Source organism: Lepisosteus platostomus, chromosome 4 (assembly GCF_059453375.1).
Source record: "Lepisosteus platostomus isolate fLepPlt1 chromosome 4, fLepPlt1.hap1, whole genome shotgun sequence".
Taxonomy (NCBI): Eukaryota; Metazoa; Chordata; class Actinopteri; order Semionotiformes; family Lepisosteidae; genus Lepisosteus; species Lepisosteus platostomus.
The window spans coordinates 71550207-71759482 of record NC_142614.1 but is presented as its reverse complement, the minus strand read 5'-3'; the positions used below and the strand labels follow the sequence as shown (position 1 = coordinate 71759482).

At 43.8% G+C, this 209276-nt stretch overlaps 3 protein-coding genes and 1 long non-coding RNA gene across 7 annotated transcripts; 3 read left to right on the top strand and 1 right to left on the bottom strand.

Annotated features, from left to right (window-relative positions):
- Positions 1 to 3817: 3817 nt before the first annotated feature.
- Positions 3818 to 164876, top strand: LOC148673787 (single-stranded DNA-binding protein 2). Of its 3 annotated transcripts, none has more exons than XM_088630623.1 (18): positions 3818 to 3959; positions 44585 to 44657; positions 47905 to 47966; positions 50368 to 50452; positions 109504 to 109593; positions 132117 to 132200; positions 135954 to 136013; positions 137511 to 137577; positions 137963 to 138033; positions 138756 to 138823; positions 141580 to 141628; positions 146865 to 146900; positions 149522 to 149576; positions 151053 to 151123; positions 152064 to 152142; positions 156696 to 156724; positions 158736 to 158834; positions 160217 to 164876. In XM_088630623.1, exons 1-18 carry the CDS (start codon positions 3904 to 3906, stop codon positions 160244 to 160246), a joined length of 1164 nt encoding a protein of 387 aa, XP_088486749.1. In that variant the 5' UTR covers positions 3818 to 3903; the 3' UTR covers positions 160247 to 164876. The 3 variants fall into 3 exon arrangements, with proteins under 3 accessions (XP_088486749.1, XP_088486752.1, XP_088486751.1); XM_088630625.1 differs by lacking the exon at positions 3818 to 3959 and adding an exon at positions 7759 to 7996; XM_088630626.1 differs by lacking the exon at positions 132117 to 132200.
- LOC148673788 (uncharacterized) lies at positions 84753 to 92845 on the top strand. The gene is made up of 2 exons (XR_015936108.1): positions 84753 to 86310; positions 87586 to 92845. It is a non-coding gene; the product is annotated as an uncharacterized LOC148673788 (long non-coding RNA).
- Positions 164877 to 171040: 6164 nt separating the features above from the next.
- On the top strand, positions 171041 to 196867 carry acot12 (acyl-CoA thioesterase 12). Of its 2 annotated transcripts, XM_088630621.1 has the most exons (16): positions 171041 to 171603; positions 179074 to 179143; positions 179561 to 179621; positions 180456 to 180557; positions 181201 to 181339; positions 183887 to 184043; positions 184779 to 184895; positions 185852 to 186002; positions 187159 to 187214; positions 187819 to 187882; positions 188363 to 188446; positions 189487 to 189705; positions 189786 to 189919; positions 190933 to 191061; positions 193171 to 193297; positions 195188 to 196867. In XM_088630621.1, the coding sequence occupies exons 1-16, from the start codon at positions 171372 to 171374 to the stop codon at positions 195326 to 195328; spliced, it is 1983 nt and encodes a 660-aa protein (XP_088486747.1). In that variant the 5' UTR covers positions 171041 to 171371; the 3' UTR covers positions 195329 to 196867. The 2 variants fall into 2 exon arrangements, with proteins under 2 accessions (XP_088486747.1, XP_088486746.1); XM_088630620.1 differs by lacking the exon at positions 189487 to 189705 and having other exon boundaries at positions 171331 to 171603.
- zcchc9 (zinc finger, CCHC domain containing 9) lies at positions 196865 to 204834 on the bottom strand. The gene is made up of 6 exons (XM_088630622.1): positions 204741 to 204834; positions 202575 to 202928; positions 201944 to 202094; positions 201377 to 201469; positions 199777 to 199845; positions 196865 to 197548 (listed from the first exon to the last, which is right to left on the bottom strand). Exons 2-6 carry the CDS (start codon positions 202908 to 202910, stop codon positions 197436 to 197438), a joined length of 762 nt encoding a protein of 253 aa, XP_088486748.1. The 5' UTR covers positions 202911 to 202928; positions 204741 to 204834; the 3' UTR covers positions 196865 to 197435.
- Between the last annotated feature and the right edge of the window lie 4442 nt (positions 204835 to 209276).

Sequence of the window (209276 nt, the reverse complement as noted above, 5' to 3'; positions counted from 1 at the left end):
AGTCTTGAAGACAAAGGACTATGAATGAAGCTGTCGCAAGCATTTAAAATCCTCAAAGGCACTGACAACTTTTTGGCCCAGCGAAAACGGGGATCACATACAAACTCCACACAGACAGCACCCCAGGTCCAAAACTGAACCCAGGGCCCCAGCGCAGCAGGGCAGCAAAGCTGATTACTGCGCCACTGTGAACAGGGCAATACAGTTCAGAGGACACAAGTGGAAACTGTGAGAAAGTGCATTTAAACCAAAAACCGGAGGCACGTCTTTACACAAAGGGCTGTGGGGGTCTGGAACAGCCTGCCCAACCGTGTTGTTGAAGCTCCTACTCCAGCTTCTCCTACGCAGTGGCTGTATCTGATCCTCAGGTCAATGAACTACTAGCGACCAAATGACCCAGACAGCCCCCAAACCCTCCTCTCACTTCTCTGACCTTTCTTCCTCTGACAGTAGTGCTGTTCAGATCATGGGCGTCGTCATGACTGCACAGGCCCGCACAATGATTGTGCCATCTTTCAGATCGGGGCGGTAGTCAGTCAAAAGTGTTTTGTCAATGAAGGAATGATTTGGCCTTTCCCGCGTTAAGTATTGGCAGATTAACCTGAGATGAAAGGCGATGTTCTAATAAACACGCCTCATACAGAGCAGAGCTTGCTTCCCTGGCTTAGCTGCGTATGTCGAACAGCAGTAAATGTTCTGTAATGTGCCGATCGCGCAGCCTGACCCCAGAGCTCTTTACACGCGGCGGGAGACTCGCGTCATCCACCAGCGAGGTGCAGCGTCCAGTCAGGGGGCAGCAGCGCGCCGCACGGCGAAAGAGGTGAGTGTCACGGATGTCGGAAGGGACGAACCGTGGAATGGCAGGAGAGCAGAAAAAGACCCTGTGCGAAGCGGCGGGACGGGGGGTTAGACCGGGCTCAGCAGTGCAAAGAGTTCTGGAGTGCCGTATGGAGACCTGTGCCCTCAGGCCACGGACAGAGCGGCGGCCTGGTGCTCGGCGGGTCTCAGGACATCCGAACGCCAATGCTGAGCGAAGGTGAATCAGAAACCCGGACATATATGGCCCCAGACTGAGAGACACCGGAAGGAGATCAAAGCACAGGAAACTAGGGACAGGACAGAGTAGGAGCGCCCTCTAGCCGCAGAGGGCGTGACAGTGAGGTGTGAATAAACCACGTCTGCGTGGGGTGACGTGACAAATTCGGGCACTGAGCGAGCCTCAGTTGGAACCCAGCCCGAACAGCGCAGTCAGTCCTCCTGCTCTTGCAGACAGGAGCGCAGGAGCTCCCGGTAGCTTCGTCGGAACATCACCTCCGGGGAACAGCATCCCTGGCAGGGCAGTGGGCCTCCAAACCACTTCCTGTCAAAGGGAAACAACAATTCTCCCCCCCCCCCCCCAGCCCGCTAGCCACGCTTCAAGCAGAATCAGGATTTTTCTTTGGACAAAAACATCGTGCCCTGTTCCTGGGCAGCCTCTTTGAGTATTTTTTCCAACCTGAGCTCTGAGTGACTCATTGGAGTGAATCAGTTACTTATGTAACAGGGCTCGTTCTAAGCACGTTATAAGGCAGTTTAATCCCTGAGATTTATGTCACCTTGTAACTGGCTCAGACTGAGCCCTGCTAAGACTGACGTGCTTATGAGATCTTTACTTATTGGCCATTTACGGCCTGCAGGACCAGGGACGAGCACCCCCTGCCTTATACAGCAGGGCTCCTGTTCGCAGGGCTGAGGAACACCGGTCTTTGCAGAGCTCCCGAGCTGTGAAGAGATTGGGCTTCAAGCTCTATGCTGAAACGGGCCAGCCAAGGTCCACAGTATTTCACCTGAACGTTTAATTCTAAGAAGCAGTCACGCTCTGGAAACACAAGAAACAAATTAAAAGCCTCCTTCATAGCCAGCAGCCATATCACTCTGTAACTCACCACTGGCAGCCCAATGGAGCTCAGCAGGTGTGAGCCTGGTCAGTACCTGGGGGAGAGACCTCCTGGGAAAAACTCAGGCTGCTGCTGGAAGACCAGGAGAGACCAGCAGGGGGCGTGAACCCTGCTCTCTGTGTGGGTCCTAATGCCCCAGTATAGCGACGGGGACACTATACTCTAAAAAGGTGCCGTCCTTCGGATGAGACATAAAACTGAGGTCCTGACTCTCTGTGGTCATTAAAAATCCCAGGGCGTTTCTCAAAAAGAGTAGGGGTGTAACCCCGGCGTCCTGGCCAAATTTCCCATTGGCCCTTACCAATCATGGCCTCCTAATAATCCCCATATATGAATTGGTTTCATTACTCTGCTCTCCTCCCCAATGATAGCTGGTGTGTGGTGAGCGTTCTGGCGCACTATGGCTGCTGTCGCATCATCCAGGTGGGGGTGACACATAGGTGGTGGTGGAGGGGATCCCCATTACCTGTAAAGCGCTTTGAGTGGAGTGTCCAGAAAAGTGCTATATACCAACCTTAGTTTTTCCCAGGAGCTCTCCCATCCAGGTACTGGCCAGGCTCACACAGCTGCAGGGTGATGTACGCAATTATTATTATTATTATCATCATCTTATATCTAGAATTATTCAACACGTGTTTCCAGCTTATTCTGTTCAGACTGGAAGCCCCTTCAACATAAATGTTTTGTTTCAGGTCTAATAAGGTTATCGCTGCTGCCAAAATATTCCTTGAACAGTGTAAAAATGAAGTGTGCAGTTATAGCTTTTGACCACGTCTGATCCAGTACCAAGCAGCTACAGCTGAAGCTGTAAACCAGGGGTATCAGACTCCTGAAGTTCCTGGACAGCTTAGTGTCCTCTGCTCTTTGTTCGAACCCGAGCTCCCCGCTACATAATGGGTCTGATTATTTACATAACTGCAGAAATGTCACAGAAATGTAACCTGGCTATGAGGCGTTTTCTAAGTACCTGGACCTTTAATGAGGTGAGCGTTTTAAGTGATCAGATTTGAAATACCTTAAGTAACATTCTGAAAATGAGAGAATAACTGGGTTAATTGTTTAACTGACTACTCAGGCTGGTAGGCACGCCAGCAGATACCAGGGTTTCCAGGAAGCGAGTTTAACACCCCTGCTTTAAAACCACGACTAATTGAAATTCACGAAAGTATAACTCCATGTACAAATACTCTATATACTGTATACATCACATGCGTATCTAATATTTTGGCAGACGCTTTAATCCAAAGCGATTTCCCAGTTGGAGGATTTAAAGGGTGCATATGACACTAGATTAAAACAATACAACCACAGAGAGCACTAACTTTATATAAGAACAAAGAAAAAAGGGGCATTTTCTATCGCTCATAACGACTTATAATGGAGTTTAAAAAGGCACGAAGGAATAACGACAACCCCTCGTCTCACCCTCACACCCACAGTGAGGCACGTATAGTCTATACCTGCACAAACCCCACAGTTTGCTAAACCCAGGACCGCTCCGGCTCCGCCTGCCCCCTGAGCAAACTCCAGTCCGCGTTTTCGAACCGACTGCGCACTGCGCCGCCTGAGACTGCGGCGGGAGTGAGGGCCAGCGCACGGAGCCGCCAGTTGTTTAAAAATCCTTCTCGGACGGTTTCTAATTCCCCTTCGCGCTGGGGGGAGGAGAGGCGAACGAGCGGAGGGGGTGAGGAGGGAGGGAGGGAGCGAGGGAGTGAGCACAGCCAAGGCGGGCGGAGAGAGAGCGAGCGAGCGAGCGACAGATAGGGAAGGAGGAGGAGGAGGGGGGCGAGGGGGGAGGAGCGTGGAAACTGTCGGTCAGGGGGGGTTGCCACGGCGAATGGGCGTTCCCGGCGCGCCCGGCAGCCAATAGGAAGCGACGCTCCGTGTGTCACCATGGTGACGGGGTTGTGCCCGGGGAGTCTGTGATGGGTTGACAGGTGCGTGACAATCGGAGCTCTCTGCAAGCATGTACGCCAAAGGCAAGAGTAACAGCGTACCGTCCGACAGCCAAGCCAGGGAAAAGTAAGTTTATTTATAGGGAGGGGGGCACCGTAATAACGCGGAAAGTGCACGAACTGCGGGCGGCCAGCCGCGGAGCCGCAGCGGGGCAAAGCGAGGGCTGTGGAGAGCGGCGGGTGGCGGAGCGCTCGCCGGGGTTTGGGGAGGGAGGAAGGGGGAAAGGAAAAGTTGTTGTTGTCAGTTGTCAGCGCCCAGGCAAAATAGAAACTTGGTGAACTTTCTGAAACGCGTTTGTCCGGGGGGGTTAACGCGGGCGGGCGGGACCCCCCGTCCAGGCGTGGGGGCACAGTCTCCGTGGCACACCGGCGTGAAAAAAACACCACAACAACAGCAGCAGCAGCGGCAGCGGCAGCGGCGACAAGCCCACGGAGAGTGCACAGCGCCAGGCGGCCGCTGCTTCGCCGGGGCTGTCGGCCGGGGCGAAAAGTTGTTGAAACGCGGGGCTGTGTCGTGGGCGAAGGCGGCGCGGACTTGAACTCGCGCCGGGGGCCCCCGGGGGGGCTCTCCGTGGGCTGGACGCGTGAAACGTGGTCGGTGGTGTGTTTTGGGCAAGCGCTGGGCTCGGTCTGGAAACAATAGGGACGGCTCGCCGCCGATGCGGGGTGATGGATATCGGCGTCCGGGCTGACGTGGAGTGTTGCATGCTGTTGCATGCTGTCGCGACGTTTCTTTCTTTTTTTTTAAATCCCTCCAAAAATAAATAAATAAAATAAAATGAAAGGATCGACTTGACAGTTTACCGACGCGGTGGCGTAGCCTTTCCCAAACAAACAGTTTTGCCACAGTCCCACGGCACCTAGTGTCGCACGGAGCAGCTCTCCGCGGCGTATGAACCCAAGTTTGTTACCAGAAATGCGTGTGTGTGTGTCCCCCAAAATAAAAGTAAAATCGCGACCCTTTGGGGGGAGGGGGGTTGGTTGTGCCTCTTCCGCGTTGAGCATTTTTTTTGTGTGTAAATGCGCGTTTTCAGTGGGCTGCACGGTGACCTGGACACAGGCTTGTCCCGTGTTGACGTGCCCCGCCGCTCCACTCCACTCCACGCCACGCAGGGGGGAAAGTCGGCCCTGCGTGTCTTACAGGAGCGCTCCTGTCTCCGGGGCAGGGGGACACGTCTGCGCCGCTTTCGGGCTCCTCGCTCCGACGCCTGCTGCAGTTTGTTTTTGTTTAGTTTAAAAAAAAAAAGAAGTTATGCAACAGTCCTGGCTCGGCGTCCACGGTGCAGTGCGTGCTCCCCACGGGGGTCTCGTCTTCCTCCCGGGGGTCCGGTCGGGGTCTGTCCTGGCTGTCGGGGGGACGGGGGACCGCTGTCGTGCGCGTCCGGTTGGCATGGAGCGCAACACGTCACTGGCTGGGTTACTGGGGTCCCGGGTTTGAGCTGGGGGTCCCTGTCGGGGGTTCAGTACCGTGAAGAAATCGTTTTCGGAACGACCGGCCCCCCTGGCGTGTTTCTTGCCTGGTTTCCGCCCGTGGAGAGGACCCGGTGTCCCGTTCCCAGCGGAGTGGAAAGCGCTGCTTTTCACTTGTGATCTGGAGGAGGGGGGGGGCTTTTCGGCGTGTTCACCTCTATTTCTGACTTCTGTCGGGTTGTATGTGTCGGAGCCTCCCAGCTTTGCATGGAGGCGACTTATGTTTGGGACACACTGTCAGTGACGGCGTGACACCGCCACGCGTGTGTAGGAGACACCACTGCTGGTGGAAGTGAGCTTTCGGTGACATATTTAGGCGAAACTAGAAAACCGACCAGAAAAAAAAAACCAAAACCAACTTGAGGACACAGGGAGGATTTTGCCTGTAAACTGATCATAATCTCATAACTCATAATCATCTGATATTTAAAGTTAATGCAACCGAATATGAGGGTTAAAGGAATGCACGGGAATAAACGTTGTCAAGAAATGTTTTTTTTTTTACAAGAGTTGTTAATGGTCTTTGTGTAGCAAAATAACAGGGGGACTCCTATTTAAAATGTTTTTATCAGCCTTGTTTTTTTCAGTTTGATGTAAGGAGCCTTTGCTATAGAGTGAAACTCCTAAGGACTTTGGGATGAAACAGAAACTCGCGCTGAGGTGCCAAGAATCAGCTCATTCATGTACCAGGTTTTCAAAACGTCACCTGACTGCTCGTCGCTTGCGTGTAGTTTGTTGCGTCGGTGAAAGTGCATCGTCCGAGGTGTTTTAAAAGATGAAAACGGGATGTCGAGAATATTATTAGTAGTATCGCGAGGGAGCGAAAAAAAGTTCAATCGGATAGCTCTTCCAGGGGGGAAGGAACCCATTTCATTTACTTGGCTGACGTTAGGTGAGGGCCGGGGTGCCTGTGTCTTCTGCCGGCTCAGGAGTAGAGTTGTCTGCGATCTTGGCAGAACCCTGGCTTCGCAAGAGGACCAGCTGGCTGACGCCCCCGGGTCAGCGAGCTGCGAACTCCCAAATGTGTTGGCCGGCCAAATGCCCTCCTCTTGGTCTTGCGCGCCTTCCTGCGTGATCTGGGCCCGGGCCCGCCGGGGCGCCCTGCCTGTGCCGGGACAGACCTCTCTTGCCCCTTCAGGATGTAGCCTGCGGCGGCATCGCTCTGCATTCGCGGCGTGGGCAGACCCAGCCGTCTGAAGGCGCGCATGATCGCACCTGGCGGGATTCGTGTCGGGAGGAGGAGGAGGAGGAGGAGGAGGGGTTGTCCTGGGCAGCTGGAGCACGGTGCACGGAAGGGATGACCAGAGAGCTAACAGAGGCTCGCTTCTGTTCCCAGAGATTACCTGTGGAGCATGTGCGTCGTCCTCTTCCATCGCCGTCCTCACCGTGACCGTGATCCTCACGTCAGTCCGGAGGGGGAATAAGGGACCGTGTTCCCTAGGCGTCGCTGCACCATTAACTTGCCAGTCACCCTAGCTTTTTTGAAAAGGGAGAAGAAAGATCGGGGGTATCCACTCAGTGTGTCCAGATGTTGCGCTGCTCAACAGTCCAAGGAGCGCTAGTATGAGTAAAAAAAAAACCCTGTTCTAGGTCTCAGAGGGATTGTTTACACAAACAGGGTTTTCAGTTTTGCTGAGTTTTGTGCTGAAGACCGCCTTGGTCAGGGGTCTTGATTTTGTTTAGTATTTGAAGTTGGATTCCTTGTTGTGGCATCCTCCTCTAAGAGTGCTTTTGCAGTACCAGCTGACTTCCCTGGAAAACCAAACCCCTCCGCAGCCGGGAATCCAAGAAGTTGAATGTGGAAAACAAAGGAGATGAGGAAACGGCCTCAGTGTGGGATAGGGATTAAGAACACGGTGATTCACCTGTGGCCTCGAGAGCCTTCTTATGTTTTCATCTGCCACTGTGTGGCACTTCCTCCTAGCCATTTCTGAGAATAATTCGGAAGCTGTTCTTTATTGGGGGTATTGTTCAAATAGCATGGACTTGTAGCAAGAAATGAACACTGTGTCAGCAGAACTGGATACTTTCAGAATAAAGTGCATCAAAAGTATTGCGATGGTTATTGCTTACAGAAACCCACCTGTATTAAAATTGTATTGGGTAATGTGGATGTAGAAAGATGGTCAAGGGGTCTATACAGGTCAGGTCTGGGAGTGATCTGTGTCTGTACTGGGAGGTCAAACCAGGTGTCATGTCCAGTTGTTGCTTTTATTATTATACTTTGTTTGCTTAGAAGCGACAGAGGCCATTTTGTCAAACCTAAACAGGAGAGTCCCAGATGCTAAAAAGGTCCAATTGTGCTTTTGCAGCAGTGGGTCTGACCCCCTGGAAAAGCTCAGATGGGTGATTCGTTTTGTGTATTGCCTGCATAAGGATTGATGTAGAAAGCGAAGGACCCATGCAAAGCTGAATTTACTGGGTGTCTCTTCTCACTTAAAACCCACGAAGGAAACTCCACCTCCCTTAAATATTTCTGATCTCTTGATAAGCTACACCCTAATTGTACCCCGTGCTCCTCTGACATTGGACTCGATTGCGAACTGTGGGCAGAAGGGCTTTCTGCTGTTACAAACTGTCGGCCGAAAATCTCAGTGGTTGTGTCCGAATCTCGTGTTGAAAATGCTGTTTTATGTAAGTATTTTTGAATCTGAATATGTAGTTGTTCTCCTTGCTGAGTTTTTAATTGTATGTCTCTCGGCAGCGTGCTTGGTCAAAGCACTGTCTGATTGCAGTAGATTGGGGCTCGTCTGGGGTAGTCAAGCTTTGAAGCCTGTAGTAGTCAATAAGGGTCAGTTTGGCTAAATAAGGTTCAGTCATGAGCGAGAAATCAGTTCCCAACAGTAGCTTGTCGTGCAAGCAAATTTACGAAAGTTAGGTAATAAAACATTCCATAGTCAGGGAATGTCGAGCGTGGTCACATGGGTGCTTTGTTCCTGGGTTTCAGAGTGAAAGAACAGACAGCAGAGACAAGCATCTATTTACAAGGTTAGCACACGCAATTATAGGTTATTATTTACAAATATTTCCAAGATGTGCAAGCACCTGGTCACACTGCCTTTTACAGAAGCTAGGCTTTAGCCACCTGGGTCTCGCTGTGTCGGGTTCACTCTCCCACAGAGAGGCCAATACAGCACAAGGAAGCTAAAGCCACTTGTGTAAAACAAAAGGCCTTGCCCTGGACAAACACTGCTCTCTCTCAACCGATGCAAAACCAGAGGGAGCCTTTCTCCCTGTGCCAAATACAGCATCAGCACACCGCAGAGTACGCCACTGGTGGAGAGCAGTGAAAAGGAGATCCGTGTCTGCACAAGTAGAAGCAGAAAACTGCCCTTTTGCTCTAGATGTAAATCTGGTCTCTTCAGGCTCTGAGTGCTGGAGGTCTGACTTGTAAAAGGTGGTAACCACCCCCTCTGGGGTGGCTCTGATCTTTGAGGACGTCTGAACCTTCTCTAATGTTCTGAATCAATCCTTTGTACCGGTCTTCCACCTCTTAGCTTGTGATGTCCTGACTGTGTTAGAGCGTCATTCGCACAGGGGGATAGAGTACGTGACCAGAGAGCCCATCTCAGTCAGCAGCCATGTCACCCTGCAGCTCACAACTGGCAGCCCACTGGAGCTCAGCAGGCGGGAGCCTGGTCCGTACCTGGATGGGAGACCTCCTGGGTAAAACTAAGGTTGCTGCTGGAAGAGGTGTTAGTGGGGCCAGCGGGGGGCGCTCACCCTGTGGTCCCAGTGGGTCCTAATGCCCCAGTATAGTGACAGGGACACTGTACTGTAAACTGGCACTGTCCTTCGGATGAGGCAAAAAACTGAGGTGCTAACTCTCTGTGGTCATTAAAAATCCCAGGGTGTTTCTCGAAAAGAGTAGGGGTGTAACCCCGGTGTCCTGGCCAAATTTCCCATTGGCCCTTACCAATCATGGCCTCCTAATAATCCCCCTCTCTGAACTGGCTTCATCACTCTGCTCTCCTCCCCACTGAGAGCTGGTGTGTGGGGAGCTGCCGTCGCATCATCCAGGTGGGGCTGCACACTGGTGGTGGTGGTAGAGGGGAGCCCCATGACCTGTAAAGAGCTCTGAGTGGAGTGTCCAGAAAAGCGCTATATACCAACCTTAGTTTTTCCCAGGAGTTCTGCCATCCAGGTGCTGGCCAGGCTCACACCTGCTGAGCTTCACTGGGCTGCCAGCTGTGTGCTGCAGGGTGATGTAGCCACTGGCTGAAATGGCGCCCAGGCCAGATCTTTGCTGAGATGTGTTTGTGCGAAAGCGGGCTATACACGGCCACACCTCCGGGACCACTTCCGGACACGGTCTCCCCCTTTCCCCGCTCGTGTTCGCGGGGGCCTCGTCCGTGCTTGAAATCCCTTCCCAGGAGGAGGACACGCAGCTCCTTTCTCCTGCCGGTAGAGCGAATAACTCCGGGACCGCGGGATGAGCGCACGTTCTGGAAGCTGTCTTGGGATTGTTGTCCGGAAGAGCAAGTAGCTTTCTCGTCGCAGGAAAACTGAAAGGCAGGACCGTAAGGGCGGCCTCGGCCTCGTTCTTGCGTTACTCCCCTTGATTTAACTTGTACTCTGTGCTCTGTAATGTCCATCTTCATTGACACTGTTTCATACCCGTTTTTTAATGAAGTGGAGGTACTTTCCACCATTGACGTGCATATCTGATGCCACCCAGGCGTTAAATAAGTTAAATTCACTTAGCGTTGTGGAGAGGGCCAGTCTGTTTGCCTGAGGCCATAATGTGCATGCCACTTTATACCTTAAATATTTTATAGTGGGCTCCCTGGTACGGTAATATTATCAGTATGATTTGTGCTGCTCAATAGTACAGCACCATTATTAATAGTGGAAGTAGGAGTGGCCTCTTTCAAGATGTAGCTTGAGAAGATCCTAGTGTCCAAACAAGCTAGCTGGACTGGAAGGGCCTCCTCTCGTTTGTCATCGGTCTTGCTCTCCTGATTTCCACCTCAGAGGCTCAAGGCAGGTTAATCACATCGTGCTTTGGTTTACAGAACATCTCGGCACTTTGTTCACTAAAAATACTGTATCGTCTTGTTGAACTCCTTTGACTTTGTTCCTTTGGTCCTGTGATCGGAGGGAAGCAATATTCTGTTGGCTGATCATGTGTTTTTAGTCCACGCTTGTTCCAGTTGGGCTTCATGTTGATATGGTGCAGATTACATTTTATGAAGTAGGGGCTCTAAGTAAGGTGATAAATGATTGTGCTGTAAAAGAAGATAACTCAATTAAAAGGCACTTTTAGATATCATCTATAATTTAAAGTACTCTGTCTTTGGGGAGAAAAGTAGTGGAATAAAAATACTTAAGATTAATGGGTTTTGTTGTTGGTCTTCTTTGACACCTTGAAAAGCCATCCACAGTCACAGGGTGATTTTCAGAGCTTTTTCATGTTTTAGAGAAAAGTTTCTGTTCTCTTTTTTTGAAATTATTGGAAAAAGTTATATGGGTACAAATATAAGCAAGTGAAAGTGCAGGTCATAATACATTGGGGTAAATCTAAGTATGATGCTGAAATCTCATGGAGCCTAATGAGGTTTTAGTTAAAATAATGGAGCTATTTTGCACCAGGGTGAATACTTTGAAGGCTGCTCTATAGGAAGCTGTGCTGTGCTAGTGTTTTGTATTTCTTTGCCTTAAGCGCTGTTGATAATTCATCATCTGGAGAGTATACAGTGACTGCGTCATAGCTCAGTCTCTTCCGTGTCAGTTCCCATGCCGTTTTTGAGCTCAGCCAGTTCATTTAAAAAGCTGATTTAAAAAGCCCCCACAATCTCCTTGGCTGTTCCGTGACTGGGCTGTATGTGGCTGGTTAGACAGTGCTAACTTGTGCTTTTTCTGAAAGTCCACCTACCCATTTTCAAACTGCTGCTGCTCAGAGCCTCCCCCAACCTGCCGCTGGCGCAAGGCGGGACACAGCCTAAACAGGACGCCAGTCCACTGCAGGGCGCACACACACACACCCACACCAGGGCCAGTTCTCCTGGAAGCCAGTTTACCTCCCAGTCTGTCTTTGAACTTTGAACTGTGGGGGGAAACCCGTGCAGTCCCTGGGAGAACGTGCACACTGTTGAACCCAGGGCCCCAGTGCAGCAAACTTTTATGAGACAGATGTTAGACCGCATGTAAGGGTAAGGTCTTACTGCTTGATGGGAGTGTTTTTGTTTGTTTTTTCACTCTGCAAATATGAATGATCAAACCAGGAAAGGGAAAACTGTAGGTGAGGACGGGCTTCCAGGAGGAAGGACTGTGAGGTTGAACCCAGGCTGTGCCGTTTGCAGACAGTGACCAGACGGGCCTGATATTAGTGTGTGTAGGACCACTACCAGCTCCCAGTAGAGTAAAGGGAGTCGAGACACCTGCAAGCTAGTTTCCATGTCCTTGGGGGAATGTGGACACAAGCGGGCTGGGGGAGGAGGTGGCACGCTTCAATCTCGGGTCCGAAAGGAGACGTAGGCCAAACTAATAGTTATAATTTACTGGAGAAACAGGGAAAGGCGACTGCGTCACGTTCCATACTGGAGGCCAGTGTTGTTACCGATTCGGTGCTCGAAGTGTCTGTCCCGCGAAGTTTCCGTTTTGACCTGCAGTTCTGCTTTCTGTCTGTTCTCGCAGCAGACAACCCTTGATGCGATCTGGCGCTCTTATAATCTCGCTCGATGTTTTGTTTCTGGCCTGTTTACGGAATCCGAAGCAAAACTGAATGCAGTGATTACTCCAGCAGATTGGTGGTTGCTCTTCTCTTACTGTACAGTAAGCAGTGGAGCATTTGAGGGTTCAAAATGTGTGATGGCATCGCAGCTGATAGAGCTCCTGCTGTGTGGTAACAAGCTTACAGTATGTGCTGTATTATTCGCTCGTGCCTCGTGCTAATGATAAAACGATCTGGGTGAATGCACATACTGTATTTGTTACACGGCATGGAGTGTCTGCAACAACTTTGTACAAAATATTCAACACCCTCTTTTTTTTAATTTCTAGAAATGTAGTTGTTTTTGTTTTTCGATATGATTGTTTATTGAAGCTTTTCATTTTTAAAGCAGCATTGTTCTTCAAAATTCAGTACCCGTGCAGTCTGTACAAAATTCCTAACGTTCACAACCTTGTTTTCAACAAAGCATATAAACTACCTCAGTCTTCCAGGCCTGTTCAAGTAGAGGCTAAACAGAAACATCAGTGTTTTAGGTGTTTAAGGAACTACGTCTAGTTGAATGAGTTTTTAAGCTGTTGTCACCAACATGAAGAGTAGAAGAAAATGAACTGAGCAAAAATGAAAATGAAGGCTGAGGGTCTAACACCTGCATTTTAGAGTAGCCACTGATGCAGTCTTAACAGTAATGGCAAGTAATTCTACAAATATTTCTGGCCCCAGTCTGTATTGCTGATTCATGTCTCGGAAGCTGCACATGGAGACACCACTTGGGAATGTGTTTTAAGCTTTGTGCGTGTGTGTTTATTCTAAAGACAGTGCTGTTCTTGTTTCAGAAGAGTAATTCTTCACATTTTTAATAAAAATAATAATAATAATAATAAAATAATCATCATAATGGCCCGTCTTTCTCGGAGTCCTCTTGAATCCAGAGGGAAGAGAACGCTGTCCTGAAAGCAGACGTCTTGTTGAAAGTGAAACTCGGCACCAGCTCTCACAAGCCTTCCTGCGCGCAGGCGGTAATGAAACAGTGCGGGCCGTTGTTCTGGGAGCCTCCCTCCTGTCCCAGTCCTGTTCTGTCTCACCCTTTCGCCCTTGCCCTTGTGCGTCTCCACCTGGCAGCCTGGGGCCCCCTGGGGCCCGTGCTCCCTGGCTGGTGAGGACTGGGGGGAGGCCAGTAATTGTGTCGGCCTGGCCCGCGCCGGAGCTGTGGCTGTCAGCCCCCCTGCTTTTGTGTGTGCAGACGGTGTGGTGAACCTGAGGCCGATAGCGGTCCCTTTGCATGCGGCACCGGGCGGGAGGAAGCGCACCGGCCCTCCAGGGGGTGCTGTTGCTCAGGTATTGGGCAACATTGTACATCGTCAGGGCAGCAGTAAACATCCCGTAAGGCCCTGCTGTTCTTTGTGCCTTGTCTAACCAGCCCACTGAGTGTGAAGCAAGCTGCTGCGCTTGTGATTGAGTGCTGGATGCTGGGTAGATAATGCGCCAGCCCTCTGTCTTCTGACAGGTAACAGCGAGACGCTAACCAGACTGGCAGGAAACAGGAGACCTACTGTCACTTACTTCCACACGGCAATGCGGAGCTGCGCACACTGCGAATGTTTATGACTTCTGATGGGAAGTTTAATGATGCTAGCTGCCGTCAAGCAATTATTATCAATTAAATAGACCAGCATGCTCCTTTTCCCATCCTCGGAGCACCGGTCTCTGCGTAGCTGATGGGAATCATGTCGACATGTATATCATACAAGGTGTTTATGGGTGTGTTTTCTGTTGTCCAGTCAGTCCCACAATTTCACACAATGAAGGAAAAGGAAAAAAAAGTGTCATTCACAAACACGTGGCTGAGTACTGTTTGTTATTTTAGTGTTGTTATTATTCTTACTACATTGCCTGCACTGCAGAATACGTGTGTGTGTGTGTGTGTGTTGACTCTGTGTTTTGTCCTTGATTGTACTTCCCTTACCTAACAGTCCAGTTTTATCAAGGTTCTGGATATTGACTGTAAGGACAAAACATCTTAACATGAATAGGCAAGAGAAAGACACTCAAGGTAGCTTACCTGATCGTCTTTGCCTATGTCCAGTTGTTGAATAATCACTGTAATATCAAAATCAACGTTATGATTTAGCAAAGCCCTTCCACACACAAAGGATTTTGTCAGGTTTGGATTAATACATTTGCAGGGGGATTTTCAGATGGCAGAGCATAATGTATCTTTCCATCTTAAAGTTTCTTTGTTAAAAATTTAGTACTTGTGCAATTTGTATTGGAAGAGCACTTCATATGATATTGTAATTAATTATAACCTTTATTATATATAATGCTTTTCTTTATACATTATTTTGAGGTGCTTAACAACAAACCACAAAAGATGCGTATACATAAATTAATCCTGTATATTAAAATAATGACTGGAGTGTAAAAAATGACTTCTAAGACCTGCATTATTATTTGGTGCTACAAAGTCTTAGAGCAATAGATCAGAAAGTACCATACAGTGCAAGCACCATACAGGCGTATAAGATGATAACACTTCACAGAGGAGTTTTGAATTTTATTCTGATTTATACAAGTAACCAGTGTAAGGAGCCTAAAACAGGTGTTACACACTCATGCAGTATGAATTTGGTTAAGATTCAATCAGAACCTGCTGAAATGTTTTGCGAGCATTGTTGGGATACACAGGTACAGTAAAACCTGTATCAGGCCTGGAAAAGTAAAAAGTGTGCGTTAGCTTTTCTGCATGCAATTCAGAGAGATGTGCACTGATGCACGCAATGTCATACACCATGAGCTTAAAGTGCGAGGTTTGTGTCAAGAGTTACATGATTATTCCTGACCCGAGTACTTGAGACTGATTCCAGGACTATCAGCAATCGCAGTTGACAAGTTTGTAGAATTGATAAGGAGAAGCAATGAGCATTACTTTGGTCTTAGCGTAAGTTTGGATGTAAAGTGTTTTGTTTTTTTAAATATTTTTTTAACATTTATAGTGTTTTATTAACATCAGGTTTCTCAAATTCACAAAATTGGGAGTCATTTACATTGAAATGAAGGCTGATGCCATACCTGTGTAATGATGTGATGGTTTACTGCAGCAATTAGAAAATGGATCAGTAAGTTGCAAAAGTTGCTTTTATGGCTTCTAGGTATTGTTCGAACAAATTCAGCAATATAGCCACACAGATTCAAAGTTTACAATCTAGTAATACAACAGAACATGCATAGCAAACCAACGACAACAATAGATTATTTGTGAGTCGGTCTGCTTGGTTGCAGATGACTGTTTATTCACTCGGGGATTTAAAAAAATACCAACAACATGAGGGATTACAGAGGTTATAACCCTGGTTACAGTCAACCTCATCAGTCACGTCATTCATGTTTTCGAAGACCAGCAAATATCGAGTTGCAGTCACTCACCAGTCTTTTTCAAACATATGTTTGCTCCGTAGATTTTGTACTGTGAACAGTGAGTTTTGACTCACCTGAACCCGCAGGCTGCTCACAATTTAAGTCTTGGGGAGAGACCAAATTGGACGGGTTTCGTTCCTGCTCGTCCAGCCTCCTCCCTCCGTCTCGAACCCGGGACGTCCCGTGGTATGGGGGGAGAGAAATGGGGCGAGGCCTGGCCTCGAGCCAAGGGAGGCTCGCGTTGCCCTGAGCTCGTCTCCTCAGTGGGCTGTGCCCAGGCTCTCGGGTTCAGTTGAGTGGGGCGGGTGGGAGGAAGACTGGCTTCGTCCTGGGGTGAGGTGCTTTTACTGAACACACTTTACGTACTCAGGCTGCTGACAGCAGGTCCACCCGCCTTCGTTTTGGATTTTGTGGAGGAGGGGCCAAAACCACAGCCGGCTTGTGAGTTGCAAGATTTCTCTTGCCGCAGAGAAAGCCGTGGGTGAAACTCTGCTCTTGGTCCGACCCCGTCTCTCTCTCGGCCTGGCGCCTTGAGCTGAAGTTCGGTCCCCTGCCAGTCCGGCAGTGTGCTTCTGCTAGGTGTCAAGTTCAGGTTCACTTTTATATGTCATTCCAGCCATATGCAAGTATACAGTGGAACGAAATATCGTTCCTCCTGGCCCACGGTGCAGATACAGACAGGACACTGGCTTAGACATTGTAGACAGGGTACACATAGTGCAGAGTGTAGATAGTGCGAATTACAAGGCAAATACATTACACAATATACACAACACACTGGGGGATTTATACCCTGTTTCTGGAATTGGGGTGGGTGCAAGTAGATTCCAGGGTGTTGAGGAGCCTGACAGCCTGTGGGAAGAAGCTGTTCCAGAGTCTGGTGGAGCTGGCCCGTACACTGCGATATCTTTTCCCAGAAGGTAGGAGGGCAAAGAGTTTATGGGAGGGGTGTGAGGGGTTATCTACTATACTGGAGACCCTGTGTTAGCACCGATTGTGATAGGTGGCAGAAATGGAAGGGAGGGAGGCTCCAATGATCTTTTCAGCTGTTTCCACAATTTGTTGCAGGGTCTTGTGGTCTGAAGTGTTGCAATTCCCAAACCAAACAGTGATCCAGCTGGTCGAGGTGCTCTCAATGGTGCTTCTGTAGAAAGTGGGCGGGGGAAGGTTTGCCCTCCTCAGTCGCTGCAGGAAATAGAGACACTGCTGTGCTTTCTTGGCTAGGTTTCAGTTGAGAGATGTGGAGGAGCACAGAGTGAGCTCTGCAGCTCCTTCTGAACCCAGTGGTCCTGTCTGACGATTGCTTGCGATGTCATCAGGTGTTGTTTCCTCCTGTGCCCAGCAGGCTCCACATGGGCTGGTCACCCTTGGATATTTGATTGGCTAAGGTTAATCTTGGGGGAGGAGAATCTTGGTGGAGAAGACTTAAGAGGCTCCAATGTTGGCATTTCTTCATGGGGAACGTCACATGGTGGATCTGATTTACGATGTCCGGGTTTGTTTTGGAGTCAGGACACTCTGCTTATCGGAGAGGTCCGTCTCGGACACACTCCTAAGCTGGAGTTGGCAGAGCTGAGCTACGAAAAAATGTGTTGTTTGTTCAAGTCAACATTCATCTTAAAACACTTCATTTTTAGTGTTCAAATCAAAAACCACTTTAATTCTTAGTGCATTAATAAGCCTTGCTACTATGAGCAATGTGACCCATATTTATATGGGGGAGAGGCTTTTAACATTTCATATTTTGTCAATTGGAAGAAAGTCAGAGGTTGGTCCTCTGAAACACTTTGTAAAGCTATTTAAGATACTGTTGTGTGTGTACCTACGAAATCTTTAATGTGGGTGTGAAAACCTAGGACAGTTATTCAAAACATTAATTGTTCAAAATATAAAGAAATTTGAAAGCTTTTTATGCCCTTAACCCACATGAATAATTTCTCATTGATATACTGTTTGTTTTTCACTAACATTGGATCAAGATTCACACAGCTTCAGGGTGGCATGCAGCAGTTGGTAGGTGGGACAGAGACTCGAACTGCTGTCAGATAGAATTTGGAATAAAAAAGTGAATTGTCTGAGAACGTGATTAATTCAGTCCAGATGTTGTATGTTCAAATGGCTGGTACTGTCCACAAGCGGAAAGGCTGAACTGTAGATTGTGGCTGAAATGTGAGTCCCAGCAGTGACATTCCCATCCAGAGTGATGGAGACATTCATGAAGAGCTTTTGTATATGGCCTCCTTAAATACGAAACAGAGGGAGCTAGTTGAAAATGTGTTTTTAATGACCTTGGTGCTTTTTTGCAAATGTTCGGTGCCCCTGTGCTTAGCGTTGTCCCAGGCTCTTTTCCTGACGGTGAGCACTTGGTGGTTTGGATGATTCTGTCTCCTCATGCTGTTGAGCATGCTGTTGGCTGTTAGATGGACTGTGAGTCTTTGTTGCGCAAGCTAGATGTACCATGGATCATGTTCAAGGAGAGAAAACATTGCTATCTTTGCATTTTGTTCCTGGGCTTTATAAAATAACAGGTGAACTGTGAAACCTACAGTACTGAAGCTAATCCAGTGTAGACACTCCCTCTACAGTTGTACATTCTGCCATCATTGTGCAGTGGCAGAGGGCTCCGTTAAGTGACTCCAGTGCACTCAGTAGTCACTGAATGCACTGTGGTGTCTGAGGAATTTGACTGCTTTGGCTGCAAGTTTAGGAGTCTGTTACTTTTTCAGAGGTTTGGAAAGATTGGAAAGCACGTGTGTGCATTGTACATCTAGAGCTCCGTCTGCGAATCGGAAGCATCCGTTTGATTAAAGGAGTGGAAAGTGACATCTCGCTTGACAGAAGGCTTCTTGGCTGTCTGTCTCACAGGACCCAGCTAGAACCAGTGGACGTGACAATAGCACAGCACAGTATCAGATAACATTAAAGGCTGAAAATGAGTGCTTACAGGATTTTTGAAGTCTTTTATCATGCTCTCCAAAGGCTGGAAATGGTTGAGTATTTACCATTCAGGGAGGAAGGGAATCCCAAGACTCTGATGTTGAGAGGGCTCAGAACTTTCCGCTTTAATTAGGTCTAGCTTTTTTTGTGCGCTTAGAGACCTTAGACTTATATCTGTCTCAGCATGTAAACCCCAAAATGGTTCTTGAGAATGATGCTTTTCTTTCAGTTGTTGTCCTAGTTTTGGAAACTAGGCTTTTTTTTTTTCCTGTAGCTCAAGTACAAGCTGCCAGTGATTTTTCAGATCTGCTTCTAAAAAAATGTTGGTCCATCATTCCTTTGGATTGGAGGCGATCCAAAAGATACACTTATCCAGATGATACGATTTCTAATCTTTTGTAAACCATGTTATGCTTGTGCCTCAGCGTTTCTTCAGAGGCTAAAGGTTAGGTCTGTCAACCTGCGAAGGGTATTGAGCTTCTGAGCCCTTTTATGAAAACAGCTGTGACAATTTACATGTGTGTCATGTTGCACACGGATTTTCATACGGTTAGGAGAACTTGGAGGGGCCTGATTATTTCCCCTCCCAGCTGGGATTTGACCCTAGCCCCCCCCGTCTAGAAGACAGACGCTCTGCACTTCAGCTAAAGAGGAAATTTCCCTTTAACAGGCCAGTAGTTGGTGTGTTATCAAAAGGCTGCTCTCGTGAGCAGGAGCCTCTGTTATGAGCTGGGGGGAACGATCCTAACGGGCAGATCAGAAAGAGGCGAGGCAGTGTCACACAGTCTCGGCAGAGGAAATGACACGATCTGTCGCGCGTCACGTGTGCCCCGCGCCTGTTGTGCGCGTTCCAGAAAGGGTTACAGGAACGCTGGCTCTGGCGCTAACCAGCTTGGTTGTGGCAGGAAACCCAGAGTAACCGACGCCGACATCAAGCACCTCGTGTGAAGCAGAAGGCACGCGGGCAGACGCAGAGCCAAGGAGCTGGCTGAGAGAACAGACAGAATGTGACGGCTCAAAACACACGCCTCACTTTAGGTTTCTGGGAGCCCGGGGGAAACAGCAGCTTTTTTTTTTTAGCTGGACCAGTTCGGTTATTTTTCTTTTGTTTGGGGGTAAAAGGTATTACTTCCCACAATACCAACCGATGCAGTGAACAGCATGCCACTGGTATGGTCATATCCGTTTCTTGGAGCTGCAGGAGTTGCCTTTCCAGTAACAGGATTAGCCTAGCTGTGAAGCATTTATTTAGTTTTTGCTCTTTAACTGAGCCCCCAGCTCGGTCTGTGTTTCTGAATGACAGAAGGGCAAACAAGCCTGAGTTCGTCTGTCACGGGGTCACACACTTTGCAGGATCTGTACAGGAAGCCCGTGGTCCTGAAGCTTTGCATCTTAGCAGTTTCAGGAAGTGATGGAGCTGCCCTTTTCTTGCATTTCACTGCTTTGACACTCTTAGGTGACATCGTTCGTGTGCGAACGCAAGGAAAATCTGCATGACAGAATAACACCATACAGTAATCGCAATAATCAACAGCACACACCTGAAGAAGGCCCCACAGCCGAAACGCTGTGTCTCTTTCCTTTTCCCTTCAGCAGGGAATAAACCTTTACCTGTTCCTTTGCAGCCTACGCACGCTGAAGCAGCTCCCTACTCAAACCTAATTATACAATAATGTTCGCTTTAAACATTGCATGTCCGTTGTGTGTCTGTTGTTGGTTATATTATATCACGCTGTTTGATCTTCAAAAACCAAAAGTATAATACTTGTCTCTTTTGAATACACGGATGTAAATTAATAACACAAATGTATTTACGTAAATACCTTTCGAGTGTCACAGTTTGGCAGTGTCTTTTGTAGAGGTCTTTCATTTTAAATGGTGTAAAATTGCACGGATGTTATTCATCTGCTCGTTTAGTGTCCTTTACATTCAGACAGTGATCTTAAAATTGTTTTGAAGTATAAATACACCTGCTGGCATGGCACAGGTTTTTTTTTGCTGAGCTATGTTATATTATAGCGTTAATGCATGAAAGCGTGTTCTTAAAAAATCCTGGAAAAACTGAGCTAAACTAATTTGAATTTACTTTTAGGACGAGCTGTAACATGAATGCATTATCGTACCTAGCTGTCAGTCGTGTTGATTTGAGGTAGTTTCATTCTTGTGGATAGTGTGAGTATGACAGTGTAATACAGTATCAATGACGTGTGGCTTTGGTGAAAGTGCTTTCTCTGCCTTTCAGTCCAACAGTGATATATGCAGTTGAAGTGCAGATTTTTGTAGAGATTATGACTTAAGGAACATATTATTATTAATAATTATTAATTATTAATATATATATGCAATAGTATTGTGAAATGTACAGCTCTGTTCCTGTATCCTGTTGCGGCCAATAGGCTGTAACTACATGCAAAACGTACCAGTTCTCACAGATGAATCGGATTTTGTTGTTAATTAATTTCTTAACCTCTTTATGTGTGTCTTTATAAAATAGAGGTAGTGGCCTTATGCACTCCGTAATAATTGAAATGATAGCACAAGGAATATGAACTTTGCACAATATTCAGTTTAATACCCATTGGTATCATTCAGGCACTTGGCAGTGCGAGAAGAAAGGATACTGTACAGCGGGGGTCTCTAACCCTGGTCCCCCGTTCCGGAGAGAGGAAGAAGAAGAAGAAGATCACTTTATTGGCCGTATACAATTTCTTGCATTAGGAATTCATCTTTTTCACATGCCCCAGCTTGCTCGCCATGAGACACACATACAGGGAGAGAAGCTGGGGGTCAAAGCGCAGGGTCAGCCATTTATACAGCACCCCTGGAGCAGCTGGGGTGAAGGGCCTTGCTCAGGGGCCCAACGGAGTAGGATTCCTCTGCCGGCTACGGGATTTGAACCGGCAACCTTCCAGCCACAGGCGCAGATCCTGAGCCACAGAGCCACTGCTCTGCCCCAGTCCAGTTATTTTTTTAATAGAACGCCTTAAATTAACATGTTTTGAACAATTGTTTAATCTATCAGTCATTTAAGCACATAATTATCATTGAAGGGAATACTGGTCTTTGAAGGCTATTCTGATTTTGTTCCAAATGACCTCTGAATTACTTGGTTTAGTGCACTCCCCATTTAATTGATCATAGTTAAATTGTATGAGGCCTTTAGAGATCGATGATTTAAGTCCTAGCTATAAACTCTGCTGGAATGGGCCTCTCCAGCACCAGGGTTGGAGACTTGTGCTGTACTGGATTGTATTGTCCAAATACGGAAGCATTAACTCAGCCCTAAACATTGTTTCGTCAAAAGTCGCTATGTTTTTGTTTTAAATCTGCCCAGGTTTACAGCTCAGTAGCTGCATTCTAGTTTAAAAAGAACTTTTCCTTTTGCCCACAAAACAGGACTTGCCCTTGTCCTGGAGGTCTGGGGTGTCTACGGACCTACAGTGTTCTCATTCCACCTCTTGATGAGCCAAACTGGCCCGTTGATGGCCCGTCTGGACCTTTTGAACGGGTTCTCCCAGGTCTTCAGGTGCTATGAAGAGACCTAGAGAACCTGCAGATACAGCACCCCCTCCAGGACCGGGACTGTCGAACCCTGGGGCCCAAGAGACTGTCAAAACTGTGATCCAGGCTGACATACTAATGCAGCTGTGGTGGGCGAAGTCACGTTGAAAAAGTCGTCGTCGTGCAAAACAAAGATGAGTGTTAGTGCTGGGAGAATATTAATAATTGCTCACACTTATATAGCGCTTTTCTGGACACTCCACTCAAAGCACATTACGGGTAATGGGGACCCCTTCCACCACCACTGGTGTGCAGCCCCACCTGGATGATGTGATGGCAGCCATAGTGCACCAGTACACTCCCCACACACCAGCTGTCAGTGGGGAGGAGAGCAGAGTGATGAAGCCAGTTCAGATATGGGGATTATTTGGAGACCATGACCAGGGTGAAAGCCAGGGGGAAATTTGGCCAGGATGCCTTTACCCCAACTCCTCCAGGGGTGCCGTATAAATGGCTGACCCTGAGCTCTGACCCCCAGCTTCTCTCTCTGTCTGTGTGTCTATTGGAGAGCAGGTTGGGGTATGCGAAAATACAAGAAATTGTATATGGCCAATAAAGTGATCTCTCTCTCTCTCTCTTTCCGAGAAGCACCCTGGGATTTTTAATGACCACAGAGAGTCAGAGCCTCGCTTTTATGTATCGTTTGAAGGACGCCACCTTTTTTACAGTATAGTGTCCCTGTCACTATACTGGGGCATTGGGACCCAGGGTGAGCGCCCCCTACTGGCCCCACTAACACTTGTTCCAGCAGTAGCCTCGGTCTTTCCCAGGAGGTCTCCCACCGAGGTACTGGCCAGGCTCACACCTGCTGAGCTCCAGTGGGCTCCAAGCTATGAGCTGCAGGGTGATACAGCTGCTGGGAGAGTGTTGTGTCTTTTGTCATGTGCTGTATGTACAAGGGATCCAGCACCCTGACAAGGCTGTAGCCAGAGTGTGCTGTTGAGACAACAGGTTAAAGGTTAATGTTCGTTTTCTGAGGGTTCAGCGTTCATTACTACAACAGGCAGCAAAATCCTGCTTGTCGTACTCATTGTGAAACCTGTGGGCGTTCCCCGCAGCTGACGGTAGTACAGTTCTTAATGCACATGTTACATAATTATCTTAAAGAAGCAGTCGCGTGAAGCTATTTCGGTTTTGTGACATCTTTTTTTTTTAGTTGAAACACTGCATCTAGAACGTGTGTAAAATCGAAAACGGCCTTAGTGTGCATCTTGGAGAAAAAAAAATTACTCAGCCTTAAAAAAAAAAAAAAAAATAGGGCAGCACTGCTGACCCACTCATTTTGAGCTGCTGCATTTTCTTAATTACTGTTTTTCACTCGCTGTAATGGAAATACAAGCAGGAGGCTAATTTGATGGCATTGTATTTTATTGCAGTTGGCTTTGGCTGTTGGCACCCTGTTCATGACTTGGTGAACAGTCCCACTCATTTTCAAGTTTCTATGGTTTCTGTTGAAAATGCTAGAAGGAAGAAAAATCTGTTGCCCTATAACCACAAGTATAATTATAGTATAATAAGCTTGTTAAAAGAAATTTATTACATATACTTTGAAGTCATAATGGCAAGTGTCTGCTCTTTCTTTCCTATTTTGTGCTTAGTGCAGTGAATGTATAAATTTTATGGTCACAAGCTCCTAAGCCTTTTTTCTGTCAACGAGTGATTTCCAAAACCGTTGAGGCTATAATAAAAATCATGAGTAATCCATAATTTCTTGTTCAGTCAAAAGTGGCAGAGGGAGCTGTGAAGAGTCACCAGCTGGTTTCATCATCGGCTCTCGGTATTGAAACATACGGAGAGACGAGCAGTGCGGGCTGCTTGTGCGTCTGCCAGTGGCTCAGTTACCTCTGCCGCCAGGACCCTCGGTCTGCTGGCGCTGGTTCCTCAAGGATGCGCTGTGGCCTTTCTGTCCATCCGTCCGTTTTCTCATCCGCTTATCCCGTTCGGAGTCGCGGGGGGAGCCAGAGCCCAACCAGGCAAGCAGCAGGTGAACAAGGCAGGAGACACCCCGGACTTAAAAAAAAAAAAAGTTTGAATAAAATTTGCATCAACTGAGCCTTGAACACTGTGTTTGAATACCCAGACCGGTGGCTCTTACACTTCTTTTTAAGTAGTACATAACAAACTTTATCATCTGAAAGGGGCAAATGAACCTTGTGAAACGCCCCGTAACATTGAAGGAACACGTCAAGACCGAGCCACAGGCTACTCTGCCTACTCTGAGTGTCTGTCACACGAGCGGGCTGCTGCGTTGCAGTCATCGTAGGTTTTATTGACCGAACACCAGCAGAGGAGATTGCCATGCTGAAAAGTGCAGAGAGGAGAGACGGTTGTTGCTGAAGGCATTCTCCCTGTTGTCAGGAGAGAGTGCAGGCACGCGAGGCGAGGGGGAGGGGGGCGGAGAACAGCAGACAGAGAAGGGCAGACAGTCGACAGGTGGGGACAAGACGCAGAGTCTGCAGAGATGAAAATCCTGGCGTGAGCTCCAGGGCCAGAAACCTGTAAATGACTGGAGAGAATTGGAAATCACGGAGACCTGTGTAACTGTGTGACCCTAGTTTAAGCACAGTTCTGGCTTCTGATGTCCAGCTGGAGTAGGAGTGCCGAGTCCCCCTGAGAAAGGACACAGACAGAACGCTCCGTCTTATCATGCCCGGGACAGGTTACATCAGGAGCTGTCAGCTGACGAGATCTTTGATCTAAATTTGTAATTTATACAGTATATGAGTCTGTTATCTTCATGGAAACACATATAATACGCATGAACTTGTCGTGTTTTAGAATAATTAGGTATTTGACAAGGTTTAGATAACATAGCATTATGCAATGTACATTTTAATGTACTGATTATGCTGAGAACTGTGAGCTCATCAGTTTGAAAAACTTTAAACATCATAAAGATGGACTCGGTTACAGTAACGAGTAACTAAATATGCCCTGATGACATTTCCCATGTCAGTGTGCTTCACGTCACTGGACATCTCCAGAAGGTATGGGAGATCATTTACAAAACCTTTACAAAAAAAAAAGCTCTCCACATTGCAGAGATTAATATAGAGGAATGATGTTCAGCCCATGCCTACAGAATGCATTTCTGAGCACTCGTTTTTAATTTTCCTGGGAGGGAACCCGCACACACGCACTATCCCCCTGCAGTGGGACACCCCTGCTTGTCTCCTCGTCCACACTCCCCTCCCCACTTTTCACATTTCCTGTTTTCTTGCCTGGGTACTGACCTCCCCAGCTCCGCCCGCTCATGAAGCTCTCGGGCTGGAAGGCTGCAGATTTTCCTGCCTGACAGGCGATAGAGCTGCGCTGGGCTGTGCCGGCTGTGGGCCCATTCCTGCCTGACTGACTCGGTCGAGAGCAGTAAAGAAGGATACACGATCTCTTGTTGAGGACTGTGCTGTCTTGCCTCCAGTTTGTAAACTCTGAAGCCCTTATCCCTGTTCTGTTGTCACTTTCATGCGACGAGACCTATAAAACTGCGTGAAATAGTCAGGGAAGATAAACACTTTGCAGCTTTTCTAAAGGAAGTTCACCTGCATTTTTACATTGGAGGTGCACTGCAGTGGCCGAGATATTGAACGTGGAAGAGGGTTGAGCTAGGCCTCTACTCTTTTTTTTTTACTGCGCCACAACGTGACCCTTATCAGACGTCCTAAACCAGATAGCTGCGGTTAGCTTCAGTCACCGTTATTGAAAGATAATTCAGAAATTTAAAATGTACTCTGTAGGCGCCACATAAATAAAATAACGCACAAGTTTCAGTTTTAAACCAAGTGCGCCGTTATTTTAAAACCGACGTGCAGTGCTGGAGAACTCTGGACTCATCGCATGTTACGAAAACATGAGAATGCTTGAGAATGTGAATGGTTCTTCCCCAAATGTGTTTTCATTAAAACTGCGCAGTAGCTCTGTCTGTTACAGTAAGCCAGTGGCCTGAGGTCTGGTCAGCCTTCAGATTCGTATTTACTCTCCCTCGCTGGGCTTGATAAGCTGATGGTATTTCCTGTTATCCAAGACAACAAGACATGTTGAACTCCTGGCTCCCGCGTGGGAAGGGCTGATCTGAAGACGGAGTTTCGCTTTCCGTTGGCGCTCCTTCGTCAGCGCCGGCGCCCCGTTAGGAGCAGAGCGCAGCTGTTTTTACCTCCAGTTCCTGTGGCACGCTGTTCTTGCTGTGTGGGGGATCTGATAGACCCAGGAAAGAGGGGTGGGAGGTTATGAAGAATAAACCTGTTCTTCATTCTGCAAGAAGACATTCATACAATAACCGAGATGCACCTTCTGGCACTGAAGGCAGTTTTATTTTATTTTTGTATTTATTTTTATGCTCTTGGAATTGATAACACCTGCTGTCGCATACCAGGCCGGCTCAGACCCGGGTTGATGGTTGTCTTTCTGCATGGCGAGAAAGAGGACCCGCGGACACGCCCAACTGTCGCAGCCAGGTGCCCGTCTGGATCTGACGTGACCCCCCCCCCCCCCAGTCCAGCATGTGTGCCAGCCAGGTCCCAGGGGGTCGCCGTTGGCGCAGAAGCCGGAACGGACTTGCCCAACTAATGCCACCCACCACCGCCCTCAATCCCAGCCTAGCTTGGCGGGCTTTGCTCCCCACCTTGGAGAGTTCTGCTTGCGGCCATCGAGTGACATGGTCAAGGCGTGAATAGGCACGCTTGACTTTGAACAGTCAGCCATCATCTTGTCTGGGTCAGATGAGTAGCTCTCCTGTTTCCCTGATGAAGCAGCGCACTTCTCAGTCGTTTCTATGGATGTGAGACAATATTTTAGCATGCCGTGGGGCGCTGTTACATGAATCGAATAATGATTCGTCGATTACCTGTATACGTTCATGTTTTCTGAACTCAGGTGTGGTTGGGCGGCTGGAGGAATGCGGGGCTTCCCAGAACAGCGCTGAGAGCAAGCGTTCCCCTCCAGCAAATCCGTTGTATGCAGTTGTGTTGCTCCGCATTTAAGAGTGGCGTTAAGAGTGGCCGTAAAAGCTCATTCGAGCGCTTGACAACAAAATGATTTGTCAGCGTCGATGAAAGGATGCTGTAGTTTGGTGCTATATGAAAGGGTGCTGTATTTTGGTGCTATATGAAAGGGTGCTGTATTTTGGTGCTATATGAAAGGGTGCTGTAGTTTGGTGCTATATGAAAGGGTGCTGTATTTTGGTGCTATATGAAAGGGTGCTGTAGTTTGGTGCTATATGAAAGGGTGCTGTATTTTGGTGCTATATGAAACGGTGCTGTATTTTGGTGCTATATGAAAGGGTGCTGTATTTTGGTGCTATATGAAAGGGTGCTGTATTTTGGTGCTATATGAAACGGTGCTGTATTTTGGTGCTATATGAAAGGGTGCTGTATTTTGGCCCACTAAAGCAGTTGCTAAGACGTGCCAGAAACGGGCCCTCGACAGGCCGCAGGGGAGAAGAGACCGCAGCCCGGGGACACACACCGGTTGGGCCTTCTTGTGTTTAAAAAAAGACAGATTTTCACACATTCATTTTCTGCTCCATTCAAGCAGCAGGGCATTATTTTAAGCGTTGTCCTTTGTATTGTCTGTAAGAGATGCAAAGGGAGCTGCACAGTGTCTGTAACCGGATACATGTATTAATATGTACTTGTGTACAGAGTATGAATCAGCCTCCTGTCACAGATGCATGTGTGTTAGTGATCTACACAGCGGGTGCGTGACATGGGAATATGCTTTACGTTTCATCCAGTATAGGTAAGATGTATGGCTCAGCACCATGCCAAAAGCTTTACACTGCATAGCCAGTGGTTCCCCAAATGGTTCCTAAGTAATAAAAAATGGAAATCTGTAGAAGCTGTATGATGCATCCCCCATGTGATTCCAATTAATTGTCCCGATGTCAGTTTTTTTTAATGCATAACCACGATAGAAATTCATTTAATGGAGCGTTGCTTAACCATACAGTTGGCATTCAGTTTCTATCAGACAGCAGAGTAAGGCAAAATTGAACAAAAACGCAACATTCTTGTCATCTGCATGAATGCATGCAAAACCATTTATTAGATGTGTTTCCTTTTCATGCGTGGCGCTCAGAACGGTTGCGCTGTGTTGTATAACGTTGTCCGACCGGAAGACGGAGCTTTAGAGGACTTGCTCTGAAAACACTTGTTAACCCAGAGGCTGGGTCTCCTTTCCATGTCACTTTGAGTTGAAGTTGGAACCCTTATTTGTCAGTTTGTTTCCTCTGACGCGGATGCACTGTCCACACAAGCTCTCAGAGAGCAGGGCTGTTGAAGAGTCCCGGGGGAGTCGGTATGACCCTGCTGTCTGGGCTCCTCTCAGTGCTGTCTGACAGAGTGAATGCAGCGCTCCGGGACAGCTCCACAGGGTATATAAATTCTGGTTGGGGAAGAGAATGAAAAGCAAATTAAATGAGCCTGGGGTTTTAAATAAACTAGACTACTGCTCAAACCAAAGTAGGAGTTTGCTACTGTTCTGTCTAGGTTGGTTTTCAAGTTATTAGTATATTGTGACTGAAGGAATGGGACTCTAAAGCATGAGTGTGAATAAAGTAAGTCGTTGTTATTTGCGCTTAATTCATTCCTCAGGAACCGCTCATTAGGCAAAAACTTGTATAACAGAAATTAAATTCCCTTGAATTAGGTTACCTCTTAGTTACAACCTCTTTGGATTAAGAACTCGAAAATGTTCCATCAAATGCCAGACTTCACCTTAATACTGCACAGAACGGTACCTAAGTATGAAAGCGATAACAATCCTGATTTTATTTAATTATTTAAGTAACATGCTTAAAGTCATTAGCTGATGCATAAACAATATGTAGGAAAACAATAACACTCCAGTTCATTGTTACAGTCATTAGCAAAGGCATGAACACGAGGTGCTGTATGCACTGAACTCACGCAAGCCTTTGTTATAAAAAAAGTCAAAATGTAATACAAAATCAAGTTCCTCATCTGAGAATCTCAGAAATGCTTTACTAGAGCCCAGCTTGTAAGGTTCAAAACAGGTAGGAATTACTACATCTCGTATAAAACAAAAACTGGTATAGTGGTTGCTCTATAGCGAGAGATTACTGTACTCCAAATTCTGAGGATGAGGTTGTCCATCTTCCCAAAGACGTGCTTTTGCAGGCAGTGCAGGCTGATGGGCTGGGCTGTGTTAAGGGCCTCTGCAAGCGTGGCCCCTGGGTTGTGTGGCACTCAGCTGCAAGGCTTCCAGAGTGGCAGGCATACGGTGGGGGGTTAGGAGCAGGTCTGAGGACAGTGCTGATAGTAGTGGGCTCCTGGGCTGTACCCCAGTCTAGTCCTAATGAGGAAGGCAGCAGGGCGCCTCTCTCATTAGCTGCTTACAGGGAGAGGGGCTGAGGTCCCTCTGTGACCTGTGACCCGCACTGGGTGTGGGGGTATCAGCTCATGCATGTCAGGAGTATGTTACGCCACTTCGCCTAGCATCTCCGCAGGCTCGCTTGTTGCTCTTCTTGCACTGTGGCCCGAACGACACCGGCGCAGGCTCTGAGCTATGTCCGATACCGGTAACCCTCTGATGTCGCTTGCTCATTCATCTTCCTCTCTGAAATCCGCCACAGTTCGCCTCTGTGTTGAGACCTTCTGCGGATCTGCCCGTCTCTGGCACAAGATGATCTCCCTCTAAAGGGGAGCTGCAACGCTGTTTTCATATTTCGGGGTTGGAAAGAATCAGCATTGATGAGTGCATTTCAAACTGCAATAAAAGTAAAATGTACACAGTAACCCCTATTTTACATCACAAAATAGATTCAACGTCCAGGTCAATTTGTGGGAACTTGAATACGAGTTTGCGACTACTTGGAGACTTACAGCACTTTCACAAAGTTCTCGATTTTGTACTTAATTCGAAATTTGAAATTTGTTTCATTTTTTCTATAACGCCAATGAATTTCTTTTGTTACCGAGATTTAACAACTGAGAAATTGGGACTGCGGTTCGCCTTGAGGCAGACCTCTGTGTCATCAGCTGCACGTGTTACTGTGGGAGCCACAGCAGGCAGTGAGTCCTGAAGAGAGTTCCTCTCCATGTCAAAAGGTGAATCGAGAAGCGCGTCTCGAAAGCCCATGTTTGAAGCCAGGGTTTCCTTTTTCAATTCTCCAGTAGAAATGTGGAAACGTGAGGCCCACGGCTTCACTAAAACGGGCTGGTGCGGCAAGGAATTCATGGACTGCTGTTTAATAAGAGAAATGGTAAATGAGCTGACTGTGGTCAGGACCAGCGTACGGTACAATATGAGTGAGAAACACAGTCTGCCGACACCTGATCAGATATATGTGATCTTACCCCTATGTAGCTATAAATGATCTAGTATGCAAACACTTCCTGTTTCCTTCCTAATTAATTCTTAGTTTCTTTTTCACATCAAAGTCGGTGGCTGCTACAAGGCTCTTGTTCTGCCGGGTGCGTCTGCAGGTCCCTGCACGCACGGCTGGCTGGCTTCATCTGCCTGTCTCCCCTGCTCCACCTCGGCTGCAGTTCGCAGCTCCCCAAATTCCTCCTTTCATCTCCGGTACCTGACCTCTTCCCAAATGAAATTCCTCAAGAGTGGAAAGCGGAGATTCCGCTTCTCCCTACACCCCTTTAGTACTGGTGGGCAAAAACAGACCATGCTGCAAGTTAAAGAAATCCTCAAGGTTTTTTCCGAAAGAGTATTAGGACACCAATAAATAAGGTTACATGCGATTGGCCACATCCTCTGTGTATTTATGTGCATTGTCCTGAATGTCATTTATGGTTTAAAAGGCTTTCTTTTAAAATGGCTCTGTTATCTAATCAGATCTGACAAGTATTCTATAGGCCTAATTCGTATATGTCAGCTTTCACTTTAAGAATTAGAGAGTATTAATAATTCCTAGTGTCTTTATCAGCTTGTCTTTTCATTTGTGTTGGTGGTTAATTCCTCCTCTTGGTGCACGTGTGTGCTTTTGATGGCTTTATCCGAGAATCTCCTCAGTTACACTAGAGAAACGTAAGGAAGGTTACAGCCGAGAGGAGGCCGTTCGGCCTGTCTAACCCCATTGGCGGTAGTTCTAGTTAATTGATCCCAGGATCTCATCCAAGACATTCAAAAACAGACTGTTAAAAACAGACAGAATGTTTTAGTTGTTTTATGTGTGGACAAAAAGGCACTTTAGAATGCATTCCTGAATGATGAAAAGCAAAACGTGTTTCAGTCAAATGGGGACAAAACAGAAACAAAGTTAGCATTGTGGGTGTTTTTTTTAATCCAGCATTCAGCTTGCTTCTGTCACTCCTGTCAGGTGTCTGTATATAGCACATGGAATTAAATCAAGTGTTCATTTGCTCAAGCGAGAAGCTCTGTGAATTTTGCTATCAGTGTTTCGCACTCGAGTTTGTGAAAGTGAACAGTCTAAAAAGTTACAAATCATGTAGATTCTCATGGTGCTTCTTTCTCACTTGGATTTAGCTTTTCAGAATTGTCACAGTGGCTCAGGAATTAGGACATTGAGATACTGCTTTACAGGCTAAAAATCATGCTCTAGCATTGAGTTTCCAGGTTGGGTCAAGTTCAGTTTAATCCACAGAGCTTCTGGCAGAAATCGGCTGGCTTAAATCAAGCTTCTTGTTGGTGATATAATGTGTTTTTAAGAATAAGCTTGATTGAACAAGCTGGCCGTCCATGCTGGAGAAGTTACCTAACAAAAGCCTGGATTTTGATCCATTTTATGTTTATTTACATTTGGTTTCAGGTGTCAGCCTGGAGTTGTTAAAACAGTTTAAGGCTACCTTTCAGTGTAGGGCTTGTTTTACTGTCTATCTCTCATGTCTTGAACCTCTTGGTACTGTATATTTGTTACAGTTTTGTGTATTTGTTTTTAATGTTATAAGAAGTAAGAAATAAGTGAGTGAATATTTTTCTGGATTTTGAAGAAACCAAAATGTTTTTGATTAGTTCTATAATAAATGTCTAAATAAATAGGAATTGGGCAGTAATTTAGATGTCATTTTTAAGGCACTCAGAGCAGCAGGCCAGATAGAGTCTGCGGATTTGTACCTCAGCAGTACACAAAGATGAATCCGACCCTCGGGTGTCCGCAGGAGTGCTGATGACTCTACAGAGGGGGCGCTGTCATGGCTCTGTGGCTTGTTCTGCACAAGGCATGGCTGTGTGGGGAAACGCCCATCTCTTTCACGCTCTCCCAGTGGTAGCCTTGTAGTTGCTGTTGAGCCGGACACTGCCCTTGTCCTTGATGGGTACTAGCTGTTACAGCCTGTCCTGCACTGCAAAGCACTCTCTCGAAAATATGTGTCGGAATACGGCCGGTTGTTTTTTGCATCGAGACATGGCCTCCGCGTGCTAGCGTTTCGGCTTGCTCAGCAGAGCTTGTAGCCTCCTGCTGAGTGGAGCAGTCCGGGGCCGGACAGACCCCTCACGCTGCAGCTGCTGGAAGACGAACGTGTTCTGCGAGGGTCTCGTGCTGGAGGCAGGAGAAGAACTGGGGACCCCTGGGTCACAAACTCTGTTGCTGTTTTTAATTTTGCCTCAGCAGAACTAAGAGAAAAGCTAATGCTCTTACAGGCAGGACATTGCGGCTTTTATTGTATTATTTTTTAGATGTTCTTAAGCTGTGGCATAGCACAATTTCAGAAGCATTCCTGAATTATTTGAAGGTAGCCTACTTTCATGTTATTCCAGCTTGGATTCTTATAATTTGTGGAATGAGGGCACAGCAGGGGGCATTCCACAGGCTGTGCCTGTTCTGTCATATGCATCACGATTGAGAATATGAAGTTTTTCCGACCTCGGGAGTATTAATTGTCATTCCCCCCTTCGCTAACACCCCCAAACCCCTTGTATTGAAAGGTACGTTTTACTTAAAGACACAGTCGTTTCTGCGAACTGTAGTGGGAATCCGATTTATTTACTTTTTAAATCTGTTCTGTTATCTTTTGCCAGTAAGGGATATGGGTGTCTATCTGCATTTTTTGCCTTTTCTGCTTGATGTCAGGTTTTGTCAGTGTTAAAATACTTCCCATAGAACGGTGCGCGCAGTACATTACCACCTGAAAAAGAAATGCTGCTGTTTGTACTACTTCTAGAATAAGCCATTGTGGTTTGACTCGCTCCTTCAGGATCTTCAAAACGAGCTGGCTTCCTATCCTGTGTGAAAAAGATACAGTTCTTCTTTTTGCCTTTTTATTCTCTTAGCAGTTGCTGCATTCCAAAGGCAGACTTCTGTTAATTATTTGCGCTGGCTGTCATTGATGGGCATCAGTGGGTGTTGAGATTGTCAACCAGTTATCCATAAAACAGGCCACTGATTTGGAAGGTTTTGGAATCCAGTGATAAAATCCTTTCCCCTTTAATCCAGTTCGCCTGGTCAGATAGGTCACATCCTCTGGCCCACAGCTTGTTAGTTTTGCAAAGTTTTATCTTGTAGGACAGAGGGCACTGGCACAGAACATGCTGCCTCTTCTGAATGCTCAGCGCTTTTGATTTTTTTTAAAGTGCTTATAAACGCACAATTATTATTATTAAAGCATTTCTGCATTTCTGTATCCTACATTCATTCTAATGTTTTGCTTATATCCTTCTAGAATAATTATACCACACTCAAGTGCAAGAAGGCGTAAGCAGAAAAAAAACACAGGACATTCCGAAAGGTGGTGAGACATTTCAGCAGTGTAAGACACCAAGACACAGATAAAAGCAGAAGACAGGCGAACGTGTTGGGTTAGTTCTGTAACCCCTCTGTTAATAAGCGACTGAAATAACGAAGGTTCAGGGCACTTGGGAGAAAAGCCTTGGCTTTGTGCTTTTTCTGAAGGCATTCACCTTTAGCGCAGAGCTGCTTGCTCGTTCGTGGTCCTGGTGAGCTCAGCGTGGCGTCGCTGGGGAACCTTCCCTCTGCTTCCACGTCTTCAGTTTTAAGATCCCTGTAAAACCTCCAGCCCTGTGGCTCTGCAGGATCAGGACGGAGTATTGCACCTCCAAAGCGTGACGCTTTCAGGCTTCGGGAACGGGGTTCAACTGGTCAGACACAGTTAAATTAAAACAATTAAAACTAAGGTTGCTGCTGGAAGAGGTGTTAGTGGGGCCAGCGGGGGGCGCTCACCCTGCGGTCCATGTGGGTCCTAATGCCCCAGTATAGTGACGGGGACAATATACTGTAAACAGGCGCCGTCCTTCGGATGAGACGTAAAACCGAGGTCCTGACTCTCTGTGGTCATTAAAAATCCCAGGGCGCTTCTCGAAAAGAGTAGGGGTGTAACCCCGGTGTCCTGGCCAAATTTCCAATTGTCCCTTACCAATCATGGCTTCCTAATAATCCCCCTCTATGAATTGGCTACATTACTCTGCTCTCCTCCCCACTGATAGCTGATGTGTGGTGAGCGTTCTGGCGCACTATGGCTGCCGTCGCATCATCCAGGTGGATGCTGCACATTGGTGGTGGTGGAGGGGAGTCCCCATTACCTGTAAAGCGCTTTGAGTGGAGTGTCCAGAAAAGCGCTATATAAGTGTAAGCAATTATTAATTATTATTATTATTATTAATTGTACCGCTTTAAACTTGCTCCGCGGGTCTTCAAGTGATTATTATTACGAGACCTGGAAAGCCTTGTGGTTTGCATCCCTTACGGGCCTCGTGTTGCGAGCTTAACCTTTGCATCCTGTTACCATTATACCAGCGCTGCGTCTTTCCGAAACGATTGAGGACCAGGTGTCCCGATGGACCTCGCGTTTGAGACATCTGTACTGCTGCTAACACTGTACCTCTCAATAAAGAGCAGACCAGTACTGCTAGGGCGTTCAGAGGCTACGGCAGACAATACTGTGAACACGCACACTGTGATGCACTGTAGAGACTGAACCTAGGAGAGGTTCATGAAGTCGCATCTGTCTTCTTCTAAACCAGAAAGTTCATGATCATTTCCTTTAAGGGAAGGGAAAGTGGTACGGCAGAGTCCTTGATTTACTAGAAGTGGCCACGCATTTTTCACGCACGTTTATAAGAGCAGCACAATGCTGCATATGGAACACTTGTGTGCTGGAAGAAGGCTGTTTTTCTTGTGCTGGGTCTTTGAGATATCCTTGAATGCTCACAGCACCAAGGACAAATCCACAAGCTTAAGAAAAATAATGCTCACATAATATACGGTGAATCTAAGCACAGCAGAATTAGAGTGGTACTTGAGTGTGTTTTTACCGTTCCTACTTTTGGGGCAGTGCTGCCAAGTCACTGTCAAAACTCTCGCAGTGACTGAAAGGTCGGTGAGCATATTTGTCTTTGAGGAGGGTTCATCCGTTTTGAAGAATTTGAGACCGCAGTCAAGTTCATATTTATTGAGGCCACTTGAAACCTTATTTCATTGTAGCACCTAGCAGTTTGGCTTGTGTTTTAGCAATTAAATTCAATATTATACAGAGCTAAATTGTGCAACATACATAATTCGTGTGGCTTGATCATGCACATTCCCTTTCCCTGTAGTATAATTTTACTGCTGGCTGTAATGTGTGCCTCAGACATGTTTCTACAGATTGAAAAGACCCCTTAAACAATGTCATTGCATCCAAGTGACCTAAATTAGAATAAAATTTTTCAGCTTCTAGCTAGACAACTTTTACAGAGGCAACCCCCAAGGAGATAAACGCTCTGTGTGTGGGCATGAAAATGTCAACTTTTCCTCAACACCCACAGAAGAATTGTACTTCAATGTACAGTGGCTATAGAAAGTCTACACACCTTTTTCAACATGAAATGTTTTGTGGCCTAACAGCTTCAAATCAGGATGCATTAAATCAGAGTTCACTTTTACCTGCCTTTACACATTGTAACACATGACCTCCGAGTGAAAAACAAACGCTGCTCAAGCTTTCTGATAAGTAAAAATGAGAACGTACTGTAGAAAAATGGGTTGGATAAGTATACACACCCCATAGTTAGAGTAATGGTAAATTAGCTCTGGTGTAACCAACTGCCTTCCAAATCATACGACAAGCTCATTAGCCCCCACCTGTGCTCAAGTGAAGTGATTCTGATGATTTCAGAAGACAGTCAGCTGTTCCTGTGTTTCTCCTCTGCTGCGTAGTGAAGTGAAGAGGCAGCTATGGGCAACAAGGAGCTTTCAGAAATCCTCCGGGATAAATGCTCTATTTAAATTTATTTTTATGAGTCATTTCCTCTAACTCCGTCACAGATGGAAACTGTTAATTAGGTCCAGTTTGGTCTTGGTTAGGACAGGTTTTGCCAGGCTCCCGGTTTCAAGATCATGCCTGTGTTGTATTAATGTTTATTTCTTTTATTGCAATTCCAGTTTTAAATCACTATCCCATTGGTTAAAACCTGTTAACCTTAAGCTTAACACTGCTCATGTTAACTAGAATCACGCTTTGGAGGTTCCTTGTTCTCAGTCCTCGTTTAGATTGACTTTGTAGAGATTTCATTGATAAGATTTGTTAAGACAGATTCATTAATGTGTGGTGCACAGGTACTGACTGTGCTAACTGCTGAATTAAGTAGGACCAGTGTATATGGGCTATGGACTCTTGCCTGTTCTGTCGTAGGGCTCCTCTGAGTCATGCTGGTAATGCTTTAGATTAAGCTGAATAAATAAAGGTTATTTATACAATTTGCAGTTGTAATGTGTGCTATAAATTAAGGTTATCTAGATGATTTATTAACAAAGAAAATAATTAACAATCTATAAATACACAGTAGATATTACGATAATGTTATTTGCTGCTGAAAATACTGTATATATATATACTGCTATCTTATTAATAGTCTACAGACCCTTAATTTGCTTAATGTTTTTAAAAAGAATTTGTTGTGAAACCACCTAAAAAGTCATGATGTAACAAGACTTCACGTGTTTGGAAACATGACTTTTTTCGTGCAATTATGATAATTGTTATTTTCATTGTTTTATCATAAACCTACCTGGTTTAAAAAACCCAAACCATAATTTGTGCGTGAGCCACAATATAAAAACATACGTCTACACTGGTAAGTTTCTAATAAGCAAAACTACGCAGACTCAGCTACAAATGCTAAGAACCCAGTACTGATTAGTTGTCTAACATGGGAGCTCTTGGTCATGTGTTTATATGTTGGTATACTGATGGTGCAGGATCATCAAAATGTAATCTGTATTATTTAGCGATTTTTTTTATTTTTTTTTAATCTGTATTAAAATACTGTGTACAAAATATTGTGTAATGCAGAAACTAGGTTACAGAGATTGTTTTTGTTTTCCAAACAGTGTTCAGCCATTGTTTATTCTAAATTATTGCTCTATAAACCAGGTAATTAAGAATACAAATATATGGGAATGAAGATTAATTCTTGCCGCTTCAAACCACTGAGGTGGTTTTTAATGCTAAAAAAATTAAAGGCTAACGTACTATACAAACATCTGTTTCAACCAGTTAGAGCTCATCATTGTCACATACGTAACTTTGACTAGTTTATATACCGTGAAACATCAAAAACCCCACAAATGCAAATGGTTTCAAAACTAGTTTTTGCAGTTTTAATGCCTCTTGGTGTATGTGCAGTATATACTGTATGTATCTCATACACAGAATGATCTGGGCGGAAAAAAAAACACGAGCTGGAATGTACAATAACCACAGCGTGTCACTTGGAAGATGGTCTTGATTCTGTAGGAATCCAGGTCATTCTTTCTTCTGACTGAGCTGCTCTGTGCAGGAGCAGAAGAGGTGCTCGTGGAGCGCGGTGTGCGAGGAGGTTTTGCTGCACGTGGCCGATGATGTCATCTCGCTCGCACATCTGCCAGCAGCTGCTGGAGCTGAAGCTGCTGTGAGGAACTGGCCTGCAGATGTTGAACAGAGCCCTGCTGGACCCACTGTGCAGCTCAGTGAGCCCTCCTGTCTCGTCCCAGGCCTCATGTGAAGTGTCTCAGGAAGAGCTGCGGAGCTTGTTGTCAGTAAACGGACCAGGAGCAGCCTGCTTCAGACGCTCGGTACTCCTGCAGGGAACACTAAACCCTCCAGTGGGGAGAATATGTTCTTCTAAATAGGAGAAGTTGGGATTCACTGCATGACTGAGGTTATAAGAGAAATGCATACTTCAGCTGTCTAGCAGCTGACTGTAACCTCGTGAAATTTGTGTTCTTACTTTGCACAGTACACATTTCTTGGAGGAAAAAAAAAACGTTGCCACAAAATTAAATAGTTGATCGTTTTGATGTGTTTTTTACAGGTTGTACAATTTTGCCAGTTTGGGCAAATTATTAAACCTTTTTTTGCAGAATATCCCATAGTTCAAGTGTCATATAGTATCATACTTGCACCTACTGTACATTTTAGTATTCAGTTGTAAAAAGCAGCATCGCGAAGATTGTTTTTAGTTTCCTTTCTGTCATTATTCACTGCACTTCGCCTTCCATTTCAAATGAAAGCTCACCTGTCGGTGGGTTGACGAGTGTCTTTTAAAGATGTGCTGAATGAGATTGCATGCAACAGCTCTGAAGGCTCACTCCAGCCTGTGGCTGTGGCTGTGGGAGGCTGCAGTTCAGCTTCAACAGCACTGAGGGGTCCGAGTGCATTGCATTCATCGGCAGGGCTACGGACTCCTCAAACCATGTCATTCCCTTCTGCTTCTTCACTTTTCATGACAGTCTGCCCTGGGTCGTTGGGACTTCTGTTTCCGTTTTCATCTCTTCTGTCTTGTGAATTGCGTTCCCAGCAGGACGCTGTGCCACTCATTCAGTTATTCAGATTAAATGACTGCATTGAGCACGACGGCGGATTTCGTCCGCTTGCCAACTGGAGCGTCGCTGTTCGCGTCCCCCCTGATCCCCCCCGATGATGCGGTTGAGCCTTCAGCGTCAGGCCTTCCCAGGAACAGCGCTTTTCTGTCAGCTCTGTCCCGTGCACGTGCACCAGAGATGTAAAAAAAAACCAGCGTTAAGACACATCTGCCCCTCTTGGTGGGTGGCTTGCTCGCGTTCGCAAAAGGCATTCCAGCGCGGAGCGTGGCTCGGGTACAACAAAGTTCAAACTGGACAGAAGAAAGACTTCAGCGTGACAGACCATCTTGGGCCGTGTAGCCCTGGGAGCTGCGCCTCTCTTCCGTCTTCTGGATGTGCCACCGGCACGGAAGGAGCAAGCCTGAGCCGCTTCCGGGAGCAGGGCAGTGACGCTGGGCTCGCCGGGGGCGTGTTGCCAGTTTTGTTCGCTTGCCCTGCTAGTTTTTATCTTGTTCTGATGGGACAGATAGTAAGGGAGTAAGGAGGCTTAGTGACCTTATCCCTAGTGATGCCCTTTGTCCAGAATGGGCCGACGACACGAAACCTGCTGCCCAAACAGAAGTGGCACCAGTCCATCATCTGATGGTAATAATGGAGATGAAGCAGGTCTCTCATGTGTAGGCACTGTACAGCGAGTCAGCTGGATATAGAGCCTCTGCTTGTTGCCAGGAAGGCACACAAATTTCCATTTACCCCTTTATATGCTTCCCAGCGGGTCAGCCGCAGAGGAGGTGCGCTGTCGGGGTCACTGGTTCGGCTCGTGATTTTCTGGGTGATTGGCTGTTGGATAGGGGCCTTCGGCTGAGAACTGGAGGCTTGACGAGGACCGTCTGAGGCCCGGGAGAAGGGCTCGTTCGGAGGCCCAGCCTGGTTAACGCTAGGGAGACAAGCAGCACGGGAGGGGATTTAATAAACAAATCACTGGAGCAGGGGGGGATCAAAGGTTTTTCTGTGCAGCTGAGAGAGCGATGGAGCTGGAGTGAGAGGCATCTTCACTGCAATAGGTGCCTTAGAGGCTTTAGACTATTAGTAGATTAGTATATTCGTCCAGTGTTTCAAAATATTTAATCATCTCATCACTTCCAGTAAACACCTATCCAATCCAGGGTCTCAGAGGCCCGGGGCCTATCCCAAGGCGCATTGGGTGCAAGGCAGGACACATCCTGGACGGGACGCCAGTCTGTTGCAGGGCCCACACAGACACACACGCACACACTCACGCCAGGGCCAGTTTACAGGAGCCAGTTTGTCCTCCCACAGTCGAAAGACATGCTGGTAGTAACTCAAGCCCCCGGAGGACACCCACATGAACTTGGGGAGAACATACAATCTCCACACAGACAGCACCCCAGGTCTGGAATTGAACCCAGGGCCCGAGCAGTGCAAGGCTGCAGTATTAACCACTGCACCGCCCTGCCGCCCCGTAAGTCATCAGTCGTAGTTAAAATGTGCACCTGTGCAGTGGAATCGAGCTTCTGTCCAGGAGGCCAGAGTGAACAGGCTGCAGGGCCTGGAGCAGCCATGTAGAGCTGAAGAATGTGCAGTGCTTCTGCACAGGAGGAAGTGTGGCAAAATACGGCCCTCTGGTAAGGAGCAGCACAGGTGCTGTTCATAATGATCCTCACGGCTGTGCCTGTGTGAAAGATGATCTTTAGCGAGAAGTTATGCTTTTTGGGTAGAGCGGGCGACAGTTTCTTTGGGTGTATAATTATGTCGGATAAAAATGGTTGTGCTTTCAGTTATACGTCTGTGTTTTTTTAGGTGGCTAACTTGTGTGTTATGTTACTGCTGGGCTAACTTCTGATCCATACCTCTGCACATTCGTCAGGGGGAGTCCAGCAGAGGTAATAAGAACAACATTAACACGGGTCCGAAACATGGTATGTGTACCTGCCTGAAAGCCATGGTTTTAGACAGTCACTCTGAATTGCGTTTTGTGTTATTTTTAACACTTCTTCTGTTTGCTTAGGAATGATGGAAAATCCTGAATCCTGGCACTAAGACAAGTGTTTTGCACTGTGCCCTTCCTTACGCATTTGCTGAAAGTGTGTGCCTAAGCCGTTAGACACTCTTGTTTCTTTTAGGATTATAGCTAGGTATCCTTTTCAGACTGGAACCGTTGCTTCTCTGAAGGAAGGATTTTTACCATTTGAACGCAAGAACCGTACATGAACAAAAAGAAAAAGGATAAGGAACAAGAAACCGAACGGGGGGGTTTTGATAAGGGTATGGGGGTTCGCTGTTCAGTATCAACGAGCGTCTCTGCCGTTGCCAGCACAACCAGTCTTTATCCTCTCGCTGCCAGCTTGTAACGCCCCTCTGTAGATGTTTTTATGAATTCTTGGCCGTGGTGGTTCAGTTCTGGCCTGCTATGTTCTGTGGGGGGGTTGATTGGACAACAAAGGAGAAGGACTGGGCCCGTTGCTGAGGTGTGGCAGGGCCCATGACCGTCCGAGACCTCGCGCTGGAACAGCAGCAGGCAGGCACGTCCCGCAGGCCTGTGGCCTCAGGCGAACCCTGCTGGCACAGCCTGCCCTCTCCCCCTCCCTCCCTCTCTCTCTCTCTCCTACAGTGCCCCGCTGCCGTTTCTCATTGCCGAGAACCACATTCTGTCAGGGCAGCCCTTTCTGAAACCAGTAGTCACACTTCTATTTTTTGATCAGACCTGGATTGTTTGTCCTCTTGTGTGTCGTTGTTCACACATTGTCAGGCAGGCTCTGCTCGGACGAGAGCATTGCAGGTGTGCGGCTTCATGCAGTAAGGAGCAGGTTTTTGTGCTTCTTGTGCTTTCGTTGCCCAGATCACGTTCTAGACTGTTGTTTGTAATGCTGTTGACTTTGAAGGTTTTGTGCTTGGAGATTAGGCTCACCTCTCAGGCTGCTAAAAACATGTTTATTTTGCTTGCAAAGTGTGCTGCACAAATCCAAAGTGAACTTTAGTCTTGATAGTAGAAGTTGGAATTGATATTCCCAGCTTAGAGGGAACAGTGTTGCATGAACACTCTGAAAGCCTGTCTGCAGAGTGTGTGCTAGGTGAAGCAGGCAGGCAGACTGGTGTGTACTGAAGGATTTATGGGTGGTTTTATCAGCGGTGCAGCAGAGGTCAAGTTGGCACAGCTATAGACGTCAAGCAGAAGAAGACTAATGAAAACAAAACATGTGATGTGCATTCCAAGCCCTTTTTCAATTTTTCTCTGTTTAGGTTAGTTTGAATTCTGTTTATACAGGGCCCTCAGAAAGTACTGGGATGGCAAAGCCACAACCATTATTTTTAATTTACAGTCAAGTGATTTGTAATTGTTCTAGTCGGATTAACATGAATAGGTACAGATTTATTTTTAAGTAATTCTTTGCACAGGACACATACAATTCTTTGTATTAGGACACATTGACTTCAAGCAGAAGTCAGTATTGGTGTGATCATTTGTGATACCTTGAAGCAGCCATTCTGTCCATCTCTGGGGTGTTTATTCATAAATTCAGATATGTTTGCATCACATCTGCTTGAATGTTTGTGGTCCAAGTACACATTTTGTGGAACCCTTGCTCAGCTCTTTGTGAGGCACTGTCGTTACGTGCACACGGTACGATTTGTACATAACAAACCACGCTGCCAGTGACCCCAGTCAGATGCCAAATTAAAGGAATGGTTGTCTAAATTCTTCTCAGTCCAAAGTTTTTGGTTTTTCAGTTTGGCTAAATAAGTTGAGTTAGTTGGTGACACTGCACCCATCGTAAAAGCGCTAGTTATTTCTTTATTCTTTATCTTTCCTTGCAGTAAAGTGTTCTGTGTTCACCTGCAGTTCCTTAGAGGACTCCAGTTTCTACCCACCTCCCAGATACCTGCACAGGATAGGTTAGGTTTGTAGGCTCAATCAGGTTTCAGACTTGTAGAATTCCAGTGTATTTGTTTCCAGCACAGCCAGGATTGGCTCTGGAACTACAGAAAAATAGAACCATATATGTCTGAGGACGTTGTATGACCTCTTCTCGTGTGTGGACTTTCTGATGCTTTGATTTAATTAAATTTCCTGGTCCTCAATCTGACTGGAAATTAAAAAAGAGTAGAAATCTACTTCTCCGCTTCTGATGTGTTGTTCACTGCTCTCTCTGCATGTTGAAGGCGTCTTTACTCGTGCTTCTGGACAAAGAACTTCATGACCACTAGTATATAGTGATGGCTATACTGTGCAGACACCAACAGGACACAAGATAGCATTAATATTTCATTCTGAATGCTTGGACCATAGGATCTTTAAACGTACCCTCTCAGAAAATTGTAATTATGAAAATAGAGCATATTGCTGTCCATTAGGATGGAATTTAGGCGGTTAAAAAACCTTTATAAAATCCTGATTCTTATCAGTCCCACTATACAGTAGATTCACTCTGCTGTCACTGGTTTGCATTACTCAGATTATTATGTGGTTATCAGATATTATACAGTACAGTATGTTATACAATGGTAAAGTAAACTGAGTCTGGAATATGTTTCTTGCAAACCAACGATTAATTCCAGGTGATCAGGAAGGGGTTGTTCTGAGTGTGTTTTAAGCACTGATCTCGTACATTTGAAGTCGTGGCTGAGTCCGTGGAGTTCAATAGAGCCAGATTCAGAATTGGGCCGGCACAGTGCTGCAGGTGCTTTATGGTAACTGTCTCTGAAGTCAGTCTACAGAGGGCTGATTGAACCTGACAAGAGGACCCGTGGCAGTCTTCCAGTTTGGTGTCTTCGCCCTTACAGTTTTTGGAGGATTTGACCTTCCTTGGTTGGTCTTATGGACCACCCAGCTTCAGCATCACCCCTTGGGGTCGCATGGTCCTTCGTGACTAATCTCCAGGCTTCTCGTTTTCAGACCGGGCCCTTGCTTGTTTAACACCTCAAGCACCTGTTTCCCCAATCGAACCCGAAAGCCGGAACCATGAGCCTCCCAGGGACTGGGCCTCTGCTGCTGCTCTGTCTGGGACTGGCCCCTGTCCTTCCAGGCGGGATGGCTGTGGATAAGGAGCTCCGGTTATCCAGGCTCTCGACAGCTCGTCCTTCCCACTCTGGGGCAAGGGAAGGGGCAGTGTACTGCAGCGCCAGGCCCCAGCTCCCTCTGGGCTGCTCTGATCAACTGGCGCGGCTGGGGACAGGGGCCTCCTGGCCGCTGGCCTTCCTTCCCCTGGCTGTGCAGTGGGCCGCCGGGCATGTCCGTGAAGCAGAGGGCCTCATCTTTTCCAGAGGTCTATTGCGCTATTGTCGGCGTGCTCGGCTTACTGCTGCATTTTCATGTCGGTCTCGTATTTCCTGGGACGTGATTGGAGAGGTGGGGGGGTGGCGCGGTGGCGCAGTCGTTAGCATTGCTGCCTCCCGGCTCCAGTCATAACCCGGGTTCAATTCTGGACCTGCGTGGAGTTTGTACGTTCTTCCCGTGTGTGTTCGCAATGGGCTTCCTCCATAGTCCCAGAACATACTGGTGTGTGTTGTGATTGGCTTAACATACTGGTGGGACCTGGTGTGAGTGTGCGAGTGTGTGTCTGTGTGCGCCTTGCGATAGGCTGGCAAGGTGCATCCCATCGTGTGCCTGTTTCTTTGGCAGGATAGGCTTCGGTTCTCCAACAACCTGTATAGGATAAAACGGGGATAGGTAGAGGATAAGTGGACGTTTTCGGGGAAGCAGGTTAAAGGCAAGATGTCTGTCCTGGGTTCTTGCTGCAGGGCCATGTCCTCTCTCCACACCAGGACCCTGTACACTGAAAAGGGCTGGAGTCTTACCAGCCCTAGAGGATCAGTCTCTTCCCAGTTGTTAGACATTACAGGGCTCCAATCTGCCCCTTTACTAGTGCAGATGAGCATTAATGCCATTAACACCATTTGTGTTCTCTTTCAGGTTAGCGCTCTACGTGTATGAATACTTACTCCATGTAGGAGCCCAGAAATCTGCCCAGACTTTTCTGTCAGAGGTAAGTCTCATCTGACACTTGTCTTTTGTGGAGCGAACTTACGAAAGTGCAATGTCTGATCTGCATCGTGCTTTTGTCTTACATTTGGTGCTAAATAATTTACGTAAGGTTTTATTACAAGGGTAAACACAGTTTTGTTTAGTGTTGATTTAGGTGGCAGAGAGTGACAATTACAAAACATGCTTTTGGCACAGAAAATAGCTAGTGTGACATTCAAAGAACCTTTTCCCAGTTTTCAGTGCCTCAGTGTCTGCTTTTCTTTTCTTGCTTCTTGCTTTTGGTTGTTGCGGCGTTTTCTTTCCTTTTCCTTTGTTTGTTTCGGTCAGTCAGGTCTGTAGGCGGAAACCCAATGTCTTTAAATGGGAACCGCGTGCAGTTGTGCAGAAGAATGCGCTGGTGAGGATTTGGCCCTCCAGATTCCTCCAGTCTCTCGCTTGTGGCTCCTGCGTGGTATTTCAGGCGTTACAGTGGTCCGGGGAACAAGTGGGGGTTTGTGCTTTCACTTAGCGGAAGATCGGAGAGATGAAAGGGAGATGGCCTCAGTTTGAGTTTAGAGCCCATTAGCCGAAAGCCTCCGCATAAACACTGGTGTGCTTTGGACATAAAACGGCTGTAAATATTTCCATTCCTTCTGAAGGGTGAATACTAAAATTGTTTGAAAAATGATTATCCACTTGAACTCTGTTTATGGTAGAAGCCTGTGCTCCATCCCCAGGCCTGCAGCTAGTGTACAGAGTCTACAGGACCCTCCTGTAAATGCTGAAGGTTGGAAACTGAGTAGAGCAGTAATGGCTTCTTAGTTTGCTGCAGACCGAGTGAGACACAGGCCAGACGATGAGGTATTAGGAGGGCTGAAGCAGTGAGTCCTGATGTTTTGCTCAGGCCGGTCTATGCTTATTGTGTTTCTAATCGTAGGAAATGTTTTTTGGACATGTTACAGAGCCCTATCAGATTAGATACAATGTGTGGAATTTTTACTTAAAATATTTTTTGACCCAGCGGCTCAGCAGTTGGGTAACCCATAGAAATATGAGATGGAAAAAGCAGGAAGATTTTCCCAGTGCAGAGGGCTGTCTGCACGGCCTGGAGGTCACCAGCTCAGGTATAGGCTGAGCCCTGTGCCTACATGTGCTGTGGCTGGGACTCCCCAGTGGTGGCGCTCCAGTGCACTGGATGCTGGTTGCAGCCCATAAGCGGCGCCCGGGTCTTACTGTTGCCCTGCAGGGTTGTGCAGTTTTCGTCTGCCTGTTCTGTGGCAGGTGAGCTTTGTGAGCTGAGCCCAGTGCAGGCCGGGGCTGGGACAGTGACAGTTTTTAAACCATCAGCATACTGCTGTCTCATTGGCACGATTCATTAGTGCATCGCTCTGTTTATAACTCAGAAAATCATGTGGGCACATTCAATTACATTACACCAAAACCTAATTTGAACATGACTAGTATAAAATTGTATTTTATAACACCATTTTTTAAATAAAGTTTATAATTATGCCTTATTAAATATTAAACATAAGCTTTGTCTTCTCATTAGTGCCTTTACACTGGAGTTTGAATTAAAATGAAACAGTGCAATCATTTGGGATCTTACACAATTTATTGTAATAATATCTCATGTAATTACATTAATGATCACATCAGTGAATTCCCTCGCTCTGGCAGTTCCTGGGTCATTTTCTTGGAACAGCAAGCCCTCTCTGTGCTTTCAGTTCTGTCGTATTGGGAAGGATGTTGCCTTGCTGTAATTATGTAAAGTGTTTAAATTTACAGTGTTCCCGTATATATTTGATGGGTTTCCACAGTATCTCGGCAAATTCTCGGAAAAGACGCATTTACCCCTCACGAGCTTGATTCCTGGGTGAGCAATTTGTCAAAAAGCTGATGTCTGATGGCATTTCTTTTATTTTTACGCCGCAGTTCATAAAACACTTAAGAAGGGTCAGTCTCTTTTTGAGTGCTGCTGGTAAACAACAGTCACAGCCAGAAGACGTCCGTCCAGGTGTGAGCTGTGTGTGGGGTGGGGGTGTCTTTTAAGCTTGCCGTATTTCAAGGAAGTGTTGTATTAGCAGCGTAATTCTTTCCCAGAAGAGAGGATTCCCAAAATCTGTCACGATTTAATCCCTCTCGGTTCTTGAAAGTCGATTTTTATGTTTCTGGATGGCTTTTGCCCATTCTTTGGACAGCAAATGTAAAGTCTCATCGGAAGTACAGCACAGTGTCCCCAGTCACCATACCCGGAGCATTAGTTTAGGGAATTCTGGTCCAGAGGGAAGAGTGCCACCTACTGGGCCACCAATCTGTGGCCTTACAGAGCAGCTTCTGAAGTGAGTTGGGATCAGGCTCTGCGGTCCCTACGACTGCTGGTGTTAGATCTCTGTGTGTAGTTCCAGGTGTTTCAACATGGAAGATGGCTTGCAAGCAGTAAACAAAGCCCTCCACAGGAACAGCTACAGTAGTTACAAGAACACAAACTGTAGCGTTCGTCAGCAGATAAGATGAAGGAGGGAGAGGGATTTTTTTTCGGTTGAGGGAGGAGAGAAAGGTATCGTGTGTTTGAATGTTTTGATTCCTGCCATGTTTCAGGGTGCAGTCATTCACACTGGATCCTTTGAAGAAAAAGTCAAAGTGCAGATGAAACTGTTAACTTATTTTATTTTATGTTTTGGTCCTTATTGTTAAATTGCGGATGAATTTATGCTAAACATGGAGCTGGTAATATCAAACTGTGATGTTAATCCATTTTACAAAAGGGATGTGTTATATTTCATTGACACTTAATTTTAATGTAACACACGGGTAGGTGAATGATTTGGCATGAGTTTATATATATACTGTACAAGTTGAAAATAAATCGGTTTTACATTACAAATTTGTATTATTATTATTTTCTCCTTATGGCTAGAGGACCTATTGAAGATATAGAAACAGATTTACAGTACGTTATATGAAACAACATGACTCATTTAAAGTTAGGAACAAGTGACTTGATCATGGGTGAAATTATTTCTACCAAAACGAAAACATTTGTGTCCTTTTTAAAAAGTATTTCCTGTTAAGTCTGCTCAGTCGTTATTGCTCTGCTGTGTATAGAGTGGTATCGATTGTTTATTGTTTGTGGTGTGTGTTGTATGTCTGCCTCATGAGTGTTTTCTTGCTGTACCAAAAGCATAAAGACTAAAGAAAGAAAAGAACGCTGTTCAGTAGGGTCAGCAGTGCTCTGCTCTGAACTCGCTTTTTTCCACTTCTTCAAGATACGATGGGAGAAGAACATCACACTAGGAGAGCCCCCTGGATTTCTTCATTCGTGGTGGTGGTAAGTCCGTGTTGGTCTTCATTTCCTCGCTTCCTCAGTGAAAGAAAGCTCACCTTGATCGCACTTGTGTGTTTGCCTCACTCCTGTCTTTTCCGTAGGGATAGGAATTGCTCCCCAACACAAGGCTTGTGGCGTGAAGTTTCACCCTGAGTATGACTCTCCCTCATGGGAGCTATCCGCTGCAATTCTGCTGATAGTCAGTCGATCGTCATTACTGGATGTGATGCAGACGCAGGGAGAAGTGGCCGAAACTAGCTGGTAGATTTTATTCTGATTTGGAAGGCTAAGAAAATCAGGAAGGGAAATGCAAAGCGTTGCTGTAAAACTTTCCACTCGATGTGAGTTTTGATAGCTGCGGTGCACGAAGGCTGAGATGGCACATCTCTGAGCAGTGGTGTTGTCCACCCACTGTGACTTGGTGTTGGGCTGTGCTGACAGGCTTTCTTGAGCCTCCCTGCAGTGTGGGGCATCAGGAGAGCAATATGAGTGGCAGTTTGAAGCGGTGGGAGTGTTTCCGTCTTTTCCTTGTGATAGCGTTTGTACCGAGTGATTATTTTGTACTTGTGTACCCACACACAAAAAGATTCTTACTGCATGCCATAAAGCTGAATTATTCTTCCTTTTGTGAAGAAAAAAACAGTCTGCTAGAAAGCATCTCAGTTGCGAGTGCATATCTTGCATTTTTCCTTTTAGATCCTTTGGAATGCTAGTAGTTGAAGTTATCATTAGTACATAGTGTGCAGCGAAATGAATTTTAGTTCACTCTGTCTGCAGTGTATTGGTTTATGGATCAGCAAATTGTAGGATGTTCATGAGCAAGATAATACAGTATTTTTATGCTACCTTATAGAATTGTTCAAGTAGAATTGACAGCTGTATTTTTTTAAACACTGCATGATGTCGCTGCATACTGTACGTTTGAACACTTAACTGTGGCAGTGACTGCAGTTATAAGATTACAAATACCATTTAGTGTGTTTTTGCTCTGTTCAAAAGGTTTCTTCGTAATGACATGAAACAAATGTGCAGTTACTCAGCACTGGCAAGCACACGGCTGCTTGTTGTCTTCTTCAGAGTTTTAAACCAGTGTGGAGTGGTAAAAGGATGATTCTCGGGACAACAGGAATGTGGAGCATATTCGGTTTACTGTATGGACTGCAGCTGTTTCAGAGACAGCTCAACTGGCGTGCACCCTCCAGGCTAGAACTGTAGAGATTACTCCCCAGTAGAACTGTCTTCAAACCTAACAATTTGAAAAAGCGCTGCAGTCACCGCAGGAGAGAGCCACAGTATGCACGTTTTCAGCAGCTTATATACAAATAAACTTGCGTTTCTCAGGGCAGATGAGAAGATGAGGCACGGAATCAGTAATTTTCTGAATTCTCTGACCTTGGTTCTCTGACTAATGTTTTTGATACCCAAGATACCCAATACCCAACACCCTTTCCTGTTATCTGGCTTCTTGCAGTTCTCCTACATTGTTTCTCACACAAATCGTTAATTGCACCTCATAGTCCACTTTAACCCTCTGACTGCTCTAGATTCCTGAAGGCCTTCCCAGAGTCCCTGCAGGATGGAAGTTACTAAATGATAGAACTGATGAATAATGTTGCCTTTCAGAACTGGGCAGCAATTTGCATGCCTAGAACCAGACAGCCCATGTATTTAGTTTTCTTTTCACATGCTTTTATTGTTTCTTCTGTAGAGTCTTTGTTTCCTATTGTATTTCATTCTTATTATATAATTGTTTTACCCCAGGATTAAAAATACCTGTAAGATTTTGACTAAAATATACGACAAAAAGCAGAATAAGAAAAGAGTTTCGTTATTTTGTTTGTAGTGGGTATTTTCACCCACTGTCACTTTGCTCTAGCATTTTTTATATCCAACGTATGAAATGAACCAGATTCTTCAACATAATTCACTGCACGCAAAGAAACATTATTTTTGCACCCAGGCTGAAAAAAGTCAATGTAGTTTTAAAATAAGTTTGTTACTCCAGAGAGCAAATCGGAGAGAAAGTTTGTGTCCGCTGACATTCATACAAATTATTTTCCTTATTTTACACCATTGCAAGTACCAAACAGCCTCCCATGTTTCCTGATAAAGAATGATGTGCTGAGAAAAGAGCATATTTAGAACACTGATTTTTAATTTCAATTCCTTACCTAGAAATGCAAACATCACAAAATATGCAGCTATCTCTGCGAGACCTATCCTGTTCAAATAATACAAATACTACTAATAATATAAAAAAACAACTTTTATTTATAAAGCACCTCTCCCAACACAAGGATGCTGTACACATTGATAGAGAAAAAAAAAGTGAAAAACAAGATTAAAAACGTACAGGACTGGAGGAAAAAGGTGTGTTTAGAACTGAGACTTGTTTGTATTGCAGTGTGTTCTGGGATCTGTACTGTGCGGCCCCGGAGAGGAGAGAGACCTGTGAGCACTCCAGCGAAGCAAAGGCCTTTCATGACTATGTGAGTATGTCGGTTGACACTGCAGCTTGTTCGTTTCTTTTCTTGCAAAGACTTTTTTTTAAATTTATTTGAGCATCTCAATTCCAGCCCAATTAGGCTGCTTGACCTTAAAGAAGTTTAAAGGTGTTGCATCTTACCTGCAGGGGAAGGTGTTGCTTGTGCTCTTGGAAGGAAAACTGTCTGAGGTGTTTGCCAGCTTGAAAGTTACCGTGCTCTGTGATTATTTGATGTTTAATTTGCCGCAGTGTTTTTTTCTCCTTGTTAAGGGGAATAAAATGTTCAAAAAATGGTGGCTTGCTATAAAGATATAAGAATTAAGAGTAATTAATGTAAGAGAGGAAGGGTGGAGGTGTGCCAAGTTACTTTGCTTTTTTTGTGCTTGCCTGGATTAAATTTCGTTTGTGCCTTCGGGTTTAATTTATTTGACATTCAGTGTGGTAAGGCCAAGCCTTTTGCTGTGAGAAGCCTATAAAGTGATGTTCGTACGTAGTCTATAGGAAGATATCCTTCGTTCCTTCCACTGCAATGCAAGAAGACAGTGGCGGTCTATACAACGTGCTCCTTCCCACCATCATCCATCTCACGCTCCCAGCGAGCCAGATTGTAAAGACTCTAGGTAGCCTTGGACAGAGAGGTACAGATAGAGGAAGCCAGTCATTTTGTTCTGTAGTGTTTTTAAAGCCCGACAGATTATGTATTGGGTGTGTAGACAACCTTCCCACCAGGGAGTGCCTTAGACGTGCATTGCAGAGTAGTAGTGCCGTAAGTAAAAAAAGAAAGAGAAGCCAGGAAGTTTGAGATTGCAGATCCTAGGATATGTGAAGACCACCTTGAATGTACTGCAGCTGTCTTTATGAGCCCACAGAGAAGAAGAAAAGGGGGCATTGCCTGTAAGGAATTGATTAGATATAAGGGAGTGGTCAACAGTGGACTCAGTTAGGTTGTGCCAAGGATCTTGGTCTGGTTGATTTTAATTTGTGCAGTGTGAACAAAACTGTGATCTTGAGTCCTTTTCCAAATGATCCACACTAGAATGCGAATGCCTGGATGTGGAAAATACGTACAGGGTGGGGGACTGTATACATTGCTCAGAAGCATGCCGCTGCCTCCAGCAAAATAAAACTTTTTGCACAGAATTTCATGATGATTTCATTTCATTTAAATGAAAGCTATCACATATAGTATCCAGCGCAAGGAGGTATGCTCAATAATAGCTCAATTATTATTTACTATGACAACCTGGACAGTACCCATTTGCACCTAGTTCCCAATTGCAGGGCATTTCTCTGGTGTGATCTGAGTGAAGTACCTTCACTGGGGTGGAGCAGCACTATCTCACCTGCAAGTTGAACCCACAACCTTCAAGAAGCTATACAACTCTAAAGGCCTGATGTGTGCTCCACTCTTCTGCTTTACTGTCATATTTGTATTTTTGCATCTATTAAAACTAATCATAAGCTGGAAACATAATGCAGTTAATTCTTACAGGACTGGATAGTGTGCCTGTATATCAGCTTGTCAGCTCTGTTTTTTAGTTGTTAGGTACATTTCCCTGCATTACATTATACTTCATTCAAATAGGGGATTCATAATGAGCAAAGACTTGTTCTTAAGCTCCACAGTCTTTTATTATATTCAGCCTGAATTCATTTTCAAGGCTTGGTGTTCTATAGTAAGCTATCATGTAACAATGGTGTAATTTACTGTCATGTAATTGATAACTTTCATTTAATTATGTCACGCTTTACTATTCAAATAGTTATCATGCAAACGTGCGATAATTATTACATAATTATGTGATAAATGTTTTTTTTTTGTGGATGGCAGCAATGCACTTTCACACCAGCTTGCCATCAAACTTGAAAATGAAAAAAAAATGCTCTTTGGCGATGTCTGATTCATGATTTTCCCTGAAAGCTGCAAAACAAAAACAAAAAAACTTGAAAAAAGAAAAAGCTGGAATAAACAGCATAGATCTTCCCAGCTGCCATCTTCCTCAGTATGCCAAGATGCAGCGTTTGCTCACCTGCGGTGTGCAAGCAGCGTTGCAACAGAGCAGTGTAGAAATAAAAAGAACTCCATCCACAAATCTGAACTGGCAAAAAGAACCCGGTTCTCTTTGAAGTGAACGCCGTCTCTTTCATAGGTAAAAACAAAAGGAACTAAGCTCCTTTTTGTTTTTATTTTGACCCTGGAGTTCGCTCCCAAGCGAGCACTGGCTCACTTAGAAAAAAATGATCTGTGAAAAGGCCTTTAAAGTTTGTCAGAGCTGGGCACCCTGCAGATCCTTCTTGCTGTAGAGGTGAGAATTTAATACTGTTTTGCTTCCCTTTCCTTAAGAATTTGGGAATTCGAGTTTGCGGCTCTCATATCCCGGCTCTCTAAAGGGGGAGAAAGGGGAGTCGTGGATCTGAAACAAACCCACGCGAGGAAGTGCCTCTCGTTTTTTATTACGGAGAATCAAGCTGGGAAGAGAACTGGGAAACCATGTTCTCTTCTTGACAACTGTGTTCCCCATTTCAAAATGTTAATTAAAACTGCAAAGGAACAAGGAATAGGTTTATTCCATGCTGAAAAGAGAAGAAAGAAAACACAAAAACGTTGTGTTTTCTTTCTTCTCTTTTCAGCATGGAATAAACCTTTACTTGTTCCTTTGCAGCCTACACATGCTGACGCAGCTCCCCACCTGAACTACTTAATTAAAACTGTTTGCTGTGATGGCACGTGACATAAAGAGGAATCGATCTCAATACCGGGGTGTTTGAAATGTTTAACCAGCAGCACGACTGAAGTTGAACCGGTTTTCTCCATTAAAGAAAATTAAAGGACGATGAAGCCGACTTTGATCAATCAATTGCATTCCCTGACAGAGGGCCAAGAACCATGAAGAACAGTAAATGAGCTAGGGCTAGCATGACATGGACATGGTCTAGGAAGAACAAGACTGCCAGCGTGGAGTGGTGTGCAGAGCTGGGTGTTGTTGACAGAAGCAGTAGGCAGCTGGAGCTGGTGTTGGCAGAGACAGGGGCCAGAGTGGGCATCCTTGGCGAGGGTCTCTAGAGGCAGCGCACTGGGCTGGTTGGTCTTCTGTCCACACCATTGCTGAGGGCTTGGCATGTCCACTTTTAACCATTTTAACAAAAGCGGATCACAAATTTGCTGTGATGTTAAAACGATAAATTAAATTATTTCCTAACAGCGTGCACGGCTTTCTAAAAAAAATGCCGGCTTGGATGACTTACAACCAATATGACTCATGAAGAATAGGGGACCGCTCTTATCATGCAACGAGCCCAGAAGAGAAAATGACGCACTGCAGTCGTGCAGATGTTAAGGGCAAAAGATTATAATTGTCCACCTAGTGCACAAAGACGTGCCCACGTAGTTTTGCTGTTTGATTCATTACCTTTTTCAAAAATGTAGAGATACAAAGGAAGGCTGTGGCACTCACTCGCAGTACTTGGTGATATGGTGAAGAGCCATGGTCTACCATGGTTAATTAATAAGGTAGAGAGTGAAGCTCAAAATCGTCCTGGTGCTTCACAGACTATCCCACTCATTGTACAATGGCAGAATAGACTACACGTGAGTCATAAGAGGAGGCATTTATCAACATCAAATTTAATAAGAGGCTGGGGAAAAATAATTGTAAAATGACAGTATGTGCATAGTTACTGTGTAAGTTGCAGATTTAGTTCTTTATCACGAATTCCCTCAGTTTCTTGTTCATTTGAGACAGTCATGCTTTTGGCACTTGTATCTGAAACCAGTTGCTTTTTAAATGTAACCTTCGCCTGTTCGCCGGGGGCTTTTGAAATGAAATGTTATAAAAGTTAACCTGAACATACTGTACAGTACGTGCTCTACATGCTGTCTCAAGAAGCACCAAATGGCAAAAAGCAGTCATTTCGGAAGACAATGGATACATACAGTAGCAGAACTCGTGATGTTTGTTATGTCTGTTGAGGTTCTTGTATGGTCACTTAGCAATAATTCAATAAAACAACACCTCTGCTGTAACTGCGCTGGAAGTGGCAGGAAGCATGATTTAATTTCCCAAGCGCCTCCTACCGTAGGGCACTCTAGGGCGTCCTCACTGAGTGGAGCGACATACTGACATTTTTATTTCCTTTGTCGTGAGAGGGGGTTTTACAGAAGTGGATCTTTAAAAAAAAAAAAAAGGAGGACACAGCAGTTTTGCTGAGCTGGGTTCTGTCCTGCCAGCACCTGGGTTAACGCATTTTCTGTGCAAGGACAGGCAAATGATATTTCTCCTGCAGCCCATTATTTTTAGTTACTGCCATATCTGCTGTAGCTGTGTTGGTATTGGAAGAGTGGGTTACAAACAGACAGACCAATGCAGAAAATGCTGGTTTTTAAAGCTTTGTGTTGGACGTTCATGGCCCCCGTACTTCTTAAACCTGTAGTATGCACCGTCCCCTTCCTAAGGCAGTAGAAAGCCAAGGGTGTGGACAAGTAGCAGGTTTGGCTGGATCCTCCAGTCACTGGCTCTAGGATCTTCCTTTCTGGCAGGTCTGCTTTGCATAGGCTGACGAGCGTCGCAGAGATGATGACGAGATGCACACTGTGGGCAGGTTCAGGATTTCAAAGACAGTTTTAAGATGACCCACTGTTGGCTGATGCTCGGTTTTCAGCGGGCCATGTCTGACCTGTCCTAACCAGGGAGCTGTTAAACTTGATTCCCCTAGCGCAAAGCCCTGTTTCCATACCCGGGCCCTCTTTTACGGACATATTCGTTTCTAAGGTAGCAGCATGATTCACACAGGTTTTACTTGCGTTTGCAAACTGTTTAAAACAGTTTGCAAATTAGGAGGGAAAAAGTATCGCGACACAGCTGGCAAGAAAATGAAATCAAGCACAAAACATAAGAAAGAAGCATGTTTGTGCTGTACAACAATAACAGAGTCATGAATGTATAGAGTTCTGTCTTTGTGAGGAGCACCGACGCTTGCATATGGAGTATTCTTCAGAGACCAGAGCCACAGCTGCATGTTTTGTATGCGTCAGTTTTTCGCTCCTAACTTTTATGCCAAGAAAACTGTGGTGGAAAATCGCAAGTCCCCTCCCCCCAAAAAAAAATAAACCTGAAGGAAAAAGTACTCTATCTCCGTTTCTCTTTTATTCGTAGAGTTTGGGGATTTGGCTCTTGTTATAAATGCACTGCAGCATGTTTGCTCTGAAACGGAAAATACCGTTGCACGATTGAATTAGATAATGTGTTTTATATACACTACCCCCTTGTGTAAACATCAGTGTCTTGGAATAAAAAAAAAATTAAAAAGTGCTGGACTGAAAAAACAAATCAGCAAAACAAACATTTTGGTGCTAAAGTTTATTAATAGTACCCATTTGAGCAAGAAAACATCTTCTGGAAATGGAATTCTTTTTTTCCTCATCCTGATGCCACGGATTTTTTTGATTTTTTTTTTTTGTGCTTCATGGTACCTTAGTGTAACTTTGTTAATTTCTTCTTTTTGGAGTAACATACATTTCTTAAATAAGATCTGGCTGGGTTTGTATTAACTAGTACGGCACAAGTGACACTAGAATGTGCTTCTTTTGCTTCCAGAAAGCAGATACAAGGTCCTTTTATTTCATTATGTAGGCTTCTAAAGATGGGGAAAAAAGCCAGGTATTTAGCATGGACTAAATTATTATGTAATTGTTTAAAACAAAGAGATTCAGTACCTGAGTTTTTGGCAGTATTTGGATTTCTGTTCTCAGAGCAGCAGATCATTCCAGTGTGAATGTATAGATATATATGGTAAAGTGGAAGGCAAGGGCGTTTACACAGAAAATGTGATATGAAAGCAAATAAAGCTGATGTCATCTCTGGAAAAACAGCTCCTTGAGAACTCAAGTTCAAATTCATTGTAGAGCGTGTGGCCTGGCCTTCACTCTAAACACAGTGCTCGTCTTCTTTATTGCCAATTAACAGTATTTCCTTGGAGTGCCGTTTGAGTAGCAGGGAATGTGCCTAATTATAGGTTAAAGGCACAAATTATAAGTTCTCAGTCCCCAAGATCCTTGGTAATATGCAGTTATAATTTGTTATGCCTACAGTGCAGGAGGAGACGATAAATAATGTAGCCGCTTTTTGCTTACACTAAACAAACAGAGGTCTTGCAATTATAGTACACTTTCAAATGGAAGACGGGCGAAGATCTTAATTTGTTATGTATTCATTTCGCTGTTGTACATTGCTGTATACTTGGAACAAATTGTCTGTGTGTAAGTATGTCCCACAGTACATTAATAATGAAATCACGATTTGATTTACTGTTGGCTTCGGCGTGTTTAACCCCCCCCCAAAAAAAAGATTGAAGTTAATCTTTTAATTGTTTAATAGTTTGTTTTTTCGTCACCTGTTTCCTGTAATTGTTTTTGTAATAGCCTTTCGCAAACTCTTTTTCCTAATCTGCCAAATGGAAAAAAAAAAGGTAGAAGTATTATCCTTTAATGACTGAAATTCATTTGAAATCACATCGCGGGTCACTTTCAGTAACCCGCTTACCCAGCGCAGGGTCCTGGTGGCCCAGAGCCCGCTGTGGGAAGCACTGGACGCAAGGCAGAATACACCCTGGACAGGCTGCCAGTCCATCGCAGACGATCTTTTTTGTCTTCTTCTTTGATCTGTACATTATTACAGTACTTAATAACATTAATAACTATTATGGCGAAAGGCCTTATGTGACACTATTATTGCCTTATCAGTGCGTAGTAAAATCAACTTCTCTGTGCACCCCTGTGTTGCAGCTGTACGGGCTGCCATTCGCTTCACTGTTACTGTTATTTCATTATCAGTGTCCCAGACTGGCAAGATACCGCGGCGGCAGCAGGCACATGCACTTGATTATGAAAAGAATCTGAAACACAGCGTTTTGAAAAGTAGCGCCCGGTGTCAACTGAGCTTCAGCATTTTATTTTAGCCACGGGGTAAACCAGCTCAGCTCAGCTTTTTTTTCCCCCCCCTCTCATCCCCGCGAAGCCAGTTAACCTACCAGTATGACTTGTGGGAGCAAACCGGAGCACCTGGAGGAAACCCACATGAACAAGGGGAGAACATGCGAACTCCACACAGACAGGACCTCAGGAACTGATCCCAGCACCTCAGTGCTAACCGCTGTGCCGCCCTCATTTAAAATCATTGGATTTTTATTTAAGTTTTGCAGGATGTACGTTTGAGGGAAGGATAGTACAGAAAATCACGTTTTGGGACGGATTACACGAGGTTCTCGAGTGACAAGGGATTTCGAAACCTGTGGCAAAATCAGTTTTACGAGCTCGGATTATTCAGTTTTTTTTGTAAGCAAGTTCTACAACAAAACTGAAATTTGCTGTTTACAGGTAAACAGGTAATATATAACGTGGAATTAATAAAAAAAATCATTTTGAGTGAGGCCAGCGCATTGTACTGTGCATGCCGTTCTTTTCGTTTTCATGGACAATCCTCGTTGTCCCCTCAGGCGGTTGCGTTGACTGAAAAAACGAGGAGCGTTTTCACATTGAGGAGAATCTAATTGTGAAACTAATGGTGTTACAGGCATTCTTAATTCCTGCTGCAAATAATTATGCCTGAGGGTAATTTGCACTTGTTAAAAAAAAAAAGAAAACAGATCTTGTGCAATAGGATGTTTGGAATAATTTCAGAACTTGTCAAATGCATAGCGTGTGCTCTTAATTTCATTGAAATCGTTTCTGTACTGCAGATCTGTCAGCCCTTTGAGCTTTCACAGCGCCACTCTGACGTGCTGGTCCACACTGGGAGATAGCCGGCATCACCCCACAACCCCAATATCCCCAGTGGCAGAGCGGAAAATACGAGCCTTAAGGCTGCTGCCCCATTGGGGAATGTGGACAGTGGCTCTTACACTCCCAGACACAAAGCCTCATCTCCAGACCCATCTCCTCTTCACAAAGAAAGCAAAAATGCGGGAAAAAAAATAATTAATTCTTAAGAACGCGCCGTTCTTTTCGTTTTCATGGAGTACCTTCGTTGTCCCCTCAGACGGTTTCATTGACTGAAAGGCGAGGCGCGTTTTCACATCGAGGAGAATCTAATTGTGGAACTAATGGTGTTACAGGTATTCTTAATTCCCCCTGCAAATACTTTATGCCTGAGGGTAATTTACACTCGTCGGGGGAAAAAAAAGGAAAAGGATCTCGATTTTGGCTTCCCAAGTTCCATTCTGAGCGCAGCTGTAGCCGAGGTGAGGCTGTGAGATATCCTTCCCCAAGACGAGAGCGCATGACATGACACCACACGCATCGCAAGCCCGACCCGCAGTCTGAGCAAAATGACCGCTGTGGAAGTGGCAGCGGTCTCGTGCGAGGGAAATTCTCCAGCAATATCACAGCTGAATTACGGTGAAGGCAAAGGCAATGGAGACGTTTGCTGGGACCGGTGGCGGATGTCACGGATTTGACCTCCGAAAGGGGTCATCTGTGTGCTGCTCCGTGTCTGGGTCCCCTCTTTGGTTCATCCAGTGGGGGCTTCAGCGGGGGCTCGCTGGGGGCACTGCGCCTGGGAGGGGGAACGTGCTGCCCGTCCAGCTGGCGTGAGTACTCGTGCCTGGGGTCTGCTCAGACGAGGGCCGCAGGGTCCGCTGCCTTGTCCTGAAAGGGCTTTAACTCTTTCCCGCCCACCGACGGCTCCTCCACCCTGTGAGGAACACGGGCTTCTCCGCCACCCACCAGCCGTCCTCCGTTCATGCTTACAGCTGCTGTCGGAACACCGCACAAAGTGCCTTTTTTTGTGTATTTTTTCAAGGATGCTTCTGACCCGCCGTGCTAAAATTCAGTCTGGGTATTATTTTCTGATATTCTGAAGCTGCTTCTGTGTTAACAAACTGGAATTTCAAGGCGAAGGTCAGGAGGAGAGTAAAAGAATTATAATTTGTCATTTTTGTATCGCCAGCGAAAGAATGCCAGACTTGTTGAAAGACAACACCAGGTTCACGTGTTGCCTCTTTTATCTTACTGGTACCAGAATTGATCATTTCTAAAGGTGCTTTGCAGGTCTTTCTCTTTTTTTCTCCTGCAGTTAAGGACATAAAGGCGTAAGAAACATTACAGAGCCGTGGCCGTTGGGCCCGTTTTGCTCATTTGGTTGCTTAGTGTTTCATTGATCCCACGAAGCCATTTCTTAAAGAATCCAACACAGTCAGCTGCAACAGTATGGATAAGGAGATTCTTCCAGGCTCTCTTGTTTTCTGTCCTAATTGTCCATAAACCCAATTTCCAGTTGTAGACCCAGGTGGGTCCTTGTATCAGAGTCTGTCTTGTAGCTGTCCCCTGGAATGCCACAGTCGGGATCTTTCAGGCTTTTGGTCACGTTGCCTGTTCAAGGCTGAAAAGGTTCTTTTCCCAAAATAAAATTATGGCTTTCCTTTCTGGCCAAGATGTAGTCTGGTTGCTCTCCTTTGTGCTGCCTCATTAACTTTAATATCTTTTATTATTGTAAACCAAACCACAGCACGGTCTGTGAAAAGCAGGCCTTAACTATTGCTCAATGTAATTTGGAGATATCAGCCCTGCAGTTTTAAGTAAACCATGCATTTTGCTGGTCTTCATTTTCCACTTTTTCTAAGCTCCTAGGTCTTGCACATGTATTGCCCCATTCTTTTGAGTGTTGAAAATGGATGTTCTTGCCGTCTGCGTGCAGCATCTCGCTCTCATCCACGTTGAATCTCAGCTGTATGAAACCTGGCATCATTTCTTTTTGGAGCGCATGGGGGCACCAGCCCGCTTTTATCACCAAGCTCAGTTACCGACCGTGGTGATTGGAAAATAAATGCTTTTTTATCTGTCATAACTGAAAAATAAAATGAGCAGGTCTGTGCTGAACAGGGACAAGGAGACCTTTCTCGTAATGAGGCGTCGTTGGCAGTCCTCCGATAAGGACTGCTGGCAGCAGAAGGGGCTGCCTGCTCTCTCTGCACTTCAAGTCTGGGCCGCTCGCGTTCCTCGGCTGCCCATTTCCTGCGGCTCAGACCCAAATGACTGATCTCGCCTCGAACGCTTCCTAAAATGGCATTTTCTGTACGCCACCGATATAATTACCAGCAGGGATGAGCCCGCCGACAGTAGAAATCTGCAACCGAGGCTGCAGTCATTAGGAACCCGCAAGAGAAACGGCTGTGCTTTGCATGCTGCTTGAAGGGAATGAAGCAAATGCAAGGCGCGGAAGTATTGATTTTACCCCAAGAAGCCCTGATACGTCCGTGTGTCAGTTTTGAAAAATAAAGTTTGCTCTTTCATCTAGAATTTCTAATGTTGTTCCGGTTCTGTGGCTCTTCAAAATTGGGTTGGCACAATAGTGATTTAAATGCCAGTTTTAGGTCTGGCAAAGACAAAGAAAAAAAGAGCACAGTGTTTCTTTCCTTAGTACCAAAGTAGCTGCTACCTTCAGTATGTGTCATACTGCAGTTCATTTTGCAGCAGCTGTTCTCCAGTGCTATAGTGTTTCCTCTCTGCATGCCGATTTGAAAGAGTGTAGTTCTGTGCTGGGTAGATAATGCAGCAGACACCATTGTATTCGCAGATATCGTGGAAGAGCACTAGCTCAAAGGCATTACAGTTCCCCAGGGTACTTCTATAATTGACCCAGTGCACTGAAGGGGATTTTATTGGGTTAAAACTTGGAGCCTGGTCTCAGATGTTTTATGGGTTTTATTAATGATTTTGAATGTCAAAAGGGGGGCCCAGTTTACCCAAATACTGACTCACTACGGCTGTTCCAAAGAGCTCTGTGGTTTTACAACAGAGTTTCAGAAAAAAATGATATGGTTTTGATTAAGGAGCTTGGTAGACTTCCCTCTAGCTTGTATACATAATAACCTTTCGTGTTTATATTTAGTATCTATGTACTGTGTTCGAGCGTTTGGCTTTTTTGTTCGTTTCACGTTTCCTTCCTGACATCCATCTTACTGTGTGTCACTGTGGTGTTCTGTAGTAACCCATGGCAAAAAAAAAAACAGACATTCAAATCTGAAAACGAATAAGTACTGAGATAGAAATCCATACCATTGGAACATCTTATTATCGTCTTACATGTGTAGAAAACCATAAGGGCAAGTTCTGATTACTGAAGCTTGGAACTGTGTTTCGGGTTGCGAAAATACATAGGCAGTTTCCTAAACCATTTTTTGTTTATCCTAGATGGCCAGTTTTGGTTCGTGGAATGCAAAGTGGAAGTTATCTATCGTGTGTTTTTAGGGTTTTCGGTTGCTCAAATGCACTCGCTCGCTTCATGGTGCAATGTGTATGTGGCGCGAGAGGAAGAAAGCACCCCGTTATCTGAAAGGCAGTGCACTGCGATTGTGAGGTGCATTGGAATGCACAACATGCAGTCTCATTGTTCAAAATGCAATAAAAACTGCAAGTCACAGGAAGATGCCTGGATGACCACATTATGGTTGGCCACATAACACAGCTGTGGGTCAGGCCCGAATCCATCAAAGACTTACACGGCGGATTAGTGCTGGGAGTCGCACTAATGTCATTGCAAATCACTGAGCAGGGGGAGAGGATCAATGCCTTTCCTTTCAAGCTTGTTAAAATTCATTGTTGTGGTCATTGTATGACAAAAAAAAAAGATTTACCTCTCCGTCTGACCATTCCAGATGCGTCTCACCATTTCAAACGCAGAAGCAAATGTCAGAGCTGTTGTTTCTTGTTTTAATATCCTGCAAAAGTTGCATCCTGTTATACTTTGTCTATACATTCTCGGTTAACTCACTGCGTAGGTTAATTAGTGTCGTTCTACCTGTTCAGATAACAGCGGATAGAAGGGAACAACCGGTATTCCTTCCTTTTAGGAGGAATGTGCATGAATTTGAGCGAACGGCAGAGGGACAGGTATCTTTGTTGCGCCAGCCGGAGTGGCACGCCTCTTCTCTGGGGCTGTGTAAGTGAGTGAATGTGAGTTTAATACTCTCATGAATACTCTTGTGCTCTCGTCGGAGAACTTTCAGCTTTCCTTTTCGCCAGCTATTTTATTTACTTAAGTAGGATATTCTCCAAGAAGGAGAAGAATATGAAGATTTTGATGTTTTTTTTTATAAAACTGTAAGTTACACATCTTGCATTTATCCAAAGTAAGAGCAAAATGCTGTACGTTTGTTTGAGAACTTATATATAACTTGAGTTTTGTACTGTGATGGTAGTGCTGGTTTTGGTCCCTTTCCTGATAATGATGGTGAAGTGCAGAGCAGAATATGTGTTTTTTTAATAGGGGGAGTCATTGTGTTATCCAACATGTTTCTTGTACCTTATGAAAACTGGATTTCCTTTTCACAAATCCAGAATCCTGTGCATATTCTCTCCCTGTTCAGCGGGGTCGTGCTCCTCACGTTTGGGAACCTGGAGCTGCAAGAGCAGGAGCGAACCCTGCGAAAACCTGGCCCTTGACTGAGGGGGGCATCAACTCTCTTTCCTCCTGCTCAGCCTTGGATCACAGCGACCTGCTAGACTCTGAGCAGGGCCCAGCCACAGGGCAGAGGCACGATTCGTTTCTAACATTCATGACAAGCAATGCCGTTCAGGATTCTGCGTTTAAAATAAAAAACTTCAGCCCGAGACAAAACCAGTTTTGAACACGGGTTTTCGGGTTCCTAGTAGAAGCTCGCTGTTAACAGAGGGCAGACTGTTGCCAGATCAGCTCCCAGGAAGTTGTTATTCACCTGTTCTGAAGAGGGTCCATCATTCACGATCCCAAGGGCTTGCTCTGTTCACTGTGCCTTAGATCATCAGGTTGATGCATCCCCCTGTTGGTCTTGGCAATTTGTGTGTTGTGGTGTAAGTCTGTGGAAGGGTTGCTTTAAAAGCATCAGCAGATCAATAGTGCTTCTCCGAGAATGTGTGTGGCACCGTTTTCTTTCATAATAGGCGCTGGCTTTCACACAGATCTGTGCAGATGCGGGGATGGAAAACGTCAGTACGCGCTTCTCGATCAGCCTAACTGAGATTTGAACGTGCCATTGAATTGCAGAAGTGGACAGTCTCTAACTCCCGCTGCAAAACGTTGTCATAAGCTGCATTTTTCAGTGTTTTCTTCTCAGTGTCTACGTGGTGCGACTAATCACAAGGGTGCCCACTTGTACAAGGGCCTTTTCTCGTTTTACCAAACCTGTGATCTCTTACGATTAGAGGAGGAAGTGTGAATCAAATGGTACTAAGGGGAACATTTTAATTGCTTGAAAGTGTCATTGCTTTCACTGAACTTCTAGGAACAGAGGGAGTTCTTATTGTTTTATTAATTAAATTGCTTTAATTGTGAATACAAATTTGCCACATTCATTTAAATATTACGGCAGCCACCTTAGTAAGTTGAGTTAAACCTGTCTTTCCTCCAAAAGGTACATCATCTCTTATCCAGCTAATTATTTCTTTATTCGCCGTGTCCCCATTTGCGGATCTCTGGTCCGGATAACTTTCGTCATGCTGAAACTTTAGATTCTTTTAAGCACTAACCTGGACCTTTTTTTCCTGGCAGTGTGCTTGGTTTGTAATTGGGCTGTTACCACACATGCCCTCTGCTGTCCTGTTTTTAATGCTGTGCCTACCGCACTCCAGGATTGTCTTGGCAGCCAGAATGCTGGACATGTGGTACCTTCACAGAGGAAAATATTCATGCAAGCGCTTTTAAAAAAACAATATTCAATATTTTCAAAAGGAACCAAAGTGTTTTTTTTTATTTTGTGTGTGATTTCCGGGTTGAAGAAAACTTTTTTGGCTTTTTGTTCTTTGGTCATACACAGCTGCTGGATTCTTGGCAACTATGAATATTAAAGACAAAACTATGCAAAAGGGGCTGTTTTGGTACTGCAAAGTTTAGATCTTGCCTGGCACATTTTGCAGAGAATGTCATATAAGTGTATTCTTTTTTTTCCTCTGTTTATATCAGGAGAAATATTGTGGATCTGTTTTGTTCACTTCCTACTGTTGCAATTCAGGGGTCATTTCCTATGAGTATCTCCACCTACAGGGCCAAGGCTGGTATGCAGGTCTGTGTGGTAATGTTGATATACAGTAAATGATCGGAAGAGAAGCATCATATATCCGCGCACTGCCAGGGCCTCGTTAAAAGTTTGCTATTGAGCTGCCTTTGGAATTCCTCAGGTGGGCAATCCTTCAGTCTCTACATGTGGGGCGGAGCAGTGGCTCTGTGGCTCAGGATCTGCGCCTGTGGCTGGAAGGCTGCCGGTTCAAATCCTGCGGCCGGCAGAGGAATCCTACTCCGTTGGGCCCCTGAGCGAGGCCCTTCACCCCAGCTACTCCAGGGGTGCTGTATAAACGGCTGACCCTGCGCTCTCGCCCCAAGCTTCTCTCCCTGTCTGTTGGGGAACGCGGAAAGACAAATTCTTAATACAAGAAATTGTATATGGCCAATAAAGTGATCTTATCTTATGTAAGCCGAGGCGATAAACCCGTCGACGGTACAGGGTTGGAGGTACATTTGGATCTTTGCGAAGGAACAAGTAAAGGTTTATTCCAGGCTGAAAAGAGAAGAAAAGAAAGGAAACGTTTCGGCTCTGGAGCCTTGTGCGCACCGGCACGGGGTGTGTGGGGCCATATCCAGCTCTGGAAGAGGCTTTCTCTTCTGCCTCGTCCCTGGAGGCCGAAGTCCCGGGAAAGGTATCAGTCGCCTGAGCAGCGTCTGAGCGGCGCCGGCAGCCCCCGGAGGCTTTTCGGGAGAGCTGCCCGTCTCGGATAGAGGAGGAGAGCCACAGCTCTCGGGGGCCGTTCACACAGAGACAGGTGTCCGCGGGGGGAGGAGCCCCGGTCGTGAGCAGTCGCTGCCCATCGCCGGGCTTCTGGCTTGTGTGCAAGTAGGAAGTTGGGAAAGAAGGCAGAAATAGCAGGCATTCCTTGCAGACGCTTCTTGTGTGCTGCAGAGCCCGTAAACAAAAGTATTTTCATTTTATGTGAGTTTATGCAAACCAGCAGTTCATTAAATTGAAGGAATTGCTTTGGACAAAGCCTTCAGCTCAATGAGTTAAACAATATTTTTGATTTTTAACGTGAGCCCCTGAATATTTATTTTATCTTACTGTGTTCCTTTTGCTTACAGGTAATATAAATTGCAAATGTAAATCTGTGCTGTAAGATCACCTGGTTAAAGCCATTTACAGTTAATAATATAAAGATCTGTTTTTCGACAGTATGTATTGCATGTGTATACAATATATGTATATTTAGTGAGGACATTGTTTTTATGGGCTGTGAATAATCCTGCTCTGTTCTTACTGTATATTCTTTTAATTTACATTATTCGTCCAAAAATACAGTACGTAATTACAGTACAGTATGTATTCCCCAAAATTTCAAGGTATAATCAAAAGTAATACTGTTGACAATATTATGTGTCATATTTGTCAACTTTATATAACATGTAATGAGCATCTTGTCGTGCTCTGGGGTCATGTCAGACGTGACCACTGAGCTATCTACAGCAGTTTTAACAGGGTTTGTTTTCGGTGCCCAGGGGCCTCAGCTAGCGGGCCCCAAGTACAGTGCGCAGGGTGGGGACTGCTGCACCCCAAGAGGTGCTAGTGAATGTCATGACAGTTGAGCGCTACAGCCAACAGGTTCACATGCACGAGTCAGCAGGGCTCAGCAGAAATACTGTACCGCGTTTTTTCAGATTTTTTTTCTTCTGCGGATTTGTGTACGAAGGGGGAAATGACTTCCAGGAGTGTACAACTTCCTTAAATAGCTTCCTGTGTTTAACCCGCGAGTTTTTCTTTTTATTTCCACAGAGATCCACAAATTATTTTTTTCCATTTTACTGAAGAAAATTTTGAGTGCGTTTTAATTACAAAAGCCGTGAATGGGGGCAAAGCAGTACTTGGAATAGGAGAGGAAACTTTGCTGCTGTCAAGCTAGAAAATAACAAGAGTACTATAACAGCACGTGTGCATGGCTTTCTGGCACAGTTACGCAAGTCAAGGAGTGTCTCTAATAATAATAATTATAATAATAATAATAATAATAATTGCTTACACTTATATAGCGCTTTTCTGGACACTCCACTCAAACCTTAGTTTTTCCCAGGAGGTCTCCCCTCCAGGTACTGACCAGGCTCACACCTGCTGAGCTCCAGTGGGCTGCCAGCTGTGAGCTGCAGGGTGATATGGCTGCTGGCATAACTGTGTTCATGTGTGGGGTGGGGGTTAGAGATCTGAACTGTGGGGTCACATCCCAGGTGAGACACTGATCCAAGTGCTTTGCCTTCATTGTTCCCAGTCGGACAAACATCGGATGAATGCGTCGGCCAAGTGCATTTGTAGTAGTTACAGCTGTTCCTCTCACTACTGGAAACAAAGGAGTCTCAGGGAGGGACTGCTGATGGAGAAAACTGACTGATTCTGTCTTGCCAGAGAATGGTGCAGGGGCACGCGGTGAGCTCCGTGAGTTCATCCAGCCGTTCAGAAATAAATTCTTGATTCACCTGTTAATTAACAATGTTATGTCACCTTGGCGACTGATTTCTGCCGCTCTGTCCTTGCTTCACCTTGACATGTTTCTAGCATTTTAAAGCTTTCGTTAACTGCCTTTTCCGTCCCATAACCTGAAGCGCCGCCGGCGGTTGGTGTGTCCTCGGTCCTTTCAGTGCCGCAGGAGCTGCGCGTGTGGGATCTGGGAGGATCAGGCAGTGTCTGCGGAGGGAAGGGCTGCTGGATCCCCACCTTTAGGAAAGGGTTAAGCTGCTGCTGAAGCGCTGGTAGACGGTTTGAGGTGGTGGGAGCTGGGTGTTGGTAAATGATTAATGAGCGGAGAGGGGAAAGCGCTCAGAACGGAGGCAGGCTGGCACTCTCCGCTCAGCTCATTCTTGTATAATGCAGCAGCCTGCACAGAGAAGAGCTGCCTGGGGATTTGGGAAGATGCAGGTGGTCCTTCAGTTTTTCGGCAGAGATTCATTTTTAATAGGATCTGAAGCGGCAGTGGGCCCTTTCCTTAAAAAAAAAGAAACCTCTCTGTTCCGTTGAACTCAGCGAGTTTTGAATATCTCTTACAAATGCAGCGCTTCTCACGAGAAGGGCTGAGACATAGCAGTTATTGCTTCTGTAGGCGATGGCGTGTGCATGTATGCTTTGGATGCGTCTGGTAGCAGCATGAAATCACTAATCTGTATCCCCTTGTTCAGAGGTAGAAGGCACTGCTGTCTCTGCTGCAGTCCTGCCCATTGCCTGCTTACTTTAGCCTTAGTAGCATTGCCCCAGAAAATCCACCTTCCCCTCTGAGGCGCATTATTCAAACGCTTTTGCATGGTGATGAACAGATCACATGGATTTATTCAGTTTCAGCTCCTTTCCTTCAGTCGAGCCCGTATGCTCCAACAGGAGCAAAATCATATGTTCTCGGATTTTGACACAATAGCTGTGTGTTTAAAGTTGACTGCTCAGGATGTATACAGTACATCATGAATGCGCTTACATGCAGTGCAGCTAAACTGCGGAAGGCCTGATGATGATCTTGATTTCTAATAAACTGTTTCTTTTTATTTAACTGTGATTCCTTCTTTTTCTCGTGGTAGGACCTGCTTCATGATGCAGTGCAATTGTTTTTGCTAAGTATATGTTGTACTGCATCATGATTTATCCCACAAGCCTCTTCGCATGCAAGGAAAAGTATTGACTGCCAGCAGTTCTAAAGACTACTTTCTATTCCAGTAGCAGCTTGCTTTATAAAAAACTTCAGGAGTGTGGTTTTCAGAGGTGAAGCTCTGAGGATGAGCAATGTACTTCCTTCTCTCCCAAGATGAGAGTTGATCAAAAGAAAACCTGGGTCGTGTTCGTTAGAAATTGTGCTACACCACTTCTTGTGTGAACATTCGCTTGGATGACTACCTTGTCTCTGCAGAAGCCACTTTTTTGTACATACGATCTTGTTTTCCCAGTCTGCTTCTGTACGTTTCCACGTTTTTCTGTCTCCTCTAATAAACAATTCCCAGTGCTTTTGGTATTGCCGAGCAAAAAATAAAAGTTTTGTTGTGTTTGAATGACTTGCTTTTCAGTGCTAAAAGTAAGGCTTCTTAGTTTTGTGTTTACTGCCACCTCATGTACCACCATCCTTCATATAATGTGAAGAGAGTCCAGCACTGGAGCACTTTGGTGAATAGTGAAGTATAGTAGAATTCTTTATTGCAGGGGTACTGGGCAAGTTGCCCCTACAAGTGCGCAAATGTTCCAGTGTGATCACCAGAGCCACAGAAGATCAAGAAACTGCACAGGTGGCTGAATAAGCTCCAAAACCCAAGACTGTGGAAATTATTACAGCCTACCCTTTCACACGTTATTACAGCTTTTCAACGTAGGACAAGGCACCCTCAAACACAACTTTCAGTAAGCGCAACGTCAATTGATCGGCTATCCAGTTAGAGTAAATGTACTTGTGAATGGAGAAGATTGATAGATTGTTGAACGAGCCGTAATAGTAATGTCAGTACACATCATAAATACATTTTTTTTTAAAAGGCCCGTTGCAGCAAACAAATGAAGCAATTCAATGTGGCAAGTTAGATTAGCAATATGTGGTCAGTCGTACTTGCGGTTTTGTTTTGAAAAAATAATTTTTGAAAGTGTTCAAACTATAATCGTGCATTTATCAGCTTTTAAAGATGCTTTTATTTTTGGCTTCCTGAAGAAGCGCTGATGGCTGTGCTCTGGCTTCCCAGGATGGGCTCCGGCTGCCCTGCGCCGTCCTGTTGGATAAAGCAGATTGGTCCTGTTATTGATCCTGGTGGATGGGCGTGGCTGGCAGCTGTGATTGCTTTTGACTGCTGTGTTTGACTCAGCATTGGTGTCGTTGGTGCAATCCCTTAAGACAGCTGGTCCCCTGCTCCAGTGTAGCACAGCATGAAGCCACAGTAAAATCCCAGGGAAAGTGCAAAGATCTGAATTTACAGCAGAAAACTGTGAGAGATGACCAGGCTCTTAATTATGTTATAAATCTGATGGGTATGGGTGGGTTGCGTGTACTGCAAATTTGTTATTCATTTTACCCTTATCTCGAGGAGAATAATTAATCACAGGAATGTCCCTGCATATTATTTGCAATCCTAATGGGCGTCTTATTTAGTCTTAATCCAGTGTCTAGTGCAGTAATGTCAGAGTTCTTCAATTGCTGAAAGCCAGCCTTCGTTGTTGGTTATTAATTAAATTCTTCATAGATGGTTATGATCAGCTAGTATCTCCAGAGGGGCGGACAAGGGATGTAATTATAGAAAGTCTCCCAGAGCTGTTTATTTATTGATAAATTGTACTTTAGATTGTGTAATTCAATGCACAGAAAGGATCTTCCCTGACTCCTATGTACACCACACAAAACACTGCAGCAGGGAAGGTCTGTAGTGTTCTTTGTCTTTTCAGTGCTGTGAGGGATAATAGTTCTGGGGTTATTGTATGCCAGTTTTCTGTTATGGGTGTGTATTTGTCACCTCTGTGTTGAGCTTCAGCTTCTGCCACAAATTAGTTAAGGGCTACTGGGGTCGAATGGCCTCCTCTTCTTTGTGACCATTCTGATGTCTGTGTTAAGGGTGTTTTTTTTTTAATACTGGGATAGGCAAGTTCCAAGCTTTGGATGGACTTTTCAGGATGGGTACGTTTTGTGTTTCTGGATTGTTGAAATTTTTAAGATGTTTTGTGGGCAGAGGGATTCTCTTAAGAAATCTGTTTCTAATAGCAAAGGGTGATTTCCTGACGAGATGCATAATTCCATATGCTTGCACAAGTGAACAGATGAAATCTGAGCAGCTAGCAGGGCGGCTTTGTTAAAACACTCTGGGATTCCTCGGCATACGGAGCATTATAGAGAACTATATTTTGTATTTCATTGTATTGATAGATCTGTTTTTGAAGTCTGCTGCTTATCGGTGGTATTGATTGCTCTGTAACTGCTGTGATTGCTCTGTAAATGCAGTTTCAAAGCCATGTGCATTATCTTCCCTAATTCTCCTGGCTGTTCAGTGAGTGGGACATGTGTTCCCGAGCACAGCAGTGCTGTGTGCCTTACATTCCCTTCAGTGTAAATGTCAAAACCGTAATGTTGCCAGGCTTGTCTCTGTAATAATATACCACTGCTAGCACGTCTACTGCAATTACTAATAGTTCTGCAGCTACTGCTAATAATAATTGCAATCATCTGTGGGATGTGTGGGTTTTTTTTACTTCACAAATATAATCCTAGAACATGAAAATGTGCTTTGTGAAATGATTTTCTGTGAGCAGAGTAGAAGGGCATTGACACTAATGTAATTAACTGGATTTAGTTATTTTGGGGGATGTGGTGGGGTTCGTAACCCTGAAGGTTTTTATCTGTGTGTCTTTTCACCTGTCCCCCTGGTTCCCCACCCCCCACCGGGTGCAGCACTGTCGGTGAAGTCTGCTTCTTCCTCCCGGTCCTGGTGTCACCACAGCTGGATTTTAAATTTAGCATCCAGAGACTCCTGGCAACCAGACGCAGCAGGATATGAAGCGAGCGAGAAGTGAAATTAGAGGAAAGAACAGGTGATACTGACTACCCTTTTAAGCAGCAATGAGATTCTTACTGACAAAAGCAGGGCCCGTGGCTAATCAACGCGAAAGCTGCTTGTTTCTCACACTTTCGGATTCTCACTACAAAGTGCCCTCCCTAAGCGCTGCAGAACATTTTGAAGTTGACATTTTTCTTGCACAGAGTCACTTGGAAGCCCTCTTTTTTTGTTGTTTGGCAGGGCTGTGCTGTAGCTTGAAGGGAATCTGCTATTCATTGTGTCTTGTGTGCTGCAATCGTTCTGCAGGCCTGTTCGCCAGCTTCTAGTTCCAAGTAGCATGCTTCTTACTCTTTCAAGATGTTTTGAGTGGCTTGTGAATGGAAAGTAGTTTGGCATTTTACAGTCTCCTATGAAGGCGCTAGGAGTATAACCATCTAGATTTTTATGTTGTCCTGAGACGCCCGAGAACACAGGTCCCTGTTGTCTTTGCAGGGACATTTTATAATGAAGAGTGAACCTGAGCAGCTGTCAGCAGCAGAGCATCAGGAGCTCTATTGCCGGACAGCAGTGTGGATTCTGCGTGGCCCCGGTGCAGACACGCTCTTACCAGAGTTTGAAGAGAGCCAGGCTGTGCATGCTGGGCTCAGACCCAGCGGTTAACGGGACAAAGGCATTGCAGCCCAGCATTTCCAAGTGTCCCTGGGCTCTCTGTTACTGCCATCAGGTTTGTTCAGGTCGCTGTTTCAGCCTGTGAAACTCAGCTTGCACCATGCTTTTCTTCTTCACAAACAAACTTTTACTCCGGGTATTGCATGCTTCAGAAAATGGGCAGTTGTTCTACATATGTAATATTTCCTCTAGCTTGGAATTGGCTAACAGACAGGCTATATTATCAAGGCTGGAATGAGATCTTGGCCTGTTAGAGGAAGTGAACCTCACTACAAGAAAGGCTCTTTACCAATATAGAGCAGCAATATGAGACTTCTGGGATTTTCCTTTTTAGCTGTATTGCATGAAGCTCGTCACTTTTATTAGCATACGCAGCAGACACTAGATAATGTGTGCAGTAATTAGCTGGAGTTAAGAAAATCCACTGCCTGGTCCCCTGTGGATGATGCGGAGAGAGGCGAAGGGAGACTTTGCAACACAGTGAGCAGTTTGACTCAACTGATGTAGCCAGTCAGCCACTTGCACGTTGAGCTGAGCAGCAGCTGCAAGTTTCAGAGCTCGTCAGCAGCAGCCTTTCCCCCTCTTCTGTACTTTTCCCAAGCAGGGTATTAGTACATTTGTCTTTACAGTACAGTGTTCATCTCTGCTCTTGCGTGCTCTCATTGCGAGATCGTACTGTAGGTGATCATTCCAGTGGATTCTTCAAATGCTTTTGGATCCGTTTTCTTCCTGTTCAGCCAATTTTAAAATGTCTTTTTGCGAAGGTGTCAGAAGGAATATATAGCCTATGTAATAAAATATAGTCTTGCTGCTGGTGCATAAAAGGCGCCACAACATCTATCGGGGTGCCGCAGTACAGTGATGGATGGAGTGGATTCCCTCATATATACAGTATATACAGTCTAAAGCGCTTTGGGGTGAAAGGCACTGTGCAATTGCAGCTAATTATTATTAGCTAATATTGGTCATTGTGTTATAGTAATTAAAAACGGGGCAGAGCTGTTTCATTGAGCGATTAAGCCGTGTGTGTTTGAAGTTGATTAATTACATTTTTACGCAGTGAGTCACCTTGGTGGGCAGGTTGCAGGTCACAGTTGGCTCTGGATGTTTTCACAATGCTTTCTGCTGTGCTCCTGCAAATCCATTGTACCCAACAACAGTGGTGACGCAGACCTGCAGACAACAGCATTTGTCAGCAAGTCTCCTTGAGGGTTGTGTAGGTGTACCGGTGAACGGCATTGGCGTTTTTAAAAATACTTTTTTATTCCCATTGCTCTCCCTGGTGATGCTGTATGCTGAACGGGAAGGCTGTGCTGCAGGTACGATTACATTTGAAAGTAATCAGAGAGGGACATCGTGCCACTGAATTCACAGTTCAATCGCGGCTCCTTTATATGTTCATTTCACCTAAATATTCATGGGATTTTTGTTTTATTGATAATATATATTTATATATTTCACTGTAGTGATTTAGTCTTGAGCTGCAGGTGAGTTTGAGGTGTAGGTCTGCGTGATGTTTTCTGTAGGCTCTGCTGAAAGTTGCTGACAGCCCTCGCTCACAGACTAGGGGATTCAGACAGTGGTATCCAAACAAGAGCAAAAGGCATCCAAAGCAGGAACCACTGCACCAGATCTCCTTTAGAAGAGTGGGAGACCTTGCTGGCCAGTGACTAAAACAGGTATTGATAAACACTTACATTAGATCATGTATGTGTTTTTATCATGCGAAATGGCCTTTATTTGACAGTGTTTCAGTTTCCGTGTCATGACTTCTTGCTGTTTTAAATTACATTGCGTGAGATTCTGTGGTGTTTGGTGAAGTTTGCCTTGATCGAGGGTGGAAATGTGTTTTTTTTTTTTGTATTTGTTTGCATATTAATACCAATAGCCTGACCTGGAGTTCCTATAAATGACCACATTGGATGATTGGACTTGTCAGCCTGCTTACACATTTTCAGAAAAACGACCACCACTGACATATAGGTGCACATTTATCAGAATATATTCTTAATAAACTGGATATTTGACCACATCTACAGTATTTTCAGTCTCCAGTAGTGTAGAATATGTTTTCGAGACACTTTGTAGGTACGATGACATTACTCTACTGAGCTTTGACTTAAAGTGATGTATCGTGGTTGATTAATTCCTTGAACCACAGCCTAAGAGTGTACTGATAATCTGTGGGATTTTTAAATCTCATAGTTATCCTGATAATGTTTGCAATGGCTATTTTTGCAGCCGTGTTGCCAAGACCTAGAACAATTTGTGAAACAGCCAGAGACAGATTTTGAACCTCTTTAGCAACGATCTGTGTTCTTTTTATGTTTATATATGTAAAGAGTAGCAAGCACAAAATGACATGATCTAGCATTTGGTGACATCAAAGCAAGTTTAAGGGGATGGGAGTTTAAGGCTGTGATGCGTGGATTTGCTTGCATGCTTTCTCCTACAGTAAACTGCAACCTCTTCTGCAAAGCTTTCTTGAGGATTAGGGAAAAATCTTAGACTAGGCAGCCTAAACCTTTTACCTGTGAATACTATAAGAGAAACGTGTGTTTCGTACTTCTACTTAAAAGCAGAATGTATAGGGGATATAGAGACATGTTTATTGACTCTTCCAAAAAAATGCTTGCGTGAGATAGAACATCACTCTGTGCTATCTTTTGGTGTGAGCAATATCAGATTACGGTGTTTGTTACCCCGGTGTCCTGGCCAAATTTCCCCTGGTCTTTACCGCCCATGGCCTCCTAATAATCCCCATCTCTGAATTGGCTTCATCACTCTGCTCTTCTCCCCACTGAGAGCTGGTGTGTGGGGAGCGTTCTGGCGCAATATTGGTGCCGTCCCATCATCCAGGTGGGGCTGCACACTGGATGTGGTGGAGGGGAGTCCCCATTACCTGTAAAGCGCTTTGAGTGGAGTGTCCAGAGGAGTGATATATAAGTGTAAGCAATTATTATTATTATTATTATTATTATTATTATTCGTTTACTTAATTTATTAAGGCTTTCAGATTTGTGTTTTTTAGACCCCTTCAGTATTTTGGGGGTGCTATTGAAAACACAGCTGGTAATCCATGGAATATGAAGTCTACAGGACGCCAAATTATTCTCAGCCGTACCTCCCAGTCAGAATGAAGGAGGTAACCCTCTTGAGTGTGGCGTGATGTTGAATGTACACCAGAGCACTTCGGCTTTTTCAGTGCAGCTCCTTGCTCATTTACAAGTCCTGATGCTGATCTGAGATGGTTCCTCAGAAATGCATCCTGGTCTAGGAGCGAAATGCATCCTGGTCTAGGAGCTGGGCTACCAAACGATTGGCAATTTTGCCCACTTCATCGTTTTAAAGGAACTCAAGAAAACGTTTGCTGAGGCTACAGTGGTGGCAGGTGTCCAGAACCACCCCTGGGTGGGACGGCTTGACGGGAGGGCAGGGCCGAGTCTGAGGTTAAACCGAAGAAAGCTGTGTGTTGCTCATGACGTGGGATTCCAGCTCTTCGTGTCAACCTTTCGCGTCGCAGCCTGGCACCTGTGAAGCCACAGAAACCACCGCGATCTTCAAATACAAGCTGAAGTGGTAAAAGCCAGCTCTCCCAAGTACACAAGCACAGATTCTTTAACCGCCTCTTGTTTAGCAATCCCCGGTCTTCAGTTATTGCTGAGTCCGTTACTTTGCGGCACCCCCTATTAGTAGACTCTACAAGAATCCACTTTTCTAAGCCTTTATTGCCAATTCACCACAGTTAACTCTGACATGACAGTTCTGCCATGTCCCAAGATTATTGAACAATCATTCAGAGCCTTGCTCATGTAAGAGATCGGACATCCCACCAGGAATGATACAGGATTAAGTGGCACATAAGCAACCTTTACACTTGTCTGGCCCCTGCGGATCTTAATATTTAATATTTTGCCACTTGTCACAAGGCATAATATGCAAACTGAAGCAACAATACAGGTTAGTGCTCCTGTGCCTGAATGCCCTGTGATCATAAGGGCAGGTGTTTTCTCCATTGTTACCATCTTTAGCCCACAGTAATAGCTCTGCGTGTCTCCATGGTTGCTTTGCTAAAAGCAGAAATCAAACACTATTATTTTCTCTGTTATTTATGAGCATCTACAAAAAGCAGTGTATACAGTAGGTCTATTCTTCTACATTGGCGTTAGCAGAGGGTAGGGTCATGACCAGTAATTAGACCACAATCTGGATTTAACTACGTTTTGAGTGTTTTTTTTTCCTGGTACTAGAAAGCATTTAATTTTGGAAGAATCCACACTGTAGGATTTTAGCAAGAAACGCAAAAAAAGAAAAGATGACTATAAAGCACTATACATTCTGCTGCCCTGTTTTATTCATGAACAAAACATTTCCATGTTTGAAACGGTTTCTTAAAAGCTCTTGAATATGAGGGAAAGACATTGATTGTTTGATTTATTCCTCTGCTAATTCATCTTGCTGTTACCTTCGAGACCGAATGCCCTTCCTTCCTTGGAGCTTGTGGTTGTGATCACTGGCTGCAGGGCTTCAGGCATGAGCAATAAAGGACGTAAAGGGAGGAATTATTCAGTGTCTCCGAGTGCTTGGCACTGTCTGGGAGCCTTCGCTCACCCTGCTCTGAAGCTTTGAACAGAAAGACAGTTTGTATTAGACAGGCCACTGCCTTTAACGTACCATATCTAGGGACTCAGGGAAAGTGCTTGATTTTCCATTAAATTAGGATGCAATGCAAAATAATACTTTATTTACTTCTGAAGTCTCAGAAGTTGCATCGATGCAGCTATGTGTTGTCCACACAGAAACTTACAAAATATGCGAACGGTACAATTACATTACAAATAAATCTAACACAAGCGACTTCTACCCATACACCCCCACACCCATATATATTCACTTCAAACCTATGGGAACCCACACAACTACAGTTAACCCTGCAACCCTATTATACTACTGTACGTATCACCCCTTCACTGTTGCACCTAATCCACTGATTGGACTTGCTTATAAACCCTTAGTCCTTTATTGTGAACTCATTCATTCATTCAGTAATTTGATTGAGTGCAAAATAAAATAACTCCTCAGTTTGATGAATTAAAATCAATGTTGAAAGACAAAGTCAGGGAAAGGGAGAAGACTCATGAACATAAGGCTTACAGGGCTCATATAAAACTTGTGTACTTTATTGTTACAGAACACTGACCTATGGATCAGGAGGTCCACTGGTTTTTATATCATTTTTTTTATTTATGCAATTGAATTCTGTAGTTCAGTTTTTAATAATGAATAATTCAGAGGAACTCTACAAGTAAAATGTCCCTCTGGCAGCCTGACAAAGCTGAAATGCTCTGTGTAGCCAATATGCTTCCACTGAAGAACAAACCACATTTAGATTGCTCCCTGGGAAACACAAATCTATTGTATTACAGTATAAAAATGTTTTGTTTTCATTTTCTAAAAAAATATTTAATTACAAATGATAATGTTATTTCTAAAGTGTAATATGACAGAACCATGTTACCGAGGCTCAGGTCTGAGAGATTCATTGTAGACTTGGAAACAGAAAAGCATGGACTGTATAACAATAAGGAACAGTACGGCATGTGCACACTAGCTCTGAGTTTCCCTTGACATCTGAAATGTAAGAAGGCTGTCAAAATGCATTGCCCCTCTGGGTTTGGTAACACACTAAATGAGACCCCCCCATTTTTCCAGGAAGCCCATGAATCCTCTCCCAAATTTGTTTTGCTTACTGCAGGCGCTGCATTACTGCTGACCGCATGCTGATGTAGCCACGCCCCTTGCACTCACAGTCACAGCACATGCAGAACTGCAGGCCACGCCCCCTGCAGTCACAGCACATGCAGAACTGCAGGCCACGCCCCCTGCAGTCACAGCACATGCAGAACTGCAGGCCACGCCCCCTGCAGTCACAGCACATGCAGAACTGCAGGCCACGCCCCCTGCAGTCACAGCACATGCAGAACTGCAGGCCACGCCCCCTGCAGTCACAGCACATGCAGAACTGCAGGCCACGCCCCCTGCACTCACAGCACATGCAGAGCTGCAGGCCACGCCCCCTGCACTCACAGCACATGCAGAACTGCAGGCCACGCCCCCTGCAGTCACAGCACATGCAGAACTGCAGGCCACGCCCCCTGCACTCACAGCACATGCAGAACTGCAGGCCACGCCCCCTGCACTCACAGCACATGCAGAACTGCAGGCCACGCCCCCTGCACCCACAGCACATGCAGAACTGCAGGCCACGCCCCCTGCACCCACAGCACATGCAGAGCTGCAGGCCACGCCCCAGGCCACTGTGTGCTCCAGTTTGCTCCATTAGTCCAAAGACATACTCTCTGGGTAAATTGGTGTCTGTGTTCTGTCCCCATGTTTCAACATGTGAGTGTTGTGCGGTGGCGCTGCCTGCCTTTTCCCAGTACACCCAACCACTCTCTCCAAGAACACACGACCAGATTCCAGAATTTAACATCTGCCTCCTGTATTGCACTCTTCTGGGATACTTCGGTAGGCAAACTGTTTCTGGGTGGCTCTGTGGCTAAGGATCTGCCCCTGTGGCTGGAAGGTTGCCGGTTCAAATCCCGCAGCCGGCAGAGGAATCCTACTCCGTTGGGCTCCTGAGCAAGGCCCTTAACCCCAGCTGCTCCAGGGGCGCTGTACAATAGCTGACCCTGCGCTCTGACCCCAGGCTCTCTCCCTGTCTGTGTGTCTCATGGAGAGTAAGCTGGGGTATGCGAAAATATAATTCCTAATGCAAGAAATTGTAAAGGGTTAATAAAGTAATGTTATGTTATATTATAAGAATATCAAACCCTAATATTGACATGAGGAAATAAACCAAGTCTTACATGTACGTAACACTAAATACGTAAAATAAGTACTATGTTTCACTTTAGATGGCTTGCTACTGTACTCCAGGTAGTGAGCTATTTGTTACCTTGAGGCTACTCAAGTAACTGGCAGTTCTGGCAGTTGGCTACTGTGTGAGTGTACATGTGTGCCAGATTACTGCTCTTTATGACTGAAGGGATTCAGCAGTGGCTGAGACCAGGGTCATTCATTTACCAAGGCTCCTGAGAGTTTTGCCTTTAACCTAATACTACTGTGGAAGGCATAGAAATAACCAAGGGAGCAAGTGTCTAGACTGTTATCAAAGAACTTAATGGGTCCAGCTGACACACACTTGTAAACCTGGGTGGGATCAAAACAGAGGAAGTTTAGTTGCAGAGAGTAGGTTGTGGCCATAGTAGAACTGATGTCCTGCGAAAGCTGTAGAGAGGTGTTAAACTACCAGCCAAAGGGTAGTGGAGCAATAGACTTTGTGCCTGTTAGTATACAAAACCAAGTAGCTTTCTCACATCTGTTTTCACTGTCAGGAGAAATGTGCATTAATTGTCAGTCCTGTGGTATCGCAGAAGTCATGCAAGGACGTAATATTTCCAAACCTCAGAACTGAATACATTTAAGTTAAGTGAATCCAGAATATTCTGGCAGTTGATAGTTGATATACAGCGTGACATGACGGGTTACTTCAAGATGGTTTAATTCCTCACTTACGTTGTACCAAAAGACAGTTAAGATTATATTAACTAAAACCCAAACGCTTTTTCTTCGCTCGCAGGTGTTCTGTGTTTTAAATTTCAGTGCCGCTGTTTGGCTGTGTTTTTTATACAGAGATACTTTCCTCTCATATACTGTACATGTCCCCCTAGAACAGTTAGAAGTATAAATCTAGTGGAATTGCTGATCTAACAAAACCAACTCCTAAGATGACATCCCGAAATGGTTTGCCAGCGATTGTGCTGGAGAAGGAAATTAGCATCTTATTTATGCTGAAGGTCTTTGGCAAAGCACTGACAGGACGGTTTTCTAAGCACTTTTCTTCTCCTGCAAAATTTGTCTATTTTTCTATCTTCAAGTATAGTCCAACTGAAACTCCCAAAATGAAATTTAAGTGAAAACAGCAGTACTTTTCTTTCTAGTTATCTTGCCCCTTTTTCTTGATATGTACATTTATGGTTCGCTATTGCTTTATGAATTTCATAAGCAAACTTTGCTCTGGTACAACACTTTGAGAGTCACCTTGTTCACACTGAAGGCCTTGCAACTCAACATGCGTCCCCTGCCAAACCTCTTCATTCAGGTCTGAGAAGCCTTTTCACTTATTTTCACACACAAAGTATCAGAGAGTGTTGAAGAAGCAGAGAAACAAGCAGTATATATGAAACCTAGCCTGTTGAATAGGAAAGAATGAGTGCACCTGTTTGAGAAAGCTATAGAATACCTGTTGCACTGCTTTAAGACTAAATTAGCCAGCAGCCATATCACTCTGCAACTCACGCCCTCGAATGACCACACCAGAGCAGGACCGACAAATCAGACTGGTCCATCTGAGAGATCGTTTCAGTGGCAACCCACTGAAGCTCAGCAGGTGTGAGCCTGGTCAGTACCTGGATGGGAGACCTCCTGGGAAAAACTAAGGTTATTGCTGGAAGAGGTGTTAGTGTGGCCAGCAGGGGGCGCTCACCCTGCTGTCCATGTGGGTCCTAATGCCTCAGTATAGTAACGGGGACACTATACTGCAAACGGGCGCCATCCTTTGAGACATAATGAGACGTAAAACCGAGGTCCTGACTCTCTGTGGTCATTAAAAATCCCAGGGCGTTTCTCGAAAAGAATAGGCGTCCTGGCCAAACTTCCCATTGGCCCTTACCAACCATAGCCTCCTAATAATCCCCATCTATGAATTGACTTCATCACTCTGCTCTCCTCCCCACTGAGAGCTGGTGTGTGGTGAAAGTTCTGGCGCACTATGGCTGCCGTCGCATCATCCAGGTGGGGCTGCACACTGGTGGTGGTGGAGGGGATCCCCATTACCTGTAAAGCGCTTTGAGTGGAGTGTCCAGAAAAGCACTATATAAGTGTAAAGAATTATTATTATTAATGATTAAATTCCAATTAAAAGACAAATATATAAAATTGTGTGTAATGAAAGTTAGAAGTGCTTATATACTGATGGGAAAAAAGCAACTCAACATTTTCTGGAATGAGAATACTATAGTTATAGCTTACGTACTTTCACAAAATGTTGTCAATTTTTTTTAAGCCCCCTGACCAGCAATGCAGCTTGTGGAGTGAGGCACTGCAACTTGCCAATCACACGAAAGCTCGTTAGGTGCATTTTTACCCAACGAAGTCCGGGTGGAACAATGCCTGATCAGGTCACCTTTAAAAAGGCCTTAATTCAAAGCTTAGGCCACATCAAGAGAAGGGCCACACTTAGTCAGTTTTCTGTGCATTCCATAATGCCTTGAATGTCACCAGAAGCAAGGGAGAGGGCCATTGGTATGCTGCAGGCAGGCATGTCACGTGCCAGCGTTGCCAGACACTATGAAGTAAGCCACTCCACTGTGTCCCAACTGCAGAGAAGGTTTCAGCAGACCAGCAGGACAGATGGCCATCCAAGATCCGGTTGCACTCGAGTGACGACACCAGAGCAGTACTGACAAATCAGACTGGTCCAACTGAGAGATCAGTTCAGATCTGCCACAGTGTGGCTCCATGCTGCTGGCCACAGAGCAAGGCGACCTGTCAGAGGCCCTCTGCTCACACCTCCTAGACGTCACACCCGACTGGCTTGGGCCAGACAGAGGCTGCGATGGACTAGTCAGCAGTGGCTTCAGGTCCTCCTCACGGACGAGTCACTCTTCAGCCTGTTCCACGCAGACAGGGGGGCCAGAGTGTGGAGGAGGAAGTGTTGCGTTTCTTTTTTCCATCAATATATATTGTAGCAATGGATTATTTGATAAAATATTTGGTAAAATAACTCAAAGTTTTCAGTGTTGTGCAACAATATTTACATTTAGTGGGATTCAGAAGTCTCGACAGTTCTCTCTCCATCTGTGTTGAATATTTTGAGGTTATTAGGGTGGCCAAATTGTTTTTTATACAAGTGGAGCATATACTGTGTCATGATGAGTGAGATATTCTTAGAATAATGATTCAGCTACAAACAATGGCTCAGGACCTCAAGAAAACATGTATGTGTGGTGAAACTCAAAACGAAACAAAAGTTATTTTTTCCATTCATTCACATTTTCTCGTTCTTTTTCCACTGTGGCCGAGATTCAGTTTTTCTCGTGGCGCACAATTCATGTCAGAGTCTCTGGGAGACGGGTCAGTTCCCACCTGGATTCTGCAGTCTCGTGTCCTTGGACATCATGTGCAGTCTTACCAGTCCGGAAGCCCAGATTCAGAGTTCATGCACTTTTTCTGCTGGGGGGGAGGGGGGATTTTCAGGTCTCGGCAGGCCATAAGGGGGTAAGAACAGAGATGAGTATGGCATTTACAAAAATATGCTCTTGCACAGTTTCGTTCTAGGGACCTTTATCACAATAATGAGGATGCCTTTGAAACCCACACATACTCAGCTACTAGTCCACAACTATATAACCACTGCCCAATGTACTGCCTGTGGGGGACTGGTGACCCGTCCAGGGTGTACAACTGCAGTGGTGCCCTGTTCTTCCTGGATAGGCCCCGGGTGGCTACGTCCCTGACCAAGAACAAGCAGCTCTCTGATGATGGATGGACTGATGAAGATTCTAATTTTGCATCACAATTGAGTAAAAAAAAAAAAGATTTTTCAGTTCTTTCAGCTGAATCTGCTTCAGCAGAATATTTTATCTTGCTCACCAGTGAATGCTTCCTTTCTCCGGGACCTGGTTTCTTATGAGCCCACTGTATTGCACAGTCCAGCTCTTTTAGCTGTGAGCAGCTAATTGAGAACCACATCCAGCTGCTTCTTGAGAGGAGTGATGGTATCAATTTCGACAACATGGCTGGCTATCCTGATCTACATTCTCCGGGAACCCACAGTGTGAAAAAATACTTCCTGCTCTCATGTTTAAATTCACTTCCCTGTAGTCTCCACTTGTGCTCTCCGGTTCGTGTTTCACTGTTAATACTGAAGAAGTTCACTAGCTTGACTTTGTCACTGCCTTTGAGGTTTTTAAATACAGTGCTTTACCAAGTGTGTTCGAATTCTCCACTATTACAGGTTAAAACAGTTCAATTGTTATAGCCATCAGCCGCATCACCCTGAAACTCACAGCTGGCAGCCCCCTGAAGCTCAGCAGGTGTGAGCCTGGCCAGTATCTGGATGGGGAGACCTCCTGGGAAAGCTGAGGTTGCTGCTGGAATAGGTGTTAGTGGGGCCAGTAGGGGGCGCTCACCCCGTGGTCTGTAGGGGTCCTAATGTCCAAGTGTAGATGGGGACACTATATTGTAAAAAGGTGCTGTCCTTTGAATGAGGAGTAAAACTGAGGTCCTGACTCTCCGTGCTCATGAAAAATCTCAAGGCGTTTCTTGAAAAGATTAGGTGTCCTGGCCAAATTTCCCCCTGGACTTTACCAAACATGCCCTTCAAATAATCCCCATCTCTGAACTGACTTAATCACTCTGCTCTCCTCCCCACTGAGAGCTGGTGTGTGGTGAGTGTACTCCAGGTGGGGCTGCATATTGGTGGAGGTGGAGCAGAGTCCTCATTACCTGTAAAATGCTTTGAGTGGAGTGTGCAGGAAAGCTCTGTATAAGTGTAAGGAAGGATTCTTATTCAGTTCTTTAAGACCGTCAGTGTGGCACATTCCTTTAAGCCCTGAAATGCATCCGGTTCCTCTTCTGTGGACACAATGTGAGAGCGGTGTTATCTTTTCGTATTGACCACAATTGCAGACAATAAATGAGGTTTTAGTGTTGGACTAAATAATTCTATCATAACATTATTGTTACTGTTTCAGTATTGTTAGTTTTCATTGTTGTCCCGTTTCAGTCAGCATAAGGAACTCAGTTTGATACACACCTCCATATACAGCAGTTTCCACTCGTGTCCCCTGGTGCACATTTCACTGCTCATTCTGAGGTCCACTGGGCTGACCTTGTCAGTGCCTTTGAGGATTTGACAGGTACTGAAAGATTTAGAAATGTTAAGCAAGTACTGTTGTAGATAATGACGGTTAAGGATGTTAGGAATATTCTCTGTCCTCGTGCTGTGAGAGATTAAACGTATTTGGGTATTCAAGTCCTTCATGAAGGGATAATAGAACTACATTTCTCTAAGCTGCCTTAAATGTCAATAAAATATATAAATGTAGTTTTAATTCACATTCAGGGCTTTATTTTTAGTGGAAATTGAATTCTTACCAGCTTTACTTCTCTGTAGAGTTTGATTTTTTTCACTGCTGTCTTTCACACTCTCACACTCCCTTATTTATTTTCCTTACTGTACCTTTCTGTCTGTCTGTGATGGAGACAGGGGCTGTGTAGTGAATTCCAGTGTCTTAGTGTTCGGATTTTGGAGTCTGGCTCGGTCACTGTTTTAAGCCATTGCTGCCCGTTTCCATTTAAACACTTCAACAATTTCTTTTTAAACACTTTCCTCTAACGAGCATGCAGCCTGTCATCAGATAATGCTGGCTTGCACAGGGGAATGAAGATGATGTCTGCACACACACCAAGGCTGAGAGCTAATTTTATCTGCATTCTTCAGGCAGGAAAAGAAGACATTTCTGAAGGCTGGCCCTAAAACACTACCTGTTTCCTCTGTCTCGTTTGAGGCAGTGAAACATCAGCTCACCAGGCCTGGTAGTGTCATTCTTTTCACTCCTGTGTCAGGTTGTCGATGGTCCTGTTCACCAGCTCTGCTTGCCAGTAATCCACCGACCTCAGTGCTCTTTCAGAGCCCTTCCCTATTACAGATGAACTGCTCACTGACGGAGACGCTCCCCCTGATATTACAACCACACAGATTCACAAACACAAAACCCGGTGGCAAACAGATTTTATTTTCCTTCAACCCCTCCTTTTGTCGTGACTCAAGCTACAGTTGCTAAGTGCTGCATCATCTGACCCCAGACTTAAAAATTCTGCGAGATTCGTTTTAGTTTAAGAAAATCTCGAGACCCACCAAAAAGCAGTAGCACAATGCGGCATCGTCACCAATCCGGAACGATTCTCTTTGCAAGTTTCTAACGGAGCAACAGAGGAGCAGCAACTATTCGTAGACGCCCCCCCCCCACCCTCTCCCCAAGAAAAGGCGCTGATAAATTAAAAAGCCTTCTTTGAATAAAATCATTTTATGGTTGTGAGAAACAAGGGCTGTGTTCGCATGAAGCAACTTTTCCGACACATTAATTCAGTTTGGGATGTAGTGTGTGTATGTGACTGTAGTGGTGTGCATATGAATCCCTTGGGGTTTTTTTCCCTATATATATATATGGATTTGTTAAGACGGGGGAAACTTGTAAGTATCTTTATCGTTGAGGAAAATATGGGTACAAGCATAATTTGATTCTGGTGTAATACTGTATACCTTGGGGACTGCAAAGTACTCGGCCGGTTTCCAAGGCAACGGATTTCTTTTGCATCGCTGTGAAATGAGGCTGGACGTGATTGGCAGGCGCCAGCATGTTTGCTGTTGAATATGCAGGTCTTCAGCTGCACTTTTAAGTGAATGGAGGGTAAGCTGAAAAGCTGCACTAGTCGGGGGTGGGAGAAAGCATTTAACCCCTGACTGGTTGCAGCCCGGGCAGCAGAGGCCGGAGCAGGTGTTTGAAACTGAAACTCCAGCCCCAAGAGATGTGGCTGAGGTGTTGTTTCAGTCTGCGATCTTGAATTTTTGTTTTGGGGGTCTTTTGCCTTTGCGTGCCTTTCACACAGGCTCGGGGACTGGACGCTGCCTTCTTCACTGTAGGAACCAGTTCCAGTGCCCGTTATTTCTTTTGTCCTGAATGGATGAATAATAAGACCATTTACTTTGTACCTATGTAGCTACAAATATGCAAACATACAAAATAAACTACAATTGTAGATGTCTGCTTCCCACGACCCTAAACTAGTGATAAGGTTTCTTAAAGGGGTTTGGGGATGAACTACACAGCACTGCAAGAAGCAGAGTGTACTGGCGTTTTTCATGTCTGTACTCATCACAACATTTTACTGCTCTGTGTAGGTGTAGGTGTACTGCTCTGTGTAGTGTGGTGTGACTTGTCTTCTATTTAAACTTTGGAGAAATACGATTGCCAGAATTCTGAACAAGCAGTGAGCAAAAAAAAAAAAAACAACGAATGGCAGTTAGCTGCGTTTTAAACTCATTTTCTGTGCTGATCACGAGCATAATGCAAAAATAATTTCCACCATAGCTGCACGGATCTTTCTCTAATGACCAGAATTACCTCAGCTGAACTGAACTGGTTCTTCACAGAAAAATGCAGAATGATTGACAAAACATCCCTACCCTTACCCACTTCCCAGTCATAAATTGGGTGTAGAATAGTTGTGAAACTAACTGCATCAAGAAGAATGGTTTTAAAATGTTCTGCTATTCTCCCAGGTTTTGTTTGTTCAACAGCCTTCTGTGTTTTGCAGTTCACACAGAATTAAACATTGTTCACTAGGAATAAGGGATTTGCTCTCATCAGGTTTTTTCTGACAATTTGCTCTTTCTTCCTCGCATTGTGCTCAGCGTAACTCCTGTTCCATTGAGATGTAGCAGTGACCTTGAGCAGTGCGTTTCTGCATGGGTGCCACCACAGTGAAGTGCCAGGAGAGGGAGAGCAGCAGTAGAGCATTCCATTTCGGCACTGACCTCTCATCATCGCTGGGCCCACTCACAGTGAGCTGCTTTGTCTTACTTACAGAACGCCTCGAGAGAGGACTGTTTTCTTCGTTCAGAAAGTAATGTTTTCACAGCGCTTGCACCAGACTGCGGTGAGCCCGACCCATGAGCCGCGAGTCGCAGCTCTTGGTCAGCCTGCCCCTTTAGAATCTGCATGTTTGCGTGGCCTGCGGTCTTGAATTTTTGTTCTGGTGGTCTTTTGCCACCAAAACAAATGGAGCCTGGCGGACAGAAGCCCTCTGGGCTCCACAGTGCTCTGGGTGTCCCCTTTCGAAAAAGCCCGAACAGTGGCCTGCAGCTGTTCCTCTGCTCCTCTGAGATCATCCGTGGCAAAATCACTATTATTCCTCGATTCTTCCATCATTGATCTTAGTTAGTCCAAATTGGGATGATTCCTTTTAACTACTCCTTGTCTCAATTACAGTACATTCGCAAACGTGTCCCCTATAGACGGTGCGCTTAACTTGTCTGAACCCTTTACACCCCAGTTTTCCCACCTTCACTTTAATCGGTACTAATTACTTTCCAAAACGAGACATTGGAGCCATAGATTGCCCTGTAAACTAACACTCGAATAGTCTATGTGAGTGACTCTGAGCTGCAAATTGCTCCTTTCTTCCTCATCATCCTTCTAAACCTGCGCTATCTAGAGTAAATTCCAACCTCTTACTCCCTTCCCTTCCTGCGGGAGCCTAGCCACAGACTCCCTGTCCTTTACCCCTGCCTGCTAATATACACCAGCTCACTAATCCAGGGGAGTGGCCAGTTCCACACTGAGCCAATCCTGTTCGCTCATTTCCTCGTGCGGAATCTCATTCCCACTGTGTGACAATTTGATAAGGTAAGAAAGACAAGATCACTTTATCGGCCATATACAATTTCTTGCATTAGGAATTCGTTTTGTCGCATACCCCAACTGGCTCTCCATGAGACACACAGACAGGGAGAGAAGCTTGGGGTCAGAGCACAGGGTCAGCCGTTTATACAGCGCCCCTGGAGCAGCTGGGGTTAAGGGCCTTGCTCAGTGGCTATGAACCGGCAACCTTCCAGCCACAGGCGCAGATCCTTAGCCACAGAGCCACCCCCCAATTATCTCATTAAGCCAGGTGTGTCTCACTTACGCTTGAACAGGTGGCTTTCAAACAAAGCCACCTTTTGTAGCCGCACGCAGATAACAGGTCACATCTCCATTATGAGATATTTGGCATGTCTGAAGGCATTACCTTGGAGTAGGAACGCCCCCCTTCATAACTTCTCTACCTTCACCTTAAGTGGCAGACACAGCACTGGGTGCAAGGCAGGACTACACGTTGGAGGGCAAGCAACACGCTGGAGCGCCTCCAGGGAAAACACGGAGACGCTGATTAATCTAACCTGCGTTCCTCTGGAGCGAGGGAGGAATTCAGTGCCCCTGACAGGACACGGGCGAGCGACGTGCAGACCCCACACAGAAGGTGCTTCAGTCAGGAACCTAATCTAGAACCCAAGAGACATGAGGCAGCAGCCATGCCTGAAAAAATAAAAGGCAAAAATAAGAAAGCTCTGTTTTTGTTTTTTTTATTGTCCGGGGGACGCTTGTTCCAGAGTAATATTTAATTGACCTCTTCAGTGGTAAACCCCCAGCATAGAACGGGTTGTGCGTACGCTCAGTCTGGGTCAGCGGAAGGTCTGACTTTTTTCAGATTTTCATTTGCTGCGTCATATGCAAATTCAAATAACATAAAAAAGTGTGCCGCAGTGTAACGGCGAAACTTCATTTACACCAAACTGCCAAGGAGATTGAATAATCAGTGCATTTTCATGGCAGTGCTCCACTGCCTCTCATCCTGTCAGTGTAATACCCCTTGTCTCTGGCCGTTCTGTACCACAGAACTTACCAGCCTGGCAACAGGACATGCCTAGAAACACAGAACACCAGGAAACTGAGCTTAAACTTCATTAAAGTCTTAATTTTACATCCACTGCAGTTCTATTAAGAAAATTAGTTATGAGTAATTTATATCTGACACGTTCCACCTTTATCTATCTGTATGTACCTAACTCTTTTGTGTTTCAGGCTTGAATAAAAAGAAAAAGCTAATGATAGCTGTCATGTGAGTGAAATGGTACAGATAATTTTTTTTTCCAGAGTTTACAGTAACTATGAATAAGAGTCAGATTTCATGTAAAGCTCTGGAAACAAAACAGTCAGCTGGCTTCTCCAAGAGATGGTTCTCAGGATTAAAAAGGACAAATGGATTAAAAGGAAAGTTTGTTGTCATCTGCCAGTCTGTCATGGAGGAAAAGGGAGGAAGCTTTAAGACAAGTGATCCTTGGAAAATAAAACAAACATTTCTGTTTATTAAGAACCCCGCTATGGTCTAACAAGCATTTACTTTGGACAGCTCTGTAGACAGGCATGTTTCAGTGGTTCTGTGGTTTTGTGCCAGACATTAAGCTGTCTGACACAAATGTCATAATGGCAAATCAACTATTTTAATTTCAAAAGAGCGGTGGTGTTTTATTAACTGGAAACCACTTCATTTACCAAAAAAAAAATCAAACTTACCAAAAAATCATTTTGAGAACAGAGGTGTGTTATAAATATTGGGGGTATGCATTTATTATTAAGTAAAATGCTACAATACTCACCATCACATCTGTCCTGCCCACAGACTAGATGTTTAACCCAGGTTCTCCGTGAAGAAACAAGATTTCCTGGTTGTGCTGTGTTCCTGGATCTGCTTTCTTCTTTCTCATTCATGCCTCTCCTCCACCGCTGGTTTCTGATACGAGTATTCACAGCCCTCAAAGGCACTGGTCAAGTCAACCTGGAGCCCAGTTCTTCAGAATCGGCAGTGAAGCATGCACCAGAGGTCACAAGGAGGAACTATGTGGAAGTGTGTTTAAAACTGAGGACAGGGGGCCCCTCTTTCCCACTAGAGTTGTGGGAGTCTGGGATGAGCCAGCAAGCCACGTTGTTGAACCCGGTTCCCTGGCTTCTTTCAGGATGCTGCTGGATGTGGTCCTGGGATCAACTAGCTTCTAACTATCAAACAGGGCAGATGGGCGGAACATTCTCCTCTGCTTTGTAAACTCTCTTACCGTTCATATGTTCTCTGGTGCTTCAAAGTGAGAGCATGGTGTCACTGGAGTCTAACTTTTAAGATCAGGTGCTGGATAACAACAAGTAGACCTTTTCCTCTGTAGGCCTTTTAAATCTCCTGTCAAGGGCTGATTTAGGGCGTCTGCTTACCAGACACCTCAGCTTGGTCTGCAAATCTTGTGTGTAACTTAGTCTATTGTTCATAACAGCACACTCGTAGAAAATAGAACATGCTGAGATTCTTTAGCATGAGGGGGTGAAAAAACTGAAGTGCTAAAAAGACAGAAATGTGTCATAAAAAAGAATAACAATATCATAAGAGATCTTTTATCCAGATAAAGGTATCATACTGGTATGAAACATCAGAATTCACATCAGTAATTGTGTGTTTGGAACAAATCAGTCGGGGAGTCCTTGACCTGTCCTTGTGACCTTGTGTTCATAGGCATGTTTTCACTGGTAGACCACATTGCCTCATAGAGCTTCAGGTAGCATTTGCCTTAGAGAGACTTGTAAATAAATTTTGACTGACAGACATCACATTCATTTCCCTAATGAGGAAGTGGGCAGCTGCCGCTGTCCAGACAGTGCTGCCAAGTGTTTTCAAAGTCAATACGGGTTTGTAGCCAGAACCCGCCCAGTAGGTCACATCAGGATAGGAGTAGGTAGGGATAATGTCCTTATTGAGCACATCTGCTAAATAAATCATTCTGCTCTGATTCCAAACAAAAATCATTGCTACTGTACCTTCTCAAATATGTAAAAATGTGCAAGTGCAGTACTGATTATCAGGGTGATTGACATTTCTTCCCTTCAGAGATACAGTATAGTGTGCCCTACTACATAATGGGCACAGAAAAGCCTAAGCTGTTTATTTTAGGTAATCAGACAGTCTTTGAGATCATGAGATTAATATGCATGTGTTCTCATATTGCGGTGTTAAAACAATTTAACTTTATTATTTTGGGTTAATTCCGCCCATACGTTTGATCATATGGAAACAGTATCATGCTTTATGTTCAACCAAGTGAATTTCAAGTGCTCTTAAATGTCAGGACACGTTCACCCTCAATAAAACTTTCAGAAGGATAGAAAGTGATAGAAGTGTTCAAGTTCAGAGAAAGAGAGGAACTGCAGATGTTGCAAAGAACATTATCTCCTCTGTGAAGCCTGGCCTGGCCTTTATAGGCAAGGCTATCTCTGGAACTGCCTCTTTTGCCTTTATTGGTGATGTAACTGATGATGGCAGCAGCAGAATGCATTTGGAGGTTTATGGAATCCTTATTACTTATTTAGTGGCATTTCATCTTGCAGCACGACAATGACCCAAAAACATAGAGACCATACAATCAAGGAGCTCATCAAGAGAAACAAGTGGAAGGTCTGCGACCAGCCAAGTCTGTCTCCAGATTGAAATCCAGCTGTGCGTGGGTGCAAAACGAGGAGTCAGAACACCGCACAAACAGGCAAAGAGTCAAAAGGGCTGCAGCGGAACATCTCAAATACTTAAACTGTTTGGTGAGCTCAGTGAATACTCCATGATGTTATTGCTAGAAAGGGGTATCTTTAGAAATAAAAGTCATTTATGCAGAGTCTTCCCCCAAAATAAGATGAATTCAGATTCATGTCATAATCACAGGAACATATTGCTTGACTACAGCACAAAAAACAGTTTTTACTTTGCTATCATTTACTTTCATAGGGCATTGTTTACTCTGTTGAGATAAAAGTACTCTAGTAAACAGTGAATTTGTCTGCATTTTATGCTTGATTTAAATTGTTTACAACTGGTAAACATGAATGCACACAACACCATCCTGGCAGTTCCAGTTGTAGCCCCTTTCTGTCACAGGGGCTCTCAGTGTGACCCGGGTTCCTACCTGTATATGTTTTAGGAGTGTCCTGTAAAAGCACTCCCGTGTGTTTGTGACTCCTGGACTGCTCTTTCTCGGGGACGATTCCCAAGTTACTGTCATCGTTCAGACAGCATTTGTCCGTCCCGGTTCATTCTGGTGTTTGTTTCCGTACGAACAGTGAAACACGACCGACGGGGCCCAAGTGGAAACTACGTGAAAGTGCATTTAAAATCAAGAATAGGAGTCACTTCGCTGCACAAACGGCTGTAGTAGAGGATGTAACAAGACACCCAGTCCTAATGCTGAGGCCCATAGCCTGGCTTCTTAAAGGAAACAGATGGAAAAGGTCCTGGGATCAGTTAAAGGGGAGCTGCAGTCACAATTTCTCAGACGAATTATTACATCTCAGTAACAAAATCAATTCATTGACATTATAGGAAACAAAATACACATTTCTAATTAAGCATGAAATCGTGAACTTTGTGTGAAGTCGCCATGTTGTCGCGAAGCCCAGGTCTCACAACGGGCAAGAGCGAGAGTTCCCGCGAATTGTGACGTGATGCGGCCCTTCCTGCTCACTAGTTCCCTTAACGACTTATGTCATGTGATGTATAAGCAAATTAAAACAGATTGTGTAGCAGACATTTCACCGCAGAAATGTTTCAAAGTGATCTGCATGCAGGGTTAACAAGTAAATAGAATTTGTCAGCAAAACTGTCTCGAAATTGAGAGCAATATTTCTATTGTAGTAAAAGAGATGTCTTCACAAGCCTGCTTGTTTACAATGTCATAGGGATGCACACGTCACCGGGGGTTTTGTTGCCTCGTTCTGAATCGCAGAACATGGCGCTGCACAGACCTGGACATTTTGTCTGTTTCGTGATGTTAATCGGAGGTTTTACAATTTCTAACCCCAAAAGATGAAAATATCTTTGCAGTTCCCCTTTAACTACTAACTACCAAACGAGCTTGATGGTTCGAACTGTTTGTAACCTCCTGTTCTCATGCTCTAGATCGCCAGTGGCAGCCACAGGCACAATCATCTGTTTTATAAGGCTGGGGGGAGACTGGAATACCCAGTGTTCTTTTGCAGGGATGGTTCTTATGGAAATAGGTTAAGCTGGATTTCATCACTGCAAGAACTGTGACAGAGTAGTCAGCGGCTTGGTCTCATCTTCGAAATTTGTTTGTTGCTTTTCTTTCTAGTTTGAAGATAGAAGAAATGCTTGAGAACAATGCTTGGAAGTGGAAACGGACTTGTGCACACCTTTCGCACGCCTTGGTCCCTGTCTTGGGCTGGGAATCGGTGTTGCCCACTGGTAGAAAACGAATAGCTAACTGGCTACTTTGGATGCTGGTGTTGGTGGCTCCCCTTTGGCTTTCTGTCTTGGTTCTGGCCATGCCCTGCCTTTGGCTTTCATACAAGTATTTTGGTGCTTTTAAAAACTCCGGCGCTCGGCATTCCAACGCCGGAGGGCCTTCAGGAGCCTCCCTTCGTCACTCCGGCGAAATCCGACACGGCAGGGCTGAGCGCTGCAGGGAGATGAACAAAGGCAACAGCCGCGAAAGTCGCCGTCCCCCCAAAATAAAATTGAACGCATAATTAGTTTTTCATTGCAGGTACTGAAGTTTCACTCCATGACCTTTTTGATGATAATGAGAGAGTTTATTGTGCAAGTGGTTCACCCGCAGGAGTAAGTGACTGGCAGACGCTGGGTTACAAAGGGAAATGTTCTCCATAATTAGAGAATGTTGAAAGGCGTGTTCTGTATAACGGGGGTCTATTCTCTTTGCTCAAAGTTCAGAAAATGTACTTCATCAGTGGGATTTCTCCGACATCGTTTCCAGCGCTCCCGGTTCTTTCCATGGGAAGCGCTCCCCTTTTGGATTTGAAAAGGCAAGGTGAATTTTTCCCATTTGGTATGCCTGACCTGTTCAGTGCATAAAAAAACCACTGCTGTTTATAGAAAAAAATAAAACCTCTTAAATGCATTAAATGAATTGAAGCCCTTAATTCGTTCGTATTTGCTGGATTAGGGGTCAGGGGTTTGCACACGCATTACTGTAGTGTTAACACTTTGTGTCAGTGATAAATCCATTAGAAATATACACAATGAAATGAAAGCGCTGGCTTGTTAAGCCTAGCCTCGGTGGCGGTTAAGGGTTTAACTGTTCTCCGTGCATGATAAACAAAATGTGGTCTGAATTGTCTGCTAGCGCTGGATCTGAGCCAGTCTAGACTGGAGTTAAATTTGGTGGGAGTATCCTCTCCATGGTAATAGTTGCCCCATTGTTCAGAAGCGCACTGTGGCGCGGGTTCGCAAGTACTCGTAGCCCCGGGCTGTTGGTTTTGGCTGGGAGTGCACATCCATGCATTTCAGAGCTTGCAGAGCAGCAGCAGGTCTAGGAGTCTGGTGTCTGGTCCTTGGCACTTCTTTTTTTTTTTCAAAATCTTTGATTAGCGTCTGCCAGGCAGGGGAAGTGACTAGACCTTACCCAGCCCATCCTCCTGCTGCAACGCCTCTCAATCAGCAGCAGAGCACAGAAAACAAGGAAAGCTTTTAAGAAAATAGAAATAGAAGCAGCCCGAAACCTCAGAAAGGGGGCAAGGGTTTTAACCTGTTACGTGCCGGTGATTTATTGCTTCCTCTCGGCAAGCCGACACCAGGCCTCTCTGCTGTGCACTGAGGGCGTAGAGAGGACTGCTGTGAAATCCAGAAGACCGTTCCTGCTGCATCTGCAACACTTTAACCAGTTAACAGACTCCTCTGTTTGCTTAGCCAGCTTCAGAAACAACATTGCCTTTTAACCCTATAAATACTACCCTTCATTGCAGTACTTCATTTACCCGGTTTTTTTTACGACCTGAAAATTCCTAGAGACAGACGCTGAAGGAACAGACAGATTTGTCTGTTTGTTCTTTATTATCTGAAAAATGGTTAATGGCCCGCCTGTCTCTGAATGACACGCCTAAGATGAAACAGTCCGACCCTTAATAGATTTGTTTCTTTTTTTTTTCCTCTGCAAATTTAGCTCTGTTATCGCGCAGCGTGATCTGGTTAGTCTTGAATTAGCCCCCCGCGGACATTTGTCCACTCTTGAAGCCATCCAGCGCTGTGGCTGGAGTGGCACTGTGGCAGGCAGTCTGGGCGTGCGTGGCTTGGAAGGAGGGAGGTCTTGAGCTAAGAGGCTTGTTAGGGGATTGTATTCCTTTAAGCACACTTCTTACACTGGCTGACTGCAGGCACAAAAACAGTCAATTAATCTTTATTTGCTAGAGTGCCTTTTCACGGCCAGTGGCAGCTCCGAGTACCTTACAGAGAGGGCATCCTCTCCCCTTTCTGAGAGCGTCAAGTTCAAAGATGCCAGACAGGTCCCGGTGTTGTCATAATGCAGCGTACAGTGCAACGAGCAGGATAATACAGGCCATCAGCCCTGCAACGCTGGAGTGCATTGCTCGAATTTCAGCCTCCAGGTGGACCTTTGTTCTCAATCTGTCTGATCTGCTTTAATGCTTCACATACTATGTGATTGTTTGGTGTAAGTGTGTTTATTGTTGGTGACAAGAAAACGTTTTACTGCCTATTGGTAGTGGAGGCTATTAATTGGTTAATGTAAAGTAATGTGTTACTTTTTTGTGAGAGCGATTTAAACAGTAAACTTTTGTAACTTTTCTCTCTCTCTAATGCAGCAATAGGGACAGTACATGAGTGCATGTTTGGCCAAGTGGAACTTACATTTTCTAGGCTTCCTCTGAGCGCTCTGTCTCCTAACTTATTCAGGAAGTAGTCTAATGGCATTTGGAGGAGGGAGGGAGGGGGTTGTTAACTTCCTTCCTGAGCACTGTCATTTGAATTTCCTGTTGTAACCATGGCCTTGAAACCAGAGAAAAGATTGTCCTCTAACCTTACCGAACACAAAGCTGAAATGGTTATTGATTGACCTTCTTAAAAAAAATATTTTCTGTCCTTTTTGCACAAACATTTTATGCTGAACCAGCTTATTCCCCAGTCACCGTGCTGTGCTCTGTGTTGAATCATGTACATTTTTAAATGTAAATTAAAAAATTATATATCTGGGCAAATAAGAAAAATACTCATTGCGTGAATGAAAATTTACAGCAGTTGATATCTACAGTGGTGTAGGTAGAGGACAAAAGTCTGGGTCAGTAATGGAGACCAAGTACATTGAAAGCCAGGGCTTCCATACAAGTATTGTTCAAGCATTAAGTAAGCAAAGGGGATCCCTGTATGAACTGGATCATGTATAAAAATACTGGACAGTCCTGGTTGTCTATGATTATGTTTGGTTTGCAAGAGGAGACTGTGACTTGGGAACAGGGGTGATTACTGGGGTGGGTTTGGCAGGATCTTCAGTGAACAAGACAGGGTAACTTGCTGATGTTTCTAGAGCTGTGGTGTCTAAGGTGACGTCAGAATGGAAATCTGTGGGCAGGACATCGACAGCAGAGGGCGACAGTGGGCGTAAGAGTGGAATCGTGAAATCTGTGCCTTCATTCGAGGTGCGAGGTGAAACAGCCAAGCTGCTGCAGATCAGTGGCCTGCAGATTTCAGGCTGGGGCGCGAGCAGCCAGTTTCATCAAAAACAGTCTGCTAAGAACTGTGCAATGTCATGGTAAAGTTGATGGTGCATGTTTGCGAGTTGGCTAATGAGCAGTGGATCCGGTCAGATGAATCATCCCTCTCCATGTTCTTGACAATCAGATGAGTGCACATGCCGTGCCAACCTAATGACCTCCACAGCCAGGAGTGCCTGGTTCCAGCAGGGCAGGGCTCGGGTGGCTCTTCAGCTTCACCCCATGTTGCTGCAGTTCTTTCCTGCTGGGAGGGGTTTCCACCTGGATGACACTGGCCCCTCCCACAGCCCACGTGAGGTCCCTCCGTCGTTTGTGGAGCATGACGAATTAATATGTTACGGCCTCATCAGTCACCAGATCTGTATGCAGTTGAGCGTTCATGGGATGTTCTGGAACAAGGCCCAAGACAGCATTTTTCCACCTCCGTCAACCAGGCATGAGGTGACTGGCTCTCTCATGGAGGAATGGTGCCACATCCTTGCTGCAGATTTCCAGACAGCGTTAGGCACTATGGCACAGCTCATCCAAACCAAATTAGCCACACATGGTGGCTCAACACCCCATTAAGTGACTTTACATTGGTGTTTCTGTATTCTTTATAACGTTTTTCAACTGAGGTTAGGTAGTTTTATAATTGTTTTTGCCTCTTAAAGGCTGAAGTCACAGTGTGGTTTAAGGGGTGTGAAAGAAAATGGGAATATATGCGTTTTAATAGTTGTGTTTGACTCATTCATTTGGTTGTTACATTTAAGTGAATTGTTGTGGGAAGTCTAATAAATATAATAAAATTACTCAAGAATCCTGCAAAGTTTCAGCTGTACATCCTTTGTTAATGTTTTTGTTCCAGCCTTGTATAATTAGGTTTTAGATACGAGATAATGTTTTCCGTTAAATAATATCTTAATGGTTCATATAGGTGTTGTCCTTGGCACTTATTTGTTCTATCCATATATGGACTTACTTAAAATAATAACAATAACATTGTCATTGGACCATAAAAAACTCAAGTGATTCTAGAGGATTGTTACTATATTCCTATTTTGTTGTCTTTTTCTTTTAATGCAATAGCCCTGTTTATTCCTTATGCTTTTAGCATTAAGATGTAAGGATTTAAGAATGAACTTATTTTTTTAAAGTTTTTTCCTAATGTTGCTCTTGGTTCCTCTGATCCCACCAGAGATGGCTCCCTGCCCCCCAGTTTCCTAGGTTAAATACCCTTCAGCCATTCCACAAACGTTCATGCCCTAAATACTCTCTGGCCCAAGTGCACCGCATCCTGTTTGTATTTGTCCTGTTTGCTCCAGAATCCTAAGCCACCCTTTTCGGCTTCAGTCTTTCATCCACATGTTCAGTCCCTCCATTGACTCCCTGGGCTGTATGTGGCAGCTGTAGAAGTCTTCATAAGGCCACACCGATGTGATGTCATTTGTTTCAAACTTTTGACATCAGTTTGACAGACAGATCCACCCTGCCTGTGGCCGGGCAGCTTTTCTTGTCGGGGATGTCCGCAGCCTGGGCATCGTGTTAGAGTCTCCATCAGTCTGCATGCTGGATCTAACGCACGCACGCACGCACGCACGCACGCACGCACGCACGCACGCACGCATGCACTGTTCCACATGTCCACCGTTTCGATGTCATTGTAGTCTTGTCTGGTGTTGATGAACACTATTTTTAGAAATCAAGACTAAATCAAGTTTAATATTAAATGTTGACTGATTTGCAAGCATAACCCATCTACCAAATATTAAATATACAGTTATAATATCACTTATCCATGGACATTTTTCTGCAAGAAAAATTACATAGGTGGAAGAAAATGTATAACGCGAAAATGTCAGGCTGTGTCTTTTCAGCTGTTTGCTGAACTTGTATAAAGCACATTATTTTAGTTTTCTATTTTAGTTTTCTGCTGACGTATTTTTCATTCATGTGTGTTAAACTCCAGTATGTGGCCTGTAGCCATTTTTGTACATTTACAGTGCATTCGTAGTACTTTCTCCTTTCAGTTTGGGAGTGAAAATGACTACTGATGAAGCCAGCAGTAAGCAGGGCCTTAAACAAACCTTAAATACGTTTTTACTTGTACTTTGGTAAGTCAGTGTGCTCTCTGTCGTATTTATCCTGGCTGACCTCAGATTTCAATTTGTCAGTTTCTATCCCAGAGTCTAGACAATGTATGACTTAGAATTCTGATGGCATTTTATTAAGAGTCTTTATAATGAGACGGGAGTGTAATTATGCCTATTTGTGTCTCCTGGGGACAGCTTCATTCCAAACAGCAGTGTGAGTATGACTGATTTGGTCTTGAAAGTTCAGGAGTTCAGCAGTGTCTCCACTATAAAGAAATAGTTGCTTGGGTTGTGATAGTGATGTTTTAGTAGTTAAGGTGTTTTGAAATGTGAATACACCGTTCAATCGGAGCATTAGCAATGAAGTTCTTCTAAAGGGTCTGTCCCTTCCAAATACGTACAGTACCAGGCTTCTCAAATAAGATGAAGAATTTCTCAGTTTGCCAAAAATAGATGAGTACTTCCTAATTAAATTGCACTGTAGTTCATTCTGCTTTAACCAGTACGATGATGATGATAATCATCAGAGATAATAATGGTCTCTGTAGTAACAGATATAAAAGAGGCAGATATCCATAAAAAGCTTGATATTTTCTGATCATAAGTCAGTGGGCCACTTATTCTGTACCTGCTGTCGCATTTTCTTCAAGATCAGCCAGCTCATAGCGGAGCTCCAGGTATCATAAATGTGTGGTCGGATTAATGAGTTTTACAAGCTGTACCACAGGCATGGTGGCATTCTATTCTTGTCACTCAAATGCATGATTAGGTTTTCTGCTGTGGCTAATTAATTTCATTAATTGCTACTAATTAGAAACCCACTCGCTACCAAAGAGAATCATATAGATAGACAGTGAAGGGAGAAGCTTGCTGTGATGTTCAGCGTTAATTGTTTTACGTGAGTATAATACCCCCAGACAGGCCACAGATAGGGATGTTGCCGTAATCGATAAACTATTAGGTTTCATATTAAAGTAAACTAAGTAACAGGCCATAGCAGAAATACAGTATTGGCACCTTGCTTTACACAAGTCTCATGCTAGTCATTTATGCGCAACTTCATTTCAAGTTTAACGCAAAGGATTAGCAGTGTTCTGTCTTCATTGTGATGTGTACAAGTTGATCTATTTTTTTCCTTTTTTGGCCCAAATCATCCGCAGATCTGATTAGACATTTAACAACTAGATAAGTGAGAAAAGAATCCACCTTGAATCCAAGAATGTCCTAACTTTCCATGGCAAAAGGATTTTTTTGTAGGCGTGAGAGTGTATAGTTTTATTTTTCTTTTAGTGTGCGAAATCCAGCTGGTCTAGAGCATGGTGTATTTATTCCCATCGAGTCAGCAAGCTGGAAAAAGGGGAGTGAATTTGTGTACATTCATGGGAATATGGAAGGTAGAATCAGGTGTAAGATCTGAACAGCAAGCCTTTCTTTGCTTTGAGATTGTGTGCCAGTGCCAGTGCCAGTGATACCCACTTGCTGGTGCTAGGTGTAACCTGAGTGCACTCAAGAGCCGCAAGGCACAGCTTTGTAACAGGGGGAGCTTGTTTTGATAACAGTGTTATTGGACCCGGAGAAGGGATTCTGGGGTCAACAGCAGAAATAAGGGGTTCAGAAACCCTGAGCTGGCTTTCTTACTCATCGGTAGGTAATTTCATTCCTTGGAATGTAATGTGTTAAATGATTCAGAGAACAAATATGTTTGCCAAAAGGTGCTAGGTTTTCTTTCAGCAGTGATCAGATGATAAGGTTCACACCTTCAGTACCTTCCCAGCAGAGGCTGTTGTTTGTACTTTGTATTTAAGGCAGATGAGCAGTTTGATGGATTCTTTACCTGGATCTTTGTAATATCAAGATTTGGTACAGGGGAAAATTGTGAAGGAAGCAGCAACAGAAGTGAATTGTGGTCAGGTTTACGGGCGGCCCCCAATTTTCATAAATGCCATGAGTACTGCAGTAGTGCACCTGTGACAGACGCACACCTCACCGAGTGTAGGCAGGAAGACTTTGTGCTGCTATAGCGATACTTAATATAATAAACCTGCAGACTGCGGGAAGTTTCCAGTGGTGTCATCCGAGCTGCTATATAAGGAGAAGGAGGCCGGGGATACGATAATTGGGGGAGACATTGATGGACAGCGCTTGTTAAAGCCTGCCAGAAAAATGTACAGAGCAGAACGCCAATATACACACGAGCACAGGGGCTCCTCAGGCGCGGTGCTGTGATCAGCAGAGAGCGGCGAGAAGCAGGTGGGGGCGCAGGGGAATAATACGAGCCGCCACCCCGCTGCAGAAACATCTGTTTACACTGGCGCGCGGGGAGGGAGGTGGCCACGGGGTGCTGAGGCCGGGCTGGCTCTGGCGGCGGCAGCAGCAGCTGCGTGTCTGTGCGGATTGCATGGTGCTGACCTCGGACCCCCCCCGTAGGTAGGCAATGCCAAGCAGAGCAGCATTAGAAAGTGGGTATAAAGCACGGGTATCCTGGACAGGATGCCTGCCACCGCAGAGCACATACAGCAGCCATGTCACCCTGCTGCTCACAACTGGCAGCCCACTGAAGCTCAGCAGGTGTGAGCCTGGTCAGTACCTGGATGGGAGACCTCCTGGGAAAGACCAAGGTTGCTGCTGGAAGAGGTGTTAGTGGGGTCTATATGGGTCCTAATGCCCCAGTATAGTGACGAGGATACTGTACTGTAAAAAGACGCCGTCCATCGGTCCTGACGCTCTGTGGTCATTAAAAATCCCAGGGCATTTCTCAAAAAGAGTAAGGGTATAACCTCGGTGTCCTGACCAAATTCCCCATTGGCCCTTACCAATGATGACCTCCTAATAATCCCCATCTCTGAACTGGTTTCATCACTCTGTTCTCCTCCCCACTGAGAGCTGGTGTGTGGGGAGCGGACTGGCGCACTATGGCTGCCATCGCATCATCCAGGTGGGGCTGCATGGAGGGGATCCCCATTACCTGTAAAGCGCTTTGAGTGGAGTGTCCAGAAAAGCGCTATATAAGTGTAAGGAATTAGTCTTTTTTATTATTATTATTATTCAGACACAAACACAGACACCAAGTCCAGTTATCCCAGAAGCCAGTTAACCTAAACAGTATGTCTCGGGACTGTGGGAGAAAAACCCCCCACGAACACAGGGAGAACACGCAAACTCCACGCAGATAGCACCTCAGGTCCAGGATTGAGCCCAGGGCCTCAGTGCTCTGAGGCCGCAATGCTAAACACTGCCCCACTGTGCCAGCCTCTCTCAGGATTAACTTAGTTCAAAACAGGATGACTAGAAGTACAGTAGAAAGTCAGTGTAGAATTCATTCAGTAATCATTGAAACATACAGTATTGAGAAGAGCAGCGCAGTGCAAGATAGCCATGACTTGTACAGCAGTGTATATGTACAGTGTATATCACAGGTGGGGAGCTGCATCAGCATGCGTAGGCTGTATAGGAACAAGTAATGCGTTTATTCCATGCTGAAAGAGAAGAAAGAAAACAGAATGTTTCGGCTGTGGAGCCTTCTTCGGGTGTGATGTATTACTTGTTACAGTGTATATTACACTGAGCAGCAAAGGTGGAAATACCGTGTGAACAATTTTTCCTGAATTTGTCGATTTTCGGCTTCCAAGTTTCAAGAATTGAGAATCCTGAATGTTTTGAAGAGCACACGAAGATTTCTGGTCATGGGGAAGTTGCGCCAGAATGACATTAGCAAGTCAATGTGCCTCCAGTTCCCTTCCCTGATAAAGTGTTACTTGGCTTGACATTATGATAATGTAGCAATAAATATCCTAGAAAAATATCTAAAACATCTGTCTTCACTGTTGTGCAGATGTTGAAACATTTGTTACCACTCTTTGCTTCTTTTTGTGATAAGACCTGATTTTGAAACTACCGAATTCTTGATTAGTTTGAGTTCTTAACAGCTGTTCTGACAGTGCCATCCCGAATATACTTTATCACCCGGTTTCCACAGCGTTTTTTCTGGTTTGGAAAAATTATGCCATTGTATTTTTTTTCCCTTCCTCTTAAAAGTAGTCATTTATTGATAAAAAAAAAAGCTAATTAATTTCTTAACCTGATCTGGTGAGTTTGTTTTCCTTGCTAATAAAAGGAACAGTAACATTGGGGGATGATCATGTTAATTATTATTTTTTTACTGTATTGAAGTGTCAGTATTTCCATTGTTGTTTCTAACCCAGGAGAAGTTTGTTAGGGATTTGTCAGATGGCATTTCAGGTATTGCATTGAGCACCCTGTAACCATTTTACCAAACAACTCTAAAAAAAAAAGCGGGTGACTTCAGTGCACAGTAAGCGAACCAAATGTGGAGGCTTGGTGACAGTGCACTTCAGATGGGATCATGATGCAGTTTCTTTAAAAGGAGATGAATAAATACAGTAGATCTATTTTTCAGTTCAGGTTTTATTTTTTGCAGTGTTATTGTTAGAGTACCATGTCCACCAGCTTGGAAGAGTTCAGCAGAGGATCAGAGGACGTACCCGTTCTTTTATTTACAAGGATAAAGATGTGTCAGAGGTCACCCTTGATTGTGCAGCTGAAGCAAATCAGAGACAACATAGTTTTCACATTGGTCAGACAGCAGAGCAGGGAATAAAGCTGCCTTTTGTTGAGAAGTCTTAAGAGACCGAAGTAGTGTTTGAGGTTAAAAGACTGCACCAGAGTCTCTTAGGCTCTGTACTCACTGTGTTCAAGGGATGAAAGAGTTTCTGAAAATCAAAAGTAGGCTTCTTGTTGCAGAGAAAGTCTTTGGTATATTAGTTTTGAAATTGCATTTGACTGCTTAGGTGTGTTTCCAAAACAGCTGCTTTGGTTGAAAACTGTATCCAAGCTCCAAAAAATAATTTGCCTTTGGAAAGTGTAGCCAAAGAAGACAGCAGCTGGAATTGCTGCTGTGTTTCCCCTTTTGAATTGTGCATTTCTGCCTTGAAGAATAATAATAACTACCTCTCAGCTATGTTACAGTGGTGTCTGGTACCTTTGGCATGGAATTACAAGATTGAAAATGAGCATTCACGTACCATTTCGTCAGTCTAAGTATTTTGTATGGTCGAAACTTTGAGTGCCTTCTTTTCAGTATTCCACACTGAATTCTGCCGAGCTCGGGACTTTGCTTAGCAACACGCTCAAGTCTCAGAAACAGCTTTTGGATGTAGCGCGGGTATCGGAAATGCCATGACGTGTCCAGTGACAGTAACTTCAGGACACGAAAATGCAGGTTATTTTAAGCCAACATTAGCGTGCTGGTTACAGTTTTGCTTCTGAGTCCATTTTTATTAACTAAAACATTTTCCATTTGTCAAAATTAAGAAAAGAGGACAAGCATGTACAGCAGTTTCACTGGTCACAGCACGGAGCCCCAGCACAGAGGGAAGTCATGGGGCTGCAGGTAAACAGCACACCAGTCCTACGTTAGACCAGCAGAGCGTCCTTGTTTCAGGAGGCTCTAGGAGTGAAGGACAGAGGAAGGAAGAGTAAGCAGAGACAGATGGCAGTTTGAGTGGACTCTGCTCCGTTGCTCTGATTTCAGTCTGCCGCTCCGACCTAAAAAGCCAGCCAGATGAAACTTGAAAAGATATCGCAATATTTCAGAGCTGCTTTTGTGCTGAGTGCATGAAGCCTCTTTGGGCAGAGCTGTGTGCAGAAGATCATCAGTGTAATTCTGCTGAGATGTGATCTGGAGGAGCAGCAGGGAAAAAAAAAAAGATTGCAGTGGGTATTTGTAGTTGTTCAGGCAGCAGACCGAAGCAGGCTCGGTCTCAGGGGAAATGGGAGGGAGGGGTGTGCTGTCACTGTTCGCCTTGCTTTGAATATCATTGCAGCTTTTCACAGGAGCAACAGAAGTGCTGGGGAGTGAGGCTGCAGGCAGATTTGATAGGGAACAGTGTCACAGCTCCGTCTGGAACTGCTGTACTTAACAAGAGAGCTGCATCTTTCGGAGGAAATTACCCCCACCGAGCAGGCAAACATCTGTATTGATAGGTGTTTGTTGGGAAATGCTTCATTATTGTTACGACTCTCGTTTCTGTGATGGTTTTGAATGCAATTGACAGCATCCCAGCCCTGCAGCTTCTGTATTATTTCTTTCACCTCTGTATATTTGAACACAGAGGTACAGTACCACTCTGGTCTGATGGCTGCGAGGCAATGTGGTTTAAATGTGCAGAATGGGCAGTGTGCCCACCTCTCTCCGCGCTGGATTTATTCCTGGAGATGAAGAGTGGATTGCTTACCCCTGCCCTGCTCACTGACTCTGTGTGTCCATCCCTCGCCATGGAATGGGCTATTTACAGCACTGCTCTTTGAAAGGCTTGATCGGCCTTCAGCCCTGGCCATTGTCAGGGAGACTGGGTTTGGCAAACCGCACCAGGAAGCGTCTCAGAGTGACTAAATCTGTCCTTCCCCAAATAAACAATGAAAAGCACGCGGAGACGCGGGTGTCTTCGGTGTCTTAGGATGCAGAGGTGGAAGTCACAGAGATCATTACTAAGCTGCTGTTGTGTGGACTGCGGATGGGAGCTGCCCCTCGTTTTTTTTTCTAGACTGGGGCTTCTGTAAGAATGGGAAAGGAATGTGCGTCCCAGCTCATTACGCCAACAAACGCGTAATGAATTGGGACAGTTATGGATTCATTCGTGTGGATTCGTTTGTGGCAGTTTTAAAAATGTTTTTCTTATGTTAGAACAAAGCAATCCCAGCATAAAAGCTGAAGCTTGTGTCCTTTAACGAGGACTACACCTAGAAAAGCAATATTGCATTTGGTCATGTCAAAAAGAGAGCGATGTAAATGAGTAGAAATTCAATATACTATTGGGGTGGAAGAAGCAGCAGTCCAGAGTGAGGCAGGGGCAGATCCGGTGCATTCTGGGATAGCAGCAGTTTTGTTTGAGGCAGGGGCAGATGATGTGCATTCTGGGATAGTGAGTAGTGAGGAGGTGCTTGGCGGCAGTTGGAGATGGGACGTCCCTGGTGCCAAAATCAGATTCATAATAGAAATCTGTAATTGATGTGGGTAAGGGGCTTGCTAGCCAGTTCAAATCTCATTAGGACCTCACAAATTACTTTTATTCAGGTTGAGGTGTATAAAAGCTTTGATCAGACAGCTGAAATAAAAAAAAAACAAGAAATATCGGAGAAACACTGCATACTCCTCTAGTCCGCTATCTCACCGCGAGGTGTGGAACTTAGTTCCTCCTGCTTTGGGTCGACACCACAGAAGTAGGGAAGGAGAGAGAGGGAAAATGGTTATGGCATGAGTGATGGATTGATGGGAGGCAGAGATGTGCCACGTTGGTGGTACTCTTCCGCCTGCACTCACAAGCATTTGATGGATTGCTGGGTTTTATTGTGTGAGTGCTGCCGTTAAAGGATCTGATTGAAGTGTTTTGAAGAGAGCAGCTTCCTGACAAAAGGAATGAAAATCTGTGGTTACTTTCCCTTCATCGGTTTTTCACCTTGATCTTGTATCCGGCAATATTAGAACTTCTGCTGTAGCACCAGTAGATGGATTCAGAGGCAATTGCAGATTCCATTGGTAATACCAGACCTAAGCTGTTATCATTCCAGGCTTTGTTTTAAGGCATTCAATCTACTTATTGTTAATATGTACAGTAGTTTCTGAAGAAATTCTAGCATGACATGGCTGCTGTCTCTCTTTGCTTGTTTCCACTTTCTAAGATAATTAGATATTTTTTTCTTCCCCTAATTTGATACAAGATAAATCTACTTTGCTGCTTGTCTAAAAAATTAAAACTGGCTATTATTTTCATTATAACCCACCCAGTTTTGTTTAGCTGTTTGTGTGTTTTGTGCTTCTCGCAGCGACGGACACTGTGTCCTCACATGGGGGAGAATGAGGGGGTGTGGCTAGGATCCTCAGCCCCGCCCACCTTCACGAATCCTGTCTTTTAACACATCAAAGACAAGGGTCTAAGGGCTCAGCTCCAGCTAGAGAAGAAGTGCCCCCCACACCGACTCACTACATGCCTGCGGGAGCCCGGGAGGCCACTGGGGGCCATAGAGTCGCTGAGAGCGAATACTAGTCTCTACCAGCCCTCGACAGCTCTCAACCAGTTGTGTGCTGTAATTTGGGGACTGGCAGGCACGGCCAGCTAGTGACGTGACATGACCCAGGCTTGAATCCGCAACCCGCATGTGCTTGGGGGAGTTCCTTTACCGGAGGCAGCCCTCAGGAGTTTTAGTCCTTGATTATCCATGTGATGGTTTCTGCAAAGGTTTAGATTCACTGAAACGAACAGGAGCAGGTCCTGCCAGGCCCACCCGATCACAAAGGTCAAAGAGTGTGAGCCAGGTGTGAACAGAATTCCACTACAAAAATATGTATATCTTTGCCACAGTCAGTGTGTCCGCTCTGCGAACTTCTCATTTGCATGAATGAAAAAAAAGAACTGCCGTTTTGAGTTTCGCCACAAATAATTAAAATCTGGTTTTTCAACAAACTCTTGAGTCGCTGTAGAAGAATCATGATTCTGTAAATGTATATCACGGATCATCATTGAAAAAAGGTTAAAAAAAAGATCATTTAATGGATCTAATTAAACCATGTATGCACACCATGTGTAAAACAGTATTTGACAACCTGCTGTATATGGATGGGTACATTCAACAAAGAGATCAATGGGGACTTCTGAGTCTGGCTGCCTGTAACAGTTAAATGTTTTTGGAGTTATTTTTCTCTCATTCCTGCAATGTACAGTATGAGGTGTTGAGGTTTGGTCTTCCATGGGTCGATTTATAAAGTTAATTTTCTGACTGGGTGTTTAATGGCTTGGAGTTTCATCTGAAGTGTTTGAGGAAGTGTGTCCCATGTTTAATTGAACGATCTTTGTGAATTTAATTACAGTAAACCCTCAGTTTAACAAATTAATGGGGGGAAGAGGTGTATGTTATTGCTGAATATCCATTAAAAATCACTAATGACATTTTTCAGCCCCAAAACACTATTATATGAGATATATATATACAATATTTATGCTTTTGGGATCATTTGACTTTATGTAACAATTGCATTCAACACTGCCAATTAAAATTGTTCCTGTGCCCTTTTTGTCATAAATATACAAGCTCTTTATTTTATGTAGCATAAATGTACCATACAAAATTCGCTAAATGATACCATAACACCCTTCTTAAGCAATTAACGTACCCCTATAGTGCACCACTGATTTTCCTGAATTTTATACTTACCATATGTAGTATTTATTTTTACTTTGTTTCATTATTTGTGCATTTCCCAGAGTTTTTTTAAAGAGCCTGGCCCTGTACCAGTTGCCCTGTACTTCATCTGTTGTTTGCAGGGACCTCTTTACAGGTGTGTTGTACAAGAACGATGCTACTTATCGTTTTATTATTTTAGCGTTTTTGCTGTGTCCGTAGTGGCGGGGAAAGTCCAGTATTTCAGAGTCTGTAGACATAGCTCCCCTTCAAGCCGATTTTGTCAGTCAAATCTGAAGACCGTTAAAGCGAAGTCCTTTAATAAAACCTACTTTAGGGTTTGCAGCACTTGCAGTGCCCAGATAGTGTAGCCAGTTAGCTGCAGAAGCCCTTGGTTGAGACGGTAGTTCATTCCAGTTTCAGGCCTGGTTATTAGCAGGCAGTGCACCCCAGTATGATTGCATCAGTTCGACAGCACTTCGTAGAAAGACTGCTGACAGGGCTTCGGAGATGGGAAGAGTGCTAATAAGCAGCTTGGCAGGTTCTGTGGTACGGCACAGAGAGAGAGTTAGACAAAGGGAACAGGAGGAAGAGGGAGAGAGTAAGGGATTAATCTCCAGATTGCAGGGGTCGGAGACTGACAGGAGTCAGGCTGTGAGCCGGGGCTGTGTGAAACTAGGCCCTTCCTCGACAGCCGTGTGGGAAAACACGGCTTTTCCGGTGAAACACGGTGAAAGCTAAGTGTTTCCTTGGAGTCGGAGCGAAAAGTTATTGTGTTTGTCACTGTTAATGTGGGGGGCCCTTAAATGTCAGGCAAGGCAACCGGAGAGATGGGGCAACAGGGCCAGATCAACGGGAAGAGACAGCCTTCAGGTGTAACAAAGCATTCCTCCAAATGAATGTCTGCAGGGTCTGTGAGCAGGTCACTCTCACTGTTCATCAGGAATTGCATGAAGATTTCAATTTTGTCTTTAATTCGATGTGTGAATATTTAACTGTTTTGTGCTGGAGGAAAGGTTAAGAATGACAGGAGGCAATTCGCACTTTCTGACCTGTTTGGCAACAACAATAACTTCTTACACATATATACAGTAGCACTTTTCTGGACACTCCACTCAGAGCGCTTTACAGGTACTGGGGACTCCCCTCCACCACCACCAGTGTGCAGCCCCACCTGGATGATGGTGGTTAGTGGGTAATTGATCTGAGGATCACATTCCGCTGTTTCGTGAAGGAGGCCCTGCTTACACCCTGTCTAACATACAGCGAGGTTGAGGACTCCCTTTAATCACTTTCACTTGGTTCATGTGTTGTGTTGAATTTGGGTTGAGATTCCACCTCAATGTCAGTACGGTGAGCTGGGAGAGGTGTCAGTGAGGTTCCAAGCTGATTCCTGAAAGAAACCAGGGGGGGGGGCGGCTTTTTTCTTTCCCATTTATCCCCTTCGGGGTCTTGTGTTGAGACCACCAGCAGCCTGTTCTCTGAGTAACCAGCTCGAGATCACCTCTCCAGCCTGTGTCTTCTGTGCTTGGTGGAAGGCTGGCTTCGGTTTCTGATTTGGGAATGGTCTGGAACTGCAGGACAGATCGGACAGATTTTCCTGTACTTCGGGGCCATATGTAATTTTTAACTCTCTTCAAAAAAAGACAAAAAAAAAAACAGATAAAAAACAGACAACGTCAGCTTGCTTAATGAAAACAAAGGTGTTGTCCAATTACTTTTTTCTATTTTCATTTTTTTCCGACGCAGAACGGTTTTAGTCTGTATCAGAGCCTAGAATTGATCTGTGCAACCAGAATCTCTGACATACATTCATTAAAACTGAAAGATTTTTAATTTTTAAGGAAATCCCATGACTTTGCTGGCAGAAAATACTAGCCTATAATTGATTTTGCATAATAAAAAATCATGCTCTCGTATTTTCGCTTCACTGTACTTCTTCATCTCAGTGTTTTCATGTTTTTAATTTTCTCTTATGCCTGTCTAATCAACATTACTCCTAAGACCCAGACTACAGCAGCAGATGAACTGACAGTCCATGCCAGAATATTGTCAGTCTGGGAGTCTGACTGAGCTTGAACAGACAGAGACCGCTGGGTTCCTTCTAGTGGATATAAATAGATTAGAGCAAAAGATCGTTTTATGACAAGAACAGGCCTTTCAGCCCATCACATCTTGCCATCCTCTGGTGCATGGAGTGATTCTATCAGAGCATCAAGCTCAGTTTTATGGGATCCCTGTCCATTAGCCTTAACCCTGTGGCCGTACAGCCCCACGCCTTCCTCCGAGGGAAACAAGATGGACAGAGAGGCGGGCGCGTAGCTTTTCATGCGATGCTCTTGGTATCTGTTGACAGACCTTGTTGCTCCTCTGTGTCCCTCTCAGAGTGCCGCCGCAGCTCCCAGTCCGGTCCTTGGAAACATGCCTCCAGGAGACGGGATGCCAGTGGGACCGGTTCCTCCGGGATTCTTTCAGGTATGGTACAGATGTGAGAGCACCTGCTGGAGCCTCTTGCCTGCTCGCTCTGCCCAGCTCGGCCACGGCAAGCTTCAGAGCTGGGGGAAGGAGGAGGAAGGGGGGGTGTTAGTTGCTGCAGACGGAGGCAAGAGGGGTTCTTGTGTGCCTGTGTCACCTGAACACACTCCGCTGTTCGTGTGTCTGTGTCGTCTGAACACACTCCGCTGTTCGTGTGTCTGTGTCGTCTGAACACACTCCGCTGTTCGTGTGTCTGTGTCGTCTGAACACACTCCGCTGTTCGTGTGTCTGTGTCGTCTGAACACACTCCGCTGTTCGTGTGTCTGTGTCGTCTGAACACACTCCGCTGTTCGTGTGTCTGTGTCGTCTGAACACTCCGCTGTTCGTGTGTCTGTGTCGTCTGAGCACTCCGCTGTTCGTGTGTCTGTGTCGTCTGAGCACTCCGCTGTTCGTGTGTCTGTGTCGTCTGAGCACTCCGCTGTTCGTGTGTCTGTGTCGTCTGAACACTCCGCTGTTCGTGTGTCTGTGTCGTCTGAACACTCCGCTGTTCGTGTGTCTGTGTCGTCTGAACACACTGCTGTTCGTGTGTCTGTGTCGTCTGAACACACTCCGCTGTTCGTGTGTCTGTGTCGTCTGAACACACTCCGCTGTTCGTGTGTCTGTGTCGTCTGAACACACTGCTGTTCGTGTGTCTGTGTCGTCTGAACACTCTGCTGTTCGTGTGTCTGTGTCGTCTGAACACACTGCTGTTCGTGTGTCTGTGTCGTCTGAACACTCCGCTGTTCGTGTGTCTGTGTCGTCTGAACACTCCGCTGTTCGTGTGTCTGTGTCGTCTGAACACTCCGCTGTTCGTGTGTCTGTGTCGTCTGAACACTCCGCTGTTCGTGTGTCTGTGTCGTCTGAACACTCCGCTGTTCGTGTGTCTGTGTCGTCTGAACACTCCGCTGTTCGTGTGTCTGTGTCGTCTGAACACTCCGCTGTTCGTGTGTCTGTGTCGTCTGAACACCCTGCTGTCCGTGTGTCTGTGTCGTCTGAACACACTGCTGTCCGTGTGTCTGTGTCGTCTGAACACACTGCTGTCCGTGTGTCTGTGTCGTCTGAACACACTGCTGTCCGTGTGTCTGTGTCGTCTGAACACACTGCTGTCCGTGTGTCTGTGTCACAGAATGGGACGAAAATGGAGGCTAAGAAGCGTAGTATCAGAGATGGAATTTGGCCCCTTCTTGCTTGCCTCTCATGGGTTATTACATAGCAGTGCTGGGAAACTAATGTGTGCTAACAGACTAGAAAATTGCCTTTGTCTTTTAAGATTTTAAGGGATTCCATCATTTTCAGGCATTTGTAATAGGTTCTTGAGTCATTTTATTATTTCATGTCATCCCGTGTTACCAGTGGAATCAGGATAAAATGCTGGCGTGTTTTGAACACTTTTCGGAGTGTATTGTGACTGAGTTCTTCATTTTGGCTTCAGGTGGTATTCATGCCTTCTGTCAGTAAATGTTTTTGTGCATTCCTACACATCTTATAGTAAATGAATAAAATCAACACTTAGAATGATGGTGCCTGTCTGTGTTTTATATGGAGCCTCAAAAAAACTAAATCCTAAGATCAGCTTTGTGCCCAGGGGTCATTAGACCACTTCAGACAACGGGAGGTTTGAGGAAGGAGCTGCCTCAGCGGACAAGCTGCTGAGGGACCAGTACAGGTTAATTCCCTGCTAAATTTAAAAAGAAGGAAGAAGAAATGCAATGTTCTGGGTTTCTTTTCACATGACGCAAACTTTAGTGCAGTCAGTTTAGTGCACTGTGGCATTGTTGCGTATTTGACTTCTGAAATTGGAATTTTTAGGCCCAGTGTGCTTTTAATGGCTGGGAAAATAACCTATAGATTTTTATAGAGAATTGGAATATTTCTACGGATCTACAGAGTGCCTTTTTTATCATTGCCAGATAAAATCGTGAATTTTGTGTGCGATGACAGTTCACCTAGTTTTCTTTTCAGAGCTGATATTCTTACGTGTGGCTTCACTCGGTATCTGCCTGCTAATGAGTGGATAATCACACCTGTAACTTTATCAGCGCTCTGTGATGTTTTAATAACCCTGTGGTTTGTAGGCACAAGGTGCTGGGCTTGGAAAGAATAGAAATCCAGCTGTTTTCCCCTTTGTTGCTCCTGATAAGCGCAGGTTGTATCATTGAATCATACGGAATGTGAGTCCCCTTCTCCCAGAGTCTTCCAGGGCACATTTCTGGTGTCGGTGCCTGGAATTTTGTTAAAATTGTCAGAATTGCAAAATAAATACATTATAGGCTCCCGAGAACTCAGTAAGCAGGCTTTTTTGAGTTACAGGGTGATATGCCAGCAGCCATATCACCCTGCAACTCACAACTGGCAACCCACTGAAGCTCAGCAGGTGTGAGCCTGGTCAGTACCTGGAGGGGAGACCTCCTGGGAAAAACTAAGGTTGCTGCTGGAAGAGGTGTTAGTGGGGCCAGCAGGGGGCGCTCACCCTGCAGTCTGTGTGGGTCCTAATGCCCCAGTATAGTGACAGGGACACTATACTGTAAAAAGGCGCTGTCCATCGGAAGAGACATAAAACCCAGGTCCTGACTCTCTGTGGTCATTAAATGGGGTGTTTCTCGAAAAGAGTAAGAGTAACCCCGGCGTCCTGGCCAAATTTCCCATTGGCCCTTACCAATCTTGGCCTCCTAATAATCCCCATCTATCAATTGGCTACATTACTCTGCTCTCCTCCCCACTGAGAGCTGATGTGTGGGGAGAGGACTGGCGCACTATGGCTGCCGTCGCATCATCCAGGTGGGGCTGCACACTGGTGGTGGTGGAGGGGATCCCCATTACCTGTAAAGCGCTTTGAGTGGAGTGTATAGAAAAGTGCTATATAAGTGTAAGCAATTATTCTTATTATTAAATTAATTATTTTTACCTTTTGATGTTTATGTAACATGCCACTGTATTCTCTGTAGCCGAGTTTGAAGTCTGAATTGGAATGCAGGTAACTGGAGTCACAGATTTCTTTTTACAAATGTGTTGGTGAAGTCACTGTGTGAGAGTCTGGCTTTGGACCATGAGGTGTGCAATGTTTGACTTCACTTTATTTATTCTTCAAGTGGGTAACCTTTTGCATCTGTTTCTTGTGAAAAGGGAGAGATAACAGAGCAGCCTGCCCCCCCCCCCCCCAGCCAGGGGCCCGGGGAAGGTACAGTACGTGAGCACTCGTACCCGGGCGGGTTACCCAGTTAGCTCACTGGCTGCAGCGGAAATGTGAGAGGCATGTATTTGAGAGCTGTGGTTTGTGAATGAGTGGCAGAGGCTGTGTGTGCAGCTCGGTTTTGAAGCCCCCCCCCCAAAAAAATGGCTGGCGTTTGCAGGCGAAATTCTTGGTAATGCGTTGAGATTTCTGGGGCAAGCAAGTCAAATTGAGAGGTTTTTGGAATACTTGAAAAACTCCACTGCAACAGTAGTTGTATTTCTACAGTGATCTAATTACTGCTTAGTAAATATCAGAGGTGAAAGTGTTTCAAGGAATTGTCTGATAAATCACACCGCTATATAAATGTCATTAATGAGAAAATGATAAGGAGCAATAAAGGAGTTAATATGCTTCTGGCTGTGTACCATCACTAAGAAAAGTGTGACTTCAGTAACTTATTAATAACAATGAAACTCATCCCAAAATTAGAGCATTTCTTCTGGGTTTAATTAGGAGACCACAGGAGCTCAAAACAGACAAAGTTGAATCCATCCAATTCTAGTCGGAGGTTGGCTTTCTTTTTGATGATAACAATTCCCCAAGAATGACTTTCAAATTAAACATGTTGGAAACCGAGCTAAAACAGTACACAACACAGTGATGAGAAAAGCAGACCCTTGATGAACTGAATTGGGATTAAATGAAAACATATTTCAACTTTGCCGAAGATTTCTTGGTGATTATGACTTCCTTGGCAGTATTTTAAAATGAGTTTGGCCTAACAGTATGATTCTCAAATGGGGAGAAAAAAAAATCAATTGCTCCACCTCACAGTCAATTTGAGTTCCCTTGTGAGTGTAGCTGCGCGGGAAAATACAATATATCCCACATCCGTGGAGGAGCTGCGCAGACAATCCTCCATCATGGGTTGATCAACAGGAACTCAATATACAGTAGTAGACCCCTGGTTTTAACAGACTTCATTGGATCTAATGGACAATATCCGTTGAAGGGGAACTTTCTCTGTAAATTTAGAAATACTGGACTTTCCCTGTAACAATGGGCACAGTAAAATGCAAAATAATAAAACTATAAGTAACATACTGCATTGTGTACAACATACCTTTAATTGGGTCTAAATGAACGAAAATCAGTGGGTAAGGGCAGCTGGATTAGGGTGCAGCAGTATAGGTGGAACATGTACTCAGTGTGTTGTTTTTAATTAGTATGGAGAGGAAAGTTGTATGTTTTTCTCAAGAGTTTCACAGGTTGTCCATGATTTGTAGCACAAACACAGTTCAAGAAAAGAAAGTGAACTTTGCAAAGTGAGGTGGCCATTATTGTCGACGTAACCCAGCTTGCAACATAGGGGCAGGTGACTTGCTTCCGATAGGTGTTGTTTGCGTTTTGTATGCTTTTTTAATTTAAAAAAAATCATTTAAAAAAATACACTTAAATAATTTTAGGATAATCATATAAAAATGCTAATGCAGAAATAATAAAACGAAGAAAAAATAAGCACTACTCAGTTGCTCACGACGGGTGTTGTGTTTTGTATGCTTTCGCTAATTTTACATCTACAACATTAAAAAAAGCTTGTGTATTTCTTATATAAAAGGCACAGGAACAATTGTCATTGACTGTGGTGATTGCAATTGTTAAAACGTTAGTCAAAAGACCAAGAAAGTATGTATAGTATATATATTCTCATAGAATAGTGTGATAAAAAAACATTATTTGTGATTTAATGGACATTCAACAATAATGGACACCTCTTCCTCCCTTTTATTACGTTGAAGGGTTTATTGTATGATTGTTAAGATATTTTAACAAAGAGTTCTTCAAAAATCATTTCTCTTATGCTATAGGTTTTCAGGAGAGATCTAAAATAAACCTGTGGAGATCCTATTTTAGTTTTTGCCTTGGCTCTGAGCATCACATATGCATTTGGAGTGTAAGAAAGGCGATGTTGTTCAGAAGTCAGTGAAGCGTATAATGTCATTGAGTTCAAATCAAACTCACCTGGGACACTGCTCTGACTTTTAACTCTCTCGGCTCTGCTTGGGTCAAACACTGTTGTTTCATGCATTTATCATTTTTAATTGACTAGAGCAGAAATTAAAAGAATTAACTTTGTTACATGACATGGTTCCAAACTAAGTTCACAGTAACAGTTTAACAATTTATTCCAGTAGATCATGGCAGTAACATCACAAGCTTGTAGTAGCATAGCCCTGCATCTTTCTATCAGGAAAAAACGAAATGTAACTGAGCTCGGACCCCAAAAAAAATTGCGGATTAGATTTCAAAGTAGTAACTTCAGTTAAATTGACCGTACATCATTTGTAGGCATGCCAATCACTTTCAGAAATTTCAGTCAATAATATTTCAGGCAGTCTTGGTCTATACAGGCATTGACGGGGTAGCATGCCACAGCAAGAAGCATCCACGTTATTACAGAAAAAGCCCACCCGTCTTGCACTGGCAGATCCTGCATGACACGGTGTGTTACACAGTAGGTCATAATCGCATGTGAGATCACCTTGAAATGGTTTCACCTGAACGAACCACTTCTTTTACACAGTTAATAAAACCCTGAGTACCCAGCTCTGCTTTGGCCTCAGTGTAAGCGCCTGTCTCTGTTATCGATTTTGTGCAGCTCTTTTGTTCAGTGGGCAAGTAGGCGACTTGCCTCCAAGTCATGCTCCACAAGCCTCTCTCTACGACCGCCTGTTCCCTCCTGCGCTCACTCGATATCGATGGCTACAGCTGCCTCTCCCCCTCACGGTCGTTGTGACATATATGATAGCCTGCAATGACCAGTGCTGCAGAGCAGCCAAGTAGTGTGACTCTAGGGTGCCATTGGTCCTCTCTGCTGTCCCCCTTTCTGGCAGACTGTGTGCTTTCCCCAGTGCCTCACAGAGCTCCTACTGTCACTTCCCTTCAAGGGATCTACCCTTCTGCAGTGGTACCTGTCAGTCCTGTTGAGTCCCAAATACAGACTGTCCACCAGTTGATGAATAGTGGTCAGTCAGAGCAACAGTTTTACGCACATCTCAAAAGGGTCATCCGCACAGGATCCCACAGGAAGAAAGCAAGCCACTCTCTTCCAGGAACTGTAAGAAAAATGAGGTTGCTTTTTGAATCAAGGCAAAACGTCCAAAGGAAAACCTGATCGCACAAACGCAGATTAGACTTTAACCAGGACACTGTGGTTAACACCCCTCCTCCTTTGAAAAGTGTCATGGGATCTACTGTATAATAGTCAAGTAGCCTGTTTAAAATGTTATCTAAAGAACAGCACTTTCTACACCACGGTGTCTCCAGTCACCATGCTGGGGCATTCATTTGGAAATTCTGGACAGTGGGAAGAGTGCCCCCTACTGGTGCACTAACACCACCTACAGCATCAACCAAGTGTTGTCTTGAAGGTCTCCCATCCCAGTAGCGGTCAGGAATAGCAGAGCGGTCATAGTAATAATTGATCTAACCCATTAACTAATTTAAGTTAACTTGTAAATAAATGTTTTGTCATATCAGAATTTCAGTAGATGGGCAATAGGTAAATGATTAACCTGCTTTAATTTTAAACCCATTTTAGACAAGCTCTTCTGTTTATGCTGCGTTTGGTTTTCCCCCCAAAGTAAAAAAAAACACACTCCGTCATAATCATTTTGCTGTTTTACTTCATAGCTTCCAGGTATTTGTTACACGCTTAATATCTAATGACCCCGACGTTAACTTACAGCAGAAAATCAGCTGATGAAGCACTTCAATATAATATCTATTGTGTCTTTCCCGTGTCTTGGAGAATTTTGTTGACGCAAGGCATTTTGCGTGGAGCGGGAGAGGTGTGTGGTCCTGCCTACAGCTGTGTGCACCGGAGTTTCGCCTGGAGAATGGCTGTAGCCGGTGTCCTAGTGGATAAGACACGGGCTGCTGGATCTGGCTTATTCTCCTCTCTCGTCACCGTGCCCCCTTGCTCGGCTCCCTCCCAGACAGGCCAGGTGGAGCCCGGCTTTCCATCCCTGCCCCTTCTCCATTCAGGATCCCTGGAGCGGCTCACCGGGGAGATTAGCACAGAAAGAGACAGAGAGCATGCATTGATGACCTTTAAGCACTCTGTTAGCAAAATTGGGATGAAGAACAAAGAGAAGTAAAAATGGGACATGATCATGATCCTGTACCAGGCCAAACCCCCTGCTTTCTTCTGGGGTTTCGAGAGCTTTGTCTTCTGCTTTGTTTTCTGACGGTTTTTGGTTTTATTTTCTTAAACCCAAGCCTCATGGTAGAGGAGACACAAAAGCAGTTACAGACCAGAACAGACCACATGCACACATATTTCAGAGACGCAGAGTGTACGTTAAAGCCAGCTTTGTTTTCTCTCACGTTTTTCTGACATTTAACTGCTGTAGAATTCTCATTATACATGTGTACCAGGGTTTTTGCATTTGTAATTATGATTGCATTACTTGTTTTTTTAATTCTTGTCAGAAAGCATGCTCTTAGTTACGGTCATGATAAATTTTAAGAGTAATTTAAATGTATCACATGCAAGGAATGATTGCTGTTAAAATGTTTTATACTAAAACCAAAGTTGTTTGCTCAGTGTTGCCATTCAGGAGCTTCTCAAGATACTGTTGTTTGTTGCTAACATTAAAAGAAGGCATAGTGAGCTCCAAAATCATAAATTTCTACCTGAATACAAGGATTTTTGTTCACTTTATTAATTTATTTGAAGAGTATTATTTTGTGAGCCAGTGGCTGCAAACAAAATAAAAGTGATTTTGTTGTTGGAGCTATGCAGGATAATTTGTGCAACACTGCCCTCTACTGTAACTTGTGGGTTTTTGAAAACTTTTTAGCTGAAAGTTCAACTTTTAAGATCAGGATAATTTTTTAATTAATGGAGGACGTCTATTTAATAATATCCATGAATGAACTCATTACAGAATATTCTCCTCTTATGTCTACGTGGGATCTGGGAGTTGGCTTTTCTGAACTAAGAGTCTGAACAATTTTGTATGTCAAGTAGACTGAAGACCCAGACTGTTCAGTAAAAAAGGGCCAGGTTCTCTGGAAGCCATGTGGAAAGAACTAGACGAAAAATAGTTGCCACTTCTGTCTTCGGCGCACCCTTTTCCTGAAAGCTTGGGATTATATTTCGTGTGCTGCCCCCTCTGAATAGCCTGTAGTCTTTGTGCCGCTGAGAAGTTTGTGTGCCCCCCCTCCTTGTGCTGCATGTGTACTGAAGTGATCTGACCCTGTGGCAGCGCCGAGCTCTGGAAGACTTTCTGTGCTGGGCACCGATCCACCAGCCTCCTTGAAAGGATAAACAGTGCTCCGAGGCCCACAAGCACTCGGCAAGCAAAGAAGCAGTAGGGGAGTGCTTTGCCTCCTCCGGTTCCAGACAGTCTTTATGTCCTCATGGTCCAGACGTCATCTCGGAAAGCCCCTGACTGCCACCCGGCGGACCTCCCTCGCGTGAGCGCCCCGGGAGCCAGCGCTGACACGGCAGGGAGACGCCGGAGCGCAGCGGGAAGAGAAGGCAGTTGAAGTGAATAGACCCCTTGAATAGGGCCAGCAGCCATGTCACCCTGCAACTCACAACTGGCAACCCACTGAAGCTCAGCAGGTGTGAGGCTGGTCAGTACCTGGATGGGAGACCTCCTGGGAAAAACTAAGGTTGCTGCTGCAAGAGGTGTTTTAGTGGGGCCAGCAGGGGGCGCTCACCCTGCGGTCCATGTGGGTCCTAATGCCCCAGTATAGTGACGGGGACACTATACTGTAAACAGGCGCCGTCCTTCGGATGAGACGTAAAACTGAGGTCCTGTCTCTGGGTCATTAAAAATCCCAGGGCGTTTCTCGTAAAGAGTAGGGGTGTAACCCCGTTGTCCTGGCCAAAATTTCCAATTGGCCCTTACCAATCATGGCCTCCTAATAATCCCCCTCTATGAATTGGCTCCATTAATCTGCTCTCCTCCCCACTGATAGCTGATGTGTGGTGAGCGTTCTGGCGCACTATGGCTGCCATCGCATCATCCAGGTGGATGCTGCACATTGGTGGTGGTGGAGGGGTCCCCATTACCTGTAAAGCGCTTTGAGTGGAGTGTCCAGAAAAGCGCTATATAAGTGTAAGCAATTATTATAATTATAACTGTGCTTTGGTCGGCATTTTGCCAAATGACAGTCAATGTGATTGAGCAGTCAAGAGGCAGTTCCCCCCCCCCCCAGATTGTGATGAGCAGAGATAAAAAATTCATGAGGCTGCAGCGTAATATTCTGAGCTGCAGCACGGAGATCACAGATAGTAGAAAAGAAAGTCTGCCTGCTGTTTCAATGCCTCGTCCATACCGACAACTGAGTTTCAGTTACATAACAGGTATTGTCACCTACTGTACTCAATGTCAGTTTAGGCAGTTGGCTCTTATTTTGTTTTATGTGGTATTTTAAATATCTTTGTGGTATATATATAAATATATCAATTAAATATGGATGAATACTCAAACAAATTGGAGTGATGGCAGTAGTGGAGTACCACTGGGATCTGTACTAGGACCACTGCTGTTCTTAATTTCCATCAGTGATCTGGGCTCCAGAATAGTTAGTAAACTAGTCCAGTTGGCAGACGATGCCAAAATAAGATGAGCCACCATTGTAGAAGCAGGAAATGAAATTCAGGAAGATTGAAATAAAATTTTCAACTGGGCCGTGCAGTGCACGGCAGAGCACGGTATTGTGTGCAAATAGTAAAAACACAACAAAATACAAACGTTGAAACATTGAGCCAGAAGTGGCTACTTAAGAAAAAGAAAAAGACGTACATGTTTGTGTAGACACATCATTTAGATTCTTCTAGACAAAGTGGGGCAAACAAAATGCTAGGATACGTAGTTAAAAAGCATAGAATTTAAATCAAAAGAAGTTATGTTTAAATTGTGTAACACACTAGTTACACCTCAGAAGAATATTCTCAAAGGAATATTATGCACAATTTTGATCACCACATTATAGAAATAATACTGCTGATAGATTCAGAGGCTTAAGGAAACGTCCTACACTGACAGCTTGAAGGAAGTGATCCAAGTATACTCCAGTGGACTTCAGAATGAACGGTGAGTCATGAACATGTGCACTGGCTGCAGAAAAACAACTTGGAACTTTTTGCAGAAATGACAATGGAGTTATTGTCATTGTTTGAAAATATCCTTCAAAATATCTGTATGAACACACTTATAACCAAGTTTGAAAAAATCTTAGGTATATATATTGGTGTGTAGGCGTGTTATAAAACTTTTATTTCAACTCAAATTACTTAGTTAAGCTTTTGAATTGTGTTCTTGCTTTGTTTTCTAATATGCGTAGAAATGGACTAAATCACAATCTCAAGCCTAACTGTAGGTTTGTTAAGCGATATTCTGCCTGCTTCTTACAAGCCAAACAGGTGGACTCCAAGGTGTTAGAACACTGGAGCTGAAGTAACTCTTGAGATGCTTCACAGTGGTGTTTATTGCTGTTGCTTTTTAGATTGAAACTCAAATGTCACAAATAACATCAGACATAGAGGAAAACAGCTGGCTGATAATGCAGGTTTTCTTGAAGTTGCTTTACTGTATATCGGTGATGTGGGTTTCCTGGCCTTCACACCTCCACCTGAGGAGGTTTTCCAGTACTCATTCCTTTTGGATTTCACTCTTTCCTTGAATCCAGGGCTCTTTTGTCACTGTAGTGTTGGCGCTCCTGCTGCATCTCTGGTGGTGCACAAGGGAGCCGAAGACTGAATCCGTTGACCCTCATTTCCACTGCCCTTGTCAGGGGGATGTGGCCTTAGAAAACGGACAGGTAGCAGGAGACAGGAGCAGAGAGCTTCTCGACTCTCCAGAGCCCTGCGATTAACAGGGCAGAGGTGCTGCCGGGAGCCTGGAGACTGTGTGTGTAATAGAAATGTCACACATGACTAAACACCAGATAAAAAATAAATATTTAAACATACAGCAGATGCTGGACATAAATGTAAAATGTAGGTGATGTAAGGTTTTTAAAAGTCCGCTTTAGTGAAACCGGAGCATTTACAAAAGAGCTGTGAAGTCGATACAGGCAGCCTGTGATTTGTGCACTCACTATTTACAGTGGAACACATGTTTACTAGCTCCATCTGTCTCGCATGCTGGCTGATTGCCTGGTCTTAATTGGGAATTACTGTGTGTGGAGCTTTGCACATTTCCTTTTTTATTTTCCTTTTTTGTTTTTCGGCAAAAGCTTTTGCTGCCTTCCCGATCGTGTTCCCATTACCCCCTTTATCATCTTAATAATTTCAAGTGTCTGTCTGAGTGCAAGCCTTGTTTGTATGTAATCACCGCATTCTCACCCTTTCACTGGGAAACATTCTATAATTTCTGTAGTTAATATGCTAATGATTTAATTTGGATCATTTCGCGGTGAAGACTGAACTGCATCTATTAGCCATCTACACTAAAGTGACAGCTGTAAGCTGCACGTTCAACTGTCGAGTCAGCTCGGGCGAAGTCATCTTGTATGACATCGCCCCGGACTCATCCTTTAGGCTGTAATCCCATCAGAAAGCCATTGTGTCATCTGTAATACCAAGATTAAATATATTCTCCTTCAGAACTGTGCATTATATCTGTTTGGGGCTGGAGGAAACAAGACAGAGGCTGGTGGCAGCATCATAAGAGATGCAGAACTTTCATGACCTACACAGAATGAGACGGCAGGTTTTTATTGAAACTTTTGTGTTTCAAGTGTTTAAATTGCCCAGAACTGGAAGCTCTTTTGCAAAGGCCAAAAAATCCCGTACAACTTAAATGCAAGTTCTGTGTAGGTGCCAAGATTCAGTTGTTTTTTATCAGCACTCCTGGGCTTCCCAGTGCTTTCCCCCAATACCAACTGGAAAACTTGTCGGCCCGCCTCTGTAATCTGATGCCCGTCCGCGATTTGCCAAACTGTCAAGAGTTAGCAACAAGAGATGATAAAACACTGCCTGCACAGCCTGCCAAATCTGGAGCCCTGGGGTTCTGTCAGCTTCGGGAAAAAAACACAACTTTTAATTAGTTAATTCACATCACAAAACCGCAACACGTTTCTTACACGTTTTCACAATTGAGCTGCCTGGCCTTGTGATAGAAGATCTCACCAGATGTTCACACAGTACACTCTAGCTCAGTTATTTGTTTTCTTGTCAGCATTAGGTAATAAGGAGGTAAACCCCCGTCAAGAACATCTGTCAGTACACTTGCTTTTGTCTTTGGAATTTATCTGATCATTTTTGATTATCTTGATCATTCCCTACAAAACGGAACAGCAGCTTGAGTGGATTCACTGAAACTGTTTCCATTCTGGATAGCACACAGCATTTCCCACATACTGTATGTCACTGGTCACTCCCAGTCTTCCTTCTAATGTTTAATTTGTTGTTGTTATTGTTGTTGTAAGCTTTATGGTGTATCATAATGCAAAATTCCAGCCTAAACTAATAAATGACTGAATGGATTACTTGGTGCATCACAGGAAAAATGCGTTGCAGGCTCGGGAGTCGTGATCCTTATGGGAAAACGTGGAGCTGATCAGATATATATCTTCCAAAATGGCCATCGGGGAGCTGTTTGAAGTGGTCAGTGGTGAGCTGAGAGCACGCTCCATGAAAGAAAAGTCTGGGATTACTGTTCCGGCATAAAAGCCTCCTGGCATTCCGCCTTATACCGCCAGTCATACTTGGGACTGGGAAGAATTAGAGAGCTACGCTAGGAAAAATTACAGGCGGATGCTGATCATTTCTAGAATGTGTTGGTGAAGCAGGTGAATGCAGGAGGTATCCACTGAGTACACTACTTGGGCTAAAAGAAGACCTGCACATCTCTCTGCAGAACTTCTGTAGCTAGAGCTGCTTCAGATGACAAATTAGAATATTAAATAAGAAGCACTAACACTTCATTATCTGTATGTTTTAATGCTGAGAGAACAGATTTGCAAACGTTTTGCTTTTTTATGTTTCAAAGAAGGGAATGAGCAATATTGCACTAATTAGTTGGATTTAAAGTGTAATCAGACTTTTATTAAATGTTCATAATAGGTACTTCAAAGGGAATTAGGAGGAACATGCATTTTTTTAACATTCCACTGCTGCCGGTTAAGGTGGAATTGTAATTTCTGTGATAAAACGATGCACTGTGTTAATAATCCTGGAACATAATATCTGGTTTGGTCGTGACTCATTTAAATGGAAGGAGTGTTGAGGTCATTGGTATTTTCTGCACAAGGCACAGGATGTTAGTTGGCGAGATTGATATTTTTGTATCGAGATTTCGAGGATGGAGGCAGCAGTTTAGCGGGAGAAACCGAGAAAGTTAGCAACCAAATCCAAATGCAAAACAGAATCTCATTATTAATCCATTTAGACAGCGAATTGCTTGAATAAGAAATGTCTGGATTTATCTGAAGTATAGTAATATTCCGTTTTTATGAAATGGGTTGAGGCCAAGTTTATTTAATAAAAAAAGGATTTCCCTCAAAAGCGATTCACCCTTAGATATAGGAAAATACACACAGATATTAATAACAGCAGGAAATAAAACATGCAGGCTTGACTGGGTAATCACAATAATAGATTATTAGACACCTGAAGAAGGTTCCACAGCCGAAACGTTGTGTTTTCTTTCTTCTCTTTTCAGCATGGAACAAACCCATTACTTGTTCCTTTGCAGATTTTATACATGACTGTTTTGTACATTGCTGTGACAGGTGGGGAAATCGGAAAACAGTGATACAGTCGGACAAAAAAATCATCAAACGGTTTAAATGAAACAATTTCCCCAAGTCCAGCACACCGATGGGCCCGGTGCTGTGCTCGCTGATGAGTTTGCTTTCCACCTCACCTGCATTGAAACACAATAATATTCCCACGTCCGTGCAAATTGCAGGTGAAACTTGTTTCCTTGTAGTAGCCAGTGAGGGAGGTGTAAAATGATGAGACCTGTGGGAAAACAGACATCTGAAAGCTTGCACAGGGAAGTGTGCGTTTGGGTGAGTTTGAGTGGTTGATGTGTTACAGTCAGTGCACAGCCTGCTCCCTTTCATCTTGACAAACCTGCATTTCCAGAAAAATAGGACTGTGTAAACCTGGGTTTTTACTGGAGGACACAACTGTAGAATTTGACTCAAGAAGAGACGCTTCACCATACTGTATGCCTGAGCTGCGGACCTTTTGAGCATTAATGAGAACAGTTCAGTTACTTAACTGTGTGGTTCTTGTCGCATTATTTAAATAGCGTTCCAGTTTGGCTGTAAACCTCCTTACAATGTCAGAGATGAAAAGTGTACTGAAGAAGTCTTCCAGAATGGGAGCACGGGATATTGTCCCTTTTTTTTTCAATTGTTTCTTTTCTGGAGTGTTAGAAATGTAATGGCTGGGTTTACATCGGAAACTGGTGTCTCAGCACAGCCAGTGGTGAACATGGACATCATGTTAACTGAAAGATCCAGCGTGGAGTAAATGAATCACTTCGGCCTTGGCACTTGTTATGCAGTGAGCACCTCCTCCTTTGCACTTCAGCTGAGCACACAGAGGACTGTTAGGCAGGATGGGTTGGGGCCTGATGTAAGCGCTACAGTACACGGCCTAATGTCTTCCGTTGCCTTTCTTATTGCGCTTGTCTTCTGAAGTCAGTCTAAATGATCCTTTCCAGCCTCTCTCACAGCGTATCTGCCTGCAATGGATCTGCTATTCCAAGAGATGAAGAATTTTCTTCCCCTGTGCTATGTCATTATATTTAATCGGCAGTATTGATAGTCCAATACCAATGAAAGGTATAAAGGCATAGAGATGGTGTATTTCTATTCTTCATATTTTAGTTGTTTTTTTTTGCCTGAGGAATAAAATTGGTCATTGGCAAAATTTCAGACTGATTAATGAACTGTTATGATGAATAAAGAGCCTACACCATATTATATTGTGTTGAACCTGCATTGGCTTTATGAATGTGGAGTCAGGCAGTTGCTAGAGAACGAGCTGATGGGAACCTCCTGTAATGGCCTCTCCTAGTCCATAACTCATGTTCTCATTTCATGATGCTCCTGTATGTGATGAACAACCTGATGGTTTACTGTTGCTAAGTGGACTTTTGGGGCTTCTAAGTACAATCCTCAGGAAATCAGGAAATCAGTCCTATTCATGAGAAGGCAGGCTTGTAAATGCGAAAGACAGGAAGGCGAACAAGCACAGTGACAATATTTGCAAGAAATCATGTGGCGCATCCTGTTTGTCTCTTTGTCAGCTTTTCTCTACTTCTTGTGATGTTCTGAGAATCACTCCCAATTACAACAGCATTTGCTGAAACATGCTTGCAACAAACATGCACCAACTTGACATTGATTTCAATACTGTTGTTTTCAAAATCCCATTATCTTATATCTTCTTCACAATAAAAGGGTTGTTGGTGTTCAGTTTCTCTAGTTATTGCCTATTGCTGGTTTCATATTCCTTTGTGTGCCTTTTCTGTAACTTCATTGCCACTTTTTCCACTTAGATTGTTATTTTCATTTCTATTTCAGCCACACACAATTGCTTCTGAAAAGACTTTGCAATTCAGGAAGCGAAATCAATGAGGCAGGAAAATACAAGTATTTTCAGAGAACTCAAGCAGCGATGTCTTTTCAGAAGATACTTTTGCAGGAATGATTAGTTTACTTGGTAAAGAACTATGTGAGCAGTAAAATACAGAAATACACAGGATGTGCGTAACATTGCAGACATTCAGCTACTATGACATTAAATATATGTTTTAGAAGTCTGGCCCTGCAATATGTACAGTAAGACGTGACAGAGTGAAAACTATTCGAGAATATCACGCTTGAAGAACATCTTCAGTATGTTAACATTCCTGTTTCTGAGAATCTGTGTTTTCTCTTTCATCTCAGACTTTAGAGACAAAATATTTAAATTCCAGTGTTTATAATTTTCGAAGTACAGTGGATTATGGTTTAATTATTTTGTCATGATGCTAGGAATACCTTGCATTTACTTTTTGACTTGTAATATTTAGGAATTGGAATATTTTAATAGGAATTGTAATATTTTGAGGCCTGTAAATGCTTTGTCAAGTGTTTTAGTGGAACCCGTGTTCCATGATTATCCTGGCTGTCACATTAAATACGAGAACACATGTCTCAAGGAAAAGATACCTTACCTTTTTAGCAATAGGACTTTATGTGGGAATAGTAAAATGGTCTATCTCTCTGTGAGACTGCCGAGGATTCTGCAGTTTGATTAATCGTTTACAGTACAGAACAGCGTGGGTTGCTAAAATCGTTTTATAAACTGCCATGCAAAAATTTTTATTTTTCTGAAGGGCTCCACATAAGAGTCTTGTGTTTTTCTAGAATCCAGATGATGATAAATGACTCCTTTGGTATATTCTTTTGATGACTTCTCAGCATGAATAATTTAAAGTGATTTTGCAGACATTTTTTTTTCAGCCCCAGGGCCAGGTGAACAAATTACAGTCATCTGTAGACATTTAACTTGCAGACTCTCTAAGTGCAGAGACTGGGCTGTTACACTGTAGTTGTTCTTTCTATAAATGTAAAGAGATAGGAATCCAGTGAAACTGCCGCTACCTGATAATTTTAGCTGTAAAGCTATCCTATCAGTATGATGGAAGCAGCATAGGCCTGTTTTTGATGTTCTTACTGTATCTCTTCAATTTTTGTTTAGGTACATGTATTCCTTATTTCAAATCTATGTTTGAATACCCAGGCTAATTAATTAATAAAAATATCCATCTCTTCATTTTCTAATAGCTTCTTCCAATTCAGGGTCATGTGGGAGGGGAGGAGGGCTATCCCAGCATGCAGTGCACACCCTGGGCAGGATGCACAGACACAGATGCACACACTCACACTCACAATTTTCCTAGAAACCAGTTAACCTACCAGTATACTGTATGTCTGGGCTCTGAGAGGAAAACGGGCCACCCAGAGGAAACGCACACAAACACGGGGAGAACATATAAACTCCACTCAACTAGCGCCCCAGAACCCTTATTGCGTCCAGGGCCCCAGCCCCCCGAGGCAGCAGTGCTGCCCACAGCAGCCCCACGCCCCCATTCATAGAAACAGACAGCGCAGTTACAACTCGCATACACGTTGCATACCTCTTACAGTTACAGCGGTGGAGAGCATACTGACCAGCTGCATCACAGTCTGGTACGACGACTGCACCGCATCCGACTGTAAGGCACTGCAGCAGGTGGTCAAAACTGCCCAACACATCATCGGCAGTGCCTTACCATCCATCCAGGAAATCTACAACACCAGAAGTCTGAAAAAAGCCACCAAAATGATGTCTGACCCCACTCACCCCAGTCATAACTTGTTTTTCCCCCGAACATCTAGTAGAAGGTTCCGGACGCTCCAGTCGCACACAACTAGACTCCAAAATAACTTCTTCCCCAGAGCCGTCAAGCTGGTGACACCCCCACTCCCTCCCATCATGCTATGATCTCTCCTCACTTCTTCCTGTACCCACAATGACTGTAGTCCTACACCACTACACACACGACAACCGAATATAAGCCGAAATTTACTTAAAACCATACTAGTTACTGTTTAATAATCGCTGTATTACTTTTGCACTGTTTTTGTCCTGTTTGTATACTTTTCTCTGTGTATTTGCACAGTTTTTGACAATTTTGCACGGGCACCATACTGTTGTTTACACTGTCATTGTTATTGTATTTCTGTCTATTGTCTTGTCTGCTGTTCTCTTTATATACTGCACCTGAGAGACTAATGAGAAACACTTTTCACTATACTATGCACCCGTGTAGGTATAATGACAAATAAAGTTGAGTTGAGTCAGACCTCAGAGTACGGCAGGTTTCCTGACCTCTAGCTGGAAAGGAGTATTTGTAGGTTATGAAAGGCAACTTGTCATTCAATTTTACTTTCATACTGTATGAAAGAAGCTTTTCTTCCCAGAAGGAATACAAGCGGTATGAGATGCACCAAGAATTTCCAGTGTCATGGAGATTCTCCTTTGATGTCTGAGCTCCTTGGAATTAAGCTTTGAGGGAACCTATAGAACTTATAACAGCTCCTGTCATCGTCTCAGTAATTGACCTTAAATAAGTAAACCGCTCCTTCTAAGTCCTTAACCAGTTCTGGATCAGTCATTTACTTTAAATAAAGAATAAATCTCAGATGGAATGGTCCAGAGGTACAGCACAGCAGGTGCCTTCTAACTCCCCTCCGAGTTTGTGAGGATCTCAAAGTACAAACTGTATTTCTTTGAAATGAGTTAAGCAGCTCTTTGATAAAAGGAAAAACAAAAAGTGCCTGTTTAGTTGTCCAATGTAGAAGACAGTGCTTTCTGGTCAGTTTCTGTCCCAGCGATGGTCACTTTTTTGTTAACTTTTAATTGTTTCTGTGCTCCTTATTGGCTCAGTAAGTAGTATTTCGGTCCGATCAGTAAGCGGTTGACGGGACAGAGCTGTAGTTTAGAATGATTGCAGTGTCCAGGGCTGGAGGAGGCTGGGTGACATCAGTCAGACGGAGGTTCTGGAGACTTCAGTGCCATCGACCAGCTGGGCTGACCCCCAACCTTAGAGGGGGTCACAGTGGGAACCCCCCCCCCCAAAAAAAACAGGCCTTTGAGATGTAAGAGATGTCAGGGCTGCTCAGGTTTTATGTTTGCGTCTCTACGTGGGAACGGAAAGGAAAACAAAACATTTAAAGGGGAACTGCCATGCTATTTTTATATTTTGGGGTTGGAAAGAATCTGTATTGAGCAGCGTTTCAAACCACAACAAAAGTAAAATACAGACAGTAACTTTGAAAACCCACAGTTTTACAAAATAGACTATGTTTCCTGGTATGTTCAGCAGCATGTTTTGCGATTCAGAACGAAGCAACAAAACTTCGGTGACGTGAAGCAGCCATATCACATTGTAAAGAAGCAGGCTGGTGAACACATCTCTTTTAATGCAGCAGAAATACTGTACGACTCTCGACTTCGAGACGGTTTTGCTGAGAAATACTACTTACTTGTAACTCTGCATCGGATCATGTCTGCTTCACAACCTGTACTCATTTGCTCGTGCAGCACATTACATTAGTCATTCCGGAGACTAGCAAGCAGAAGGGGCCGCCGCATCACGTTTGCAACAACATGGCAACTTATACTTTGACAAAGTTTATGATTTGGTGCTCAGTTCAAAATCTGTACATTTTTTCTATGCCATCAATTTACAGTATCTTATTGCCGAGACTTAATAACCGGTAAATCTGAGACACTGGGACTGTGGTTCCCCTTTAGGGCACTGTAGGTTAAAGTTTGGATCAACTTTGTGGAATGTTAGATAAGCGGAAAACCCAAGTTACAACACCATGAGGAAGAAAAATAAATTAAAGGAATTGAGACATAGATGAATACAAAATATATGGCATTTATTTGACACTTTTCTTTCCTGCGAAGCAAGGGTGATAGAGCTCTCGCCAGCAGTAATAGGATAGGATGCCTTAAAATGGGGCACACTGGTTTAATCGAATTAGATTAAATTGGTTAACGGGTTCTTTTATTTATTCTCAGTGAAAAATAAGAAGGAAATGAAACGGCAGTTCAGACCTGTGCAACTTGGTTTCTAGAGTCTTACTTCTCTGTGAAGTCGCATTGTGTGACCGGCGCATAATAAAGTCAGTTTTCCACAGCTGCCTCACCTGTGTGCAGGACTGTGTCATAATCCTGTATCAGGAGGGTTAAGAGGACAGCTGGCAGTGCCTGCTCAACATAGATTAAACCTCTGGGGTGACAGCCGGCCACCACTCTTGAGCTAATTCTCTTGTTTATTTCTGAGCCTTGCCTGTTATTGTTGCAAGCCATGTGGCTGTGCTCGAGATTTGGATCATCTAACTGTACGCCAGCTGTTGAACAAAATCGAAATGGAAAATACTATTCTCTAAGCTACTAAAGGACGTAAGTGAGAAGCACTTTAATTTACTTTCACTGATGCTGCTCATGTTTTAGGTGTTGTAGGATCTGATGCTCCTGTTGAATCAAATATGCAGGATTCTGTGTGGGTTTTACAATATTTTCGTATTTTCAGTCGTATTTTAAAAATGGGAAATAAATCATACTGGCCCACTGTGTTGTATTCATCATTATATTGATCTCTTCAAAAGGTTTGCATGTGTTAATGCCTTCTAAAAAATCTGATGATTTTTTTTATTGTTCACATAACTTCAAATCCAGACTCATGATGAGAAAATGCTCTTGTCCACAGTGAAATATAGCAATGGGGTCTATATTAATTTGGGATGGCTCTGCAGCTGTGGCACATTGTTAGCAAGGTCTTGTTAAAAAAGCAGAGTATCATGAGCTCCAATATGTGCCAGGACATTTTGAACAAACAGCTGGTGTCCTCAAAGGGCTTGGCTGAATGAGGACATTCCAGAATGACAGTGATCCAAGGATTGCATCCAAATCGACAACAAAGTGGTTAACTGCCCACATTATAAATCTTCCATACTGCCCACTTATATGGGCAGACCTCGGCCCGGTCAAGGATCTGTGGCTTGAAGTGAAGAAGTCAGAGCCAAAAGGCCTGAAAGACCCAGAGCAGTCCTGCTTTGAGGAATAGTCACAGAAGAGCCAGAATCTATATGCTCGCTACGGGAAGCATTGTGTCAGCATATTCCTTTCCACAGGAGGATTTACAAAACACTACAGGGTGTGAATTTGTGTGACTCTATGTTTTCCGGCCTTGAATTATTTACGAGAAATGTTTCTTTGTGCTGTGAGTTTACAGTGCAGGTGTTCTTTCTTGACTGACATGGTTTCGGCCAACACAAAGTCACTTTGATGTGATTTTTAAAAACAGGGTCGGTCCTCATCTAAAGAATTCAGTCTTAATAATTTTTTCCCTGATCATGGTTAACTTCATTAAGGGCGAAGCCATTCAATTTCACATCTGCACAGTCTGGAATACCCGTGTGGTCAGGGTCAGAACTGTGTTTACCCAACTGAAGAAAGACGTCTCTGCTCCATTGTTAGCTACTGTATAAATTCTCTACTTTTTGTTGCATTAAAGGCAGGTGTTACATACAGTAGCAATCCTTTACTGTGAAGGAATATTATATAATTATCCACTCGATGATGTGCTTTTCATTTAATCTTTTTAACAGTTCCATTGGAGTATCTCCTTATCGATCTTTAAGGGTCATTGGAGGTTTACACTGAATTTCAAGTTTATTCATGTCAACCTCATGCCCCTTTGACTCTTGCTTCTGCATAGCTCTTATGAGGCTTGAAATGCTGTCAATGTGCAGGTACGCTGTCAATACCAGGCTCTCAATAGCTCATTTTTACACTCCACGCATACAATTTTCTGAATGCGCCTTTTGAGTTTGCAAGTTTATGACGCAGAACTGCAGAACAAAGCTGTCTGCTCTAAGTATTTTTTATTAACCACACTAAAGGTCGAAAGATGTGTACTTTACTGATTATGAGAGTTTAAAAGCATAATGAGAGAAACCACCATGTCCAGTGGCAAGACATAGATCACTTCACTGTTGATTCTGAAGAGTTTTTTGCCTGTTTGGTATTGTTTTTTACTTCATTAGTAAAATTTAATAGCACAGTTTAAACGTCACCTTGGTTCTCCTGACTGAATTCTGGTCTTAATGGCACTTTAAAAGCCATTGTACTCCACAACATTCACCTGTTAGGCTTGATCAGGAGGGGCACACAAGCTAATGAGTGTGCTGGGGTACCTGCAGGCAAGGGGCCAGTAAGAGTTGTTATGAGGTTGTGTCAGGACAGACTTTCCTAACTCTCAGTGTTGGTGTGACCTTTCATGAACCTCAGCTACAGTAGGACCACATTAGCAACTTCACCTCTGCAGACGTGTTGTATCCCTTGCTGGAGATAACAGGAGAATTTAGTGGTGGAGCCCTTCTACAAGAAGAAGAATATACTGTAGGATATTGCAAGAAAAGGGAGAAAATAAAACTTTTTGTAGTTGTCATTTACCAGGAATTAGCATGTTCAGTAGTTGTGGGCTCACCAGGGAAAGTGTTATTAGATCTTGCCACTCATTGTGTCAACCGCTAGAGGCTGTTTCTTTATTCCCCCAAAAAAACAATCACAACAGTCTTGCCAAGTTAAAAAAACACAATTTTTCCCTGGGCCGATTGACTTTCCAGGTTATCTCTGAGAGCTTGCCACCTGGGCAGCTGCAGTTTTACGATTTGAGATCCACGACTTCTGTTTTGTAATCTGTGGATTTCCTTCTCTCCTTAGGGACCTCCGGGTTCACAGCCATCACCACATGCACAGCCTCCACCTCACAACCCCAGCAACCCCATGATGGGCCCTCACACTCAGGTAATAACAGTAGACTGCCACTGTAGCGCACACAGTCACAGGGCACACTCCCCACACCATACAGTATATTCCAAAATATCTGGGTGTATTTGCACTTTCTGAAATGCCAATATGAAGTTATAAACATGCTCAGATGGGAATTTCAAAATAGTATTTTATCATACAAGCTTTGACATTTTAAGGACCAAAGCAAAAACCTAAAAATGTGGGCCATTTTTGTTACGTTTTTTGAATACAATACATGCAGTTCTCTGGGGGGGCAAACTTTGATGGAAGAATTGAACAATGGGAACAGGAGCAAAGTTTATAGAGTCAGCGTTAAGTGGGCACCCCCAGATTAGGGAGTTTGGAAAAGCCAAGAGGGTAGGCCACTCGGTTTAACTTATTCTCCCTCCTCTCCAGCTCCCCTCATGATTGATCCAAGTCCTAGCCAAACTCTGCAAGGATGGCCTGAATAGCTCTTGGTTGCATTGGTCATGTGCCCTCCTGGCCAGACACGTGCCGTTCAGTTTGTCGTGCATCTGTGTCTGCTCTGTTTGTGAGCCGTGCAGAATTATTGGTACCAGCAGCACATGGACCACAGCTGACGTAACTGTGCCACCGGTAAGAAGGAGACATAACGGCAGCATGGTGGTTAGTGGAGCACAGCCATTCACAGCTGTTTCAATCCAAACCCCACAGCTCTGAGTCCAGAGGCCACACTGGGGAAGATCTTTTCATGTGTGTACAGCTGTGTCTCGCACTAATTGCACTGCTGTTTAATCAAAAGCCGTGTTACAAGGAATTACACAGCACAGAAACGGTTCCCAATGTCACCAGTTTCACTCTCATCTGGAGTGGGGCAGAAACAGCGGTAGCCGAGTTCGTCCTGGAAAAAGTTTCTATACATACAGTATTTTATTATAATAATCAACAGAAGATTATACATAGCCAAAGACAGCAAATAAAAGATGAAGGTCTGTTTTTCGGTGTGAATAAGTCAAGTTTTGCATTATATCAGATCATTGCATTCAGGAACAGAGGTTGTACCAGAGTCGAAGTAGCGGCTATCTGGTTTAAAAGTTTGAGCCTTATTAAGCCTTCTCCAGGCCAGCAGATGACGGCCAGGATAATCGGTTTACTTTCAGGTGGAGGCGGTACAGTTTCCTTATGCGGTTCTGTTACATTTGTCCTGTTACTCTCCTACCATCCTGTCATCGGTTCCACATCACTTTCTTTCCTCCGTTGCGCAGTTGTGTTGCCGGATCTTTCAGGAAGGCACAGTGGACCTTTCTCCCCAGCTTGCTCAATTGGGTTTTCAAGATTTTGCTATTCTCGAAAAAAGTGTCGGGAAAGAGAAGAATTGAGCAGTTTTTGCTGTTGGTTTCTGCTGATTCCCAGCGCACTGCACTGTCTTGTGTCTAGCCTGTCTTTGGTTAGAGGTCAGGTGCGGGGTAGCATGGTACATGACTGGGAAACATGCTTGCTTATAACATCTCTTTGCTCTCCGGTGTGTGGTTTAGGCCTGTAGGGTTGTGAAAAGTTCAGTGAAGGTTCGAAACTAGTTTTAATTTGTTTTAGAAGAAGTGCCACTTTCCAGAGAACGCACAGAACCACACAAAAAGCACCTTCCTGTAATGCTTTGCAAAAAAGTTTTTATCTGAGTATAATTAGCCTTGGTCAACCTCTTGTGTTACTATAAATGGGTGTTTAGGAGGGCCTAATGAATGCCTATGCATTAAAACTCATGCAAAGTTTAGTTTTGGCAGCAGTTATCCCTGCCTTTCAGTTATTCTGAAATGTCACATACTGTACAACAACTGTCTGTCTCCCCACAAAGAGTGAATTGCTAATGACCCCTTTCACACACCCAGATCAGATTCTACAGGTCCCTGACCATCCTGCAGGCTGGGCCTTGACTGCTGGCCTGGTGCTGATGCTGCATCTTAGCACCTCAGTGGAAGTGCAGGCTCCCATTCCATACCGGCTTGATCTGTTCCTAGATTTAGAAGTTGCATTCTCCTGCAAAACCAGTATTACATTGCATGGATATTATTTTTGCTCTTTGTTTGGTTAGACGTGTTCACAGTTAGGTCATTGTGTTACAGAGGTAGCTCTCTGTTGGTACAGTATGTTGAAGACTACAGCTCACAGAACCCAAATACGTCTCCAACTACTAGGCAGTGGGATTGATTCTCATTTCCATCCCTGCTGCTCTTCTAAACATGACCAGAGCATACCAGCTGCTTATTCCAGCTGACACAAAGCGGAGCAGAGTCCACTGCTGGTCTCCCATTTTCCTGAGCCACGGTGAAATGCTGAAGAACTGACAGGGGAAGCTTCATTCACAGCACAACCTCGTGCATATTTCCAGCCCTTCCTCTCTCCCCCTCAAGTCTGCATCTTCTGCGACGCCCGTTCTAAAACACGCGTACCCCAGAACGCCGCGGCCGTCGAGCGACCCCCATCAGCAGCGCGTCGGCCGGGGGCAGAGGAGACGCTGCGGCGCCTCCGCCTCAGCCCTCTCCGTTCCTCTCCCCCTGTCCGCTTCCTCCCCAGTGAGGGCGCGCAAGCCCCGCGCGAGCCCCGGGATCCTGTCGCGGCTTTGTAGAGCGCCGAGAGGGAAAAACAAAATGTGTGAGGCTTTGTGAAGAAGCTGCTCCTGAATGTCTTCCTTACTTGTCTGTTTTTTTTTTCCAGCGTAGGAGGTGCAGAATCAGCGACCTGCGATTGTATCTCAGCTATCGCAGGGTTTTTTTAAATGCACATAACGGGCTTCTTTTTTGAACAGGAAGGCCAAGGATTGACCTCGTGCTTCTCTGTTCTCCTCCGCACAGTGTCTGAACGTGATTGAGTGACAATGTTTCTCACGGCTGTTCCTCTGGGAGGGTGGCGTCCCTTATAGATCAGCAACTAGAAGCTGCCTGGAAGAATTGGGCTTTAGTGCAGAGGAAGTATGGCAGATTTGGTTGGGTGTTTGGTCCTACAGAGTAGGAGAGATGTACACTTGTCTCCCTACCTAAAAAATTCAAGTTCTAACAAAAAGCTTTGATTTTAAATATGCTCCAGTGATGCCAGTTCTGGGTCCCCAGTAGTGTTCGATTGGTACAGTGGGTCTAACCCGGACCAATGGTGCCCCTGCAGGCTTGTCAGTCAGGGTCAAGCCAGTGTGCAAGCTGCTTGGCTCAGCAATGACTACATATACTGTTTATTGTCCCTGAATTCCTAGGGGAACCATTTCTTCCTGGCACGTTTCAGAGAGGGCATTTGTCCCAGCCGAAGCTCAACGCAGCGAGAATTTAGTTTTGTGGTCGAGCCTTTTATTTGTAATTAGGAGCCTAGGAAAGGTCAGAAACAAGAGGCAGACATTTGTCCCTGAAATAAACACAAATGTTGTGTCGGTAGGGGTTTGTGGGTTGAAACTCTGGGAGTCTGGCTGTCTAAGATCGAGGGAGGGATAGCACGGGGCCAGTTCGCCCATTGTTGAAATGGAGACTTTGATGGCGAGTTTAAAAAAGTGCTTCTGCACCGTAGGGAAACGAGAAATAATGTGGTGTCGCCATTGAAAATATGATGAAAGCCATGCTTTGCAGTTGACACATATGCTTTCCCTGTTATTTAAGTGTCTTTCATTTCATTTGTGAAATGTAGTATTATTGTTATTTGCTCTGCCTTGGGCTCCCCGAAGGGCGTTTTGGGACATCTCCACAGGACGAAGAGCTTTGTCTCTCAGGACAGACAGTTAACCTGTGTCTCTTGCCATTGTCTTTGCAGCCCTTCATGTCACCCCGCTACCCCGGAGGCCCCAGACCACCCCTCAGGATACCCAATCAGGTAAGAGAGGGTGAACACCCCCCCCCCCCCCCCCCCCCGCCAGGGGTTGATTTCGACGCAGACCTGCGCGCGAGCACCTCCGCCAGAGCTGCGCCGAGCTCCGGCTCATCCTCCGGCTCTCCCAGGATTTCCGCCAAGGCTTTCGGAGAGGAGATGCTGTCATTTCATTCCGGGAATCCGCAATCGGTATCTGCTGGAGTCATTTTAAGGGCTTTGTTTTAAAGTCTTTGAATTAGAAAATTTGTGGAATAACTCTGTGGAATAACATAGGCCATCTCATAGTTTTGTGGGCTTACACTTTAAAAAACACTGATCTATTACATTTTATTTCAGCTTTTTGGATTTATCATATTGAGAGTGTTGCTGTTTATATTTCACCCACCGTACCTGGGGCAGTAATGCTTTGTTTATAATTAGTCTGTGAATTATGTGCCAGATTTTATTAGATGAGGTTTGTTTTCTCTTGTTTTTTTTTTTGTATCGCAACCATAATTTTATTAGCTCTGCCAGAGCTCCGGTGATTATTGTATATTCAGATGCAGTAATTAAGTTCCATGTCTCTCATACAAATGCTCAGTTTAGGAAGTGTTCATTGGTCATTTGTTCTGTAGCGTCTCCAGTCTCCAGTCTTGACTGTCTCTGCCTGCTTCGGTTTTTATGAGTTGCTGCAGTTGCTCTCCCTTACGGAAGAAGAAAAAGATAAACACCGTATGAACAGCATGAAGCACGGGCTGAATGTTTCTCCCGCGAAAGACGTTGCTGAAGCTGCACTGGCTGTGCAGGAAAGAGGAAACCAATTTTCTTTTCCCCGCTACGTCGGGTGGAGATAATGGCAGTAACAGTATCATCATGTGAGACTAAATGGATAGCTCCCACCAGCTCCTTCAAACTGAATACGGCAGAAAACTGGGCTATTACACCAAATATAACAATATTATATTTAAGTAATAACACATACTTTTCCTGTAATCAGGAGCCAAAGATGGTGTTTTTCTAGCATTGTGCACATAATTATGTGAGATGATTCCGTTGTGTCATGGGGGAGCGGTGTAGGTTTTATGTACTTACTAAAGTTCTCGGGAGTACTTTCCTCTGTTTGAAACGGCAGGAGTAGGCTTTTAAACCTCCCCGAGAAACAATAAATGGAGGCCACAGCCTTAAAAGAACCCCAAGAGCTGTTATCCTATTGAATCACATTTTTTGATCTTTTTAAATTAAAATACATTTTGTTATTGTAACACAGCCGTTTTAAATAGGCTTCCGTCGATGAGGTGACAACTTGCCATTTGCTCCCGATTTTATGAATAAGCGAAGCCATTCCTGTGATCCCTGCGTTATGCTAACAGGGCTCCAGGGCTTCTCTGTCATTGTGCTTCTTTCAGTGCAATATATCAGACGCTCTTTCATACGCACAATGGCTCTGTGATGTTTATGTACGCCAGGCTGACAACAATAATAATTTAGTTTACGCTGCTAAATATTTTCTTATCTGTCTAGGCTCTTGGGGGAGTCCCAGGAAATCAGCCATTATTGCCTAGTGGAATGGATCCAACACGGCAACAGGGTCAGTCTTGCGGAAGTGTGTTTTGCTTTATTTATAAATTGGCTGAAATTTCCCTTAGATGTGATCTAATATCTAAGGAGCATGTTGCATGTCGCGTGAACAAGACCTCTTGCTTCAGTTTGTTTTATCGTCCTTCAGCGGAATGTTAAGTTTCTAAAAGATTTAATAACGGACTGAAATCATTTTGAGGATAATTTTGTCGACTCTAATTGGTATTAACACCTGATGTGCATCACTGTTTCTGTTAAGGGCAATGTATGGAAAAAACAAACTGCCTACATAAACTCTACTGCTTGTGCTGACACTGTCATCGTTGTATTGACTGATGCTTAAGCTTTCCTTGTTTCTCTGTTTTTGATTTAAACATGTGGCAACTCTCTCACAGGGCATCCAAACATGGGCGGGGCTATGCAGAGGATGACTCCTCCCAGGGGGATGGTCCCGCTGGGACCTCAGGTACGTGATTGGCTGGAGGGTATTTCAGCGTCTCTGGCCACTCTGAACCCACTCACGCACAGCTGCGCAGCAGTCACAAAGTTTGACTCTCTCTGCATTTGCATCTCCCTGCCCCGTTTTTGTTTCAACTCTTAAGAAGCTGCATGGATGTTCTCCTCAGTCCATCCTGCTTTCCTGCCATGCTTTTCTTTAACCACATGGGGCTGGGTAGCTTGTGTTCTTGTGGTGCTCAGAAAAATTGTCAATTAGTATTTTAGGAAAAAAGTATCCATGAAGATTTGTTTTGAAAATACATATTAGTGCATTTCCATTAGAGCCTTCTGCCACTGCCTTCCCTTTCTGTGACCAGAAGTGGCTCAGTTTGAGAAGCGAATACCCTTTGACATACCTTGATAGTACACAGGGTGGATCAAGTGCCTACCTTGACATACTGTACGTATTGATTTAATCATGCAAATTGCCAGTGCTTTTTCAAAGGGTATGCTTTCCAAGCGTTCCCGTTACTGTCAGCTGGTGTGACTGTAGTTGAGCTCTGTTCTTCTGAGGGGTTTGTGGAGCCTCTCTCGCTCCTCCTGCAGTGTTAGACGGTGACGTAGCGGAGCTCCTCATCGCTGTGTGTGTCTTCTCATCCCTTCTTCCTGTCCCAGGGCTGCCATTAACTGCTTTCTCCTTTCTTTCCCCTTCCTCTCCGGTTTTCCTCGGATCCTTGGTTATCCCTGCAGAGCTATGGAGGTGCAATGAGACCCCCTCTGAATGCCTTAGGTGGTCCTGGGATGCCCGGGATGAACATGTGAGTAATCTCGGCAGTTTGGTCCTAAAGCTTCGCTTTCAGCGTGCTTTCAGTGATGCAGTCTGGGCCAGCCAGGCTGCGGCTGCATGCAGCGCAACTAACTGTTGAACACTAGTCCTGACTCCTGATCTGCATGCTTATAGAACATAAGAGGGGTTAGCCACCGTATCAGCTGAGTCGCTTGTTCTCTACTCCCACAAGCCTTCACTAATCAGTGTTCTTTAAGCTGCTGCCAGTATATTCTAAAGTTTGCGTCTCGGTAGAGGAATGTAATGCAATAACTGTTATTGTAAAATAACATTTTAATACAGATACCGTAAGCAAACGGTGTCGAACAAAGCAAACAAATGACAGTCTTGAAAAACAGTTTGGTTTTCAAGAAGGTGGTCGGAGGCAGTGCAGTCCTGGTGTTTCTAGGTACTGTAGCTACAGTATCACCATCTCTGCAGGGAAAAATGGAGGACAAACAGAAAGGACAGCTCAGTGACCAGTCAGGATAAGTGCAGATGGTACAAGGACACCTGAGGGACTCAACACAGGACACAGGGTAGTGAACAGCAGGGACAGCTCAGTGACCAGTCAGGATAAGTGCAGACGGTACAAGGACACCTGAGGGACTCAACACAGGACACAGGGTAGTGAACAGCAGGGACAGCTCAGTGACCAGTCAGGATAAGTGCAGACGGTACAAGGACACCTGAGGGACTCAACACAGGACACAGGGTAGTGAACAGCAGGGACAGCTCAGTGACCAGTCAGGATAAGTGCAGACGGTACAAGGACACCTGAGGGACTCAACACAGGACACAGGGTAGTGAACAGCAGGGACAGCTCGGTGACCAGTACAGAATAAGCACAGAGAGTATAGGCAGACCTGAGGAATAACTGGACACAGGATTAGTTAGAGTCATAAAAACAGAGAGGGGACAGGGATGTTGGGATGTTTCAGAAACGTGCCAGCAGGGATAAGCAGCCAGCAGAGAGAGACAGAGAGAGTGCACAAGAGCGTCTGAGTGGGAGAAGGCAGGCAGAGGAAACTCCAAGCAAGCAGCTAAATCTTGGATGACTTGAACATGTCGGACAACTTACAGGATACTTACCTTATGATTCCACTTTTAGAGCCTCATAATATACGGCTTGTTTTCTGCAAATGACAAGATAATATAAGCCCATCCATCCATCTGTCCATTAGTAGCCTCTATTCCTGGTGAGGGTTTCGGTACTCAGTGGGCCTGGAAGTGCACAGCTCCTCTTTTCCCTGGACAGGCTGATCTTCTTATGCAGGTCCACGGATAAAATTACAGTCACATTTTTACCATCCTTTCCATCGTAGAAAATACACAAAATAGCAATAATCTTTTTGTAGATTTTGGCCAGTGTTTTCCCCAGTATTGATGATGACTCTGCTTTCCTGAAACAAGAGAAGTGTGCTGTTTCTGGAGGTCCCTGTTAGCGGGTACAATGCAAGCCACTTTATAGTTTTGGAAGAAAAAATGATAGGATGAAGTAGTAATTACCATTGTTTTTAAATCAGATCTTCTGTCTGGTACAGAGTTTTGAATTTGTACTATAGTTCATAATTATGGTGTATTTCCTACAAAAATCTTTTATTGAAGATTCAAGGAGAGTTGCAAGAAGGAGATTATTTGTGCACCGTAACAGAAGATAGATAAGCCAGGAACAATCCGAAGAGTTGTGTTGTGTAAATAAGTACAAAGAATCTAGTTGCAGGGCTTGATAAATGATTTAGTAGTTGCTTGCAATCATAGGACTGCTGTTTTAAAATAGTTCTGCATTTTGATTCTGAAGAAAATGTCTTTTAACCAGTGTTTTAGTGTAGCTGGATTCACAGAAGGGCGAGTTATTTGTTTACTCTCTGCTTTGTGAATTAAAACTGCAGCAGTTGCTTTACAGAAGCATTTTTGCAACATAGCAAACCATTTAAGCAACAGAAAGACAGTTACATGGTTACATGGTACAAGGACTCGTCAGGCTCGTAGACATCTTCCACCTGTTAAACAGCAACTTCCAATAGAAAGTGGAAAGATATTGGAAACTCAGCTGTGTCCTTGACCTGAGGTCTGAAGACAGAAGTACTGGGCATTCATTAACCCTCTTAATTATGGATGTGTTTCAGTTCTTTAAAAAACACATTCAGTCCATGAAGTATACAGTGGGTTTAGTGTATTGTTCATTGTGAAGTGTCTTCCAAAGCTTGTAAGTAATGAATATTTCAAAGATGTGTACTACTGACACAAGTTAGTTATCAAATGTTCTGACATGTGTCTTTATTGATGTTTTCCTGAGTAGGTCTACCGTCCAAGAAAAACACTTTGCTAATGGCACCATGCCACGCAAGGCCACATGTCCACTTACTGAATTAAACATGTCCGCTCATGCAAAATCAGTTCTTTTTAGTGGGCAGCTTTAATTGATCACAGACGGCGCTTGTTAGAATCTGTAAAGTCACAGCACAGGAGACAGGAAGTAAGGCAGCTTAGATTTGGACATTCTGGCTAGGAGCACACGCCTCAAAATTAAAAGTGACACTCTAAAGATATGGGCTTCAAACCAGAACAACTCCAAAGGTTGTGCTGTTGGCATCCTAATTCGGGAGGCATGCTGGGAAGATGGCATTCCCCCACTGGGACCGGAGTGTTGAGTTTCTCACTGGCCCCAGCTACTGGCTGGTAGAGAAGCCAAAAGCATGTATGATTGTTGTGAATGAAACCCCCATCTGCTGCTTCATTTTGCAGGGGTCCTGGAGGCGGCAGAGCATGGCCAAACCCCCCCAACGCCAACTCGGTAAGTACACCTCCGGCGTGAGCGGAGAGCCGAAAGTCGGCCGCGCCTGCGCCCGCGACGCGCTCTCGTTCCCCGCGGGGCCGGCGGGCGAACCGCCGAGCCAGGGCTCCCCTGCTTTGGCCAGCGGTCACGTCCGCGGAGCCTGCAGAGCCGCTAGCGCGCCTCCTCGGTGCGGGCCGAAGCGGAGACGCGCCATTGCACACGACGGGCACGAGGCAGGCGGATGAGCTTCCTAAGCTGAGAAAGTGGGTTGGAAATCGAAGGCTGCTGGGGCTTGTTTGTAACCATCTGTCTTCCACATATCTATCCTTTTATATTATCGATCTGAGCCAAATGGCTTCCTCTTGTTTGTGACGTTTCTTACGTTTTTATAGTCCTTCCATCTTGAAGCCAGGCACTCTGTGTCTCGCGCGTCTTCCACGGCCCTAAGCCCGTCATGACAACGCAAGTTCGTTACAGACAGGAGGAGGCCCTTCTGCTGATCTAGCCTGTTCGGTAGTCAGTAGTTAAGTGGTCCAAGGATCTTAGGTTTTTTTTTAGTGATCGCTGATCATTGAAGCGCTTGCAGATGCTTAACAAATGGGAATGAAATGAGAATTAAGGTTCTGATTTGTAGATCTTATGGATGTTGAAAAGGCTTAAGAACATATCAAACATAATGAAAAACATTTAATCATTTAATCCTACTTCATGAGGTCAGTTTGTTGCCACATTCGGTCATCCTTCTGGAGTTACTCTGCTGTGAAAGAAGCAATAGGTGCTTTAATAAGTGCACGTTGGGGACGCTCATGTATGTCAGGTTTAGAATAAGGCATGAAGTGAGACAGTCTTGGAGCCTCTTTGACGCCGACAGGGCTAACTTGAGGAAAAGACAGTACAGGCTGAAGAGGAGGAGAGTGCTTTTGTACCTTAACTGCCTCCTGGATAAAATGGGGGGGGAGTGAAAAGGGTGTGAACCCAGTAGATCACACCATGCAGCCACAAGCTCAAAAATCATTGTACTGTACCTAATAAGCTAATAAATCTAATAAAAACGTTTTTGTGCATCTCCATTTTGCTCTTCAGCCATGGCAAAAAAAGCAACAAAATTGATTTTATTGAAGATAGCGGCACAGGCATTTTAAAAAGTCCGCTTGATTGTTGTTCTAGTCTGGCACAAGCGTTGAATTTTCTGTCTACTCTTTGAGAGAAAGGATGCCTTAATCTGCAGTACTCTGAGCAGCATGCTGATCTCTACTGTAAATCTGAGCCTGAGCTCTAGGAAATTAGTAATTGAGGCTTAAGCATCGTTTATATGGCATCTGTATTATTTGTTAACAACTGAAATGATTAAGAACGTAAGAAAGGATACAAGACAAGCTAGAGGAGGCCACCTGGGCCGTCTACTGTATCTCAATTGATTGCCACTATATAAGTGACGCAAGGATCGCATCCTGTTGTTTTTGAAGCTACATGGCTGTGCAGGACCTTCCAGAAAAATAAAGTGGCTCCTATTCTTGGTTTTGACAGCTCTTCCCCATCATAATCTGACAGCCCTTAATTGCTGCACGAAACACCCAGTCCTAAAATATTTGACCCACTGTCTCTGCTGAAATAGCAGATTCATGAAGGGAACATGCTTTCAGTCTTGTGCAGCCAGTCTTATAATGAGGTAAAAATCACAAGGATTTTATTTTTCATCAGAAAAGATGGGGAAACATCATAAATGAGGTTGTTTTTTTTTCCTCACACTTTGTCAGCCATCTCACTAATACTGCAGTCTCTGCCTGAAACCAAGTCCTCCAGTATCAGCTTCATTAAGGCTGTGGTGTGTCAAGATTTACTGAATTTCACCAGCGCTCCTTGCATTCCAAGAAGGTGATTTCAAATGCCTGGCAGCAACTGGCTCTTGGGAGTTTTTATCACTTCAGCAATTTGCAACTTCTTCAGGGTCTTTCCTGCTCATCCTTCAGATTTGGAAGCCTTAGGATTTGAAATGCATAGCACACTTGTCACCTTTTGTGATGTACTGCACCATGGGACAGGGGATTGAGGTAGACCGGTCTTGTAGAAGATATTAACAGCACAGACATACTGTACCACCGGAGCAGCATACCGTATAGATTACATACAGATTGGACCAAGCTTCTTTTTCCTAAGATTCAATTTTATGGTGTCTGCAAGTTTCCAAGCATTCCTGACCGCGCTGAGGCTAGAGTGAGCATATCTAAACCCCGTCTCTTATAACTGCAGTACGTCTCTACATCCTATTTGGTTAAAAGGGCAGCACAACAGATGAAACTCCTTATATCCAGCAAGAGGTCGGCTGGTGGCTGTAGTTCTTCAGCAGTGCTTGAGAAATCCCACGGCGCTGAGTGGGCGAGTGGATTTGACAAACTGGGGGCAGCGCGATGCTTCTTCATTGTGTCCCATTGGTGCCTGCTGTCTGACTGCTGAGAAGGAAGAAGTCTCAGCAGCCCGTTTTCACAGACACAAACAGCACAGGACATTCATCTCGGAGCGAGCGGACTGTTTGTGTTCTCTCGGGCTGCCAGAGACACCAAGGCAGGCATACTTAGGCTGTGCTCCATTCCAGAGTTTGTCACAATTTTGTTGTAAATAATTTGAAGAAAAATACTGGATCATAAGTGAGTTGAGTACAAGCCAGAGCATACATTGTGTCCTTAGCACTGTTTTCATAGTTACTATGAAATCTAACTTTCAGGGGAGAACACAATGCAGATTTGTGCACTAAAAAGATATTTTCTGATTTTTTCCCCCTAGTGCCGACAATTTATATAAAAATGTAAAATTAATGTTTTGAGTTAACTAAGCTCGGTTAAAGAGCATTATACTGTGTGTTCTTAAAATGTATTACTTGTGTTTCAAGTATATCCAGTATATCCAGCTGAGGTATGGTCGAAATCAAACATAAAGATTCCATCAGTTTATCATAATGAAGAACAAAATACAGTATGCAATAATTTATGATGTTTTAAGATGTTGTAACAGCCCTGCATCACTAAAACATCACTTGTGTATTTAGAATGCCGCACAGAATGCTCTCAGTTGTGTACGTTGTTTACATTTCACTGGAGTGAAGTAAGCTTTATATTCTCCCTATAGATTAAATGAGTCATTGAGACTAATTCTTTGTTTACGTAGAATTGAGACCAAAATCTCTTTTTCTCGAGCAAGGTGAAACCAGTTTTGTGGAGACATTGCCTTATAGACCTCAGTGCACACACTGAATTTCATACAGACAATACATCAGTGAAAAACTGCCAGATAGTTTTAAAACTTTTCATGCCAATGTCCTAAAAATGCAAATCTCTACTCAGGTATAACCAGCCTAAATGAATGTACAAATTTCAACTGTGTTAAAATATTAGGCAGAGCAACAAAGTGACATGCATGTTTTCGAAATGGGACAGGGACAGGTTACTGTCAGGACTGAGGTTCCCAACGTTTTTGTTTATCCTAAAAAGAAAGTTTTATCTATTAATTTCTGACCAAAACAATGTTATTTTGTGTCATTAAAGGGGGCTAGCACTCCCAGTTTCTCAGACAAGTTATTAAGTCTCAGTAACAAAATAAATTAATTGATATTACTGAAACGTTTTACAAATTCCAAATTAAGCACAAATTTGTGAACTTGGTGCAAGTCATGTAAGTTTCAAACTTGCATTCGTTTTCTCACGAATTACGAGGTGATGCAGCCCTTCCTGCATGCTAGTCACCGTAAGGACTAATGTAATTTGATGTACGAGCGAATAAGTACAGGTTGTGCAATAGACATTACACTGCAGAAATGTTCCACCGTGATCTGCATGCAGGGTTATCAAGTAAGCAGTATTTGTCGGCAAAACTGCCTTGAGGTACGAGAGCAATATTTCTGTTGTATTAAAAGTGATGTACTCACAAGCCTGCAACACGTCACCAGAAGTTTTGCTGCCTCCTTCTGAATTACAGAACATGGCGCTGCGCAGACCTGGACAATTGTCTATTTTGTTATGTAAATTAGAAGTTTTACAAGTTACTGTGTACTTTTTACCTTTATTGTGGTTTGCAATGCACTTATCAATGATGATTCTTTCTAACCCTGAAATGTAACCATAGTGTTGCAGTTTCCCTTTAACATGTCCAGTATTTAGTACAGGCATAGCTTTGGCAGTCCGTTAGGGCATGTACTATAGAACGCAAAAGACTAGTAACAATGGCAAATAATAAAGGAATTAAAAAAAAACCCTTGTGAGGCGCTGTTAGAAATGGGATCGAGTTGAGCAGTAGGTCTGCAGACCTGGAGGCCCTGTTTTGGTGTTCAGGCGGATCCTTTTTCCGCATTTTGCCAACACAGAGATAAGTGACGATGACCAAAAAATTATCATTTTTTCAATTGGAAATGAAAACTGGGAGTTTGAGCCTGGGTCAGCTGTGACCACATTTCCCTGGGGGGTGTTTACATTTTAAGGGGGGGGGCCGTGTGGGGTTGGTCAGTCAGGGTTTGGTCACTTTGTCGCGACACGGCACCCCCCTGTGGCCTGCAGAGCGTCTGCAGGCACTCAGTGCTACTGGTGAGGGACGTGTCTCCTCTCCCATTGGTGCATCACCTTCAGTAGGAGGCTGTGGTGCCTGTGACGCTGAAGGACAAGAGGCTGGAAGGTGAGCGGGTCACAGGGGTCTGCCCTCACCTCCTCATTCTCTCCTGTGTGCGGCTGCAGGCTTCACGTCTGCTGCATAGATCACGCCGATTACATCTATCGGCACATACTGTAGATGTAAGGAAAAAAAATAGAACTGGTGATTCCAAAATCGGAAAAAAAAAAACAAATTATGTCACAAAATAAAATTGGCAATTCAAGTGAATTCAAGTCAGTCCCTTAGAGCTGAGCTCCTGAATCTGCAAGCCTAAACTCTTAACAAGCTGCATGTTCTGCTTCAGCAGATCATGGCCCTTTTCCCCTAGCAATATCCCGAGAACAGTTGCTGTGGACATTCTCACTGTCTCTGGAAATGGGATACGATTGAATATACTGATTTTGTGTCCATAAAAATGTAAAATTACATTAGTGCATGTTCTTGTTTACAAAATGCCCGTGGTTCTATGACTGTTCAGAGAACATATGGTCAGGGAACACATGGCATCTCAGTTGATGCAGTATGTCTACCACAGCAGTGCAGCGATTTCAGTAAATTATATGTTTTCTTCTCTGGATCAGCAGCCGCTAATGTATTTCCTCATTTTCTTTCTTCTCAGATACCATACTCTTCTGCTTCTCCTGGGAGTTATGCGGTAGGTGATGTCTTTACTTTTAAGTCTAATGCATCTTTATTCATGTGTGGAAATAGCTGTCCAGATGTAGAGAAGGCTGTCTTGCATATTGGCTGAGAAGTGCACATCTGATTCCTGTTTTTTTGTCCTGTTGTTTTTTGTCTGGCATTTTCAGTGCATATGCTGATGTTCATTAGCAGAGCAGTAATCAGTCTGGTCCAAATTGCCTGAAGCAGTGCATTTTCCACAGGCATATGGTGCTACAGCAAATTGTCGTCAGTAACAAATTTGAAAAGACAAGACGAATGCTGAGGACAAGCATCAGAAATCAGAAAGAAGAGGAAAGAGAGTCTCCTTTCATGACTCTGAAGTCATCCCCAGTCTTTTTAAACACTACCTTAAAGCAAATTCTAGGCCCTGCCATGCCTACGTGCTGCTTTTAATGACACAAGAGAACACAAGAAAGCTTACGAGGCCATTCTAGTGCCTGAGCTTAACTGTGACATTGATTCACAATACATTTCCTGTTTTAATCAGAGGTATTAATTAAATGTATGCAGTCCTCTGCCTCCTGATTGCAGTGTTTTGTCTGTCTCCCCCCTGCTGGGAGATTGTGGTTGGGGGGGAGGGTTCCAGTATGTTGGGCATCCATTTGTTCAAATATCAAGTTGGTCAATATCAAAATCATCCTGGGTCTGTTTTTGCTGATTCACTAAATATCTTGTAATATAGATAGATAGATAATACTTTATTAATCCCATAGGGAAATTGATGTAGCTAATATATAGTGCTCATATACTGTAGTGCTAAACTAATATATAGTGCTTTGCATTTTTATCGTCATAAATTACAGTCTGCACCGGGGTGTAAATCTTTTGACAGTACAAGCTGTTTTGAAACATTGTTTACAGCAGGTGTTTTTAAAACGGCATATCATGCAAGTTGCTGTGGTGTGATGCTTTATATTTTTAACATTTGATTTTGTGGAAACGCCTTTTAATTAAGTATTTCTCTTTTTTATGTGAATTGAAGGAAAGTAAGAGGGAAATATTGGTGTTCTAGTTAAAATACTTTAGCAAGGGTTCGTGTTAATTCATCTCCTTTGCTTTGACCCCTGGGGTGGTATGTCTATTCTTCACGGACGTTGAAAAAGATAGTTTGAAATGCTGTTGATGCTAATTAAAATCTTTGGGTTTTTCTGTTTGCGCTTGGAGCATGTTCTGATTCCACTCTTAAAGAAAACACTTGGCTTGGGTAAAATAGTTTCCATGTGTGAGTAACTGGCACAGACTCAGCACACGACCTCATCGGCACAGGAAAAGTGAGAAATTTAGGCTGATGTACCGTGAGGAAAAGAAGAGAGCGCTAAAAAAATAAACCTAGTTCTAATGGGCATGCCAGAGGTTTTAAACAAAAGTTCATGCTCCATTCTTCCTGTTGTCATTATTATTTTTATTAGCTGGTTTTGTTAGAGGTTTATAAGGAGGAGATACCTGCATATTGTTTTAGTGGATTAAAAGACATTTTTAAAACATTCTGTATGAGGCCCATTGCCTGAAACATTGTTCCACAGTGCTTCTCAGCTTCACATGCAGTGAGCATGACGTCTCTCCCCAGCCTCTCCCTGAAGAGCAGGCTTCCTCACTCCTGGGCTCTTCTCTGCTGAGTAGGGCTTCTGGAGCACATTAAAGAGTAGAATAGGAATGAGACGCCTAGATTTAGAGTTGAGGTGACGCATAACAGTTGGTACAACAAAAACCAGAAAGCAGGTTTGGGATTGACAGATGGACAGGTCAAACTAAAACAAATGGTGTTCTGTGGCCTTCCTCGGTTTAAATGTGTCGTACAGATCAGCATCTGATATTCTAGCCCTCGGTTGTATTTTGCTTGGAATGATAGATTGCTGTGCCACAGGCCTGACTCTGCAAAGCTCTTCTTAGAAGGAAAAAGAAATAAATCAGCATTTCCAAAGGCCAGATTTATTGTACTGTACAGGGTACAGAACCCTGATAACTGACCTTAAGATCCTGAGTTTGAAAAGGCTGGGGTCACATATATATGTACTGTACACATTTATAATGTCCAGAACTGCTAAAGAACATAAGAAAGGTTAAAATCAAGAGGAGGTATTTCGGCTTATCTTGCTCGTTTGGTCCTCTTCACCTGGCTTGAGTGTTTTCCCTCAAAGTATTAACTGGTTCGTTTGCCTGCTGCTGTTTCATGCTGCCAGCTTTCCTGCCTGCTGTACATTTAACACCTTTTCAGCACAATGTCTTGCGACAATAAAACCTGCAAACTGCTTGTTAACAATCATCTATCTGTGTGGTCTGTCCTTACCTTTCCCCCACAGCATTAAAACTCTCAGCTCGCGCACCGCTGCTCAAATTACTTTCCTTCGGCAACGAGTCAAATTGCTGGGCTCAGCATTTGCCATTTGGCGAACAAATTCTTACACCACTCTAAAATGATCTTCACGTGGCTTGATCGGTCTCCTCCTGTGTTCTCTTGGCTTTGTGATTTTTGTTAAGGGTTAAGGATGTCCGGACGGTGGCGGCTTGCTCTTACACTACGAGCCAGACCAAGGATCCGGAACAGCTCTGCCATGCCTGTGTCAGTGACACCTGTCTTGTGTTTCTTTATAGGGTCCACCGGGAGGCGGGGGACCCCCAGGAACTCCCATAATGCCCAGCCCCGCAGGTAGGCAGTCTCTATACAGCTTATATATAAACTCTATACAGCTCTATAAAGCCGTCAAACGCTTTGAATTTTCCCCGGTGGGTGTCCTCACAAATACCCCCGGGACCAAAAAACATGAAACAGAATAAAAGGTGCTTCGGCTTCACCCGAGAGGCTGCTGCCACTCTGCATCCTGTGGCGTGAGGCCCGCTCTCCTCCGGGCTCGGCGCTGTAATTGGTTTAGCGCTGGCTAACGGCCGTGCTTTTCCAGGAGCTCTTCTGAGAATCCCACAGCAGGGGGAAAAAACCGTCCAGCTCAATTCCGCCCAGAGCGCGTCCCGCCTGGCTCACCAGGAAATGCACATCGACCTGAAACTCGGCCGAACCCGCCGACTCAGCGCTGTTACCTGGGAGGAGAGTTTTGGTACATTTTGTTAAGGGGGAATGGTCATTTTTCTTCCCCTTTTTTAAAACAATGCTGGGCGAAACACATTATCCCTTTTTCATTAATTAACTGATGTCCTTAACTATATAGTATTTATGTGCATTAAATGTATTTACAGGTATTTGACCTTTTTGCCTTTTGATTTTCAAGATGTTTCATGCCTGTTATTGTAGTTTGCTCCCTGCGAAGGTCTTAGTGTGGGAGCTTCAGAGTCCGCTAAATGAGGAATCGCGCTGAATTTGTGTTGCCCTGCGGGGTCCTGTGATTAACTCCGGCAGTCAGTCCACAGCTCGCTTACAGCACGGGGCCACTTCTGTCTGTCTGGAAGCTGTCTTACAGCACCAGGGAGTCAAAAGCCTCTGCACTGTTTTACAGTAAATCTGTTTTATTTGTGGACTTCTTTTTTTATTATTTAAATACGGCAATACACTTCTTCCATTTCCTCTTTTGCTTTTTATCAAATGTAAGACAACCAGCCTGCTGGCGTCTAATCTTGATGATGATTATACCTTCTGTCAAAGACTTGGTTAGATCCATAAAGATTATTTTATGGGAGCTCAACTGTCTTTGTCCTGTATTTGCCCGCAATTTGCTTCAGATGCCTCCTTATTCGTGGTGAAAGTGGCTTTGCAGTGATAAGTCAACAGCAGTCTCCTGATGGCTTCAGAGGGGAGTGCCTGACAGGAGTAGCCTCTCTTTTTAAATACTTTTTGTAAGATCAGTCTGAGCAGTTGTAAATTTCAAATTTCACATTTGAAAGCATCATCAGTGTTGCAAGTTTCTTGTTAATTGAGATGATAGAAATGTAGTTTTTAATTATTTTATGATATCTATTGTTTGACCCTTTTTTTATCATGCTTATTATTTTTAACGTTACAGACTTGGTGTCCGATGTCCTATATGGCACGTCCTAAGATGTGCTAATGGTCCATATATTTCTGTAACAACGTTATTAAACACTGAACATAGCGTTGAGTGTTATATACAGGATGCTTGTTTTTCTGCTTGTTATTATTTTAAAACTCTTATGTTAAGTTGGTCTTCTCTTTCAGATTCAACAAATTCTGGTGACACCATGTACACTATGATCAACGCAGTACCGCCTGGAGCAAACAGGTCAAATGTAAGAAAATGCTGGCTCTCATTTCGAGACTCTGTACAGTGTATGCAGTGTGTAACGAGTACTTGTGATTACAATGAAGAAAGGGGGAATTGTAATTCTTATGAAGTCAGTTTCCGTCATTTCAGCAGAAAGTCCATAAAGCTAAAATGCTGTACTTTGGCCTCTCTTCACAAAACTCACTTTGTGGACTCAGGTGAAAGCCTTTTCTCAGAAGCAGTGTTGAGTAGTCTGCAAAACAAAAATCCGGCCTGCACCTTCTCCGTCTCCTAAGGGCCTTGAATAACACAGCTGAGCTGGAGATCAGCTGGGACTCAAGAGTCATACTGTAGACAGTGGGAGTGATTCTCCAGAGCATTCCCCTTCACAAAGGTGCAGGATGTCAGGGGCCACATCTTTAGCAGGACTGTAGAGGAATACACAGATTTATAAACAAGGTCAATTATTTTTTTTATGTTACACCGTGTTTAGAAAGAAAGTGACTGAAGGAAAGAAGCAGTCCATGTCAGAACAAAGCTCAGGCCAGAGTAATTGATTTTATTTTACTTTGTTGCTAAAATGCAGTTATGAATACTTGCTTATCAGGCCTTGCAGGGCTTCGGGCTTCTGGGAGGAGAAGCGTGTGTTCAGAGTTGAAAAGCATAAGGTTGTCAACATTATAAAAGACAAAAAGAAGCAACGTGGACCTCAGTACCACAATCACACCAGCAAAGTCAGAGGCCTTATTCCTCGTTGTCTTATTTTCCCCAGAACGGAAAATATTAAATTAAAAAAAATGCCCCGAACGTCTCATTCTCCCTTTCGACAGCCGGTGCAGGGAAGCTCAGGTGGTCCTAATGCGCGACCAGACGCGAGTTGCCGGTTCATAGCCCGGTGCTCCTCGGCACCTCCTGCAGGGCGGGACGTGACTGCGCCTCATGTCTGCGTGTCTTTCTGCCCGCAGTTCCCGATGGGCCCGGGCTCAGATGGCCCCATCGGCGGCATGGCAGGAATGGAGCCACATCACATGAACGGGTCATTAGGTAAATATCAGCCCAGCTGGTCTTTTGAAAGCCAGTCCCACTCCACACCTTCAGCCTGGGTGAGAACGCGTCTGCTCTGCGGGTGTTAAGTATTTGGGGGGAGGGGGGGGGGCATTGCCCGTTATAGCTGGAGAACGTTGAGACTGCAGAATTACGAAGATCATTTCTGAATGTAGGCGAGAAGAAATGGTCTGTTATTGCAGAATCCTCTGGAACGACACATCGATTTTAAAGCCGAACAGCTGAAGTATCACCCCCCCGTCTCTCGGTTCTGAATCTAGAGGGTACCTGCCGTTGAAGGATGTTATAAAGACTTTTGCTTGAAACAATCAAAAGAAACCTGATAAATCGGGGCTTCAGCAGAGCAGGTGTAGGTTGCATTTACACAAAATGTTAACGTGTTGCTTCACAGTGTACTGTCCTTGGGAATGTCCTTTGGGTGTGTGATGTGAGAAGAGTGTGGGTGCACACTTCAACCTACAGTATCACCTCAAATTTCTTCGAGCATTATCTAGATCTGTGATTCTCAACCAGTGGTCCAGCAGCATAATCAATTAAGATAGTCCATTAACTAAAAGCTGCGTATTAATAGTGTCCCACTATGCACTGTCAGACACTTTCTGTTTGCACATTTCAAGTCAATAGTGACTTGGCACTGTCCATGTACCATCCAGCAACACTACAATTTATCTTTTAACCTTCCTTACATTCTAAAGATTGATGCATTTGAATTGCTGTAGAAAAAGCTGAGGTTACATACATACATTTTTGTATGTATTACTTGTCAGTCACTTCTGTTTTACACCAGCAGTGTTATAGTTATGGGTTTGAAATCAACCTTGTAATTTGCTTGGACAAAAATGCTAGTGATCATTTCAGCTACAGTTTTGAAATATAATGAATTCCTTTACTTTCTATAACACATTTGTTATCCAGAAAGTGATTCTGTCTTCTCTGGCAGTTTGATAAAACACAGAAATCTTTGCAAATAGATTTACAAACTTCAAAAGACTACATATGATGCCAGCTACATTAATTTTGGTTTTACCAGAGTTAGCTGCAGTCACTGGACACATCACAACATATAAAATACAGGACATAGACATAAGTATAAAACATTTATCAGGACATATTGAATGATAAATACAAATTACTAATGGTAAAGTGGCAAAATAATGGCAATTTTCCAAATTTATGAATATATCAAGGATAGCAAAGGTCACATTAGAAGACAATCACTTCTCAAGATCAATGACATGATGTGAGTCATTAAAAGAAATTTCTGAATTTCAGTGATCACATGACGAAACCATGCTTGGACCTGCGAGTCCTTCTTCTTTTTGGTCCCTCTTGCCTTTGGGAAATTTCCCAAGGCAAAACTGGGAAATTCTCAGTCCTCACCAGCATTAAAAACTATTGAAGAATGAATGATCTCGTGCTTGACTGAAATTACCCTTCAGCTGTGTGGTGTCCAACAAGATCAGGGGGATTTGTTCAAATGTATTGATTTGTTAAAATAATGGCAATAGTTGTAAAGGAGCAAGTAGAGGTTTATTCCATGCTGAAAAGAGAAGAAAGGAAACGCAACATTTCAGCCGCGGATCCTGATTCGGGTGTTTTTCTGCACACCCGAAGAAGACTCCACAGCCGAAACGTTGTCTTTCCTTTCTTCTCTTTTCAGCATGGAATAAACATTTACTTGTTCCTTTGCAGTTTGCACGCTGACGCAGCTCCCTGCTTGAACTAATAGCAACAGTTTATCCTCAGTGTTTAGGGCAGGCAAAGATTTAGACTTAATCTGAGAGTGGGGAGTTGTAGGTGTGAAGCTTTGTGTGTTATGAGAAATTTGATGTTCTTGATGGCTTTTTTCCCCGATCAGAGCGGCACTGATTGCACTCTCTTGCTCTTCTAAATAACAATGAATTGGGCCACATTCTCTGTGTTCTCCATGTTTGACCAAAAGGCATTAACTGCTCCCTGAAGATAAATACAAATACAGAAGCACAGTGGGGGCTAGGACTAGACCTGTTTTTCAAAGAGAGTCTAAATTGCATTAATATTTATTCTAGCTTTCTTTTTTCACTGAGCCGTAAATTATACAAAAGCAAGTGGCGTACTTAATTTACTACAGGAGGATCCCATATTCTCCTTTATAATAGTAATGATCATCATCCGGAGGGATTGTGGAAAAGAGCATGTTTGTACTCAGCAAGTCAGTTTCATGCATGGGGGCTGTAATATTTTTTTTTAAATAGTTTGGATCTTTCAGTAATGCACAGAATGATTTAAAAGAGTGAGTCATTCATCCTTTACCTTGCACTTTTTTTTTTTAATTGCATTTGCCGGCTGGTGCTAATACATTTAAAACATTACTGGAAATTGGGATGAGGTAAAGGAAGCGCTACATGCTTTGGAACACCCCCAGAGTCAGCAGTGAGTTTTCGCCGACTGATCAGATAACAAACTCATTGCTGACAAAGGATGCAGTGAGGGCAGAGAGCAAAAACAGCACAAGAGTGAGGACTTGGAGACTTGGCACTGAGGAAGCACCTCGGCTGAGGAAAGCGGAGAGCTTCTGAGCTACCTTCTTGCTTTGAGACCTGTGGAACTGCAACATGTCCCTGTGGATATCTCATTCCTGTTTCGTTCTGTAGTTGCCATTAGATCCTACTTGTTTATGCCAGCTTGATGGAAAATGATTTACTGTACCTTCCCACCCCCCCTAAAATGCAAGTACTAAACGAAAATGATGTTTCAGTCGGAATTCCAAAAGAGTATCGGATCAAATGTGTCGCAATTCCTGTGTTCATGACAAGATGCCTTTCCATAGTTTTCTCCTGATCAACTCTTCCTGATTTGAGAGCTTAGTTTGTTCGTCTTCATTTCTGTTTCACAGATTTTTATTTGCTCTTTTCAGTGACACATTCTTGCTGCCTTCATATGAACGTTTATTTAGGCATTCTTTCCCTAGAATACTTTTCCTGATGTGTATTTTGAACAGCAGCACCTGTTTGGCAGTGGATCCCAAACCAGGGAGCATTACAGAGCTGTGTTCCTTCTCACACAGACTAATTGAGTTGGGGAAAACGCCTCCAAAATAAACATAGCATGGACAGTGAAACAAGCCAGCTCCAGAAACCTCTCCACATCTGTCCACATCTGTTTTCACAGACCAGGGCATGAGTCCCGTTTGTCTACTGTGAATATAAATGCTTAGAAATTGAAATGCCCAAGTGACATCCTTTGCAGATGTACTGTATCCTTTTGCTGAACCACTACAGAAGACAAGTCCTAGGAAGGATCAACACCTTTTCAGCTGCACAAATCAACTACACCTGTTGATTGTTCATTCCGACCTCTTGCAAGTCATGCTTGATGGTCCTGAGGGTCCCTCTTGTGGTTGCTCTTGGTATTTCTCAAGCACTCTTATTTACTCTGATTATTTGTACTGTTATGGCAGAGGGAGGGGGTGGAAACCCATGTACAGTAGCTGCAGTTTGAACCAGTGAACAGGCATCTGGTGATCCAGGGTCTACAAGAGATATAGGACAGGATCCCACAAGACAGCATCTTCAACCTGCTGTGAAGCACGTGTCGCAGGTGTACAGCTTGTATTGCTTCTAACAGGGTTACAACACGCACCTCTAGCCTGTGATTTTTACAGGAGACCACCTCCATGGCATGGCCTCTCCGACAAATGTCGACCTGCATGAAGCCACTTGCTGTATGTTTAATGAGAGGCCAGTGAACAGGGTACACAGAGTGAATAAGTGAATAAATTACTGAAAACATGCAGTTAATGAACATTCTGGAGCTTGTGTTTAATTCTTGAAACCATACAACAGGAAGCTTTGTCTTCAGTGAATTACTTCTTGGCTGCCCTGTAAGAACAGACATTTGGCCTGTTCACACAGGTCTTGCATTCCTCCAGAGTGGACACTCGCTTTTTGTGATTAGCTTCTACTTTGCCAGAAATGGATTGTTGTTCTTTTTAGCAGACTGTGATTTCCATTGATAAAATTACCATTATTACTACAGGTATTGTCAAAACAATTACTAGTAATAATGTTACTACAAATGTTACCAATTATTAATGTTATATTCTTCTGGAAAGATAAGCTCTGGGAATACAGCTCTGGTTGTTGTGTATTTGTGGTATTTCTTTTGTCAAAATCATTCAATGTTTTTCCTTTTTGAGAGCAAAAATAGATCAATTGACGAATTTCAGAAGGAATGTGAAATAAGGCTTGAGAACTGGCGTTGGTGTGCAGTTGCTGTCTGAGTCCTCTGTGATGCATTATTACTAATGTATGGCTTTAGAACTGATGAAACCCAGAGAGAAAAATGAAAGGCAGCACACTGGTGCAACATGTGGATTTGAACTGCAGTGGAGATAACAGTGTGCTCTGGTTAATCAGTGGGTAGCTCCTCACCAGTCAGAGGCCCAGTGCAAGTAGCCTCAGGTCAGTGAGAGTTCTCTAGGCTTGTCAGGAAGCTGCGCCTGCAGTTGCATGCTGTGAAAAATAATTGCAATCTCTTGTTTTTATATCCAGGATCGGGAGACATTGACAGTATTTCCAAGGTAAGAGTGATATCCGTCCTCCATGTTTTTGAAGCACGCTTTCAAAGGAAGTCAGTAAATGTTTTGATCTTGAGAAGATTCCCCATGAGGACAGAAAGGTGCTGTGTATTGTGTTTTTCACTACATACATCATGAGGGTCAGTCTGTGACGTGAGGTCACATTTGGATCGGTGGGTTCTAGGCGTTGTGTCAAGGCATCTACTGCTCTCAGAGTGTGACCATCTTTGCTCTCTTGCAGAAGAGAGAGTGTCCCTGCAAGACAAAAAATGTTTTTAAAAACTGGAAATGACAGAGTTCAGGAGTTAAGTCCTCCCTTGACAACTGTATATAGAGGGAAAGTTAATACTGCTGAGAGCAGCTTGTCTGATTTCATACCAGGACCAGCAATCTCTGTGTACTTAAGCAACTTGAAACATTCAGTTAATGTGCAACATACAGTAGTTTCCTAGACTTTTGTAACCTAAACTTTAAGTTGCATGCATACTTATTAATTGAAAAAGGATGAAAATGTCCATTTTGGTTAATCCTTCATTTGTATATACTGTAGTAGCTACTGTGTTCATTCCTATTCATTTCATGGAGCAGGGAATAAGCAGCACCTTTTTTTGCAAAAACCTTTGAACAGCAGATGTGTATTACCTCCCAGCTCACCTTTTGAAAGATTAATCCTTCCACTCTAGTGCACAATATTTTATGTGAACTGTGCATCTGATAGCAAAAAGGAATGTTTCTCACTTATGCACCAGACAAATCAACAAACACAGTGCAGCAGAGATAAGGAGCCAGGTAGTGAGACAGGGGCTGACCCCACTTGTCATGGTCCTTCACACTTTTGCTGTGGTTATAGGTCCAGCTGGGATTAAAACACTTCATTCATGTAACAATCCCTGTGTTTTGCAAGAGATTAGTCTAGCAGACAATTTGGCTACCAGTTGGCCTACTTGCAGGCTTGTGGTGAAGTCAGTGAGGGACGTCCCTCCAGGTGGCACGTCCTCCTGGGCATCACCCCTGGAAGATGAATGTCAGAAGTGTCAGAAGCTCAGTGGGTGGTCAGCTCAGAAGGATCCTGTCTGCACTTCTCCATTCTCCCTGTGACTGTTATTGTAATGAGCCAAGACATAAAGACAGTCAGCTCCCAATTGGGTGAACATGCCATAAAAACAGTGATTAAATAAATTTTTAAAAACAAAATTTTTACCATGGTATCTCAAGAGATGTGTTCTTGGTTTGTTTTGCGGATCATGTTTCATAAACTGAAGTCTCATGTTTGTTCCACTGTAGCTGCCAAGTCTGTGTTTGTTTTAGTGTGTTTAGCCCCAGTTCAACTTTTATTCTCTGTTAATGCCAAATATTAATAATGGATACAGTGCAGACAGACACTGAGAAATGATGAGATGGTGATTTAAATTTTCTTTCACATTTAGTCATTCTAGCCTTGGCCGGACTTGAGCATTTTCTCATCTTTCCCAAACAGTCAAATCTTTGGCTTTGTGGTTGGCTAAGATTGTAGGCCAAGACATTGGTACCCGTCAGACACAAGGGCATGACAGAACTGATGCATTGTTTTGAATTTGGCATTCAGGAAGTAGGAGAAACTCTTGGGAAAAACAGTTTAAAAACACAATCGAACTATCAAACCACATTGTTGTTGGGGAATATTTGAACGTGATCATCAGTTGATTAATGCTTTTTTCCAAAATAAATGTCAAAATACTTGATTTCTTTGTATAGTATGTCAGCCTGGACCTTTAGGTATGAGAGCAATACAATTAAACAAAATCGCAACACTTTGTTTTTTTTCTAGAGATTGGATTTCCAAAATAGGATGGAGGACTAACTCTAGTGTGCCACTTGGTGGCGCAGTGCGTTAGTAATAGTAACCATTCACCCTCATGACCAGAGTTCCACGCTCAGTCTGTTTTAACAGACATACATCTGCTTACACTTTAATTCTGAGTGGAGGGCTACTTTGCTGCCAAGAACCTCAATAATTGCTCTCTATATTTTGCAGAGCTCTCCTGGTAACATGAGCATGAGCAACCAGCCCGGCACTCCGCGAGACGACGGCGAGATGGGGGGGAACTTCCTGAATCCCTTTCAGAACGAAAGTGTAAGTGGACTCAATCTGGGGTCTCTCCGCAGGCTGAGCTGGAGCTCCTGAGCTTGAAGTGGCATTTAAACATACAGCTTGCAAATGTCGACGCCAGAAATCACCTGGACATCATGGGCAGTGACAGCGGATTTCAGTTCATGACCGAAATTTCCAGTCTCGTGAACTACAGCTAAGGGCTTATTGTTGTAACGTGCTCGGCAGTAGCTGTTCTTAACATTCTATAAGAGCACTTATAAGTGAGCCAAGTGATCAGGGTTAGATGATAGTGGATTGCCGTCCTGCCATTCTGCGGGTGTGCATGGCGCACTGTTGTCTGGGTGACACCGGAGAAGCACCTGTCACTGCCCTGAAGAAGCATGTCCTTACAACCACACATAACCCAGTGAGTTAAGAATCATAAGGAGATGCAGTGCAAAAGCCTGTGAAACCCTTTGTTGGATTAATATGTTATTACTAAACACCTCCCCCCCTAGCCACAAGCTCTGTTAATTGTTGAGCTCCCTTTCATTTGAGCGAAGCACTTTCACTGGGCTGGCAACGGCACATCCTGTGCACACTTTCTGTCTGATCCCACATTCGCCCTGGGACAAAGCCAACCTGTCAGCGCTGTGAATAGTCACTTATACAGTAGGCAGGGGCTGACGGGCTCCTGTCTTAAATTTGCTGGAATACAGAATTGGCGTGTGTAGACCTGATGTTTTTTAAAACCCGTTCAATGTAGCCAGAGCCCCACCTTTTTGCAGATTTTCTTTCTACTTGGTGAGTCTGTCCTTGGATTTTGACTGACCAAAGCCTTTAGTTGAAAAAAAATATACCCATACATCGTTTTCCCAGCAGCAAGGAAGCTAGACTGGGTGTTGGCCCAGGCTGCATGCACACGTGCAGCGTATACATCATCTCGTATGTACGGTAATGGGGAAACACTGATCTTTTGTGTTGAGAAGTGAGTGATAGTCTTGTGACTCAGTTAATTTGCTGGAACGGGTAGCAGCAAATATGTCCCCTTTTTAGCAGCAAGTCATCCATTCGCCAAATAATGACGTGCGCAGTGACTGGTGAGGTCTTGTGTTAGAAGGTGCCAAACGACTTTCATGTCACCACACGGAGAAAAGAAATTGTAATGTGGTCTTCAAACCCAAAGCGTTAGCATTTTTTGGAAAACCGATGCCATTTCTTTCTTTTACTTCCATTTTTCTTGAGTTCCTGCTTCTCATATTTAATCTTCTTTAAGATTCTTCTGTTAAGCTCCCAAGAAGAGTAACATTTAACTTTTTGATGGTGTTGATTATTAAAGAATATGCAGTTGAAAGTGAATTCCGGTCACTAGTGTGGTAAGGTCCTGTCTCATGTCACTGTGTTCTCTTTCTCTCTATATACAGTACTCTCCAAACATGACAATGAGTGTGTGAGCAGCCATCTCCGGGGGTCACCGAAGAGAAGTTTATTTATCAAGTGTACAGTGAACAGAGGATCAGTGAACCCACTGTTTCCTGCCTTCATCAGCTCTGTGAAGAAAGTGGGTCCAAGCCTTTCTTTTCTGTTTTCGTTTTGTTTTGACATAATGACTTCTGACACCTTAAAGACTGAACTGCGTTTTAGGAATCACCCTGACAAAAAAATAAAGAACTGCAAAACGATCATTTGTATATACATCTATATAAATATTCCCGCCAAGATCATCGTATGGGTTAAGCGTAATTGAAAACTTTACATTAAAAAAGGCAAGAATTGATTTTTTAATATTCTGTTTCATGTCCACGTTTACAAATTCTGATTCTTGAGAAAGGTGTTTTTTTTATATATATATTTTCCATACTTGGAAGTCCATACCGTGTTGTGTATACCACTTGCAAGTAAATTATTTTATAGGAAAGGGAGACTTCCAAAATAAAACAAGGTTACCATGGTTGAAAAATTTTAAAATTTAAGGCAAAGAGCTCCATTTGTTATGTTTATCCTGTGAATAAACAAAAGCTGTTTATTGTGTCTAGAAACAGAAAAAAGCCTGTACTGAATGCTTAAATTAAAATATGTATACATATAGTTACACTCCAAAATATTATCTTGATTAATTTGATAAAATACAGGTTTAGATGTCTTACCAGGATAATTGATCTATTGGGGTGTATTTTTTTTTTGTTGATTTGAGTTTTAAATGTTGTATTTTATTATGTATTTGTGTTTATAAACGTACAATGGAGAGAAAAGTTAGATTTAGAAAAAATGTAAAGGTTGCTTTGTATAATGTACTGTACTGCATCAAGATAATTTTTTGAGTGTGCAATCTAGAAGCATGTTGAATGGTTCCAGAAGCAATAGTTTCATATATCATCTGTCTCTCAAAGTTTCACAGATAGCAACATATGCTGTGCGTGCTGTACTGTAGCTCGTTAACTCGGATTGTGCCCAACGTCATGTAGAATTGTAGACAAAGCCCCAAAATGCAAAGAATTCAACTATCCCTCTTTTCTTGTTTGTCCATGTGCTTTCTCTGTCCTTTCCCAGATTCAGTATGCGGATGTTGTACTGTATATAGTCTGTTTCACCTCAGCCTGTCACCACTAGCATTGTGAGGCGGAACACTAGGCCTGCCTTCAGTTCCTATTCAGATCCATCAAACCGTCGTTTCTGTCGGTGGAGTGGTTATAACGTTGAACTGCAGGTGTTCAGTTGAATAATTTCTTAGTAAACTGACGAGATCACCTGAGAGTACGTTTTTTTTCCAAACTTGAGTTACTTGTTTCTTTTTCAAATGAAAAGGCAACAGAAAAGCTGGCCCTCTTGGTGCAGGTCAAGGTGAAGCAGACAATATTGTTAGGACTTACATTATGATCTAGGGACAGTGGATCTGGGCCCAGCTTCCTTGAAGGAAAGATTTTGTTCGCCTCTAAAAGCTTTGTTTCTGTGATTTTTACAAAGCAGGCTCTGTCTGGTGCCTCCCCTGTGGTAGTGTGAGTGTAGAAAGGCTGGACTGGCTCCTGAAATGAAATAGCCATCCCCTCTCTAAGCGATGAAGCTCCAGGAGTTGAGTCTCTTGAGCGAGAGGCTGGTGCAACTTGCAGGGAAACAAAATTTGAAACTGATCTTTTTGCCCTGCTTTTTTCATCTGGGCTTTTTATGAAGCCGAAACGAATTGTTTGACACTTCTGTTTTGGGCAGTTTATCTTTCTTCTGGATTTCGTTAGAAGTTCTTTGATAACCCTTATTTCATGTTTCATGTCATTGACTGTGTTGCGCACTAGCCTTTGGCACTGATAAGACTTGCTCTGTTATGACAACTCTGATGGGTTTATACATATTTATATTTCATTCATTTGTATCAAATGCTTCTCAACTGGGAAATGCAACAGGCTAACCCCCGCCTGCTGTTAACTGCCGTTGTCCTTCAGAGGAGCCCAGACGCAGGCACATAGCTTTTTATTTTCTTGTCGACACTGATATATATCCAGAGCTAAAAAGACTTGCAGTCTTATCATGTTTTCCTTTGCATTCAGAGGCCAAAAAGCGCTGTTATTCTTTCTGTTTTTAATTGTTTTAAAGTTTCACGGGCAGTTTGCAAAATATATTTTTCGTCTCACCGTCTTTACTTTTCTGACTTTTCGAAAAGGTTGTATGAAACTCGACTAGGCCACTTCGTCAGCCATTGAGTTTTGGGTTGGTTTGTTAAGAGGCATCCCGAAGGATTCCTGCCATTCTCCGCAATATTGAGCTGCAGGTCTGAAACACCTGGCGCTGCTGGAAAAAATGATGGATGCAAAGATAAAAGGGTGTTTGGGATTGACATTATTATAGATTGTTTATGTTTTTTGTGAAAATAACTCGTTTCCTGTTATGGTTTTACTGTACATCAACACGGTACAATTTTATGTATTATCAGGAAACCCATCAGAAAGTGTCCCATACTGATGCACTCCACACACTGCAGAGTTTTAAATACTGTATGTGGTGAACCTATTTGCTAAAACTGTGCATTATATGCCACCATTTTACTTCGTTTCCATGATTTGTGTCTATATATACCTGCAAATATTCTCTCCCCCTTTTGTTTTTGGAATTTGTTGCTTCGCACCCTGAGTAGCCACTGCCAGTCAACGCGCAGCAGAGACGGACAAAGGCAATACACGCAGAGTCTGCCGCTTACCGTGTCCTTCCTCCAACAGGGAGCCAGGTTTCAGTTCAGTGTAGGATCTGCTGCCTCTTGCGGTCTAAGTGCTCTTGCAATATTACAGTTTTAATCGTAAGTCAACCTGATCTTCTCTACAATTGACGTGGGATGTGAAGGGTTATCCTTCTGCATTTTTAAGAGTCTTTTTTTTTTTAGATTTAAAGACACCAGAGAACACAGGTGTTGTGAAACCAGCTCATCCATTTCTCAATCCAAAGTGACCCTTTCTTGTAGGGACCGTGCTCTGTCTGACTCATGGCCACAGTGTGAGAGTTGTCTCTCTTAAGTGGCGGTTTGTTTTCCGTCCCTGCGTGTCTGCACAGTGCGTCTGCGTTTTTCCTCCTGGCTGCAGTCTTGAGAGAGTTGGCTGCTTCGTTCATCACTGCCCCGATCCCCAACCCCATCAAACCTTCACTCCTCTGAGTGCTCCACCAGGGTCACTGAGGGTAGTGGTGTCAGGTGGACCCTGAGAGTGGACTCCTGGGCCGGAGAATTGCTGTGGTTTAACAAAAGGAGGCTTTTCTTCTTCTAGCTTCCTCTGCATTTTGGGTTTATGAGTAATGTTAGTCGCCACATGTGCTGCCTCCATTCCATTACGGGCAACACAAACACCTAAATAAGCATGCACATGGGAGCACTTGGTTCTGTGTGGCAGTGTGTTGTTTTTTGTTTTGAGGGCAGACCATGCTGTTGAGTAGAAGCACAGAACAACAGTCTGTCAACAAAAGTTTCATTCTGCAGGAAGCCACTTGGGTGGGAGAAAACTGTTGTGTATGTAATTTGGGCTGCAGAATGTATTAGTAGCTAGGACAACTCCCTGGAGCTGGAGGGCTGTGGGTTCCGGTCTGATCTGGGATGCTGCTGTGGTACACTGGATCAACATACTTCAGCAGAATCACTCCACTAAATGCCATAGCGTGCATAAATGGGTCTCCAGGTAGTCATTGTGAATGAGAGGTTCAGTTGACGTGTCTGATTAAATAAAGGATAACTCAAAATAAATTGGACAAGAAAGAGAGTGCATTAATGTCACATTTTTGGGGGGACATATTTAGTTACCTGTTGACTCGCTCTGTGTTGTGCAAATGCATGATGATGAAGTATGACAGAGGTATACAGTATGTTGCATATTACACAATAATATAGCTGTCAAAACGTTTTGGGATGTGGATTTTTTTTTTAAAGAAAAACAATCCTGGAATTTGACACACAAATGGGTGGGATTTCAGAAATTGTCCCAAGAGATGAAAGCAGCAGTGAGCAAACTTTGTAAACTAAAAGGTTCTGCAAACAAGGATAAAGAGGGAAATGTTTTAAAGAGTTTTGATAAAACCTGTATTTATCCAAGCCAGTCTCTTTAAACTCATGTCATCCGGACAAACTGTGATTTCCTTTCTTTTCCTTCTTGGTAAAAAAAAGGCTTTATTCTGTTTCTTACCTTAAACCACTGCCCATTATTACTATAGTAATTATTATTAATGTTATTATTAAAAAGCTCAAGTTTCGTGAAATTTTATTGTTTTCTCCAATATTTTTATGCAGCAAATGGCAATTTTATAGCTTGAAAATCCAACTCATGTGTTTTTGTGAATTATTTAAGAAATACATAAAAGAACGTTGTTGTTTTTTTGGCATACGTATCATTGTAATAGTATCTGCCATTTTGTTTTTTTTTAATGAAAATCTGCGAGTTGGAAATATGAGGGAGCCTCTTTTGTAAATGAAAGACTTGTCACAAAATTTTTTGGATTCTGTTTTTTTTTTCATTTGTGATGTGTTTATTTTTTTACCTTGTGTTCAGTTTCTGTAAATACACTGAAAAGTATAATATGGGTTTTGGATATACTGATATAAAGTTTCTCTTCTCTGTTAGAGCACTTGTGTCTGCTCTCTTGTTTTTTGTAAAAAAATAACCTCTCAATTAAATATCTACAGTTTACACTCTGATTTTAGAGAACATAATTCAGAGCTATCAAGGAAGTACAGTAATTGTTTCTAGGTCCTGGGTTGCAGATGTGTTTGATTAATTCAAGACCTGTATGATTTACAAAATGAAAGGTGGTTTTTCTGTGAAACAATTGCTTCCCATAAAAAGAAGTTCAGATTCTGAGACAAACACAATATTGGCCTGGTTCAGGTAGATTGTTATATTCAAACATATCCTACAAAATCCAATTTTCAGGGAGATCTGTGGGAGGAATCTGTTGTTATCCTAGTTAAAACTTTGTGGTAATACTTCACTTGAACAAGGCTAAAAATCAGCAACACGATAAACCATAAAGCAGAGTGCGATTTCACATTAAACATACCAGAACCACTGTTACTGTGCTACGTCTGCAGAAAGTCCTTTCCAGCTCTCAAATCCTTAATGGCGTCTTCCATTGCTGTTCCCTTATTTCTCTCCACCTGGAGTTCTGCTTTTAGCTTTGGGTTGAAGCTCTTTATGAACTGTGATAAAAAATTGCACACCTGTAACGTCATGTGTGCAAATGGTTATAAAGGATAATGCATGTTGTTATTGTGCGTTGTCGTGTTTGTGAACTTGTGCTGTGAGTTCAGTGGAGTTCTATTGTTTTTAGCCTCTCACAATTACCTAATATTGCTCTACAATGAATTCATTGAACATCTTTACCTTTCACCCTGGAGGATCCCAGAGTGCTCTACAGAAAGGAAGGGGACCCCATCATCCCCCATTGAGGAGCAGCCCCCGCCTGGGGGAGTATCCACAAGCCCCACTATACAGCAGATCAGATGAAGGAGAGAAGAACTGGCTTTGACAGTTAAATTAAGGAGCACCTTTAGGAAAGCAAGACTGTACAGCCCCAAAGTGTAAGTTAACCAAGACGCAGGATTGAACACCCCCTAATCTAGCGCTCAGTTCTGTGGGACTGTTAATGATCAGTAGTCAGAACCTCAGTTTAATGTCTCATCCAAAGAAATGACATCATCTATAGCACCGGTCACAATTCTGAGTCACTGGTTTGGGAATTCTGATTCAGTGGGAAGAGCACCACCTACTGGTCTACTTACACCACTTGCAGCATTACGCCAACCAGACCCTGCATAACTTCTGAGATCTGACCAGATCAGCCTTGATATCAGTGTTTGATATCATGTCCACCATAAGGTCATGAATTTTCTGCTGCTATGACGTGTTTTGACAGGGTGTATGCTAGCTTAAGCAATTAAGGAACATTACAAGCTACAGTACATAGGATAACAAATCAGCTAATCGATGTCAGGTTTCAAAAATACATGATTAGACAGCGACAGGCGCAGATCCGTAACCACAGACCCACCTCGCCACCCCTACAGTGTATCTTTGGCCCTGACTTTGAATGTGGTTTCAGCTTTGGCAAGTGAAAGTTCAGCTGCAACCCTAAATAAAATATCATAACATACTGTATTTATTAACAATTTGAATAGTCTTGTCTTTCCCTTATCCTGCTCTCCGCACTGTTACTGCCTTAAATCCTGTGGCACATGGTTTCACCAACAACAGAAAAGGGAATTGAACGTCTATTATTAATCAAACAGGTTTTTTTGCATTGACATGGCCTGCGCTTTGCACTCTTGAGGCTGAAGAACATCATTGCCTAAGGAAAGCCTCAGGTATATTGCACCTCTGTTTTGGTCAAGGTGCATTATACCCATTGGTGATCAGTCCAGCATCATGGATCTTGTGCAACACATCACTGAGCTGCAGTGTGCTCAAGATGTTGCTCCCAGGTGGCACTAAGTATATGTTGAAGACTACACTGGAGGGTGGCCAGGATTTCCTGTAGTCCAAAAAACATCACTAGATGGCGTCTAAAACAAACCAAATGGGGTATAGAATGCTAATTGCTAGTTAACAGTCAATTTAGTTAATTGCTTTGCGTTTGACGTCAGTAGTACTTGCTAAATATCCGTTGTTTAAGGTAGAAATGTACTGGGCGCTTCCCAGCTGCTAGCTCATCTGCTGTATGTACTGCAGGGTTGAGAACACATACAGGTTGAGAACACATAGCAAACTCTGAGATTTCTTTTAACCGCAGGGCAATTCCAGGAGCTGCAGGAATCTTCAATAACCTGCATGCATAATGTAGTATTAGTTTTCCTGAAGGCCATGATCAGGTTTTTTTAGAATAAAATAAAATCCGGGTCCTTCCAGGTTTTCATAATGACTGGATGTTGTTTTGTACCATTGCAATTCATTGTGATTTCTGTATCTGTATCTGTTGCTGCTGCCCTGTAGTCGGGTTGGAGATGTCTGGCAACTCTTCAGCTATCCCATTGGAGAAACCTGTTCCTAATTTTCTTCATCTTGGATGCATTGAGTCAGTAACATCTGGGCCCACGTTCAGTCTTTCCATTCCATCAGGAGATGTACAGTACAAAGAAGAAACTGCAGAAGAAGAAAAACCCTTCCTTCTTACCTTAATCTGGCATGCCGATCTCAAAGGTAACCGGACCGGCTGTGCGCAAGACTTGCCATTTCACAGAGAGCTTCTGTTCAGATCCTGTTGAAAGCAAGAGCACTTTTTGACCTGGTTTATGTAACATTTTCCTGGCTCGCGTGTTGTAACTAGACGTCTCGGCCAAGATGTGTTGAAGCAGAAAAGCGAAGTCCTCCAGCTTGTTCCAGATCTTTAGTTCGTTCTGCAGGACGTTTTCAGCTGCTCCCCAGTGTCCTCCTCCTGCAGCCCTCTCAATGTCCTGCCATGGTGCAGGGTGAGGAATCAGCTGAGGCCTGAGGGACCTCTCTGTGTGCAGAGAGAGGGGGGACGATGACTGGAAGCCGCAGTCATTTTCCTTTATCACCCACTCAAAGTGCTAAAGCATTGTCTTCAGGATCTGATTATTCCACCAAATCCCAGTCAGTCTGTGAGTCTATACAGTATGTGATCATGAAAAGCTTTGATCAAGATCAGTGGTAATCTTTCTGGGAATACACAAGGATACGAATGCATTTAGCATCTTTACTAACCAGTTATCCTTAATGCTACACAACAGAAATGCTTGCATAAGGAAGTCGGGCTGCATAACCAATTAGCACTAATACAATTTGCTACCTGATCTGCCAAGGGACTTGCAATATCCATGGCTTCCTTACTATGTTTAAACACTGCAAAAGATGCTCTAGGCTTTATACTTCAGTATAAAGGGCTTGCCAGCAGAACCTGCTAGCTATTCTTGTTAGTCTTCTCATGGCCCACATGACAGGTGTGAAATGGCCCGAATTCAACATTTAGGCTGACTGCTTCAGATCCTACCAACTTCCTGTCTTGTGCTTTCTTCTTTGTAACAGGGCAGTACTGTACATTGAGGCAAAATGGAAATTCTTCATTCCCCAGTGTGCTGTAGGAAATGAGTTTCTGTCCTCAGTCAGCTGTCCAGGAGCTGGAAGACCATTGGTCAGGTGACAGTTCAGGAAGCAGGAAGCAGAGGTTTCTGATGGTTGGTCTTGTCTGTCATCTGTCTTGATTTGATTTTCCCCACTCTGTACATAAAAGAATATTGTTCGGGTCTTACGGCTCCTTTGTTGTGGGTGTGGGTTCCTAAGGTCCCCTTCCAGCGTCCCAGCCCTCGGGTATGTTGCACCTTGTACAGCAACCCATCGTCACTTATGTAGGCCTCTCCAAACCTACTGTAGCCTTGCTTTTCCCGCAGCTCGATGGAAAGGGAATTGCAAGGGTCAACCTGCCCCTTGTAAGGCATAGAAATCACTAGGGACCTGCCAGTCAATATAAAACTCCTCCTCTTTGGGTTTTTGCTTCTTTTGCCACCCTTGCCAGGTGGTTCCAGCCCTGGGCGTCATGTGGGATTTCTGTTTTCTGTTTTTGCTAGAGAACCAGGGAACGAGGAGAAGGGCAATGCTGGAAATCAAAAAGAAAGAACACAACATGACTTGAGAGACAGCACAGCGGGTGGGCTTGGTTCTCAACAAGCTCACGGCAGCTATGGCTTTCCTCTTACATGTGCTGTGACATATTATGCTCAGGAACAAGTAACAGGTTTATTCCACTCTGGAAAGAGACGAAAGAAAACAGGCTCCACAGCCGAAACGTTGTGTTTTCTTTCTTCTCTTTTCAGCAGGGGATAAACCTGTTACTTGTTCCTTTGCAGCCTACACATGCTGACGCAGCTCCCCACCTGAACTGCTGTAATATATTATGTTGCTTTTGCTGACATGAAGCGCTCATTTTGATTTATATCTTACTGTGTTCTTCTTATATTGTCTGTTCAGCAGCGTGTATGTTGTTTTGTTGTGCATATACGTCTCCAGCTTCCAACATTGTCAATGAGCATAAATATGTTAAAATATTAATCAAACAGAGTCTGGAAAAGGCAAAGCACAATGGATGATGTCCCTTTGGTTGGCAATTGTATGAGACAGATTTTGTAAAACACGGACAGTGCACCTTCAAGGAGAGTACAGTAAATACATTTTAGAGGGAAATACATTTTTGCTGGTGTTTGAGTCTTGCAGTGTCTCATATTTAGGGAATGAAAAACACTTTTTGCTTGCTTTTGGAGAGCATCAAAGAACAACAAAGTGCCCTGTAAATAACATCTGCGGAGCCTTTATGACAATCAAGACACACTGGTTGTGACTAGTTAATCAAAACTGGTCGGGCTGTCAGTTTGGAGGAATAAGAAGGGATGCGCTCCAGCTCTTGTGAGATGTCTGCGCTGCTCCGTTCTCTCTTGCGGAGCTGAAGGGAAGGTGAGTGAGCCCGTGTGTTGTTTGTGCTGGTCGAGGTCCTGTGTCTTGTTTGTTCAGGCTGATTAAGCTTCCACCAAACACAAACACAGAGGTAAACTTTGCTGACGGAGAACACTGCCCGCATCTTCGATCAGATCGGTGTAGCTCAGGCTGTATGCTGAGGTCTTTCACTCCCACTCTGTTACAAAACAGGAGCTTTGTTATGATGAAGTGTCTGCAATTTCTTTCTTGTGCGTACATAAATTAGTTTGCACAGAAGAGGCCCATAAGAAAATTATGTCTTATCCTCAGGCTGCAAATGGATATCTTGATCAAGTTACCCACCCTTGTTGCTGAAGCCTATACTCTGGATTGTTTCAAGAAACAGCTTTTTGGCTAGATGGACCAGAAGACCTCCTCTCATAGTTAATCCTTCTAGTCTTGTAATGGCAAGAAGATAAGAAGTAAAATGTATTGCATTTTGTTCTTTACTTACAGGAAATATATCAGCATCATATTATTCTCATAAGTATACCACCCAGATCTGATATACATATTTTTAAAAAGATGTCTTTTTGTGCTTTGTGTGGTGTTGATAGAATTCTTCTGTCATTCTCCTGTCTGTGCCAGAATGTCCAAACCAATGGCCTAATGTAATGAAAATGCACTGTGCTGTTGGAGGTGCTGTTAATTGGGTGAGCTGTTAAGCCTCAGTTCTGATTGCTTGGGCATTAAAGATGCTAGTGCTCTTTTGAAAAGTGGGCCGTTAACTCCAGTGTCCTGCAAAGGTCCAGTGCATATCGGACGGTCCAGTACAATTCCTACGGTTTCCTTTTTTTTCCCAATTTCTCGCTGCTCCGCCTGATGTGCTGTGCAGGTGGGCATCGGCCAGGTGCCTTGGGATCCTTGACAGTGATGGTTACTCTGGTTACGATGGCAGGGTGACGTAGGGCAGACTAAAATACACTACCTTTGTGCTGAGCGATGTAGTGCAAAAGTCACCAAATTTCAGTTCGACCTTTGGTCTCAGTTTTGACTACATTCTGCAGAGAGAGAGGAGGGAGCCCGAGCTGTAGGCTTCTTTATGCAAAGGGTTGTGGAAGTCTGGAACACGCTATACCCAATCAAGCTGGCTCAGATCCTTGGATCAGTTAACTTCTAAATGTGAAACTGGCCAGGCGGGCCAAATGAACTCCTCTCATTTGTAATCTTTCTTATTTTCTATGAGGCTCCAAAAATGCCGACAACACAGTGTAAATGTGTAATGTCTTCTTGACACACACTATTATAGGACTTTACAGCAGCACAGCTCTGTACTTTAGAACCCTCCCAGTTCAGTGGGTGTGAAACAAACAGTTATTGTATTGTAAGCATAAAGAAGTGTCTAAACAGGTATAAAAAAACTGAGTCTTTCCAGAAAGTCAATTCAGCCTTTAAATCTTTGAGCTCTGTTGACATGCAAATATCAGATACTGTCAGACAACAAGACCTGTATCAGTTATCTAACAAAGGAATGACAAGCTCTCTCCCCTAACTGCGCAGTCTGGGAAGATCGTGATATATGATCTAGTGTCTATTACAGCTCTGAACGGGAGCCATCTTTCCAGTGTGATAGTTTATTGACCCTGGAAGTCAGTTATATAGATAAGCCAGGCAGGGGCCGGCTGACAGCAGAGCAAGCATGAGCCTGGAACACACAGGAAGCCAAGGCACAGGAGCCAGGGACCAAGTGACACCGCCCCGATGGTCCCAGAGTGCCCCAGCCCTGCCAGAGGGCACCAAGGAGCCCCGGTGTCTGAGGCCTGCGGACGTGGAGATGTGCCAGTCCGTTCTGCCCTGCCACGCCAATCACAGGGGCGAGCTGGGGGCTGGACAGCTCCTGAAGTGGATTGACACCACAGCGTGCCTGGCAGGTAAGCCGCAGGGGACCAGGGCTCTCGTGGCTGCCTCCCAGCAGAGTCAGCTCAGGCTTGTACCGATCGAGGGAGAGATCAATGTATCCGACACGCTGAAGATGACACAAACGCACAAGCACAGAATTGCAGGCACTGTTATTTGGTCTTAGCAAATATTTTTTCTGTCTGCTTTTGTGTTTTTCATTCATTTTATAAGCTATTATATTATTTGATACATCTCTCCTGCAATGTCTTCTGCACTTATTCATATTAGTTTCATATTACCCCTGTATAAAGGCATCAAAATACTTTGACAGATATTGTTCCTGATACAGTACATAATGACAACATTCTAGAAATGTCGTTCCTTGAAATGAAATGGAAAGGTGCCAGTTGTTCAGAACTAGACTGTCTTCTGTTTGGTGAATGTCCCTGTTCAGATGCTGTACCCTTACCTGTCTGTAAGGACTGTATGTGAAATTCACCCTTTTTAACAGAGAAAAACAGAATGTTTGCTTAGTTTTGCTTACAGTGCTTAACACTGTATCAGTTTGCAGGTTTTATGAAATTGAAATGCTGAAACATTTCTGAAATCCGTTATTCAAATGCTGGCATCCCTGTGAAGAGTTTATCTGGAGTCTGGCTTTAACAGAACTACAGGCAGTGTGCTATTCAGGCTATGGAATTTTTTTTTTTCAATTTCTTCCACACCTAATGGGAAATAAAGACTACTGATGTTTTTGAAGTACATCACAATTGTTTCTTTTCCAAATTCAGGCCACATGTTAACAGCTGGCAGTGACAATGTCAAGCTTTCATATTACACAGAATGCTAACAATATAGATTCAAATTGCATTTTTTTCCTGTCAGTTCCAATAACGAAAGCTGCCAGGATTTCCCTATTGAAACTAAAGTGTCTGGATACACTCAATTTCCATACAAACTATTTTTATCAATTCAACACAAAGCTTTACAGGCGTTTTACTGCTCCCTGACCTTCTGTTATTGAAAAAAGCAGCTTCCATAAGAATGTGGAATAATACAGCATGTTCTTATTAACGAGAACTGCCTCAAATTAGTTCCCCATGAGAGGGTTCAGGAATTTATCCGTGGTACCTGTCTTTAAATGGTGTCTGGTTATTCTCTTTTTCATTTTATTCAGATATGAACATCAGCCTGTGCACTTACTGATTATGCACTGATGGTCTTTCTTCTATATTCTAAAACATACAATATCTGTACTGTATAGATGTGCTTATGTACTACAGTATACAGTACATGATGGAAGAAAGGGCTACAGTACTTTCATTTTCCTGTTTGAAGAATACCAAACTACTGTAATGTATGTTTCCTAAATGATAGGTCAGATATGTTGCCACAGTGAAGATAACAGTAAGATACATTTAACGTTTATCACAGCAACTCGTATTGCACTTTTTAATTCAAATAAAACAAGACACTAATATTTACAGGGAGACTGATGGTACTGGTGGGTCCTTCAGGGAGTTTTGTTTTCCCTCTCCCTTATAGGTTTTTGTTTTTCTGGATGAAAATTGAATAGATCTGAATAATATCTATTGTTCTGAAAGTACGTTCTCAGTGCAGTACTTTGTTATGAAGAGCACTACAGTCATTGATTGTTCTGCTTGTTGCAGTCTATGCTTGTAACCTATTGACAGCATGTTAGGAAGACGTGTAAGAAGCCCATCACCACTATAAAAACAAGGCATTCCTGAAAACCTGGATAGATCCTTCCCTCTTCTAGCTCAAGGCATGGAAGTACACATCACTTGTAAATGTTCAATGAACATGTTTACTGTACCTTAACCCACCCGTCCTTCTGCACGGGTCTGCCAGGGAAACCTTCTTCTGGTCCCGATGAAGACTGAAATCAAAGTGCTGTTTTATAAGCTACGCTAACTTTATGAAGCGAATGTAGTTCTCATGGTGGGTGAGATGCAATGTGAGAACCGAAATGTGTCACGGGTGTCGGAAGGGACGAACCGCGGAATGGCAGGAGAGCGAAAAAGACCCTCTGCGTAGCGGCGAGACGGGGGTTAGCCCGGGCTCAGCTGTTCAGGAAATGCCGTATAGAAACCTATGCCCTCAGGTAGCGGATGTGGGGCGACCTGGTGCTAGGCGGGTTTCAGGACATCCGAACCTCACAGCTGAGCGAAGGAGCAGAGCAGAAGCAGGAAGTAAACAGGCTACACAACAAGACACACCAGAAAGACATGAATAATCACAGGGAACTAGGAACAGGAGAGAAGTACAGTAGAGCACCTTCGAGGTGTACTGGGCGTGACAAAATGAAGAGTAATTGTTCTGGAACACCTGTCCTGCAGTGTTTTTTTGTGTTGGTAGCAGTGTTTGTCTTTTTGCATTTTCACTGGTACGGTAGGTGTGCTGTGAGCTAGCCAATCTCAGCTCATTGGATCGATTCCCAAGGCTCTGAAGTCATTAATAGCAATGCAGAACGCACACAGCCAGAACTGTTGTCATGTTGAACTCTCAGTTCATACAGTACATGCATACTGAATGTTAACAACTTCAGATCTGTCCAGACGTACATACAGTGCTTAGGTCTGTACTTTGGTGGAAAGGCCTTAATGAAATGGGAGAATATGTGTGTACCAAACAAATCATTAATATACATTTTACGCAATGTATGAAATAGCTCTTACTGTTCATCTAAAATTTAAGTGCAGTAATGACCTGCTGTTACCTCATGATTTCTCTGATACAGGAGTGAGCTGTCTTCAGGGTGAAAGGAGCATGTTTTGCTATGTGAGAATATAAATGATTTACATGGTCCTTAGAATTTCACTCTTTACTTTTATCAAAGGCCGTTTTCTGCTCCAGTTCATGTGATAAAAACAGATAAATAGATAAGACTGCCCGTGCCGCATGTTTGTAAACAGGCTGTCAGGGTGGAAAGGAGGGCAAAGTCTGAGAAAACTGAAGAAGGTGAATGGGAAAAATGTAAGGGAGCTGGATGGGTTCATTTGTGTGCATAAATAAATCACAGTCATGTAAAAAACACATCAGAGCATCACACAGTCCTGCATTAAAAATCTTGCTTTATTTGTATTTTGCTTGTTGCTGTTGTTTTAAATATGTGCTGCACTATGCTGCCTTGGACAGTGCCTTTAAAAAATATTCAGGCCCTTGCTGTGGTGTCCTGTTTTGTGAAGTTACAAAAAGATGTCTACACATTTTTTTAACTTGATATTTTATTCAGAACCTGAACTCTCAAGCCAAAGACCTCTAAGGGTAAGATGACAGTGACTGTCAGCAAAAGCTAAAGAGAAAAACACTTGAAATACAGTATGTTGATCCAACGCTGTACGTACTGTTTTCAGACCTCTGAACTCAATATTTGGTGCAGGACCTTTGGCGACAATTACAGCCGCAGGTCCTTTTGAGTAAGTCTCTACCGCACACTGAACTGAATACGTTGCACACAGAACTGGTGCGATTTTTGTCCATTCCTCATGATAGACTGGCTCACGCTCTCTCAAATTGCCTGAGAATCACTGATGCATGTTCAAGTCCTTCCACAGATTCTGACTAGGAATCAAGTCAGGACTTTGACTGGGTCACTCAAGGACATTCAGTCCTGTGTAGCTTTGGCCCTGTGCCTTAGATCATAGTCCTACAGGAAGGTGAGGCTTATGTCCCAGTTTGAAACAGGTTTCCCTCTAGGATTTGGCAGTACTTTGCTCCATCCATGTTCCAATTAGCTTTGCCAAGCCTGGGGTGGCAGCCTAAACTAGACAGTACGGAAGCACCTCCCACTTCTTAGTGACTGATTTCACCTTGCTCAAAGAGATATGAACCATTTGTAAATGCTTTATATCCTACTTCTGATCTGTGCCTTTATACAACTTTATCCCTGAGTTGTTTTAAAAGCTCCTTAATGTTCTAGTTGACTCTGCTTATAATTCACTAGCTGACTGAAGGACCTTACAGAGACATGTCAGTTTATTTTGAAAATGTGACCCACCATTATTTCATACAGTACATTACTTAGCTAACTGTGTGGCTCGTTAAGATCGTTTTGTGCACCAAAATAAATGTACGTATGCAGTCATGGCTTTTCCATTTTTCTTTCTTAGTAATTATTTAAATCTTTATTTTTGTTTTTTGCTCTGAATGTGTGGAGTAGGTTGTGTGTCTATGAAATATTAATGGTTGCATCAAAGTATTTAAAGCAACAAAATGTGAAAAGTGGGCAAGGATCTGAGTACTTTTAAAAAATACTGTGTACTACTGCAGTTTGGTGTGAAATGATGTTGAATAAGCTTTCATCATGTTTTGCTTTCTGAGCACTCTGGAGTTTTTCTCTGTGTCAACACTGAAGAACAGAGAAGTAAATTCCAGTGCTTTGGTGTTGAGTCCACCCTTCATATTAATGGATAACTCCCAGGTCTTATTGACGTTTGCTTGACCTCAGTGCTCGCTTTCTTTTTGAACTTTTCAGAACATGATGCTCTGTGTCCCGCAGTGTAGGGCAGCCACCTGTGCTCTCTCAGGCTGTTTACAGGACACTGACTTATCGGCCATGACGCCAGTGCGTCTGTGGGACCCTTTTCCAAATTGCCTCAGATCTGTCTTTGATTTCTTTGATTTGCAATGTCTTGCAATTTTGTTTCACTGACCCCTGAAGTTTCATTGCCCTCTAAAATGGTTAATCCTTGAATCGACAGAAGCAGAAAAACAGTCTATTGTTCACCAAATGAAAAATAATTAATTAATTTGCACGCCTTTTCTTTTTGAAATAGGTTCTTTTTTCTTTTCTTTTCTTTCATTTTGAAATAGGGACCAAATAGGTTCAAAGGTTCCAGGCTGCCTGCTTTTTTGTGGAAAGCACAATTCATAAGAGCACTGTACAGTACCACTGCATTACATACACTTATATCTTCACAAATACCACAAGCAGGCACAATTGCGTTTGAAATTAATTTTGTAGAAGATGGTTATAATTATTATTGCACTGTTATCTGTTGATGATCTACTGTATGTAATCACTTCCTTAATTAGACGGTCTTATACTGTAGCTCTCTGTGCTAGGGATACTAATGTAATGACAATTCAAAACAACTTCCGTGAACTACCATCATTTACATTATAACAGGTTATATTTATCTTGTTACAGGTACATACAGTACAGAGGGTAAGACAGTTATGAAAAGTTATTCCTTGCAGTACTTTTGCATTGCTATTGTCTTCAAAGTGACTAATTTATTTGGCTGACAGTCGCTTAAGTGCCTTGTAGAGACTATGGATGCATTCTGATTAAGAAATGCATAATAATATTGCAATATGTATGTTTCTGTTTGGTAATTCTACTGTATGTGATTGTACAGATAGATAGATAGATATAGATATAGATATAGATATGAAACAGACAAAGCAACATTTTCAGGAGGGACATTCCCAGTCTTCAGATGCATTGTAGCACACGAAGATGTCATTAGTCCAGAGACGACTGACTAGTCTCTACAAGGCACTAGATACTTTCCCAGGCTCAAAAGAAAGTCTTACACTACTGAACAGACACCCTTATCCAGGGAAACACATGATCTTCATAAGGTTTTCATGAAGTGCTCATACAAAAGGAAAAAACAATACGGTCAAGTAAGAGAAAGAGCCAAAAATATTGCAATAAAGGCAAATATAATAACACTAACGGGCTCAGGCTACACTAAGAGTGTGAAAGAACTGAACCTTTTTAGTGTTAAACAGAGAGGACATGGAGTCCTGCTAGCACACAAGATTTGAAAATCTTTAAAGATGTTGACAGACTCAACCCAGCAGAGGAACATGAACCAGAGAGCCCAGGTGGGACTAATAAAATGGACTAAGGTGATTTATTCTTAGGGAAAGTCCTACAAATAATGAGAAACTAAGGAGAAGCTTATTTAATACCGATCCCAGGGGACACTTCTTTACACAAACAGCTGTGAGGGTATAGATCAACCCACCCACCTGTTGCTGAATAAATTGTCAACTAAAAACCAAATGATCTTGATGGACGAAAGTCCTGCTCTTTTTCTTGCCCAAGGAGTCCAGATATGTTATGACCATGTTGTGAAATCTCCTCAGTAACCATTTCTACTGTGATAAAAACAAGTATAAAACGTATACAGGATTTATTGCTCAGGAAATTTCAACATTATTCATGCTGTGGTCTAAAGGCTTTAGCTAAAATCATTTTGGAAGAACCTAATATAATTAATCTCTGTGAGCAGAGAAACCTTTAAAAATAATCTTAGGGCATGAGAAAACCAACACATGAAGTTATTTGCAACCTGGTTTGTCCTGCTGTCCACTAGCGTATCCGTGAAAAATTCCTAAAAACAGATTAAAATCTGACACAATGAAACCATATACAGGGCATGTATAATGCAAGCAAGACCTCACCATATCATGCTGTTGATGTCGTATCTCATGTCCTTAAAATTCAAATGCGTACTTATTGCTGCTGTGCCAAAACATCTGTTTCATGGTTTACATGTACTACAAATGTCTTCATGTTGTGTAAATGAGTTTTTAGAGGGGTATTGCTAAAATAAAAAAGACTAGATTGTAGAATGCAAGCAAGATTGTAACAGGAGCCGATTCAGACTCCCGTGTAGTGCGTATTTCGGACCCTGTGCACACGGTATATTCCGGAAGTGACTGGAGTAGGACATCAGGGGAGACACAGCAGGAACAGGACAGGATGACAGACAGGGGGGCGTGACGGCTGTGATCCGGGGCTCTGGGGGGCGTGGCGCGGGCGAACAAGTCCAACACTGTCCAGAAAGGGAAACCGGGGCGCAGTCCATAATCCGAAACCAGGAGGTCCATCCAAGACAAGGACGATTAAAATCACCGGGAAGGGAGAAGACGATCAGGAACACAGAGGTTAAAAGGATAACGAGGCCAGGCGCTCCGAGCCCCGGAACCCAGACGGTCAGGACGCTGGGCTGAGGCCTATGCCATCAGGTCATCCTGGCCCCGCTGGTAGGCTGGCTTCCGGGCGTCCATCTTCCATAGCTGAGCCGAGAGCTACCGAAACACCACACTTACATAGTAAACAGCAGACAGGGGGCAGGTGCACATCATAACAAAACTAAAGTAGTGCCCTCTAGAGGAGGGATGACGATCGTGACAAAGATTATATAGTACTGTATGTGGGAGCGGGCATAAGCAGTTTTTCTCACTCTACACATCTGCTACAAATACAGCACTGTACTGTGTTCTTCAGTTCAAAGAAATCCACCTCCTGGTCTCCTGTCCTGTATTTGACAGTGCATGAACAAGGCTCACCTAATTGGCACAATGGATTAAGCGCAAGTGTGGCAAACCTGAAACTCAATTATTTCATTCCGTTTCACAGACAGATGGTGACGAGCTTCAGGCTGTGGTAATGAGGCCGTATTAATAAATCTCGTGTACTGTGCCCGGGTAATCTGGATCTTTTACTGGTTTTATTCCAGCGGAGAAGCATGCTGGAGTGCCTTGTGTTACGGCTTCGATGGATGACATACAGTTTGAAGAAACCGTGAGGTACAGTACTTATTTACTCCCTGCTTCAAGAGTACAAAAGGAAACATTAGGCAAAAACAACAACTGGTCTATCCAGAATTCTTTTTTTCTGGGGGATGAAAATGAGAATGATATTAATTTTTCAATCAGTTCTTATCTCAGTTTTGATTCGCAACATTGATTTGAAGCAACAGATGTTGGTAAAAACTCACATAGTAAATTTTTATGTGATAATTTACAGAAGGTACAAACACCACTTTAAAAAAATACAGTATCTGATAGAGTTATCAAAACGTGAAAAGAGTTACATTATGTTCCAAACTCACTGGTGAATTTCTTATAAATGTGATATAAATGTATGATGTATGACAATAATATGTTTAAGTAGCAGTGCATGTTCTTGTTATGGACTAATAATCCTCTCTTTGCTGTTTGTAGAGTTGGGCAGATTATCAATGTTAAAGCCAAAGTGAACAGAGCTTTCAACAGCAGTATGGAGGTAAGTGGTTGTTTCAGAGGAGCCTGGCTGCTGCTCCACAGTTGTCCTGGGTTCCTCTCTGTCTCAGGGGTCACATCAGGCTAAGACTGATGTCACATGTTCACTCAGCCTTTCTTTTCTCACTGGGTTCTCTAGACATAAAGGACACGGACAATTCCTCAAAGTGAGGTGAACATTTATTCTGAAAGGGAAATGAGATCAAATCAAAACAAACAGTACAAAGAATCACAGTAATCCCATCTATACTTTCTTATTCATTTAAGCAACAAAAGTGCACAATGTAACAAAATGAAAAATGGCATACACCTGTGTACTGTATACGACTGTTTCACTATTCAGTCAGCTACGGTACATCATGCTGATGAAGTGCAAGTGTAAAACAGCTGTCTGTTGTTGATAACTTTGACTTCTTATTTGTAAAAGACGGAAATAGAAGTTTTAAGTTGCAACATAGTAAGAGCTAATTACAATCCATGCTGCGTCCCATATTAATTAGCATATGTAATACATATGTTGATATGATGTTCCCTGATTTGTTGCTTTTGGTCTTTCTTGGGGGTAATTTTGTGAACAAATTGTAAAACAAAAATGGCCAAAAACATTCACACAATTTATCATATCATATTTCTAGATCATTTTTTCACTTGAAGAACTGCAGACAAAACCCCGATCAGACTGAGATTATTAATTTCTATGTTTTGCAACTGAAGAAATTAAACGGAAAACAACAACAAAAAGTCTACCCCATCCCACAAAATCCTTGGTACCCTCTTCCCGGGTTTCCAGACGAAAGTGCTGTGATGGCTCAGTGGCTGTTGTGCTTTGTGTGTGCAGGTTGGCATAAGGGTGTCTGTACAGGATGTCCAGACTGGCATTCTGAAGCAGGTCTGCGTGGCATATTCAACGTTCGTGGTGAAGCCAGTTGGATCCCAGAAGGTGAGACAGCCAAGTGCCATCACATCAGTTCCATGATCTCACAAGTTGTTTCTAGACCGAAAGCAGAAATCGGCGGGCAGTCTGAACAGAACAGAAGGGGTACTGTACGAGAAACATGGGAGACACAGACCTCTGTTGCCCCCAGAGGAAGCCCGGAGAGCTCAGACCTGTGCCTGTTTCAAGGCCTGCCGATGAGCAACACCACTTCCAAGGGTTTCCCTCTGACTCGGCGCCCCACTGTCAGGCAATAGTCACTGAGCAATTGCCATACTCTCATCGGACATTGCGTATTTCCATGAGTGGGAACTGAACGCCGGACAATGGCAGCCACAAAGCCACAAGGGAGTAAGATCTCTTGCGATAGTGGAGGCACGAGTACCATTGCTAGTAGATCAGGAGTAAATTGTAGTCATTTACAGTATATTTTTCACTGGGACAACACAGGAACTTTTCATTCTGAATTCTGAATCATACCGCTGTCCGGAGTCTTTGTTTTCTTTCAGAATGAGCCCCTAAGGCACGGACAGCTGCGCTCACGTAGTGTACGGAGCGAGCCTGGCGATATCGCGCAGCCCCCACCAGCGGTTCCAGTGCGGCCGGCTCCAGTTCTGCGCAGTGATGCGTTTTTCCTGTGCCGTTGAAGGTCAGCCTGGAGCCGGTGGAGATCCCCAGCACGGCAGAGGAGCAGCTGGAGCACTCCCTGGCCTCAGAGAGGAGGCGGCTCAGGCTCTGCAATGAAGAAGGCTTCAACAACTTAATGCACGACAGCCACTTGCTGAGAGGTAACGAGAGAGAGAGTCTTTATTACCCCTGGGGGGCAAACTGTTTTACAGCAGCAGCGTTGGTGTACAGACAGACAGAACAGAAGAAAAAAAAACAATGAGGAATGAATGAGGACTTAAATCTGTTGGTTCTGGAGTTGGGGAGTCGAAATCTCTGTTCTGATGGGAGTAATTGGAAATGATTTAACAAGGGGTGTGGTGTATAATGTATAAACAAGTACAGTACTTGCAAAATTATTCAGACCCTCACACACTTTTCACATTCTGTGGCTTTAAAGCCTGTAGTGCACATTGAAGTAGCCTTTAATATTTGTTAAGGAACAAGAAAAGGTTTATTCCATGCCGAAAAGGAAAGAAAAGAGACACCACATTTTGGCTGCGGAGCCTTCTTCAGGTGTCAATACACAACCAATACACAGCCCACCTCTGTTAGGTACATAACCTACTCCACACATTCCACAGCAAAAACAAAAACAAAAAGAAAGAAGTAAACAGATAAGTAATGTGAAAGCAAAATGGAAAAGTCATGATTGTGAAACAACCCATTGTTGTGGTAAACCTAAATTATTTCAGGTGCACAAAATGATCTTAATGAGCCACCAAATTAGTTGAGTGCCCTCTGCTGGTATATATGAAAACAGTGGTTCACACGATTTCAGAATACTTTATATATATATCTGTCTTTTATAAGGTCCCTTAGTCAGTTAGTGAATTTCTGCCAGCAGCCATGTCACCCTGCAGTGCTCATCTGACAGGCCCACTGAAGCTCAGCTGGTGTGAGCCTGGTCAGTACCTGGAGGGGAGACCTCCTGGGAAAAACTAAGGCTCCTGCTGGAAGAGGTGTTAGTGGGGCCAGCAGGGGGCGCTCACCCTGCAGTCCGTGTGGGTCCTAATGCCCCAGTATAGTAACGGGGACACTATACTGTAAACAAGCGCCGTCTTTCGGAAGAGACATAAAACCGAGGTTCTGACTCTCTGTGGTCATTAAAAATCCCAGGGTGTTTCTCGAAAAGAGTCGGGGTGTAACCCCGGCATCCTGGGCAAATTTCCCATGCCTCCTAATAATCCCCATCTATGAATTGGCTACATTACTTTGTTCTCTTCCCCCCCCCCCTCCTCCCGACGGCAGGCGGAGCGACGCGCTGGTTGGAGTATTTCTCGGTCGCATTTAATGGCAACGTCAGCTCAAAGATTTGGTTCAAACCACCAAATGGAGACGGGTGTGCTGACAAGCGGACCCTGCTGATGCGCGATTAACGCTAGGGTGAGAGAGAGAGTCAGTTAGTGAATTTCAAGCAAAGAATCAACAAAGAAGGACAAGGAGCCTTCTCAACAACTCAGGGATAAATTTGTACTGGGTTAAGGCACAGATCAGAAGAACAAAAACATTTTAAAGACCATTAATACTGCGCCTCTTTCAGCATGGCAAAGTCATGATAAAGATACCGCTTAGGTCAGGCAGATTCTCCACACAAAGCAGCAGGCAAGGAGGAGGCTGGTTAAACCTCATGCCACCATGAGGCCAACATTGACTTTGAAAGAGTTACAGAGTTCAGAGGTCACGCCACAAAGAGAAATGTTTAGGAATGAAAAAAAAAACATCTCAAAACTTAAACTTTAACAAATCACCTAAGTAAAACTGCGAACAAGCAAAAAAGGTTTTGTGGTTAGACATGACAAAACTGGAACTTTCTGATCTAAAGGCAAAATATTACGTCTGACACAAACCCTCAGCACACACTATCCCTACAGTCAAGCAGGGTGGTGGCAGCATTATGGTATAGTTCTGCTTCTCATCAGATGGGACTGGGCACATTGTCAACACTGATGGGGCAAATCACTGGAAAATGCGAAGCTGCCTTTGGCAAGACACGGTACATAGACGTTTTGGTGTTGCTTTCAAATTCAAATGTGTCATTGGACAAGACCTAATCCTAACTCTCATCTCTCAGGTGCCATGCTCGTCCCATTGTAGGACCAGTGCCGAAACAGATCAAGTAATCCAAGAAGTGTCATAAGTGTTGCCTAGGGGGATGAGTAAAATATTTCAGTATCCACGTTTTAGGATCCATGCAGAGTATATTTATTTTTTTCTTACTTAGGAAATTGCATAAGATAAATGATCCATTGGACTAACGCCCAGGTGTTAGACTGAAAACACCACAATGAACATTAGTACAAACCCAGACTGAGACTGAAACTCATGTAATACAAGTGACTTGTCTGAGAAGCCTTGAAGTACTGCTCTATCAGTGATAGTTATCTTAAGGGCTATAACCTGAAATCTGTCCCTCTAGGAAGACTGACAGACACATCGCTTCATTTTTGTTCTGACAGCGACGGGGCACACACTGACCTCCTACCTCTGTTGAATGCCCCAGAGGTGTACAAACAGGCTCTTCATATAGAAAATAATAACGTTGCTGCTACTACCTCAGCACAAAATAGGATAGGCTCTATGGGGTGATCAGCAGTAAAGTCATTTTCACAAAAATAGGAACCTCTTAAAAGGAATTAAGACCTCGTTTCCCTTTTGTTTCACTACAGATGCAGCTAACAGAAAAGACAGCACGCTGAAATCAACAGAGAGCACTAAAGTAGAGAGCATTGAGCTCGTCCTGCCACCACATGCTAATCACCATGGCAACACTTTTGGTGGGCAAATTATGGCCTGGATGGAGAATGCAGCTACTGTCGCAGCAAGGTATTTGAGTCATCCCAGTGAGCTATTTATAACCACAGTGTCACTGGAGCACAGGGTCCCGTCTCCCTGTCCACATGACTGCTGCAGTTAGGATGTTGCCATTAGTCTTCAGGATACGTCTGATTCCTAATAAACAAAGCAAAAGAAAATATGCCAGAACAGCACTGTTCCTCTCCTCCTTTGTTTGTATTTCGTGAGCAAAAAGGTGGGGGTTGGGGGCAGGAGGGAGAGTGTGGAGGGAAATGGTTGCTAATTTTCATTCAGTACTGTTGTGTTCATGCAGCTTTCCATAGCAGAAACAAACAAGGAATCACTTTCAGAGTTGTTCTACACACGGGCAACATTTTTAAAAGGTTCAACTTTTCATACTCGCAAATACAGCAAAAGCTTGCTCAACCAAAAAATGAATGATTTTATATGATATTCATTGCCTGAAACTTTACTTTTATGAATCTTTACATCATCTTGTGCCATAAAAATTCCCTTTTGTCTTTCACTTAAAGAATAAGTGGTGAAAGGCTTCTACAGAGGTCTACTACAGAAGAAAAAATAATAAATTCCATTCATATTTAGCTACTCAACAGTGCATGTTGTTTAAGGATGATCAACAATGAAAACGGACTTTTTCGTGGACTTTTTTTTGCACTATCCCTCATTCCAATAATTCCAGTTTCAAGTTTCAATACAAAATGTGGATTCGTTCAATCCGATGTTGTTTGTTTGTTTGTTTCCCAGCCGCCTGTGTGGTTATCCCACCCTCAAGTCAGTCGATATGTTCAAGTTTAGAGGCCCTTCCAATGTGGGCGACCGACTGGTGTTCAAGGCTGTTGTTAACAACACCTTCCAGAAGAGGTATGCTAACCCGAACCCTAGCACTACACCTTCCAGAAGAGTTGTAGACTGGTACTACTACTACTAAGTATGTCCCAGAAGAGGTATACTAACCCTGCCCCTGACCCTACACCCTCCATTTAGGACTAGGGTCAGCTAACCCTAACCCTACAACATGCAGAAGAGGTACACTAACCCTGATCCTGAACCTATACCTACGCCAGACGAGGTATGCTAACCCTAACCCTAGCCCCGACACTGACCCTACATTTCCAGAAGGGGGCACTAATCTAAACCTCACCCTAACCCTACACCTTCCATTTAGGGCTAGAGTCAGCTAACCCTAACCCTACAACTTGCAGAACCTTAGCCCTAACCCTAAACCCCTACATTCCAGAAAAAAAGTGTGCTGCCGCAAATATTCTAATGAAACTTTATGAACCATAGATGGGTTTATGTCTGGGTTCTTCTTTCCGACCAGATACTTAGATGAGCCTTCTTGCTTATTCATCCTTTTTGTGAGAAGCATGCTTCTGCTGTCTCTTTCCTTTATCCCATTATTTCCATCTATTGTGTGGGTTCCAAGAGGCCGAGGAAACACTTTTTAGCACAGATGTCCAAATCCCACTTTCACCTGTGTGGCTTCAATGTCACAATACCGATCCTGATCCTTTTCCCTTGACCAGACAGAACGATTAACCCCTTAAGATACAACGTCCATTTCTCTGATTGCATTTCTGGATTCCTAATAGAGTCGTAAAAATGAAAAAGGAGTTGTACACTGTCCCCCCAGCTTTGTAAATCTCTGCTGTGATTTGACCTAGTTGAGGCAGACACTGCCATTCATGACCTTGCTGATGTTCTGGTAGACCAGTTCACACCCTACAACTGTGGGAACAGCAGTTGCAGAGGTGGGGCAAAGTTCTGAAAGCTTGCGTTTTATATACAATACTGCCTGTTGGCCCGTGTGTCTGCAGTCTGGAGGTGGGAGTGCGAGTTGAAGCATATAACTGTGAGGAATGGAATCAAGGGAGACCCCGGCACATCAACAGTGCGTTCCTCATCTACAACATCTCCAGCGACCAGGAACAGACGCAAACCTTTCCTGATGTCAAGTACAGCACGAAGGTAATTGTCTCCTGCGTCCCTTGGCATGAGAAACAAGAGACATGCTTTAGTGGCCTTCAAGAAAAGGGAGAGTAGGAAAGGTACATGGTTTGAGAGTGAGAAGGAGCAAGAATCTAGAATGAAAAGATTCCATTCAACTCATCATAGTGCAAAGTTCCCTGGGGGGCCCTGCGTCTTAGCAGTAGGTCTTTTTATAGGTGGACCCCAGGACAACTAACGCAGTCGTCAGGTCCAAAAAGAGTTTTCTTCATTTACAGTGCTGATAACACTAAGCAAATCAAACAAATACCTTGCTCCTCTTTCAGCTTGAGCTAAACTTCTTCAGGCACCTCTTTAGGTCAATATTACCAGGGAGCTAAGATGCCTACTGGCTCAAGAAATCATTAATGTCACACAGACTGACGGGTTCACTGTACCACACGACTTCTGTCATCCAACCAACACAGGGTCCTCTATCCTCTCCTATCTCAAGGCTCACATTAAAAACAGACCTCTAGTCCCACAGTAATTCTCTCCGTCCTTCACACCTCAGCTTCCTGTTTTCAAACTATTACCTGACCAATCACTTTCCAGTTACTGGTCAGGTGACTGCAGGACGTTTCCCACAGCTTTCTGGGGAATACAGTTAAGGTTACAGCTGTCATCACGCCTATCCCTGTCATCCTCAAAATAGGTTACTATCAGGTCGACAATCCGGGTCACTGAAACACAGGTGTTTTGGTAGATCGTGGTACAGTACAGTAAAATTCAGAAATTTGACTAAGAAATCTGTGGCAGTCATTAAGCACTCAATGGGTTGCTTTGTGCCTGTAGCAGTTCTCATCACTTTTTTCATGTTTGAGCCCATGTTCTGATTGAGTATTTTAAGAACTAAACCGATAACAGTGCTCCACGTTGTCAGGATCCAAGCAGCTCCTGCTGGCCCAGTGATGATGGCCAATGGAAATCAGTCTGTTCTGCTTGATTGTATTGCGTTTCATAAATGATTGCTGTACTTTTAGTGTAAGCACATCACGTCAAACACAGATCAAACTGTTTATCCAGAAAAGGGGTTTTCCTTTTTCACCCGCGGTTGCAATTCTCCTGACTGATCGTTCGGCTTGCAGGAAAACCAGGAGAATCCAAGTCAAGCTTTTCGGTTTGTTTTGTATTGAAGGATGGGGAGAGAAGATATCTGGCAGCAATTGTACGGAAAAGAATCCGTCTGGCCAGGTACTGCACCCTTCTTTGTGTATTTCTAATGCACTAATTGCTGATTTACATCATGTTGAGATCATTGTCAGCCCAGAGGAAGAATAATTGAGAAGTGGGAAAATGTCTTCCTTAAGACGCCCACTTTTTATTCTGGTCATTCTTGTGGTGCCTTTGCACTTGTATTTCAATGAGTTATGTGCCTTCTTTTTTCATTTTACATTTCGGATTAATCTATGAAAATCTGGACTTGTCGTCTATGTGTTGTCTAAGGGGAGTTCCAGTTAACTGTTCACTTTCCAGCTGCTGTAGTAGCAGTGGTGGCACCAAGAGCAGGAGGAGGAATCCTCCAGTGAAATTTTACTCAACCAAAAATTTCCTCTAAGCTTCCCCTCCCAAAGAAAAGAGAACATGGGAACCCCTCCAGGCTTTGAAAAACGTGGGATGCCTTGCCGGTTTGCACCTGCTGACAAAGCCAAGAAAAACCCTGTCTGGAGCAATTCTGCCCCCTGCTGGGTGGGGGCCGGTGTTTCTCCTACCATAGCAGGCAATAGTTTTAGTCTAGTTTTAGAAATTCCATTTCTGCCTAAAAAGCACAGTGAGGGGTTCTGTTGTGTTCCCGTAGAAAGCACATCTTATCACACAAAGAAGAAGAGTCACTCTCTGTTCCCTGGGACAAAAATAATCAGGTAAATAAGCTCAGTATCTTCATTTCTTTTAGGCTGTTTAAGTGTTTAACATCTTTATTGACTTTATTTTTAGGCCTTTTGTCTTTAGGCTTGGTACAGGACATCACACTGCTTAGCTACACTTTAAAATAGGAAGTCTTCCATTTCCTTAGCCATCTTTCACTTTGCCATTGAAGAAATTAATGTAAAAGTCTTCATGAATTCAGTATGTAGAAGAATAAATGATCTCCTGTTAGAGGACTGTGGCATCTTTACCTGGTAAGAATCGTTGGGCTAGTGTTCTGTGGTTAGGGATCTCCTGTTGCTGCTGAGACTCCCTACCTGCTGGTTGTAATGAAGATCTTCTTTGGAAAGGCAGTGTTTGGTTTTCACCACACAAAACCTTTCTCAGTGTGGCCAAAATGTTCAATTCTTTACAGCTGTTGCAGTTCCAATATCACAAAGATGTCTCACCATCTCCCCCATGCTTCCACCTTCCAGGTGTATCTGGGCTACAAGAATGTTGCTGCTCTCACTGTTCTGGCAGGAAAGCAGGAGTGGGAAATCAGCAGTTTGCAGCCCAAGGTACGAGATCTCCAGGAAAGGGTGGACCAAGGCTGAGAAATTGACTTGACTGCACAGTTTAAACAGTGGCAAACAACAACAAGAGCATCGAAATCTACATTTACATGTTTTAATTCTTATGTTCAATTTGTTCATTGAATGAATATTACATGGTACCATATACAATACTGAACAAATGTGACCAATCATCATGGCATTAAAGACTTGGTACCTAAACAAACGGTGTAAACCCATCAATAATATAAAAACTGGAAAAATGAGTAGAAAAAAAAGTAAACCAGAGATCTAAGCAAAGACAAAACAAAAAATAAAAAACATCAAAGATTTTTTTAATCGTTAGAGTGAGATAATAGTCATTGTAACGGACTCAGTGCTCAGAATGAGTTACAGAAGAGATGTGACCCCTCCTCTGAAAGCTAGACGGTGTAGGCTACTGCCAGAGCAGAGGACCTGGTCTTGTGGAGTGGTGGAGCTGTCTGCCACCCCGGAAGTGGTCCTGTGTGTGTTTGGAGCTTACACTTGTCACGTATACTGTACATTGTCTCAGTGTTGAGAAGACATTTGGGAACCCAACAGGTTAGTTCTTTTATGTTTTGGACCTAAAACGTAATTAGATGGAGATAACCTCAATAAATGTATAATCTTAATAATCCAACAGTAAATATCCTTCTGGGAATAAGTCTGTGAACCCTTACATTCAGTAAGTGGTGTCACCTCCTGAAGTAGCAATGATTTCACTAGACATTTCCTGTTACTGTTTATCAGGCTCTTGCATTGCTTTTGGGGAATTGCTTCCTACAGGATTGTTTAGGGATTATTGAGGGGTTCCTTGCATGAACTTCTGTCAGAACATTTCAATGGTGTTTAAGTGCAGACTTCGACTTGGCCAATCCAAAATACAAACTTCCCTCTCCTTCTTCGTCTACTTCAGGCATTCTGATTGTAGATCTGTTTGTATGTTTAGAATCATTGTCTTGCTGCATGGCCCACTTCAAGCTCAGCTTTAGTTGACTAATGGATGACCCGATATTCTCCTCCAGACACTGTTGATTGGCTCCATCAATGATGGCAAGCTGTCTGGGTCCAGAGGCAGCAAAGCAGCAGAAACCACGGTTCTCCCTCCACCATGCTTGACAATCAGGATGAGGATCTTCTGTTGGGAAGCACACCACCCATGTCTCGGTGTGGCCAAAATGTTTAACTTTTTACTGGTCTCTTTTTCAGCTGTGCAGCATGTGAAAAAGAAAACGAGTAAAAATTTAAGAATGTTGTAAGCAGAGTTATAAAAGCCCCCCCTTCGATTTACGGGAGGCTGGTCTTCTCTCTGGCTTGTTTGCAGATCCGAATCTTCACGAACGAGGAGGAGGAGATGCTGTCTGTTAAAGTAGAGATGGAGGTGATGGCTCCTGTGTCCCAGACCTTCTCTGTGCTCTCAGACCTGCAGCTCCGGCCCACTTGGGACAGGCACTACGCGTAAGTACTGCAGTGGTCAAGGAGATATGAGAGAGAGAGGGGTGGATGATGACCCTGTTCACACTATAAGGAGCAAGAGCTGTTTCAAACTGAGGCATCACATTCAGGCTTCTCGGTGAGCAGTGGTTGCCCACGAACTCTGAAGACATTCAGATGTTGCCAGGCTGTCATAAGCACACACTGTGTTTATCGGTCTCCTGCGTTGTTGCTGAAAAAAAGTCTGTCATTCCACTAATGGATTTCGTGACATGATAATTTACTGTCGGATCAATCGAGTCTGAACTAGGACTGACAGTTGTGCTAGGAGTTTGTCCCAGTGGTGTGTGTGTGTGTTTAGTCCCAACATGAAGTATTTGTGTTGTTTGGAACACATACAGTATTATACCGCAGTTTCTAATAATTCCAAGGATGTTTGACCATTAGTAGTGGTATTGTTATGTATGTAATATGAAGCACCAGGGAGCTGGAATGTCATAGCCAATGATATTTTCATAGGCAGGTCTCAGGAAAACAGACACAAATGCAGCCGTAAGATTTCAAACAAAAGCCTAGCTCTTCTGGGAGCTAATAACACCCTAACTGCACACAGTTCAGTTATGCGGCCTGCCGGCTTCCGAGCATAAACTCTTAAGATTCACACAGAATATTGGCCCACACAGGATCTGTTCCCAAAACCCACAAGTCACACAGACTCTCGGTTTCACACAGTAAAGTTTCTGTCCATACAGTAATTCCACACGGTGCCTGGTCACTCTGTTACTCAGGGTCCTGTCTGTATCTGTTCCTGTTCCATATAGGTTCTCTTTTTTGCTGATCTCTTCTTATTTGAAGACTCACAGCTCGACACAGGCCCACACTCAAGTCACGTCCTTCTCTCTCTCTGTGCAGAGGATCGTTGCCCACATGGGAAATCAGATGGACACCAGGAGCCTCCGTTTCCTGGCTTTTAAATTGTCACCTGACCAATTGTCTTCTTGCAACTTAAACAGCAAACCTGATTACTCTCTTTGCAGGAGTTGTGAAGAAGTGGAGACTGCTGGTGATGACGAGAAAGTGTATCATATTAAATGCCCCTCAGTGAACAGTGACAGAGGCAGAGACTTTGTGGTACTGATGTCCAAAAGACAGCCATGCAAAGAGGGGTTTGTATTAAGCATTGTGTCTCCTAGCTTCAGTTAGACCTATGCTGAAAGTGCAATAGATTAGCTGTTTGCAATTTTTTTTTTTACGGTAGGCAAGGCTGTTTCATATACGCATGATCTTCAAAAAATCTGATCTTGATGTCTCTCAATACACATTACACTTATCTTAGTTTTTTGTTAAGATTAAGATTAAGTTTATATTTGGGTGAAGATTTGAGATATACTGAGGCAAACACTTTAAGTAAGCTTTGGGGTTATAGAGACTGATTCCTACAACTACAGCACAGTAATCCCAACTGATTAAGCCATTCTATGAGCATAATATTTAACACTTCTTATCTCAAACTTAAAACGAACCTTGTGAAACTCCATATATGCAGACTTTGAGGAGACCAAAATTCAAAATCCTCAAAGGCATCCAGAAATTCAACCCAGTTGATTTTACTTATCATTGAAATAAATTTCAATGAAATGTAATGCTTGAAATATGTTGTATACAGTACTTCGTCCCCCTCACTATCTTGTGAACGGTTTTGTGAGAAAATACTGCTTGTTCCACGAATCAGACTAAAAGAAGTCTGATGCTGTGAAGAGGGCAGATCATTTAGCTTCCAAGGGAAGTGAATGTGGGTGTTCAAATTGCCAGACCATTTATATCTCAAAGGATGTCTGCAACCAGTGATTGCCTGCAGTATATTAACCCGATGACTCATTTGGAAATGAACTTAACAGCAATAAAGTGTATGAGCCTCATTGTCTTCGTTTGGAAGATGCAGGTTTCTGTAGGAAAGATAGTTTGCATGACCTAAGATTTGGTCTTCAATTATTTGTGTGTACAGTATTAGTTCAAGATGCAGGTCACTGCCACATTCAGTGCAAACTGAAAATAAGAATACAAACGCAAATCAGTTATCTAAAGTTTGGTTGAAGATAATCCATGGTGCCTTTGCTCCAATTGCAGCTAGTATTAATGAACAGCTTTAAGCTGCACCAGTTAAATGAAAATACCCAAATAGAGTCTTCATAAACCCATGCAGTGAGTACCAGAGACAAACAAAATCAGAAAGTACCACTCTAAAAGAGTGTCTGAAAGTGTAGCCACGCATCGTTAATCGCTCTGTAATTAACTGCTATTTTGTGTTATGCGTATGATGCAATGACGCTCTATCTGTACACTCCAGTAATTGGACGCAGCACACTGAGTTGTGAGAGCTGGAGTCAGTCTTCAGTAAGGGCTCTGTGGATCTCTGGCTTTCTCTTACAAATGAGTTTGAGAACATTCTGTCCTTAGCTGGTCTCTCCCCCAGTAAGCTGTTAGAGGCATTGCACAATGAGCAGAGCTTCCTCTTTGAGGGGCTGTGGATTTGAGGGCCAGATTGAGATTTTTTTTATTAAATTAAAATATTTTTCCCTTCCTTTTTTTTCCATTTCCTCTGCATTTCTCACACAAACAGCACCTCTCCACAGACTGGAGTTTTGACTAAACTGTGGGAACAGTAACACCTACTGGCTAGATTTGGTACACACATTATCCTCAAACAGTGGTAAAAAAGGGTTCTTCATCCATTCAGTGAACACTATGATGTCCTTTTGTAGTCACTAGTGGACAATTCTGTGCTCTGGATTTGCAGCCCTGTAGGTCTGGTTTTACTATTTAATGTAACAATATCCATTATTATTATTATTGTAATAATGACCAAATAATAATTACCTATTTGCAAATGAATCGATTTAGAATTAGCATATACTGCGCATTGCTGTTGCCTGTGACAATCTTCACTTAATATTAATTCAGATTTGGAGTCAGGAAGTTGACAAAATGAAGGCCAGTCCATGATTTTGTCTTTTTTTTTTCATACTGTATGCATTTTTGTAATTTCACATGCATGTTTATAATCACCCCTGATAATTCTCTGGATAAATATGTTCCTATAATTCAACATGAAATCAGTCTATAATATGGAATTCGTAATACTGTACCATGGTCCAGCATGGTCCTTTTCAGGTTTGGAAAAGGTGAAAGCGTTGTTTTGCACTTTGGTCTCACCGTCGTGAATGTGTCTCTTGGGAAGCTGCTGTTCATTAAAGTCTGCTCTGCTCTTCCTGAAGGGAACCCTACATCATCGCTCTGCGGTCCGTCACTGTGGCAGCTGTGCCTCCGCTGGCTGATCACACCCGCAGTGAAGCTCTGTGCGCAGGGTTCCTCATCAACAGCACTGGCTGCAGCTCCTGCAAGGTGGGCTTCCCTCTCAAGAGAGGTCACTACAGGTCACAGAGAGGCTGCTGCCGAAAGAGGCACTGTATCTGTAGCCCTGTGCTCCTGCCTGTGTGCTGTGCTTCTACCAAATTCCACTGACCCCCCCCTTTAAAAAAATCATCTTTAGTTGAAAAAGAGTGAGAGCATCACTATGGAATATTTTAAAACTAAATTCAGACTTCAACACTTGTGTACAGACATCTCTGACCGTGGACACAACAAAGTAACCCATTTTGATGCATATGTACATCATTCTTCAGCCATTATTAGAGTTTAGATTTGAATATGGCAGCGTATGGGTTACAGCAATCAGGTATTACATGTATGGCACTGAGAATGATGCATTATTTAGAGCAGCTCTATAAATCTGGGATGTGTTCACTACATGGTAGCATGGTTGAACTTAAGTACTGTCCTTATTTATTTAAAAGAAAATACTGAAAATGTTCCAGGCATAAGACAAAGTAAGGCAAAGAACGAGATAGAAACAAACACCAAGCAGAATGCTTTGCAGAAAAGCCAATATAATGGCACAGTCTGTGCAAACTGTTTTGTTGTTTCAGTACAGAGTACAAGGTTTTGGCCATTCACATATATCAAGAATATATGGACTTTACAGACAATAGGAGGCCAATTATCCAGTCCTGCAGGCTCAACCTGTAGGCAGTCGATCAGAATATACTGTACACCAGTGTTTCCTATTGTCACACCTGAATGTACCTTTCGATACTTTCACCTGCACCATTCAACATTGGTCTGCCGGTAACTCACTTCACCAGGACAACAAAATCCTTCAAGTAACATGGAGACTTTCTACATATTCTTACATTTCTAATGTTAACCTTTTTATACCCATCATACTATATCAGAGAATTTTTTTTTCTTCATTGGCTTTTTAGCTGCTGCTGAAACTCAAGGGACAGTGCTATTCAAACATGCCAGTACACATCATATTAACATATGATGACCTTTAACTTGCACAGACATTGTCATGGTATTGCTTTTATACTGTAAATCAATGCCAATTAAAACACCAGCTTTTAATTCCTGCCATTTATGATTTTAATTGCTTCCAGGCTGTAACAAGGCAGTTGTTAGTATAATCTTGGCTTCTGAAAACGCAACATCAGGCATTTCACTGCTGAAGCTGTACCAGAGACATCAGCTGATTGAGTTGCAGTTGGGCACAGTGGATTTAACGTTTCCCTTTCAAAGTCCACAAAGCACTGTGTAGAGGTGATTGGGGGGTAAAGCAGGTGACTACAATCACAAGGCAAAGATTTTTTTTTAATCTCTTATTGCCACTGGAGCTGTCCCTATTTGTACACAAAGGTCAATGTAACTGGAATGTTTTCATTAACCATTTTTTTTAAAAAAGATTACGGAACTATTTTTGGTTTAATTTTGCACAGCAAAGCAGAGTGATAAGGGTTGTCAAATCTCTCTGCAAAGAGCTGTCCAGGGTCCTGAACTCACCGTACAACTACCTTAATCAAGCACTTTACCGTCCTGCATTAATTGCACTACAATTGCGTAAAATGTGAAAGAGACCCATAATACTGACTAAAATAACAGTGATTTGTGTTAAAGCAAATATTTTCAGTTTCAATGAGTATTTTGTTCCAGTATTACTCTTGGATCCACTTCAAAGTGAACTTAACAATGAGGCGAAAAACGTACTTACTAGGGACTGTCTGAAAGATTTAGGTACATTGTAGTACCTTGGTAAGTGCCTGTCTGGCTTAAAAGTGAGCAAAATTAACAATAGTCTTTTGTGCTACAAGTGTTATATTTCCTTTCTGTTCCATGTGCCGTTCTCAGACTGCCAAGCACCACGATTTAACACTGCTTCTTGCACCGCCTTCACAGGTCTCGTACTTCAACCAAGTGACATCTGGGGTTTTACCATACATCGCTGGAAACTTGGCTGGCTGGTCGAAGTCTCTGGAAGAAACAGCATCTTCATGCATTGAATTTCTAGAAAATAGTATTAAGAGCACCAGGTTCTGAGGCAGGCTTTAATTCCTTTTCATGCTTTTGGTCTGTGGCTTTCAAAGCCCACACTGCTCCTCTGGCTCCCTCTCAGTGCTTGTGGTGTGGCATCAACAGCTACAGTACATCACTGTGTCCAAAAGTCACGCCTCTGTGTATCAGGGATTGAAACATGTGGAAAGACAGCGCTGTAATGGAAAAGTATCGATGGCCATCCTGTTTGTATAGTCCCTGCAGCAGAAAACCACACAAAGCTTTAAATGTGCGCGGCGGGTGTGTTCTCCACTTCGTCGGACTGCGAGAGCTCTTTTCTTGTCAAAACATGTCATGGGCACACTGTGGTCCATTACCCAAGTGCTCTATGACTACTTCTCTGTTAGAACCACACATCTTCTTAAAAATAAATAAATATGTGATTTCAACATGCAGTAAATGGAATAGTTTGCTTTCTGTAGGAGAGGAGCAGCTGGGTCCTTTGGTAGCTACCAGGGTAAGCTGCACTTGTAGCAAATGGAACTGCTTTTCTGGAACATTAGGACACTAAAAACATGCAGCTTTTGGAAAAGCACAAAACATTTGACTACATAAGAATCCCAGCAATGCAACAATGACTCAGTCTGTCCCTCTCTTAAAGCATGTGTATTTTTGAATAGTAGTGTATAACCATCAGGCAACTACCCTAGCACAGGCTTACTACCATGACACACAGATAAGATTAGCTCTGTTTTGGTCTCGTTTGTTTTCGGTCAATAGACAAGCGGGGGTAGCCTTATAGGAAGCTATTTCATATATACTTGCAATAATACTTTGGATGGCACTGGCAGATATACTTTACTGTAGTCATCTGTTTAAGAGATGCTCTGTTGTTTCAGGCTTACTTTTGCAATAGCCCCAGGAACAGCTTTACACATAAGTTGGAATTTAAGGTGCTACTCCAATTCCATCGGAGAGGCACCTCGACTTCAGGTCCGCAGACAATATCAAGCTGAATCTGAATAAGCTTTAAAGAATCCCTACTGCTGATGATGCGATATGTATTTGTGAAACGCATTGTGTGGGGATGTAGTTTAAAGTATTGGTCATTTAAGGCCACAACCAACATTAAGCTGTGTCTAATATGTGCAGTTTTCAGCGCTGCTCAAATGCGAGCCTTACTGAATTACGTCTTGATAACGTCACTTGTACCATACAGGATAATGCTAAAATGCAAAACAAAATGAAGACTGTTCAAATACAGATACAATATATGGGTATAAGACTACTTCCCCACTTGAAGGAAGTTGGAAATATGGAAATGTGTACAGACCACACCCCATGAGCTTCTGGCTTTTACTAACGACATGTTCCCTGGCAGTGTATAAAAGCCCTCAGATACACATTTTGCCTACATGACTTTGGATTTCAGCCATACCTTTAAAAACGTTATTACTAATTCCGATTATTTTTTTCCTTATATAAATGTCTTATATGTTAATATTTGTTTAGAATACAGAATTGTAATGTTCCTCCATCGATTGATCAGAATGATAAAAATTAAATATACAATCATTCACCTTTTCCTGGTTTCATGGACGTTTTGCACACTTCTCAGGCTGCCTCCAACCCCTGAGCTCAACCTGAGATATTTATTGAAGTCCCATGTGATTAAAGTCACATTACATGAAAACAGTTTTGACACAGTGCACAGGAACAGCCCATCACAGGGGACTCATACAACACAAATGCCTGGGGGATTTCTGACAGGGTCTTCTTCGGCACTGGCCTGCACCGTCTCTAACTGCTTGGCGAGAGTGGAGCCCCTCTTCCACTGAGGTCTCGCGTGGTGAAGGCCGAAGGCGGGCACGCGCCCTGGCGAGCGAGCCGTCAGAATCAAGGCCTGCAGCGAACGGAGAGGCTTTCTGTGGTGCCAGGCAGTCAGACGTCGGGACCAGGCTGGAGCGTCGGGTCGGGGGTGGACTGAGAGGCACGAGGCTCCCCCCCTCAAACCAAGGCCCAGTTCGCTGCACAGTCCGGCGGGACGTCAGACTCCAGAGCTCAGGCAGTAGTCATTCCCTGTGGTCCCCCACCAAGAGTTCACATCTTTCTAGAAAGATCCCTTTTGATGCCTCGGGGAAGATGCACCCCCTCAGAAAGTAACCACCTTCGGCTGCTTCGGTTTAGCTTTTTTGACAGGCCCAGCAACGTCCTCGTGGTCCGCACTCATATTGTTGGACAGTCGGCCCACAGTCACAGCTTTCCCTGAGGGAGCACAGAGAGGACAACTGAATTAGATTTCTCCCAAAACACAGGAGGACATGTGCCCTGAGGGTCTGCCCAGGCATAACGACCCAATGCTTCGCCTTGTAGAATAATAATAACAACAACAATAATAATTCCTCACACTTATATAGCGCTTTTCTGGACACTCCACTCAAAGCGCTTTACAGGTAATGGGGATCCCCTCCACCACCACCAATGTGCAGCCCCACCTGGATGATGTGACAGCAGCTATAGTATATAGCTATAGAGAATATATATATTCTCCCCACACACCGGCTCTCAGTGGGGAGGAGAGCAGAGTGATGAAGCCAGTTCAGAGATGGGGATTATTAGGAGGCCATGATTAGTAAGTGCCAATGGGAAATTTGGCCAGGACGACAGGTTTACACTCCTAACTTTTTCGAGAAACAAACTAGGATTTTTAATGACCACAGAGAGTCATCCGACGGACGGATAGAAGCATTTGACATCGAGTGCACATCCTCAAATCATGTCAAAAGGCTTCCACAGCACAGCAGTCCCAGCTGGTGAGACCTGAGGCTCACCTGCTGTAAAAAATGCTCTAAAACGTGAAACGTTTTTTTGGGTTACAAGCGAATTTGAATCAAGGACGATCGTAGAAACCCACAATTTAAAAGGCTCAGATTATCTACAGCTGGTTACTTCCAGTCACAAGAATCTTAAAAGTGCTTGTCAAGCCATCTCAAAGTGCTTCACAAACCAAAACAGAATTGGAATATAGAAACCCCATAATGAAACTGTTAACTGAAAGTAATAAAAATGAAGACCAATGTACAATGGACACAGTGCAATGGGGTGAAAGGCAAGTGGAAAAATTTTACATTTCATTCCTTCCCCATTACAGAGATATTTTACACTGGACACAGGGCCGTTGCTGGCAGTGAGGGTTTTTCCCTTTGATCCCTGCTGTGCACGCATGTTTCCTGTACTCTCTAGTGAATCATTACCAGCCAACAGGATCAAAGAAATCACCAATGGCATCATACCCCCGCCCCTAGTCTTCTACAGTGCTCCTGGCAGCAACTAACAGAGCAAAAGAATGGAAATTCTGGCACTATTTCAAAAGTGCCAAACAAGCTGTGAGAAAATCTGCACCTTGACATCTATTTCACAAACTGAAAAGTGAAAAACACAAAATTCTTTAACTTTTCCATTTAATTTTTTTTTTTTTACTTTCACTATATCTATGAAAAACATGGTAACACCTGATGATGTATCATCATAAGGCTCTTTGTGCTGTTTGGGGACGAAACCTGCTGAGTACCGGGTGAACTGTTTTGTGGCAGCAGGACTATCACCTTGTAGCTTGAACGTGACCACCAAGGAAAACCAGGCAGCTACTGTAAGGGCTGATGGTGGACAAAAATCAGGTTACAATCACCATTCAGTTCATTTTTACTCTTTCTTTTTGTTGGTTGTTTAATGAAACATATAGTAACAACACTAACTCTTGATTTAAATTAATGGGTTGATCAAGAAAACATCAGATACCCTGTATGAAACTACTTTGCCAAAGGCAAATTTATACCATGATGATTTAAAGAGGCATGCTCGGTTTATCCATGTTTTATGGACAGGCTGCCAATAACTGACCTGCCCAATAGTGAGCAGTTCTCTCAAGAGTGAAATAAAAACCCCTCGTCTGCCATTACTAACAGTCGTGTCTGTCTCAACCTTGCCACCCATGTCCAGCGAGAACTGTGCTTTAACAGGTTAAAATGCTCTTAAAAGAGAATTACAATAGTTTATCCAAGGGCCTGGCCTTAAAAATAAACGTCTGTATCCTGACACATAAAACCTACTGAATCATTCATGCACCTTACATTTTCGGTTACACTAATCATTTTAGTATTATTTGAACAGGAATACAATTTCTCAAAGACTGTGCTATTAGATAAGAAAGATGAAGAGCTTTACAGAAAGAGGCTGAGGTCAAAATTCTTTCTATCAGAAGAGAATTTTATTGCAGAAATATACAAGACTGACTCCAAGTAATAGTAAAATAATATTCAGTCTGCTTGTGCACGTACAAAGATGCATGATGTTAGTGTGTAACTCAAAATGATTCTTTTCTAGTGCAAAACAGGAAAAAGTCACTGTATTACAATAAACCCAGTCCTGATTCTCTCACTTTCAGCGAATGCTAATTGATTAATGATATAAGTAGTTATATACAACTATCTTACCTGAACCCTGGTGCTCTGGACAGTCTTTCTGAAAGTGCTCCACTGATCCACACACCCTGCAGCAGCCACCTAGCAAACCCAGCAATAAAACATGCGAAAGAGTTCATACAGCCCATTTTCCAAATCCTCATCTTAAACCCTTTGCAAAGCAACACCTTTGCATCTACTTATTAAAGGCATGATAAACTAAAACGTTTGAAATTAGGCCTCTTTTTCAAAAGGCAAGTGAACAGCACTTCACTTGAGCAACGTATATTGCTCACAAAATATATCTTAAGCAATCACATAATATATATCTTATACAGTGCTTTTTATAATTCATAATTCCAAGGCAGTGTAAAATAAAAAAAAACAAAGACAGGTCACTAGGGGGCGGTGCGGTGCCTAAGGATCTGCGCCTGTGGCTGGAAGGTTGCCGGTTGGTATCCTGCAGCCGACAGAGAAATCCTACTCCATTGGACCCCTGAGCAAGGCCCTTAACCCCAGCTGCTCCAGGGGTGCTGTATAAATGGCTGACCCTGCGCTCTGACCCCAAGCTTCTTTCCCTGTCTGTGTGTCTCATGGAGAGCCAGTTGGGGTATGTGAAAAGATAAATTCCTAATACAAGAAACTGTATACAGCCAATAAAGTGATCTTATTCTATTCTTATTCATTCTTATTAGAACTGCAAACTGTACTCTGAATTACCATGCAGAGCATAGATGTGAGTTTTATGACACCTGGCTGACGTGTAAGATCTCATAATGGGCTGGGAGATCATTCCACAGTCCTGGAGTATCAGAGCTGATAGAACAGTTTCCCAGTGTTCGGAGCCAGGAACTGGGAACTGGAAGAAGGTCTGAGTCCACTGAGAGCAAAAGACTTGTAGGTGTGTGGAGAGAGAAGAGTTCACTGCCATCAAGCCCTTAAAGCTGAGGAGCAGCTTTCTGAATCTTTATTCTGAAATCCACAAGGATACCAGTGCAAGGTACCTCAAATAGGAAGGAACAGCTCTTTCACACTATATATGTCTAGAGAAAGCTTTATTATTTGAAAATATTTCAACTTAATCTTGATTTTCCTACATTCTTCCTAACACTCGTTTTCAACCGTTTGGTTAAAACGTCTACAGGTTATTGACACCAGCCTGAACCTTGGATCTCAACAGTACTCGGCTCACTAGGCTCCTGACAGGCAGGGCTCCCTCCATGTTGTGCAGCAGAGGTTTGCCTTCTACAGCTCACAGATTGACAAGAGTCCCACAATCCTCTGTGGAATGGAGCGTCTCCAGTCTTTCATGTCCTAAATTTAATTTCAGCTTGGGTCCCCAGCTCCTTGCGTTGCTCTTCAATCTTCACCGAGATCATTAGGTCAACATCAGGATTTGGAATATTTCAATCACGTCTCCCCCACAATCGTCTCCATTTCAGGCTCAAGGGATTTTTATTCCCTTAGTATGTCAACATATGGCTTCACTCAGGTCACCAGCACTTTTTTAAAACAAATTTCAGAACCATCTGATGATGTGTTTTTACTTTTCCTAGAAAACACAATAAACTGCAGCTCAAGGCAGCTGGGGATGGATCAAGCGATGTTAAAGTCAAGCTCAGTGATGTCATACCTGCTGCGTACATCCCTTTGGGGTTATCAGGACACGATTTCGACAGGTGGCCAGTCTGCCCACAGATGAAACACTTAGCAAAGGGAAAGTCACCTGTAAGGGCATTAAGACAAGAAATTAAATCACCAGCGACAAAAAGAAAGTGAACAAAACAAGCTTATTCATCAAACCTGCTAAATGAATACCTACACGTTTACGTCTGAAAACAGTATCAAGAAGGGAGAATTCAAACAACCGCTGCATAGTATGGGATACAGCTCATCTTACATTTGTCAATTAAAAGAAAGTATGCGACAAAGCCAACACAGACAAAAGTATTCTCATCTGTAATGCTGAATTCATGACACTACTCACTACAATTAAGTCAATATCCATGTTCCCAGGCACTCAGCTGGTTCCATTCCACTCTCTTGCTCACAGCAGAGGTGCCCCACTATCTCAGGGCACCCCCGGGCTACATTACCTAATTCAGTGACGAGCTGCTGCTGCTACAAAAAAAAGTTGTAGCGATCCACAAAAAACACACCTAGACCACTGCCGTTCTGTCCCGAACCTCTATTTTCTTACCAAGCGCGGGGTCCACTTTAGCTCTGCACCTCTGCAGCTCGTGCTCTGTGGAACCACAGCGGTAACAGATCCCCCTGCCCATCTCCTCGTCTTCGTCGGCCTCTGGGCAGTCAGCCAGCCTGTGCCCAGGCTTCCTGCAGTTGAAGCACACCTGCGAAACAGCAATCGGTCAGCAAACACGCGACCACACCGCCCGGGCTCGTGGCTGGAACAGCAGGTAATCTATTCGTTTTCGGCCATCCGGGGACGTGTGGATAGTAGACAGGTTTCTATCTGCCAGCGTGAGTACACAAAGGCCAAAGCTGCCAATGACTTGTGTCCCAGTGCAATACCATTTCACACCTCATCTTCCTGTCATGTGCGGCAGCATTACTGTGATCGGGAGCTCGAGAAGGATGTCCCGCCGGACTGTAAATAAATCAACAGGACAACGCTTATGCAACAAGACCTCACGTGTACAAGCCACTCTACTGGTGCTTTCCTGAGCTCAGGGCGCTAAATTCAAGCGCACCACGGGACCACAGGGCCAATCTTCTCCTACGTCCTCGAAATCGATCACCTGCCACCACGCCTTTTCGAGATGAAAACGATGTTTTTGCAGGGTGTGACAGGAGGGCGAGGGCTCTCTCACCATGTGGGTTTTCTTCAGCTCCTGCCTCTTCAGCCTCCTCTCCTCGCGCCTCTGGTCCTTCTTGAGCGCCAGCGCCACGTCCTCCCGCGCCGCGGGGACGCCCGCCTGCCGGAGGTGCGCCAGGAACCCGTTGACGTCCTCGCCGTCGTACTCCTCCTTCTTCTTCCTGCCGGGCTTCCGGCCGAGCGGGCCCCCCCGGGAGGGATCCCGTCCGCGGCGAGGGGACGGCCCCGGCCCCTGCGCCCCGCGGCCACACCCCTCCTTCAGGTCGCCCCAGGGTGTCGCCTCGGCGGGCTTGCGCCTGTGGACGTTGTTGGCTCGGGCCCAGCGGGTCATGGCAGCCCAAAGGGAAACCTGTACATGAGAGCACAGGGCCATCAGCCTCCCCTCTCCCACCAGCACGGAGCGCACCAGAGTGGGAGAGAGAGGCTTTAAAGAACATGGCTGCAGCCAGCAGTTACCTCACCCCGCAGCTCAGCAGGTCCCTGCTCAGAGGCTGCCAGGACCTGCATGGGAGACCTCCCGGGAAAAACTAAGGCTGCTGCTGGAAGAGGTGTTTATGGGACCAGCAGGGGGCGCTCACCCTGCAGCCTGTGTGAGACCTAATGCCCCAGTATAGTGACAGGGACACTATACTGTAAAAAAGGCGCCGTCCTTCAGATGAGATGTAAAACCGAGGTCCTGACTCTCTGTGGTCATTAAAAATCCCAGGGTGTTTCTCGAAAAGAGTAGAGGTGTAACCTGGCCAAATTTCCCCCTGGCCTTTACCAGTTATGGCCTCCTAATAATCCCCATCTCCGAACTGGCTTCATCATTGTGTTCTCCTCCCCACTGAGAGCTGGTGTGTGGCGTGCATACTGGCACACTATGGCTGCTGTCACATAATCTAAGTGGGGCTGCACACCAGTGGTGGTGGAGGGGATCCCCATTACCTGTAAAGTGATTTGAGTGGAGTGTCCAGAAAAGCGCTATTTAAGAGTGAGGAATTATTATTAACATAAGAAAGGTTACAAACGAGAGGAGGTCATCTGGCCCATTAGGTTGTTTGGTAGCTAGTAGTTAATTGATGCGAGGAACTCTTGAAGGTTTCTTGAAGGAAAGCAATGTATCATTGGGCTGGGTAGCTTGTTCCAGGCTCCCACAACTCTTTGGGTAAAGAAGTGCCTCTTGCACATCCATGCAAGTTTCCACTTTTGCCCTCTGGTTCATGTTTCACTTTTCATTCAGAAGAAATCCACTGTGGTGCCTTTGAGGATTTTGAATATTCAGGTCCCTTTGTAACCTCCTCTATTCAAGACTAAAATGTTTAATCCCTTCAGCTGTTTTAAAAATACATTCACAAACAATATCTCTATTCACCTGCAGGACAGTTGATCAACAATGTAAGAGTGACCAATGATAAATGCGTATTCATCTATAATTAATACTGCTTGGTGGTGATAGTGTAATTGTTTAATAGTTTGCCTAATTTTACCTCTCCCCTGTCTTCTACTGCACTTATTGCTGACACTTAGCTTTAAAATCTTTCCCAGCATCTTTAACAAACATTTCTGTAATAAAAATAAGTCTATTACCAAAATGCAAGAAAACATAGATCCATTTTCGCCCTTACTCATAATGGTTACTGATGGCAACTGGTTATTAAAACATTGCCAGCAGAATCAACTTATTATAACAATATTACGATTCTGTAATAAATAAAAAATATATATACCTGCCATTAATACTCACTTTTTTCTATCTCGGATAAAATACTCACTCTCGGTATCAACGTTCTGCATATAGAATACAGCATTATGCTTATGATAAGACCATAATTATATTATTTAGACACGCATCAGGCGCCGCCTCGCAACATTCTTTAAAATGTACTATGAAATAAATTTACAGAAAGCCAAACATATAGCACAATTCTATATACATAAAATCAAAGCAATATTATTACTCTTGGGTGTAAGTACTCAAAACGAATCTAAGACGAACAAATGCACGTAAATTAAATCTGATGCATACTGCAGCAACGTAACTCAAGAAAAGGTGTTAAAATGTTAACGGTGCAATTTAAATAAACTGGCGTTCACTGTTAAAGACAAAGTGTTCTCGTGTATTCATCTGGAATATAATTCGACATCTGTGAAACTAAAAACTTAGCAAATTAAAACTTACTTTCAAAGTAGACGAAAAATTAATTCACGTGTTCCCCCACGCCTGTTTCCTCTTCCTGTGTACAGTTCGTGTAAGATCCGAAGTGCAACTCAGAAACCAGACTTTAGTTCCTAGGAGACTGACGAACAAACATTGAAAATTACAGTACATTACTGAGGAGACCAGCGACCTGTCAGGGGTGTTGTCTCGCCTTGAAGAACATGATATCACCATTCACACAGATGGTGAAGAGATTATATAACTTTGATTACTGGGCCTGGAAACTTCACGCTAAATGCCGTGTACTTAAATATTACAACTAGTGATATTAAGTTATTAGCGAAACTTGTTTTGAAACGATGTGGTTCTGTTTTAATAATGGTGTTTTGAAGGTAACAGACCGAAGTGAAACAATAAAAAAACACATTTACAGAAAAATTAGGAGCCTAGTTTTAACAAATTATTATTTTATAGTATTATTATTATAGTATTATTTTATATTTTCACATTTCTGCCACTAGAGGACAGATGGAGACTCTAATGTAATGCTCGTTCCGGCTGTATACAGAAGGTCACTCATGTTTTACCTCAACTGTATGCACATTATTACAAAGGAATTACATTTTACTTGGGTAAATGTATTAACAAGTATTTTCTGCACCCTTTAACGACACATTATTAGTTTCTGTAAATTCTAAAATGAACTGGGAGACAAATAGTTGGAAACACTGTTTTTTTATTTTCCAAAAAAGCAGATTAATTTCCCCGGTAAGATTTTACATCCATTATCCCATTGGTTTTGACACACTCCCCAGTTCCTGCTGATATAAAGTGGAAATACATCACTATGCTGTCACCACCATGCTTGACAGCAGGGATGCTGTTGACTGATGATGCACGATGTTGAGATGGCATTAGACGTAGCACTTTGCATTCAGTCAAAAAGATCCAAATTTGTGTTGTGTCTTTTGCCACATGTTTGCAGTATCAGTCAGGTGCTTTGTTACAAACCCCATGTGGGACCAGATTTATGTTTTCAGCTGCAAGCCGCCCTTTGTGCAGTGAGTAGGATATCATTGACCCAAGAACATCTCCAGCTGCCAGCCACTGAACTGAACCTTTCAGTGAACACGGGAGGTTTTATACCCTTCTCCAGATCTGTACTTCTACGTTGCAGCTGTATTCCTGAGTTGTTATTTGGAAAGCTCTTTGGGTTTCATGGTTGAATCTTTGCTTGATCACTACATAACCAGGACCTCCTGGATATGATTCTGAAAAGATGTGAACCAGTATTATTGTACAACACACTGACAGAGACCCCTTAACGTATTGTATGGCTTGTTAAGGTGAGTGTTTGGATACTTCTGTAATAATACATAACTATTTACTTATTTTACTTTTTGCTTTGATTGCGTAGAGGAGGCTAAGTATCTACCGAACATTGTTACAGTACTTCAAAGTGTCATGATCACAAACTTTAAAGCATAAAAATGTTAGAACTGTGCAAGGCTCTAAGTATTTTTGGAAGGCACTGTACACTTGCAAGTGTCCTGGAATGTGCTTATGAAGTGAACAGACATTTACCTCTCATTTAAGCTTCGCATTTCCTGGTAAAAGGAAATAAAAATAAAAATATCAGACTTGATTGGGATGAGGTTGTTCTATTTTTCCACAATTTGAAACTTCTATTCTACTGAAAGGGATCTTCAAATGAAGAGCATTCATGACTACAGTAAATCCACCCCTCTTCTCTTGCCTGGGTTTGCACTCTAAGATGATCCTGATCAACAGCTAAAGGACTTTCAGTGAGGAGGATGGAAAAGACCCCACACTGGCATTGCTAATCCAATTTCATCTGGCATCCAAGCAAAAGGGAGAGATGGAGAGAATCCTGAAATGATAACCCTGGTGCGTTTCTGGCAACCACAAGATTCGGTGTGACAAGGATGAAATAATATATTGAAATACAGGAGACATGAGTGATCGCGCTCAGCACGATTAACACCCATAATATTTTAAAACCATTTTAATATCTGTTGCAGCCAGTGTTTTTCCGTAACCTCCTAGAATTATGCATACTGTACCTTCTTCTCTGTGCACTTGTGCTCACATGAGCAGAGAGAGGGAGAGCATGTCTATGTGTACCATGTTGTGTGTTATTGAACATATAGCAGATATGCTTTCCCTGTCTCCTCTCGTGGTTAAGCTAACTTCTTATGTATAATTTCCAGTGACAGCTGTTAATTTAAGCACTGCATTTGTATGAACGGTGCTTGAATTTCAATATATCAATCTTTAAAAATAGTTTATAATTATAGCTTTTCATTTTGATAATTAACAGATAAGGGTTTTGTTTTTACAGTAGTGTGATGTGCATCTGTCCTGCAGTGACAGGATAATCATGTTAGTTTTGTAAAGAAAAGACTGTGTTGGGATCTGGTTCAAGTGTTCAGAATCCACAAAGGCGTTGATAAACTCAACCCATTGGACAAGTGAAACATTGGAACCCACTGGAATAGTGAAACATAAACCATTTCACCTGAGAATGATGGTGAAAATTATGGGAAAGTGCACTTAAAACTAGGAAAGGATTCTTCACAAAATGGCTGGATGAGATTACTAGATCACTTTTTGACAATAAGCATCATACAGTAGCAGGACCTATAACACTTCTGTTCTTTTAGTGTTGCTAACATGTTGTGAGGGTACACTAGAGACAAAAGAGATACACAAAGATGGCTTTGACCTGTACGGTATGTTATGAATTATTTCATGGAAAAACTGTTGCACAGACCCATGTCACACATTCTCTTCACACCCACTGCCTTTACAGCAACAAAAAGGACCAGACAGCATGCCGCCCTCTTCTCTTAAAATAGTCAACTGCATTTTGTTACAGGCTGCCAAATGGCAGTTATGGTCTGTAAGCCTGACTGTGATACTTACAGACAAAACATATGGGGCAGAGTTGAATCACTCCCCCATTCACCAGCATCTTCCCTGTGGCCTTGGTCTAGACAGCCATCGTGATTCTTAAGTATGGCACACTAATAGTATTATGAGGATACGCGTCACAAGCTTCTTTGAAGAATTTAATGAGCTACTGAAAGACTTTAAGCTTTCTTAAAGCGCAGATGGAGGATGATGTCCCTCTGGAGTAACCAACTGCACATTTCACCAGAGACACTCCTGCACTGCGCATGTACATTGACACAGGACCTGCGTGAAGATAAGAAGGTTAACACACAAGAGGAGGCCATTCAGTCACTGCAGCCCATTTGCTAGTTAGTGGCTAATTGAACCAAGAATCTCATTGAGATATTTGCTGAAGAAGTCCAGCCTGTCAGCTTCAACAACACAGTGGGGTGGCTTGCTCCAGACTCCCTCAACCCTTTGCATGAAGATTGCGTATAGCAGCTCGTCCAGTTTCCAATTTTAAATGCACTTCCACCCACAGTAGTTGCCACACTTGTGTCGCCTGGTTCACGTTTCACTGTTGTTTCTATAAAAGCCCGGTGAGTTGACTTTTGTCAGTGCCTTTGAGGACTGTGAATACTTGTATCAGCCCCCCTCGCAGGTTTTAGATACTTTAGTGTGGAGCTTTACTCCTTTATATTCCATGACTGTGAATGATTTTAAGAACCTTTTTAAATATAAATGGTTTGAATGTGACAAAAATTGAATACGATTCCTTGTTCAGGTTTTTTTTGCCATATTTGAGAATTCATTTTGTCAGTTTTGGTTTGCATTAATTTTTACATCTGGTTTAAACCTTGTCACCTGGGTCTAATATCAAAGCGCGGATTTCAAGGTCTGATTTTCAGTGAGGTAGAGTACCTCTTATATACTGTAGTGCATACAGTACCAATTGTATGCTTTAGCCCTAAACAAGATTTATTGTTCAGCAGAAGAAGTCACAAAATCACAGAAGAAATGGTACAGTATAAGTTCTCTTTAGATTGAATTCTTCTTTCTTTTTCACATTGGAACAATAAAATAATTCACTTTCTTAAAGGTGTTAAGAAGGATAGTCTTTACCAGCTGCAGGGCCTTCTCTTTGCATTCTGCAATATGTACCAGTGGTGTTTCCTAAGGGGGGGATGCGGTCTATACATGCAATGAATAATTTGTTTCATACCAGGGGTAATATGAAGGGACTGGCTCCATCTAATGCCTTTCAATTAGTAAAGGCTTCACATAATCCTTAAGCAGTGATCACTATTTGTAATAAGGATTTGAATGTTGCAGATGAGGCCATTTCCTGGGACAGTATTTGGAATGATACAGTACATATCCTGCCTCCAAGAAGGCACAAACTATCTTAATTAATTGTTAATCATAAAAGTCATGAAAAGTGGCAAATGTCTTATGTTTACGGTGTTGAGGAAAATAAAGCTTTGCTCACAAAATGAGTAGTTAAAAGCTGTACTATTTCAATTACAAGTAATAGGTTTATTCCACGCTGGAAAAAAAAAAAGAAAGAAATCACAACGTTTCGGCCGTGTGTTTTCTTTCTTCTTTTTTTCCAGCAAGGAATAAACCTATTACTGTACTTGT

Excerpts from the sequence above, each read along its gene's own strand:
- LOC148673787 (XM_088630623.1), top strand. The coding sequence starts at position 3,904 with ATGTACGCCAAAGGCAAGAGTAACAGCGTACCGTCCGACAGCCAAGCC. Across the intron at positions 109,594-132,116 it reads TTCCTCCGGGATTCTTTCAG|GGACCTCCGGGTTCACAGCC; the intron begins GTATGGTACAGA and ends TTCTCTCCTTAG. Across the intron at positions 138,034-138,755 it reads TGGTCCCGCTGGGACCTCAG|AGCTATGGAGGTGCAATGAG; the intron begins GTACGTGATTGG and ends TTATCCCTGCAG.
- acot12 (XM_088630621.1), top strand. The coding sequence starts at position 171,372 with ATGAGCCTGGAACACACAGGAAGCCAAGGCACAGGAGCCAGGGACCAA. Across the intron at positions 180,558-181,200 it reads AGCCAGTTGGATCCCAGAAG|GTCAGCCTGGAGCCGGTGGA; the intron begins GTGAGACAGCCA and ends GTGCCGTTGAAG. Across the intron at positions 187,883-188,362 it reads CCTGGGACAAAAATAATCAG|GTGTATCTGGGCTACAAGAA; the intron begins GTAAATAAGCTC and ends TCCACCTTCCAG.
- zcchc9 (XM_088630622.1), bottom strand. The coding sequence starts at position 202,910 with ATGACCCGCTGGGCCCGAGCCAACAACGTCCACAGGCGCAAGCCCGCC. Across the intron at positions 202,095-202,574 it reads AGCTGAAGAAAACCCACATG|GTGTGCTTCAACTGCAGGAA; the intron begins GTGAGAGAGCCC and ends GCTGTTTCGCAG. Across the intron at positions 201,470-201,943 it reads TAAAGTGGACCCCGCGCTTG|GTGACTTTCCCTTTGCTAAG; the intron begins GTAAGAAAATAG and ends ATGCCCTTACAG.